This window comes from Hippopotamus amphibius, chromosome 14 (assembly GCF_030028045.1).
Source record: "Hippopotamus amphibius kiboko isolate mHipAmp2 chromosome 14, mHipAmp2.hap2, whole genome shotgun sequence".
Classification (NCBI taxonomy): domain Eukaryota; kingdom Metazoa; phylum Chordata; class Mammalia; order Artiodactyla; family Hippopotamidae; genus Hippopotamus; species Hippopotamus amphibius.
The window spans coordinates 73,159,370-73,437,773 of record NC_080199.1 but is presented as its reverse complement, the minus strand read 5'-3'; the positions used below and the strand labels follow the sequence as shown (position 1 = coordinate 73,437,773).

The window sequence follows — 278,404 nt, the reverse complement described above, 5'->3', positions numbered from 1 at the left end:
CTGTCTTTCCAGGACCCGCTGACTGCCGGCGGCGGCTCTCGGGTTCTCTCCGCCCAGGAGCTCTGGGAACAGTCGATGCCGGGGGCGGGCCTGGGTGGAGGGAGATGCCGAGAGGGGCCGAAGCTGGGGGACCTCTGGGCTGCCCTCCACGTGAACAGATGTCTTTTAAAATCTTTCGGAGGACGTCCAAAGAAGAGATCACGTTGAGCCCTTGGAAGTGGAATCAAGACCTGGCTCGCAAAGGACACGAGCGTCCCGTGCCGCGCGTCCCCTCCGCGTCTCGCTGGCTCGAAGGCTCCCGGGGCCCAGGCTGCGCGGCGGAGGGTGGGAGCCGCAGTGCCGCGTCCCGCCGGCAGGGGTCTCCCTCCTGGCTCCGGAGCCTATTGTGAACTCACCAAATGGAGGCCCGGGGAAGGGGGGGAGGGAGGGGGAAGGACGGGGGAGGGGGAGGAGGGGGAGGGGAGGAAGGGGAGGGGAGCCCAGAGCCGCGCCGCCCCTCGCCGCCGCCACGGTTCGTCGGTCCTCACCTTTGAGACACTTGGTGGCTGCGCGGATCCGGCGAGAGCGGGAGGCGTGACCTTGTCACGTGGGGGAGGAAATGCCTTCCTCGCCTCCCGACCTGCTGGCTCTGGTCCTGGGGCCTTTCTGGCCTGATGGGCGAGGCCAGGAGCGCCCGCTCGCCTCTGCGACCCAAGGCCTGAGGCCCGTGCGGGACCGTGACCCTGGGAAGTCTGGTCCCAGCTTTCTCCTCACCTTCCCAGACAACGGAAGGAAAAGGGCTGCTACCCTAACATCCTTGCCCTTCAGGGAAGTTCCGTTTCCTAACCTGCCTCTTTTGAAAGAGGCCCATTTATTGGGTACTTACAGCTGTTGAGGAGGCGCAGTTCGGGCCGGTGGAGATCAGTTTATTCTTTTATTTAACGAGCGCCCCTTGGTCATCTCTGGGTGCCAGGCACTGTACCCCGAGATTCAGTGGTGAGCAAGGACTCAGACCCTGTCCTCACTACCTGGACCGCCAAAGAACTGAGTTTTCAGGTGACCAGATGGGCTTCTGGTACCCATCACTTGCACATCCAAGACCACATGGAGGAAGCAAACCCGCCCTCAAACCAAAACTCGCAGCCTGTGCCACCGTTCGAAGCGGGTTAGTGCAGGCTTGCGCTAACCTTTCGGACCTTTTCACTTCACTTAACAGTAACGTGCAAAAAAAACCTTCACTGACAGCTGACTTCGGGTCTGGGCCGTGCTGGGTGCTGGGGATACAATGGGGAACAAGAGGTGTCCGTGTCCTGGGGAGCGCGCAGCCCAGTGCAGGCAGTAGGCAGGTAAAGTATGAACAAAAAATTGCAGTGTGGCTGGGACCCTGGTCCGCTAGTTGTCTGGATTCCACTGATTTATTCTATAGGGCACAAGAGGAACCAGGAGAGATTGGCCCTGCCCACAGCACTGGGTCAGGCCCAAAGGCCAGCCCCAGTGATACAGAGTCTCATAGGAAAGCCACCATCTGGTGCTGATGCCCAGGGAAGCATAAGTTGTCCTGTATCCCAGGACCAAGTAACAGGAGCATCCTAATTTCTGATCCTGGGTTTGTTCAGGCTTCACTGATCTCATTTCCCTTCAAATTCATTTCCTGGGAAGTTCCTAAGGAACTAGTATTCAACAACCACATACTTTGCTTCCCTTCTCATGAAACTGTGCTCTAGATCTGGCTGGTGTTGGGAGAGAAAGAAGGTTCACTCTTTATTTATATATTTATTTATATATTTTTTAATTTATTTGCTTTGTTTTGTTTTGTTTTGTTTTGTCTGTGTCCCACGGCTTGTGAGATCTTAGTTCCCTGACCAGACTGAACCTGGGCCCTGGCACTGAAAGCTCAGAGTCCTAACTGCTGGACCACCAGGGAATTCCCAAGGTTCGCTCTTTATATAGCTTTTCTATAGCTCAGATTTTGATTTTGCTGTTGTTGTTTTCATGTGCTAAAATTATGTTTGGGCTTTCTTGTTCGCTTTTTGAAATAAGTTTTAAAAATTCAGACTTCCAGGAAAGACTTTCTTTTCTACATATTAGGTTAACAGAACACTAGCTGTGGGCTTCCAACCTCCGACGTTTCTAGGCAGTAAAAATCCATTGCATAGCCAGAGAAACAGTCACAAATTCCCATGACACACTTTCAGGCTGTATCTCTGCTCTTGGCCTGCTTCAGGTCTGTGGGAGTAAGGCAGTGCTGCAGAGATTAGCTGGGAGGCGCTTGGAATCCCTCCACACTGGTATTTTGTGTTTTTTCCCCCGAGTGAGAAACACAGAGTCCTCTACAAGCACTGTTATGTTTTTTGATTTGTTTTAATTTATGAAAATACACAGACTTCTATGTTCCGTGTTCTCTGAGCTCTGTGTTAATACTCAGCATTCAGTGCTGTAAAAAAGAAAACTGCCTCATTGAAAAAGCAAAGCAGAGTCTCATTTATCCTTTTGTCTGTCTGTCCATACCAGGATAATTCCTGACTGACCACCTAAAGTGCCCAAGCAGTTACAAAGGGATAATTTATTTTTTCTCAGCTGTTGAGTACTAAAATCATTCTCCTTGGGACAGATGCCATGTCTTATCTAGAAAGATACTGAGAAAGCAACATTTATGATTATTTATAAGGGTGGTAAGCACATCAGACATGTGAATAAGAAAAATTAGGTACATTCTGATCCTTTGTAGGATGCCCTCAGAGAATGACACACATTTCCCATGAAATCAAAGTCTTTCTCCTCTAAACCGCACATGTTCTGTTCTGTTTCCAAAAATGGGCATCGTTTCTACAAATTGAATCCCATTATCACACACAGAACATTAAAAATGTGTTCACATAGAAAAACTATTTCAGTAGACTAAATTCAAAATTGTTTTAATGAGGAAGAGGTGGGCTGACCTGTGACAATCTCACAAAATTTTGGAATGGAAAAACATCTCCAGTGTTAGCAAATTCAATTTCCAAACAGTATCCCTGGCAAGCGGCTTCCTCACACCTGTGGACACACACCTGGTGGCAGGGACGCCCACCCACCACTCGAGCCCAGCAACGTGGGAAAAGCCTTGTCCACGACGTAGCTCCTTTAGTGTCTGAGTGGCTCTCAGAGGCTTTACTCTTGTAGGTTTGCAGTAGGGCCTCGTTTTACTCACCGAGTTTGTTAAACTTTGCTCACTGAGGTGTCTCCAGAGTGGGGGATGGAAGAGGGAAACAGGCAAGGCCGCAGCCCTGCTGGGACTCGTCTTCTATCGAGGAAAACAAAAAATAAATAGTTAAGCAAGTAAATGTATAATATTATGTCAGGTAATGATAAAAAACACTGAAAGAAAAGCAAGCTCAGAGACCGGTAAAAGGCAGTGCTTCTCCCCTAGGTTGGGAGGCAAGGGAGCCCTAAGGAGGAGGTGACATTTGAGCAAAGACGGGACTGAATTAAGGGAGCGAAAGCCTTGCAATGATAAATGTGTGATGTTTGAGGAATATCAAGGAAGTCAGCAAGGCTGAAGTGCAGTCAGTGAGGGGAGGGGGGTAGGAAGGGAGGTTTGAGAGGTAGCCGGGAGTCCTGTGGCCTCGACAGGGCCTCACTCTGCAGGGTTAAGAGCAGGGATGTGGGTTTCCCTGCTGGCGCAGTGGTTAAGAATCCGCCTGCCAGTGCAGGGGACACAGGTTCCATCTCTGGTGCAGGAAGATCCCATATACCTCGGAGCAACGAAGCCCGTGCGCCACAACTCCTGAGCCTGCACTCTAGAGCCCTCGAGCCACAGCTGCTGAAGCTCTCGTGCCTACGGAGCTTCAGATGATTTGCAACAAAAGAAGCCATCGCAATGAGAAGCCCGAGCTGCAGTGAAAAGTAGCCCCCACTCACTGCAACTAGAGAAAGCCCGCACACAGCAACAAAGACCCAATGCAGTCAAATAAATAAATAAATAAATATTCAGTAATAAACTTTATTTAAAAAGAAAAAAAAAGACCCTTCCCATCTTAGTTGCTGCCTTCTCCATTTTTCTGGCTGGTCAAAGTCTTTGTAAAAAGTAGTAACCCTGGGACTTCCCTGGTGGTGCAGTGGTTAAGAATCCACCTGCCAATGCAAGGGACAGGGGTTCAATCCCACATGCCACAGAGCAACTAAGCCTGCGCTCCACAACTACTGAGCCTGCGTTCTAGAGCCTGCGGGAAGCAACAAGACCCAACACAACCAAAAAAAAAAACAAAAAAGGTAGTAACCCAGACTTGCCTCCAATATTCCAGGGGAGATGTAACTTGTAGAGTACAGCAGGACCATCCTGTTTTATTCTGGACATCATATTCCTGTTAATACAATCTGAGACCTCTGCTATTGCGTTTTAGGAAGCCATTTATTGTTTGCTCTTTTCTTTTGCACATTGTATTTTTTTTCCTTTTCCTTTCTCTTTTCCTTTTTTTTTTTTTTTTTTTTAACATTGCACTCTTAAGCCACATGCTCCGCCTGAGTTTCTTCCCTACTCTCACCCTTGTGCCCCCTGGCCTAATACCTACTGACATCATGGAGCTTCTGGAAACATCCTAGAGCCAAGTGGGAGCCTACTCAGAACAAGGTCTTTACAGACACATTTTTGTGTTTGCCTCCTCCTGGTTCCATTTAACATGCCAGGTTCCAAACATCCTAGACTTGTCTGGGTGGCTTTTGGGGGCCCTATGGTGGGATGCTTTCCTATTAAACCCTATCTTAGTAGATTTTGCACATTATTTCAGTTTTTTAAAATATTTTTCAACCCTGGTTCTCACATCTTAATGTATAAGCTATTCCTCCCATCTTTGCCATCAACAGATTTCTTCAGGAGATCACTTATAACAATATTGTATGGAGGGCAGCTGAAGATAGAGCCTTGTGGCGAGTCAATAGAGATCTACATCAACGTTGGAATGGGTCCATTACCAAGACTTTGGGGAAGTGATTGTTGAACCAGCTGCAAGTCACTCTAATTTTCCCTATATCTACCCTACATCTTTTCATTAATCAACAAGGACACAATAAAAGATTTTTGTCTAAGATACTGAGACGTACACACACCGTCTTGACTTTCCAGCCCAACCATGCTATAAAACAAAGAGATAAACTTACAGCTCACAGTTCATATTTTCTTTGGCACCTCTGTTTTACCAGCTCTGGACTTCTCCTCCTGGCCTGAAGCTCACCTAACTGGCCATACACAGAAGCTTGTTTCTTTCTTTTTTACTGTAACTGTACAATGTAGTTTTGTCTTCCTAAATGCGTTATACATATACTGAAAAGCTGCGATCATTTGAATCATATTTTAAGTATACAATGAACTGTTCATTCCATCAATAAAGGTATTGATCATTCCCTGGATAAGTCCAATATTTCCAAAAAGAAAATCTTTTTGAAATACAAGTGTAATACTTTCTAATGTATACTTTTTGTTTACCTATACAGAACATTCTCAAAACGTATCATACCTTCCAACACAATAATACCAGACCAGGGCTGCTGTCACTTGAATCACCCATAAATCCAATACCTGGCACATGATGTTCTCCTGCCAGGAAGTTCTTTAACCTCAAACCTTCAGACTCAGTAAAATAAATAGTATTTTTTTTAAATTGGTAGTTCGTGCGAAGATAAACAAAAGCAGTTTCCATCTGGTTTTACATTGATCCTGAATTATTTTCAAGTCATCACTGTGCCCCCTTTGCAAGCTCGATCACAAATCTCCACGAGGGCAGGGGTCATGCTTGCTCTGCCCTTTACTGCCTTCGCAGAGCCAGCCACCTCACCCGGAACATATATAACAGGGGCTCAGTTACTGTTTCTTGAACAGATAAAATGAGCAATAAATGAACGTTTATGTACAAAAACAATACTTGATTCATAAAATGATTTTAGTGTTGCCCAGGATCAAATACAGACATGCCCCGTGCCTTCTAAAATGGAAATTTGGGGGCAAAAGTCACCATCTCATATACATAAATAGTAGTAAGACTCTTGATAGCAATTCTCACACATTTTGGTCTCTGGACCCCTTTAACACTGTTAAAAAATCATTGAGAACCCCGGAGTTTTTGCTTAGATAGGTATACCCATCAATACTTACCATATTAAAAATTAAAGCAAAAAATTAAATATTTATTAATTCATTTAAAATAACACAGATGTAGAGAACAAACATATGGACACCAACTGGGGAAAGCGGGGAGGGTTGGGGGGGAATGAATTGGGAGATTGGGATACCAAATCGTACACTGTAAATATACGCAGTTTATTGTAAAAAATTAAAAATTAAAAAAATAATAATAGCAATACACTCATAGTCTATCAACATGTTTTATAAAAATACATTTTCCATAACAAAAATAAATTAGTGAGAAGAGTGACATTGTTTTAAATTTCTGTAAACCTCTTGAATGTCTAGCTTAGTAGAAGACAGCTCGATTTGCATACCTGCTTCTACGTTAAATCTGTGGCCATATTACAGTACATGACATGTGGCCTCTAGAAAACCTCACTGTCCGCTCATAAGAATGAGGCTGAAAGAGGCAAGCAATGTCTTGGTATTATTACAAAAATAGTTTTGATCTATGGACCCCGTGAAAGGGTTTTGATGACCCCCAGGAGTCCCTGGACTATATTTTGAGAACCGCTATTCTAGATGTTTCCACTATTCTAAATGTTTACCTCTAGATGTTATTCTAGATGCTTAAATAATAACAGCTACTCAATTCATAACATTTTCCTCCTTCTTTTGAATATTAGAAAGTTCAGAGATAAGTTGAGTAATCTGTTCAGACCAGGAATTAGAGCCTGTTCATCTCTGCCACTCTGCTCAACTGCAACCTGTTTGCTACTTGACTTTTACTTCTTTTGTAATGTTAATGGGTTTTAGTCATATTTTTTCTGTTTTTATTAGAAGTTGCTTCCAGTCCTTTCTGGAAGTAGGTTGGATGTTTAGAAATGTAAGTATGTGTACGTGTATGTATTTATTGATATATACATACATGAATGTCTATATATCAATCATACAAATTTGAAATTAAACCTTTATTTCATTTTCAGTATCTATCTAGCTAACACACTTCAACAGGATGAAAAAATATATATGATAATCACATAAAAGTTTCAAACATTCCTCAGATCGACTGAATAGGCTTTCTTAGAGCCCAGAGGACAGGGGTTAAACTGCAAGGAAACTGCTCTCTAAAAGGACACAGCTCCATGATAGAGAATTTGTCACCCAAGAATTTAGGCAAATTGGGACTTCCCTGGTGTCCAGTGGTTAGGACTCTGTGCTTTCACTGCCAAGGGCGCAGGTTCAATCCTTGGTCAGGGAACTAAGATCCCACAAGCCACGTGGCCAAAAAAGAAACAAGCAAACAAAAAAACAAATCAAAAAAAAAAAAAGAATTTAGGCAAATAAGGTCTCTAGACTGTCTGAATTGTCCCAGACTCCCACCAGCACCTACCACTTTTCTTTATCAAGAGCTAACTGGATCGAAGCCTAGGAGAGTCACCCTTGGGAAATGTCTGCCCACCGCACTTCATTCTCCTGACGGGAGAACCGCCCCTCAGTCTGTCTCGGGGCGCCCCACCTGTTGGCCACCTTGCGTGGATCAAGCTGCGCACCTGTCCCAGGCTGGGCCAATCACATTCTCCCTCCTGGGAATTTGGTATTGGGCTGAGGACGGCCAGTTGCCTTGCTAATCTCTGCAGAAGAGGAGATGTAAGCATGGTAATCATAGCAGCTCATCTCCCACCCAGTCCAGCTGCCCACCAAGAAAAAGAAAATCGATTGCAGAGAGACAGGAAGCAGAGACAAAGCTGGAGAAGGGGTTCTCCCTGGGCGCCTGGCAGCCATCTGTCCTTGGGCTTGATGAGAACACGGCTTTATCTACACACTTCCCTGAACGCTTCAGCCAGCTCAAGTTGATGACATGCAACCCAATGGTCTTAACTGAGGCGAAGACAAAACCGAACCATCTGTGGGTTTTTCTCGACAGCCAGGTCCCTTAAAGGATTCTGGAGAACACTGCAGGCCCTAAGTACACATTTACTCTCTGAAGACTTCCACCAGGCAAAAACATCTCTCCATCCAAGGCCAATGACATTAGGAAATGGCATTTCCTCCAGCTTTCCATCCCCGGAGGGCAAATGTACAGATGACTGGAGTTGGCAATTGACTCTGTGGGTGAGTATTTGCTGAGGGCATACACCCAGGGACTTGAGCAACAGAAATCCCCAGGTGCCAGGCAGGAGGCTGGCCATTATGCTTCCAACCACCTGCCTGTTCTCCCTCCTCTCAATCAGCACTCACCAGAGCCCTGACCCTCAATGACTGGCAGGACAACCCACTTTTAAAAGTGCCAATTTTTAGCAGCTGGAAACAATAAACATAGAGGGAGGTGAAGATGCCGGAGAACGGATTTTTCTTTGCCTGTTTTCAAAAGTCGAAAGATGCTCTAGGACTAGGGGACAGGAAGGATGTAATGCAACTAGCTTTGGAAAGCTGGTGCAGCTCCCACCTCGGAGCCGCTGTGTGACGGTTGGTTAGTCCACACACCTCCCCGGGCCTCGGTTTTTACAGCCGTGAAATGAGGAGGTAGAAGTAGATGGTCTTTAACATCCCTTTCGTCTTCCACTTTCTACAATCTTTGTGAGCTGGGAAGATTGACACAGAACTTCATCTTGATTTTATTACGTGCACTTCATCTTCTTGTGACAGAGCCAGCGGCAGCCTGTGCGTGCAGAAGTAAGTGGCTTTCTCTCTGGGGTGATTGAAGAGGCGCAGAAAACCCCAAGTACCTCCCTTACTGTTCAGCCACAGCAAAGGCCTGAAGCTTCCCCGTCCCAGAGCCGGCCCTGGCATCCCAGCGTTGTCCGTCCATGTTCCCGGTCAAATGGCGAGCACCTACATTGCCCACTGCTTCTCACGGAGCAGATCAGCCTGGACTTGCCTCTGGATTCCCTAGGACCCGTACTAGGAATGGGATTCAGCAGAGGCACCATGGCCGGGAAGGGTCCAGGGCCCAGAGCATGGCAGGGGCAGACACGCCGGAGCAGTCGCGTGTGCAGGGGAGCCCTTGAGCAGCAAAGGCTCCGAGCGCAGATGAGGAAGTAGCTCTGAGCCACCTGCACTTGCGAAGTGAGGTGAGTCATCAGATTCATTTGACTCCCCTGATTCTCTTCTCCTCTTCAGGGTGCCCGGTAGGAAGCAGGAGAGTCTCTGACCACCCTCCAGCAGTCCCTCCTCAGTACAAGGAAAGCCTGCCGTTTTAGGCCCCCATCAGCCGTCACAACAAAGAAGACTAGGGAAGCTGGCCATCCTGGAGACGGTGGCCCAATTCTGCTGTGGAGCCGCTGCCCAGAACCACCCAGGGCCCTTGCATCGCAGGGGTTCACGGCTACTCGCACAGCTGCCCCCAGGGCATGGGCTCCTTTCCTCTTCTGGCTGTCGTCTAAGGAGCTGCAGGCCCACTTCAGCTCCCACCCACCCCAAGAGCAAGGCTTAGGTGTCAGGTTGTACTCATCCCCATTTCTGGTGGCTTCAGCTCTTAACCTGTTAAAAAGGAGAAAGGACAACCCGGAGAACTTCCTAGTGCTCCTATGGGGGGTTTATTTATCAATATGGGAGCTGTATGAGGTGTAGGAACAAATGAACCATCCGATAGCCGCCCGAGGTATTATACTACCACACAGCTTCTTAAACACCGACTCCCCTGCCCTGTATTGGAACACATATCACACATGCTCCCACAGACTTTCTTAGAAGGCTAGGCTTGTCTAATCTTTATCTCCTTTGGGAGCGAGGATCAGGGTGTGTTCTGGTGACTGACGAGTGTGTAGATATTAAGTAGAAGTAAAAATAGCAACTGAAGTAAAAACCATCCTTAATGGTATCTTGAAATCTGAAAAGAAACTATCGAAGAGCCTAAGAGAATCAGGTGTGTTTTGTATTTGCTGGGGATAAACAGGAAAGGAACACACATACATGGGGGACCACAAATGTCCCATCACCATCAGCATCTGGGCACCCATCTCCTTGGTCTCCAGAATAAACATCTTAAAAAAAAAATTATTTATTTATTTGGCTGAGCTGGGTCTTAGTTGAGGCACGCAGGATCTTTAGTTGCAGGATCTAGTTCCCTGACCAGGGATCTAACCCGTGCCCCCTGCATTGGGATTGTGGAGTCTTAACCATTGAACTACCAGGGAAGTCCCAAGAGTAAACATCTTGTAAATACCAAAGAGGCCAAAATCCCCATTTCTCCCAGGGGTTCTTCATGGCCCAGCAGGGATTTCTGGGTATGTTGCAAGAGTCTCATTAAACCTTCAAGTTTAACTTGCCTCGCTGGTCTCCCTGCCCTCACTAGTGTAGATTTCCTTTGTAGAAGAATGGGAATTGGGGGAATTTAAAAACTCATAGGAGAGCCCAACAATTTTGCACTGGGATACCAGCCTAGGGCCCAGGGAATTTCCCTAAGGAGCCACAAGGAGACCACAGCTCCTTAATCACTCACTCTGGAGAAGGTCTAGGAATTCAGAGATTCCTGCTAATGAAAGGTCTCCTCAACATCCTGAGGGGTAAAGATGCACTGATTATGTCCATTGTGAAATGCGTGTCTGCAAGAATTCTGAGCACATACCTACCTGCAAATCTACCTGCTTGTCCTCCAAACAAGGTGTCGATTCAATCTGTGCTAAAGCTGAACCATTTGTCTGAACCAGCAAAGACCAGGTCACAGTAGAATATGGGCTTGGAGACACAGAGATGTAGGTTTGAGTCTTGGGTGGGCGACTAAGCGCTGTGTGGCCGTGGCCAAGTCATTTAGCCTGTCCCTGCCTCAGTGTCCTCATGTGCAAATGGGAATAAAACAGAGTCATATGGTCTGGATCCACTGAGTCTGAAGAAGTGGGCAACAAGACTGTGTGACCTCATTTCTGGTAGCAGAAATACCACACACCTCTCCCTGGGGCTCGGTTGTGCGGGTCACTTTGTCCTTACACCTACCTACCCCTGCGCGAAATCTGAAGATGCAATTCCGCCCTGAAGGACCCTCCATCCCCAGCCCACCGGCGCCAACTTGCTCCCCGGCTCTCCCCCACCCCCACCCCCCACCCCACCCCCGCCGGTCCCATTTGGCGCCCTCATTTTCTTCCCTAAAACAGAAAGTATTGCCGCCCTTTTACCAGTGCTCAACTGCAAGGGCAGAATCGTCGCGAAAGCGAGCGGACAAGCGGAGGGCGCTGCCACCCGCCCTTCTATGAGCGCCGGGCTTCCCCGGCGCGCACGGGCCGGGCTCGAGGGCGGCCCGGGCGCCGGAGCTGCCGGCGAACTTTTCCCGTCCGAATTCCAGATCGAGAGCCTGGGAACCACACTCTGCCCAAACGTGTACGCTACGCCGACACCAGGGAGCCGCCCGCAGCCCTGGGGGCTGGGAGAGGGGGGAGAAGGGGAAAGGGATGGGGTGGCAGGAGGTGGAGGAAGGAGGAGATGGGGGGTGAGCGGAGGCGGGGAAGGGGAAGAGTGGGGGGAAGTTGGAGAAAGGAAGGTAGGAGGAGGTGGGGGAGGGGCGGGGGGAGGGGCGGGGTGGGGGAGGGAGAGGTGGGGGAGGGGCGGGGTGGGGGAGGGGCGGAGGTGGGGGGAGGGAGAGGTGGGGGAGGGGCGGAGGTGGGGGAGGGAGGAGATGGGAGGAGGTGGGGGGAAGGAGGTGGGGGGAGGGGGGAAGGAGGCGGAGAGGGTAGCGGGGGAGGGAGGGGGAGGGAGGGGGAGGGAGGGGGAGGGAGGGGAGGGAGGGGGAGGGAGGGGAGGGGGGAGGGGAAGGGAAGGGGGAGGGAGGAGGGAGGGGCGAGGGGGAGGAAGTGGGGGGTAAGAGGAGGGGGGGGCGCGGAGCCCTCCCGGCGGCCAGAGGACCCACGGGTGCGGACTGCGAGCAGTGCTTTGGGACGTTAGGCTCGCACCGCGGAGCTTTCCTAAAGCAGCCAAAAAAAAAAGGAGAAAACAAGCGCCGCCCGCCCCTCCCCGCCCCGCCGGGGCCTGGGCGGCGGCAGCAGCGGCCGCGGCGGGGGCCGCAGCACGCGAGCCGGCGGGCGCGGGGCGCGCGGGGCCGCCGCCGCCGCGCAGTCCGGGAACTGGGCTTCATCAGACTTCCGGGAGAGAGGAGGCGTCTCTTCTCCAAAATCCACCGGACTCCTCTGATGCGCTTTTGTTTTACAGTGGAAAACTACAATAAAAAAAAAAACATAGCCGTGAAAATAAGTGAGATTAAAACCTGTCGGCTTCACTTCCTGGAAGCTTTTTGTTGGGTCTTGAAACTAGGAATCTTTGCGGGTCATCCTTGTAAGTGCCTTTTTAATCCGTTCACACTGATACTTGCGCGTCTGTCCTGCGTGTAACATCCATCATTGGACGCGGGACGTTGTGACATTGTGTTCAGTTGATTTGATGCTGATTTCTGTTTTGGTCGGTTAACGTTGCCTCACTTGGTAACACGACATAAATGCACACACGTTGCAAAAAGAAAGGCACAGAGGGAGAGGTATCTTTTTAATCCTGACGTAAAGTAGATATGAAAATATTCCGTGAGGCGCTGCCAGTACTGAAAAGTGAAGTATTATTTAGACCGTGGAAGTGTTAAAAACAGCAGTAATTCATTGGCTGGTTCATTAACATTTTAAATCATTAATTAATAAGGATGAAAACCCTATTAGTTGTTCTAAACTTATTGTTTTCGAACGTGTATCATTACATCATATGTAGTGGATCACGTTATCAGGTCTGTATGTGAGAGAGAATTTCTGCTCTGAAACAGAGCAGCTTTCATGCTTAAGCACCAAGAAGTTCTTCTTAGGAAATCTCCGGTTTCCTAAGAAATCTGCAATCAGTTAATACAGAGCAGATGTAGGGACTTCCTTGGTGGTCCAGTGGTTAAGACTACCGGCTCTCAATGCAGGGTGCCTGGGTTCCATTGCTGGTCAGGGAACTAGATCCTGCAAGCTGCAACTAAAGATGCCACATGCCACAACTAAGACACAGGGCAGCCAAATAAATAAATAAATATTAAAAAATAAAAATGAAATGAAGCAGATGCAGTAGGGGGTGCTAACCAAAACTGAAAGCTCTTCCCCCAGAGAATTTACTACATTTTCTTTTAAATTGAGACAAGGAATCATTAATTTTATGTTGGCCAATGCCAATCCCATGGGATTGCCATATATACATTACTAATAAAGAAAAAATATCAAACTGTACACTGTAAATATATGCAGTTTACTGCATGTCAATTATATCTCAATAAAAGTTCTTAAAAAATAAAATTAAAAAATAAGAAATAAAATAAATTTGCCAATGCCAATTGAAGATCACTCCGAAACCAGAATGAGGCAGCCCTACAATGGTTAAGTTAATAGAAAGGCCCAATTCAGTTTACAAAAATTTGGCCTTCAGACGGTGTCTCATACACTTGCATAAAGTCAAAGATGATGTGATGCACGTTTTATCACATTAAACCAGCAGCAGTGATAGGACGTACCTTCACGTAAACAGGATGCCCAGACACCCGTTTCATTGAACAATATCCCAGTTACTCCATGTAGCTTAAGCCCCTGGGAGGGAACTGCAGACTAGAGGTTGTGGGGCCGTCCTTGTTTTCCAGACCTGTTTATTTGCCCTTTGAAGTGTGTTTTAAACTTTTGAATTCATTATCTGTATTTAAAAACCAGGATATTTCACAGGGAAAGCTGGACTTGTGGCTTCTCTTTGAAACCTGAGAAGATCTGGAGCAGAGCAGCAGTGTCAGATGTGACAGTCTACACCTCCCCTGTTGTCCTCTTGAGGTACTTGTCTGCCCTGTGCCCGAGTATTCTGCCTCAGACAAACCACTTCATCTAGTGTTCGGCCTTTTTATAAGGATTATTAAAGTCATAGGTGGTTTAGACGCTCTCTGTCTAGACCTCAAATCTGGATTTCCAGAAATTAAAATCTCAAATCTTGATTTCCAGAAATTCATCTTGACAGATTCAACCAATTAGAAACAGAGTCTGTGTACCTTTCCTAAAGGCAGGAAATGTCCCGATTCCCTCCGCTCTGCATTTCCCCAAGATGCAGCGAGACTTAGGGGCACAGTGGTCTCAGGAATTAAACCTAGTTTGGATTCCCACTAGGTAATTGCAGTGCAATGTTAGGCAAGTTATTTACTATCCGTGAGCTTGTTTCCGTAAAAATAGATATAATAAAACTACCCCTTTGAATGACTGAACATTAAGTTGTCTGTAAGCGCATCATAGGAACCACCCAAAATATTAATCTCTCGTGCCCTTGGGATTTCAGATACTAACGCGGATACTTGAGAGAGAATTCTGACTACGTCTTTTTTACTTGTCTGTAAAATCCTACTTTAGGGGAATTCAAACTTTGGTATGTGCAGGAGACTTCCCCTGAGTACTTGCTTCCAATGCTAGTTTCTGGGTCCTGCTTCTAAGATTTTGATGCAGGAAATCCCAAATAGGGCCCTGGGTTTTGACATTTTAACATCTAATTCTGTGGCGCGAGTCCTCAGCCCTCACTCTGACGCTCCTCGTTCTGGGCTTGGCCCTGCTCATTCCAGGGAGTGAGGTGGAGACGGAGGAAGGAGGCCTAGGCCAAGTCCCGACCAGCTTGCTGATCCTGAAGCTCGATCGGATGGCTCCCCGGATCCCCCTTGCCAGCTCCTGGATTCACAGGCATTTACTGAGCGCCTGCTGGAAGCGCCCGGAGCTGGCACCAGGCACGCAAGGCGGATGAAGCAGTTCCTGTCCGTGGGGAGGTCAGGGACATGAATTCCAAGGTCAGGCCTGGCATCTGGGTCCCAGTTTCTGCCTTTCCTACCATCCAGCATGTAATACCGTCCCAAATGACTGCATTCCCAAAGGTCTTTCTTGACATCACTGCTGCCCCCTCCCCTCCCCGCCCCCCCAACCCCGCCCAGGACTGTGCACCCCCATGCCACCTTGCAGCGACTTCTGCGTTACACCAGGACACTTCGCCTAGCCCCGCTTAGGTGCTCATTAGATCTTTGTGGAACTTAATTTCTTTGGACAAATCTGTCTTCTGAAACTTAGTTTATGTTCACTCACTCATCAAATATTTCTAAGCCAGGCACTGTTCCAGAAGCTGGGGATAAGGGCCATGAACAAAATGTAAAATCCCTGCCCACGTGGAACTTCTAGTCCAGTCAGGGAAGAAAGGCCATATAAACAGGCTACTCTGAATTCTTGTGTATTGGGTTGTTATCTGTACCCTGACATTTGCTGCAATCTTGTTTGCTCTGACTGCTACCTCAGTTCCCTGCCAAGTGGCCTTCTTTCCCAACCCTGGTCTACACAGCCCTTACTCAGCGGCGCGTCTATCTGAGGGCAAAGAGCAAACCGGTTATCTTATTGCATCTTGAATCAAAGTGTCTGCATATCTCCTCTAGGCTTTAACCAAGATCAGCCAGTTATTTCCAAATGCCAGAAGCTTCCACAATAAATGCAATTGTATATTTCTTACAGAATATTAGGGAGAAGCCTTGTTAGAAGCCAAGTAACTGTGCTGTCCCATTGTTTGGTTCTGTTATATTGCTTTTCTTTTTAAGCTTCTTAGCTATTATGCCAAATATAAAAGTAACTCTGACTACTTTGCATTCATATTCTGTAGCTTAATTTGAGTAGACGTTTAATAATTTATCAGTAAAAGAGAATCTTACCTTTAGATATGTAATTTTGTGGAGTACATTTTGCTGTATTCTTACTGAGCTCTTTGTATTTTTTCTGGGTCTAGTACTTGTCACAGAGAAATACAAGTCCAATTTTGTTGTAAAAATGAGAGAGGATTTCAGTGTTCCAAGTAGTCTACATAGTGAGTTACATCTGAAAATTCAGGTAAAAGAAGTATAATTTTAATTTCTTCTCTACAGAGGCGATTTTTGTGAAAATGCCCCCAAATGTATTATTTCTATCTCTTTGCATGTGTATATTTTTATTTATTTATTTTTAATTCGTTTATTTGGTTGCTCTGGGTTTTAGCTGCAGCTTGCCGGCTCCTTAGTTGCGGCATGCGAACTCTTGGCTGCAGCATGCATGTAGGATCTAGTTCCCCGACCAGGGATCGAACCCGGGCCCCCTGCATGGGGAGCTTGGAGTCTTAACCACTGCACCACCAGGGAAGTCCCTGCATGTGCATATTTTTATATCTGACCTCTATCTATGATCATCTTTGGATCCCAATTGCATACATTTTATCATTTCCTGAGTCTATATGACTTCCTGTTGAGAAATATGAACTGGGTCAATGGAAATTCTTTGGGAGCCAAACTCAGACACCCAGGATTTCCCTTTGTGCTGTGAAATGCAAGATAAGCAATTTGACTTGGACATAATATCCGTCTCCAATCAAGCACCTGGTGAATAGGCAGGTAGAAGTAAATTGTGTTGGACCATGGATGGTCACTCTAGCGAGTGGACCAGCTGCTGTGGGTCACACAATTTCAGACTGCTCCATCAGAACTTAATTTGAGAGTCTGCATATATGCACCTTTGAAAGTGGCCATCAACAGATGCAACTACCCAGCAGAGAGAATTCAGACTGTGTGTTAATATTATGAACCACACAGTCTGGGCAGCACCCAAAGTTTACTTAGAGAACCTGAAAGGAAAGGAATGACATGCTCCATTCTTTTCTAGTCCTTTTTTCCCCAACGCGGAGTGAGGGTGGAGAGGGGAGGTGGAATAAGGGTGAAAACTTTGAATCCGGGCCTGTGCAAGCTACGATAATAGCTATGAGAAATCCATTTTTGTTTTAACTGGCATTTCCCCCTCACTGAAGTGACATTTAGTGATTGAAATACCTGGAACACACACCATGATTTGGGTGTCTTCTTTACTTTAGGCTAAAGCTGCAGACAGCAGAAGAGAAGGTACAAGGGGCTCAGATCAGATGACGCTGGTAAAGGGAACAAAACAAATGCGAATTTCACAGGCAAAAAAGGTAGCTTCTCCAACTCTAGGCAGTGCTGGGCTGCTCTGAAGTGCTGCATCTTTTATCCAGCCCAGGCTTTCATTCCCCTTAATGACATTGTCAAGTGCTCCCCACCACCTTTTCAGTAAGATCGTTAACAAGCGTGCTGGGACTCCTGCACTTCCCTTTAGTCATTGGTGATAGGATTTCTCCTGGAGTACAGGTACACATAGATTTGTTCACTCTCCTGCTTTTATGATATTATTTTAGAAACTGAGCTGTTAAAGGTTGGGTTTGAACACTTTTTCAACCAGAACTTTAATTAAGGGATCAAAAAGCTTAAGCTCTTGCTTTTTAATAACTGAAACCAGTGTCTATAATTTTTCATATCTAAAATCTGCTTACACTATTATCAGCCCGGCTTCTTTTACTTTCAACTTGTAAAGAAAGTTTTCCTTCTTAAGTTCCCTTTTTTACATCCAGTAGGACCAGCTCTTGCGATTATCATCAGTTAGAGGAAACCAATATACCACAGTGGGCAACGTGACATCGCCAAGTTGCTAAGAATTCTAGGGATTTTCTTTCTTCTCTAGTCATTGTCACAGCCAATGTCTTCTTTTTTTTTTTTAAGCTCTTTATTGGAATATAATTGCTTTACACTCTTGTACCAGCTTATGAGGTACACCAAAGTGAATCAGCTGTATTTATACACATATCCCCATATCCCCTCCCTCCTGCGACTCCCCCCCACCCTCCCCATCCCAGCCCTCCAAGGCATCACCCATCCTCAAGTTGATCTCCCTTTGTCATACAGCAACTTCCCACTAGCTGTCTATTTTACAGTTGGTCAATGTCTCCTGGAAAGACTTGTCTTCATTTCATTGCCATATTAGCTGGCTAAGAGTTTTCCGGTCAATTTGGTAAACTTTGGACTATCTTAGAATTTAATTAGCATAATAAAGCGGCCAAAGGAACCTACATGTACAAATGACCACATGTACAAATACACGTGAAATCAATGATCCAGGCTGACTGGGGTAGGTGGGCCAGTCCTCCTGTTAGTCTGGGGATGTGTGTGTGAGCTGTTTTTTTTTTTCATTTTGAAGGGTGAGCGCTGCTGGTGTGGGTAAATTTCCAAACTACCCTAGAGAACATAATCAGAAAATGCGTAGCAGGCACAGAGAGGAGTTACACAGCTGGCTGAAAAGGGAGCTAGAGGGAGACTGAATTGTTAAAGGAACTAGAATTGTTTCACATGCAAAACATGAAGCAGGGGCAAGAGAACTGGAAGAACCAAGGTGCTTCCAACCAACTTCTATGATTATCTCATTGAATCAGAGAAAATATGAGTTTCAACCACAGCTGAACCTAAAAAGGGGACACTTTTCGTTCAGCACCAGTCATTGCCATGCATTGATTTATAACAGTAGCTGGCATAAGGGTGGTGGCCAGACTGCTGGTGCGTGGGAGAAGCTTGCTCAGTCACCCGCTGTACTCCCTTCATTCTCTACCGTTCTTTCTCCTGTGCAAGCATCTAGGTAAAGACAGAAAACAAAGTGGCTGTTTGGAAAGTCAGCTTCCACCCAAAGATCAGAAAAATTTTAAAATGTCAAGTGAGCTTAGATGTTGGTCTTGCCGCTTGGGGGCATTTTTTTCTACCCATGGGGCAGTCATGAGGGCCCTGACCTGCTCCATGAAATCCACTTCAAAAGCTGGAGCTAGAGGACTTCCCTGGTGGCGCAGTGGTTAAGAATCCACCTGCCAATGCAGGGGACTCAGGTTGGAGAAGACACACTGGTCCAGGAAGATCCCACATGCCTTGGAACAACTGAGCCCATGGGCCACAACTACTAAGCCTGTACTCTAGAGCCCATGCACGGCAACTACTGAAGCCTGTGCTCTCTAGGGCCCGTGTGCCACAACTACTGAGCCTGCGTGCTACAACTACTGAGCCTGCAGGCCTCGAGCCCGTGCAACAAGAGAAGCCACCACAATGAGAAGTCCCCGCACCACAATGAAGAGTAGCCCCCGCTCACCGCAACTAGAGAAAGCCTGCACGCAGCAGCAAAGACCCAATGCAGCCCCCCCAAAAAAAAATTAAAAAAAAAAAAAGCTGGAGCTATCTTTCAAATAGACTTTTCTAGCTTCCTAATAGCCCAACTGTAGATTTATCATGAGAGAAGTTTTCTACAAACTTTTCTGAATATATTTTTATTTTCACTTTGTTGGCTTGGGAGCAGTGTGTAAACACTAAATGATCTCCCCCCTTCATCTATATGTTGACCACTTAGAAACACAGACTAGGAGACATCCAAAATGAATAAATATCCCCTGCTGTTTAAGTAGCCAGCCTTCACACTGATTCAGAAACCACCTAGGCGAGTACTCTGAGTCCCCGTGTGATTCTGGGCATGTCGCTGACCTCACTTCAGGCTGAAGTGAAGTTAATGTTTTTCTCTGCCATCAACTCACAGCAGTGCCTTGGGGATAGAAAAATGGATGTGGTAAAGTCCAGTGCAGATTTTTAAAATGCCGCAGGAAAAACCAGGTAAAAAAGCACTTGTCTTTTGTGAAATGCAGCTGCCGTGTTAGAGACCCACAGCACACTGTCTTCTTGGCTTGAGAACACACTCGTCGTCCGTCTTTCTAGAATTCAAAACCAAAGGTGATACAACATGGTGGAAGGTTTTAAGAAAGGAAGCAGAGTGTCCTTTTTAGACCCATGAGGCAAATCCTGTTCTTTTCTGATGTCTCTGGCAAGAAAACGTGGTCCATGTAAAGATGTTTTATTGCGGATGCTACCAGAAAGAGAGCTCGGTGTTCACATCACAAAAATGTGTCTTCAAGATGCAATTTGACCACGAAAAGTGAGCTGGACCAGGCTTTCCTAAAGGATGCTTTGGCCACTGGTGTCATTATATTATAGGCTTTGGGAGGGGGCCCTGGCTGCATCTTTTGTCCCTTCTCAACTGTCACTCCGTCCCTAAAACATGCATATTCATGCCCTGCGAGGTCTCTTTAGCAGGACGCACATGCACTCTGTGCTGAAGCGCCTGTCCCTGTTCGGAGGCCACCAGTTCCGTGTCCTTTGACAACACACGGTTGTCTGATGCGCCGGTTTTCAAGCAGTATCCACTCTGAAGCACCTTCCACCACTTCATGGACACATTTAATCAGAAGTCAGGCTGGCTGGGATTCTAGCCACACAGAAGCCAGATCTTCATCAATGAGGAATTGTCTAAAACGTCAGCAAGCAAAACTTAAGTGTTCGTTTTTTCTTGACGGGAAGACCATGCTACACACAAAACCCCACAGATGCAGGAAACCGGGAAATGGCCTTTGCCACGGATACGCCCCGAAGAGGTGAGTGAGGTGCCAGCAGGCCTTCCTGGTGAACGGAAGGAAGCAGTAGGATGCAGGGGTGCATTCCCAAGTCACCCTCTAAAGTTTCAGGCTGCCCCTCAGATGTGGGAATGTGCTTTGCAGTGACTAGCAGAGGTGGATGGAAAAGTTTAAAGGGTGTTTGGGTTTCTGGCTGGCTGGTTGGTTGGTTCTTTGTTCTCGCCAAAATAGCCATCTGGTTTGGGAGACATAACTTAGAAAAAAACAATGCCTTTCTCCAGATTAAGGCTCTCTTGGATTCTCATGGAAACTTTGGGGAACCAGACATTTCATTTGCTTATTATTCTTTCATTAAGTTATCCAACAAACTTCATGGAGCACCTATGATGTACCAAAGTGCTGTGTTGAGTGCTGGGGGTACAGCGTGGAGGAGGCCCAAACCCTGCCTTCAGGAGCCTCCAGCCTGTACTCCGTGCAGGTTCTGCAGGTGTGGTTTCAGGTGAATTTGCCCAACTGGACCACCCATTCTGAACATCACATTCGGAGACAAGTGATTTCTTGAACTCATCAATAACCAGTTCTCACCAATGATGCTGTCTAGATATAAGCGATTCCTGTGACCTATTTTCAAAGACTTCATTTAAAAATACACTTGGAAAACAAAACGGCGGGCTTTTTAATTCTAAAATGAGGTGCTGTTACTCGGCTCTCATATGTGTTTGTGTGTCTACAGCAGCAGAGCAGGAAAGGGGAGGTTGAGGGGAGACCCGCTGGGGACCCTTCAGTTCATTATCTCAGGATCCTAATCCCTCTTCTCTGCATTTGAGAGGCTTAAGAGGCCGTCACCCACAAGAGGCCAGGAGGCAAATCCAGCTGTAATGGCTTCATGTGGTGTAATCAGATAGACTTGTTTTTCTAGAGGAGAAAAAGCCTTGCAGGTAATGAGACTGGGCAGAGCCTGGATGTGGAGGTAAAAGCCCAGTCTTGAAATGACCCCACTGACATTTGCCATGGGCTCTGGCCAGTCACCTTATGTCTCTGGGCTGCAGTGTCCTCACTTGTGAAATGAGGGCATCGTGCTGGGTGAAACCTGACGGCCCTTCTCATTCTCACCTCCTGTGATCTGTGGCAAAGGTGGCACCGGGCAGTGTGTTTTGTGATTTTAATTCATTGATTAGGCATTTCATCAGTGGCCAAAGTCGCTTCAATGCTGAGATCAGGATAATTATGGTGAAGCTTCAAGGTTAATAATGAACTAAAATAACTGAGCCATTTCACACCTCTGCCAGTGCTCTCCTTTCCAACTCTCAACAGGAGAACAAATAAACAGCAAACAGCAGTGAATTAATTCACAAGCAAAGGTTATTTTTGGCAACTAGAAAAGTTGGACACTTCTCTGTTTATACATACCTATTATATACATAAATACATGTATACATTTATAAGTGTGTATATATATGCTACTGTTTGTCATGAAATGTGCATATTCCCAAATAACAAAATTATGTAGCTAATATTTACTGAGCACATAGTATGTGCTGAACACTGTTGAAGATTTTAGTACATTTTTTATTTATTTTGGCTGCACCACGCGGCTTGCAGGATCTTAGTTCCCTGACCAGGGACTGAACCTGGGTCCCAGCAGTGAAAGCGCCGAGTCCTAACCACTAGACTGACAGGAAACTCCCGGTTTACATTATCAAAAACTTCTTCTTTTCATTAGTTTCTTCCGTTTCCAGTCTTAATAGCCACAATTGATTTCTCAAGATATGGAAGTTTATTGCAAACAATCTCATCTGGCAAGCATAACTGTTAGAGGGTAGAGAAACGATATTTCATAAAAAGGACTCCAATTTGTCTGAACTTTTGGGCAAAGCCTGGCTGGAAAGGCAGGCATTTGATCATGTTTATGTCTGGGGGTGCAGGTTCTGCCTCTATATAACTCTCTTTTGGAGAGAGAGGGTAAAGCTTGGAGTTTATGGAGAGTGGAAAACATTTTCCTCTCAAGCAAGATCAGAAAAAAAAAAACATCTCAGAAAGGCTCAAGGAAAATTTTCCTGGCAATGAAGGTTATATTTGATAAGTTACTATGATATTTCAATCACAGCTTCTGGAAACAGGTTATAAAGTAAATTTTCACCGAACTGAGACAATTCAAGTGTGGGTCTTTCTCTCCGGACCATACACACTCCATGGTGGTACTGAAACTTCGCGGGATCGCTAATTTCCATACTCTCTGCCCATGCAGCGCTTCCAAAGCAGTGATGAAACATGCAGTAGCATAAGGGATGTGTTTCATATTATGATGATTATAAGTCTACATGTTTTCCCAAAATGTACAAATATGAAATGTGCTATGTTCTACTCATACGCTTGCATGTGGAAAACAGAAATAAAAAGTGTTTACTTTGGCTCCAACAAATGTCATTCTCTTGCTTCGTGGCTTTTGATATCCTTCAGCCAAACCAAACATGCAGCTTCTCAAGATACCAGAATCTGCATTTAATACGAGTTTCTCACTCCCAGCCTCCCTTTCTCTCTCTCTCCCTCTCTCTCTTTTTTTAATGACTCCACTGTTAAGTAAGAAATGGGTAATGACAACTTTTCCAAAAGCTCCAGTAGTATTTGTTGCTGTTTCATAAGTAATTTAGGAAAGCAGCTGAAACACAGAGAAGCCAAATTATTTATTCCAGTATTCTTCTCTCCTGAAGAGCACGATGGTCTTCAATATTAATGTCTTCCTTACAAGTATAAGGTTAGGGAATTGAAGTCAGTGGGTTAAACTGATAAACAACTATGAAATGTTTTGAGGTGAATAGTTCATTCTGATTTTATCATCAAACCAAAATAGTGCTTCGTTTAATGCATGCGTTGTCTAAATATTTATCCAGTATGTGTTGATGTATTCTTAACGGTTGTAATACCTTCTTTAAACGATGCTCTTTGAGAGTCATATGCAGTGCGATTCAGTTCTTCTAAGTCAAATGCAAGCTTACCCATCACGAATTCAGTGACTACTGTGGTGTGGGCAGGACGGCCAGGACGGAGCAGTGCCCCCAGGAATGAAAAGCAGTGGTCAGAACCCCACCTCGCCTGAGCTGGTAATTTGGGCAGTTTACAGGTTAACTCAAAAACCATGGTTAGTAGAGACATGTCTGATGTGGATGTTGTCTGGGAGTTTGTGCACTGGGCAGTCAGAGTAAGTCAGAAGAGACACTGGTTCTAATGTTTCTCTTCAGCCAAACATGAAAGAGTTTAGGCAGAGGTCATTAAGCAAATGAATAACAAACAAAAGCATAGGAGACTTGCCTGGTTCAGTTATCACCTCCATAGGGCGCTCCACATAAAATCTGCACAGGTAACCCTGATTTCTCACCTGCTTGCCCAGGGAACATCTTGATTCAAGGAGTGTGAAAATACCTGAAGGTTCTCAGCTAAAACCTGAAGTCCTCTTCATAAATGAGCATCACCTCTTCCCATGTTTTCTGGCATTGGGGACACTAATGTCATCCTCCTGACTCCTGTGGAATTTTTCTGGACCCTGTCCCTTACTGTCCATTTCAACTGCCACACTCTGATCCAGCCTCCCAGCTCCAGCCGCCCTGGACAGCAGCAGGACACCCTGCCTACGTCGTCATTTCTAACACTGCCCACCTCCTGCTTCAGAACGGACAGTGGCTTCTGCTTGCGTTAGCGACTGTGCCCTCCCTGTGACCCCTTGCTGTCTCCAAAGGCTGAGTGCCTCTTCTATTCCTGAGCTAATCTATTTATTATCTCCCTCTGTGCTCGCCTTATAAATCCTGAGCCCAAGCCTTACCATTTGCTAGTTTCCTCCCAAATTTGCATTTCTTTCCCCCCCACCTCCCCCATCTCCTTAAGCCACGCCCACTGTGCCTTTTGCATTTAAAACTATATTGGTTTGTATCTTCTCTTGGGGGCACATCTGTGATGGGGGCATAAGGTTTTTATTTTTGAGGTTTTTTTGTGTGTGTGTGTTTTTAATTTTTATTGGTGTATAATTGATTTACAATGTTGTGCTAGTTTCAGGTGTACAGCAAAGTGAATCAGTTATACATGCACATATACCCATTCTTTTTTAGATTCTTTCCTCATATAGGCCATTACAGAGTATTAAGTAGAGTTCCCTGTGCTATATATTAGGTCCTTAGTAGTAATTTATTTTATATATAGCAGTGTGTATGTGTCAATCCCAATGGGTTAGGGTTAGGGTTAGGGTTAGGGTTAGGGTTAGGGTTAGGGTTAGGGTTAGGGTTAGGGTTAGGGTTTAGGTTAGGTTATGGGCATAAGGTCTTGAGCAGCCTCTCCCACTCCCCCTGGAAGAGTAAGTAGCCAGTGCGTGGATGAAGGCACACATGAACGAATGCTGGGATGGTACAGGCTGCTGCGGTACTAAAGTGCCATTGCTTTTTGGTATAAAAACAGCTAGGAATATTTTTCCAGCACACAATAAAGAAAATGCAATAGTGAAGCAAAAGAATATATCTTAAGATTACGGAGAGTGCAGTAGGAACTACTTTTTTTTTTCTCCCTCGTTTGGGATTACTTTTTAAATGATGTTTGGAAATAGAAGAAGTTGAAAAGACAATGGAGAAATGAATGTGACTAATATCTCCCAGCAGACAAGGAAGGGAATATAAATTTGTGATGGGAGATATCAAACCGCCGCCTTCACACACCCACGCACTGTGTGATTTTTGAGTAGGATTAGAAAAGTCAAATTCCATGGCCCCAGAATAGTAGGCACAACCAACTGATGAATAGGATAGTCCAAAAGACAGCTCCCAACTGCCCATCGGCCCTACCCCAAATAAAGTAACTTCGAGAAATAATTCTTCTTCAAATTGAATTATCTATGCAAAGGATTCTTTACTAATAATCTACATCAGGGTTTGGCAAACTGTCCATGGGCCAAATCCAGCCCACCTCTGGTTTTGAAAACTAAAGTTTTCTTGGAACACAGCCCACCCCTTCATTTTTGTATTGTCCATGGCTGCATCCCACTATAAAGGCCCAGTTGAGTAGCTGTGACCGAGACCCTGTGACCCACAAAATAAAAAATGGCCCCTCAGGGGAAACGTTTGCCGGTGCTTGACCTACATGAGCTAAGGATATAGTAACTTGGTCAGAAGTGCCATTAACTTGCTTTCTCCAATGGGAATGTAATATGGTTGGATATATTATTTTCTGAAATAAGTGAAGGATTCAGGCCTCCCATTCTTCCCACCAGGGGCAGACCTGGGGCCTGGAATCCAGTTGGCTGGCTAAGGGAGCAGTAACCTCTGGTTACCAAGTAGAGTAACCAACTTGTCCCGGTTTTCTGGGGACTGTCATGGTTTTAAAACTGAGTCCCATGTTCTGGGCAAACCAGGACAGTTGACCACTCTGGCATGTAGCAGATAGCTTATAGGGTCTGGGGCAGACTGACTTGGGTTCAAATCCCACTTTTGTGACTTCATGCTGTGCAGCCTTGAGTAAGTTTCTTAATCTCTCTGAACTTCAATTACCCTATCTACGAATTGGGACTGATTCTATTTTGAGGAGATTTTGTAAGGATTGAAGGAAATTATGCATGGAAAGAGCCTAGCACAGAATAGGCACTTAATATTCATTCCTTTCCTACCCTTTAGACCATTATGAGCTAATTTTTTTACCCAATCTTTAGCCAAAATTCCTTTTTTCATAAAATTATCAGAAGGAAAATTTTAAAATACTGTTCTTATGCCCTCTATTTTCTAATGATGTCATTTCTTTGCGCCTTACAAATAAATACCTAAATTAACACATAACTTGTACTGCAGTGGGGGAAGTAGCCCATTCATGTAAAATTGCCTGATTTTCAACTTGCTAACTATTTTATCTTTTAAACATGGACACTTGGAGGCAAGTGGTGATTGAATTTTGTTTTGTCTAGCTATGGATATATCCCAGGAAGGTCTGCTGTGCCCAGCTATTAAAGTAGCTGGTGATAGGAGCTCCCTGGTGGTCCAGTGGTTAGCACTTGGGGCTTTCACTGCAGGGCCCAGGTTCAATCCCTGGTCTAAGATCCCATAAGCCGAGCATGGGGCGCAGCTGGGCAAAAAAAAAAGTAGCTTGTGATGCCTCAGGTCCATGACCAGATTCAGAACTTCTGGGCAACGGGGTTCAGGGGCTTTTTCTGACCCAGCATTTTGTGCCTCTAACAGAAAATGTGGACAGGAAGTTGATAGAGGCTGTGAGTGCCGCCTCACTCGTGGTGCATCTGATGAATCACTGTGACCCAAGCGCTAAGTGGACCAACAGGCTCATTAATTTTTTAAAAAGGTTAATAATACACAGGCAGCAGTGTCCAAATCTGATAGCAACCTACATGCTGTCAAAAGTCCCCAGGACAAGATCAAAGGGATGAGACAACATTAATCTCATCCCAACTATCAGCATTTTGATTTAACATCCTGTTGGTTAGCAAATGTGCTGGATGGAATTAAATAATGTGGACTCCTGTAGTAGTTTATATTCCCAATTACACTTAAAATTCTAGTTGGTCCCCAACAAATTCAATTTCCTTTAGCCTGTAGCTATAGGACTTTGAGAAATCAAATTTTTTACTAAATAACTTAGTTAAATCAATCCAAAACTATCAGCATTTAAGTTTATTATTTATTTGTTTTTTTATTTATTGGCTGCATTGGGTTATCCTTGCGCGGGGGCTTTCTCTAGTTGCGGCAAGTGGGGGCTACTCTTTGTTGCAGTGCACAGGCTTCTCGTTGTTGAGGAGCATGGGCTCTAGGCTCGCAGGCTTCAGTAGTTGTGGCACATGAGCTCAATAGTTGTGGCTCATGGGCTCTACAGCTCAGGCTCAGTAGTACTGGTATATGGGCTCAGTTGCGCCGCAGCATGTGGGATCTTCCCAAAACCAGGGATAGAACCTTGTCCCCTGTATTGGCAGGCGGATTCTTAACCACTGTGCCACCAAGGAAATCCCTCAGCATTTTAAGTTAATATCCAGTTTCTTAGCAAATGTACAAAATGGAATTAATGTGAACTTCTGTTGCAATGTATAATCTAAAAAGTTCCAAATACCTACACAATCATAGCTGATTTCCAACAAATTCAGTTTACTTGAGCTGTGGCCATGTGTGATTTTAATGAATCAAACTTTTTAACCAAACTAATTGGTCAAATCAGTCAAAACATAAATTCAGTGAGAATATGTCAGTTGAGTGGCTGATTTGAACGGCTAATACAGCAAAATGAGTCAAGTTATTAGCTCAGAATACAGACTGCTTTAATTTTATTTGAACTTTAAACATCTGCTTGCCTTTTTGATTGGGGCAACACCAAAAAGCACTGGTTTCCAAACTTGGCTATACATCAGAATCACCTGGGAGCTTTCAAACCTTCCAAAGCCCAGGCCACACCCCGGATCAGTTAAATCAGAATCCCTGTGTGTGAGACCCGGGCATCAGTCCCTTTGTACCTTCCCCAGGTGATTGGGAACCACTGGCATGAAGTTCAAATAATTAGGAATGAAGCCACTATAGTATGTTTTGTGTTAACTATGTATTTGGGCTGCTCTGGGTCTTAGTTGCAGCAGGCGGTTCTTGTTGTGGCATGCACGCAGGATCTAGCTCCCCCACCAGGGATCGAACCCAGGGCCCCTGCACTGGGAGCTTGAAGTCTTACCCACTGGAACTCCAGGGAAATCCCAGTATGTTTTGTATTAAGGTGGAAGCCCAAATTGGAGGAGAAAGGAATGAGAGCCTGTAATAACATAATAGTAATTATAATAAGCTAGTCATTTATTATATGATCTGTTATTGTTATGTAAAAAGTAATAGCTCACTGTTTATTAAGTTCTAACCAAGTGCCAAGCATTGTACTAGATTTTACATGGATTATTTTATTAAATTCTCACACATGGCCGTGAAGCCTTATGAAGTCACTTATTGTGTGCATTTTACAAATGGGGAAATCTAGGCACCGGAGGTTAAGTATTTGTCTAAGGACACGCATCCAGCAAGTGGTCAGGTAGGGGCCGCCACAAAGCAGTGTGAGTCCAAAGCCTGTGCCTGAACTATTTTTGAAAATCAGTGACTTGAAACTCAGGGTTTTATAGGTCTTTGGACTTCACACTCTTCTTTCTTTGGGGCATTGTTTTGTTTTTTTGTTGTTGTTGTTCCACTTTTCTTGGTTTCTGGATGGAAAGGCCTCACCAATGCGCACACAAAAGCAATTTCTGAGGCCCCTGGGAGAGAGGCCGGCCTGGCTCTATGCATATAATAGGCAGAGGAGTTAAGACTCCGCATCAAGAGCTCCTTCTCTCTCCAAGGAGCTTCTGGCAGACTGAAAGCACTCTCCCACAGCAGAAAGGAACCCTGAAACAAAACCCCCACCTGAGGGAAAGAGACATATTTGCTAAAGCAAGTTTAAAATTTAATTGAAACAGAGTAAGAATATAATGGGGCTTCCCATTCACTGCAAATCTTGTTATTTCACAAGATTTTCCGTGTTGACCTGTCAACACTGTATGGGTTTGTTTTAAAAGTGTGTTTGGATTTGTTTGTTTGTTTGTTTTGAGGGAGGCCTCCTCAGTAACACTATTCAGCACCAGCTGAATCTTAACATTCAGCCTGATAAACATTGTTGGTTGCACAGTGAAAAAATAAAAAGAAGAAAGATGAAAATACAATATAATGTCACGGTCATCTGCAGCCGTTTCCTGTGACAATTATGGCACTCATTTCTGACTTGTGTCTTGTCTCCTTCACACATAAAAGCTGAGAGAGGCGCTAACACTGCCCCGAGAAGCTCCCCTAGGACCAAGGCCGACCGTCAGAGCAGAATCTGGGCCAGTCTCCGCAGTTGTGCTTTTTAAAATTTTTTTCAGCCCACTTACCTCAGTAGAGCAGTTTTTCTCCTTCCGAGGACTGGCCCACCCCAGCACCAGCTGGGTGGGGCCCGGGCTCGGGCTCTGGCTCTGCCTGCCGCCCCCAGGTCGCTTCCCAGGGTGGTACCCTGCCTGCAGCGTGCGCTGGGCTCCAGCCACCCTGCCAGGCCACCTTGACCTTGGAGAGAACCGGAACTCCCCTCCCACACCAGGCAGGGGCTGGGGGGAAGTGACCCCTGTCCGGGTGGAAGGCTGAGTCGCAGCAGCCCCGTGCTGCTGGCTACGCCCCCATCAGACGTGCGCCCACCTTCCAGAAGGGTGAGGGCCCTGGGCGCCAACTGCGTTCTACTTCCTCAGCATCACCGCTCACTTCCCTTTGGGGAGAACTGCCCGGGGCTGGGGGCGACCAGGACCCCATCCCTGTGCTGACTGCGTGTGGACAGAGCAAGGGGTCCGTTTTAATTTCCTTTTGGGTTTCTTTCTTTAAAGACGAACTTGCAGGAATTCCCTGGCGGTCCAGTGGTTAGCACTCCGCGCTTTCACGCTTTCACTGCCGAGGGCCCTGGTTCGACGATCCCTGCTGGGGGCAACGAAGATCCCCACACGCCACAGTGGGGCCAAAAAAAAAAAAAAAAAAACACGACCTTGCCAGGGTGCTTTCTAAATAAGACCTATGTTTGCAAGTTTAGGAGTGTGGCCAGAGGAGAATGTGAGTCTTGTAACCAGCAGGAAGCTCAGGAGAAAAATATTTTAAGGAGATGATGTCAAAAGACTGAACAAATCCCAAGGGAAAGACCAGGCACCGAGACCCCGGCGGGGCTGGGCTGGCTTCCCGGTCCCCGAGGGAAGTAGCAAACGTTTCAGGGCCCGCGATCCGATCGTGGCTCCTCCACCACCGCGTGCGCACCAGTGAGGGAGCAAAGGGCACTCCCCGCACGGGCGACTTGGCCTCAGTGCGCGCGGGAGGCCGGGCCCGCGTGGCGGCGGCTGGCGCGCATCCCGGTGGCTCCCGGCCGCAGCTGGCCGTGCTATTTGCAGCCTCCACATCCTGAGAGCCGAGACCAGGCCTCTCCCTGGAGCGACTGGGAAAACGCGAGACCCGGCAGGGCCTTCCCTGATGGGGGAGAGGCCAGGAAGTTGGGAAATAGCGACCCGCACGGTCCCAAGGAGCTGCTTCTGGGGCTGCCAGGAGGGTGTCCCTGAGCCTCAGCAGCCCCCACGCCTCGTCGGGGCCCCTGAAAGAGGGTGAGCAGACGGGCCGCTAACCGAGCTGGAAAATGAGCGAACTTCCTGCTGCATCTCCTGGAAAGAGGCCTTTCCAGACGGTCCCCCGCGTCGTCCATCTCCATCACATCACGTCACCCTGAGCAGCATCCGAGATACTCTTTCTTATGCGTTTGTTTACTTGTTCATTGTTTGCCTCCTCCAGGAACACACAGACTTCTAGAAACTCGTGAGCGGGGCGCTGGGTCTGTCCTGTGGATCGCTGGTCTCCAGCGCCAAGCAGGGTGCCTGGTTCCTTTGCAAGTGAATGAACGGTCCTGAGAGAGAATCGGTCAGCTTATCAGTCAAGGAGCTGGATTTCTCAGCTTTCCATCCTGAAAAGGTGTTGTCATCAACCCGTGGAGAGAAACTGGATTTATCTAGGGGGTAAGGAAATTCATTCTCCCTGGCTTTATATATTTTCCAACCCACAGTGTTGGATCTGCTAAATATTAGTGGTCTTTAGTTTCTTTATGTGGTGCATGCCACTTGTCACTATGTAATCTATGTCATTTAAAGATGGTTAAATTATAGGGTAACTAGAAAGTGACAATAATAAAATCTTAAGCACAATCATTTAGAGAAAGATCTCCCCCTAAAACTTGGTTAAAATAAATTTGAGAACGGCACCGTTCAACTCATTCAACACATTTGACTTTGTGACAGATCCTATGTAGTCTGCTGTATTTAATAAGAATTCAGCCCATAAAGGCAGATTTAATGACATTAATGAAATTACCTTTATGTATTAATGGAATGGAAGGAGTCTTAACTCTAAAAGCAAATGTTCTCTAAACCCTAAATATTTTATACCCAAGAAAATCTGCTGAAAAGCAAAAGCTTGTCAAAAGTGACAGTTCTATCTGATAATGATATCCATATCTGGAGATACTGTGAAAATGATGATATTCAGTGGACAAATTAGTGTCCATTCTTCCCAAGATCTCAGAGTTCATAACTTACTTCCCTATAATTATAATGAAATGTCCCCATTTTGTGCTAGCGTTATCCCAAATCCCTCCGGGCAACTGGGAGGTAGGGTATGTCAACCTAAATTTCTAGAAATGACTTGCGTCCTATTCAGTACTAGAACCCACGTATTAGAATGTGTAGTTTACCACAAATTAGAAAAGGAATTCACTCACGAAGCACTTATCTATGAGCCCCTACACAGGGGAGCCAGCAGTCAACTAGACCTCCTGGAGCTGACAGCCCTGCTAGAAAACCGTTACCCCATCATCTGAGCAGAGTGGCAAACAATTATACAACTTGACCCGCATTTTGACTCCCTCCCTGCTTTTTTAATAGAAAGTGGAAAATAGAAATCTTGTGCAAAAGGACTTGGCTTGAAGGTAACGTGTCTAGAGATAGGGAACTGGGAATCCAGTCCTACTGCCTACAGAATTTTGGAAATTAGAAAAGAAAGAATTCTGGGCAGGAGGTTGTTGGGGAGGGGTGTGTAGGCTGTATACTACAACCCCATTGGAGAGCTCTGTGGAATGTGCACCAACTCTAGAGGTGTCGGAGGGTTTTTTTGTTTTGTTTCGTTTTTTAAATATTTATTTATTTGGCTTTGTGGGGCCTTAGTCATGTGGGATCTTCTGGTTGCAGCATGCAGACTCTTGAGTTGTGGCATGAGGGATCTAGTTCCCCGACCGGGGATGCAACCTGGGCTCCTTGCCTTAGGAGCATGGAGTCTCACCCACTGGACGGCCACCGGGGAAGTCCCAGGAGGTGTCAGAGGTTCTGACTAGCTCTCTTCAGTGGCCATGGGTGCCCTGTTTCACTGGAGATTTGGATCAGGAGAGGAAGGATCTAGCAGGATGGGCAGAACCTACCTGAGAGGAAAGGAGAGACTGCGGTCAGCCTCATTGTAGAATTTACACATCAGGGGACATCTTGTTACCCAGGGGGTTGTTCCATACCTTGGACTCTCTGTCAAGGAGAAGACATGGGAGTGTCCTATTTTTATCATCTTATCATATGTTAGAAGTCATGCTAACCAGTTAGGTAGTGGGACACTACACACAGTAAAATCGTATGCTGAATGGTATCATATCATATACTTGTAGCAGCCACATTTTGATGAATACAATTTCTTTTAAAATCCTTTTATAAAAAATTGAAAGACTTCTTTGTACTGGGTGAAGACTTAGATTTCAAGCCTAATCTTGATCAGCTTTATCATGAATACATTTTGCTAGTTGATTCCTTAAAAAAATCTTTCTCAGACTCTCTCCTTTTAACTCTCTGAAGTGAAACCAGATGGGTTTTATTTTATGTTTTTAGTTAAAATTGGATCCTGGGAAAGAATCTGGAGTAGATGGTAAGAAGATGACTGTCATCTGACAATTTCCCTTACTTACCTAACTGCCTTCCTCCCTGGAATTAAAGAGACCAGAAACTTTATGGAGACCCACATTCACAAACCCTTGGGAGGAAGAGTAACAGTTTTAAGAATTCCTTTGTGTTTCCAGAAATTATTAATAGCTACTCCTCGTAGGTCTATAGCAGTGAAATCACAGCAAGCTGCCTATCTCTAGAAAAACAGCTTCCAGATTTCCTTTCCCTGGAATGTGCCTCCAGAGAGGCTGTTCCATTTCAAAGGAGGTGCTTTGATTGCGCACTCCGTAGGTCTCTCAATAAGGCAATGTCAACAGTGGTAAACGAAGTTCCCTAGAACTTGAACTTTGGGCCTGTTACCCTGCCATCCATGCTGGCTGCCATGTTTGGCCCAAGTATTGTCCCCTAACTTGCCAAAGTGTGACTAGAACATGATCAGACTCCCAAACAATATCCCAGGCTCCTGGGCAAGTCCACTTACTTATCACATGCTTTACTCTCGGTCTACAGATTTAAATTAAAAAAGTAAAGCACTTATTAAACTCTGACATCAGCATTTATTCATTTTTTGGGTCATCCTTTTGTCCTATTTGGTGGTAGAGGCATGAAAGCTAATAAAGATATATTCTGAGGTTAACGTCTGTTTGCACTAAAACTTTCTTAATAATTTTCCCATATGAAAAAAGAGATATTTATAATAAAACAAAATTCAAGTGTTTTTATGATTTTGTAAGTGAAGTTTTAAACATTATTGTTATTAATAACAGCCTAGTGGGACTTCCCTGGTGGCGCAGTGGTTAAGAATCTGCCTGCCAATGCAGGGGGCACGGGTTTGATCCCCGATCTGGGAAGATCCCACATGCCACGGAGCAACTAAGCTCGTGCACCACAACTATTGAGGCTGTGTGCTACAACTACTGAAGCCCGCGAGCTAAGAGCCCGTGCTCTGCAACAAGGGAAGCCACGGCAATGAGAAGCCTGTGCACTGCAATGAAGAGTAGCCCGTGCTCACCACATCTAAAGAAAGCCCAACAAAGCCAATAAATTAATTAATTAATTAAAAAAATTCTCTTTAAAAAAAAATAATAGCCTACTAAGACTCCTTGGTTTTAAAGGTGAGAAAAAGTTAGATTTGGCCTAAAAATGAATACATAGCAAAAAACAGCAATAATAAAACTGCATCTCTGTTGTTTTTTCCAAGTCAGTTTGATTCTTAAGTATAATTCTTTAAAAGCCCTCAAGACCCTAACATTAAAAAAAAAAAACTTTAAGTATTATATTTACAATAACATCTCTTATCTAATTTTAAAAAATAAAATCAGTTTTATTTCTAATGGTTCATTATAATCATCTGTAGAAGCTCAGAATATACAAATTCATGACATAACATTTTACAATGTTGACTTCTAAATTTAGGTCCTTAAAAAAAATGAGAAATTTACACTGCTTTTCAGGTTTGATCTATATAGTGTAAAATCCAATACCCATCAATGTATGAAATAGGTTCCTATGGAACTGACTAGAAGATAAGTTTTTTTTATAATTAATTCAATTTCACGTAGACCTGTTGGCTACCATTCAGTAACACATGTACTCCCCAGAAGACCTATTGACCTGTGTCTTGGTCTTAAATCATATGTGAAAACACAGTTAACTGTATTTAAAGAAAAAAATTCTGATAGAAATGACTAAGTTTTGGAAATGATGTAATTATTATGAAGAGCAATGATACAATGAAATGAAAAGCAAGAAAATTCTAATGCTTTTGCAATATTTCCAAAGTTTTTTCACCCATTCCAATTGGTCTACATGTTCTCTTTTTGCAGTGCTGCAATTACGTGAATATAAAAGCTCTTTCTGTTAATCTTCAACCTGAAAAGTAGTAAAATAACAGAAGCATAAAGGGGAATGGACATTTCAACCCAATGGCTCTCCAGGTTTCTCAGGCTTTTCATCTGCTCGCTTTTGAAGGTTTACCCCTTTCACAATTCCCCCACTGCTACAGGCTTGAACCTCTCTGGAATCTTAGAAATCATGACCCTGCATATCCCTCATATGTAAAATTGTCTCAGTAGCCTTTTAAAAAGTTATTACATTTTGGTGAAAACTTGCTGAAGGCAGCTTGGTAAAACTCACCAAATTCATCGTTTCACTTCACTCAAAAACTCAAAAATTGACTGCAAATTCAGCCATTTCATTTTGGGGAATATATTTATAACCTAACAAAATAATCATGGACAGAAAAGTATGGGTATAAGGAAAGGCTAGTCATCTTAGCCTTATTCATAATAGTAAAAAAAATCAATAAATAACAAGTTCCTACTATAGAGCGCAAGGAACTATATTCAATATCCTGTGATAAACCACAGTGGAAAAGAATATGAAAAAGAAGGTATATATACATATAACTGAGTCACTTTGCTGTACAGCAGAAATTAACATAATATTGTAAATCAACTATACATCAATAAAAATAATTAAAAAATCAGAAACTACACGAATGTCTAGTAAGATGGGATTGACTAGATAATTTATGGTATTTTACATTTATTCAGTGGAATACCATGCAGGCAGTAAAAATGATGCAGTGCAGAGCAAAATAGGAATATATGATGACATAAAGTTTTGTTTAAGGTAGACTATTAGCAGTAAAAGTAGTTTTCAAATAGAGTGTTTGTAAATATATTGCCATTTCTTGTAAAACAAATATATATATACAACAACCAAAAGACAACCCAATTTAAAAATTGGCAAAGGACTTGAATTAGTTATCCAAAGAAGGTATACAAATGACCAATAAGCACATGAAAAGATGCTCAATAGCATTAGTCATTACGGAAATATAAGTCAAAACTACAGTGAGATACCACTTCACACCCACTAGGATGGCAATTATTATTTTTTTAATAAATTTATTTATTTATTTATTGGCTGCGTTGGGTCTTTGTTGCTGCACACGGGCTTTCTCTAGAGGTGAGTGGGGGCAGCTCTTTGTTGCGATGCGAGGGCTTCTCATTGAGGTGGCTTCTCTCGTTGCGGAACACAGGCTCTTATTGCACAGTCTTCAGTAGTTGTGGCTCCAGGGCTCTAGAGCACAGGCTCAGTAGTTGTGGTGCCTGGGCTTAGTTGCTCCACAGCATGTGGGATCCTCCCAGACCAGGCATTGAACCCGTGTGCCCTGCATTGGCAGGCAGATTCTTAACCACTGAGCCACCAGAGAAGTCCTGAGGATGGCTATTATTTAAAAACAAAAAAAGGAAAGTAGGAAGTATTGGTGAGATTGTGAAGAGATTAGAATGATTATACATTGCTAGAGGGAATGTAAAATGATTCAGCTGCTGTGGAAGAGTTCTCTTAGCCATCACGGCCCCTCAAAAAGTTAGAGAATTACCATATGATCCAGTAATTCCACTCCTAAATATGTACCCCCAAGGATTGAAAATAGGGATTCAAACAAATACGTGTATATGCATGTTCATAGCATCAGTAGTCATGTCCATCGATGAATGAATAAATGGTGATACATACATACAATGGAATACTATACAGCCACAAAAAAGGAATGAAATCCTGATACAAACCATAATGTGGATGAACCTTGAAAACGTCATGCTAAAAGAGTAAAGTCAGACAAAAAAGTCACATATTGTATGATTCCATTTATACGAAATGTCCACAACAGGTAAATCCATGGAGATGATGCAGATTGGTTGTTGCCAAGGGCTCAGGGGGAGGGGGAATTAATGGGTATAGGATTTCCTTTTGATGTGAAAACGTTTGGAACTAGAGGTGGTGGTTGCACAACACTGTGAATGTACTAAAAACCTGTGAATTGTTAATTTTAAAATGTTTAATTTTGGTATGTGAATCTCACTTCAGTTTAAAAAGTTATATATATACAAATATATAATTTATATATTAATCAAATATATGGATATATATAACATGTTACATATATAAAACTAGGATACACAATATGTTAATAGTTTTTCTGACTAATAGAATTGTAGATTTGTTGTTTTCCTGCCTATTTGTTTTCTTTCAATGAATGCAAACTTCATTCACAATAAGGGTAAACAAGTTTTTCAAAAGTGATTGCAGTGTATTGCAGTCCTTCCTTCTACTTCTGGAAGTTCATGCTGCAATTCTAAGCAGCACACATAAGCAGTACACATTCTTCTGGTGCTTCCCAGCCCTTTAGAATCAGTAACTTATCACTTTCTAAATGATTGGCAGTATTTTAGTTTTGTTTTGTCTACAAGTGCCCTGAGTCCAAGTAAACCAAAGGAGGAAGGCCAGAGAGGAACCACAGAGATAGCAGAGTGTGCTGACCTGCTTGAATATCCACAGTTGTAGTCAAGGCAGGAGAACCCAGGCGGGAAAGTGAGGGTTAGGGAGGAAGCTTTCCAGCCCCTGTTACTGTCCTTAGAGGGAAGGGGAAGGAACTCGCGAGTTTTCGCACCTGGTGTGAGCCTGGCACTGCTAGGTTGTTTTGATGCTGCTTTTGGTCCTTGAGTGAGACTCCAAATCTTTGATGGGCCTCTGCCCACTACTCTGTGAAAATGCATAGGCTGGGGACTTCCTAGGTGGCGCAGTGGTTAAGAATCCACTTGCCAATGCAGGGGACACGGGTTCAATCCCTGCTCCAGGAAGATCCGACATGCCACGGAGCAACTAAGCCCATGCGCCACAGCTGTTGAGCCTGTGCTCTAGAGCCCATAAGCCACAACTATTGAGCCCACGTGCTGCAACTACTGAAGCCCGAGCGCCTAGAGCCCATGCTCCACAACAAAAGAAGCCACTGAAATGAGGAGCCTGCGCACCACAATGAAGAGTAGCCCCTGATTGCTGCAACTAGAGAAAGCCCCATGTGCAGCAATAAATAAGACCCAACGCAGCCAATAAATAAATAAATAAATTTATAAAAACAACACTATTATTTAAAAAAAAAAGAAAGAAAAGAAAACGCATAGGCTGGACTACGAGAGCATAGAGCCTTTTACTTCTAATGCGCTAGGACCCTACACTGGTGCTATACTTTATTGACGGTCCCCAAAGCACTGGCACCTCTTGTTCCTCTTGTTTAAAAAAAAAAAAGTCTATCTGGTCCTTCTTCTTACCCTGAGTGTGCCTAGACCAAGTCCCAGCCAGGCGGACTCCAGATGGCAGACCAAGACCTCCACTTCCCTGAAATTTAGGCTGGGGAGTGGGGAAGGGGCTGCCACATCCTTGCTCTGAGTAGCCTGCAAGTTCTTACTCGTCACACCTTTGTGGGCATTACGCTGAGTAATGTAATTATTTATTTACCTGGTTAAGTTCAGAACACTTTATAGAATGATCCCTAGTTGAAACCCAGTGAAGGAGAATATGGTAAAGCCCCTAACTAGAGATTCTATGTACCCTTAAGGAACTAAGTTTAATTCCACTTTAAAGTCTATTAATACAATTGCATTTATAAATGTGTTTGGGGTGTGCCCTTCACCTAAAGTACCACCTCCAGCAAGGAGGTGAAGTGGTGGTCACTTTTAGTCCATGTAAGGCAGATCCTCAGTATGCATTCCTTTTTTCCAAATAACCTATCTCCTAATGCCCAGAATCCAGCCCACACAATCCTTGACTAGTTTCCATAACTGTTGGCTGCAGCTTCTGTAGATTGACACACAATCTCTGCCAGAAAAAGCCCTCCCCAGAGGAAACTACTGGATCGAAGATGCCAAAATAGGAAGAAAGTTCCTCATTTTCACACAGCAGATTACTTAAATATTTAGTTATTGCAGTAACTTAGAAGTAATTTGTTACAGTAGTTTAAATCATCAATAGCCAACCCAAGGGTCTTTCAGCTCTGATTCTGCCTTCTTGTGTTTGGGTGACTCTGAACAAATGACACTATTTCAATTTCTCATCTTTTAAAAATGGATAGTCATTTCATGAAGCCTAAGAGTAACTGTGTAAAACCTGACTTATATCTTAAAAATCATTGTTAAAAAGTTTCAGTAAGTATAGCCTTGGGGGAGGGGTCAATTTGTCAATCTGCCAAAATTTTTAGAAAAGGATTAAGAAAATTTATTTATTCATTTATTTAGGCTGCACCGGGTCTCAGCTGCGGCATGCAGGATCTTCCCTGGGGTATTCAAACTCTTAGTTGTGGCATGCACGTGGAATCTAATTTCCCTCGACCAGGGCTGAACCTGGGCCCCCTGCATTGGGAGCACGGAGTCTTACCCATTGGACCACCGAGGAAGTCCCCAGATTTTAAATGCACCTATCTGTTGACTCAGCGATTCTACTTCAACGTATCTAGACCTACACAAGCCTAACAAAAATGTGCTCAGATGTTCAGAGCAGTATTGTTGGGACTAGCAAAAACTAGGAAACAACATGAATGGCCATCAGTAAAAGAATGATCAAATATATTAACGGGACATTATACCATGATATGTCATGTTTGAATTGTGTGACTTAAAGAGAAAAAAAAAAAAAGTACATCAAAAAATTTACAAGAATCTTTTTAATCCCTTTTCACTGATTTTCTCACTACTGGCTTTCAGACTCCACATACTTCATGCCACCACTTAAAGGTCTATCATAATTCCTCATATCATTCCAGATCTATATTACTACTTCCTCTTTTTTAGCAAGTGACTAATAAATTTAGTCTTACAGAAGGTTCAAATCAATGGACATGCCTAAAGGCCTAAGTGGTTAAATTTCCTCCTGGTAGATATGATTTCAGACTGAAACCCACTGGAAGATGGGGCCATATATACTGGAGTGTGGCATGTTGTTATGCCTGTCATTCTTCATCCTGTGCCATGGAGTATCATTAAGTAGCAGCATTCCTAGAACAGGGCCACATTCTGCCTTATTACTCCAGGGAGCAACTTGGCTTAGACCCGGGGAACTTCCCAAGTTCCGGCAAGCGTTAGCACTGCTGTTCACGTCTTTGCTGTAAGGGGACAAGAAATGAACCAGCTTGCATCTTTTGTTGCATAGGTATCCAAACTGTTTCCTGGCTTTTATCTTGATCTAAAAGAATTTCAAGTCATTTTAAAATGACAAAGCACAAATATGAAAAAACTTAAAAATAACTTACCACAACTTATTAAACAAGCTAATCACTAGCCAACAGTTCACACCTGAGCAGCAGTTAATCCCAAGATTTAAACTGTATTGGATTTGTGCAAATTTATAGTGATACCATCATATGCAGAAAGTACCTGGCTGGTAGTTGTACCAAGCAGACCTAGATTTGAACTTTTGTCAGTTTGTGATGCCAAGCAAGGGAGTTAGCCACTTTCCATTCAAAAATTTCTCTTTCCAGTGCAGTTTTCAATATAGCCAGATACTACCCTAATGTCTAAGCAACACTTAACAAATCCCCCAGGCAGTGAGGGAAATATTTGTTGAACAGCCTGTCACACAGGCACTTTCCATCTTTATCATTTAAGTCTTACCCATGTGGTGCACAGGATACGAAAGACTTCCAGATTTCACTCTAAGAAAATTAATACAGCAAGTATCAACACCTGATGGAAGATTATGAGAACTGCAGCAACTAACCAGCAACAGCTCCCAAGCTTTAGAAAACTATTACTTGTTTTAATCAGTATGCCAATTTTATATCATTTTTAAATGCAGAAAATTTAATACTAAAGTTTATGCTGATTGTGTCATCTTTTGATGTTAAAAAAATCTTTATACCCCATAGTGCTGTAACTATTTCTAATCATTAAAATAGTTCCCATGCATTAGCTTAAAAAACCTCCAGTTATACCAAGGTTTTATATTAAATTATCTAAATTGCCTCCTACCTCCATTTACTTGTGTTTTAGACATCCAAGTTTCAGGGTATATTGTTGAAATACTAGACAGAGCTACTATGTGTTCAGATTGAAGATGGTTTTTGTCCATGTCTTCCTGTCAGTATTTGAATCCAGTTAACCCAAAAAAACCTCGTTCCCATTCTCAGCATCTTAAAAAAACAGTAGCTGTCACAAGACACCCACTGAAGTTCCTTGAGGCGGAACTCAGATGGATCACCTACTAGCAATACACATGGGGATGCCACAGCTACGGCAAACTTGCACACAAGTCAAAGCTAACTACTTGTTCCTCCTGACTAAAAATGTGATAAATTCTGACACAATTTCAGCCTTTCTACTGAGGTCCTCTCCTTTAGCTTAGAAAACTCAAGTTTAGAAAATCATCACTATTCCTGCTTTTTACTTACATGTGCCTTGCTACAGAAAATTATCTTGTTTAATCCAGTAATCAAAGCAAAATTAGTTTTTCCTAATTTACATATACAGCAGCCTCTGAGAACACATGGAATGTTTCATGAAAATCTTTTTTTATCAGCCCATTAACCTATTTATAAGGGTAAAGTGAGTATTTTTAAAGGGATAAACTTTGCCAGCCCTTACACTTACATGATGTTGCTAAGAGGTATTAACTGAGAGTAAGATTAAAATATGTATATAATAAAATCTTAAAATCTTAAGTGAAAGCCATTTAACTAATATTTAAAACCTCTGCAATTATTAGTTTATTAGTATCATCCAGGACTCAGATGTTCATTATTCCTCCTGAAATTACATAAACAAATGCAAATGGAAAGAATCCAAGTCAAAATTATATAACAAAACAGCACTCCATCACAAAAGCGTGTAAAATTACAAGAACGCTATTTTAAAACACTGGCACTTTAAGAGAACGATAATCTCAAAAACCACAAAATTGCCAAATTGTTCCCTAAACTGTTAAGCAGATAAACATATGACCCTAATGAATGAGCTTGAGTTTTGTAAAGAAAAATCAAATGCAAATAAATAATTCATACTGAAATACAAAGTTTAAGTGTCTTCTTCCCTCATGTCTATTTGATTTATAAAGGGGCAAACCATAACATAGGAAAATATACCTGGATTTAAAATGTGGTGTACAGTTTGAAAAGTTGGCCCAATTAATGAAAAATACCTTTAACGGAGGGTCTCAAGTTTCCTAAACAATCCATATTTCAGTAAATAGGAGAAGACATTTATAGCCAGCACTTTTCTTTCCAGAGCCTTTGCTGGGACTAATATCAACAAAAAAACTTAACACGGCAGTCTTGTATTTTAAGCTCACGCTTTTGGAGATACATTCTCAGGTCTTTAACGTGGGAACTGCAAATATAACTGCCATTACATGGTAATGGGAGTTAAAGAATGTAGAGTCCTCATGTAAAGATTAGAACATACTTTTTTAATCAGTCCTTCAAGGACAGACTTTCAAAATGTTTGATTCTAATAATCCCGTGCTGTGAGTAGACTGGTTACTCTTCACTTTGGAAATGTAACTGGGCTATGTGAAATCTGGTATCAACTGATCAAGATTTGAGTTTCGGTTATGGATGAAAACTGTCTCGATTAAACTTTTATTACCCTCATCAAGAGTATGCAGGGTGTATAGACAAAAGCTTTTTATCAGCTAACTATATGAAAGATAAACACTGTAATAATTTGTGTGATCCAAAATGGGCAAAAGCAAAAGACTAGCTTCCCCTTAAGAAAATTTTCAGACCTATGAAAAGGACAACAATACTAATAAAAAAAATTGTATTTACTTAGAAGCATTCAGAATGTCAACAAAACAGCTGCAACTTTTTTTCTTTTTTCTTTTGCAATTACAGAGTGGTATTCAGTTAACAGAACAACAATTATTTCGTATAAGCTGCATCAGAGACAACTGAAGATGAAAAAACTACCATCCCCATATATAACTAATTTGTGCTGTGCACCAACAAGAACCTGCTTTAAATTTCCATGCCAATTTACAACCCCCATACTGTACCAGGCAAGGTTAGTGGCTATTGAAAATACCACCAAGACAGGGCTATCTAAAGACACATTCGGTAGTGTGTTAACTATACAAAAAAAGACACTGTACAGTTTAAAAACAAATCTTACACAGCCTTACATTTCAATTTTTTTTCTTTAAAAGGAGTGAGTTGTGTACAGGGGGGTTAAATGCTTTATAGACAAGAAAAAAAAACAAAACTGCGCTAGAACCAACTTATTCATCATCATCCTCCTCCTCCTCCTCCTCCTCCTCTTCATCCTCCTCCTCCTCCTCATCCTCTTCATCCTCCTCATCTTCCTCCTCTTCCTTCTTTTTCTTGCTTTTTTCAGCCTTGACGACTCCCTTTTTCGCTGCATCGGGCTTCCCTTTAGCTCGGTATGCAGCAATATCCTTCCAAAATAAAGGCGGGGAAAAAAGTGGTAGGAAGGACAAAATAGTTAAGTAAGGGGAGAAATAAAAGTGACACGGCGAAACTTTATGAAAAAACAAGGACTCAAACACACTAAAATACTACGTATCTGCAGACTCACTCCAACTTGGACTTTCAGAAACGCACATACAATTATGAGATAATTGTAAATAATCCATAATTCATGGAATGGCACGGTCTAATATTTGCACTGTTATGCCTCACTGAAGTACAACTATGTACCACATCCTAACTTTAGTTTATTAAAACTAGAATGTAGAGACTGATTAAAGGGTAGACACTGCCACCTTCTGAATGCAAAAAAGCATTCTACAGGTTTATACTGGCAGACCCTAATCCATATATCTTCTCTTAAAAAAAAAAAAAAAAAAAGTTATTTGCCACCCAACATGTGATTACGTTAAGAAACATCCAGAAATGAATACATTTCTTCAGAATGACCAAATAAGCTAAAATCTAACTTAACTTAATATTTCAACTCAAAGTATAGAGCCTATAGCTTTTTCTTATTTTACTATATCAATTTACTATACAGATCAACAAACATAACTTTTTAACTTAGTAAAGTTTTTTTTTAAGCTAAGGAAGGGAACATAAATGTTTCAGGGTGTTTATGAACAATATAGATCTATATTACTTGGTCCAGCCTGTTTTAATGTTGTGTGCCTGATCATTTAAAATAACTAAATCACCTGACTCAAAAGTGACTACCAAAATCTTCATAAATTTGCATTACTGGAGAATAACAAAACGATCTTAAATGTATATGGCCTTTGGCCAAGTCAAATTATGTTAACTCAAACAACATTAACAACTTATTTGATCTTCTACATTCTCTGAAAGATGGAAAAGGACTTCAGACTACAGCAACGGCACACTGAACAGCTGTTATACTTAAAACTGCATCACACCTCCAACTCTTAGAAATCATAAAACAGGGAACTAAGATGCAGTACCAAGTAGAATCATTCATCTAACATCTGGCATACCCTTTCATCACCACACCAAGCAAATCCATACTTCTTACCTTTTCATACTTTTCCTTCAGCTTAGCAGCCTTCTTCTCATAAGGCTGCTTGTCATCTGCAGCAGTGTTATTCCACATCTCTCCCAGTTTCTTTGCAACATCACCAATGGATAGGCCAGGATGTTCTCCTTTGATTTTTGGACGATACTCAGAACAAAACAAGAAAAAGGCCGAACTAAAAGGAGAAATTTAATTTTAAAATTGCAGGTTTACTGACAACTGTACTGTATTGCTATATAAAAGCTGCTTTTAATTACTACCACATATCTGAAAGGGTATAAATATTATAAAATGCTAAATACCCCTCATTAAACTTAATTTACACAATTATTTAACTTATGATCCTACTAGTTGAACATATACTATTTATTAGAGCTCCAAAAGAACACTCTGCAAATTACTCTCAAACCGCTATTTCTCAAGATATAAAAGAATCAGAATTACATTTAGGAGATACACTGGGTGAAGGAGGCCAGTATCTAATTCCACTGCTCTAACTAAACTGCCATCCAACAGGAATTTTATTTACAAAATTTAAATATACCAATGTAACTTAGCTAAGAAACTCTGATTACAGACTCCAAATCCACAAGGTGGCTTGCTAAATTTGTCTGATTCTACTGCAAAACACTTCTTGAGAATAAAAACAGGCAAGATACTTACGGAGGCCTCTTGGGTGCATTGGGATCCTTGAACTTCTTTTTTGTTTCCCCTTTAGGAGGGATATAAGTTTTCATTTCTCTTTCATAACGGGCCTTGTCCGCCTTTGCCATGTCTTCGAATTTTCCTTTCTCTTTAGCAGACATGGTCTATAAAAGAATAATTTGTAAACTTAAGTCAGTAACAAAATTTTAACAAGTTGTCCTCTTAAGTATTAAAATGAATAAAACCAGTGTCTTTTGCCAAATATTTAGTAGCCTGTTCTAACATCACCACTCATATTATGCAAATTGTACCGAGGCTTTTTTAAAATCCCAATTTGGACTTCACCCTTTATTACCTCCTTAGTATGCTTTAAGCCCTCTTACCTTCCACCTCTCTGAGCACTTCTTAGAAAACTCTGAGAAGTTGACTGAAGCATCTGGGTGCTTCTTCTTGTGCTCCTCCCGGCAAGTTTGCACAAAGAATGCATACGATGACATTTTGCCTCTCGGCTTCTTAGGATCTCCTTTGCCCATGTTTATTTTTCTAAAAAATAAAACAAAAGTTCAATGTTAGCAATGAAGTGTATGGCATTTAACAGCACTCTAACTTCTAGGGGAGTGAATGAAAAGCAAGGCACTGGTTACTTAACACAGGTATGAGGCCTTAACCCCTCATAACACCAAAGAAAATGGCAATGATAACCAATTCCTAGAAAAGGCTACACCAAGCAAAAAACAGTCCTTCAGTGTAATCTCAAAAAAGTGCAGACACAATGGTATACTCACACAGTATTTGTCACTTATGCGCCTGTATCTGTTCCGGATGAATACCCAACCGGTCATTAAAAAAAAAATTCAATGTGAAAAATCATTTTTAATCAGCAAAACCAAAGGTCAGAAAAGTAACGCTGCGGATTCATGGCTCTGCAGTACGTAAGGAATAAAATAGGTGAGAGCCAAAGTGAGTAGACCTTTCCAGATGACGGGCCAAATCCACCGCTCATCTAAAGTTTTCCCAATGATTACTTTAAAATATTCTCTCGGCATAAAAGTTTGCCGGGAGGAGGGAGCAACAGCAGCTCCGGCGCTCGGACCCAGGCTGGGGGGTGGCGGTGCGATCCGCGCGGCTGCCAGCGCCAGGCAGCCTCGTTTCCTATCGGTTTGGCCCGGAGATGTATTTCAGTTCTGACTAAACACGTCCGGTCTGAAGTTTCTTCGAGTAAACAAGGATGAGGGACAAAAGCCACTCCTGCTCGTTGCTCGGGGTGCCCCCCGCCCTCACCAGGGGAATATCCTTTTATTTTTTTTTTTAAGGCCGTGAAAGTTGGGGCGCCGCGCGGTGCGGGCTCCGCACACCTTCCCGCCACGGGGCCCCCCGCCCGCCAACTTCGGGGCCGCGAGGGGAGGCCGCCCGGGGCGGCGGGGCCGCGGCCCGGCCTCGAGGCCCGGCTCCCCGCGCGGGGCCGCCACGTGCGCCCGGCCGCCCGCCGCCCCGCGCAGGCCCGCTGGCCTCCCCCATTTTGTCGGCTCGGCGGAGGGAGCAGCCCCGCTCGAAATGGGGGCTGGCTCCGCCCGCGGCCGCCGGGGCCGGCGCGCACGGAATGGCCGCTGCGCGTCTTCCCCGCCTGCGCCGCCGCCGCCGCGAGGGCGAGCGCGAGCGAGAATATGGCTCCTTCCCTTTGTGTGTGTGTGTATGTGTGTGTGTGTGTGTGTGTGCGCGTGTGTGCGGGAGAGTGAGTGTGCGAGTGTGAGCGCGAGCGCAGGCGGGCGGGGTGCGCGCCGCGCTCTGGCGCACACACTCGGCCATGACGGCCGGGGGGAGGGGCGGGGGGCGCGCGGCCGGACCCTCCCCCTCCCCCTCCCGCCGCCCGCGGGGGGGGGGGGCGCCCCGGGGAGGCGCCCCCGGCCCGCCGCTCCCCGTCTCCCTCCGCGCGGCCCGCGCGGCCCGCCGCCCCCGCACGGAGGACGCGGGGCTGCGAGGAGAGGAAAAAAAAAGTTGCCTCGGAACTGCTGCGCCCAGCTCCCCCGCCCGCGCCCGCCCGCCCGCCTTGTTTTCTCTCCAGCCAGCAGCGCCGGGCCGAGTCAGCCATGTTCCAGCGAGCGCCGCGGCGCCGCTCCCCCCGCCGCCGGGCCGCCGCCGCCGCCGCGCCCGGGCACGGGCTCGGGCTCAGGCTCAGGCCGGCGGGCCCGGCCCCGCGCCGCCGCCCCCGGCCCCGGCCCCGCGCCGCCGCCCGCCCGCAGCGCCCGCCCGCCCGCCCGCGCTCGCCCGCCGCCGGCGCCCGGCTCTGCGGCGGCCAATGCAGCCGTGAAGCGCCGCCCGCCCGCCCGCCGGCCCGCCGCCCCCCGCGCACGCCGGCCGCCCGAACGCTCGGCCTGGGGGCCGAAAACACGTTAAAAAATTTTTTTTAAGGAAAAAAAATTTTTTTTGCGCCAGTCAGCGCGGACGCCGCCGGGGGTGGAAAGTCGCGGGGCGCGGGGCTCGCGGCGCCTCAGGCGGCCCGGGGGCCGGGGCTCCGGCGCGGGGCAGGGCTCCCGGCGCCCGAGGGGAGGCTCGCTCCGTGCGCAGTTCCCCCCACGGTCCCCCCTCATTTGCCTTTGTGTGGATCCTGACCCGCCGGCTCCCGGCCGCGGGGATCCGGCCGCCGCGCGGGCTGGGGAGCTGCCGGAGGCGCTCTCCCCGCCGCGGCGCTGCCCCAGACTCACCCTCCGCGAGGCACAGAGTCGCCCAGTGCCCGTCCGGCTCTCACTTGCCCCGGCGCTGTCTCTATGGAGCTCAATGTACTGCAATGGCTGTGAGAGCGGGAGCCAGACGCAGCCTCCTCACTCTCTCCGCTCTGTAACATTACTCTCCAGCCAGCGCGGCTCCTATTGGCTACCGCCAACTCACGGGGCTCGCTCATTGGCCCGATACCTCCCATTGTCCTGACCAGAGCCCGTCCGCTATTGGCTGTCTCCGGGGACACGTCATCAAGGATTGAAACAGCGCGCAAATCTGAATGTGTGTGTATGCCGGGCAAAGAGGCTGAGGCGGGAGAGGCAGAGGCAGAGGCAGCAGCTGCTACGGGAAAGCAGAGCTCTATGGTGTATGTGTGCATGTGTCTAACCCAAGCCAGCCCCACACCCGAGCGGCCGCCGGAGCGAAAAGGGCCTGACTTTTCCACAAGTGTCTCCAACTCCTCAGGCAAGAGAGACACCCACAGGCCTCCCCCCCCCCTTCTCACCCCAAACTCACTTCCAGAGCCGTTAAGAGAAGAGGCCCCAGACTTTTCACACACCTTCGAGAGGGAGAGCGACACGACGGGATCACGGGTCCCGAAAACCGGGGTTTCTGCCCGCGCAGGGGGGCTAAGGCAGCCACGATTCGAGCTCCTCAGCAACAGATGGTGGCATTACACTTCAGATCTCTGGAAAGGCAGGGCTTTTCCTATAAGAAAGTGACACGCTCCAGTCAGCCGGTTTTAAGACACCCCTTTTCTGGGCTCCTAAGCCCCGACCGTCAGGCGTGCGGAGCAGCTGAAACCTTGACTCACCGCACAGGCATCTAGTTTCACCCTTTTTTCTTGGTTTGATCGAGTTTCAGGGCTTGTCTAGAACTTTTTATTTAAATACAAAGCACTGTCTTAACTTCCTGGAAATCAAATGATTATTCCATGTCATTAAAGCACAGCCGCTTGGTTCTGATACGGGGTACTCTAGCAGGAAATGTTTGTGAGGGCCTGCTAGAATTAGCAAATTCATTAGAGACCACATTTTTACCTGTTGGGCTGTTTTATGTGACTTGGTGTGGATTACTGTTATAATCAAACGAATCCTTGTGATGCTATCTTTCCCTCCCATCACACCACTTAGTGCATCCATGTAACTGCTCTAGGGTTGCAGGAGTTGTAGGTATATTGTTACCCGGAGGATTAGATGCCGGCAGAGAGAGCCTGTGCCCAAATCCACAGGCGGTGGTTTCTCTAACGCACCAAGCTGGCCGGTATTAATAGACGTACTTATTATGTCTTGTAAAGAAAAGTGTGCCAGCTGTAAGAGCCAGTTCTGAAGACTCCACGGTTGTATCGGCCCTTTATGAAACCATTATCTATTCCTCTGTAGCCTGAGCAGACCACACCCCTATTCAGTTATAACAGACTTCCCTTTTTTTCACTCTCTAATGGTATGTTTATACACTTCTAAACCCACCAGCCAACTCCTCCAAACGTAACAGACCGAAGTAAAAATAACTCATCTTATTAATTGTATTTCATCTATCCAATCTAAGCGTCCGTAACATAATGTATTTGCTCGAATTTATTAAGCTATTTGGGAATAGACTTAGAGATAACCTCTCCTGACCTATGATTTTAATGTTTATTCCTTTTTTACAAAAAATACATAATTGGTCTCAGGGATTCTAAGTGAATGGACACTCCCTGCCATATGAACATGAAAAAGTATAACATTAAGAATATATAAACTAGTATAATGTACACCTGGTGTTTAAAAAGCAAACATCTAACGTTAACTGTTATATGGTTATTTTCACACACATTTACTCTTCTTTACTTCCCTCTATTAACCAAATTTTATGCTTTATTTAAATCTAGATATTTATTTCAATTCTGTTTTATCTTCTCGATGACTATATTACAAAATATTCATGAGAATGATCTACACTTCAAATGGCACCCATGATATCAAAATTTGACTATTACTTGAAGATAGCATTATCAGTATTTTCCAGGAGCAGTGTTGGGTTTGCCCTGGCCCAACCACTTTTGTAGATACTTTTACCAGTTGTCTCTAATAGCTTACCCCTGCCAGGGTAAGTTTATGGTCACAGAACAACACAAGAGCAATGGGCCCACACAGGTTTCTATTTCAGCAGGATGGTATGGTGAATAACAGGCACTGGATTTAAGTAGACCTGAGTTCAAATTCCAGCTCTGCTACTTACTAGCTGTATGATCTCAGGCAAGTTTGTTTTTTGTTTTTGTTTTTTTTAACTTCTTTGTGCTTCAAATCTCTCAGCTATAAAATGGAAGTGATCATGGGGTTGTTGTAAAGATTAAACCTTTTCTTCAAAGGTTTAAAATTATGTTATGCAGACCCCTTCAAACCCATGAGTTAGAAAACCTCAAGTGTAGTTAGCCTTGAGTTTCTCTTCATATTTTAATTTTATATGAGGGCAGTGGTTGCAAATTAAGCTTTTTTTTAAAATTCTAGCCTCAAACAGCACGAATCCTCATCCAAACTAGTGATGGTGCCTTCATTTATTCCCAAGTATAGCAGAGGCCATGCCACAGAGTATTAAAACCTTTGCTTATATGCACATTTCTTATATTTGCTTTTTGTGATACAAAGGGAGGAACATAAAAAGGAGAGAAACTTTTTAAGTCAACCCTACAACTTCTAGCTCTGACCCTGAAACCTTAATATTCACTTATTTATGATATGAGACCCTCCCCTTCTTCAACATGAGTCATTAGCCACAAATTGGCATATATTTTTACTTTAGGGCCATTGGGTGTTTTATCCCAACTTACAAAGTTATCTAATTCAAAAAGCCTGAACACTCTCTCCCATGCCAAATTTAGCCAACTGAATTACAGATCTTCATTAATATGGCTCACACCCTTCTTGGAGCCTGCCTCTAGGATAGGTGAAGTGCCTCTCTTCTGGGATCTCATAATATTCTGTACATTAATTACTGTGCTCACAATTCTAATTATCCAGTTATAGGTCTGTTTGTCCCACTGCAATGCACCCCTTAAAGGCAGGAATCCTATCTTATCTTTGCATACCAAGCGCCTAGCAGGGTGCCTATATAGCAGGCCCTAAATAAAGTCTGTTGAATAAATGAATTAATAACTGAAAGAGTACTTACTGCAAATTATTGTTTTAATCTTCCTCTTCTATCTTTGGAGATAAACATTGGGGTATTTCTAAATCAGAAGGCAGGAAAATAGAATAATAAGTAATAAGTAAATGTGAGGATTAATATTGAGGATAGATGTCAATTGTACCTCATTCTTATAACTTAAAAAGAGGAAGATGGAGTTGGGGGCTGGAGGGAATTGCAAATAAAGACAAACGCATATATTTGTAGTATTTACCAGCTCCCAACTAGGCCAAGGTTATTCCTAGTTGGATACAGTGAATGATGGCAAGCCAAAGAATTTATCACAGAAAACTGCAAGAATGTCTGCCCAAAGGTTGCTTCCAACAGGCATTTGAAACTTAACTCTAATGAAAAAAAATACAAAAAGCAGACAGGGGGCTGTAAGTCTTTTGCTGGAGGATATTGATTCCTCCCCATGCAATGAAGCCTAAAGTCAAGTTATATGAATTCTCTGTTGTCTCTCCTAGAAAAGGGCCAGTTTCTGAAAAGGAATAGAAACAGTAAACCGAAATGTCTGACGAGGTCAACCATACTAAGGATCTTGTACATTCAAAACCTTCTTTTTTTTTTTTTCTTTTTTCTTTTTTTTTGAATGCTGACAATAAAGGAGAGGAATTCAGGAAGAGAAAAAAAGAGTACAGGTTGTGACCTAGGACACTGAGTCCCACCCCTCACTCTACCACGTGTGGCCTCTGGTAGCCACTAAGGTCTGTGCTCATTTCCCCAACTCTTACTTAGAGGTAGTGATGCCTTATCTCATTTGCAAGGACATTACAGGATTAAAGAGATGGGCATACAGAACTGCCGGAGGAAGGGAGGCTGGTGTTATTATATCTGTTAGTGCGTGGAGAAGGGGAACCTTGTTCTGGGCTGTTTAAGTACTTCTTCTTCGGCCAAGTCTTCTGTCCGAACGTGGCTTGCAAGTGGGGAAATCAGTGGCTTCAGCTGTGGGCAGCATTGATGGCTGAGGCAAAGAAAACGGTATGGAAGTGATTTTTTTTTTTTTTTTTGAGGCTGCACCTTGTGGCTTCCATGATCCTAGTTCCCTGACCAGGGGTTGAACCCGGGCCCTCTGCAGTGAAAGAGTCCTAACCACTAGACCACCAAGGAATTCCTGGAAGCGAATTTATACCAATAATATCTCTAGAACTGGAATATTTCACTGGTGAATAAGGAAGAAAAAGTACACCTTTTCTTAGTAAGGTGCCTGTTCTCTGGTTAGCCAAAGAATGGTACACATGAAGAGGGGGAAACTCATTAGTAAACGTTTTTATAAAATGGTGATGTAAATTCAGAAAAGATCACTATTTTAGGTCTTGATCGCAAGAACTACGTCAAAAGGCCAAATTCAACTGCCCTATTAGAAGTGCCGTAAATGCCATAAACCTTTAAGAACAAATGTCTTAGCACATCCACTAGGATGACTCTAATCAAAAAGACAGACACGACAAGAGTGAGTGAAAACGTGGAGAAACTGACAGCATCATGCACTGCTGGTGGGAGTGTAAAACGGTGCAGCCGCTTTGGGAAACAGTCTGACAGTTCCTCCCAAGGTTAAACACAGAGTTACCACATGACCCAGCAATTCCACTCCTAGGAATGTACCCAAGAGAAACAAAAACATGTCCACACAAAAACCTGTGCATGAACGTTCAGAGCAGCACTACTTGTAATAGTCAAAGAGCAACCCAAATGCTCATCAACTGATGAGGGGTTAAGTAAAGCGTAGTATATCTTTGTGATTGAATATTATTCGTCAATAGAGAGGAATGAAGTACTGACATGTTACAACATCGATGAACCTTGAAAACGTCATGCTAAGTGAAAGAAGCCAGACACACACACACACACACACACAGCCCACATATTGTACGGTTCCATTTATACGAAATGTCCAGAATAGGAAATTTATAAAGACAGAAAGTAGATTGGGGTAGCCAGGGGTGGGGGACTAGGAGAAAGGGGAGTAACTGCTAATAGGTATGAGGCTTCTTTTCAGATGAAAATGTTCTCAAATTAGATTATAGCAATGGCTGCGCAACTCTGTGAAGATAGCAAAAGTCACCAAATTGTACATATGTGAATTCTCTCTCCATAAAGCTGTTTTTTAAAAAAAGAAATTAATGTTTTATGAAACAAACACAGAAAGGGATCATGGGTTCCTACCCACTTGCCAATTTTGCCCAGTACCTTCCTGCGGCCTGTGGCATTTAACACCTCGTGAAAATGACGCTCTTCCTCTTCATTCAGTGGAAATTTCTTCTATTAGTGGAATTATATATTTTATGCTTAAAGTGTATCTTTGCTACAAAATGATGTTAAAACAGTACTCTCCAGGGGTATGCTGGGAGGTTTTCCTTGAGTGCCTGAGGTGCTTGTCAGCTGAGCCATGATGCATTAGGTCAGACAGTGCAAACTGGCAGGCGTCTGGCTTATGTGACACACAGATGTTCCGTTTGGTCAACACGGTGTTTTTTTAAAAATTGACTTTTTTTTTTTCTCACATTAAAAAATCCAGCTATTTGGCTTCTTTTGAAAAACCAGAGATCTGAGAAGCTTGACTCCACAGTTGGGCAGGGCGACGATCCCGTGAAGAGTGGCTGCCCTCCCTCAAAGGAGGTGAGTGCTCCGTCTTCTGCCGGAGGCCCCACTGTTCCCTAAGCACCTGACCTGCCGTCCTGCCTGCCTGGCCCCTGCGGACATTTGAGTTTGCAAGTCCTGAGTTGGGTCCTTAGGACTTTAGGACTACCGCTGCGATTCTCAAATGTTCTTGCTCAGAGATTCTTTTTGTAGGAAACGGTATCATCACACAGAACTCAGAGTGGGAAACTGAGCTAGAGGGTCCCTCAGGTGAGGCACAGAACCATTGTTGGTGCTGTCACAGGTAGTATGTACTCCTGATGAGAAACAGTCTGGCTGTGCTGCAGAGAATGTCCTATAGCTCAAAGTAAGCTCTGTTTCTGTCTCTCCTATGTGCTGAGCACTATAACAAATGATTTTGTTTAATCCTCACAGTGATCCTGCATGTCAGGATGCTTATCTCTCTTTTACAAATAATTCTAAGGAGGCTCAGAGAGATCTGCTAAGTTGTCCAAGGTCACACAGCTAGTGAGAGAGTAATAATGCTTGACCCAGTTCTGACTCCAAAGCTAAAGTTTTCTCCACTAAGCCACATGATCTTCCAGTTACTAGCCTCGCTAATAAAATAAAAAATGATCACATTTTCCTACCTAAATATACCTCAGATCCTCATGGGAATGTGATCTGAGTTTATAGCCTTGACTCTCAAGGTTTTTGAACAGGACACATACATTTTGCATATATAAAACTTGAAAAAATGTATGGCAATTTCTTGGTTGTCCAGTGGTTAGGACTCTGTGCTTCACTGCCAAGGGGCTGGGTTTGACCGATCCCTGGTCAGGGAACTAAGATCCCACAAGTCGCGTGGTGTGGCCAAAAAATTAAAACAAACAAACAAACAAACTTGAAAAAAGTTTCATGAAACAATACCTACCATTGTGATGGAGTCTGATTTTTTTTTTAAAATCCTAAATTTCAGTGTACAGCTATTATACTGCAATAAAGATGGAAAGAAAAAAAAATCCTAAATTTACTTTCCAACCCACCAATGGGCCCTGCAGTGTGCGAAACACTGCATTAATGCTGGAGTAAAGAAGCCCATTTCCCATCATGGGCAACACGTCAGTCCCAAGTGACAAGTGCGGGTGCTGCCGGCTGATGGGATGGGACTGAAGGGAGGAAAGGCCAGGACAGGTGCCCGGCATCCGGCATCTGGGACTTGCGGCCAGAGCTCCCTGGAGCACCGGAGGAGGCTGGTGCCCCAACTGTGGGACCATTCCAAGTCCAGAGAAAGACTCTGGAGACAGGAGAGTGCCTTGCTCTGCCTGGGAGAGCAAGACAAGAGCGGGCGTTCCAGGCCTCCAGGGAGTGCAAAGAAGACGCCTGAAAATCCCTGAGGCCTGGGAGAGAGATCCTCGCAGACCTGATACATACCTTCCTCACCTGGGTGGGGTTTACCACCTTGGATGTGTCTTTGTCAGAGGCCAGAGTGCGTGCAGGAGTCTCTCTGCTAGCAGAAGCTGCACCGTTTAGGAAGATGGCCTCACCTCCCTGAAAGACAGCCTTTTTGTTTAAAAAACAGTGTCCAAAATGGCTTGTGGGGCTAAATAGCAGGTGACTGCCAACCCACACCTGTTGTTCATAAAGGTGTTGAAAAAACTCAACAACGAAAAACCTGTAAGCTTTTTTTTGAAAGGTTGCTGTTGATCCTTTTTCTAAGGTTTCTTTTGATTTCCAAGAATGGAAATAAGGCAGTAGGAAGGAGATAGCATGGTTTAGTATATTCTAACATGAGTACTACCAGCAAATTAGCAGTCATATTCAGAAACAGAATTCTGCTTTGGACACATTCATGGCATTTGACCAGTGATTTTGCTTCAGAAAATACTCAGAAAATAATCAGAAATAAGTAAAAGGCATGCTCGTCATGGCAGAATTATCTATAACAACCTAGATGTTCAATGACAGTGGCTTGGTTTAATAAATTTTGATTCATCTTCATGACCGATAATTAATATGCCACTATCAAATTGTTATGAATACTAAATTTAATGCCATGTAAAAATATTTGTAATACCTTATCATGACAAAAACTACTTTCAGAAGGATCCTTGGTTTGAAAAAAAAAAGTGTATGTGAATCCAAAAAAGACTGGAAGAATATACTAAAAAACATTAATAGTGTTTATTTCTGGTGAAAGGTAATCTTTTTCTCCTTACACTCTTCAATATTTCCCTAGTTTTCTACAATTTATATTACTTCTAAAATTAGAAACAAAAAACTCCAATTTTTTTTTTTTTTTTTTTGGCACACGGGCTTAGTTGCTCCGTGGCATGTGGGATCTTCCTGGAGCAGGGATCGAACCTGTGTCTCCTGCGTTGGCAGGCAGATTCTTAACCACTGCGCCACCTAGGAAGCTCTCCAATTTTTTAAGAGAAGAAATTTGCTAATAGAAGACAAAGATTTAGATCATTTAAGGAAATTCAGATCTCTTAACTCTGGAAATTCTTCCCTGTAAAGAAATATACAATATATGTAAAAATCAGGCACATTTATCATAGCCCTAAAGTTCAGGTGTCTCCATTGTCATCCAAATACGACCACCCTGCTAACACAAATCAGAATCAGATATCTGCTAGGAGGAAAAGTATCAGTGTTTACATGAAAAACTTTTTACCTCTAATCACTACTGCTGTGTCTTCTTTAATGACTCTTCCTTCTTTTCCCATAATTCAATCTTGAGTCATCTTCTCTGTTCTCTTAGAGACCCCGTGACCAACTCTACAGGGAGTTTTAACCTCCATTTCTATGTAAATGACCCTAAGTTTCCCTTTCAGCCTTAGGCTCTATCCTGGACCCCACCATGTACTAGTTTCTCAAGCTCACAGGTTTGCTTTCTAATTCACACCCCTTTCCGATTTCCCTACTTCCCACACCAGCTCCAGTTCTAGGGGTCTAATTCCCCCTCTTCCTCTTCCTTCCCATCAAATTCTGTAACATCTATGTCACAGAACTTTTGAATCATTCTCTCCCAACATCTTTCTTTCTTTCTTTCTTTCTTTTTTTTTTTTCTTTTCTATTACCTCCAACTCTAGCTCTGGCCTTTATTATTTTGTGGTTAAGAATGGAGGCTTTGGAACCAGACACTCCTAGGTTAAAAACCTGGCCTTTGCACTAACTAGCTGTGTTACTGTGTTACCTTGGGCAGAGTGGATTAAGCTCTCTGAGCCTCAGCTGCTTTTGTCAAATGATAACACCTCTTTCAAAGCAAAGTTGTGAGTTTAAATTAGCTCCTATACATCAGAAGCTGAGCCTACCATGCAAATTGCTTAGAATTCTGTAAATGAGCACCAGATGTTGGCTATTTATTTTAGGTTATTTTAAAAACTAGTATTAGTAATATTTTCCTAATGCATAAAACGCCACCACTGCTTAAAAACCTTCCATTTAATTACAATATTTTCTTTCCAATTAACTACAAAATCCTCACCCGGCCTTCAAGGCCTTCCCTAACCAAGCAAAATGTCTCCCTTGTTTTCCCTCCCACTGTTCTCCTAATTTCCAATCAAACTGGACCTTGTACTTTCCTACCTTCGAGCTTCTGGCCACACTCTTGCTTTGTAACGTCCTTCCCCCACCGCTGCTCCTAAATGCAACCTGTCCTTTAAAACTTTCCCAACCGTTTACAATTCTCAATTTGATGAGCTTTCTTTCATTTTTGAACTCTGTCACTTTTGGTTGTACCTTTCTAATGGCTTTTATAGTGTCATAAATAGAATGGCAATAGACTATTATATATTTTAAACCTATGTAAATATATTGCATATTATGTTGTCTTACTCATCTTTGTTCCTCCAGCACTGTTTGCCCATCACAGGTACTCAGTAAATGACAGCTGAATGTCAAGGTGAGGTTTGATTTTCTGTCCACACCTAACACATTGTTGATACTCGATTTTAATAACCTATGTCTACAATTTCCTTCCCTTCATAGACTAAACTACATTCTAGTACAACATGGAGCAAAACTTATTGCTGTGTTGTCATCTTTGTTGGTCAAAATTAGTGGATACTGGCATCTTTATGTGGTTAAATTCTACTCAGGTTGGCTCTTACCTGGTGATTTGGGGCAATGTTTTGATGAACTGCTGTTTGAACAGATTTTCTTTATTGCTTTTTACTGTATGAAGTGTTGCTCTAGTTCAGAAGCTTGTAACTATATATATATATTTTTAATTCCCGGATCTTATTAAAAGTCCTTAAAGTCAAAAAAATAACACCAGGTTTCTAATCGGTTACACTCGTGTGGCAAATTTTGAAGTTAACACATTTTTTTCCCTGCATATTACCAGATAGCACAAAAATTCATAAACTCCCCCAAAATGTTAGTGCTTCTTGTGTAGCAAATTACTTCTGGCACCAAAATGTGTACAATCAAAGAATTCAACAAACTCAATGTAGGTTTTGATTTTGGTAAAACCAGTTTAGATTTGCCTGAAACTACTCCAGATATATTGGGAGCAGTGTGGGTGACAAGGATTCTCTGGGTGGAGCTGGCAGTGGTAGAACAGGGGGCGTAGAGCAAGGTGGCCCTGCAAGGCCCCAGCAAGGCCCGGCTCTCCTGTCTTTTGATCACTCCCACCCACGGCTAGGGTTCCTAGACGGGCGCTTGGCCCTCCCTCCTTCTGCCTCCTCCCTCCCTCCCCAGACTCACTCCTCCCCACCCCTCCACCCCTCTCAACAATGGTTCCTGCTTCACAAACACAGTGCTTAAAGCACCTAGTTCCTGGGATTTATACTTGCCAAGTGGCTGTGGGGAACAAGTTTTTCTCAAGCCCAGGCATCAAAAGGCACTTATTTCAACACTTCAGGGAAAAATAGTAACTAAGAAAATCAATAATCTCATCCCAAGCAGAAGAATGGATTTTTGTGAGGCTATCACTATGGTTTCCTGCCCGTCTTTTAAAAGAAGTGTAATATTAGTCTCTAGAATCTTTTTTCTGTCTTGTGTTTTCTTACCTTACTTAAACAAATGTAAACTTTTTGCAGGTAGAAACTATATCCTGACCTAAACATTATATGGTAACAAGGTGTCTTGAAAAGCTGTATGTTTCTTAAAGATAATTAGAAGACTCAAAGAATATCTTTATGTGGCTATAAATTCTTCAATGGCTAAAACTGAGCCTCCTATCTTTTTCAAAGGTTTTTTTTTTTTTTTTTTTTTTTTTTCTGATGGATCAAAAGAACACAAATGGGATTAGAGGAAGAACTGCTAGAGCAACAGAAGAAAAGAATGCCAAGGAGGGGGAGGGGGGACGGCTACCAAGGTAGAAGGCAGTGCCAATGAGAGTTCCACTCAAAAACGTTCCCTGAATCTATCCAACGTCTGTGAAGGGTGGCCTGAGGCGGGTTGTGAGCCCTAAATGAAGGGTTAGATGCTATCTAAACCCAGAAAGAGTAGTAAGAAAGAATGTACACGCATATCTCCCAAAGCAGAAAGATCTGAAGAGACTCAAGGCAGAAGACCCGCATTTTTCTAAAGGGAGATGCCGATCCCATCACAGCTTAGAAAGCGAAGATTCGAGGACAGACAGGTGGAGCCAAGTCAGCCTGCGAAGGAAAGGAAGCCACTGTCTTACTCATGAGCCTGCTATTCCAGCTCAGTTCAAGTATTCTTAGTCTTTAATGTGCTACCAAAGACACACATGATAGTCACAAGCCATAGGTGAACATTTGTAGTTGAGAAAGAACAGATGTGAGGCACTTGAGAGAGCTCTTTTAGGCAAAAGTTTCACGTAGACAAGTTCCCAACTTTAATTCGGATTCCTTCCCCTTCCTCTCTTCTCTCCTTTTCCCTTCCTTTCTCTCTGTTGTCTAAGGAATGTATTTTTAAAAAAACCACCCATTTATTTTTAAAACTTTATTTACTTATTTTGCTGCGTGGCATGTGGGATCTTCGTTCCCCAACCAGGGATCGAACCCACACCCCCTACATTGGAAGCATGGAGTCTTAACCACTGGACTGCCAGGGAAGTCCCCAAACTCACCCATTTACTAGACAGGTAGTAAAAGGGAGGGCAGATCGCAGCTTCTTCCATCAGAGGGAGAAGGCAGTGTTGTTCAGGTGTAAATGTCCGTGGTTGAGGGGTGGGGGAGAGAGGCCAGAAACTATTTGTCGGGCGTTCACCTGTTAGGCACCATAAATGCTTTGCCTCCTTATAATTCTTGCAGTAAGTCCTTGGTGTGGGTGCTACCTTCCTTATTTTACAGAGGAAGAAATTAAGGTCACCTAGGCTGACCCACTTCGTCTCTCTGGCTCCAAAGCCCAGCCCCTTTACATGACATCCTGCATGGATGTTTCCTTATATTCTCTGCCTTGGCACTAAAAACCAACAATCTCAAAAAGATACATTCCAAAGGTAGCAAAATGACAGCTGTAGCCAGAACTGTGTAGCACCGCCTCCTTCTAGGGTCTGTGTGGGAAGTGAGAAAACTGGTGTTCTTTACCAATTATTCAGGAGAAATTCCAACGGAATGGATGAAAGCTCAGAGAATCTTGTCAAGGGGTAGCACCTCAGCACTCTGGACCCAAAGGTGAGTGGGCCACGGAGGCACAGAAAACCCACTTCATTCTCAAAATAGGCCCTCATCATTCCGAGTCCTCCAGGATTCGGAAACTCGGCACTGCGTAAAGCTGGCCGTGAGAATCAGGACTTCATCCACATTTGCACTCATCATTAGAACATTCTCCGGTCCCCTCTAGCTCAGCAGCCTAGCCCTGAAACCTGAAGAGCATCACCGACTCTTCCCTTTCCCTAACTCCCGACAATCAACAAATCACCGAGTCCCTGGTCTCCCTACCCCTTTCATTTACGTCTCTGATGTATCCGGTTCCTTCCTTTTGAAGATCACCATCTTATTTGAAGCTACGGTCTCCTGTGTAGTTTACTCCAACAGTTTCTAACTACCTAACACCTCTGGGCCTTAGCCTTAGAAAACTCCAAGTGATTTTTCTAAAGTAAATAAGATAATATGATCATGATATTCGCTTACTTTAAAAATCCCTCTGGGACATCCCACTGCCTTCCGGAGAATGTTCACACATTGTAGCAGAGCATCGTGGTCAGCGTCTGCTGATGCATCCAGCCCCACGCTCCGAGCTCCCACTGTCTTGCGCCATGAGAGGGCCCAGACCGTGTGCTTCTCCAGACACTTATTCCTTCAATCAGGATAACCCTCCACCGACCCACCTCCTGCCTGTCTTGCAGCTTAGACATCTCCGCTCTGAGAAGCCGCGCCTGACTGCCCCACTCTGAGCCCACTCCTCCCCTGGCATTCTCACCCAGGCCCGCAACTGCCCACGGGTGTAGCCGTCAGTCTGCAAATCCCTCAAGGGCAGAGTGAGCTTTAGTCACCATTTTTCTTGGCATCTAGCCTCGTGCTTGGCCTATAGGAGCCACTCAGGCCATGAGTAAATGCTGGCATGTGACAGAGTAGGGACAGCAATGAAGAGATGTGAGTCTAATCATGACTTTGCCACCAACTTCTGTATAACCTGCCACTAAAATGCACGTTAAAACAAAATGCTGGGGACGCCCCTGGTGGCGCAGTGGGTCAGACTCTGTGCTGCCAGTGCAGGGGGCCTGGGTTTGATCCCTGGTCAGGGAACTAGATCCTACACACACGCCACAACTAGGAGCCTGCCTGCTGCAACGAAGACCTGGTGCAACCAAATAAATAAATATTCAAAAACAAAAACAAAATGTTAATGGTACAAACTACTCTGTATAAAATAAATAAGCTATAAGGATGTACAGAGAATACAGCCAATATTTTATAACTATAAATGGAGTTCAATCTATAAAAATTTTGAGTCTTACACACACACACACACACACACACACACAATGCTAAGTTTTCCCATCCTTCAGGTGGGATCTGCATCTCATGCCTCACTCACCATCCCCCACCAACTGCCACCGTCTCCCAGGGAGCAGGATGAGTATGAGAATTTATTTTATTTTTTTCCAACATTTAAAAAAATAACATGGATGTGGAAATATACGATACAACTGTCAATTCTGTAGATGACTCTACTTCCAGCTGGTGAAGATCCAAGGGGATAAACAGCCAGAAGATCTCGCGAAGCTCTGTGGATGTGCAAACACTGGGAGATACGTGTTCATGCAGCAAAGAGTAAAATATTGGGGGGAAGCTTCAAATGTTTATTATAAGATGATGGACTCTGAACTCCTGTTTACAACACAGGAGAGGCATCTTGGGAGAGACTGTGGGCAGCCCCCCAAAGACATGGACTCAGTGCACGGCTGCTGTCACAAAGCCACCAGAAAACACCATTATCTGCCGTGAGTACGTATTCCCTCCTTCAGGGCTGAGGTCTCTCTTAGAGATGGGTAACAAAAATAAAAGAGCATTTTGAGACTTTCTTGGGAAGTTTATAAAAGTAGATTTATAAAGAGGGAAAAAGGGACTTCCCTGATGGTCCAGTGATTAAGAATCTGCCTTCCAATGCAGGGGACCCAGGTTCAACCCCTGGCTGGGGAACTGAGATCCCACCTGCCTCAGTACAACTAAGCCCTCACGCCACAACTAGAGAGCCTGAGTACCGCAGCTAAGACCCAACGCAGCCAAATGAATAACTATTTAAAAAAAGAAAAGACAAGACAGTAGATCTGTAATCGGTAAAGCGGAAGAGTAAAGGAGGAGTATGATGAAGTTCATTCAGTCATGAAAAGCACAGTAGGGTAAGCCTCAGAGACTAGAAATAACAGTATTTCCTTAAAGTTGAACCAAAGTAATGCAGGGACAATTGTGGGGGAACTAGTATCATATGATATTATTTTAAATATTGTTTTCTATTTACTATACTATGCAGTAGGGGTTTAAAGAAGACTCATGCAGTTATAGAACATGGATGTCATCAAATCCAGCCCCCAATGTCTCAAATGAAGGCCCAGAGAAGGTCAATGCCCAAGGTCATACATTAGCTCGTGACAGAGCTACAGAAAGAACCCACGACTCTTGACTCCAAGCCTGACTAATGCTTTTTCCTTTAGATTATTTAATACAGAAACACTGTGACAGATGACTGAAGCCCCAAATAGAGAAAATGGAGACAACGCCACGTAAATAACATACTGTTAAGGAAAACCAGGATGGCGTGTGCAGTCACCCTCAACGTTTGAGGCCGACGTGGTTAGAGAGCAATGACTTTTTCTCACAAAATAGTCCTTTGTGCTGCTGTCAGAGGCAGGAGACTGGCCTGGCTGATCTGCTGAGCTAAACCCATCCGACTTTCCCACTCGGAGCATCTATCCTCTGAACGCAGAGGGTGCACGCTGTCCACAGGGGCAGTGCCCAGGCTGGTTCACTCGGCTGCCTTCCCTTCAAGGTTGGATGTTGAAGCCAATTCCAGCCCCTCTAGGAATGTTGAGGTCAGTGGAATTCTACCAACACTTGCAGGGTGGGGAGGGGAGACAGCTGCCAGTGGAAGTGGTATGCAGGATGGAAAGGCTGAACATCCCAGAAGATCTGACTGCTGCCTCTGCCCAGAGCCTGGTGGTCAGAAAGCTTACGACCAGAAGATGGGGAGCGGGAAATATCTGAAGGATTCCAGTCCTCCCCTCTTGGCGCTGCAGAAGCAAGAGAAAATAAAGCAGGGGAATCTGTTAGACAAGACCGTCAAGGCCACCCTCTTGCTGTTGGTGGCCGCCCCCTGCTAGAAGGGGCCTGATGGTTCTTCCTTCTGAGCAGAGAAGAGGGTGAGGACCAGAGAGACCTGAGCGCGGGATGCTGATTGGCCAAGATGTGTAGGGAAGAGCTTGGGAAATGCTCAGTGTGAGAGAGCAAGCTTGAGCCTGGTCCTTCCAGGCTGGGGAGACGTGTACGAGTGCCCAAACAACATCACCTGGGAAGAAAAGGGAGCTGCTCGGACAGACAGATGCATACTTCGGCAGAGGTGTGCAGCTGTGGGTCAGGTTCCAAAAGTCTGTCTCAGGAGGGAAAAAAACCCCAAACATTTCACCTTTTTATTTGTGCTGGTCTACTTTCCTCTGGGTCACTTTATGTTAATAAAAAGATGGTTTTAATGGGAATAATGGGACATGAGGAATTATGATAGAGAAAGATCTGAGCCTGGAGCTGAAGGACAGAAATGCAGGTGAGTGAGAGACGTGTGGGTGCCCGTTTTGGGGAGAGATCTTGGTATCCTTCCCTCTAACACCTTGCAGAATGAGGAAGTGGCTGTTTTCAACTATGTAGAACATCTGTCTAGTAATAACCTCTACCCCGCAGAGGCCAGTGCCCCCAGCTCGCCAGGCCTGAGTTCTGCATGCAGTGAGTTTTGAGTTTAGCATTTTACCTCTGTGTCTTCGCTTGCAAGGACTGGGATTAAACATCTAGCAAAGATCAGACCGCAGGAGATGGTTTTGTTGGACACACTTCTGGAGGTGATGGCCAAAAGGGATGCTCTTTTCCCCACATTTTTCTCAGGGAGGGGCCGGGATTCATGGGCATTTATGCAGAAATTTGCAGAAAAAATAAGTACTCAAATTGAATTCTGACTTGGTGATTTCTAACAACCTATATAGAAACTTCGTGTAACTCAATATCTAAGACATAAGGTACTTATCTTTGCATTGTAAGAAAGAAGCTATATGACTTTTTTTTACTTCTTACCATTTCCCCCACCCCGCTTTTCTTCCCAAAAGCTGCCATATCTATTTTATTTTATGGTCTAAAAAAGGTTGTATCACATTTGGTATTCCATAAAGAGGAAATGGAAAAAATTATTAAAAAGTGAAGAAAAACAGCATTGCTTGCTTAGAAAATAAAATGCACGAACCCTTAAGAATGGGAAAACACCAGCTACTATGGCAGAGAGAAGACATTTTTGCCAAATTTAGAACCCACTTGAAAATCACGGGTTCTAAGTTTAGAACTGAACTAAAAAACTTGAGCTCACATTGCATTTGGCATTCGTTAGAAAAAAAATCTAAAATACTAATTAAAGGAAAAAAATTTATTCTCTTAGAAGCTGGGAGTTATTTTCAAACAAATTCTTTATTGGCTCAATAGACTGGCCTGCACTTAGAAAAGAAACATCTTTTTTCTAATTAAATTTTCCTTACAAAATAATGATTTAAAATCAGGAGGGAAAGCACTTTGCCAAAGTTTTTAAAGAGTTACCGAATTGTTGTGTAACCTTTGGACACAAGCAAATATATGAGGTGGTCGTACAAACTTTATGTTTATATATTAGATGGTATTCAAAATAGAAGTAATTATATCTATTGCTGGTAAACTTTAAATAATAAAAACACAATAAAATTGGAAACTATCATTCTAAACAAAACAAAGACAACTCTTAACAGCATTATTTTTATTTTCTAATTTAGATGCCAAGCTAGTAATTGCAACATCATCAAAGAATGGATCAGAATTGCTGCTATGGAGAGAACTATAAAAAGTTTCAGACTCAAAAGGCCCAAAGAAATAAATCAAGAACTAGTAATGAACAGACAGTGTTCAAAATGCATTCATTAGCTTAACATGATTTCAGACAGCTAACAACTTTTGTAATTATAGAAATTACAGAAAACGTCTTATGCCATCTTACACACACACACACACACACACACACACACACACACACACACAATCTATACATATAGATATATAGAAAATAGCCTGAGAACCTGAATTCAAATAATTAGACAAAAGGTTAAACATGAACATTTGGTGCAAATATATGCCACGGAAAGCACTCAAAACCATAAATGTTGGGGAAAAAAATTTTTTTTCCTTTCTGTTCACTGCCATGGAGTCTAAATACATTTTTGAGTGACTTTAGGGGGCAGGCTTAGCAACGGGTGGATTTGACACTCTTCCTTCAGAAAGATCATTAACTCAGCAGTTCAAAAACCCTATAACTTGAATGTCCAGGCACTTTCAAAAACTCTTGTTGAAGGACATAAGATTAATTCTTGAGTTGACTGACTTTATTTTTCTTACCAAGAAGATGCAGTCTGTACGAGCAGAAAGAGGGTCAAAATTTTAAGTTGTAAAAGCAAATAACACTGCATATGTAAGTGGAAAAGGATTTGTCTAGAATATATTTTTAAATGTACTTGTTATTACGTAAGCATAGTTAAGCAGACAACATGTAGTTCTCCTAATAGCTCTCGTTAAGATAAGGGACAGAGGTGACCATTTCTGAGATGTGTGCCAAAATCAGAATATGAACTTAGATCCCCTGGGTCCACTGGGTCACACACTTCCGAATCTATGTTCTCCAATAAATTAATTCTTGAGTTGACTGACTTTATTTTTCTTACAAGGAAGATGCAGTTTGTACCAGTGGAAAGAAGGTCAAAATGTTAAGTTGTAAAAGCAAATGAGCTTTTTCCAAATGAGCCACTAAAACTGAATTTCATAGTCTCTTCTATTATGTCTTCAAAATTGCCCTCATATTTATTTAAAATTCTTGTTTATAATAAATTTCATATTTTGGACCAGTTTCCTTCTTTCCTGGGGTCTTGATACCTAGATCAAGGGAGGGAAATAAGAGAGAACCTTTGTGGTAACAAAAAAGTATTTCTTGAACCTCTATGAGGTGGGACGGGCACTATTCTCAGATGGCGGTTGAATCCATTTCTGTGAAGCATTTGCTTTTCTTGGACTCTAGAGCCAAAAAAGCCCACACACCTGCACCAGTGCCAGGGAAACACAGCCAGTGATCCTGGTGCCCTGGAAGATGACTTTATGTGGCATGAATAGGAACAAGAAAAAGCCGAGTAGTCCACTGACATCCAGACTCCTGATTGTCTTTGCAGAGACAGCTCCCAGATCCTTAAGCTATCTTCCAGGCATTTGCAGTTCTTTCTCCTGTAAATTTTTCCACAGAAATAATACACGAATAAGTTTAGCAAACAATAAGGGAGCCCAAATACCTGGTGCCATCGTGCATTTGACCAAGTCTAAACTCAAGGTTTCGTATTTTCCTTTGCCTTGTAATTGTAGGTCTTGGCTCTAATTCTAGCCCATAAGAAATATGCATTTCAATCCAGAATTTAAGAATTGACATGCAAATTTGACGGTGGTAGGTAGGCTTTCCTGAAGAGAGAAGCTTTTCTCCGTGAGCTGGGCAAAGACATATTGCTGATATTCAGGGGGGAAAAAAAAAAAAAGCTCCAATTTCCTATTTCAAATATCTTATTAGATACCTCCACCTGGAACAGAACAGAGACTCCAGAAATAGACCCACATGTATATGGTCAACTGATTTTCAACAAGGGTAGTAAGACAATTCAGTGTGGGAAGGAAAAATCTTTTCAACAAATTCTGCTGAAACAACTACAAATCCACCGGGGGAAAAGTGAACACTGACTCTTACTTCACATAAAACCCAAGAATTAACTCAAAATGAATGATAAACCTAATGCAAAACGTAAAACTAGGAAAGGTCTAGAGTTCATCAGAGGAAAATAAATCTATTCAATATAGAAGGAGGCAAAAGTGTCTTAGATGGGGCACAAAAACAAAATTTCATGCAAAAGAAAACTGCTAAGCTGAATTTTATCAAAACTTTACAATTTGCTCTTAGAAAGATACTGTTAAAAAAATGACAAGATAGTGCATAGAATGGGGAAATATTTACAATACATAAATCTGATAAAGGCCTGGTATCCAGAATATATAAAGAACTATTACAGCTCAGTAAGAAGACAACGAAGGTAATTTTTTAAATGGGCAGAGATTTGAAGAGACACGTCACAAAAGAAATTACATGAATGTCTGATAAGCACAAGAAAATGTGGTCAACTTCATTAGCCATCAGGAAAGTGCAAATTAAAACCACAATGAGATATCACTACATACCAATTAGAAAGGCTAAGGCTGAAAAGTTGACAATACCAAGTGCTGCCGAAGATGCAGAACTGCTGATAAGCATGTAAAATGGTACAATCACTTTGGAAAACTAAGTTTTCCAACCTACCATGCAACCCTGTTATTCCACTCCTAGGTATTTACCCAAGAGAAATGAAAACAGGTGTCTACGCAAAGACTTCACTGGAATGTTCATAGTAGCTTTATTTGTAATAGGCAAAAACTAGAAACAAACCAAATGCCCAATAACTAATAAGTGGATAAACAAGTTGTGAAATATTCATGCACTGGAGCATCAGTTAGTAGTAAGAAGGAATAACTACAGATGCAGACAACATGGATGGTTCTCAAAATCATTATGCTGAGTGAGATCAGTCAGATACAGAAAAACCACATACCATATAATTCCATTTATATAAAAGTCTAGAAAATGCAAACTAATCTGTAAGTGGCAGAAAGCATATCTGTCCTCGTCTGGGGGAGGGATGGGATGATGTAAATGTCCAGTATCTTGGTTGTGATGGATTCTAGGGTACATGCAGCTCTCAAAACTTTTTCAATTGTATCCTTTAAGCAGCTGCAATTTATTGTGTAAAACTCAATATTATTTTAAAAATCTCCACCCAAATGTTCTTCAGGCCACTTAAACTTCACATTTCTAAAACTGAGCTCATAAACTTCTCCTCTCAAGTCTGTTTCTCTCTCTGGTTACTGTTCTCTTCCTTGGTTGATGGCCTCATAAGCTACCTGGTCAGCTAAGCTAACTAGCTTGGCAACTACCTTCACTCCTCCTTCTTCACACCTGTACACTTTCTCCAATTTCTCTCTCTCCCTTTTAAAAAATTCAGAAGCGTATTTTAAAAATTACGGTAAAACATACACAGCATGAAATTTACCATTTTCACCATTTTAAGTGTTCAGTTCAATAGCGTTAGGTACATTCACTTTGTTGTGCAACCATCACCACAATCCATCTCCCAAACTTTTTCAACTTCCAAAACTGAACCTCTGTCCCCATTAAACACGACTTCCTCATTCCCTTCCTCCCCAACCCCTGGTAACCAGCATTCTACTTCTGTCTCTATGAATCTGACTACTCTAGGTACTTCAGATAAGTGGAGTCATACAGTATTTGTCCTTTGGTGACTGCTTTATTTCAGTAAGCACAAAGTCTTTAAGGTCCATCCATGGTGTAGCATGTGTCAAAACTGCCTTCCTTCTGAAGGCTGCATAAAATTCCACCGTATGCAAAACCATGTTTCGTCGATCCAGTCATCTGTCAGTGGACGGTTGGGTCATCTTTGACTCTGAATGCCCACTACTACTGAAACAATGCTCTGGATTATTTCAATGGTCTATTAACCGGCCATCCTTGCCTACTTCTTTCACGCACCTTCTTGCCTGCTGCCAGCGTGGTTTTCTAAAGCAATGATCCTGTCCCTCCACTGCTCAAAGACTTTGTGTACAATTTCAGACTAAAATGGGATTATATGTCTAATGCTGTTCTGCAGTTTATTTTTTTCCCATTCCACTTTTGACTACCTTCGATTCGCTGAAATTTCCTTATTTTAATCCAGTACATATTTCCTGGTCACGTCCTCCCATTGCTCCTAGTTCTGCCCTTCAGAACAACACTGAAAAATAACTACATGGCAGACAAACCCTTCAAATATGTGAAAATAGGCACTGGGTCTTCCTTTTCCAGGCCTTTAGTCATTCCTCAGATAACATGGTGGCCCTGGCGATTCTTCCCTGCTTGTGATCCAAGTTGGTCAGTGTCCCTCTTAAAATGGGACGTCTAGGACAGTATCTGGTCCTCTAGATGGAAGGTGGGACACACATCGTCTCCTTTCTTCTGCTGCTTTACTACTGTAATGCAGCCTGATATGCCACTAACTTTCATAAGCACCAAAGGTGATGTATAATAACTTGCAGTAAATTCAGACATTCAGAGCTTTTTTTTTTTTTTTCCAAGTAAATTTTAATGACACCATCAGGCAGCTGAAGAAGGGGTGGCCAAAGGAAGAGGGTGAGAGTTGAAGACAGGAGAGAATCTTTTCCTTGTCAATTCTGCCTACTTATTAAATGTTTACCGCTCCCGACAGCAAATGCAGGCCATGTCCAAATCCACCCCTCCCTCCAGGCCTCTTATCAGTCAGTTACCCACCAAACTCCAGTCCCTAATAAGTAATTGCCTCTGACAATCTGCCTAGACTCACAATCTGACACACAGGCCTCCTCCTTGTACCATCAGTTCTCTCCCTGATAGCTACTGGGCACTTGTGGCCAGTGATTAGAAGCAGGAAATGTTGGTAATTGCTGTAGAACACACATATTCAGAATACGCATTTATGTTACAGGTCCTGGCAGTTCAGATGCTGAGCATCAAATAAAAGCCTTACCAAAAAATATGCAGGGAAATGGACCAAGAAACCAGTCTCTTATCTTGCCCTTTTCCATGGAGATTCTTCATAAAAGAAATATTGCATCTCTGTTGTTGGATTTTCAAAAGTAACGCACAATATATTCAACGGGAGAGATGAAGGACTGCTTTTCTAGGCAACATCCTTGAAACTTCAAGTCACTTAAGAGGAAAGACAGTTGAACACGTTTTGGTACTTTTTCTTTTATAGTCAACTTCAGGCTGATGGTTCATACTCCTCCATAGACATTCCTTCCGTCAGATCAAAGATCCCCACCCTTCTAAGACACACACTACCAACACCGTCATCATTCCCACAGCCTCCTCTTAGAAACTGGAGAGCAAATACTCCTCCACACAGGAAAACTATCCCCTTCGTGGTGTTCAGCCTTCTCTCCCTTCAGTCCTGGACAGGGACATTAAGGACCTTGGTCATCTCTTCTTTTTCCAAAATTATCCCCTAGCTCTTTCCATTGGCTTTCCTCTCCTCCTTTAAATATACAACCAGGACCCTGCAATGTGGAAAATGTATTTGTTCAATAGCACTGCCCCGACCCATCTTTCCTTTTTTTTTACTCACAGCTGAACACCTCAAATGATTATTCAACATTTATTCCCTCCTTGGATTCACCACTTACTCCGTTTTCATTAACCTGCAAAATTGTATCTTCCGAAGGTCAATGAGGACTTTGGGTTGGACGAATTCATTGGTCTTTATTTGGAATGGATCTTCTCATATACTTTTCCTTATCTCGTTGGGATCCAGCAGGAGTGGGAGAGACTTGAGAACAGTAACAGCTGCTGGGCGGGTGGGGGGCAGGGCTGGGGCTGTTGGGGGTTGCTGGGTTTGGTTTCTTCTGCAAGACTATGATCACTCACTCTATCCTTAAAAATAGCACAATCTAGAAAAGTTTCAGTGTAGGAAATCAGCAAATTCTTTGCCCTGAAGATGGCGTCAGAAATCACCCCAGCCCCTTCCTTTCCTCACTAATTATAAATGAATGGTAGGGGTGCTTAGGTCTGAGTCTCTGATCTCCGCACTGGGTGGCTCTTCACCAGAAAGTCTCTCAGTCGTTCATTTTCAAGAACTGCAGCTCTCACCCACGCTTAGTCCTTAACTCAGTATCTTCTCCATTTCTTTTTTCTTGTTTCAAGCTGTGTGTCTCTGCATCGCTGTCCTTCACGCAGCCTCGTGGTCTGACCCAACCCTGATCTTTCCATTACTACGACCATCCCCCAAACCACACTCAGACCCACAATTCCCTCCTCCTGTTCTCACAGAAGCACTACGTTGAGAAATAAGCCTTAATTAATTGTAGACTCCCTCTTTTTTAAGAACCATAATTGCAAAAAAATAAAATAAAATAAAAATAAATAAATAAAAACCATAATTGCTAGTCTTGAACTAGTATCATAAGACCAAAATGGAATCTTGAGAAGTCAATCCTTTAGTTACATCACCTTTAAATAATTATGTAATGACTTTACCTGAAGAACTCAGAACTCTGCCCCAAGTCACTGGGGTTTGGTTAATGTGAACCTGCAGTCCATCTGCCAATCATCCTAGAGTCACCTGAGTACCTTATACCTGGAGGAACAAGAATGATACTCCTTTAAAAAAAAATAAGTAATTTATTTATTGGGTGTGTTGGGTGTTTGTTGCTGCATACAGGCTTTCTCTAGCTGCGGAGAGCGGTGGTTACTCTTCGCTGTGGGGCACAGGCTTCTCATTGGGGTGGCTTCTCTTGTTGTGGAGCATGGGCTCTAGGTGCACGGGCTTCAGTAGTTGCAGCACATGGGCTCAGTAGTTGTGACTTGCTCCGTGGCATGTGGGATCTTCCCGGACCAGGGCTTGGACCTATGTCCCCTGCCTTGGCAGGCAGATTCTTAACCACTGTGTCACCAGGGAAGTCCCAAGAATGATATTCTAATAAAGGAATTTGATAGCTTAAAGAGCCACAGGTCAAATGTAAAAGTCTCCATCAACACAAAAGCTAGGAGCCTTGGTCAAATTACATGCTTTTAAGTTAAATACATGGATGTGAAGATATCTATGAATATCTCCACCCATTTTAATGATTTAGAAAGAGTTATAAACCTGAGGTTTGAATCAATTTCAAATATGTATATTTTTCTAGTGCAAAGGTTCATTACTTTCATCAGATCCTTAAGGGGTTTGTGGCCTCCAAAACGTTTAAGAACCTCTGTGTTAGGGGAAAGATAAGATTAAAATCAAGATATTATTATTTTATGTATTACTAAGTGCAGTAAATAAAAATAGCAAATAACTCCCATTTTGGAAAATAGCAAGAAAAATGTTGAATGTTGTAAATAATCATAACATGATTAGTAACTATGTTTGAATACTAATATAGACAATATGATTCTAGCATTTTAAATACCTATCGACAAGTATTTACCTTAATATACATAAAACAAGTTTACCAGGGAGGGAGGAGTTCAAATACAGATTATAATAACCTAGACTGAAAATTACCAGTAGACTTGTTTCCACTATTATCTAAGAGAGACTTCAATCAGGCAATTTAAAGGCAATATGAATACAAATAAAAACACAGTTTAGCATAGTTCCTCAGTTATAGCACCTATTTTCTTATACTGGATAAAAAAATAAATTATTGTACACGCTTTATAACAAATTGATTAGAAGATATACTGCAGAAACTCCTCTCATAGCCAATTTCAGCAGCCAAAAATCAAATTCAGAGCCCAAGTTTTTCAACTCAGGTCCCATTCAGAGTATTCCAAGAATAGTTCTCAAACTGCTGAAAAGCATCACTTTCACAAATCTATTTTGAAAGTAGAATTTTTTTAATTAGCAAGTTCGCGAGAGCCGTACACAAACCCATCAAGAAGTTATTGTGCACACTGTTCGTTTTTTTTACATTTAAAATGTAATATATTTATTTATCCATTCATTCGACAAATATTTATTGAACTTCTGCTATATGCAGGCACTGATCTAGGTGACAGAGCTACAGCAGTGAACAACACAGACCAAAAATATATAATAATACATAAATATATCTTCATTTTAAAATATTCAGATACAGAAGCATACAGAATAAAAAAATAAAAGTTGTCCTTCTGGGGGCCTGCTCCATCTCAGTTCTTCTTTTGTAATAACTACTGTTAACAGACTTTTTGTTTACTTACATTGACTACCTTAGGTAGGATTTTTAAAACAGCTTTACTGAGATATAATGTACAGACTGTATATATGGGTATACATATTATAAAATTCACCTGTGGAAATTCCCTGGCTGCCCAGTGGTTAGGACTCAGTGCTTTCACTGCCATGGGTCTGGATTCAGTTCCTGGTAGGGGAACTAAGATCCCACAAGCCGAGTGGCACAGCCAAAAAAAAAAAAAAAAAAAAACAAGAAACAAAACTCACTTGTGTGAAGTGTACAATTCAATGATTTCTAGTAATATTTGCAGGTTTGTGCAACTATCATCATAATTTAGGTAAACAGATTTTAAAGTTATAAAAATATGTATTATATCTATAATTTATTTTAAAATTCACTTTTCTAGACTATGGTGATATACAGATACATGTATATATTTTTCAGTTAGGACTAAATCTTGAAGATGTTCTATCAATGTCAGCATAGATAGATTTGTGATTACCCTCTACAAAGAGAGAAATGTGTCCTAGCTCCATCTTCCTTGTCAGGTTCCTTAGAAAAAAGATGCTGAAAGACAGCAATTAGATAGGACTGAATACGGTAACCCTGTGATTTCAGTTGATTAACAAAATATCTTATGAGTCTAAAAATGAACTGGAAAAAGAAAAAAAAGGTATAGAAAATATTTAAAAACACACAAAAAGCTGGCAATTTTGAGTATCTGGAAATAATAACATTAATAGCTAACAGTTATTTAACTTTTACTATGTGCAAGGCACTGCTCTAAGTCTTTACGTCCTCACAATTCCATGAAGTATTTACTGTTATCATACCCATTTTACAGACACGGAAACTAAGGCACAAGAGATCAGGTAGTCTGTCCACTAAACTAATAAGCTGAAAAGAGGCAGAGTTCGGCTTCACATCCAGGTTGACTGGCTTTGGAGTCCACACTCTTAACTGATTTGATGGAATTTGGGGAAGGGGGTGGTGGTGAAGGACAGGGAGTGCTTTAGGATAAAAGTCAGATAAAGCAGGTAAAGGGTTTAGCACAGTGGCTGGCTCCTAGTGAGCACACAATAAAAACAATTAAATTAAATTAAATTAAAATAAAATAATTATATCCTGTGCTATATCTTTTAGGGAGAATGTGCCTCCACTATTATGATAATTAACATTTCTGTCGCCAGTCTATGGCTTTGTTTAATTAGCTGTCCTTGTCTCGAGCTGCTACCACTGTGCAGGGTGACTGATGCCACTAGGCTTTCTGGGGGAGCCTCCCAGGTGTGAAGCCCAGGTACAGCCCAGGTAAAGGAGACCACAGCTGAGCCTGAGGAGCTTGTAGGAGGGAAAACAACACTCCAGGCACTGAGGAGACTGATGCAGTAGGAGCCACCAGTTGGAGAAATCAGAAGTATTGAGCCAATAAGGAAGGTTCCCAGGAGATGAGAGTTGAGAGGTGGGTCGAGTCAGATGTCAAGTAATATGAAATGCCCCTGAAGAAATCTGGGTTTTATCCTGAAGAAAATGCGAGTCGCTAAGAAGGTGGAAGGAGCGGGGAGGCCTGGAGGGGGATGCTAAGGAGGCTGAAAGGGAGTGACGCTGCCCCAGCCTGGGACACACAGCTCCACCCAAAACATCTGCTGCTGTTGCCAGTTGGTTCCTTATCTTTTGACTCATAAAGTTACTTGTCTTTGAGTTTCTCAATCACAATGTGTACTGAAAATAATCTCTTACCTCTCAGATTTGTTTTGCATGCTTATTACTGAAGCATCTTTTCAGTGCTGGAGAAGCTCTAGTCCCTTTTTAAAACAGCAGAGACCTATGAAAAAGCTGGACACAAAAGGATTTTAGAGACGCCCAAGGGGGTAATTTAAAAACAAGTATGACAGCCAGCAACTCCCTGTCACATCAAAGTCGTAGCCAGGGTGGAAAGGAGAGCTTAGTCCAGGGGAAGATTTGGGTTAGGTTTACACGCAAATTCCTTACAATCAGGGTCAGCCTTTCAAACTCACAACAGAGACAGGGGAAGGTGCCCTTTCGCAAGGGTGCTCGGACAGAAGGAATGAATTCTGGTTAAAACCAAGGAGGGAAAATGCCAGCCCAACACTGCCAAAGGCCAGAGCTGGAGGCGGGAGAGGGAAAGAGAGATCCAAACCGGTAGGGCTCTCTTAAAACAGTTCCTGCAGTTTTTCACATTGATAAATAATACATGTGTATTCACTGAACTGGCAAAAAAGAAGTATTATTGTAAATTCACAGTATTTTCAAATAGCAACAATTTTATTTTTCAATTTTTTGTTACGGAAAATTGCAAACATGCGAAAGTTGAGAGAAGAGTGTAATAAAATCTCGTGTACCCTAAAACCAGCTTTAACAGTTACTAACACGCAGCCATCCTGTTTTCATCTGTGCGCTGCCTTTACTGGATTATCTTGACGCCATCATTTCATCTGAATTCCCTCAGTGAGGACAATCATTTTATTTATTATAAATTTATTTATTTATTTTTTATTTATTGGCTGTGTTGGGTCTTCGCTGCTGCGCGCAGGCTTTCTGTAGTTGCAGCAAGTGAGGGCTACTCTTCGTTGTGCTGCGCAGGCTTCTCATTGCGGTGGCTTCTCTTGTTGCAGAGCACGGGCTCTAGGCACGTGGGCTTCAGCAGTTGCAGTGCGTGGGCTCAATAGTTGTGGCTCACCGGCTCTAGAGCGCAGGCTAAGCAGTTGTGGCACATGGGCTTAGTTGCTCCGTGGCATGTGGGATCTTCCCGGATCAGGAATCCAAATCCGTGTCCCCTGCATTGGCAGGAGGATTCTTAACCACTGTGCTACCAGGGAAGCCCCAATCATTTTATGTTTTACTTTTATTTTATTCTTTTTTGGCTGTGCTGCACGGCATGTGGGATCTTAGTTCCCCAACCAGGGATTGAACCCGAGCCCCCTGCAGTGGAAGCTCAGAGTCTTAAACCACTGGACTGCCAGGGAAGTCCAAGGATGTCATTTTATAGTCAGGCCTGCTTTTTTGATCCCTCCTTTCTCTTCACTCTCTTCCATCCACTCTGGGCAGTACTCTGAGGACAACGAGGGTGCCAGTTTGAGGAGAGAAGAAAACTCTCCATAGAAATACCAAACTGGCCTGAAGGGAGAGAGTGAAAGCCCTGAATCAGGAAACCATCAGAAGGAGGCGGAGCCCCCCCTTCCCAGTGGGGGCACTGGGGCCTCTGGAAGCTGCAGCAGGGCCTCTGAATGGCAGAAGCCGTGACCATCTGCTGACTTCCATTCTGGCCTCTGGACTGAAGGGCACACTGGGCTCAATGCAGCTTCAGAGGAAGAGGAAGCAGGTACTGCCCGAGGACAGGTAGGATGCTTTCCCAGAACCACCCACGTGTGCTGCTAAGGACACATGGTACTGTGACCTGACCGACCAAACCAACCTTGAGTGAAAGCCTGTCTGTCCCCAACTCCCTCTTTACACCAGCCTGTGGTCTCATCCACCCTGACTCCTCTCCCTCCAGCCTCACAGGAGGACGTGTCCGTTTTGCTCCTGGTCAGCATGTCTCCTTTCACCCTTTGCCCTCCTGCTCCTTCCTCCAGGCTTTGGCCGGCAGCCGTTCTGCCTCTCAACAGGCACGTCCTCTGCAACACACCCAAGGGCTGTCCATCCATCTACATGCACTCCAGCCCTCCTCTCGTGGCTGCTCCCCCAGCTCTCCCTTCTTCAAAGCCTCACCATCTTCAGGAAACCTTCCTGGACTTGTCACTTTCCCTGGAGTCAGGGCTTCCGCCATACCTGTGTGGACTAACCGTGCAGGGTGAGTTTGCACCCTCTCTGTGTGCCCAACGTACCGCCTGCTGTGCCTGCTGCGGGGTGCATCCCTCTCTCCAGCTGGGCTGAGGCCCTGAGACCAGAGGCTGAGTCTCTCCTGCATCCCTGGCTCTCAGGCTGGTCACTCAGAAGGTGCTCAAAAGTGTTTCTGGGAAAACAACAGGGACCCAAAGATGAATCAAAGCATCTCTGCTCTCAGAGTAGCTCAGAAGCCATCCTCCAAAAGCGAGGGGTCAGAGTGCCTGTCTACTTCCTGTTCTTCAGGAGGCTTCCCCTCACATTCACTGAAAAACTCCAGATTCTTTAGCGCAATATGCATGGCCCTTCTCACTACCTCTCAACCCAAGCTTCTGCGGCTCACTCAGAAAAGCGCCACCTCCCACTGCAATGAAAGCCTCCCAGAGCCTACTGAGTTTTCTTTTGTGGTTCTCTCCCTCGCCTGGGATCTTAACCCAACCGGCCACTTCCTGCTGACCCTTTAAGACTCAGTTTCAGTGTCAGCACCTGTGGGAAGTGTGCCCTGGCCGTAACCCTGGTGTCTTCTCCACTGGACCCAAAGACTCCTAGGAGCGAGGACTTTTTCTTCATCCGTGCATCCCTAGTCATGAGCATAATGTGTGGCACATATAAACGTTTCAATAGACGTTTGATGAATGACTGAATGAGGGAAAAAAGCTGATTCCTTTAGTTTCTGTCACTGTAGAAACACAGATTGACTCTTCACACCAAAGGAAGACTAGCATCGCAGTTTGAATTTTCAGGCCTTAAGAATTGAAGTTTCGGGACTTCCTAGGTGGCGCAGTGGTTAAGAATCCGCCTGCCAATGCAGGGGACATGGGTTCAAGCCCTGCTCCAGGAAGATCCCACATACCGCAAAGCAACTAAGCCCATGCGCCACAACTACTGAGCCTGTGCTCTAGAGCCCATGAGCCACAACTATTGAGCCCATGTGCTGCAACTACTGAAGCCCAAGCGCCTAGAGTCTGTGCTCCGCAACAAGAGAAGCTGCCACAATGAAGAGCTTGCACGCCACAATGAAGAGTAGCCCCCGCTCGCCACAACTAGAGAAACGCCATGTGCAGCAACAAAGACCTAATGCAGCCAATAAATAAATAAAATTTAAAAAAAGAATTAAAGTTTCAGGAAACAACCCCACCTTGCTTTGCTGAGAGTAGATTAAGCAAATTTCTAGCACAAGGTGACCTGTCTTTCTCTCTTGTTTAACTTCTGAGACACAGCGGCTACCTGCACAGTGGACACACCTATGCAACAATGAACACAAGCCAGAAAACTCAATGACTCATTGAATGCGGCACTGAGCCACCGCTCCCATACCATACTGTATAAAAAATTTTAAATTGAGCGTAAATGTGTCCCTTACTATTCCCAGTCACGTCCTAACCCATGGAGTTAGTTATACTAACATCATCCATAAAAATAAAGACTAATCTATGAAAGTTGTTTTTAAACCATAGTCTCATGGAGCTGAAAATGACCAAAGCATTGAACCTTTTTTAAAAAAATCTGTCACCTATTACACCCTTGTATTCAATCAAAACAGTGCTCCTATACTTAGTCTCCTCCAATTTATGCTCTGAATATTTTTCTAAAGGTAACCTGGCTTTATCCCGTCTTTCATTTTGACAGTCAGGGGCCTTTCCCGATCAGCACTTGAATTCTTCCTCTTAAATTTCTCTAAATTCCCCCCCTCCTCCTCACTTGTCAATGGTCAGAATATCTGAAAATCTTTTTTGCCCATTAATCATTCATTAGTTGTGCTTTTAGAAATCACGCTCAGCAGCAGCACGGCCGCTTTGCATTATCTTCCTGCCTCTTGGTTCCTGATTAGATGGGCCTATTGTATCTAAAATACACTTCTGAATTAATCTCATATTCTTAATTTCTATTCAAAGCCAGGATATCAGGACCTATTCCTATTTAGCTCTTGACCTCTGTCTGGGGGTGTGATGATAACGAGATAACAGAGGAATATTAGTGCAAGATTTTGGTGTTCTCTGAGGAATTTGCTAAGCTGTTTGGCTAGAGAAGATGCTGATACTACAGTGATGAAATATCAGTAATAATATTTTCCTTTCTTTTCTTTTTTTTTGCTGCTTCGCGCATGTGGGATCTTTGTTCCCCGACGAGGGATTGAACCCGCGCCCCATGCATTGGGAGTGCGGAGTCTCAACCACTGCGCCGCCGGGGAATTCCCAACAATATTTTCAATTAATATAAAGCTTTGCTGTTCTCCAGGCGCACACATGTTCATTTGATGTAAGATAATGCCGCGATGTAGATGTTATCTTCTTCACTTCCCACAGACAGAAACTGAAGCTCAGCATTGTTGAAGGCCTTAACCAAGATCTCTCCAGGTCATCTAACCCACTCTTGGTTTTAACTCTCAACTATAGGCTAATAATTTCCAAATCTGTTTCATATCCCCAATCGCTTCCCTGAAAAAGCCAAAATTTTCTATAAAATTAGCGACTTATCAGTCACTCCCTGGTATCCACAGGCAGCCTGAACTGACGGAGTAGAAATCTGGACAAACAGCTTCAGGGACTCCACCGCTTCCTGTGTAAGCAGTATCACCATAATCTACATGGTAGCACCAGCCAGGAATCCGGAAATCTAGCACCAGTGCCTAGACGCGGCACATCATCGACCCTCAAGAAGCATTTGTTGTGGGACTTCCCTGATGGCGCAGTGGCTAACAATCCTGCCAATGCAGGGGACACGGGTTCAATCCCTGGGCATGGAAGATCCGACATGCCACAGAGCAACTAAGCCCCTGGGCCACAACTACCGAGCCTGTGCTCTTGAGCCCGTGCCCTGCAACAAGAGAAGCCACTGCAAAGAGAAGCCTGTGCACTGCAACGAAGACGCAACATAGCCAATAAATAAGTAAATAAATTCATTTATTTAAAAAAAAAAAGAAGCAGCATTTGTTGTATAAGTGCTTTGGTGAGGGTCATCCTAGATCTTCCCTCACCCTCAATCAGAAGAGTAATTGGTCATCAAGTCTGGCTGTTTCTCCATCATAAATCTCTCTCCAATCCGTTCCCCCTTGAGAATCCCCACCTTGCCTCCCTTGCTGGATTTTGTCAGGGCTAAAACGAGATTAATACACATAAAAGTCTCTTGCAAAGAATAAACCTCTGGGGGGAAAAAAAAAGAAAGGATAAATCCCTCTGGAAGCTTACTGGGCCCCGATTTGCTATTCCTTTCAAGCTATGATTTTTCTGCCCCCCTGATCTTGCTGTTTTCTCTGCTGTGGCTTCCAGAGGCCCATTGCTCAGTTTGTACGTAAATACCGCTGATCTCTACATATAGCAGCTCAGCTATACACCCTTTTATGTTACTTGCTTCTTGACGACTGATGGGCTATGGCAGATAGAAAAGAGGAAAATGTGATCTACTCATTTTCTTTAGTTATATGATTGTTATTGGCATTGTTTTAGGTATTTTAATTAATGTTGTACTTTGTTTCTGCTGTATGTTTACAAGCACTATACATGTAAAACATTCTGGTTTTCCCTGGACAAGGGAGAATGTGAGCCTTCAGGCTCTGACACTAGAGAACACTGGAATCACCCGACCATCCGACCAGTTAGGTTTCCCACAGAAGGGGTCCTGGTTAGCCAGGCAGGAGTAGAGTTCCTCCGGCAGATGGACGCACTGCCTTCGGGTGTGTGCATACGAGTGAGTAATTAGTCTCAGTGAGCTCGGTTAAGGTGAGGCCACTGCTGAGAAATGGAGCCACTTCTGCCCCAGCAATAACAATGGTAATTAACAGAGTAAATCAGATGTCTGAGCCTCAGGAAGAGGGTCAGGACCACAGTGAAGTGACCAAGTAAAGATGCTCCGGGAAGGCCTTGCGGTGGGCAGTCTGCTCAGCTCATGGGCCCGGCCCCTGCATCACTCCGTGCTGAGAGCACCACTGGGAAACCACACTGCTAAACACAGCACTATCTTCATCCGGATTCCATTTCTCTCCAGCTACCCCCATTTTTGGCTCTCTAGGCATTTTTCACTTGCTCTACAGAAGATCTCTTTCAGGATTCCCTCCTGGTTTTACTCCTACCTCCCTGGAATCATCGGCCTTAGGGAGTCACCCCTAAGGTGTATGTCATATATGTCGTGCCCATCACACGACACCCCTAAGTCACCCCTAAGGTGTATGCACGTGCCCATCGCCACACCGAAACATCTGCATGTGTGTTCATACGTCTCTACATACTTGGACGTGATACAGATAATTCAACCTTAATTTGGCCAATTCTGAATTTTCCCTCCTTGTGGCAGTCAGTGGTACCATCATCCAAACAAGCTAAATCAGACCCAGGGGTCATTCTAAGTCTCTTCTTGTTCATGGCCTACATCTAATCTGTCAGCAGGTTTCATCTATCCATTGTCCCTTCACATTGTCTGCTCTGCCCCTCACCTCAGGCCCCTGACATCACTCATCTAGGCTGTGAGGGGGTCTCCTAACTGGTATCCCTGCTCTCCTCTTGTTCTTCTCAAATACATCCTCCACTTGAATGCTAAAACTATCTTTTTCGGGTACAACTCTGTCCATGTTATTCTCCTGCTTAAAACAACTCAATGGATTCCCTACTGATGGGATAAATCCAAACGGGCCATTATGTCCTGAAAGTCCCTTTATGAGGGGACCCCTGGCTGCTTTTCCAGCCCCACCTCTTATCTTTCCTAGTCCCTCAGGATCCAGGTGTGCATAACCACCAGGATACACTAGCAACTTTGGAAGCGGCTCACGTGGTTTCACTCTTCGCTGCCTTTGCTCAAGTGTGGAGTTTCTCCTTGTCCATCCCAACCCTCCACGTTTCCCTGCAGAACTATGCATTCTTCAGATCTAGCTCACGTGTCACCTCCTCTGAGAAGCCCTTGGTGACCCACGGATCAACAAGCGGAGTGGATTCCTCCTTGTTTTGTGAGGCCATTGTACTGTTATTGCATGTCACAAACTCCAGGGCAATGATTTATTTTCTCAACTCTCCCTTTTTAGCAGCACCTAGCAAGCAAAGTGCCTGGCACAGCTAACTGAACAGTGAGGGGGAGTCCACCGGCTTGACACTTGCTGCTGGTTCAGCCACTGGCCAGTGCTTTCACCTCTCTAAACTTCTGGCTCCTCAACTATAAAATGGGAATAATTACAGGATTTTTGTAAAGATTGAATGAGATATTACAGGTAAACAGCACAGTACCTGGGCTTATAAGCCATTGCTTTTTTTTTTTTTTTGACACATTTTTTTCTTTGGCCGCACCTTGCAGCTTGCGGGATCTTAGTTCCCCGACCAGAGACTGAACCCGTGCCCCCTGCAGTGGAAGCGTGGAGTCTTAACCACTCGGCAACCAGGGAAGTCCTGCCATTGCTATTATTATCCCTCAGGGCCCAGTACAATTTAAAAAAATAACTCTATGTGACTTTTCTAACCAGTTGAGTCCACTGATGTCACCCTTCCATAAACTACTTCACCATTAATTGTAGCAGTCATTTTAATATTTATCTTCTGTTCATATTTGTATATCCGTCTCCTAACGTTTCTCATTTCTTTTTCTTTTCTTAATGTTTATTTTCTCCTGACTAGTTTTTAACTTTGGAGAATTGGGATGTGTCTTATACTTTGTGCAGGCAGAATTCAAGATGACCCTGCATGACCCTCATCCTTGTGGGCTCCCCTCTGCTCTGAAGGTGCGTGCAATGTGGTGGAATCCCTGACTTCCGCCAGGGAAGTCTCAGCTCTTTGATTTTTTTTTAATACAGCATTCCCCAGATTATTTACCATAGAACCTTTGCACTGAGAAATAACTTGACATCTTACAGGAACCCATTTTTGTGAAATGCTGACCTAAACAAATTTTTCACTTCCCCAGACCAAGTATCAAATCAAAATATTAGTAGGGAAAGAAATGTTTCAGAAATTGAATTGATAAAAGATATTTAGAAGCCAGAAAAGTATCTTCCCTCTTTCCCCATTGGCTATAGCAACTTTTCACTATTTTTTTTCTAGAGTCAATAAATTGGAAAAGTGATTTTTAACAACTATATTAACAAAATACTTATTCAGCAAATTAAATGTGCCAATGAATTTTCCAGAACACTTTTAATGATACCCTATATCTGTGTATTACTGAAGTGCATATATTTCAGAATTAATTGGGACAAGGTGGTTTCTGTCATCAAATACCTTACAATTTAACGCAGACAACCCTTCAGACTGACAAACACCTTAACAAAAGGTATGTTTAGTCAGTGTTCATCGCTAAGGGGGAGAGTAGAATAGATTCAGATTTTTAGACTAGGATTCCTGTGCTTCTAAACACCATAAATGCTAAAAGAGATTTCATGTACAAAATATGAAAATAAATATTTTTTTAATTGAATTTCAAATAGAGTTGTGATGGACTTCCAAAAAGGAGGAATAACCTTAGGACTCTATCCAAATTTTTGCTCTAGTTGAGGGGTTCTTAAACTTTAGCAGAAACTGCTGGAAGGCTTCGTCAAGCACAGTTTGCTGGGCCTCATCCCCAGAGTCCCTGGTCCAGAGGTCTGGGGTGGAGCCCCAGAATTTGCAAGTCTAACAAGTTCCCAGGTGATGCTGATGGCTGCCGGTCCAGGAAGCCTATTCTGAGAACCACTGCGAGTCCAGCTTTTGTACCGACTCTCTTGAGATTCTCACTCAACAGGTATGGAAAAAGCTCCATAGGTGGTTTCAGTGCGTGCCCATCTCAGAGATCCTTTTTAGCTCTTAAGTCCTGTGTTTGGGGACTTTGATAGAGAATATCCTTCTTCTGGCCCTGCATCTCAAATCCTTTGTAGTTCTCCCTGTGTATTTCAGCACACAAAAGCAGAATCAGAATGCTTGGAGAATAAAGGTGGAAGACAGAAAGAAACGTAATTAGTTTTACAGCTGATCAGCAGAATTTCCTGGAGGAGAAAGTCGGAACATGTAACTACAGATTCTCAGTTGCCTTAGCTCCAACTTCCTTCCAGTAACCTGGAAAACGCAGGGTTGACTGGGCTGACCATTAGTGTAATTAGAGAATGCCCAGAAGTCTGCAACTAGCATATGACTTCTACATTCATCTTCCTTTTCCTATTTCCCTTTGCATTTGTTTAATTGTCTGTGATTTTAAGATTCAATTTACAATCAGCCATAAAGGTATTCCGGTAGAGCAGTCAAGAGTCAGATGGATTCAAGTCCTGGCTCTGTCACTGAATTGCTGAAGGACTCTGGAAGAGTTATTTAATATTTCCTAACCTTGGTTTCTTTTACTCTAAGATAGGAAATACTTCATATCACTGTTGTTAGAAGCCAATGAGACCATGCATGAAAAGCACTTAGCCTGCCTGGCACAAAGTAAGGGGGCAACCGATAGCACAGAACTCACATTAGTAACAAAAGTTCTATGAAAGTCCTAGAACACACATCAACTTCAATCCTGAGAAATAAGAATTATATTAAATATTTTCCTTCCTTCCTTCCTTCTTTTCTTTTTTTTTTTTTTTTGATGGCTGACTAGGTAGGCAGGGCTGGGCCCTGCCCCCACCCTCCCCCTGCACCAGACCTGGACTCACTATAATATTTCTCACTGAAACAGCCAGAGATGTCACTTTCAATTTAGAAGTTCCTGCCACGCTCATGAACTTTTTTTTTTTTGACACGCTGCATGGCTTGTGAGATCTTAGTCCCCTGACCAGGGATTGAACCCAGGCGCTTGGCAGTGAGAGTGTGGAGTCCTAACCACTGACCACTGGACTGCCAGGGAATTCCCATGAACTACCTTTAGTAAGTACCAAATATTATCAAGGATCAGACCTCTGCTTCTGAGATGCAGCATTATATTATGCAGCACTTAGGAAGAAAAAAGTCTACCAACTATGAGATGATGCTTTCTTATCATTTACAATTTTTATTTTATACTTTATGAAGCTATCTTTTAGACTTAGATTTTTAAAAAAATATCTATCACTCTACTGCATACACAAAAATAAAAACACAGGCAAAACAAATTGATTTAAAATATTCCTAAATTGTCTCCACATTCAGAGTCCCAGCCTTCTGAATACTTGCTTGACTCAGAGTCCTGTCACTGCCTATTCACTCCATGTCATCCTTTGTACCATCAAGGGCACTGGCAATGCAGCATTTCTTAAGAGAATCCAAAAGTACTGAAAGCTCTTGGGGCTAGACGCTTTGCTTGCCTATTTTTGATTCCTGCTTTCAGACTACTGCCAAGCATGTGATGATTTATCATTTCCCCCACTCCCTTTCCCATAAACATTTAGTTCCCAGGGATTAAAAGAGGGCTTCGCTCTTCCTCCTGGGATTTTATTGCAAGCAACTGACACCTATTTTCCAAGTCTGGACACTGCTGTTTTTGATGTTCGTGGAAATGTAGGCAATGACAACTGTAGCCTGGCCAACGGATTGTGAGAATTCTCATTTAGAAGAAGCATCTTGATTTCATAGATGTTGGTAATAAGTCAAGCAAGCCCTGAAGTGATCCTTGCTGGAGTTCAGCTCTGTTTGGTTATTTGCAGAAAACACAGGAGTGTGGCCATGAATAGCCTTTGCATTGCACCTATTTTTCCCCCCATAACAGCTTGAGATGAAATTCACATACCATACAATTTACTCATTTAAAGTACAGAATTCTGTGGTTTCTAGTATAGTCACAGAGTATAACCATAAGTCAATTTTAGAACAACTTTATCCCCCCAAGAAGCAGCCCTGGACTCACCAGCAGCCAGTGTCCATCCTCCCCCCAGCTCCCAGCCCTCCCAACAATTCCTCTACTTTTCAACTCTACAGATTTGCCTAATCTGGATACTTCATATAAATGGAATCACAATATGTGATCTTTCGTGACCGGCTTCTTTCACTCAGCATATGTTTTCAAGGCTCATCCATGTTGTAGCACAAATCAATACTTCATTCCCTTTTACTGTTGAATGATATTCAATTGTATGGATAGACTATTTTGTTTATCCACTCATCACTAGGGATGTTTCCACTTTTTTGGCTCTCATGAAGAAAGCTGCATGAACATTCACGTACACATTTTTGTGGAGATGTCATCAGTCTTCATTTCTCCCAGGTACATACCTAGGAGTGAAACTGCTGGGTCATACGGTAATGCCAGGTTAAACCATTTGAAGAACTACCAGACTGTCTTCCAAAGCGGCTGCACCCCTTTATAATCCTACCAGCAGTATACGGGGCTCCCGGTTCCTCCATATTCTTGTCAACATTTGCTATCATCTGTCTTTGGTTACAGCCATCAATATAAACACAGTGGGTGTAGAATGATATCTTCATCGTGTGGTATTGCACTTCTTTTTAAAGTACTTTCACTTGCACTTTCTCATTTGAACCTCACAACATCTGTCAGCATTCTTTATCCACAATTAAGGAAGCAATCACGGACGGAATCACTGACTTGCTCAAGATAGCTCCGTTTGTGACAGCATATGAACTGACATGCTTCTAGATTCTGGGACCATGGCTCTTCCACCACACCAGGCTAGTTTAACCTCAGCACAGCCACCTGCTACAGAGGAAGGTCAAGAATGATGACGGATTATAGGTAAGATGTGGAGGGGCGGAGGAGGTTGGTCCAGGACGTAGTACTGCCATATCATTTTTGGTAATGTGAAGTTTGTTACTGGTTTTCACAAGACAGTAATAGCGAACCGTACTGACCTGCAAAGGTGCAATAAGATGAATCTGATTTTGGGAGAAGGCCCAGTTGCAGCTTGGGAAGTATAGAGGCAAAAAAAAGTCTGCAACTTACAACAAAGTCTATAGCTTTGCCTTCACAGCCTGTAGTAAAAGGCTGTGCAATCCACGTTTGTGTCTTTTTGGAATTATAACACTAAGGAAGAATAATATCCTAGGTCTGCCTGTTTCCCAGTCGGTATAGTAGACGGCAGCCTTGGTTGGTAAGCTGGATTCATTATTTTTGGTGTTCTTAAACCAAGAGACTGGAGGAATGTTTGCTTATGCTTACAGTTTCTGTTCATGAACTATCTCCTTTATGTGTAAAAAAAAATCAATATTTTATGAAATAATCTCCTTGGAGGTTAGGTGCTAAGAGCACCACTCTTCTCTAGTTAAAGAAAATCTGCATGTTACTAAAGGGAAAAGGCCTTTAATGGAAGCTTTCCTACCTCACTAGTGAAGTCTGCTTCCAATCATTGGACCATGACACATTATTGGAGGTACAGGGTGCAGTACGTTGATTAGCAGGTGGTAGGTCCACAGAAGTCAAAAAAATTTTTTTTTTCAGAATTTTTCCCAAAGATGTGTTACAGTCTTAGTATAACAACAACAAAATGATGTTATTGATAGGCCCACTCTCCGAATACACTGGTGTGTTGAAACAACTGGTGTCCCCTGCACATCTCAGACATGCTAGTGTTACCTGATCACGCTGACAGCAGCTTCTACTTCTAGCACCTGGCACTGCTTTGTTTTTGTTTGTTTTCAGTTGGAAGGCAGTATACAACATTTCATTACCTATGTCTAACAACTTTTAATTATTATATTTTGCTTCAAAACCCTTGTCTACATTTTAATTTATATGGTTGTAATCAACATGCATATACTATTTTGTATATTCCTTATTAATCTAAGTTATAAAATTTTCTACTTCATATTCTTTTCTTAAGTATTTTAGTGGCTGTATACTATTCTGTCATGAAGTGCTAAACCTTTTCCTATTGTTGGACATGAGGCTGGCTTCCAGGCTATATCCTTGTACCTAATGCCTTTGGTTCTTTTTTTTTTAAAGTTATTTCATTAGGAGTCATTCTCATGGAGGAAAATTTATAGTTACTGAACACCTACTATACACCACAGACTTGATGTGAATTATTCATTATTTCTCCAACTCTATGAAATCGTGTTTTTTTAAATTCCCATTTGGCAGGCAAGCAATGAAGGTGGGAGAGAGGTTGGATAAGAGAATAGTGATACTGGCTCCACCTGTGGGCATTTAACTTACGTGCCTCCTACAAAATGAGACAACAGTAGTGACCACCTTGTAGGGCTATTGGGAGAGAGCAGCTATAAAACACTGAAAATGCTTGGTACGTAGTAAGACCTCAATACTCACGAACAGGGACTTCCCTGGTGGTGTGGTGGTTGAGGATCTGCCTGCCAATGCAGTGGACATGGGTTCGATCCCATGTGCCACAACTGCTGAGCCTGTGTGCTGCAACTACTGAAGCCCGCACGCCTAGAGCCCGTGCTGTGCAACAAGAGAAGCCACTGAGATGAGAAGCCCGTGCACCTCAATGAAGAATAGCACCCACTAGCCACGACTAGAGAAAGCATGCATGGAGCGCTTAAGACCCAACGCAGCCAAAAAAACAAAACAAAAAAACCCTCAAGAACAGCAAGAGCTACTATCACAGTCTTCCTTCCACTGTCACTACTAAGTCACATGTCCCAAGACAAATAACCAGAAAGGGGCCTGGCCTATGTGACAGCAAAGCTCATGCTTTCCCCCACTACACCACACTGCCTTCCTGTGGGAGGCCTAGGTCAGAGAAGACCTTTATTCTCTTGCCGTTTCCACAAGTATTTTAACCATTCCGAAACACCTGGCACTGTTCTGTCTTGGCTTCTCAGATCACAATCAACCTGACGTCTTCGCTCCCATGAGCCACTCATTTCTTATCTCCATGTTTTCAACACCTCCTGTGGATGGTCCTTTCCTTTGCATCCCAGCCATGCAGGCTCCTTGGCCGGGTAGATCACCGAGGGGCCCGAGGGCTTGTGTTTCCAGCAAGCAGCCTGGGAGGTCAGGGTTGCTGGGTGGCTCAAGAATCCGCACCAGAGCTGGGTCCACAGTGGCTGTGCATCCGGTGTGGCGCCCCTTCTCTCCCCAGGGAGGCAGGGGAGCAGTTATCTCAGAAAGGGAACAGGACCCTGACCGGGAAGGCTGGTGCTGGGGCCCGGGACTTAGGCCCACTGGCTCATTTGCTGGAACTGAAGCTTCAGTTCTGAGAGAAACTTCGGGAACAGGGAGCACTGGCCCAAGGCAGGAGGGTGGACAAAGCCCTTGGCCTCCTCTCACCTTGCCCTTCAGCTAATCCAGGAAGGAACGGCTTCTCCTTCCCTCTAGGGGATGACGAGACCCCCAGAGGCAGTGTAGCTGGGTGAGTAAAGCCTGAGCACTGGGTGAGAGGTCCTGCTGCCCAGCCTCTGCTCACCTTGCCCCGGGGTCTGCTAGTCTGTGATGGCTCAGGTGGGGACTCGCTTCTATGGGTGAAATACGACTGTCGTCTAGCTCCTTCTCCCCCCCGGACGGCCCCTTCCTCAGGGTCAGCACCGCCACAGAGCATCCAGAGCTCCTTTCTACTCTGATGGAATAGCAGGCTCTGATTCATTATGAAAGAAAAAAAGATGCGAAAGGAGACAGGCGAGTACCCCTTACTGAGCCGGGAGCCGGTGCCGGGGTCTATGCTGTTATGATTTAACAAGCCTGCAAGGAAGTAGCATCCCACTCACCCACATGTGGATTAAGACTTAAAAGGAACTTTCCCAAGGTCACAATAGCCAAATATTTGGTGAAGAAAGGGTTCAAAGTCAAACACGTCTAATGATGAAAACCTTGTGTTCTTCCCCTTATATTGGAATGCCTTCCGCAGCCCCCAGATCTATACTCTCCTCCAGCCCTACCTCACACATCAAGATTTTTTAAAAAAGCAAACCAGGTGTTAATTTTTAAAAAATTTTATTTAAAGTTGGGAAGAACAGTTTACAGAAACTGTCAGGGGATTTATGGATTCTGGTAAAACTAAATTGAAAAGGCAGACACTTTTACAGCACCTCATCCTCCCGTGGGCTTAACAACCTGATCCCAGGCAGGGAACTCAATGTGCTGAAGCACCAGTGACCGGGCAACTCGTTTCCTAGGCTGTTTTCTGCATAAAACTCTGGACTCAGGGCTCCTGTCACCTGCAAAATGTGAACGTGAAATGTCCTTTTTCAGGTGGAGGGCGACGGGGTGATCATGAACCACTTACCCTCTTTCACAACCAGCCACAAACTAATTAGAGAAGCCAGAGGGCTGGGGTAAAGGATATTTGCACCATTTAGAAAGGATAACTTCAGGGTTCCCAGCCCAGAGCCCTTCCCTTTTTAGGAATATAAAGAAATGAACTCCTGTGGTGGGGGAGGGTAAGAGTATGTTTACCCACAAACGTACTAACATATTACCTTCCCTTGCTGGTGACTGAGTTTCTATAAACTCACGAGGTAACACTGGTTGCCACAGGTTGACTAGAAGCCCTACGTGCAGTCATATACATATTTGAGTATGATTTGAAAAAGAAGAGAAACAGTGAACTAGCTGTGAATGCAGAGTGTTTGGAAGACATGAAATCTCAAGATGTGAAGTCCCTGGGGGAAAAGCTGATAGGTACAAAAAAAGATGAGGACCACTGGGTCTACCTGAGAAGCAGCAAAAGAATCAGGGAAACTTCCTCGACTGAAAATTGCGTGAGATTGAATCGTTTCTGGAGGAGCTGAGTGGTCCGAAAGAATCATGTTCTTTCACAAGCAAGGGCATTGTCAACCAGTAAGGACATTCTCAGTGGTGAACAAGACAGCAGTGTCTGTTCGTCCCTCTCCCCTGGGGCCCTGTCTCTCTATCTGCCCCACCTAGCGACAGCCCCTGCTCAGCGAGGCTTTCCCTCTACCAAGGCTACTCGTTCTGAAAGTGGGATGTAACATGTATTGGAACAAACCTTCTAGTTCACGTACGCTGGGTCACAGATGCCCTATACACTAATGACAACTAAGGAGGTGAAAGTGACTGAGCCATTACCAAAAAACTGGTTGCAAAGGTATCTGAACACTCTTTTTGCATTGGAGGTCCTGCCTACATTTTTCTCCATTTACATAGTTTCTCAACAGAGCTTTGAAACGTGACCGTTTCAAGCAGTGATTCTGCAGTGGAGCTTCATCAAATCCCTTAGGCACATGGGGCACCGTTACGTGATGGATGCAGACTTGATAAACTGGTGTCGGCTCCTCCAGGTGATGAACCAGTGTCATGCCACATTTCTGTGGGGACAAGTACATTGTGAATAATGGACCAGATTTCCACCGTTTGAAGAAAAACTGGACTGGAAAGGATGACTCATTTCAGACAGGCGAGGGGCTTGGGAGTGCTCAGTGGGCTGAGTTCTACGCATGGAAACGTGCTGCCATCCAAGCTGTCCCTCGCCCCTGCCGCGGGTGTCCGAAATGAAGACATAAGTATACTCGACTGCACCATCTTCTGTCTACTCTTCCTCACTGCTCTATCTTGGACCACATATCTAAGCATGTTAATATGCCCCTACCAGCACTTAACAAGGACTGCAAATTCTAAGTCAGCCTTCCTGTTCGGTCTGCAGAACATGTACAAAATTTCCAAATAGGTGGTGGCAACAAAGAGATGTTCATCTTCACCCAATGAAGGAAATTCGAATTGAACAATGAGATCTATTTTTTTTCATATATCAGATTAACAAAGATTTTAAGATAATAACACTAATAATAATAGTCTCAATATACATGAAGGTGCGTGTCGGGAAAGGAATTCATACCCTCACTGCTGGCAGGAGTGTAAATTCATGCACCATGATAATTATCACCCACGGAGATATATGTTGACCAACAGTAATTCCACTTGTAGCAATTTATCCTACAGATCCCCTTACTGCAGTGGGAAAAGTTATACAGAAACATATTTGTGCAGCCCTGCTAGCCATAGCAAAAATTATATCAGTGGAGTGATAGTGAAATAAATGATACACCTGTGAAGTAGAATATTATGCAGTTCTTAAAAAGGATCTAAGCCTGTGATACAGAAAGATATTTATTGGTATTTATGACATGATCTTATTTGTATAACAAAAATACACGTTTGCATATGCATCAAAGTTCTGAAGGCTATACACAGAACTAGTTCCATTTTTGGAGAGTGGGACTTAAGGGCAAAGGTGAGAATGCAGACGTTTAGCTTTTATTTTACAAACTTCAGTACTGTTTGAATATTTAAGATGAGCTTAAATTGCTATTATAATTTTAGAAATTAAAATGAATAACAGCATGGGACTTTCCTGGTGGTGCAGCGGTTAGGACTCTGAGCTCCCAATGCAATGGGCCTGGGTTCGATCCCTGGTCAGGGAACTAGATCTCACGTGCCTGCTGCAACTAAGAGTCTGCGTGCCACAACTAAGGAGCCCAACTGCCACAACTAAGACTAACGCAACCAAATAAATTAAATAAGTAAATAAAATGAATGATGGCATAGCCTGTGAGGGGTGCCCTGAGCCTGCTGATTAAAGCTAATAATAAAGAAGAAAGGAGGGCTTCCTAGGTGGTACAGTGGTTAAGAATCCGCCTGCCAATGCAGGGGACACGGGTTCGAGCCCTGCTCTGGGAAGATCCCACATGTTGCAGAGCAACTAAGCCCTGCGCCACAACTATTGAGCCTGTGCTCTAGAGCCTGTGAGCCACAACTATTGAGCCCACGTGCCGCAACTACTGAAGCCCATGCACCTAGAGCCTGTGCTCCGCAAAAAGAGAAGCAATGAGGAGCCCGTGCACCACAACAAAGAGTAGCCCCTGCTCACTGCAACTAGAGAAAGCCTGTGTGCAGCAACAAAGACCCAATACAGCCAATAAATAAATAAACAAAAAACAAATAAATTTATAAAAAAAGAAGAGAGAGAGACACAGCCTTTAAGAAAAAAAAAGAAGAAAAGAGAACAGGCCTCAACTATAATGAGTCTATCAGGAAAGAAAAAAAGGTATATTTTCCCACAGAAATCCTAAGCACGATGGTTGTTCCACTGCTACTGAAATGTTTGATTTGAAGATGCAGAACACCCATGCTAACAGTGAACTTTTTTTAAAGATTTATGTTATTTATTTATTTATTTATTTTTGGCTGTGTCGAGTCTTCGTTGCTGTGCACAGGCTTTCTCTAGCTGCGGACAGTGGGGGCTGCTCTTTGTTGCAGTGAGAGGGCTTCTCATTGTGGTGGCTTCTCTTGTTGTGGAGCACAGGCTCTCAGCTCGCGGGCTTCAGTAGTTGTGGCACGAGGGCTTCGGCAGTTGAGGCTTGCAGGCTCTAGAGCACAGGTTCAGTAGTTGTGGCGCATGGGCTTAGTTGCTCTGAGGCATGTGGGATCTTCCCGGACCAGGGCTCGAACCTGAGTCCCCTACATTGGCAGGTGGATTCTTAACCACTGTGTCACCAGGGAAGCCCTAAGAGTGAATTCTTATAACAACTGCCATGAGCTATGTGCCCAGAACTACTATCTGGGTAATACACGCATGTGCATGTATGTATATTCAGCTAAGTGTTTTCTCTGAATATAAAATTCACACATGCCCACTGTAAAAAGAAAAATTTACAAAACAGAAATTTGAACTCTCTTATGATTCTGACTTCCAGAGATAACTACTATAGCCATCTATATGTGACTACAGAATTTCTTTATGCAGGTCTATTTTTTAAAATGGGATCAAGGTTTTACAACCTTTCTTTATAAATAATAGTTCTGCAAATAGCTTTCCACATCAGCTGATCTAGATCTATCACATTCTTTTTAATAGCTGCATTGTATTCCATTCAACTGATACATCATAATTTTTAAAAAAATCAATCACCTATTAGATATTTAAGTGTTTCTAAATCTTTGGTTCCAAAAGTTAGATTGCAATCAACTATTCACGCATGAGAATCTTTGCACTTGTGAGTATTTACACAGATTTACTCCTGGAAGGAGAATATAGCTTGATAGAAGGGGACAGATTCTTTTAAATCCTCAATACAACCTGTGAGATAGGTATGATTTCCCCCCAGAAAAGACAACAGAGGCCCAGAATGGCTTAACACCTTTGTTAGTAAGTGGCTGAACTAGCTTCAAACCCAGGTCCAGATGAGTCCAAAACATGTACTCCTTCTACTACACTGCATGGACTCACACTCGGGAGGAAAGACTGAAGGACTGCAAAGAGGTGGGGAGTAAGACCGAGCAAAGGGTCCTTGAGCCAATATACCTTGGGACGTCCAGTGCCAGGGGCAGCTGGGATTGGGGCACAGGGGACACTTGTGCTCCCGAAGTCTGGAGACTTCACAGTACTGTGGTGTGCTCTATGTTAGGGCTTCCTAGTATTCTATTCTATTCTATTCTATTCTATTCTATTCTATTCTATTCTATTCTATTTGGCTGCACCTGGTCTTAGTTGCGGCATGGGATCTTTAGTTGCGGCATGCAGGATCTTTAGTTGCGGCATGTGGGATCTAGTTCCCTGACCAGGGATCGAACCCGGATTCCCTGCATTAGGAGCGTGGAGTCTTAAGCACTGGATCATCAGGGAAGTCCCTTTCTAGTCTTTTAAATCCGTAACAGAACCACAGGCTTTCTTCTGTAACAGTGTCTTTGATTTCTTACATAATTCTCAGTAAGAAAAACATCTCACCTTGTGACCTGGCATGCACGCACGCATGTGCAACTGAAACAGCAGTGTCATGACACAATGCTTAACGTTTGCTATATGCAAAACATTGTGAAATTTTTGCTTTCATAAAAAAAAATAATAATGCTGGTCAAAACTCCCAGTATGAAAACTCTGCACTATATCCTGGATGAGATTGTCTTTATTTCCCCAGGTGGGTGGGCAGAAAAAAAAGATGAAAGCCATCCAAATTCCTCTCTCTGTATTCAGGTTCCTTCATGAGCTGGTCCCCTTTCACCTACTCAGTCTCAGCCACTTCACAAGTCTTCAGTCAAATCACACCCTAGGCCAGGTTCAGCCCTGCCTCTCACTTTATCCTCACAGGGCTCACCTCTGTAGGGAAAAGCTCTGTTTTCTACAACCCCTAGGTTATCAATCCAAAGAGTAACACTCCTTACAAGTCCAGCTGAAGTGCAACCTGCCCTAGACATTCTGCCCCACATGGATCTCTTTCTTTACTATCTCTTAGAGCTTAATACCTGAGCCTATATGTTGTGACACAGCTCCTGTCCTGCACTGTCCCACGTGAGAGGCCAGGCCCCGTCAGTGAGATCGTGAACATTCTGGTGGCCGTGTCTGATTGACAGATTGATTAATGTGATTGATGTGATGCCTCACTCCATCTAGAAAGGATATGGGGTACTTCATGAAAATAACTTACCACAGCATAATAATAAAACAGAAATATGAAATAAGAATCTGGACAGGAAAGACAAATAAGAGAAGAACTTCAAGGCCAAGGCAAGAACTAAAAGAATATAAACTTTTGAATCATGAAGGTCCACATAAATGTTACAGTTGAACCCTGAGTTTGGCCTGAAAGCTTCCTGATCATCAAAGGCAAAAGAGGATTAAAGACAGACATATAGACCAAAGGCACAAAATACAGAGCCCAGAAATAAAGCCTTGCATAAATGGTCAAATTACTTTGAACAAGGGAGGCAAGACTACTTTATGGGGAAAGAACAGTCTCTTCAACAAGTGGTGTTAGGAAAACAAGATTCACATGCAAAAGAGTGAAACTGGAACCCTTACCTTATGCCATATACAAAAATTAACTTCAAATGTATTAAAGACCTAAATGTTAGACCTAAAACTAAAACTCCTAGAGAAAAACACAGGGAAAAAGCTTCATAACATCAGACTTCTTGGATATGCCACCAAAAAAAAAAAAAAAAAAAGAAAAAAAAGAAAAGAAAACCCACAGGCAACAAAAGCAAAAATGTATTATCAAACTCATAACTTCTGTACATCAAAGGACACAACTGACAAGGGGAAAAGGCGATCATCTGCAAATCATATATGAATCTGCAAGTCATATATCTGGTAAGGGGTCAATATTCAGAATATATAAGGAACTCCTACAACTCTGCAACAGCAAAAATTGAATAACCTGATTTAAAAATGGGCAAAAGACTTAGACATTTCTCCAAAGACAACATACAAGTGGCCAACAAGCATATGAAAAGATACTCAGATGCTCAACGTTACTAACCATCAGAGAAATGAAAATCTCAACACAATGAGATATCACCTCCCACCTATTAGGATGACTACAATTCAAAAAAAAAAAGAAAGAAAAAAAGAGAGAAGAAAACAAAAAAGAACCTCCCCCCTCCCCCCGCCAACTTCCCCCCCCCCCCCCAGAAAATAGCAAGTGTTGACGAGGATATGGAGAAACTGGAACCCTTGTGCAATGTTGGTGAAAATGTAAAATAGTACAGTCACAGTGAAAAATATGTGACTCATCAATTCCACTTCTGGGTATACATCCAAAAGAACTGAAAGCAATATCTCAAGAAATACTTTCACACCCATGTTCACAACAGAATTATTCACAATAGCCAAAAGGTGGAAGCAACCCAAATGTGCATAAACAAAATGTGATATATACATACAATGGAACATTATGCAGCCTTAAAAAGGGAGGTATTCTGACACATGCTACAAACTTGGATGAACCTCGAGGACCCTATGCTATGTGAAATAAGTTAGTCACAAAAAGACAAATACTGTATTACTCCACTTATCTAAAATATAATAAGGTATCTAAAATAGTCAAAGTCATAGAAACAGAAAGTAAAACGGGTGGCTGCTAGCAGCTGGGGCAGGGGGAAATGGGCAGTTGTTGTTTACACAGAGATCACAAAGTTTCAGTTCTGCAAGATGAAAAAGTTCTGAAGATTCACTGCAGAGCAACGTGAATATACTTAACACCACTTAAACTGTACACTTAAAAGTGGTTAAGATGGCAAATTCTGTTATGTATATTTGACCACAATTGAAAAAAGAAAGGTAAAAGGTGAGACATGGTCAGTTACATAATTTTCGTATCAGACAGAATCATACACTTTCTCAGGAACATAAGGTTTTTCCTAACACCAAATTCTAAAAGAATCGTTAAGCAGTGAGCTATATAGTCCCTCCCCATCTGGTCTACGGCTATGATCACCTACATTAAAAACAGCTGCAGTTACCTCCTTAGCTGAGGAGTTTGCTCTAGTTTGTCTCCAACCCTCTGTGAAACCTTTTTACTCTTCTTTGGGTTTCCTCATCTACCCCCCTTGGCTGAGAGTGTGTTCATCCTTTCCTTGGCCCCAGGACCAGTGACATTCACCCCAGCATTCAACCTGGCTTCCCTGTCCACATACATCTGGGCGAGGTGCCCAAGTCTTGGGCCCTACTTGCATGAGGGGGTAGATTCCACAAAAATGACAGAGAAAACAATGTTCTAGACCATTTTTCTACATCAACTAGGTATATAAGTTATTTCTTATAATGCCCTTTAATGAAAGCCAAGGGCAGGATATCAAAATGCAAATCAGCAGTGAGGATAATACTTCAGTAGGCCAAAATAATATTTAAAGATTTGTGTTTTAAAGGCCCTCATCTGTAAAGAAAACACTTCCTTTAAGCCCTGAGATAATCTCTCCTGTGCCATCTCTGTACATTTTACTGAGTTCTTACATTGCAGCTATCTGTTTGTATCATTTTGTTTTCCCTGTTAGATTGTGAGCTCCATAAAGATAGGAAATACATCTTATTCATGTCTGTATCTCTAATGTTAAGTAAATAAAAGGGTATGTTTAGTGTTGGCTGTGCTCTTTATATAAAGATGTGTTAATTTTATTATGGGCTACACTACTGAGTCACATTGTACACTCATTAGGCATAGACATTAATCAATGTGAAAAATAACAAAAACACCGAATTTTGTAATAAACCTTTTGGGGATAAAAGGTTTCATTGATGAAACTAAATAAGACGAAAACATTTATTTCATTTTACGTTGATCAAAATTTATTTATTTATTTGTTGGCTGTGCTCTGCTGCATGTGAGATCTCAGTTCCTCAACCAGGGATCGAACCTGGGCCCCCTGCATTGGGAGCGCAGAGTCTTAACCACCGGATCACCAGGGTAGTCCCTATCAAAATTTACATTTAATTTCAGAAACATGCCAGTTCTCAGGATAAACAAACTGAATAAATTACTGAGTTTGGGGGGTGTACTTTTCCTGACGAAATGTTTGCTAGCACAATATGGCACTCTTTACTTCATGTTTTTTTGAACTGTACATCTTGATCATTGATCGTTTTTTCACAAATGAGGGGTAGCTGATCAATTTTCCCAGGGCCTTCCAAATTTTAAAATATTTATGTCATTCATTTTTAAGTCATCTATCATATTATCATCCACATCAATTCTTTTCCTTTAACTGTTAGTCTAACTCCTGTCAGAGATTCAAGCTGTTTTCTAACATCACTCTCAGAGACTCCATGAAAATCTTCCATCTTTTCAAAGATTTGCATTTTCACTCTGTCGATTTGATGAGCAACATCTAATGCTTACAACACTGGAGAGACTGTTCAATGGCTCATATGTTAAGAGGAGAGAGATGTTTGAATGAGGGCTGATTTCACAAGTCAGGATTCCACTGTTTGTCAACTTCTCCTGTGGGGACTCCAACAATGACAGCTCGAATAAAGAGGCTCTCTGTGCAACCTTCCCCATTTGGGCTTTCTCTTTCTGTCCTTCACACAATCATCATTAACTTTAGACCCTCTGCCTTGACAAGGTTCTAACAGAATTTGACAGAGTTCCTCTGAAACTGTGCTTTGTCAGAACTCAGGGAAGATAAGGGGGATCTTCCACATTTACGTAGTTCGTTCTGAAGTTTCAGAACTGTTGAGATTTGGAAAATAAACTGCATATCATGAAAAGGACAGAAAATTTCTTCTGAAATTCAATACTCTGAGGAATCAAAGACTTCATTAAAAGAAGGCATGTGTGTGTGTGTGTGTGCGTGTTGCTACTTTCTCTAAGCCAAAAAGAAGAGAAATGCTAGTAACAAAAGAGGAAGATAAACACCTTTTTCCTTCATGATTATTTTAACCATTTGGGACTTTGGAAAAGTTTCCAGGATTAACTGCTTCAGCAGGAAAACTGCAAAGGTGTTCTCATCTTGGTACCACTCTTACTATATCTTATCCTCCCACTTGTTAGAATTAATACACATTTTTTCTATTCCCGGCCCCACAATTATGACAGGAATATACTATAGGCAAAATATATGCAACACACTCAATCTAAATCCATTCTTGTAATTACTACAAACAACAATTCAGAAAACAGAAGCATGTTTTAAATTTGGTTTTCTAACATCGTGCTCTGCAAAACTGGGGAAAAAAGTGCACTCAAACGTTCCCTTTCAGAAGGAATAGAAAACTATTTTCTCCAACTAAACAGAATGTAGTGCAAAAGGGACATCCCTGGTGGGCCAGTGGTTGAGAATCCACTTTTCAATGCAGGGGACTCAGGTTCCATCCCTGGGCAGGAAACTAAGATCCCACATGTCGCAGGGCAACTAAGCCCACAGGCCGCAACTACTGAACCAGCACACCACAATGAAAGATCCCGCATGCCTCAACTAAGACCCGACACAGCCATAAACAAACAAACAAACAAAGAAAAACGGTAGTGCAATAAACAATTCTCATTGTGTTTGCAGATGGACCAGTTATTTTTCTTCTCATAATCAGTATTTTAAAAACAATTATCAAATATACATGTGTAGTGTATATATACTATTGACTTCCTATCATAGGATATTAGGACTCAAACTTCTTCCCCCAACTTCTTCCTCACAACACAACACACTTTTCTCCTTCTAATTTCCTAATATAAAGATTTTTTAAAAATTAAGTCAATATTCGTTATTAATATTCTTTTTTAAAATAAATTTATTTATTTATTGGCTGTGTTGGGTCTTCTTTGCTGCACATGGGCTTTCTCCAGTTGCAGCGAGTGGGGGCTACTCTTCATTGTGGTGCACAGGCTCTGTGGCTTCTCTTGTTGCAGAGCACGGGCTCTAGGCACGTGGGTTTCAGTAGGTGCGGCACATGGGCTTAGTTGCTCCGTGGCACGTGGGATCTTCCTGGACCAGGGATGGAATCCATGTCACCTGCATTGGCAGGCAAATTCTTAACCACTGCACCACCTAGGAAGTTCTATTTATATTCTTAAGTGGCTATGTAAATAGTGTCACTGTAGTGTACCATCATGACATCTCTTTTGTACATCTTTGTTTTCCTATAGTTAGTAGCTATCTTTTCTGCTTTCATTTGCTTGGATTTCTATGTGCCTATCACCATTTTCACTCTATTCTCCAAGAGAACTGTAAACCTGCTACCACATCTCAGGCTACTCTTGTTCCTTCTGGACCCCTGTCCATGGTCCACATGCATCACTAGGCCTGCTGCTGGCTGTAGTTTGAGGCTTCTTTTTACCATCATTTCCCTCTTTTCTGCCTCCTGGATCCTCTGTGTTCCCTGTTCTCTTATGTTTGTGAAGTATATTTTCTAGAAACCTCCTGTGGAAGGGTGCATGGGTGGTAAATTTTTTGAGACTGTGTTTTATCAATACTTGAATTTGATTGACTTGTTGGAAATAATCTTCCCTCAGAATGTTACAGGTATTTCTCCAATGTCTTGTGGTTTCCAACATTACATTAAAGAAGTGGAGTTATTTTCTGTCTTGGTCCTTTTATCTCCTCACCTCTTCCTGGTCTCACACTCAAAGCTTTTAGAATCTCCTCTATATCTGATCTAAACTTCATTATGATGTGTTTGGTTATGAAACTTTTAGAAATGTAAGCTTTTTATTGGAGAATAATACACTTACATAGAGCACAAATCATAAATATCAACTTGAATTTTTACAAAATGAATAGACATACTGTGTAACTAGCACTTAGATTAAGAAACGGATCTCTACCAAGAATCTGCTTCCAGCCACACCTACCCTAGTGGTACCCACTATCTTAATTTCTAACACCACATCAGTTTGCCTGTCTGAACTCTGGTATGAATGAAATCATATAACATGTACTCTTTTGCTACTGGTCTCTTTTTTTTTTTTTGGCGCACGGGCTTAGTTGCTCCGTGGCATGTGGAATCTTCCCAGGGCAGGGCTCGAACCCGTGTCCCCTGCATTGGCAGGCGGATTCTTTACCACTGCGCCACCTAGGAAGTCCATGCTACTGGTCTCTTATTCACCATTAAGTTTGTGAGATTCATCTGTGCTAGTAGCATGTAGTGGTAATTAACTCATTCTTGTTCCATTATAGGAACATACTATACTTGGTTTATCCAACTTTAATGTTGATGGACTCGATCGTTTTCACTTTTTGGCTATTACAGTTGGTGTTGTTATAAAGATAAACATGGCCTTTGATGAACAGATGTATGTACTTCTGTTGGCTGGTGTGACATCCCTGTTCACTTCTTAGCTGGGGACTCAGTGAACCCTTTCGATGTGAATATTTACTTTTTCAGTTTAGAGAAATTTTCTGGAATTATTTCTTTGATAAGTTATTCCTCTTTTCTTTTCTGTTTATTCTGTCTTTCTGGGACTCTATTAACCTCTTGTATTGATCCGCTAATGCTCATAACCGTTCTTCCACATTTTCCTTTTTGTTTATTTTCCAGGAGGACATGTCAACTTTATTTTCCAATACTTCTATTGCTTTTTAATCTTCTCAAAACTTTAATCTTTAAGAAACTGAAAAAAACTTTTTTTCCTGATTTTAAAAACAGCATGCTGACCTTGTTTCATTGTTGCAATAGCTTCTCTTTTTTTAAAAAATTAAAACAAAAAACTTCTTTTCTTATGTCCTCTGTACTATCTTGGTTTCAGTTCATTTATTTCCTGTTTGTATGTGTCTCCTTTTTGGCCGGGCAGCTTTCCTCAAATGTATGGTGATCCTTAGCTGCTTCAACATATTTAAGAGTGAGGCATCTAAAAACCAGAGAGATCCATGTGTGAGGGAGGGCTTTTTGTAGGGTGACGAGAGTGCCAGATATGCTACAGGGGATAATTAAATGTTAATTTACAGATCTTTCCTCTTTGGCAGGTGAGCTGCCTCAGAAAGAAACCCTCCAACTTGGGCTCTAAGCAGTAGAAAGGATTGAGAGATTTCAGTATGAAATTTTTCTTAATTTCCATGTTTCCCAGTAATATGTCATCCCTGTTCTCAGCAGTGCTTGGTATTCCTGAATTTAGAACCACACTGTCCAATATGGTGGCCACTAGCCACATGTGGCTATTTACATTTAAATTAATTGAAATTAAGTGAGAAATTCAGTTCCTTGGTCACATTGGCTGCCCTGACCATTGAGGGACTTGATGGTGGATGATGCTGATACAAAACACTCCCATCATCACAAAAAGTCTATTAGGCAGTGCTGGAGAGTAAACCTCACGTTTTACACTTGGGGAGAAGTAGTTTCCTAACTATACTGTTGGATAAGGGGATCTGAAAGCTTGATTACTTTTTATATAATCCTTTAATTTATAGTAATTCTTTAATTTTTCAACCTCGCTGAAAACCCAGCTTCAGAGGTACTCGAAGGCCCCCATTTCTTGAAATTGGATTTAACCACTCTCCACTCCAGCAAACACACTTGTAGGCAGTAGGCTTCAGCTTTCTACTGTTAATTACCACTTATTCATCTGTCTTCCATCTTCCAAAACACATTCACACCTCGTCTACTCCTTTACTATCATCGTAATGGGTTTTAGTCAAGAAGCAGAAATAAACATGGTCAACCTGCCATGTTAAACCTGAAGTCCTCCTGAGAATGTTCTTAACATAACTAACAACACAAGGGAGTAGGTAAAAAGCAGTCTGTTCTTCGGCTTTGTCAAGCAGAATTTCCCTAAGGTTTGCTCCTAAATGTTGTAGTTTTCATAAAATTTTATCATCTCTGATTTTTAAAAATATTCCATTGCTTTATGCTTTTTCCAAATATTATTTGAGAACTTACTGCAGATTAGACACTGCTCTACTTGTTTTCTTTATTCTTTCATTTCATGAAAAATATTGTTGCTAAACTTTTTTTTTTTTACTTTTAAAGCTAAATATTCAGCATTTTATTTTTTTCTCTTTAAGCTCTTTATTGGAATACAATTGCTTTACACTCTTGTACCAGCTTATGAGGTACACCAAAGTGAATCAGCTGTATTTATACACATATCCCCATATCCCCTCGCTCCCGCGACTCCCCCCCACCCTTCCCGTCCCGGCCCTCAAAGGCATCACCTATTATCAAGTTGATCTCCCTTTGTTATACAGCAACTTCCCACCAACTATCTATTTTACACTTGGTAGTATATATATGTCTATGCTACTCTCTCACTTCGTCCCAGCTTCCTCTTCGCCCCCCGCCCCATCAACCCCGTGTCCTCCAATACATTCTCTGCATCTGCATCCTTATTCTTGTCTTGTCACTGGGTTCATCAGTACCATTTTATTTTTTTTTTAAGATTCCGTATATATGAGTTAGCATACAATATTTTTTTTTCTCTTTCTGGCTTACTTCACTCTGTATGACAGACTCTAGGTCTAACCACCTCATTGCATATAGCTCCATTTCTTTCCTTTTTATAGCTGAGTAATATTCCATTGTATACATATGCCACATCTTTATCCATTCATTTGTTGATGGACATTTAGGTTGCTTCCATGTCCTGGCTATTGTAAATAGTGCTGCAATGAACATTACAGTACATGTTTCTTTTTGGATTATGGTTTTCTCTGGAATTATGCCCAGTAGTGGGATTACTGGATCATATGGTAGTTCTATTTGTAGTTTTTTAAGGAACCTCCGAACTGTTTTCCATAGTGGCTGTACCAACTTACATTCCCACCAACAGTGCAGGAGAGTTCCCTTTTCTCCACACCCTCTCTAACATTTATTGTTTCTAGATTTTTTGATGATGGCCATGCTGACCGGTGTGAGGTGATACCTCATTGTGGCTTTGACCTGCATTTCTCTGATGATTAGTGACGTTGAGCAACTTTTCATGTGTTTGTTGGCCATTTGTATGTCTTCTTTGGAGAAATGTCTATTTAGGTCTCCTGCCCATTTGTGGATTGGGTTATTTGCTTTTTTGGTATTAAGCTGCATGAGCTGCTTGTATATTTTGGAGATTAATCCTTTGTCCGTTGGCAAGTATTTTCTCCCATTCTGAGGGTTGCCTTCTTGTCTTGTTTATGGTTTCTTTCGCTATGCAAAAAATTTTAAGTTTCATTAGGTCCCATTTGTTTATTCTTTTATTTATTTACTTTATTTATTTTATTGGCTGTGTTGGGTCTTCGTTGCTGCACATGGGCTTTCTCTATGCGGTGAGTGGGGGCTACTCTTCATTGTGGTGCACGGGCTTCTCATTGCAGTGGCCTCTCGTTGCAGAGCACGGGCTCTAGGCACGTGGGCCTCAGCAGTTGCGGCACAGGGGCTCAATAGTTGTGGTTCGTGGGCTCTAGAGCACAGGCTCAACAGTTGTGGCGCACGGGCTCAGCTGCTCCGTGGCATTTGGTATCTTCCTGGGGGAGGGATCGAACACGTGTCCCCTGCATTGGCAGGCGGATTCTTAACCACTGCGCCACCTAGGAAATCCCCATTTGTTTATTCTTGATTTTATTTCAATTATTCTAGGAGGTGGGTCAGAAAGGATCTTGCTTTGACGTATGTCATAGAGTGTTCTGCTTATGTTTTCCTCTAGAAGTTTTATAGTGTCTGGCCTTACATGTAGGTCTTTAATCCATTTTGAGTTTATTTTTGTGTATGGTGTTAGGAAGTGTTCTAATTTCATTCTTTGACATGTTGTTGTCCAATTTTCCCAGCACAACTTATTGAAGAGGCTGTCTTTTTTCCATTGTATATTCGTGCCTTCTTTGTCAAAGATAAGGTGCCCATATGTGCTTGGGTTTACCTCTGAGTTCTCTATTCTGTTCCATTGATCTTCCTTTCTATTTTTGTGCCAGTACCATACTGTCTTGACCACTGTGACCTTGTTGTATAGTTTGAAGTCAGGAAGCCTAATTCCACTTCATCTTCCCTTCTCAAGATTGCTTTGGCTATTCGGGGTCTTTTGTGTTTCCATACAAATTATAAGATTTCTGTTCTAGTTCTGTGAAAAATGCCATTGGTAATTTGACAGGGATTGTGTTGAATCTGTAAATTGCTTTGGGTAGTAGTCATTTTCACAATGTTGATTCTTCCAATCCAAGAACATGGTATGTCCCTCCATCTGTTTGTATTGTCTTTGATTTCTTTCATCAGTGTCTTACAGTTTTCTGCATACAGGTCTTTTGCCTCCTTAGGCAGGTTTATTCCTAGGTATTTTATTCTTTTTGTTGCAATGGTAAATGGGAGAGTTTCCTTAATTTTTCTTTCTGCTTTTTCGTTGTTAGTGTATAGGAATGCAAGAGATTTCTGTGCATTAATTTTGTATCCTGCTACTTTACTAAATTCATTGATTAGTGCTAGCAGTTTTCTGGTAGAGTCTTCAGCGTTTTCTATGTATAATATCATGTCATCTGCAAAGAGTGACAATTTTACTTCTTTTCCAACTTGGATTCCTTTTATTTCATTTTTTTTCTCTGATTGCTGTGGCTAAAACTTCCAAAACTATGTCAAATAATAATGATGAGAGTGGACACCCTTGTCTTGTTCTTATTCTTAGAGGGAATTCTTTCAGTTTTTCACCATTTAGAACGATGTTGGCTTTTGGTTTCTCATATATGGCTTTTATTATGTTGAGGTAATTTCCTTCTGTGCCCAGTTTCTCAGAGTTTTTATCATAAATGGATGTTGAATTTTGTCAAAAGCTTTTTCTGCATCTATTGAGATGATCATATGGTTTTTATCTTTCAATCTGTTGATATGATGTATCACCTTGATTGATTTGCATATATTGAAGAATCCTTGCATCCCAGGGATAAACCCCACTTGATCATGGTGTATGATTTTTTTTAATCTGCTGTTGGATTCTGTTAGCTAGTATTTTGTTGAGGATTTTTGCATCTATATTCATCAGTGATATTGGCCGGTAATTTTCTTTTTTTGTGACATCTTTGCCTGGTTTTGGTATCAGGGTGATGGTGGCCTCGTAGAATGAGTTTGGGAGTGTTCCTCCTTCTGCTATATTTTGGAAGAGTTTGAGAAGGATAGGTGTTAGCTCTTCTCAAAATGTTTGATAGAATTCGCCTATGAATCCATCTGGTCCTGGGCTTTTGTTTGTTGGGAGATTTTTAATCACAGTCTCAATTTCAGTGCTTGTGATTGGTCTGTTCATATTTTCTATTTATCCCTGGTTCAGTCTTGCAAGATTGTACTTTTCTAAGAATTTATCCATTTCTTCCAGGTTATCCAATTTATTGGCATATAGTTGCTTGTAGTAGTCGCTCATGATCTTTTGTATTTCTGTGGTGTCAGTTGTTACTTCTCCTTTTTCTGTTGCTAAACAGTCTTAGTGAAAGTTTAGTAATTATGTATGGTGACAAAACCTAATGAACCTAAAATAGGGAAAGGTTATTTTCATCTGACTAAATATCAGTGTCCTTTACCCACAGCTTAAAGCAGAGCAATCCAGCTGAGCTCATCCTACATAAGCTAGACCTTGGTCAACCTTAAGACTTGTGAGTATGAGAATAAACACCTGTTGATGTAAACCACTGTGTTTAGGGTGATTTGTTACAAAGCATTATTATTGCAATAGCTGTTTAATACCATGGGATAAGGGTCTTTAAAAACAAGACTCTAGCATTTAGAAAAAAAAAAAAGGCACCTATGTTTAGGAGAAAGTAAAAATTCTCACTCTACAATGGAAGGCCCTTTCTCATTCGCTATGTTTTATCTCAAGGTGTTTTCCTAACAGAACTTGCCAAAGCAACATCATTATGTTTCAGGTTTCTAAATCATGACATAAGCACCTGTCATGGGAAACTGACATCATGAATATTTTTTCCTTTCCACTCAGAAGGATATTTTATTAATAAGCAGTGACTAGTATGCAAATTACATGAAGATCTGTCTGCCTCTTTCACCAAAGATAAATTATATGCATTGGAACAAAATTAGAGAATATGTATTGTTTGCAAAATTCTGATGAGAGAAGTTGTTCTTTGCCCAGATTTATGCTTGCCTGCTACTCAGTGTTTCCACTGGATTATGATACGATGTCACTCAGGACCTGGAGTTGTTGCCCCAAGGATAAAAGAGTCAGAGCATCTCTCCCAGGGAAGCAGCGGCCCACAGAGCTGCACTGTGAATTGTGGGCTAACTCCTCAGGGTCCCTAAGACTAAATGAACCACTGTTTTGGAAGTGCTGACCTTGGACAGCAAAGGCCATTGTGCAGAGAGCTGGGAATGGTCACTATTAAGTGTCCCTAATAGTAAATAAAGGGGACAGTGTGTGCCCTTTAGCTGCTTTCTCTTTTGGTATTGTGAAATTTTAGTTTTATTGAAATCAAAAGAATTGGAGAAAGGTCTGGCCAGACTGGGGCAGTATCCTTGTATGTGGCAGATCCTAAAACAACGCTTCAGGAATAAATACTAATTTGTAAAGCACATGAGCTTAGATGCTTTTACAGGTTAATATTCATATTTACTAGAAAGACTCTAAATGGAATATGTGTATACTATTGAAAAATCTCATGTTTTCTTTAAAATACTAAACTGAAACTGATTACAAAGAAAAGAATTAACACTAGTCTTGTGATGACTATAGGGACCTGTGATCCTTTTAGGAAGTCATGCATGTTCACTTGTCCATGTGTTCATTCATACATATGAAAATTATGGAGCTCTGATCTTGCGCTAGGCACCATGTTAAATGCGAGGGACACTGGGGGGTGGCTTTCACAGGATTTACGTAAAGTCAAAGGAGGACAGCAGACAATTATAAGCTATTATAACAAGTGTAATACATCTGTGGCTGAGTGGGATGAGAGCACATAGTCTCCCTAACAGGATGGAGGAGGGATGTCGAGGCTAGAAAAATCTAAATGGAGTCCTGGTGTCTTTCGTGTTTCCCTGGCTTAGGGAGTCTCTTTCTGTAACTACCTATCATTTACTTGCCTTCTTTGTTCAGCTCACCGCCTACCAAAAGAACTGTTTCCATCTCTAGGGACCCTCTGATAACACACCCAGGCCACCTCTTTTGCCAGAGTATTTGCAATGTCTAGTTGAGCTTGGCTTCAGTACCATATTTACTCTGTCACTGCTTCTCAAGCACAGGCATCAATCCTGAGACGAAATTTTACATTGCAAGTTCATGTTATATGAAATATAAATGTTTACTGCTTTGCAAGTTCTGTAAATGCACATTTCATGTACTAAGTTCACTAAGAAGTAGAGATACCTGTATTTTTTAAACTAAGACAGTAAACTAGCTGGTGGAAGACAAGTAATTCTAGCCACATCTGATAGATTTTAAAAAGTACAGGTACTTTAAGTGCCACTCCCCTGGCATGTGCTTATTTTAGATTGCATGTAAACCAGTTCAACAGGTGTTAGGAGACAGATGTTCACCAAATGCTTAGCCCTCAGGGAGAAAACATTAACAAAATATCCAGCATATTTCCCCTGAGTATTGGCAACTGAAGAAAGCATTTTACTATCCACTATCATGATTTCAAAAAACAATTTCAAAAATTTATTGAATACTTACTATATGCCAAGCTGTACCAGATACGGTGATAAAAGATAAGTAAACCCTTGATGTATAAACCAATCTCCTTCATTTATCAGTCATGGCTAAAGAAGTTCTAGAACTAATTTTATCCAACCTCAAATCTTGCTTTTTCCTTTGGGGTTAAAAGACTCATCAAACCGAAAGGAACCAAGTCAGCTTTCTTACGAACTTACTGAAATTGATTGCCAAGTCCTGGGGATTCTTCTGCCCTATATAGTCTCAAAGTTGTCCTCTCCCCTTTATCTTTGGCACCATTTGCCTTCAGGCCTACAGAATCTGTCATCTGAACTAGTTCATAATTTCTTATGAATTCCTCTTTCCACCATAATTTTGCCCCTTTCTAATCCATTCTTGTTAAACCACTGCTAATACGATGACCTAAAACCAGAAGGTTTGTGGAATCCCTCAATGTCACCCTGATGCCTTCGGGATTCGGCCCAGACACTCCCGCATGGCTCACGGCTTCTCTCCCCTCACCTCCATCATTCTCCTCCCATAAGCATTCTGTGTTCCGGTCACACCTAACAGCTCGCAAATTTTGAAAAGCCCCAAGTTTCCTCCTGCCTTGGTGTCTCTGCACAATCTCATCCTAGGTTGCCCCTCACCCTCTCCCAACACCTGCCCATGGCCCCCAATTAATTAACTTTTCCTTGCCAATGTTTTTACTTTGGAAAATTTCAAAACATGTAGTACAATAAATACCTATAGATCCTTCACCTACATCCATCAGTTGTTAACACTTTGTCATGTTTGTGCTCCTTTGCGCCCCCAGCCAATGCATGTTTACTTTTGCCAAATCATTTGAGAGTAAGCTGCAGACATTAGTTCACTTCACTCTTAAATTGTTCAGCCTGTATCTCCTAAAAATAGGGCATTCTCGTATATGACCACAACACAAGATCACACTCAGGAAACTTAACATTAAAATACTAAAATTCAGTGGGAATACACAATCAGCATTCAAATTTCTCCCAGTTCCCCAACTGGCTAACTATTATTTATCGTTCAAAAGTAAGCTCAGATCAACTTTACGCCAATAGAATTTTTCTTTAAAAAAAGACTAAGCTCCAGAAAAAGAACATGCCTTTCTAACACACACACAATGCGTCAGGTGTCTCTCTTCCTTACTTTTCCTACCCTTTGCATACTTCTATGGAAGCACTTCCCACACTAACATATTGTGTATTTCCTTTTTTGTAATATCTGAAACTCAACTAGACTCATTTCAACTTCTCCTGCACTTTGTAAGTAGCTGGCATTCATTGCTGACTGAATGGATGGATGAATGAATGAATGAATGAATGGTGACATTCAAGATGCTCCTTCCACTCTCTCATCATAACTGGTCAATGTATCTCACAGCTTCTGGGCACCACTCATGTCTTCTCAATTTCACCTCTTATTTCAAAAGCTGCCACTGGTGCCCAGTCCTGCATAGGCTTCTACCAGCCTTGTAAGCAGATGCAACCTGACAGCACCTCACTTTGAGCCTGTGCTGTGAGCTCCCTTTTCTGGCCCCAGGGTTACAGTGGTGTGGGGGCAAAGGATTCCAATGGGGACCACTTAGCCTTCAATCTGGCATGCACAATATGGCAACCAGGCAGTGAAGGTCTCTAGGGCGACCCTTGACCAATGGGAGACAGGAGCTCATGGAAAAATGCTTCTCCCATTTCTGAACCCAGGATGGCTGCTTCTGAGACGCATCCTGTAAGGTTCCTCAAACGCTCCCACAGAACAAGTAGCAGATAATCACGTGGTTGCCGAATTGAAGAGGATGCATGGATGGGCTTTCCCTCCTTGCTGGCGTCACTCCTCCGTCTCTCACAGTCTGTTCCCTGGGGTCACATTCTCAAACAAGCCACCTGCATCCAAGTCTTCGAGACAGTCTCTGCTTTTAGGAGAGCCCGGACTAACACGGTGTGGTAAAGGGACAAGAACACAGACTTGGGAGTCAGACAGACTTGAATTTGAATCCCAGTTTGGTCATTCACTAGCTATGACCTTGAGCTGGTACTTTAACTTCTCTCAGTCTCACTTTCCTCAGTTTATAATGAGGATAATAATACTTTACAGGACTGTGATAATTAGAAATTTCAAATTCTTTCCCAGGACTTCCCTGGTGGCCCAGTGGTTAGGACTCCTCGCTTCCACTGCAGGGGGCACGGGTTCCACCCCTGGTCAGGGAACTAAGATTTTATATGCCACGTGGCGTGGCCAAAAAAAAAAAAAATTCCTCCCTTCCTCACGTATAATGTGTGTGTATATATACATAAATTACTGGAGTAATACTTGAACATAATAAACCACACTGGATGTCTGTCCAGCCTAGGAACCATCTTTCTCCTTTCCATTTCCCTTAAAACTTACCACCTCTTTCCCTCAGTTTCTTGGGAGGGGGCTCCTGTGCTCACATGTTTACTAGGAAACTTTGTGAAGCTCCCCTTCTAGCCAGAGGTGACTGGGCTGTGAGTAGATTCTTTATCTTAAGAAACTGAACATGAGATTAAAAAAAAAATAGGTAGCTAACCTCTCACATGGCTTTAGCTATAAAAGATAAATCCAGGGTCTGTGGATTAGTCATACTCTGCCACATGGATGAAGAAGCACAAAAATCTAGTCTATAGAAAGTAGCAAATATGGGGACTTCCCTGGTGGCGCAGTGGTTAGGACTCTGCTCTGAATGCAGGGGGCCTGGGTTCGATCCCTGGTCAGAGAACTAGATCCCACATGCGTGCTGCAACTAAGAGTTTGCATGCCACAACTAAGGAGCCTGCCTGCTGCAACTAAGACCTGGCACAACCAAATAAATAAAGGAAAAAAAAAAGAAAGAAGCAAATATGAAGCATAGTGCTTCACTATGGTATTTCATGAAGCAGCGGAGACAGGGACAGAGAGGACTGAGAAAGAGCTTCCTGGAGTCTCCATGGCTCCTAATTCCAGTGTCCATCCCCTTCTTAAGGCCCAGCTGCATTCTTCTACCTACATCACTTTTTCTGCATTGGCTAATTTTAGTTAGTCGTTTTTATTAGCAACCAAAGTTCTAACTAATGCACCGAATACACTAATACCCTGAATAAACAATGTGTACAATTATTTTTTAAAATAACCATCCTAAATTTAGGAAAAGACAAACCACATTTCACAATATAATGCAATATAGCAAATCTAAGTTTCAGGAAGAAATTCTCAATCTGTAGATGAGAAACTTAAGAAAACTGGTATAGCATCGATATCTCATAGGAATATGTTGTCTTATTTCTACCTAAGATTTTCAAAGCCTTGAGACCTCAGAAGCAGTCTTGATCAAAACCTCTACTCATTACCATAATCTCTACAGTTAAACCAGAACGTACAAGGATTATTATGCTTAAAGTATTAATCTGTATCTCATAAAATACTCCAGGTTGCTTATACACTTAGTGGGAAATGAGAATTACTCAGAAGAAAAATTTTACTTTCTCAACAGGAGACATGTCAGAAAGTTGCAAAGACCTCAGAAAAAGCAGCTTTTGGAAACAGCAGCCTCACTTGTCAAAAACCAGGAAACACCAGCAAGTCTTCAAAGACAGATTTCATTAAAACAATTGATCGAATCCTTAAGACAGTGAAATTAATTTACTTATACAACAAATTAAAAACAAATTATGTCCTATGTTAATGTTTTTTAACATCATAGCTTTGCATGATTTTATGTAAATATTTTAAATGTGCATAGTAGGGAAGAGTAATAATTGTATAATGTGATTTTACAGGCTAATAAAATTTGCACTGAATTCCACATTTTTTGGGGTTACCTTTTCCCATGGTTTCACCTTTATTTTTACACGAGCAGTGTTCTAACAGAAACTAACTTTACCCCAATCTAACAGAAACTTTACCCCAATCCTGGTAAAAAAAAATCCTTTGGTTGCTGCACATCAGCCTAAATAATCTCTAAGAATTTAATTCTAAACATAGTGCTAGTGGCCCTCAACACAACTTCTAGGGCTAAAACTATAAAGCCTTGTCTGTATTATTTTGTGCTGTTACTTATTATTTATGTGTGTATGTGTCTGGAGGGCAAAGATCATGCTTTATATCTCTTGAATGTGCCCAATACCTAGCTTTGTCTTTAGCGGTGCTCAGATAAATGTGGATCAAAGAATCCCAGGTTTATAGATTCACCTTGGAATTACAAGGCCTTTGGAGGTCACCTAGCCCAGTTCTCTGCCACCCTACTTTACAAACAGCCAGCCTTTGTAAAATCACGACCAGAGGAAAGAATGCCTCTGTGCCAAGATAAACAATTTCATTAACCATGACAAAGCTAACTGTTACATAATTATTTCTTAAACCGAGTCAAACATCCCTGCTTTTTAGTTTTTCACCCATTGGTTCTAGTTCTAACCTATGGAACTATGTACAATACAGTTACAGAATAAACATGGGGCATTGGGGTGAGAGATAAGAAAAAGTTATTCCTCTGTACTGAGATGGACTTGAAACTCAGGTCTATCAATTTGGTAGGTGCTGAAGAGGTCACTGAGTCTGGAATACTATTACACCAGTGTCCCGGAGGTCCCTGTGCTTGGCTCCCTCCTCTTTTCACGCGTCTGCAATATTCTGTGTATGTCTGAGAAGGATGCATGCTAAAATCGTAATGACATACATACCTAAATTAGCATCATACAACCTTCCCAAACCGAGCCTATGCAAAAGCTATTTAAAAAAAAAAAGGGGGGGGATAACTGGAGGGAACAAGGATTTGAGCTACTGCTTCTTGCCTTTCCCTTGGAGCCTTTCCAGGCAAGTATGGAGCAGAAAGCATTTCTTGTCAATTCTGACTTGTGGCAATCTGGAAACTTAACCCTTGCTACCTTGATTGCCTGACTATAGTTTTCAATGGGAAAAGCAAAAAATGATAGACTATTCTAGATACTCTGTTATCTATAATACGATGCAATTCAGTTTAGGTTCACTTGGCAAAAGTGAACAGTGCTGAATTTTAAGAACTAGCGTCTATATCTTGCATCTCACTGTTAGGCAGAATTGTGGAGTTTAAAACCACTTGCTCACTAAGACGTCAGCAGGAAAATACAAAAAAAGAAAAAAAAATGAAATGAACACATAATTTACATTAAAAAATTAACTTTTTTTTAAGATGAAAAAGTGTTCAACCTTGCTAGCTTTAGAGAAACATAAATTAAAACAGCTGAGCTTTCAGCAATAATACTAGTTCTCAGTGAAACACCAAGTCTATCTCTAGTGGCTATGGGCTATGAAATCTTCCTTCCTCCAAAGACCTTCTGACAGATACAATCAAATCTCAGTGTCCCACGTATACTCCCAACGTTAAACTTGTTTTAGCTTGGCTGCTAGACCAAACTACCACAGACTGGGTGACTTAGACAACAAACATTTATTTTTCACAATTCTGGAGGCTGGAAGTGCAAGATCAGGATGTCAGCATGACAAATTTCTGGTGAAACCCCTCACCCTGGTTACAGATGGCCCTCTCCTATCCCCACAAGGTGAAGAGCAGAGAGGAAGCAAGCTCTCTCTTCTCATAAGGGCACTAATCCCATTAGTGAGGGCACCACCTCCTGACCTGACTCCCAAAGGCAAACTACCACCTCATACTATCACGTTAAGTAATATTTAATGTTAAGATTTCAACATACGAATTTTAGGCAAAACACAAACATTTAGTTCATCCAGAATCACAGGCGTTTTCTTTCCCGTGTCCCGGAGAGCAGTGGTTCTCAAAGACCAGCTTCATCGGCACGGCTTGGGAATCTGTTAGAAATGTAAATTCTTAGGTCCCACCCCAGACCTACTTACTGAACCAGAAACTGGCAACGGTGTCCAGCAGTGGATTTTAATAAGCCTCCACGTGATTCTGCTGCACTGTTAAAAAGTTTAAAGACCACCACTGCAGACTGGAGTATGATCTTGAAGGCAGGGACCAAAACTTGTTGAAAGCTGAATAAATAAGTAGCCTACATATTTCCCCAGAAAACTCTGAATCTGTAATTATTTTTTTAAATTCAAGATACCTTTTGAGTATTTCACTAGAAATAGGTGAATCTGTTTCTGGCCTCTCTCTTAGGTACAGTCACTAAATTGTCACATTGCCATTATCCCTTAGATCAGGATTTCTCAACTTTGGTACTATTGGCATCTTGGACCAGATCATTCTTTGTTCTGGTCCAAGATGTTCTGGGGGGGGGGGGTCTGTCTCTTGCACCGTGTGATGTTTAGCAACATCCTTGGCCTCTGCTCACCAGATGCCATGAGCACCCACCCGACTGTGAGAATCAAAAACGTCCGCATACACTGTCAGATGTAGCCAGGGGTTGGGGACAAAATCATTCCCTGTTGAGGACCACTGTCCTAGATAGTTCCTTACCAACTTGCCTCACACCAGGGCTGGTCACTTTCTGTGCCTTCAGAATGGCTAGGGAGGCACACCACCGGTGGTGGTGGGGTGGGGGAAGATTGTTTTTTCACTGGGACAACTGTCATTTACAAAACAAGGGATGATTTTACAGGTTAAAGCCCCAATCCCAATCAGATTGCTGGAGCTTCAGTGCTGACTTTCAATGCTTCCTTGAGGAGCAAATCCAAGCAACTCGTCAAAATTATGATGATGGAGGTCAGACTCAAGCCAACTGTGTATTCTGCCACACCTCTTCAACAATACGGCATATCAGAGGAGTGTTCAGAAGTGTGCTTGTAGTAGGCTGCCTACTCTAACACGAGATCTAAATTTAGATAGCTATATGTGGAGAACCCCATGTTTAAGAAAGTGAATGGAATTCTGTTTCAGAAAGATGGGTACCTACGATGCTGTGAAGTTCTGCGGCTGCTGCTCTAGGAAGGCAAAACTGCAGTGAGGAAAATTGACAAAAATGTATTTAAGCCCAAGACTCTACATAACTACTAATAGGAGACTGAGAAGGAGAATGTATAATAAAAAGGCTAAAAATACCTCCATTTGGAAACAACAGATTGTGAAAGGGTATGTGAGTGACAGTTATTAAATAATTCAGGGCATGACTAAGATGTAGATGCATTCATTCACCAAAGTCTTACATTGAAAAAGGAAGGCAGTACAGTCTGATGGATGACTCCTGTTTATGCTTCAGATCTCAGGTGCCCTAAGACTAGATGAGGCCCCTAACACATGCTCTCACAGCATGTACCAGAATTCAGAATGATTTATAGTTATTCGTGCAATGATTTGATCATCTCTCTTTCCTTGTACCCTGGCAACTCCATGAGGGCAGGGGTTATATTCTACTCATCACTGCAGCTCCAGGGTGTAGCTCAAGAGGTATTTGTTGAGTGAATAAATAAAGAGGGGCCCCCAAAGAAGCTGCAAAGAAAAAAGCTAGAAAAATGGGAGAAGTACTAGGGCAAAGTAGGGTCCTACAAATCAAAGAAAAGTTCCAAGGAGAGCGATCAGCAGTGTCTAGCATCACAAAGGCACAACGAAAGATAAACACAACAGCCATCTATTGCTTTTGGCAAACATGAAGGTTGTTGGCAAGTTAGCAAGAATTATTTTATCAGTTTTGGGAAGAGAAGTTGATTTTAGTGGGCCGAGGAATCAAACAGGCATCAGGAAGTGGGGATAGCCAATTACTGGCCACTCTTTCAAGAAACCTGAATCTGAAGGGAAGCAGAGCTAGGTCCATGGCTAAACAAAATGTGGAGTCAAGGGACCAGATTTTCCAAAGGGTATAAGAGTGCAACACTAGGTGAAACTACTTGAGATAAAAGCCAGTATCAACAAAGAAGTTACTTAGAACACATTCCTGAAAAGCTGGGAAGGGACTGGATTGGGCTTAAAGAGGTAGAAGCACATTTCTTCCCCTAAGGCAGAAAATAAGGAAGATTGGGTGGGTTCTCACAGAGGTAAATTTCTAAGTTTACAGAGGAGGCTGAGAAAATTCTAGCATGATGCCCTCATTCCCTGCTCCCCACCCCCATTTTAAATTTTATTTATTTATTTATTTATTTAGGCTGCACCACATGGCTTGGGGGATCTTAGTTCCCCAACCAGGTATTGAACCCAGGCCCTTGGCAGTGAGAGCTCATAGTCCTAACCACTGGACCACCAGGGAACTCCCACACTCCCCCCCCTTTAAAAAATTAATTAATTGGCTGCGTTGGGTCTTCATTGCTGCACGGGCCTCCTCTAGTTGCAGCAAGCGGGGACTACTCTTCACTGCAGTGCACAGGCCTCTTCTCATTGCAGTGGCTTTTCTTGTTGTGGAGCAAGGGCTCTAGGCACTCGGGCTTCAGTAGTGGTGGTGCACGGGCTTCGCTGCTCCATGGCATGTGGGAGCTTGCCAGATCAGGGATCAAACCTGTGTCCCCTGCATTGGCAGGCAGATTCTTAACCACTGAGCCAGCAGGGAAGTCCCCACACTCCCCTTTTTTAATGTAAAGCAGGTGACAAAGCCAACTGCTAGGAGAGAGGCTAGTGGTAACAATATGAAAGGATTTGAAAAGTGATAAAAATTTGGAATAACTACTTAGACCAGCAGAGGTTGGAGTTCATAAATCAGAACTGGCTTCAGGTCACAGTGATATATGTGGAGCAAGAGACAGGAGGGCAAGGTGTTGGAAGAAATGGAAGACCAGTAAGTCGAGGGCAGCTAGGGCTGGTGTGAGGTGGGAAGCACCTAGGGAAGTGGGTAGGAGCCAGAAAATGAGTGGATTTATCATTCACACTAAATTCAAATAACTGAAGTGCTTTAAGTAGGAAAGTGACAGATTTAAGAAGACTAAGAAATATTTGCAAAAAAAAGAAAGAAAAAAGAAGAAAAGAAGAAAACCAAGGCATTCTGGAACCAGGGAAGCCAAGAGAAGGCAGTATTTCACAAAGGTGGGAATGGCCAACAACTTCCCTGTCTGGAGCTCAAAACAACTGGGCGTGTGGTGGTGGTAAATCACAGAGGCAGCTGAGATTACCCAGCCTCCTGAATGTGGCAAAGGAGAAGAGATAAAGGATGAGGAGAAGCTCCTTATGTTCTGGACATGGGGCAGTGGTGGGAATACAAGAGAGGCTTCAAAGGAAACTGGGCAACTGTCGCCAGAGAGGTGGGAAGGTGGACTCAGGGATACTGAAGGAAGATGTTTCCAAGAGGAAGAATGAATCAGTGGCAGTGAGGTGGCTGCCAAATACCGGCGACAAGGAAATCTGAGGACCCTGTTGAGGGTGAAGTCAGTGAAGCTGTAGGAAAGAGGACAGATTACAACGGTCAAAGATTGAGAAGAGAGCAAGAAGTGAGTGTGTGTGTGTGCGCGCGCCAAGAGACCACAGACCACTCTTTCAAGACTTTTAAGACCTTCAGTTAAGAAAGAAAGGGGAGTAGCTGGAAAGCAACACGTGGCTGAGGAAGACTTTCTTTTCATTAGGCACGAATCATTAAGCACGTTTAAATGCTAGGGGGATGCATTCACAGATCTGAAGAGAGACCTCCTTCTTGGAGACAGTGGGGGCAGGATATGGCCAACACACTTAAAGAGGACAGAACTGCCCCCAGGTTGTCTGGAGGAGGTGCTGCTATTGCGATGGCAGGGGCTTGACCCTGATGACAGGGAGCAAATCAAGGAGAAAATCTCTGCTTTCCTCTGTTAGTAGGTAAACTAGAGGATTCCAACAGGGTTGTGGTTAAGAAGGTTGACAGAAGGCATAAAATGATGAGATTAGCCCCAGAAGAGGAAAGGAAGTAGATTAGCGTTAATGACTGTGCTATGTCAGAGCTGGACCTGGGGTGGATGTTCTGCATGGTTTGGAGTCAGCCTGCAATACTTAAGGCTCCATGTGGCAGTGAGAGCAGGAAGTCTCCTAGCCCTGCATTCTGAGGTCAACTACTCAAGCAACTTTTACTAGAACAAGCAAGATTTGCTTCAAGGTAAAAAAAATTGATTCCTGCATTTAAAGAAGCATCTAGAAGTTCTCTTGTTTAAAGAACAGGGGAAAATTTCCACAAATTTAATTTCTGATAGGGTGTCCCCTACGCTGCCTGGCCAATATTGATAATATTGCCTGGCTATGAATAATAAAGCATCTTCTTTCATTTGGTACATATTAGCCATGTGCTTCAAAGCCTAGTAGCTATTTTTCTGCAAGTCTAGAATTTAGATTCTAGTCAAAAGTGACCCGAGACCTTCATGTTACAGATATCTTTAAAACAAGTGTACATGGGAGAAATGTATTAATCAACTGAGGATAAAGACACTTCACTGCTGAGATATGGTTTAAAGATTTTATGTATCCAGTTCATTTATTAACTTGTTTAAGCTTTAGTAGCTGGTTTTCGACTCTATAACTGCATTCGTCCTTAATTTACAAGGCAATAAAAATTAAAATAGTAACTGGAAGACCTATCTTGCTTTTCAAGAGAGTTTAATGACTTCAGGGGCATCGTGCCCAAAACGTTTTAGCTGTGCAAATAAATTCACTTTTTTTTAGAATAAATTTTATTGAAGTTATAGATTCTCAAAGAAAATGTAGACAAATGATCAGGGATAGCATATGCTTAAGATACCAACCACTGCCCCATATTTGCAAAGATCTGTTTTTCTTCAATTCCAAAGATTGTTGGTAGTAAATTTTAGTAGGTTTATGATAACTAAGGGTAATCATTTCTGCCCTACAGAAAGCTTTTCCTGAGATTTTTCAAGTGTGGTCAGAAGTGGCAATATTCCAGAAGTCATATTTAAAGAATATCCTTACCACACTCATCAGTTTTTCAAATACATACTTTTATCCCTCTATTATTTGTGATAACAAATTATCAAATTGTCCTGATGGTATAAACAACTGTACTCTATGATGCCTTATGATGACAGAAACTGGAGGCAGAAATAGAAGTTGAATGCCTAAATCTGTAATCCTGAAACTCAGCATCAGTAGTTGTAGCAATTCTATTGCAAAATGACTTAGTAAGCTCTGACACTTTGGTTAACTAAAGTACCACAGTCTTTGAATGCAGCAAATTAAAATGAATAATGATAGCTGAAATAAATGGAATACATAGTCCTTGCTGGGCACTGTGGTAACTCCTTTACATAGATTCTCTCTCATACTCATATTATTAACCCCACTTTAGAGATGAGAAAATTGTGGCTCAGGAAGGTTATGTAAATTACATAAAAATCACAAAATAAGTGACAGTCTGGGACTTGAATCCAAGTATGGGTTCATATTAAGCTTCCATTTCAGATTTTATGTTAGGTCAATAAACTCACCTTTGGCTCTTTAAAATATTATTTGGCCTTGTGACCTACAAGGTCAGCCATCATTTACAAACAACTCACATATCTAAACGCCTGTTCCCCAGCTGTCCACATTCCCTGTTGGGGCTCCTTGTACACTGCTGTGGGAAAGGCTATATGCTTAGAGGTTTTAAATCTGAGGGTTTAAGAAAGGAAGAAACTGAAAAGCAGGCATAGCAGAGGGGAGTGTTCCTAGGGACAGCTGTCATGTTTATAGGTAAGGTCCCAGGCCAAAAATATATACCCTCAAGCTACCTGAATATTTCCTTTCACTTCATAATATGCCTGATATTCTGCCAAATTAGGACTTTATTTGGGCATCATCTCAATTTTTAATGCATATGCAAATCACCTGGGGATCCTGTTAAAATTCAGAATCTGATTGGTGTGTGTGTGTGGGGGGGCAGTTCAGGAGATGCACCTGAGTGGCTGCATTTCAAACACACTTCCAGGTGATTGATGCTGCTGCTGCTGGGCCTCAGACCACACTTAGAGTAGCAAAGATGCAGATGTTTGATTTACATTCTCTGGCCGCCTATCATAGCTTCTCATTTGGGGTAAATCTACTCTTCTTACATCATGGAGGGAGGGATGAGTTGAAAATCAGCAAATTAGAATGAGTACCTCACTCTCCTGTGCCCTGACAATTAGGTGTGGGCATGTGGCCTGGGTCTAGCCAACCAGAAACTTCTTTCCAGGGCTATGATCCTTGAGGCCACATTGCAAAGATGTGAGGACAGTTTAGAAATAATTCCCAGCAAGAGTGGCACTGACAGTTCAATGTCAGTGGTGCCAGGGGCAGTGTCCCGTTCAGACTGTTCCTTGGCTTGCCCGCCTAACTCTGGTCATTTCCTGAACACTGTGGAGTGTCTGCCAGTTACAAGTGCCTGGACACTGCCTTCAGCCCATAGGAGGGAAGCTGGGCAGCTACTTGATACCTACTCTCCTCAGGTTAAACTACAGATCAAGGGGAGAAGCTCAAGTTCTCTGTATTCTGAAATTTGAAAATCAGCATTTTGATAAACAGTGCAGTACAGCAGGGGTCAAAAGACTTTTTCTGTAAAGGGTCAGAGAGTAAATGTTTTAGGCTTTCTTGGCCACAAACGGTCTCTATTGTAACTACTCAACTCAGCCACTGGAGGGCATAATTAGCCATGGACAATATATAAACAAATGAGCTGTGTGCCAATAAAACTTTATTTGTAGGAATTTCATGTACTTTTTCATGTGTCGTGAAATATTATTTTTCTTTTGATTTTTGTCCAATCATTTTAAAAGGTACCACAATTTTTAGCTTGCAGGCTGTACAAAACAGGCAGGGAGCTGGGTTTGGCGTACAGGCCACAGTTTGCTGCCCACCATTTAGAAGCAGTATCTTGAACTGATTTATATCAACTGAATTTTCTCCTTGAAAGCATGCATTTATTTCTTTTAACCAAGAAAACAGGAAGTTGTCCTGAAAAATTGTTTGTATTTTCTCAATCCAGTATTTATTATTTTTTTTAAAGATTTATTTATTTTTTATTTTTTGGCTGCATTGGGTCTTCATTGCTATACGTGGGCTTTCTCTAGTTGTGGTGAGTGAGAGCTACTCTTCATTGTGGTGCACAGGCTTCTCAGTGCAGTGGCTTCTCTTGTTGCAGAGCACTGGCTCTAGGCGTGTGGGCTTCAGCACTTGCAGCATGTGGGCTCAGTAGTTGTGGGTCATGGGCTCTAGAGCGCAGGCTCAGTAGCTGTGGCACACGGGCTTAGTTGCTCCATGGCATGTGGGATCTTCCTGCACCAGGGATGGAACCCATGTCCCCTGCATTGGCAGGTGGATTCTCAACCACTGCACCACCAGGGAAGCCCTCAATCCAGCATTTAGGTGAAATCGTTTACTTTTTCAATATTTTGATCTCTATGGAAATCAATAACAGCAACTTAAAAGGTGAGCAGTGGTATACAAAGTAGTTGGTTAATTAAACATCTCCTAAATAGGCACTGTAATAGAAACCACAGACACAAAAAGGAATAATGTAGTAATTAACTTTGAAGATGTCTTGGTCTAGGTAGAGATCTGATGAACTAATGAGTTGATTTTAAAAATTTGTGCAATGCTATTTTTTTGGGCAGCTTGCTCTGCATGTTGGTAGGAAATTTTATCACATAGAGTTACAACCCTCATTCAGCCTGGGTTTTCTTGAACTAACCATTATTTTAGGTAGAACTACTAGGATTAAATTTTATGTCTCAGGTAAAGGGCCCTGGTATTAACAATGTCCCTTTTCCAGTCACAAGTCACACTATCGTGGTGAATAAAATTAGTTGATTTCCTCACCTTTCCTCACTCAGCCCTTGCAGCCAATTTCCAGTGCTCGGATTCAGGCCAAAACCAAAAATGTCAAAAATACTAATCCCCTTCACATATTTACTTGTTAACCAAATTTCCAATGACACACCCCTAAAGCATGGTAAATTCCTGCTGAAAAGGGGTGATGGTGCTGAAGTGACTGAGGGGCTAAAAAGTACTATGACTTTTGGCTATCTTCTTCAGCTGGTGCTTCTTCGAACAAGCTACCACCGCTCTCAAGCTCAGACCACAAGCATGCACTTCTAGCACCACTGCTTGTTTTTCACTCACAGAGAGTTAAGGCTTAAGAAATTAGATAGCACTGATATACTTGGAAAAGAAATGAAAACTGGACAAATCTCAACAGCAGTTCACTGCAGCTGAAGATGAAGACTTGCCAGTTGGACAGATATTTAATTGTACCTAGAAAACTAATCTTCCGTGGTCCCAGGCCACACCGGCAGTGACACTCTAGTATTCCCCCACTGTGGGATCTTCGGGAAGTATCGCTTTCCTTTCCCAGTTCATCCTCCCATTCCCCTAAGTCTGGTTCTCTTACACAGTATATAGTGGCGGAATGGTGATGCTCCAAAAGGTATATCTACTTCCTATCCCTGGAACTTGTGACTGTGACCTTATTTGGCAAAATGGTCTCTGAAGATATAATTAAATTAAAAATCTTGAATGAGATCACCCTGGATTTAGAATGGGCCCTGAATCCAACGACGGGTATCCTTATAAGAGAGAGGCAGGGGAGATTTGAGATAGACACAGAGGGAAGGCCATTTGAAAGACAGGCAGAGACTGGAGGGATGCAGCTACAAGCCAAGGAAATCTGGTGACCCTGGAAGCTAGGAGATGCGTGGGACAGTTCTTCCCTCAGAGCCACCAGAAGGAACCAACCCTGCTGATACCCTGGCTTTGGACTTCTGACCTCCAGGACTGTGAAGAATAAACTTCTGTGGTTTTAAGACACCAAGTTTGTGGGTAATTTGTTATGGCAGCATTAGGAAACCAATTCACAGTATGAAAAGGTAAAAATGGTTCATCCTAGGACATGGCCAAGCTTTAAGTAGCAAAGAGGTTGATAAAGGTCTGTAGTTCTGTATTCAGCAAAGCAGGCATGTGCCTATGGTTACAGGAGTGCTGGGATTAGCTCTTTTAAAATAAAGCCTTTTCCACCAACTGTGTTGCAGTCCTAATTTCACAGTTGGAGATTATTTAAATATTTCATATTTAGAGATTATTTTCTTATCCCGTTAAAAAAGTGAACTTTGCTGAGACAAGTCACACATTGTAAGTTAAATCCATTAGTCTAGTTCCTTTTCCATTTTTAGGTATTTATTCGCTAGTATGCACTTCTATATGCTAGGTAGTGTACTAAGCACCTAAATGCACTACCTTGCCTAACCGCTACAGAAATTCTGTGAGGAAGGCACTGTTCCTATTTTACAGATGAAGAAACCAAGAACACAATGTCATTAAGGGTGTCACTTGTCTGAGATGATCTGTTTACTAAGCGGCAGAGCCAGGCTATGAGCTACTCTGAGTCTGGTTCCCAGAGCCCGTTATTAACCACTATCATCCCTTTCCTGTACTGCCTCCAGAGTGTGGTTTGATGGATAAAGAGAAGAAAGCACAGATCACAAGGTAGGGAAGGACTGTGGAGGGAGGAGGAAAAGAATTGATAAAAAATACAAAAAAAGGTTTTAAGACATTAAAACCAAATCTATATACATAGAACTTAAATCAGTTCTTGTGTTAATGAGGCCAAAGGTCATGCATTTCACTTCTGCATGTTTCACCGTTGCTCAAGTCTAGAGAAAGTTTAGACCAGGGTCCTCACCCCCACCCCCCACACCCCCCCACAGGCCATGCAGCAGGAGGTGAGCGAGCAGAACGTCATCTGCTGCTCCCCATAGCTCCCATTACCACCTAAACCATCCCCCTCACTGCTCACATTACCACCTGAACCATCTCCACCCCCCTCCCCCATCTGCAGAAAAATTGTCTTCCATGAAACCAGTCCCTGGTGCCAAAAAGGTTGGGGACTGCTGGCTTAGACCGTCCAAGCAGAGTCTGAAGCCATCCATAGTTCTCTAACAACCTGCCACAGTTTATAAATGCCTGGACTTAGTTAAAAGGAATAGGAGGAAAGCAGAACTGATGATTACAAATCCAGTGCACTCCCTGATGATGGGTGTTTGTCTCTCCCCCAACTCCGCCAAATTCATCTGTTGAAGCCCTAATCCCCAGTGTGCGATCTGGAGGCGGGGCTTTTGGGAGGTAATTGGGTTATGAGGGTGAAGCCTTCATGAATGGGATTAGTGCCCTTTTAAGAAAGACACAAGAGGGGTGATCTCTCTCTCCCTGTCATGTGAGGATACAGCAAGACAGCAACCTATAAATCAGGAAGAAGGCCTTCCCCAGAGCCTGACTATGCTGGCACCCTGGTCTCAGACTTCCAGCCGCCAGAACTGTGAGAAACAAATGTTTGTTGTTTAAGCCAGTGGTAATTTATTACAGCAGCCTGAGCAGACCATGACAATGGGTCAACGGCATCTTCTTTGTGTGTGAAGGAAAGCACTCTGGTCTCGATGACTCACAAGCAGAGAGAGTAGGAGTGAGAAAGAAGTCTGAGTCGCTGCACAGAAACAACCCTTCTGCTTAAACAAGTATACTAATAAAGCAAGCAACAAAGGATTCAGTTCTCGTTCTTTAAAAAAATCACTTGTGACTCTCTAGACATTAGTGAAAACTTTTAAGTGTTGCAAAACTGCTTTAGTGCATAATTGGGTTCTCATTTTATTCTTAGTCTAAGGTAACTTTCTCACTTTGAACTTCCACATTTTATTTTATGATCACTTAGTTTTCAGAAAGCAATTTCAGTAAGTGCTTAACTTAATCAATTTACATTCACATAACGACACATGCGGCTCTAGTAACATACCCTTCATGTAATTGGGCCTCCGTAAATCTTGATCTTTCTACGTGGTACACTTCTGATTGTGTGTGCAGCTTTCTTGTTGAAGCACTACATTAAAATGCTCCGCTTCCTACACTTGTCGGGACAATGAGAATAAAAGCATTTTGGTTACTTCATATCTAAGGAAGTTCATTCCGATTATTAAAAGCTTTTTGTTAAATGCCCATCTTTTTGTACAACTGTGCTAGGTACTCTACCAAGATACGTCAAATTAGGTAAAGCCCATGCTCCATAGAGACAGTTCATGTTTTCTGGAAGAGTTCTGATTTCATGCAACTCTCTCTTCTTAAATAAAGGTAATTTTCATTTTCATATCCTCATAAGATTTTTCAAATAAATTAATTCTCAAAAAATAGTATCATAGGTCCTTTAAGAAGTCGTGTTCAAAAGTCAGCTTCACAATGTGTGTTCATTATAAATTATGTTTTCATAAAGTCAAACGTAAAAAAGCAAGAATAGCTGGAAGGCGGTAGAAAAAAATCTTATTCTGACTAGAAATGCACAGTCATAGGAAATTTTTGACATAAACAGACATTTTATTCTGTATTGTTTTACTTTTGTTATGGTAGGGAAGCACGCTTACAGGATTAGCAAAAAATGACTAAGTTATTTTAAAGATAACTAAGCTCAAGAATAAAATTCCACTTTTAATAGATAACATAGTCTTGTGGTTTTAAAGCCACAAACAGATTAATGAAGAACATTTAAATCTATTAGTCCGGAGAAAACTAGGACTGTCTAAGAAGAGACTGAAAACAGTTTAAGACTAGTAAGAAAAACAGTAAATTTGAGTACTGTATTTTACAAGTATTACTTTTTTATAATATAGTAATAGTGGTTAATATTTACATTCCACCCATTTTAGTGAGTTATTTATATATTTAAAAATTAATGTAAAACAGCTTATATTGGCTCTCAGTAAATTTAGTGTATCATAACTCTAGCTCTATGGACGTGAGACCACAGCTGAGACTGTTTCTGTATTGATATGAATCTGGATAGCAGGTATTTCTTTGGAGGAAAGAAAATTAGCTTCAGGCCTAGTTCTGCAGGCTTATGATATGAGAGTAAGCATGACTTCAAAGAACTGACTCTGAGTTAAAACTTAAAGGATGAATGTCATGTCAGCAGGTATGAAACGATCCCAGGACTGTTGATGAATATTAGCGGTAAGTGGTGTTGATAAACACTCCAATTAGAAAGTACCTTTCTTTCCTCACACACGTCAGCAATGGACTGCAAGGACATTATCAGAGATAGTGTTCATCTTGGCATTTAGAGACCATTCAGTTATACTTTGTAATGGCATGAAAGTTTAATTTTGAAGGCAATTCTAAGTGCAAATTCTCTACCTTATTGATAGAAATTGGATTATATATTATAAAACTTTAAAAATTAAGTAAAACATAATTAGCATTATACTAGCACAGGCAAATTTAGAATTCAAGACTTCACAATCATGGTTAAGATCATTTTAAAGCAAGTCTGCTAACTAAAATTTCCTTTAACTCACATATCTGACTTTTATTTCTCAAAACGTTTTTCTAGTATTTCACCAGAGCAAGGTATCAGAAGAGTAAATCCTGTATCAAAGAACTTTGCTAATCCTTAGTAACTCTGGCATAAGGTTTAAAGAGAAACAGAATGAAATTTTCATAAACTTCTGCTTTCCTTAACTCCTAAGACCACTCTAGAGAATAAGTATTTATAGATATTATTTGAAAATTTGGATTGAAAGAGACCAGGATTATGCGTCATGGATTTTATCAAAATTTAAAACAGTTTCATTAGAAAAGCACAGAGGCCTCCCACACTCGTGGTTTAGTCTTACAATTACCTAAGTATCTATCAACAAAACTCTGTAAGTAGTTGTTAACTACAGACGCCAAGGTCTGACAGTTTCACTTTCAGTTTTCAGAATATCTATTTTTCAGTGGTGTAAGAACATCATTAGAATCTCTACAAAATAATTAGTTATAATTGTACCTTCCATTAAATTCAGTACTAGAGAAATCTAGAAGACACAATTCACTAATTATGGAATTTGACTAAGAATTCTTCTGGGGGAGTGGGGTCTGAATTTCAAATGAAGGCATCTTTGCAAGTCAGACTCAACTCCTCACTACTCTGTGATGCAGGCTCCTCCAAATGGCAGCAGAAATGTATTACTGTCTGGAAATTCTAGAGTGGTGCTAAAATGTTATGGTTCTGTACAGATAAGGACAAATTAAAAGAAATATATTCTAAGAACAGTATTATTTAAAATAAAAATGCTGTCATGAGTGCTTACCAGATAGCATCTCTAGAATAGTAAGTTATTTACGATTTTCAGTACATTATTTAGACATTAGAATTGTATTTTTTCAATGGTGGAAAAAAATAAGTGAATTGTTTCAAAATATGACATTTTTGTGTATAATTCAACAAAGTTAAAATATGTCATTAGTAGGCGGATATGCTCAAATACAAATATGCTTGATAAGCTTTTGATTATGAAGAAAGTATGTCGATTATAAAAAAACTCAACTATTCAAAACTTCATGCAACTATAGTGACCAAATTAATACTGGAGGGGAAAGAAAGGGAGTCAAGTGATTCTAGCATTTTCCATAAGGAAGGATCCAAGGGTGAATGATAAAATCAGTAATCATGTTCAAGACTCTCAGACATGTGGGTCTGGGACAGAGGGGTGGGAGAGGAGACTAATGAATATACCACTGGACACAGTGGATTTGAGATGCCCAAGATGCCAGTGGGATATTCTTCAAAGTTCAGCTCACAAGTCACTTCCCCTATGAAACCTTGCCAAATACTCCCCCTTCCAAATGGAATTAATTTCTCTTCTGGGATCACACAGTACTTTGCATTTTCATAATATCATAACTATATTTTGTTTGTAGATATTTCTATGATTGCACTATTTTATAGTTATTTGTCTTCATATTTCTCCGGTGGCATCAATCATCTTCGCCATAGCTGTTTACAAGTGTTTCCCCAATCTCACCACTTGAGTCCATCTTACTCATCTTTGTATTCCTAATGCCAACACAGTTGAGTGTCTACACATATCAGATGATGCTCAATAAACAACTGCGAAAGGAATCTTCTTAGCATAATAGCACAATGGCAACACAATCCTCAGTCAAAATTTCTTCTTCATGTTTTACTTAATGAACAGAATGCATTCATTTAATAAACATTTACTGAATATTAATTTCCATGAACAATGCTAGGATGGGAATATTAAGACGAATATGATAAACTCCCCATTTTACTGAAATTCTTGACTAGTGTAGCACTATGGATCAAACTTTTCATGAAATGCCTTCGGTGGTAACATTTCATATTTGGAAAAACACACACCACAGGTTGTGCCAAGATTCTGAGGCCTCTGGAGCTATGCTTTGCCTATTTCACAATTTTGCTGCGGGCTCTCCTGATGCAGAAACTTACCAACTACTATATCAAACACAGACATACTTTTTATGATGCAAACTGCAGGTTATCTAGTCCTTTTACACAATGCTTACATACACCCAGCTTGGTTTATTATCCACATAATGTACTCTTTGTAATATGCATATACCATATAAAACTTCTGTTAATGTCCTAGTACCAAAGTTGTGTGTGTTGGTGAATCAGTTATTTTCTGTACAATTCTACTTTAACAGATATGTTAAAATCTACTGAAAATATAAACACAGAGTAAGTGTCTTTATGGTATGTATATACTTATTATTTTAAATGTAACTTACACAATTTCAAACTATAGAGTTATAAAGTGGGAAAAAATAGTTTTTTTTTTATTGTGTTACTAAGTCAAATTCATGCTTGCTTAGCTGGTAAAAAATCAGCCACAATGGTGGCTAAACCTGCTTTAGTTTTGTTGGTTTTTAAAATTTTGAAGGTGATAAATAGAAACCAAGGCCAGCTCATATTTTCAGTGGTAAGTCCTGATGAGGACATACCGGCACTATTGACCCCACTGACACCATTCAAGTATCTGTGAGTGTAAAGCTTTACATGACATTATTGGTACCTGCAACAGATTCTACATGTCTTACAGAGGGACTGTATCCAATTCATTAATACTGATACAACCTACAAAGCCGAAGTGCTTCGATTAGCATAGTGCTTTATTTATAGTTAATACTCAATATACACTTCATTAACTGAATTATAAGACAAATGTTACCGAAAGTAATTTACCTGTTACCAACAGTAATTTTCACTTATGGGAGTCCATGAGCTGAAGGCAACTTCAAATTCCTGTAGAAGGGCGAGCTGATCCTCTCTAAAAGTAATGAACTCAGACAGTTTGAAGCCTGTAATAGGCTACTGACAACACTAATTTTCTCATAATACAGTATTGCTAAATTCCTAATATGGGGTTAGTCAATGATAGGAAAAACATAAAAAGGAGTCACATTTATAAATGTGTGCCCAGGGCCTAACAGGTGACCCTGGCAACGTGCCATTTCCGCTCTAAATAGAGAAAAAACAGAATTCCTGCCTCTAAGCTCTAGTCAATTTTCTTATCATTATTCAAGGCCAACATGATTAGTCTCGCCTTTAAATTTTAGACATTTTATATACTACTTCTCTTCCTTTGCCCAAATGCATAGAATAATAAAATTCTGATGCTTCTTTCTCCATTTTATTTAGTGTAATTTTTTTTGACAACTTAAACCCAATTTTCAAACCCTACAAATAGATTCAATTTCATATATTGTAAAAAGCACTGGATTGAAGTCAAGAGGCTTGGAAGACCTAAATTCTAGCTCCACCTGTACCTTGAAAGAGATCCCTAGGTTTTTTGCAAGGCTTCAGCCTCCTTGTTTATGGAATGAGGGGACTGGAAAATCATCTCTCCGGTCCTATAAGGCAATAAAATGCAATGATTCTACAACTGTTCCCTTTTCTCACCTTAGAATACAAACCTGTCAGAATACAAACCACACAGGCTAAAGAATTTGAGTGTTAAGGATTTCCTATTGCTTGAAATTCTCTCTCCCCCTGGCTTCAAAGATAGAGGTCTCCTATTTCTTGCATCTCCCTTTGCTGTTTGTCTGCTTACCTTCTAAGTATTTTTCCATTTTTGGCAGTACCACCTCTTTTCACTCTACGTATTTCTCTAGGTGATGTGACCCAACCTGTGGCTCCAATTACCAGCAGATGCTGCTGCCTCTCCTGGCATCAGCGTTGCCAACCACCTCCTGGATGCTTTCCAGGTGCTTCTGGTTTACTATAATCCCAACTCAACTATCATTCCCCCGGCCAATTTGCTTTTTCTGTGTCGAGAAACCTGAGAGTCAAACTCTCCCTTTTCCCTTGCTTCCCACATCAAACCAATCACCAACAAGCTAATTTTATCTCCTAAATATTTTCTGGAATTGTTGTTGTTAAGGCTTGTGTGTTTTTCCCCACCCCTGCCATTCATACATTGAAATCCTAACTCTCAGTGTGACTGTATTTGGAGAAGGGATGCCTCTAAGTAAGAACTAAGGTTAAATGAGGTCAAAAGGGTGGGGCCCTGATTCGACAGGGTTAGTGCCCTTATAAGAGACATCAGAGAGCTTGCTTTCTCCACATGCACACACAGAAAAAAGATTCAGTGAAGGCATAGCAAAAAGGCAGCCATCTATCAATACAGGCTAGAAAGAGAGCCCTCTGGGAACCCATACCTGACAGCATCAAGTGTTTGTACTCCTAGCCTCCAGAGCTGTGAGAATACAAATCTCTGTTGTTAGGCCCCTCAGTCTACAGTATTGTGTTATGGCGGTAACTCGAGTGGACTTCTCTCCATCTGCTACCATTACCCCAGGACAGCTCATCATATAGTCTGGCCACTCTCTCATCTACCCAGCAGCACATCACTGTGGGTTAGTCAGATCACTGGGACTGAGTCCTTGCTCTGCCACTGACTGCGTAAACTTGAGCAAGTTACTTAATCTGTGTCAGTAACTTCCCTGTAAAGTGAGACTAGTAACAACAGGGCTGCTTCAATAAGGTGATACATGTTGAATGCTTACAACATTACTCAGCATATTACCTGCACTCAGTGAAAGTTAGCTGTCATTATCCTCCACATTATCAGAATATGCCACCTCCACCAAAGCTGCCCATGTCAGTCCCCAGGCTCCCCACCAGTGACACGATAAAGGCTCCTTAGCATGACTTACGGGCTCCATATAAACCTGCAAGTCCCACTACAGGAACTCATGTGAACCTTTCACTCCTACTCTGGGCTCACAGTATCATTCCTCCTCCACACTGGGCTCCGGCAGCACTGAACTCCAGGTAGTTCCCCACAGTTCCTTAATTCCCAGGACGGCTTTCCTCTGCCCTCTGCCTGTAATGCCCCTTGTCCTTCGCTTCACTTGGGCAGTTCCTATTCATTCTTTTGGATTCCACTTGGATGTTTCCTTCCCAGGAAGCCTGCACAAACCCCTCAGTCTGGCTTCTGAACCTCTCATCTTTGCTCTTTTCATACTTTATGCAAGTCTTTGTCATAACACTTGACCATTATGATACAGAACTCATCTATTTGTTGTCTTTGTTTCCCACTAGACAGAAAACTAAATTGATCTCCAGGGTCAGAGACCACTTCTTATTCTTTTTTATATCACAGTATTTAACAATCTAACATACAGTTAACATTCAATAAATGTTTAACAAACTGAATGGAACTGAACTCTGGAATTCGGACCATCTTTTCCATACTTCGCACTGCTATCTTAGTTCAAGTTTTTATTTCTCATTTGAGGCAATGCAAAGAATTTCCTGTCTCTAAAATCTCTTTTCTCCTTACCATCCTTTAAACAGCTGACATAACTGTCTTCCTAAAACACAAATACCTTATTTTACATATCCTGGATTCAAAACCTCTGGGCTTCTCACTATGTAAGAACAAAGTCTAATCTTCTTAACAAGGAACACAGGTCCTTCAGTCTAGCTCTCCTCCTCATTTATCTTTATGCTCCTGAACTCTTGCTACACTGAACTTCTTACTGTTACTGGAACAAGTTCCACCCTTTCATACTTCCCGCCTGTGCATACCCAGGTCCGTTTGCCAGGAATGCCCTTCTCTCTCACATCTGGAAAATTTGCATTCATTCTATATAACCTAATTTTCCTAAGTCACCTCCTGTACCAACCCTTTCTTGGATTTCTGCTGGGAGAATTAGTTGCTTGCTCCTCTCTGTCCCCACAGTACATTTTTTATTCTGATATTATAATGCTTACTAAAAGTTATTATAACTCTGTCTTACCCATTTGAGTTCAAGGGTAAGGACTGAATCACACTCATCTTTGTATACCCTGGGACCTAGAACTACATCTGACGTACAGTCAGCACTCAGTATGTACAAACATTTATTTTTTTAATTAAAAAAATGGTTTTATTTACTTTTTAAAAGATTTTTTGTTTTTGACGTGGACCATTTTCAAAGTCTTCATTGAATTTGTTATAACATTGCTTCTGTGCTATGTTTTAGCTCCTTGGCCACAAGCCACATGAGATCCTAGCTCCCTGACCAGGGATTGAACCCACATTCCCCGCACCGGAAGGCGAAGTCTCAACCACTGGACCACCAGGCAAGTCCCTACAAACACTTAAAAATAAATTAATGAACAGAATGGCTAGAAAAAATGAGATGAACTTCTGGCTTACTGAATATCATACTGTCCTACTAACAATACATACCAAGTAAAATCACATTAGATCACTATTTTTCAAACTGTAGGTCATTATCCATCATGAAAAGAATTCAAATAATTGAAAACCTCAGAGGGTATCACATAGAGTAGGGGTGGGTATTAGTTCACATAATTTTTTTATCAGTTACATCTATGTATGTGTGTGTGTGTGTGTACTGGGTTGAAATGTAAAATGTTTTTGCCATTGTGGAGTGTGGTTTTAAAAATCAGCTTGGAAAGCACTGCATATGATCATTTCTTAGTTTAGTATAATTTATTATTTTTTTAATGACCTCAACTATAATATAATGCCCATGACAATGTTTGGAAAACACTCAATGAGATGTGAAAATGTTAGGCAGACTGGGTTCACAGCATAGCTCACAGTCATACCTTATAAAACTTTTCCTAAACAAATCTATTGTATTTATTTAATTCAGATACTTCCTTTTACACATTTCAATGCTGTATGTGGCAGTATAAGAAAAGAAGAGGTATTTTGGTAACCTTGTTAAAACCCTTAGATGTCACAGGATATTTGGAATCACCTTGGGTTCATGCTTGGACATTAGCTTTGGCTTCTTTTATCAATTCATCCATTGATTCAAGTTAATTGAATCCATAAGAGAGTAATTTACAAACAATATTAATTTATTGATTTATAATAGGAGATACTAATTCAGCCATAAAGATTTATTAAATATCTCCTCCATGCCAGGGAGTGGGCTATACATGCAGGAAAGCGGACGCCAATTGTTTACATTAGGCATCTTTTCCTAGTAGAAGGATATTTTCAGGAGACATTGCCTAGCACTATGCCTTACACCTAACAAACATTAACAACTATCAGTTGAGTAAACTTAGAGACTAGAATGACACCCAGAGGCAAGAAAGAGGGTAAAGTTGGAGAGACAACAATAGGTTTTTACCTATATCCCATTTTTTCCATGTAGCTAATCACCACTGGTCACCATAATTGAAACACCCTTTTCCTAGAAGCCACTGGCTACATAAAGTTCTTCCTCTTCAGCATTTCTATTGTAGATGATGTAGACTTACAGCAATATGTCTACCTGCCTAACACACACAAAAATTTTTTTAAACAAACCCAAGAGAGAATCAAATCCAAGAACTAAATCTTATAATTTAGATTACTTAGAGGAATGGATACCTGGTGGTTCCTTCTAACCATGTTCTATGAAGAGCACAGCCCGGCTTTGATGTGAGCTGAACAGTGTAACAAGTTTGTCTTACAAAGGCCTAGAGAAAGGGTTAGCAAACACTGGCTCATGGGCCAAATCCTGCCTGCTTGTTTTGGTAAAGTTTTATTAGAATACAGCCATTCCCACTCATTTTTGTATTGTCAGTGGCAATTTTCACACTATGATCGCAGAGTTGGGCAGCTGTGGCAGATGCTGTATGGCCCACAAAGACTAAAATATTTATCACCTAACTCTGTATTAGCTCAGGCGGCTATAACAAAATACTGCCCTAAACTGGATGGCTTATAAACAACAGAAATTTATTTCTCACAGTTCTGGAAGCTGGAAGTCTAAGCTCAGGGTGCCAGCCCTGCTGGGCTCTGGTGAGAGCCCTCTTCCCGGCTGCAGACTGCTGACTTCTCACTGTATCCTCACATGGTAGAGAGCTGAGAGAGGGGGCAAGCTCTCTTTGACCCTTACGAGGGCACTAATCCCATTCATGAGAGCTCAACCCTCATAACCTCCTCTCATCCTAGTTACTTTCCAAAGGCCCTACCTCCTAACTCCATTACATGCGGGGTAGGGTTTCAACATACGGATTGGGGGACACAAACATTCAGTCCATAACAGATCCTTTACAGATAGTTTGCTAATCCTTAGAGAGTACAAGTATTCTATGTTGCTGATTAAGAGCATAACTACATGTAGTTATGTAGTAGAAACCAGACAAGCAGGTGATAAGGTTAATAATCTCTAATGGAAATTCAGGTCCCTAATCAGGACTCCTGCTTTGATAGAAGGCCATCTTAACTCAACGAGGAGGGAGACACCTGCAGGCAAAGTCAGAATTTTCTGCAGGAAGAAGTTCTGAGTTCATTTCAACATGTGAACAAGTGCTCAGTTATGTATTTAATTTGTTAACCATGCTTCTACAGATGGTTCTCCCTGGCAAAGACTGCTTTTTTCAATAAGTACCAAGACCTTCTGGGAAGTTGGGGGAGATGGGAGAAAAAGTGTCTCAGGACTTTCTGAAGGGAGCATTCTATGATTTTCAACAGAATGACCTTATCATGCCAGAACAAATGGGCATCAAAGCTAGAGCCAACAGCAAGAAGGCAGAGTAAGACAAGACATGAACAAGAGAAGCAGGGTGGTTCAGAATTATGGCACTTTGATGCGGTATGTGTCAATGTGCGAGGAAGTGAACACTTAAGAAGACATACATGAAGATCGATAAAACGGCCTCTTTTGGAGTTAGCACAACCCATCCTTGTTTCTTTACTTCTGTAATCAAGACTCTTGAAAAATTGTTTGACAAATTGTTTGAAAACACATTTTTTTAAGCGGAAAGAAAATTTTATATCATTTAGGTGGTGAAAAAACACACAAACCAAAATGGGCAGAAGAGATAAAGAATTACTATCCAAGAAGGAAACGACGTAACTGCTTCAATCAACCTGTATATTTGTTATCTAACATGGCACCATATCAGGACAGGTACTAATAAATGTTTCTGCTGACTATGATGAGTCTCCTTCCCTTACACCCACATCCAATCCACCAGTATACCCTGAATCTAACCACTCCCCACCATCCCCACTGTTAAAACATAGCCTGAACTGTCACAATGCCTCACTTGGACTACAGATGCCTCATAGTGAGTCTTTCTGCCTCTGTTCCATGCAGCCTTCAGACTGATCTTCCTAAGCACAAATCTAATAATGTCCCTTCCCTGACTGAAAACTTTCAATGGATTCCTATTAAGGAAAAAACCCAAATCCAAGTTCCTTACCCTCCAATCAGCACAACTCAATCCCAACTAACTCTCCGCACATCTCCTACCATTCCACTCCTAGATGACTCCAGAGTCCAGTCCCAGGAGCCTCCCCTTCCTGTTGCTAGCCAAATATAATTTTGCCTCAAGACGTTTACACTTGCTTTTCTCCTGCACCCATTTTTCAGTCTTAATTCAAGGTTACCTCAAAGAGGTTTTCCTTGACCACCCAGCAAAAGCAGTTATCCCAGTCACACTCTACTACATTTTCCTCACAGTACTTGCTAACACTATGCAAAGTACTAACTAGTACTATACCAGGTATTTAGCGCTTACTACTATACTAAGTAGCATGTGCTTGTTGTCTTACCCCTACCTCCTAAAATGTAAGAATTCCTTGAGGGCAGACACCATGTCACTCTTGTATCATCAGTACCTAGCACAGTGCCTGGAACATAGCAGTGCTTAATAAAATTTTGCTTATTGACTAGCTGCTAAACATTCTACTTAGATCACTTCATTTTCTCAGCCAAACACATATGCTTTGAAATGTAATGAATCAAACACTACTATTTTGCAGGTATTTTCCAATTATTTAAATATTTACTATTTTGGTCAACCAGAGGCATTACACTGGAAAGTATTTTAGCAACTGGGTAGCTTCTGAAAATGCTTACATTAATACCAAGTTTGCAATGATGGAAACATCTGATATATGTACTGTCCAGTAAGGTAGCTACTTGTCACATGTGGCTACTGAGTACTTGATACGTGGCCAGTGCAGCAAGAACTGGATTTTTAATTTCATTTTAGTGAATTTAAAGTTAAACTTAAATGGCAACATGCTAGTACTGTCTATTATACCAGACAGTGCAATTCTGTGAAAGTTAGATGTGGGCAGGGGAAATGACAGACTGCTGAATGTTGTTAGAAGATAAAAATCAAGGTGGACTGAGGCACAACAGGAGATGAGAGAGGGAGGCTGAAGCCATATTACAAAGAAACCCATTTTATGGTTGAATCACATAACATTTCCAATACTCAGCCAGTTTTGATTTTAAAAAGAAACAATTTTTATATACTATATATATATACTGGCAATTTTATATACTATATTGTGCTATGGAATTTAAAACATTTTTCATTCTGCTCTCTAAGCTCTGTGCAAAGCAACAGGGATTTTAAAATTTAAGACAACCTAGTCAATTTCTAACTGATATTAACAATAGAAATAACCTCTAAGTAATCTACATTCCATTTATAATCAGATTCAGAGCCTACCTTGTGCTTCACAATACTGTCCTACTGTGGGCAGCCCAACAACTAAGATAGTTGGAAAGATCAATTATATTTATATACTAAAGTTAACTGCATTTAAACTGCATGGGTGAAAAGCATCTGTGTTCTTTTCCTCTCAAATTTAAGAGAAGAAAAATTGTCAAAATTAGTTAGCTTATTTATGTCATAGCAGAGAATTATTTTGATTACAATACATATTTACCAATAAAATATTTCTCTTTGGTCAGTATTTACCAACACAGAAGTAAGGACATATATAAAGCAACTTGAAAAAAATCTTTCCCAATCTTATATTAAATTTTCAGATCTTCTAGAATTCCTTTCTGTTCTCTAAGTGCCTTTTAAAATCTCATTTCTGACAATATAAAATCATGGCTCCTTTGCTTTAGCATGGTATTTATTGTATTAACAAAATAACATAGAATTTAGAATCAATATTACATTTTCTTTATTTTTATATTGAGAATTACATGAAAATATCCACCTTACAGGTAATATAATTTTAGTTAAAGATAAAGAACAATAGTACAACCATATCCATTCCTCTAAGTTATATTTGGGAAAAAAAGAAATTATCTTCATTGGTATTCTTATTAGAAATTATCCCAGTTTCAGCATATTAGCGTTTTATTTCCAAGTTTAAATTATAGTATTTTAAGTAGCCATGAATGACACTTCCCTACACCAGGGTCACAAAGCTGAGTGGCTGAGAATGCATTAGTCTGCAGATGAACTGCCTAGGACACTGCTGCATGGAAAGAGCCACGAACAAAGCCATAACTATGATCCCAGTATCAGAAGATTCCAAGTGGTTTTATCTTCAGACTTTAAAAACATTTTTCACCTTAAAATCACGTTTTAAGCCTTCATCTGGGATACTGTTGGGAATGATGCATACAAAAAAAGATACACAATTAAAGGTTTAGAGCTATTTTTTTTTACAAAAGTGAATTTCTAGGCATTTGATATAGTACAAAACAACTGCAACAATTCAAGATTTTAAGCACTAAAAGAAATAATCTTTTACCCCCTAGTCTCTTAAAGGGATTACCTGCACTAAATTATTCAACATGATGTAGTCATTCTTAATACACCTGAACAGGTAACAATGCCAAACAACAGCAAGGTAAGTTTTTCTAGCAGGTGGATCTGACACTTAAAGAAACAACAGGGATTTCCTTTTAGGCAGAAAAGAGCATTTAGGCTTCTGCACTCCAGTGTGGTTACAACTATTCCCAGGCAGAGGCTCCTCCTGACCCCTGGGGCATGTCAGCCTCTGTGATTGTCTTGTAATATACAGCAGGGCATACGAAGTCTGTCATATTCTTCTTTGTATTCCCAGGATTCACTCCAGTGTCTGGCAGATAATAAGAATTTAATAATGTTTGTTAAATAAATTTAGCAATAGTTGGAAGAAAATCCTTTGTTTCCACAGAAATATACCACTGGCTTTCTGGGGAGGCCCATTCATGATGAAGCTAAATGAAACCACCTAAGGTCACCCCAATGCTAAGACATTGCTTGACTTTTAAAAATCCAGTTGTTGAGTCAATCAATACTATTTACAGTAACATGAAAGACAGAAAACTCTCTTATTCTAAACATTTCCTAAGATTCTACAACATGTTTTGGTTTTCCATTTCAGCTTCTAATAATTCCTCTGAACTAAGTTTGACCTAAACATTGCTTTAAATTGATCCTTTGAATGAAATACTGTTTTCTCACTTTAGAAAATTTAAAAGGATACTGAATCTAATTAGAGGGAAACACCAGACAAACCCAAAATGAGGAACATTCTTCTAAAAAAAGGGAGGAAGGGCCTGTGTGTGTGCTCTTCCAAAATGTCAATGCCATAAAAGACAAAGCCTGTGGAAATGTTACAGGTTAAAAGAGACCCAACGCACACAACTAAGCATAACCCTATATCAGTCCTGTACTGGGAAGGGGCAAAATGGCATAAAGGACATTATTGGCTCAAATAACAAAACTGGAATATAAACAGTAAAGTATCAAAGTTAAACTTACTGAAGTTTGTTAACTGTAGTTCTCAGGAATTACACAGCTAAGAATTTAGGGATATAGGGCTATGATGTATGTAAGCTACCCTGAATGATTTAGAAAAGATATTGTGTGTGTAGATACATACATGTATGTATCTACAAACACATGCACTGAGAGAGAGCAAGCACACAGGAGCATAAATGATAAAGCAAATGAGACAAAACACCTTAATAGACAAATCAAGGTAAAAGGTATTATAGGTGTTCTTCGTGTTGTTGTTTTCAACTCACCAACTTATAAGTTTGAAATTACTTTCAAACGAATAAAAACAGGTAATCAAAAAAGGACATTCTTTTCTTTCTCAGTAAATTCTTTAAAGGTGGCCAACTCCAACAGTTCTTCCTGGTTCTGCTGTGAGTTTTTTCCCCCCATTCATTTAGATACTTGTTAAAATGTTAATTTTCATGTAAATGTGTTTTTGTTTTATTTACATTGTTCAAACTCTAACTTCTTTTTAAGGAAACCTATTTAAAATACTGCATTTACTTCCAAATAAAATAGTAGAGGTAATTTATAATCTTTCCAAACAGAAGCAACAGGTGCAACCCAGGTGTTCTACACTTTGTGTAAGTTAATCACATCCAATTAAAAATATTTTCAGAGCACTGTAATAACCTCTGTAAGGCCTGCACAAGTGATTTAAGACCCGAACCCTGCCCTTTAGCAGATAAAAATCTAGTGGGAGATACAGATATACACTATGATCTGAAAAAAGGGGCAGAATCTACAAAGGCGGTATTTCTATTGTTGAATAATATGTTCTGCCAAACTTGGTTGCCCAGAACAACAAATGTTTATTATTTCATAAAGTCTCTGTGGCCAAGAATCCAGGAGGGTTTAGCTGGTTCAGCTGCAGACAAGACATGGGCTGGGTCTCCAGTCCTAGCGCTTGACTAGGGCTGCAAGATCGCCTTCCCAGGTGGCTCACTCACATGCCAGGCAAGTTCACGCTGGTTGTTGGGAGGAGGCCTGAGTTTCGCATCACACGGACGTCTTCACAGGGCTGTTCTAGTGCACGCATGACGTGGCAGCTGGCCTCCCTGAGAGTGAGTGACACGAGAGCACAATAGCAGCCACCATGTCCTTTATGACCTAACCTCAAAAGTCACACACTGTCATTTCCACAATAGCCTACTGGGTACACAAGGTCAATCCTACTTAGTATAGGAGGGGACACCCCAAGGGCATGACTAACAAGGGGCAGGAATCGCTAGGGGCCACCTTGGAAGCTGACTACCAGAAAAGACAGAGAATACCAAGGGAGTACGAAGAAGGTGCAAATAACTCTATTCCTTGGGCTGCCAATGATTAAAAAAAAAAAAATTAGGTCATCTCTGGAGTATAACCTTTCAAATTTAGTTCTTCACTCAGAAAGTAAGCCAGTAATCATAACAGAATGTGACAGTCTGACAATATTTCTTCCTCTCTTAACCAGGCATACATTAGAATGTATCCAAAGAGAGCTTTACACTTTGTATAATCAGATACTGGAGACCCACAACTGACACTCATATACACTACTCCAGGCAGGCAGATAAACCTCAGTCTGCACAGAAGTCTGCGATATACTCCTCAGTACCAAGTTAAATGTGTAACAGAACTGCCCCTAACCAACAGATATTGCAAACACAAGTCTCTCCTCACAGTCTTAGAATCAGAAACTTACAATCCTTGAGTTACAAGGGCTTTTAGAAAACCTCATCCTTGCTTTTAAAGAAACGAGAATTAAAACTTAAAAAAAGTGGATTGTTAACAGTAAAAAGTGAGGCTTGTAGTAGAGTTGTGACTAGAACCTTGGGATGAACCACCTGCCCTTAAGTGCTGCTGAAATAGGCAAGGCAGATCCAGACCAATGCACGTGCCCACAATGTTCCCCCAAACCCTACCTAGCGTGTACTGAACACATACACTTAAATTCTCTCAGTAACAACAGACCTTCAGCAAATTCTTTCTCAACTAAATGTACAAAGACAGTTTTAAACCAAAATAGTGCATATGTGCTTGTTTTTCTAACGGAAATGATGGATTAATTCTGATCCACCTGTAATGTATTGTTCTTTTGTGATTAGTGGCCGACTGGAACAAGTACTATACTTGATGTGAACCTCATTACTCCATCATCAATTGTGTATTATGGCGTAAAGCATGTAGGTGAACAACTACTGGACAGTCAGAGGACCTTCACTTTAATACCCGTTCTGCTCCTAGATAGCCGTAGGACCTGAATGACTTCTTTACACTTTCTTGGCCTCTATGTTTTTTTTTTTTTCTTCTTTGGGGGGCAGGGGTGGGGTGGGGTGGTGCAGGGCTGGGAATATGATTTTTAATGTCGTTTGTACTTCCTCATAAACAATAATCTGCATAGGTTTTACAAGGCAAGCGGGTTCTTCATTTTATAGAGGGTCTAACAGCGAATTCAGATGATTTGTTTATGATAAACAACTAGGGCTCGCTGGTGTCAGAACATGAATTTGGGATTAATGTATATATACTACTATGAAACACATAACCAACAAGGACCTACTGTAAATCATAGGGAACTATACTCAATATTCTGTAATAACCTGTAAGGGAAAAGAATCTGAAAAAAATAGATATGATGTATAACTGAATCACTTTGGCCTCTGTGTTCTTATTTGTAAAATGAAGGCTTAGAAAATATCATGGGTTGAACTGTGTCCTCTAAAGATTCACAGTACCTGTGAACATGACCTTATTTGGAAACTGAATCTTAGCAGTTGAAAAATTGAAGTCATTTAGGGTGTGACTGCATCCATTTGAAAGGGGGAACTATGGACACAGAGACAGAAATACACACAGGGAAAATGCCATGTGCACATGAAAACAGAATTTGGGGTGATAATGTCTATAAGCCAAGCAACACCAAAGTCTGCTGGCAGATGACCAAACGCCAGGAAAAAGCATGGAATGGATTCTCCCTGACAGCCCTCACAATGAACCAACCATTTGACACCTTGACTTTGGACTTCCAGCCACTAGGACTGTGAGACAATAAATTTCTATTGTTTAAGGCATCCAGTTTTTGGTACTTTGTTACAGCAGCCCTAGCAGACCAGTACAGAGAGATCTCTTAACATTCCACAAGGTTTAAAATTGAATAATTCTATGAAATACTACAAATGTTCGGGAAGATTTCTCATATTCAACTATTTACAGTATACCACCAGTCTTTCAAAAGAAAACACAAAAAAAGATCCTCTGTAACTGTATTCAAGGGATGGCAAACCTTTTCTATAGTCAGATAGTAAATATTTTAGGCTTTGTGGGCCATATAAGATCTCTGTCACATATTCTTATTTAAAAAAAACTCTTTAAAGATGTAAAAATCACTTAGTCCAAGGGACATACAAAAACATTTGACCCATGGGGCAAGTTTGCTCACCCATGATGCGTAGGGCTAACAAGCCTCTCTTCCTCGGGCTCCATTTCCTCATAGTTCCAAGCCCAAGGAAACTATTTCACATTCTTTTCACAACCAGGTGGAAGATATTTTACACTAGACAAGGCATGTTTCCAAAGTTCTTAAAGTTAGCTGTCCCTTCTTGACTATTATAACTATTACACTGTAAGAGTCCAGAGATAGCAACTTCCCCCATTTCTCCTTCAGTTACTATTCGTTAAGAAGGAGGCATGCACATGCAAATTACTTGTGACTGTCAACTACACATTCTCAGAAGCATTAGTACCCCTTGCTATTTCCAGGGACATTTCCCAAGAATACCCCAAGGATATGCTGCTTTCACATCTCACAAGATGATTAACACTAGAGGTTTAAATAATCATAATCGCCAGGTATTGCGGATCTGATAGCAAGGCTAAGTATACAGAAAGCAGGTCAGAGGCCAGAGACTCAAAGTTCCAAAGTAATGTCACAGGCTATTACAGTTACTTTTCCTTCTCTTTTTTTCAAATTGGGCCACTGCTGTTTTCTCACTAAAGGAGCTGGTTTCTGTAAAGTGAATAACATAGCACCTAGCATAAAATTGGTGCTCCATAAATGTCAATGCCCTCTCTCCTTCTTCAACTGCCAGCTATCTGGAATGCATGCATGTTGGAATGGCACAGGGTGATGTGGGGTAAGGTGAAAAGGACTGAGAAGTAGAAGGAAAGGGGGTTATTATGGCCACAGTGGTAAAATGAAGGAAGACACTTCTAACCTGGTTTATTTCAAATACCACATCATATAACTTAATTGATTACTTATTAAGAAAAGATTCCTATAACCCATTCCTGATTTGTTCTCCTATAACAAAATTTTTGGTTTTTAAAAAATACCAAATATGAAACAGCATCTATAAGGGTAGAAAATGGGCCCTGTATTAGTTTGCTTGGGCCACCATAACAAGATACCACAGACTGAGTGGCTCACACATCAGTGATTTACATCCTCACAGTTGGAAGCTGGAAGTCCACAATCAAGGGTTTCTCCTGAGGCCTTTCTCCTTGGTTTACAGATGGATGCTTTCTCTCTGGGCCCTCAGGCGGTCGTCCCTCTGCACGTGGCAGATCTGTGTCCTAACCTCCTCCTCTTAGAACACCAGGCATAATGCATCAGGACCCACTCTAAAGATTTCATTTAAATTTAATCACGCCTTTAAAGAACTTTTCTCCACATATAGTCACATTCTGAGGTACTGGAGGTTAAAACTTCAACATATGAATTTGGGGGTGGGGGGACACACAAAATTCAGCCCATAACAGGCCCCAACTTTAATTTGTCAGCACTGTAGTTTGCATTTATGGTACAATGACTGCGTCTCTATCTACATGCCACATATACAAATGAAATAATATAGCATGATGATGTGAATTTACGAAAAAGCACCTCTTTTTTTCTAGAGACCCAAATCTATAAACTGCACACAAAGTGTGGTGATTTACTTGATAACTTGCCAGGGCTGGCCCATGGTGGTAGGTGGACCACAAGGAGCACCAAAGATCCCTTTCCTAATCATAGCTTCCTCACTGGCTTGCCACAAAACCTAAAATTCTTCTATTCTGTTCCTTCACTGGCATTTTGTTTCCTCTGAAAATGTAAATAATCTCTGGAAGAATAATATATTAAATGATCATTAGCCACTAACACCTTAGGGTAGAACAGCTAAACCTGCAGTCTTAAAATAACTAATTCCATCATAATAGAATTTTCTTCATTACTGCTCTGCTATTGGAATGTTAACAACAGTCTTCCTTAACAATAATTCTGGTCTAGGTCATTCAAGTTTTTTTTTTTTTTTTAAGATAGTGAGACAAATACCATGTATAAAAACAATTCCTCATCTAATAAAGAAACATAAGAGTAAGAGGAAGGTGATGAAATTAACATTTTGAGTACCTGCTCTGTATCATGTACTCTTGCTATGTACTTTAGAAAGCAAATTATTCAATCTTAAATAATTCTATATAGTATTAACCCCATTTACAGATGAGGAAATGGGCTGAGATAAATTAACGTCACAGAGTGTGCTGATAGGTAGGGAGAGATTAAAACCCATGTCTGGTTCTGTGGCTTGCCTGGTGGGTACTTGTGGTCAGACTACCAGTGCCAAGCTCTGCTTTCCTCATTCTAAAATTGAAGGTACTAATGGTGCCCTGCTTTTTATAGCGCCGCTGTGAGGTTCAAATGAGTTGGTGCGCACACATAATAGTGTGGTGGGAGGCAGCAGAACAGATGCGCAGCTTCTGGGACTAGGCCCAAACAACCTTGTCTCCTTTTGCTCTTGCCCTCTTGGAACACTTCTGCTGCCCTGTTAAAAAGTCCAAGGGAGACGATGAATGAGGAGTGATGGCTTGGAGGCAGAAAGGCCCAGCTGACATGCAGCACCTTGGCCTCAGACCCTTCCAGCCCCAGGCCAGCGGCCAACTCACAGCAGCCTCATGAGTGGACCCAACTGAGACCAACAGAACTTTACAGTCACCTACAGAATTAGCAGAAATTACAAATCATTTTTAAAAAGCCACAGAGAACGGTAGAGGCTAGGGATACTGCTAAGCATCCTATGAAGCACAGGACAGCCCACTGCCCCCCTCAAAAGAATTATGGTCCCAACGTCAGTAGTGCTGAGGTTGAGAAACTCTGTTACAATCTGTGACAGAAGAGTGCCAAGGATTACGACAGTAGTGGGGAGAGGCGGAGAAATGCTTAGATTCTGGATATATTTTAAAATATTTTAAAAGTAGGGCTGACCATATTTGCTGAAGGACTAAATGTATAGTAAGAGGGAAAAAGATTCCTATCTAAGATGACACCAAGGTTTCTCACCTGAGCAATTAGAAGAATGAAGTGCCTCATACTGAGATGAGGAAGGATGTGGGAGTAGAAGGTAGGGAACAAGTGCTTTGCTTTTATTTGGGAGTGAGAAGTAACTGGCAGAATTCAAGCACTTGGTTTTGGACATACTAAATTTGAAACATCTACCGACTTGATCCACTCTCTTGAGGCCTTTGTAAAGCTGTGTAAAGAAGCAATAATATCTGGAGAGGATTTTTTTTTTCTCTTTCGGTCTTATTTTACATATGCACACATACAGAAAAGTTTATAGTATGACAACTCCCCCTGTACCTACCACAGAGATTCAAATTTTAACACTATCATATTAATTTTTCCTGTATATACATACACACACATTTCTGAATATTAAAGATATATAACTTCACCTCTAAATATACTTCAGATACACCTCCTTTAAAAAGGGCCTTTCTCCTGCATAACCATAATAAATAACCATTAACACACTCAGGAAAATAAAAAATATATTCCCAAATATATTCTATAGCTAGGCATACTCAAATTCCTCCAATGTGTTTTACAGCAGTTTTGCTTTTTTTTTTTTTTTTCCCCAAACCAGGATTTAATCCAAGTCCATGCACTGTATTTGGTTATCAGGTTTCTTTGGTCTCTCTTAATGACTTTTTAAAAAGACCTGTTTTACAGAATGGATTGGACTGATTCTTTATTGACATTTAACTTGTTCTTCTATGCTAGAAGGGAAGTTTTTGAGGGTAGTCAATATTTTTATCATTCCTGGCACAATATCCTAAGATCAACATTTCCCAATTTTCTGATACCTCTCTGCAAAGCCCTTCAGTTTCAGAAAATTCTCTATTTATCCCAAGATTTTTTAAAAGTTTAACTGCCATCTATTAGTTCTGAGGACTCAAATGAGCAACTTTCAGGAGTTATATACTCTGTATTCAGAAAAAATACACTCCCATCTCTCATTTACTATAAGAATTCATGGGCGATCTCACTGTAAAGCTAATCAGCACCCAAACCAAACATCATTTTATTGATTAGTCATGACAAGTTACATTTGGAAGGTAAAATGTATGATCTGAAATTTCTTTCCTGATTAGCAAAATAGTGCCTCCTAATACTTGAGGGTGAAAGCTGCTGTCAAATATGCCTGCATGACAGGAAATTAGAACAGCCAGATGAGTTCACTGGGCTGGTGCTGGTATGTTCTATATGCCTTTCTGTCTCTGTAGTAAACAGCTTAAATACAGATGAAAAGTTTGATTATACTCATATTTGGGCTTCTATAACAGTCATTCATGTACGAATTTTTTAAACAACTTAATGAATGTTCTTTAAGCAGCTTAAAATGCACATTGACCCAATGATGTTTACAGCTAGAATTCCAAGGAACATTCAGGCATGGTCAATTTATCTTAAAACATTTTCTGCCATAATCTTCAAATTATTGTCTTTTCCAGTGTTGGAAAGCATTAAAAATAGAATTTTTTATACAAATGAATTTTATATTTTTTAATTCAATGAACATTTCAAATTCCCTCTAACTTGCATTGCTATTTTTTTATCTAACAAAACCTGAAATTATTTAGCATGTTATATGATGAAATAAGTGAGTTCATCTCATATGATGAAATAAATGAGTAAAATAAAATGGTTAACAATTTTTAACCATTTTATTCCACTTACGTGGACTTTTTAGTGCTTTGGCATTGGAATTTGAATCAAACCACTGATGCTTACTTAGAGTGATGGTAACTCCTTTGGACCTATGGACTATTTCAGTGATGTAAATGACCTTCACTAGCCATCTAGTCCACCTGATCCTGATTACCACTGCAAAAAACCCTCACTTGAATAAATCAAGCTGGGAATCAGACTTTAAGAAGCACCTTCCCTAAGATGAGAATTATTAATTTATATAAAAATCAAAACTGTAGCTATGATTACCTTATAATAAGTCAGCCTGTAGATCACTTGAACTTTCACAGACTATCCGAAAGACCATGATCATACTATGTAAACTTTAGATTTAGACACAGAGCTAGACAGGAGGGAGGGACCAACCAGCAGCAGAAAATCATCCTCTCAATTTATTCTCCAGCTAGGAAATTATATAGTAATACATACAAAAGTAGTTATTTCACAAAACTACCTTAATACTTCAATAATTTTAATGGGATATTAAACATTACTGAATTACTTGCTCTCATATGAAGCAATGTGAGGTAACAAAATCAAACTAATGTTATATCTTTGTGGTAACTGCCTACAAGATGGGGTCCAGTGGGCCCTGCCTCCTGGTATTTACAGCCTGTGTACATCTCTCCCACATTATATCAAAGTGGGTCTGTGCAACAGAGCGATGGTATGTCACTTCTAAGGCTATATTATAAAAGACACTGGTTTCTGCCTCTGTCTCAGACACCTGCTCTGGGGAAAGCCAGCTGCCCTGTTGTGAAGACTCTCAAGCAGCCTTCAGACGACTGCAACCACCTCAGACCCTGCACTGGCACCACCCAGCTAAACTATTCCCGGTTTCCTGACCATCAAAAACTGTGTGAAATAATAAATGTTTGTCTTTTAAGCTGTTTGGGGGAAATTTCTTACAAAGCAAAGGATAATATATATACTAATTCAACTGGTTGAAGTTATAACTCTATAATTTCTCATTTAGGTATTAAAAGTCACAGCATGCTGATGCAATGAAAGGCAGTAAAAAAAATCCACTAACAAATACCTACTGAGTATCACTGAGGGCAAGAAAGCTCTCTCACACTCCACATGAAACTTCCTTAGGGTAATATTCATGGCTGACCTCTAACTTCTCACTAACTCCTCCCTAGGTAGAAGGGAGTAACTGGTCTGATAAGTTTGAGAGAAGGAATTCTGAGGCTCAGCTACTTCTTCTCTCCTTTCCACTTGGGATCTGTCTGACTGAACAAAGCCATTTGTTCTGGTCTGCTCTCTGTCACAAAGTAAATGTAGTGGCACAAGCTCTATTCTTGTAGAGAGAGAAACCTGAGGTTTAAATCTGCACAACTAGGAAGCTCACTGTTGTCGCAAACCTCAGCCATATCTTCCAAACAACTTTCGGTAATTAAACTTACATTCAAATCTTCATCTATATGACTTCTGTGTCCTATTTCTAAACTGGATCCAAACTTCAGTAGGGAAAAGAAAAAAGGGGGGAAGGGCAACTTAACCTCTGAACTAAGTAACAAAGAACTATTACAGGTATTTTGCGCCCTTGTGCAGTTTACAGCCTATTTGGGGTATAAACTACAACACCTGAAGGGTTACATAATAATATAAGAATTACCTAACAAATATAAACTATAAGAAGCACATAATTACTACCAAATATGTCAGAAATTATGATCATCTGTAAGAATCAGAAAATCTGAAGGAGAAAGGTAAAAATACAGATCTCCTGACCTCCCCCATGCCAAACCCATAAAATCAGGAACGGGACCCAAGCAACTGCAATTTTAATACGTTCTCAATACAATGCTGACCCACAGAAATCTATCGATAAAAAACCCAAGACACACACGGCAACTGTGGTGACTCTGGAGAAAAGGAGCCTGCTATGAGCTAGCAAAGGAAAGACTATAGCAAACCGAACTTGAAGCAAACTTTAAAGGATATGCAGGATTTAGATGACGTGGAAGAGATTCAGGGGAAAACAATGTTTACTGAGGGCTTATTAACTGCAGACACTTTTCTACATATCACCTCATTTAAGACAATTTCATTTCATATATGGAAAAATGGAGGCTCAGACAGATTAATTTGCCTGAAGTGACAGAACTAGTTAAATGACAAAATGGGATTAGTAGATGTTTTCATTTTAAAGATGAAATTGAACCTCAGGGAGGTAAAATATTTTGTCAGAAGTAACAAAATTGGCAAGTCACAGAACTGTGATTAATAACTGGCCAAGCTGAAATCAGGTCTGTGAATCTAAAAACTATGCTTCCTTTTTTTTTTTTTTTAAATCTAAGCTGGGAAGGAGATCTATATTGCTTAGGAAAACGCACAAAAGAAGAAAAGCAAACCCAGATTTAAAAAAAGAAAGAAATATTAGACTATTACAAAACAGACTACATTTTAACTTGTGATGCAGCCAGAGAACCATACATTAAAGACCACCAACGGCTTCAAAAGCACTCAGAAAATAACTGTTTAATCATTACAGTTTTGTCTCAATTGTTTACTTTACTAAATAATTACTAACTGCCATTAGCAGTTAGTCAGGATCCAACTGTTAGATTGAACTGATGACTTAGCAACTAGTTGGAAAGCAACAACCTAGTCAAAACAGTCAAATTAATTTTATGGTTAGCCTCAATTTCAGAATTGTAATGTTAAGGCCAGAGTAATTTTATTTATAACTGAACTTTTTAAAGATTGCCTTACGACAACATTTTATAAGACTTCTTTGTGGTCAATATTACTATTTTAAGGACTTTTAAAAGTGAAACTAAACATTTATTGTCTATTCTCTGTGTATAGGGACCTCAGTTCTACTTTTCTATCTACAAGACCAAAATCAAAATTCAACTTTGTGAGGTCCTTCCTGTAACTAATCATTTTTTCTTCATTGCTGTTATACAACATTGCTTGTACAACACTATTTAGCACTTATTTCATTTTGCCTTGTGGGAAAGCTATTTGTTTGAAAATGTTTCTGCTTCTCCTTAGGGATAAGGACTGTGCGTTATTTACCTTTGTATTCACCCAGCATTTAGCACAGTGCCTTGCACATTCGATAAAAGCTTGCTGACGAGTAAGTTAACATTTTTCTCATTAAGAAGATGAGCACATAAATTACACATACATTTCCTAAATCAACCCTGAACTAACAAATATAAGAACACAGGGAAATACACTTTTGAAAACATTCCATTTTATGAGTAGATTTAGTCAGCCATGTAAATTGTGAACCACCAAGATCATTCATTCATCAACAAATATGTACTATGCACCAGGCAATGTAATAGTGAACAAAACAGATATAGTTCTTCCCCCACAAAGCTCACACCTAGTAGGAAGACAGACAATAGCAAACATATATATACACACGCTATGAAGAAAACAAAAGGCAGGTGATAATAAGGAATTAGAGTGGGGGTGAAGGGTAAAGAGCTGCTCAGATAGGTGGACAGCCTGACAAGTGAAATTTAAGCTGAAACTTGAAGGGTCAGAGTCAGTTGTGCAAAGAGGAGAACAGTCAGCAGTTAAGGGCCTAAAGGTGTGTGTGGGTTCGTGTGCTGCAGTGCCAGTTTCAGGGGAATAGTTATTATAGCACATTCCCAAATCTTCTATTTTTCAAGTCTTTTGCTATCATTTCTATCACCACTTCTTCTTTTCTCATGGTTTAGATTTTCCTGGCTAAGTTAAACGATGGCATTAATTCTGGGGAATTTAAGATTCCTTCCAAATAATCCTAATTTCCTTTCAGTCCTTACAAGTGATAAATTCACCTCAAAGTGACAACTCTTTCTCAATTAGGAAAGAGTGTTTCCCCTATATCAGCTTTGATTTTTTGATTTGGAGCCCTTCTGATTGCTAATCAACGTGTTGCATGATTACTTCAACAATTACTTATAGAATGGTATTTTGTCATCAGAAAAATGCACTGCTGTTTTCGGAACTCTACGTTGCTCTGGAGCCTAGGCAGAGTAAAGGTCTCTCAGATCTGCTGGTGCTACATGTTAAATCAGAAGAGCATGTGACATACTGTAAAAAGTCTGAGATTAGAAATTAGAGGATGCAGGTTCTAGTCCTAGGTCTGCCACTTTGTCATACAAGTTTGGGTGAATTGTTTACTTCTTTCAGGCTTAATTTTCTTACCGGTAAAGAGGGAATAAACAGATGTTGCATCTTACACAAATTCAACTATATGTGATTGGCAAAAAATTTAAAAGAAAAATATCAACTTAAATAGCACCCAAGGAGCATTTGCCCTGGAGTGAGCAAGAGCTGGAAAGCACAAATCCATTGTTATATGTCAGTCTCAGCTTTTGAGAGACTGACTGAAAATCTCTCATTGAAAAACTGAAACGCCTCTCACTGAAAATCTTACTCTACTGCATGATTTTAGTGTTTAAAATTTTATATTTTTTTGTTTGTTTAAGACAAGGTCCCTACACATAATCCTTTAACTAGGGCTCAAGAAGTTCAAATGAAGAAACAGCATTCAGGTGACGTGATGTATCTCATGCTTATTTTAGAACTAAATAGGACGTTGAGTCTGCTATACCATCATATTATACTGCCATAGGGCACACATAAGTCAAAGTTGATGGAACCCTAGAAATACACTTTTGAGATCCTGATGTATCAACTTATTTACGTTACTGGTTATTAAATAACATTTAATGAACTATGTCACTATCCCAATAGAACTGTGTCACTGTCTAGGGCACAGATATAGTCACATATGTGGAAAAATGATGCACAAAGTTATTCATTGCATAATGCTTTTAATAAAATCAGACAAAAACCTAAATGTCCATAAAGAGAGGACTCATGAAACATCATGCCATGCAATATTATTCACCCATAAAAAAGAATGAGGGACTTCCCTGGTGGCGTAGTGGTTAAGAATCTGCCTGCCAATGCAGGGGACACGGATTTGATCCTTGGCCTGGGAAGATTCCACATGCCATGGAGTGATGAAGCCCATGTGGCATAATTACTGAAGCCTGCACACATAGAGCCCGTGCTCCACAAGAGAAGCCACTGCAATGAGAAGCCCGCACACAGCAACCAAGAGTAGCCCCTGCTCACCACAACTAGAGAAAGCCCGCACACAGCAACAAAGACCCAACACAGCCAATAAATAAATAAATTTATATATAAAAAAAAGAATGAGGAAACTGCCTACAATGATATACAGAACTTCCAAGTGAAAAAATAAGGTACATAAACTATGCATAGTATGCACCATTTATGTAAAAAATATATACATACAGTACTTATTTGCTTGTACAAGCATACATTCTGGGGGAAAAATACACAAGAAACTGTTAACACCATTTGTCTCCTGGGCAAGGAACCAGGTGGCTGAGGGACAGTTGTGGAAGGAAGACTTTTCACTGCATATTCTTTTTTTTGTTTCAAATTTTGAACCATGTGAATATATTACCTAACTGAAAAGAAAACACAAAATTTAGATCAGCAAGAAAGTAGTTTGTGATGAAAAAGGATCATGTTCTTAGTGGAAAACATTTATAAAAAGTAGGCGTAGTTCTAAGGGTAAATACCTACAAGTAGAATGTTGTAACTATAAGGGACCTTCCTTAAGAGATCCATCTATCCCAAACTTCTCACTTTACAGATTTGTAAACTGAGGCCTTGAAAATTGACTTGTGTAAGACCACACAGCAGAAGAGACAGGATTAGAAACCAGAAATTTCAGCATCTGCTCTAAGACTCTTCTTTATCTGTCTTCTCATTTTGCGTGGGCAAACCAGAGCCAGGTAAGTTTAGGCTACATAATGGGCTGTCACCTTCTGTCTAAATTTTAGAGTCAAAAAGTACAAAATAAGATCAAACACTTGGACTACTAATTTCTTATGTGGTCACTATATGGCTATACTTACAAATAGGTTGTACAAATCTCTATCGTGATATATCACATATCACACACATATCACAGTATGATAAATCTATCCTAACTCAACTGAATTCACTGAGGGCAAGAACTAAAATGTCTTGGTTATTTTAAAAAATATCCGAATGCCTAGCATAAGTGTACTGCCAAAAATATTAGTACAGGTTCACATCCCTTAACCAAAACCCAGGAGCTGAATGTGTTTTAGAAGTAATAATTTCCGGGAATTAAAAAATGTCACAAGGCACACAAACCATTATGTAACACCTCACATACCAGTGGCCAAGAGCAGCACCCCATAATCAAACATATTATTTCTCCAGCAAAACATATGGGGTAGGGTGGGGGGGACTCGAGGGGGGGGAGTCAAGGAAGGGAGGGAATACGGGGATATGTGTATAAAAGCAGTTGATTGAACTTGGTGTACCCCCAAAAAAACAAAAAAAAATGGGGTAAATAAAGAATATATATAACTTTTCATTAGTTCAGGTCGTATTTTGCTACCAAATGAATTTTGTCTCCAAGCTTAAAACATTTTTGGTTTTCAAAGCCTTCTGAATGTTGGAATTAGATACGAGATTATAGACTGTACTCACAACGGTGTTGCTACAAAATATGGCTAGTCACTTCGACCCTCATCCTCTTGTCGAGCCCAGAATAAGCAATTATAGCAGGCAGCTTTTATATCCCATGTTTGTGCAGACTTGTTTTGTCATTAAGAAATACAACCTAGCAGAGGAGGGCAAAAACTGACAATGTGAAAAGAGGGGGGAAAAAAAGTCCTAACGGTGCAACACTGTATTCCTATTGGAGCTGCTCACTGATTATTAACTTAATTGAAAAAAAAAACTCCACTTGATTAACTCATTTTAGTTTTTTAATAAAAACAGGTAATAAAACTCGTGTCCCACATTGCTAACGAGGGTATCGAGGCAATGAGCTTGAATCCTATTAGAAGGTAACTGCACTCTTTTGGGGACCAATGTTCATAGACAGAGGCATTCCAAATGTACTGGTGAGAAGCAGAAATGTACCCAATTTTCTCCCTTTGGAACCATTACTCTAATATAAACGAAAGGGGAGTTTTCTAGTCAACCTCTCCTGATTGACGTCTGTATTAGTATCCTTCCTTCGATTTTATAAATTCTTACATGCCTTTTCCTACTTTTTACAAGGGGAAAAGCTCTGGAATCAAAACACACACACTAAAATCCATTCTTTCCTTTCCACTACTCAAGCCCCACCTCCATTTTGTTTGTTACTATCACAGATTTTTTCCTGGCAAAAAATCAAATTTGCACTAAAAGACTATAAATCAACTCTGCAGACAACAATGATTGATATGGCTCCGTTGGGAGATGTTGACTTTCAATCTTAAAATTTTAGCGACATTTTAACTGCATCAAGTATTTTGTTCAATGCATGACGTTAATATTCAGCAAGTGTCTATTACAAAAAAGTGTATTCCATTCTAAAAATGGAAATACCAAAGGTGAAAAAGAAAAGTCTTCTGAGTTATGGTCACTATTTCAGGACGAAGTACTAAATTCTCATGCTGGCATCATAATTCATTAAAATAAGAAACAGAAAACCTAACAAGCCAGCTCTTACAACACATACACCAGCACGTCAGTTACCTAGTATCACCACAAAAAAGGTAAACGAAAACTAACCGGCCTGTTTTTCACTCTGGAGGAAAACAAAACAACAAACTCCCTGGTGGATTCCTTGGCCATCTGCATCCAGAAGTACCGGAAACTAAAATTTCCTTCTCACTGAAGAATTTCTTGGTGCACGGGACTTACTTCCTCTACCCGCCCTATCGAAACGATCAGCATTATTCCAGGATATACTTTGAGACCACTAAAAAAAACCAAACAAACCTCACAGTCCAAAATGCCAACGGTGATTATCCTGTAAAGAAATGGTCAGAGACTACACGTGGTTATTCTAGGACACAGAACCCAGTCGAGCGAGGTGACTTCTGGAACACGCTGCCCCCGAGATCGCGAATGCAGACTTTGAGACATAGCACGCGCGGTCACGCTGTCCCTCACACCACGCGGCCTGCCTCCGGAAGCGGAGCCTGGGGCGCGTCAGCTCCACGAGAACTCCCCCTCTCCCCGAAGTGAACACAGGGCAGGGCGGCTGGGACGAGCGCGGCGGGGGCCCCGCGGCCGCTGACTCCTAAGCATGGGTCCTGGAGAGCAGAGTCCCTGTGCTTTGGCAACTCCCCTTACCGTGAGAAGATCTGGGAGGGAGGAAAGGAGGAGAAACACCCAGAATCCTGATGGGAAAGCCCCTGGCCTCGCAGGTGGGGTTTGGGGAGATGGGGAGGGGCAGCTCCGTGTGTGGTGACCCTTTGTGAACACGCTCGGCGGCCGCTCGGCTCTCGCCGAGGCTTTAGGAGAGCGGACTGTGGGAGCCTGGCGCGGCCCGCCGTTGCGGAGACCTCGGCGCCGCAGGGAGGCGCCGGCCAAGGGCCTCTATTGCAGCCTCCGCGGTGCAGGCAGCCCTTCCCTCCTCGCCCACCCGCCCACCCACCCATGTCTCCCCGGGCCGCGTCGGCTCCCGACCCAGCCTCGCGCGTCCACAGCGCAACGAGACGCACGCCTAGTTCTTTCCTCGGCCTAATCCCTCCGCTGCCGGCCGCGCACTAGTTTTAATCACGCCCCACCCCCTGGCCGCCGGCGTCACCTCCGCCACCCGAGCGCTTTCCAGCAGCTTCCAGAAACGTCGCCTCCCCAAACCCAGTCACTCACATAGGGCGGGCTCTGCAGCCACCGGCCCCGCCCCTAGTCGTCGCCGCGGCTGAGACTGCGGCTGCGGCAGCCGGGCGCACAGCCACGCCTCTCTGCGGAGGCCGACCGGAAGTGCTCCTGTCCTCGCCTTCCCCCTCCACGCTTACGTCGTTTCGGGCCCCGCGCGGAGCCGGAAGGGGAACGCTTTCGCCGCGGACTCAAACCGGAAGCTGCTTTCCCAGCGGAGGGGCCGGTGGGGGAGGAGCAGGCTGAGTGTAACGTGGGTTGAACGTTGCGCTCTCGGTGTGGCGCTCAAGCTGGAACAGGAGTGCGGGGTGACCGGGTGCGAAGACGGGGAGAACCCGCAGCAGGTAAAGGAGAAGACGGAGTAGTTTCCTTCAGCTCCTGAAATAGGGAAAGGGGACAGAGCTGGGGTGATCTATGGGGTAGTTGCTCGCTGAAAGGAGGGGCTAGGCTGGGAGGGGAAAAGAGGGGGAGAGGTTCAGGTGGGAAGGCTTGGTGATTAAGGTATTAGAATAGAGTCACAGATTCATTCGTTTGAACTCAGGTAAATGCTGAAGAGAAACCAGAGTTCACCCGTCTTTTCCAGGGAGAGTGAAGATGGGGAGAGATAACGGAACCCTGCTCCTCCTCGGGTTTCCAGGGTTGGGCATGGATACTTAATTGTCTTAGTCTGTGATGCAGGACGGCTGGTTTGGGTACGGGACAGGGCTGGGCTCCGAAAGCCGACCCCATTCGTTGGTTTCAGGTCTGTTGTGGCCTCACCTTTGACAGGTGGCGTGCTGAGCCCACTTAGTCTTGGAGGGAAAGCTCAAACGGGTAGAAGGCCTTCTTCGAACAGTTGGTTCTCTGGGTTTCCCCATTTTGCACATGGGGCTGTGAATTAAGCTTCATTGCGTCTTTCAGTATCCCCAGAGCCAACTTCACACACTTTGGTTGTGCTGTAACTGGGTCCATGCCGAGCTAGCAATGGACAGTCGGGCTTCTGGAGCATCAGTGGCTCACAGAAGTAATGAAAAGGGGGGCATCATGAAAAAAATGCGGAGGGTGAAGTGAAGTAGAGGAGGGTAAGGCTGGAAAACCAGCGGTCTCAGTGCAGTGAGCCTTAGGTCATACTGAGCTGTTTGGACTTTTCTATAATCAGACTGGAGTCAATAGATGATTTTAAGCTAAGCAGCGACAGATTCAGACTTGCTTTAAAGAAGCATCACTTTGACATTGATACTGAGTGGAAATGAGATAGAAAAAGAGGTGGGGATTTGAGATGCTTCCTAAGAACTGTCCATAGGATTTGATGACTTTCACTAAGTGAAGAAGGAAGTGAAAGAGTAGAGAACCACTCAAGTTTTCTTTTTTCTTTTTTTTTTTTGTCTGTGTCATGCAACATGCGGGATCTTAGCTCCCCAGTTCCCCAACCAGGGATCAAACCCGTCCGTGCCCCCAGCATTGGGAGGACGGAGTCTTAACTACTGGACCACCAGGGAAGTCCCAAGAACCAGTCAGATTTTCTAGTGTGTGTGTTTGTAAGGAGGTGCCAAAATCTAGGTGAGATACAAGCAAGAGGAGCAGGAACAGGTAGTGAATGCAGTCATTTAGGGACAAGTTAAGTTGTGTCACCCCAGGATTTGGTACGTAGGACCAAGTAAATTGTACTTGGAAGACCTGAGTGGCCTATCTTTGGTGTTTTTTTTTAAGTGAATTTTCTTTTGGAGGTTATGCATATTCAGGATTTCAGCCACCAATCTGTTTTTCCCATTGAAATGTTGGGTGATAGGTTCAGGAGAGCAGATTGGGAGGCTCCTCATGTTTTACTTATAGCAGAGACAGAGAGAGAAAACCAGCTGGAAAAGTTTTCTTAATCCCTCAGGTGAATGGAAATTTTCATTTAAAAAAATGTGTTCAAGATACATAGCTTACCAATTTCTCTTTTGAGAATACTGCAGAATGATTCAAGCTATGCTGCAAATATTCTGCCTAAAGTATAAAATAGCACCGAATAGTAGTTAAAATTGCTGTGTGTGAGGTGCTAAGCATTTAATTCTTAGAACAAACTAATTTTACAAATAAATTTCTGAACTTAAATCCCATACTTTTATCCTCTCTGGAACCATACAAGTTTGACTTTGTCCTATATAGTGTCCATTTGTAAGTAGATTATAAATAGAACCAGCCGAAGTTAACAAATTGGTATTGTCTATGAGGAGCTTAAAAAGTTAACACCAGACTTGTTTTTACCCTTTTGGCTGTGGTTCTTAATGGGGTGATTCCACCTCCCCACCAACACCACTGGGGGAGGTTGGAGGGACATTTGGCAACATTTAGAGACATGGTCACAACTGAGGGGGGGTGCTGTTGGCATCTAACAGGTCAGTGATGCTGCTGAGCATCCTCTTAATGCATAGGGCAGCCCTCACAACAAAAGAATTATCTGGTTCAAACTGTCTATAATCCTGTGGTTGAGAAACCCTGCTTATGGATATTTCTTTAGGAACAGCAAGTTGAAATCCACTGATACTTTTCTAAAAAGTGTTTTTATTTTTGAAATTATTACTTGGCTTGAAAGGTGTGTAAAGTTTATACAGCAGAACTAGTTTAAAGTGAACCTTTGAGCCCCAGTTTCCTAGGAGGAGGTTGTCATAGAATCATGGATTCTTAGATTTGGGAAAGACTTTTGCTTGAAACTGTCTTACAGCATCCCTGTGAAGTGGTGATTCACTCTGCTTAAAGTTCTCCTTTATCTGGTTTTCCTTGTATTTTAAATCCATATCTAAACTACTGTTAACAGTTACTTTTCCCTTACGCTGAGCTTGTTTCATAATTTTGACTTTACTGAACGTAATTCTACTCCAGGGGATTTCAAAACACTTGTTACGTGTATAGTTGGTACTATGACAGTGTTTATATTTTTGTTCTGTTCCAGATTATTTACTTTAATGTAAAATAGTATTTTGTTGGCAGCTTTTTAAAAAGTGGCACTGTTTTCAGTTGGTGATGTATTCTTGGTATAGAAAGCAATAGGAGTGTATGGGGTTCTTTTGTCCTTGTCTAGTAATGGATCCGGGTTTTTTAAAGTATTTTCTTAGTATAATGCTTACATATTTGTTTCAAATTGTGCATAGACTAAAAACTTAGGTTTTCAAACTCTGGTCAATATATTTAAATAACACCTCTATTACAAGTTTTGATAAATTTGTTTACAAATGAGTCTACTGTGAAGACTGGTCCTATTGCCAGTTTACGCCCTCTTCCCACAGATTTGCTAGGTTTATAAATAAATTTAGGTATTTTGTTTTCACTTCAAGATTACAATTTCAGAATATGTTTAACCTAGGATGTATAGTTCTCAAAATATGCTTAATGTATATACATCTTATAAAAGAGCGTAGCTCTTTTTCAAAGTAAATAGGATTTTTATTTAATTGTCTATTGACTTTTTTTTTTCCAGGGTTCATTGAAAAATCCTTAGTGATATTGACATGTTTCAAGTGACATAAATTAGCCAATGACTCGGAATGATGGATTCCCCGAAGATTGGAAATGGTTTGCCAGTGATTGGACCAGGGACTGATATAGGGATATCTTCACTCCACATGGTGGGGTATTTGGGAAAAGTTAGTGAACTTATTTTTTGCCTCAGTGCAAAGTTGGATTTTTCACCTCCTATTTTTGAGACTTAAATTTGGTTTTAATTTTACCAATTAATTTCTAAAAAAATTGTATCTTCCACGGAAATCTTACAGTAATGGCGAAAGATTGTTTTGTGTTTACTTCTCTATGTTTTATTGATATGTGAAAGTAGAAATAAAACATAGACCTTATGGTTTACTATTTGAAAATATTGAACATATTTTCAATGGTAGTTGACATTACTTTTTTTCTTGCAGATAAAACTGATGCTATTTCTTAATGCTTATTTAATATTTAAAACTAGAATATATTCTTTTTGGACCAATAGCTGTATTAAAGCCTATATGCATTTCTTTTATTTGCCATCTTTAAGATATCTTGCCAGGACGCTTCTAGGTGAAAATTATAAATTTTTTTTCTGGTTACTTTCCCATTTAACTTTTTGTAATTCGATACAGTCTAGGAATGTCTATATTTTAATTAATTTTTTTTCTCTTTTAGAATTATGATTCAGCTAAAGTCCTGTCAGATGGGTATTGCCCTGCTTGTAGGGCGAAGGGAAAGTTAAAAGCCTTAAAGACTTACCGAATTAGTTTTCAAGAATCTGTCTTTTTGTGTGAGGATCTGCAGGTAAAGTATTAATCTTAGATGGTATTGAAGTTTTAGCCTTTTGCTTTTTTCTTCAGTGTTTAAATTTGTACTCATTTTGTAGTTTTTATACTGTATGTTTTTAATATGTAGATAATCAGGGTCTCTAGATCTGTCTCGTTTGCAATTTTAAATATTTTCTGTTATTTTTCCACTTGATTTCCTGAGTTATTACATGAAGATGTTTGTTTCTGTTGTCATTAGACTTGTGAGAGGAGAGAATATATTTCAAGATTTCTATTTTAAACCTTGTGGGGTTCATTTTAGCTGTTGTTACTCTCATCTGTTGGTTTATTAACTTTGGGACTTATTGAAAAAGTTATTAATCTCTAAATAGTATGTACTTAAAGCTCTAAATATCATTTAGAATTATAGTAATTTGTATCCACTGGTACAGCTTTTTATACAGGAGCATGTTAAATTTCATAATACTCTACATTTTACTGTACTTGGCAACTTAGGAAACTCATACACGTATGTAGTTCTCAAAACTTTGCAAGGTAAGTATTCCCATTTTACGAATAAGGAAACAGATGTAGAGGATTTAGGAACATAACATCTTCATAAAGCAGTAGAGCAGTGATTGGAATACAGTCTTCTAATTTCAGATATGTATTATTCCATAAATGTCTGGAGGTATAGTTCTTTAGTTCACTAGAGGCCACCAAGGTAGCAGTCCACCATACTGTGTAGAAGAAAGCATATTTTAAGTGAGGGCACACAGTATGTAAATTTCTTGCATTTGTCTTGTAAAATATTTTGCTAGTTTTCAAACTTAGGGAAAATTCATTGATAATTTTAGTGATTTGTTTACACTTTTGATATTTGGCTGAAATTGTGTTTGTGCATAGTGAAGTCTGTAAAATTCAGCCAGTTTGATTCTTCAACCCGATAATGGGTGTAAAATTGTTATACTGATGTGCTCTCAGATTAATACTGTTTCAAAATTAAGGAAGAATAGAAATTACTCTATGCAACTTTTTTTGTTTGAAAATACTTTTCTAGTTTTTAATACTATGCAGTGTACCTGTCCCAAAGAGAATAATACTCATCATAAAATGTTGGAATTTTTAATCCACTCAACATTAGATTCTTTATTAAAGCAAAAATATGTGTTTTCCTTGTTAGCTTACCCTAGCATATAGCTCAGATTAAACCCTTGATTGTTCAAATTAACTAGGAAAAATTACTCTTTTGTGGACTAAATTTTTGATTAAATAGTTGTTTATCCCTGGTTCCTTCAAATTTAGATTGGTGATATTATTTACCCTTTCATGTCAAATTAATGCTAAAGTTTTATCCATACTTTTCATGACACGGAATCTGTAAAGTAAAGCTTGAGTGTATTTATTTTTTGTTCTTTTTTCTTTCTAGTGCATCTATCCCTTGGGCTCTAAATCATTTAATAACTTAATTTCTCCTGATTTGAAAGATTGCCACACTCCAAATAAGCCTCAAAAAAGGAAGGTCTTGGAAACCAACTGTAAAGATTCACCTCTTTTAGCAAATTCCAAAAAGACTAAAAATCATAGTGGTATTGATGGTGAACAAGTTTTAAACAGTAAACGTAGTGGAGAAGAATATGATGAAAGCTCATCAGACTTACCTGGTTTACTACACGGGGGTCAACAGAAGCCAGTTAGGACAGCTGATTCCATGGAGCAGAATGAGAATTTGAAAGCCGGTTTTGTTGACATGGCTGCTGAAGAGGAGTCTACTATGGCTGATGTTTCTGGAACTGGAGGGACTTCCCCTCAAAATGAAGGATGCACATCTGAACTGGAAATGCCATTGGAGAGCAGACGTACCTCATTTTGCCAGACTTCATGTGTCCAGTGGAAAAACGCACATGCTCTCTGTTGGTTAGACTGTATCCTGTCAGCGTTGGTGCACTTGGAAGGGCTGAAAAGCACTGTGACTGACCTGTGCACTAAAGAGGAGTCTGTGTTTGGTCGGTTGTTTACTAGGTATAATGAAGCCAGTGAGCTTCTGCATACCAGTCAGTTGGATGGAGTTAAAGGTTAGTAATAATATATTATTTCTCTTTAATTTTTTAAAGAGGTTAACGTTGAACGTTGTCTCATAGCACGTAAAAAGATGTCATCATTAGCTTTTGTTTTATGTAGAACAAAGGGCTCCCTCCCTGGGAACAAGGAGCCCAGGGACCATGTCATGAAGCTTGAATTAACACCAATTGCTGGTATCATGACTGCCCAAAATGCAGTCTTTTTCAAAAACTAAGAATAAAGAATAAGGAGGCTGTGGCTGTATCTTAGCTGTCAGGGTAATGGTGGTCAACATAGAGTCCATCAAAATAAAACTTTAAGTTTTTGAGCTGCCATAAAGCAAAATAAATAAAGAAGTAACTACAGATCACCCATAATCCCACAATTCCCCAAAAATCTCTCTTCACAATGAGGGGTATATTTTTATTTTATTTCCTATAAAATGAACTGACCTCCAACTCAAGATAAATTCAAATATTTGCAGGGACTTGCATCTACTTGTGTGTTCCTCCACATCCCATCCTCTACCTCCCCCCAAAGATAATCATTATTCTGAAATGTGTTTTATCATTTCTTCTTTTTTAAATAGTTTTTCCTACATATATATGGCTAAGCAATATGTTGTCTATAATTTAATGTTTTGAACTTTATAAAAAAAGATATTTTACAGTATTTTTTTCTGGGACTTCTTTTTATAAAGATTTATCTATGATGCTGCTTGTATTTGTAGTTCATTGATTTTTGTTGCTATATAATATTTCCAGTTTGTAAGTATATAAGTGTATTTATGCATCTGTCGTTGGGTTGTTTTTGCCACTGTAAATACTGCTGCTGTGACTATTCTTAGGCAGGTCTCCTTGGGCACAAGAGTTTCCCTTGGATGTACCATAGGATAGGCTGTGAGTTCAGGTTTACTAGATAACAGCTAATGGTTTTCCCAAGTGATTGTACCAATCAGTACTCCCATTAGCAATGTAGAAGAGATCTTCCTAATCCATCTTTCCTCCGTTGGTTGTTTTCACACTTGGAGAGTTTTGCAATTTGAAGGATATAAAATGCTCTGTGGTCTTGATTTGCTTTTCCCAGATTTCAAAGAGGTTGAACAGCTCTTCGTATGTAGATTGACCCTCTGTTCCCTCTGTGAAGCCTGTTTGTGTCTTATCCCTGTTTGTTTTGTTATCATATTCTTATGTTGCTAAAGTTAGTGAATCTCCCAGTTTGTATCTTGTATTTCTACTTTTTTAAAGATATCTTTTTTTTTTTAATTTATCTACTGGTTGCATTGGGTCTTTGTTACTGCACGCAGGCTTTCTGTTGTTGTGGCAAGTGGAGGCTACTCTTCACTGTTTCACATTGCAGTGGCTTCTCTTGTTGCGGAGCATAGGCTCTAGGAGCATGGGCATCAGTAGTTGCGGCACACAGGCTCAGTAGTTGTGGCACATGGGCTTAGTTGCTCCGCACCATGTGGGATCTTCCTGAAGCAGGGATCAAACCCGTGTCCTCTGCATTGGCAGGCAGATTCCCAACCACTGCACCACCTAGGAAGTCCCTAAAGATAACGTTTGATGTACAGAAATCGTTAATCTTTCCTTTTGTAGCTAGCAACATTTGTGGCTCTAAAAAGAAATGTTTCCTTTCTTCAAGATCAGAAAGTCATTTACCTCTGCTTTCACTGAGAAGTCACAGAGCTTTGCTTTTTACATTGAAATTCTTAATTCAACTGGAGTTAATTGTGTGTGATGTGTGGTAAAGGTTCCTTTTTTCCCATTGCATAGCCAGTTTTTCTGGTTCCACCTTTTTCCTCAGTTAATCTGCCATGCCAGCTTTGTCATGAAACATTCTATGTATGTGTGCAGCTGTTCCTTAACTCTCAATTTTGTTTTCTTGGTCACTTTATCTGTCCCTGCACCAGTACACCACTATTTTAATTATTAGGGCATTTTAGGTCTTGCTATCCTCATCCTTATTCAACTTGACTTTGATCATGCAATCTTTTATATAGATCTTATACATTGTTTCCCCATTGTTGACTATTTTTCTGTCCCTGTAGCACAGTCTTAATTATTATGGCTTTTGGGGTCTTGGTATCTGATAGGGGGAGAATCCTTACCTTTATGCAATTTGACTTCGGTTGTGCAATATTTTATTTGATTAGTGTACTCTTACGCATTGTTTCCCCATTGTTAACCATTCAGGCTACTTATCATTTTTTTTTTGCTATTACATGCAAATACCATGGCAAATATCCATGTATCCTTTGAATCTATTGCTGATTATACCCTAGAAGGGATGTTAAAGTATGCACAAAAAGAGTCTGAATGGCTTTCCAGAAGGGTTATAACAACATAATAATCCCATTTTCATATGTAGAAATAGACATCCCAGAACAGTCTATAATCACCTTTGGGTAGAAACGTTTAAAAAGTTGTAATTTTGTTAGATAAAAAATATTTTGTTTCAATTTGAGTTTCTTTGAAATTGAATTTTTTTGCAATTTTTAAAATTTAGTTTCTCACAAGCATGTTTGCTTTTGCCTTTTTTCTTTATTTCTGTTTTCTACAATTATAGAAACCCCAATACTGAGTAGGTGACAGTTGTTTGATTGTTGTGGAAGAACATAGTTCATTCAGATTTTGACTTGAATATTGAATTAATATTAACTTTTAATTTTAATATATTAATTTTTTACAAGATAATTGTGGTTTTTACGATATTGTTGCAGTTGTATTTGTTCAAGCTGCATTACTTTGGATTGTAAGTTTTTTCTTTAGTGTGCTCAATGAACAAAAATTCTGGTTATGCTTACTTCATATTACAGAAGACTCCATATGTTTTCATAGTGAAACGTATAAACAGTGTGATCAGGCTTATGAATTATTTATTCATGAGAGATTTGAGTGAAAAGATCTGTTTGTAGTTTAGGAGTAACTAGAGTCAGATGCATATTGAGGGTTTTATTCAAAGTAAGTTTCTTATTAATCTAAGTTTTCTGTCAGAATAATTCCATTTTGAGGGCTTTTACTCTAAAGAAATGATCAAAAACATGAACAGGTGTGTGCCCAAAGGTGTTTATCATGATAGTATTTATCATAGCGAAAAAACTGTGGTGCAGTTGGAGTGTAATAAGTGGCTTGCAAAGTTTTTAATGAAGCAGATTTGTGTTTAAAAAAATAAACCAGGGGGGCTTTCTAGGTGGCACAGTGGTTAAGAATCCGCCTGCCAATGCAGAGGACACAGGTTCGATCCCTGCTCCAGGAAGATCCCACATGCCATGGAGCAACTGAGCCCGTGCGCCCCAAAAAAAAAAAACCAGAGTGTGGAATTGTATGAAATGTGATGATGTCATTGAAGACCTCTTCACACCCCCCCCCCCCCAAAAAAGAAGACAATAGAAGCAGGGAAACATACCAGATGTTAGTTTAGGAAATAATCATAACTTTATTAAGACTCCTTGTAAATTTATCTGCTCCTGTGATCTAGTTAAGTTTAGTAAAAGTTATACAGAGAGCATTAAATGATTGGATGTCTAGCGTAAGTAATAATTGCATGAAAAGAGAGAGCTTCGGCTGTTTCAGACATAGGCAAAATATCTGAAAGTGTGGCTCTTTAGCTAGACCTGTGATTATTTGGATGAGGCCGACTTTCACTGAGATTTTACTCAGGCAGAGTGACGTTGAGCCAGACAGTCAGTATTAATAATATTGTGCTGTTAACAAATATGGAGGGAGTATGTGGCATATCACAGAGAGAGGAAGAAGAATTAAGGAATTTTATAGTCTCCATTTTGTTTCTGCAAAATTTGTTGACTCAGACTTTCATTTTTGGTAATGTCTTAATTGTAGAAAGATATAGGTTGATGAGAAATTGATAATACTCTGTATTTTATTATTAGATGGAGATTGTAAAAAACTTCCTTCTGAAATATCTGCAAAGATAGAGACCTGCCTGAATGAAGTCAGAGATGAAATTTTTAGTAGGCTTCAGCCTCAGCTTAGATGTACATTAGGTAAGTAATTTGTGGAATTTAACTATATTACTCATCTACCATAAAGGCATACTTACATCAAAAGGAAATATAATACTGTTTTATTACTTGGGATGATCAGATTCTTGGGATCTGATCATTTAATCACTGGCTAAATCATTTGTGGACAGAGCTGTTTTATATAAATATGCAGGCATGTGTTCTACCCCTTAAGAATGGTTGCAGTTCTCAGAAACAGGTGAGTGCTCAGGGGGTACACCATTGGTTGCTTTCCCAGTACTTCCCCCAGTAGACTACTCCAGCATTTTCAACCTTGACTGTGCATTAAAAAAGCACCTAGGAAATTTAAAATAAGTAACTACTGCTAGGGGCCCCTTATATAAGAGTATCCGGGATGGAGTTCAAGTATCAGTAATTTTTAGAAGCCTTCATGTGATTCTTATGGACAAACGGGATTGAGAATCTCTGGTCTAAACCAACCATAGTAATTCTATTTCTCCTGCCAGTGATTGGTTTGGGAATGGACATATGGTACCATTTTAGCCAGTGGAATATGAGGAGAAATATAGTGATGACCTTTTGGGAAAGTTTTCTTACCTTTAAAAAGGGCACAAGAATGAGACTTGCTTTGTCTTCTATGAATTGTCTTTTGACCTCTGGGAGCAGAGTCTGGCAAGGGCGCTAGAGTCTCCAGGTCTTTATAAATTTTTTTGTATTGCCAAAGGGAGCTGGTAGTGATTCTTTTTTTTTTTTGAGGAGATGCCTTTTGTTTTATTTTTGCTTGTCTTTTTTTTTTTCTCTCCACCACATGGCTTGCAGGATCTTAGTTCCCCAACCAAGGATTGAACGCGGGGCCCCAACAGTGAAAGCGCTGAGTCCTAACCACTGGGCTGCCAGGGAATTCCCATATTTCTCTTTATCTTTGTGTTCACTCTTCTGTTAATATTGTGTCGTAGTAGCAGAATATATGATACCCATATTAGTATAATACTTTTATTAAATTATGTAAAATATCAATGCCTTCAAGGTTTTCTGTCAACAAGTGGCATTTCGTCAGACCCAGATCGTGTATCTGGAAGCAGTGTGTTTTTTGCATGGTTGTATCCCCTATTTCTTTGTCCCCACAGTTTTATTATTTTGTTTTTCATAAACTCCTACATATATGTTTACGTGGCTTTTATCATAATAAACTGATTTTCCACGTGCCAAATCTTTGACTTTGCCTCCTCTAGAACTAAAGGGCTTTTCTAATTTATCATCAGGTAGGCTCTCAGATGGGATGAATATTCTTTTTTTCTTTTGATCAAAGTATGATTTACGTGTAGTAAAATCCTTTTCAATTGTATACAGTTGTGTTACCATTACCACAGTCAAGATATAGAACAGTTCTATCACCATGAAAATGTTCCCCAGGCTTCTTTGTAGTCAGACCCTTTCCTTACCCGCCACCACTGATCTGTTGGGTGGATACTCGTTTCAAAGGAGCTTCTTCCATAAGATTGCCAGAGTGTAGACTGAGGGGCTCCTGTGTTGCATTTTGCAGGTATCATTTCCTTCCTAGAGTGACCTGAGATGTTTTGTTCAGGTTCCCTACTCCAGTTCCCAACTGAATTAAAAAGTGGTTTCTTCCCCAGTTTGAATTATCACCCTCTCATCCCTGCTAATTATATTTAGAAGGTTGTGTCTTGCCCACTGCCACCATGGGCCTGGATTTCTGTGTAACAGAGAAGGGATTTGTAAGTTTTGTGCACTCACAGCAATGGGGCAAACATCCAGCTCTTCCAAGACAGTAGCATCCTCTCGTTTGTGTTTGTACTACTCAGGCAACAGCGAGAGGTGCTACATTAAAGCCTAAGATTCTACTAATGAAATCTAATCTTTGCTTCAGGGAGCACTTTAGATTCTTACAATGTATGTGTCCTCATTCTGAATATTAACGTGTATTTTAAAGTACTAAAGAAAGAGAATTAGAATCCGTACTGATGTGGAATGTTGGTTAAATTTTTAAGATCATTTTGATTATTGTTTTTAAAAAACACATTGTAAACTGTCCTCTCTGCTCTCCCTCCCCACAGTTTAAGAAATATAACATTAGAAATACAACTGAAGCCCTTTTTGTACTCTTCCCCAATTCTTCCTTACCTCCCCACAAATTGAACTACTATCTTCAGTTTGGTGTTTTCTTTCCCTCTAATGTGTGTCCGTCTGTCTGTCTGTCTGTCTGTCTGTCTTTCTTAAGGAAAAAGATGACATTGTTATGGTTTCTACTTCTTTATGTAAGTATAAAGAGTAACTTAGTCTTTGAGTGTTGTGTACCAGTGTAAAGATAGACCAATAGAACAGAATAGAAAGTCCAGATGAGAACCCTCCCCATTTGGTTACTTCATAACCGTGATGCAGGTACTGATGCACATGGGTGGGGAAAGAAAAGGCCATCCAGTAAACCGTGCTTGGGACAATTGGTTTCTGATAACAGGGGGAAATTAGATCCCTAAATTAGAAAGAAACTTGAGCGTATTTAAAAACCTAAACATGAAAAGTAGGGTTGTAAAACTTTGCAAGAAAATATAGGTGAATATTTTACCACTCAGTGGGGAAGAATTTCCTAAATAAAAAACGTAAAAGAAGAGATTGGTGACTGTGATTACATTAAAGTTTAAAACCTCTGGGCAAAGATAGAACAAAGAAGTAATATCCAGGATATCTTATAAAGAACTCTGGTACATCAGGTTAAAAAAAAAAAAAGACAAAAACTGATAGAAAACTAGCCAGAAGACGTTAACGAGCAATTAACAGAGAGGAAACTTGTATAGCTAGACAGCAAGGAGTCACTGAAAGGTTTGCATCCTTGTAAACAAAGGTACTTTAGGGAACTATGCAAGCTAAGTACAGGTGGTCCCCATCTTTCAATGGTCTGACTTTTGGTTTTTTGAGTTTACAATGGTGTTAAAGAGACAAATGCATTCAGTAGAAACTGCACTTTGAATTTTGAATTTTGCTCTTTTCCTGGACTCACTTGTGATGCTGGGCAGCAGCAGTGAGCTGCTGCTCCCAGCTAGCCACGCAGTCACAGGGTAAACCACCGATGCGCTTACAACCATGCTGGACCCAGACCACCTTTCTGGTTTTCACTTTTAATATAGTATTCAATAAATTATATGAGATATTCAATACTTTATTTTTTTTTTATAAATTTTTTTTTTATTGGCTGTGTTGGGTTTTTTTTTTTTTTTTTTTGCTGTGTGTGGGCTTTCTTCAGGTGCGGTGAGTGGGGGCTACTCTTCGTTGTGGTGCGCGGGCTCCTCATTGCAGTGTTTTCTCTTGTTGCAGAGCACAGGCTCTAGGCGCATGGGCTTCAGTAGTTGCAGCACATGGGCTCAATAGTTGCGGCTCATGGGCTCTAAAGCGCGGGCTCAATGGTTGTGGCGCACGGGCTTAGTTGCTCTGCGGCATGTGGGATCTTCCTGGAGCAGGGATGGAACCTGTGACCCTTACATTGGCAGGCAGATTCTTAACCACTGCGCCACCTAGGAAGCCCTTCAATGCTTTATTTTAAAAAAAGGCTTTGCATCCAATGATTTTGCCCAACTGTAGGCTAATGTTAAGTGTTCTGAGCACATTGAAGGTAGGCTGGGCTAAGCTGTGATATTTAGTAGGTTAGGTGTATTAAATGCATTTCAACTTAGTGACGTTTTCAGCTTACAATGTAAATGTTTATTGGGGCATAACCCTATCATAGATGAGGAAGATCTGTAATTGGGTAGGAGTTGGGGGTAAGGTACTAGAGGCAAACAAACCACTTAACTAATTTAGGCAGGATGTTATAAATGTTAGAATTAGGCATTAGTATTATATGTTCTCTAATAGGTTGCTTTATACCCATAAAACTTACAATCAAAGGAAAAATAATTAAGATCACTTTAGGAGCTATGTAAATTACCTAAAATGATCTGTACTCATGTAACTTATTTAACTGTGTTTTGAGCTTTTTCATGATATTTTGATTCATTGAAAACTTTATGTATTTTTAGACCTAAAGGTTCTGTGTTGTCATTATGAAATATAAATTATTTACTTTTTCACTTAATATCTAGTTATAATAGAGGAAGCATTTAAAGGCTGATAACTAGTTAGACTCATGCTATATCACACATTGTTTATGCATATGGTGTTGCATATGTTCATTTTTAGGAGGTTGATCTGTATTTATCTCTTTATAAAAAATATTTTGTTTTGGTTTTATGTGTTTTGTACAAAAATAGCACTGGGACTATACCACATAGGTGACTATTAAAATAGCCTTTGTGACCACTAATATTTATAGAGTATGCTCAGGCATTAAAACCCACTGTTTTGCCTTTTGGTCCTGCCGAGGTGACTCCTCCTGGCTGTGTCTCAGGCCAAGGGGAGAACCGAACCTCGGAAGTGAGACTGTCCCTGGGGAGGGAGGGGATGGAAGGATCCAGATTCTTTCTTGGGCCAAATCAGTAAGGCAGCATCTAAGCTCCCTGGAGGATAGGCAGGAGAGAAACCAATTGGAGGATGAATGTAAGAGGAGAATATAAGTCCTCCTACTAACTTACTTGCTGGTCTCTTAATTGGAAGACAGAATTCACAGTTCGATTTTTGTTTTAATGACAACAAAATTCACATCTTCTTTAGCCTTAAAGTTGTTTAATTTTAATTGTTAAAAGATTAAGAAGAGTAGTAGGTGAGGAGTCTGGAGATTTGAATCTGGTCCTGTAAATCTGATATGTCATGCCCTCACCATATGAAGAATAAGAGAGTCATAATATAGATGGCTTTTTCATGGTTTTGTCCAACTCCGAAATTATTCTCCTACAGTGTTTGACCAGTTATATTATTTTTAGTATCTGTACCAAACAGATCTGTACATATTTTTGCTTTGTTTTTATAATACTCTAGGGCTGTTACAGTTCTGAGGATTTTTTTCCCTGAGAAAAGCTGTAAAGATCTGAGGAGACAGTAAGAGTCTTTTGTATCTTCTGTCTTAAGAGGTTTTCATAAGTGTGCACCAAGACACATGAAAGATACTGAGTGTTAATTAAATCTTTACAATGGACATTATGCTTCAAAAACTTCCCTTGCCCAACTGTGAATAACTTACTCTGCCATACATACATAGTCACATATATTCACACTGTGAATATAGTAGAAAAGACAGCAATTTGTAATTTTGGTTTACCTTTTTTCAGTTAATTATGAGCAATAATTTTCCTTTTTCTTCTTCAAGGTGATATGGAAAGCCCTGTGTTTGCATTTCCTCTGCTCTTAAAAACAGAACCACACGTCGAAAAGCTCTTCACATATTCTTTTTCTTGGAATTTTGAATGTTCACACTGTGGACACAAGTATCAAAACAGGTTAGTTTTTCTGTTTTTTAAAATGGATTCATTCTATTGAAAATGGCTCCAAGTAATAAAACTTGGAGAAAACTTGCTTTCACTTATAGCACTGCTCTCTCTATCCTTGATAAAATTTCCCACCATATATTGAAGTTTCTCCACCATTAAGGTTAAAAGGAAAAATTTGAGCCCCGGAAACCGCAATTTGTTTGCTGCTTCATACTAAAAGAGTACCAAAAAAAAAAAAGATTTGATAGACTACTAGAAGGATTTTTCTTAAGTTCTTTAGTGGAAAGTGGGGACAAATGGGAAAGTAGCCCGTTCCCCTGTACTCCCACTCTGGGTTCCCTGCTGAGTAAGAATACCTCTTAGAATTCTTTGAAAAACTGTGTTTTGTTTACTCCTGTATTAGGGACTAGGATTTTTGTTTGCTTTCTCTTAACATCATGGAAACTTGATTTTAGGCTCCCAGAGTCTGGCGGCAATTCTCAGAGGTAACTTAATGCTTTCCCATTCCTTCCCTTAGTCCCATGAAAGACCAGCCACCACCAGAATCCTTCTACATGTGAGCTGTCTCAGCCATACTTTCTACTTCCCTGATGCCTCTAGGTGAGGATTAGAGGGGCCATGATTGTTGTACATGACCCTGAGATTGGTACTTGGGAGGAAGCATGGAGAAGAAGGAAGCTGCAAATTTATTTTGCTTCCATACACCTACCACATAAATAAGGAGAGAAATTAAGTTTTAGAAGAGGAGTCGGGGAGAAAAGGTTCATCAGACATGATACCCTCACTTTGTCCATATATGAGAAAGTTGCTGGCTGGCTGGCAGTTAAAAGATGACCATACTGGTTCTGTTGCTCATTTATTCAAATTATTATAATAGAGATCCTTTTCTCTTTTCTTAAATTCACCTATTAGTAAACTAGAAAATTTAGAGTTTCTCCAAGTTACTAAATAAAAGTATAAGAGAAAAATATTACTTTAGATATTCATTATCTTAATTGAGATTATTTTTAGGTATTTAGGGATCAGTTGAGGAGAGTTGGATCTGAGAGAATGCTCTAGGGAATGCGAGCTACAGGACCAGGAAATATTTGTTTTTTCACCAGTTAGCTCGAAAGTACTAGAACAGAGTAAGAATTAGCATTTCACTCATACCTAGGACTTAAATAATTTTGTGTAAGTAAGTGAATATGAGAACAAATATCTGCTTCTGGGTCTTCTGTCATTGATTTCTATAAATTATCTGACTTTCTTCTCATTTGACAAATGTGGAAACTGAAGCTTGAAAGGGGTTAAATTGATGCCCAAGGTGACACGCTAGTAAGTGGCAAAATTCAAGCTTAGGTTTTCTGTGCTCTGAGACTTTCCTGCTCACTGTGGTATACATATCACCACCTGGATTTTAAATAATATAAATAACATAAACAAGCCTCATGATTAAAATCAGCTTTAATTACAGCTTTTCAAAAATCCCCATCTCAGTTGTTTGACAGCTTTTCATTGAGCATATTCTGTGTGCCAGGAACTCAACAGAAATGATCTTTATTCTGGCCAAATTCAGACATGATAAGTGCATTTTGGAGCTGTATAGAAAAAACTGAGAGCTCAAGGGAAAGAAGTCACCAACCACTTGGTTTTGCCTTTTTTTGTTGTTGTTGTTCTAAAAGTAAAAAGAGTTATAGAGGAAAAGCTAAAATGAAGTGGCATTTCACAAAAACTGTTTCCACTTAACCTAGTGGAAGAACATCCAGCAAACTCATTGTTGTGCTGCTGTTTCTAGTGCCAGTTTAAGAGCTTTTACTTGATTTAGAAGGTATATTCTGGAGGCAATTAAAAACACCGTCTTTGGAGTTGGACTCCCTGAATTCATATCTCGTCTGTCATTTATCATCTGATGTATTTCGCTTTCCTCATCTGTAAAATGGAGATGAGTAGTACCTGCCACTTCGATTTGTTTGGTAGACGAGTGCTTCACACAGTGCCTTGTGCATAGTAAGTGCTCAGAAATGTTAGATGTCATGTGGAGCATTAACATGGATTTGCTGAGACAAACTCCCTTTTATTAACTAAAAAATAGGAGCCTTTACTTAACATTTTCTTTGAAAACTAAGGATTTAGCAGAAATACCATCAATGCATTTGTTGATACCTTTATGTGCCTTTGCTTTTAAAATGTTAGCTTCCCTGAGAACTGATCTGTTTTTAACAGCCTGTGCTTATCTCACTTATGATTTACCAATATTTGTTATTGTTTAGAAAAGAAGGTGGTGTCTCTTAGATAATAAATAATTGCTCTTTTAAAGATATTATTAAAGCAAATTTGGTTGAGGTGCAGTGTACATCTGTAAAGATCTTTTTAGATGCCAATTGCCATCAAGTATTCAGGCTGAAGTGCAAATTTAGAACTTGCATAAACTGTGAAAACAGTATTCTTTCACAGCTTATGTTCTCATATTTTAAGGATCAAGATAATTAAGTTGTCTCTATTCCTGATTATATATATTTGTAAGTGCCTCCGTTTTGGTTTTGGTTGTCGGTAATGGGTAGCCAGATTGTGAATTTTTTGAGTAAGGGATGAACTCTTAATAAATTTGAAAGCCTTAGAACAGTGGTTCTCAAGTAGGGGCTGCTTTTTGCCCCATGGGCCATTTGGCAGTGTCTGGAGTTAACTAGTTGCTACAGCTGGAGGTTGATGCTGGCATCCAGTGTGTAGAGGCCAGGGATGAGGCCACACATCCTACAATGCACAAGTCTGGCCCACAACAAGTAACCCAGTGCAGAATAGCAGTGGTATTGCTCTTGAGAAACCCTGCCTTTATATTTTCTTCATCTGAGCTGAAACACTGTAGGTAATTAATGTGGAGAGTCCTTACAGAGAGCTTTACTAGAGAAGAGTTAGGGAAGAACATTGTTACATTGATTTGGGGGAATAGGAAAGTATGAATAAACAAATAAAGGAAAGTACCTTTTATTTTAGACACTGATTTAAGCTAACATAAATGAATTTAACCTAAATTAATCAAAATTATGTCTTCTTTTTTTATAGATGTGTGAAGAATCTGGTCACCTTTACAAATGTCATCCCTGAGTGGCACCCAGTGAATGCTGCCCATTTTGGTCCATGTAATAACTGCAACAATAAGTCACAAATAAGGAAAATGGTGTTAGAAAAGTAAGTGTAAATTGCCTTACTCTTTTTAGAACAAAATGAAGGTGAATTTACTTTATTTTTAGTGTGTAGAATTGAACAGGATGACTACAACTGACTTTTCAAAAGTTTGAGTTAAGAAGTGTTTATGAATCGCCGACAGACTTCTCTCTGTCAGAAACTCTGGCCAGTAAGCAGGCCATCCAGGTGGCGTCCCCTGCAGAGCTGACCTAGGGCGGTTGCCTGACCCCACTCTCCTGGTGTCTTATCTTCTTTTGCCTTTTTTCTCTCTTAAACTTCCATTTTTCTCACCTTTGCCAAGTGGCTGGAGTCATTAGAATTCTGCGATTTCCTTAATCTATTTCAAGAACTAAGATGATTCAGAGATGAGCCATAGGCTCATCTGCCCAAATTCTCATCTTCTTCTAGTCCTCGGCCTGCGGATCCTTCATCCTCTGTAAGCTTTCTGCTGCCCTTGAGCAGATGTGTCTTTATTATATTTTGTTTCCTCAGTGCAAGGACTGACCAGAGTTATCTTTTCCAGCGTAGGTCGGTTCCATTTTAGACAATTTGTCTTTTGTTAATACATTTACACGCACGTGTACATCCTCTTTAACCTTTATTTTCAATTGCCCTTATCTCTACAGAGAGGAAGTGTTTTGAGGTTTAATTTGATATAATAACCAGTGACATTAACCTTTTCTTACCTTTTTCTGATGCCCTTGGATGTGCCAAGAAACCCCTTAGAACCTTTCCTAATGGTTTGTTTTCATCCAAGCACTAAATTCTCAGTTAATCTAATAGTGCCAAGGCTTAAAAGGGAAAAAGAGCAGTGCCCCTCCTACCTCATCTTCAGGCATCTGCTTTAAACCTTTAAGGTAGTATTTACTTTGACATTTCAAAACAGTGCACTCATTCCACCTTTATACAGTCTTCTCCTTTTATAATAGTTGAGGACTAGGGCTCTTTCACCAACACCTGGGCCCCATTTCTATTTAACCTCTCTCTTGCCTTCCAATGTGATTACATTTTTGGTTAAAACAGTACTTCAGTATTCATTGTTTATTATGAATATGCATATATTCCCTCTCCAGCAAAGCAGTATACGTGGTTATGTTTTATTTCTTTTACAACTCTTTATTTTTCCTGGAATTATTAATTGCCTGTGTTTTCATTTGCTTTGTTATATATGCATTGTGAATTTTTTCCTAATTCTTCAAATACCCATTAATAAATTTTCTAAACACTCAAATGCCTCACAGGTTTTAAGTTCTCCCCCTTTTTTTCTGGAAACTTCTCTTCTGGCTACGTTTTCTCCTGCTCCAGGGTTCTAATCTCTGCTGGTTCCTCCCTGAGCCTGGTGTATGAGAGTCTTCTCTATACACACTTGTGGCACTATGTCAGTATTCAGCCTGGGGCCTTACCCCTACATTCTTCAACATCTGTTGCCTCTCAGTATTGAGTCTTTAGGGGTTCTTTGGGGGCATATAAGCTCTTCTTTTTTTTTTTTTTGAACTTTTATTTTTTTACTTTTATTTTTTTAAACTCTTTATTGGAATATATTTGCTTTACACTCTTGTACCCATCTCTGAGGTACACCAAAGTGAATCAGCTGCATCTACACACATATCCCCATATCCCCTCCCTCCCGTGACTCCCCCCCACCCTCCCCGTCCTGGCCCTCCAAGGCATCTCCCATGAAGTTGATCTCCTTTTGTTATATAGCAACTTCCCACTAGCTATCTATTTTACAGCTGGTAGTGTAAATATGTCTATGCTACTCTCTCACCTAGTCCCAACTTCCCCTTTGCCCCTCACCCCAGCCCCGTGTCCTTAAGTCCATTCTCTACTTCTGTATCTCCACTCTTGCCTGTCACTGGTTTCATCAGTACCATTTCTTCAGATTCCATATATATGTGTTAGCATACAGTGTTTGTTTTTCTCTTTCTGGCTTACTTCACTCTGTATGAAGACTCTAGGTCTATCCGCCTCATGACATATAGTTCAATTTCATTCCTTTTTATGGCTGAGTAATATTCCATTGTATATATGTGCCACATCTTCTTTATCCATTCATCTGTTGATGGGCATCTAGGTTGTTTCCATGTCCTGGCTATTGTAAATAGTGCTGCAGTGAACATTATGCTGCTTGTTTCTTTTTGGATCATGGTTTTCTCAGGGTATATGCCCAGTAGTGGGATTACTGGGTCATATGGGAGTTCTATTTTTAGTTTTTTAAGGAACCTCCAAACTGTTTTCCATAGTGGCTATACCAGCTTACAATCCCACCAACAGTGCAGGGGAGTTCCCTTTTTTCCACACCCTCTCCAGCATTTATTGTCTCTAGATTTTTTGATGATGGCCATTCTGACTGGTGTGAGGTGATACCTCATTGTGGCTTTGACCTTCATTTCTCTAATAATTAGTGATGTTGAGCATCTTTTCATGTGTTTGTTGGCCTTCTGTATGTCTTCTTTGGAGAAATGTCTGTTTAGGTCTTCTGCCCATTTGTGGATTGGGTTATTTGCTTTTTTGGTATTAAGCTGTATGAGCTGCTTGTATATTTTGGAGATTAATCCTTTGTCAGTTGCTTCGTTGGCAAGTATTTTCTCCCATTCTGAGGGTTGCCTTCTTGTCTTGTTTATGGATTCTTCCACTGTGCAAAAGCTTTTAAGTTTCATTAGGTCCCATTTGTTTATTCTTGATTTTATTTCCATTATTCTAGGAGGTGGGTCAAAAAGGATGTTGCTTTGATGTATGTCATAGAGTGTTCTGCCTATGTTTTCCTCTAGAAGTTTTATAGTGTCTGGCCTTACATGTAGGTCTTTAATCCATTTTGAGTTTATTTTTGTGTATGGTGTTAGGAAGTGTTCTAATTTCATTCTTTGACATGTTGCTGTCCAATCTTCCCAGCACCACTTATTGAAGAGGCTGTCTTTTCTCCATTGTATATTCTTGCCTCCTTTGTCAAAGATAAGCTGCCCATATGTGCTTGGGTTTATCTCTGAGTTCTCTATTCTGTTCCATTGATCTTCCTTTCTGTTTTTGTGCCAGTACCATACTGTCTTGATCACTGTGGCCTTGTAGTATAGTTTGAAGTCAGGAAGCCTAATTCCACCAACTCCATCTTCCCTTCTCAAGATTGCTTTGGCTATTCGGGGTCTTTTGTGTTTCCATACGAATCGTAAGATTTCTTGTTCTAGTTCTGTGAAAAATGCCATTGGTAATTTGATAGGGATTGCATTGAATCTGTAAATTGCTTTGGGTAAGATAGTCATTTTCACAATATTAATTCTTCCAATCCAAGAACATGCTATGTCCCTCCATCTGTTTGTATTGTCTTTGATTTCTTTCATCAGTGTCTTATAGTTTTCTACATACAGGTCTTTTGCCTCCTTAGGCAGATTTATTCCTAGGTATTTTATTCTTTTTGTTGCAATGGTAAATGAAAGAGTTTCCTTAATTTCTCTTTCTGTTCTTTCATTGTTAGTGTATAGGAATGCAAGAGATTTCTGTGCATTAATTTTGTATCCTGCTACTTTACTCAATTCATCGATTAGTGCTAGCAGTTTTCTGGTAGTCTTTAGGGTTTTCTATGTATAATACCATGTCATCTGCGAAGAGTGACAATTTTACTTCTTTTCCAATTTGGATTCCTTTTAGTTCATTTTCTTCCCTGATTGCTGTGGCTGACACTTCCAAAACTATGTCGAATAATAATGGTGAGAGTGGACACCCCTGTCTTGTTCCTGACCTTAGAGGGAATGCTTTCAGTTTTTCACCATTTAGGACGATGTTGGCTCTTGGTTTGTCATATATGGCTTTTATTATGTTGAGGTAATTTCCTTCTATGCCCATTTTCTGGAGAGTTTTTGTCATAAATGGATGTTGAATTTTGTCAAAAGCTTTTTCTGCATCTATTGAGATTATCGTATGGTTTTTATCTTTATCTGTTGCCTCTCAGTATTGAGTCTTTGGGGGTTCTTTGGGGGCATATAAGCTCTTCTTATCAGTATGCCCACTCTGTAGCAGGCATTTCATCACTTCATTCATTCTGCTAAGTTACCATTTTTCTGTTTGCTTTTTGCCTTCTAAGTATTTATTATCTCTTGTTTGCTCATGTCTCCTTTCTCTTTCTTTGTCCTTTTGCGTTATCTTTTCTTGTCCTTTACTATCATTTGATAACATTTGATTGGGAGGGCAGTAGAGCTATCTTTAACCAAAAGTCCATAGCTGTCTGGGGTCCAAGCTTTGAGATTTAAGTCTTGAGGGAATCCCTTTTCTTTTCTTTTCTTTCTTTTTTTTTTTTTTGGTAGACCATGCTGCATGGCTTGTGTGATCTTAGTTCCCCAACCAGGGATTTGAACCTGCACTTTCGGCAGTGAAAGCACGGAGTCCTGACCACTGAACCACCAGGGAACTCCCAGGGAATCCTTTTTTTTTTTTTTTCAAGTGCTTTCCTTGGTGATGAGGTAGAAGGACAGCCGGATGTGAAAGTCTGTCATCCTGCACTGGATCATTGGATCACTTGAGGCTTCTTGGTATATATAATTATAACAGTTTATAGTGCTTTTTCTCAAGCCCTGGTGTTGAAGATAAGCTCACTGCTCTTTTGTTTGATCTGTTATTTTGTCACATTGCAACATATGATTTTTAATTATACAAACATAATTTTTATTATACAAATATATTGCTTTATTTATATTAAAGATTGATGCTTTGATCTGGAAATGTATCTAAACAGTGTTTCAACGGGAAGTGCGTTTAGAGGTCTAATGAATGGGCCAGTTAATAAGCAGAATTAATAATTTGGACATTTACTATATTCAAAAGTAAATTGAACTTAGTATGTAAAATTTCACTTAAGTTTTAAATGACAAGTTCTTTATAAAGTCCTTGGTAATTTTTTTACTTTGAAATTTGTGTAAGTGGTTGTTGATATCTAATGGAATTTAGAAGCAAATTTAATATAGCTTTTAGGGGTAACTTAAAAATAATTAGGTCCATCACGATATCATGCGTAACTCAATCCTGTAGCATTCTAAGAACTGATAGTGTTCCCTGGACACTTTGTCTCAGTAATCCCCATCTCTATATGTTCCCGCTCGAAAAAGGGTCCTTTGATAAATCAGATGAATTATATCTAGTGGGTCCAAATCTGCTACTTTTCTTTAAGTAAATTTGAGTAAATTGTTTAGGAATTATGTTCAGAGCATGGTGACATGGACTTTGAATGTGATTTAATTTTACTTCACAAACTCTTGAAATGAACCTCTCATCACCGCCATGATCTGTAGGAGTCTAGTCATATGCTCTCCTGGATTGTCATTTGTAAAGCTTATTCACTTAAAGTTCAGTTCTAACAGTGATCTGTTTTTAAATAATTATTTGCAAAGGTTAGGGGAGTAGGGAGAATTGAAATAAGACATTTCTGCTCTGCGCTTATAGAGCTTTGTTAAACAGTCTAATACAATGATTTTCAGACTCTTTTGAAACAGATAAACTACACTCTACATATTTTGGATGGAATACTGATATATTGAATAGTTAAAATTATGTTTCTTAATTTAAATCTTCATTGTTTGGCAGGAAATGCTTTATTATTTGTGAGATCCTTGAACCACCTCCAGAAAACATAGTTTGTAAACCTTTGTTGAACAGTTGAATTTTTTTTTCTTTTTTTCTTTTTTGGCCGCATGGCATATGAGATCCTTGTTCCCCAGCCAGGGATCAAACCCATGCCCCCTACAATGGAAGTGTGGAGTCTTAACCACTGGACTGCCAGGGAAGTCCTGAAGGGTTGAATTTTTTCTAAAGATGTATTTTCTTACTTACAGTTAACATGAACCAATTCTAATTCTTGGAATTACACCTAATTTTACTCATATTTTTCATTTTTTGTCATATTCAAAATTCTAGCAACGATATAATAGACGTAAAATGTAATGAGGTTTAAAAATTACACTTGCAAATTTTTTTCTGCCTAAAGCCTACATAATTACAGTTCAGAAGTACATATGTGCACATTGTTAAATATGCACTTTCTGAAATATGAATGATTATATTACATTAGTTGGGATGAAAATCAAAAAGTTGTACTCCAGGCCGGTAGTACGAGACTGGCTATTTTTTGTGGGGCAGACTCAGTGTTTCCTGCTGGCTTGCAGAGCACGGCACTTAGCACAGTTCCCTTGTGCTTGCTTTCTCTCTTTCCTATTTTCTCTTCTTTTCCTGAGAGTAGATCCTCATAATAGGAGGAGTTGAACCTCATGTTAAGGAGGTGAGTGCAAATGGACCTTACCTTGAAATTTCTGTGACTCTTGGTTCCACTTCTCTTAACCTGTCCCATCTAATTTTTTCTGATTGAGTCAGAACCTGACTTGCTCTCCTCAGCTCTGAGCACCATCTTTGACACTCAAGGTACTGCGGGTAGGAAGAAGTGTGAGAACAAAATCTATTATTGCCAAGCTAGAAGTAGAGTTCTACCCTCACCTGAGAGGCTGGAAATGAGACAAGCTGGGATTATGGGTAGGAAAATACTATGACTTTTAGAGTTTAGGAGACCTAGAGACGAAAATAAACTAAAAAAGGAGGAGGCATTTGCTTTATTTTGTTGACTCCAAGAAGCCAGCATTTCTAAGTTGTTCTGTTTTAAAATTATGCCATTAAGAAATAAATGCTGCCTATTTATGTGTCAGAGATGATTTAATCTATTTAAGTGTTGAACTGCTAGCAGAACTTGTACATTTACAGTAATTCAAAATTAGTAAATTTTCACCAGTGTTAGTTTTATATTGAGGTGCTCAGGTTGGAATAAAGTGGTATAAAAAGCAAAAAAAAAAAAAAAAAAGAAAGAAAGAAATGCTGCCAACATTTTCCATGTGTAAACTCACATAAAGAAAGCTGGAAACTAGTGAGATTGTGTAGTCTAGGTTATCAACAAGAGAATGTTTTAGTAACTAGCCTCAGCAAATATATTGAAAAGGTAACATTTGAGGCCCAAAGAACTAAATATTAGTGCTTAAAGAGGCCTAAAGCCTACATATCCAGCTGTGAGAGCAAATCTCGTTTTACTGTGGATCACTGATTCAAAGACACACTTTCACCTTTTAACATATTTGAAATGAGACTACATCTAAAACTGGGTGGCATGGTATAGTTTAATTGGCAGTATTCTTTCATAATGGTACATTTTATAGTCAGTGGCATCTCAGATCGATATGTGGCAAAAAACAATGAGAGTAGTGTTATAGACAGTTGTGCAGGACTTTTTATTTATAAGTACTTAAATTTTAAAGACGATTATTCTATAGCAGAAAGATTGACAAGGGATAATTTACAGATTATCTCTTGTCAGTTTGAATAATCTGCATTTTAGACAGTGATTCAAGTTTATTTCAGCTGAATAAATTGTGTTAAGCTAAGTAAGTTTTGACAGCTATTTAAATATTGGGAAAAGAGATATTCAACAGTTTTTGTAAATCCTGAGAGCTTTGTTAAATTTAGTTATTTGAGGCCTATTTTGGATTCTATTTTCTGGTTTGTCATGTGACTGTAATAATAAAATGTATTTTTGAAATTATGCATGTCCTGAAGTTTGTAGTAAATCCACCAATATGTTGTATTTTCTTCTCTATTCCTTACAGATAAATTGTTGATAAGTAGAAGTTTCAATTTGATGGGCCTCTCTACTTCCTGAGAAAACCCAGAGAAATAGGCCAAATTATTAGCATGGCAGGTTTTTTTTAAATGTTTATTTAAATATCTTAGGTTTGTTCATTTGTTTCACATGTTACCTGTCCCGTCTAACAAAAGGAATTAATTTGGGTACTGGGTGCCAAAGAGAATTCTCAAAGGTTTGGATTTTTTTCTTTTGATTCTGCAGAGTAGTTTCCGAGAGATCGTCTTTAAGCCAAAGCAGTGTTTCAGCTTACAGAGCAATTTTTGTTTAATGGTCTGTGTTGGAGCCTTATTGCATGATGGCTTCCAACTGTCAGTGATACCATTCTGAGAAGGGTTTACTGTTCCATACTTCTGAGACTGAGTTCTCCGTTTCTAATTAAGGCACACATCTGGAGGTCCTCAAGAAAAATTAGTGCACTTGGCCTTGAAAGTGTTATGTGTGACTTGCTCGCTTCAGACCATCTTTTGTATAAGCAGACACATGGTATTACATTTGTTTGACTTTTCTTGTCTTTCTCTCCCACAGAGTCTCTCTCATATTCATATTGCACTTTGTGGAAGGCTTACCGCATAATGACTTGCAGCGCTATTCATTTCACTCTGAAGGCTGTCTTTATCAAATAACTTCTGTCATTCAGTACCAAGCAAGTAATCATTTTATAACATGGATTTTAGATGCTGATGGTAAGTATTTAAATGTTTTTCTTTTATGATAATAGACATGGAGACTATAAACTCTAGCTTGTTCTTTTTTAATAAATTTACTTATTTATTTACTGGCTGCGTTGGGTCTTTGTTGCTGCGCACGGGCTTTCTCTAGTTCTGCTGAGCCGGGGCTACTCTCTGTTGAGGTACACAGGCCTCAGTGCAGTGGCTTCTCTTGTTGCGGAGCATGGGCTCTAGGCGTGCGGGCTTTCGTAATTGCAGCATGTGGGCTCAATAGTTGTGGCTTGCAGGTTTTAGAGCACAGGCTCGGTAGTTGTGGCACATGGGCTTAGTTCCTCCTCAGCATGTGGGATCTTCCTGGACCAGGGCTCTTACCCACGTCCCCTGCATTGGCAGGTGGATTCTTAACCACTGCACCACCAGGGAAGCCTGTTTGTTCTTTTAAGACAGATTTTGCCTTGACTCTATTCTTTCTTCTTGTCCTTGCCTCTTACTATTCTGCTCCTCTGCTCCATCACTGCACTTTAGAATCACTCTTAACTGTTAACTTTGCTTATTTATATCAGCATATTTATGGGTATACACATGCATATGCATATTTCTTTTTTAGATTGTGGTGATGCACTACTGTTGGTTTACAGTTTGCTAATTTTCACTTAATGTCTTTGGTTTTATTTTTGTTTTTATTACGTGAGTAATATATGTTCAGTGTAAAAAATGGTGGCAATTTTGATTTTTTTAGATCTATAACCTTCTTTTAGAAAGTGCATTGTACTGGAGGTTTTTAATTGAGAACAAAAATAGAATAAGTTATGCTTAGTTTGCAGTTGTTAGTAATATAAATAAAAATAAACATCTATTTCTAAGACTATTAGACATTACAGACTATGTAACCTTCTCTCACTGTGAAATAAAATATCTGAAATCCTTAGTTTGCTAATAGCTATAGTCAAGGTGTAAAGCCTTTATTTAAATAATTAAACTTTTCAATAGAAGGTTAACTAGTACAGCGTATGAATTTTGCTAATTTTTTCCCTTCTGTATGTTTAATGTGGTTTATTATCGAGTTTATTTCCCCTCACAATCTTCACTTTGTCTTAGACAAGATAACTCAGTCTCCTTAAAGTTTTATATCCGTTCATTGATAAGGGATCGCTTTGATTTTGTTCTATTTTTCTGTTTACTATTGTTTGGAAATTTTTCATTTTTGATATTTTCTTCCCGGGGCTAATGTGGATAAATGACACAATAATGTGTTTATAAAAGCGCTTTGCAAACTGAAACTCATGTTATAAATATAGTTATTACCCTAAAGTTTTACCCTACTTCAGAATTTGGGGAGGAAATGGTTCTCAGTAACATAAAAAAACTTTGAAAAAATTTATTTTACTTTTTTATTGCATTCAAGAGATGAAAAATCCACTTCAGGTAGAAGAGGTTAGATGGTTTCCAACTTTGACAGCATATAAACATTGTATAGTTAGCTTATAAAAAATGTCCTGGCTCTCCCGTAGACCAGTAGATCAGTCTCTGAGGATCAAGTATTAATCAAATGATTATAATTAATTAATTATTATAATTAACATGTGTGTGTGGTGGAGAACCACTGACCTAGGCAAAGGAAATATTCTCAAAGTTTTAATGGGTATAGGGTAAGAAGTCATGGGTTCAGATAGTTTATAAGGGTGTATCCACATAAACGTAACAGATGGTTTTGTTTGGGAGTTTTTGGTGTGCAGAGGGGCATTAACCTCTTTCCCTGTCATCCATCATCTCATTCCTACTTGACAAATGAGAAAACAGGAGCTCAGAAATAAAGTAAGAGCAGACACCTAAAAACCAAAGCTTTTTTTCCTAACCCTAAAAGAAAGAAAATAAGAATTGAATTAAGTGTTGGTACTTGAGGTAACAGGCTTCATTTATCTTGAAAATTCATATATATGAAAAATTTAATCTATTTTCTAATATTGTTAGATATATTAGGTGATACTGTAATGTAGCCTAAGTTCCAGACGTTAAGGACGCTTTTGTCTTGATTTTTTGTGGGCATTTTATTTTATTTTATTTTTTTTTGTGGCACACGGGCTTAGTTGCTCCGCGGCATGTGGGATCTTCCTGGAGCTGGGATCGAACCCATGACCTCTGCATTGGCAGGCGGATTCTTAACCACTGCGCCACCTAGGAAGCCCTTTTGTGGGCATTTTAGAGAAGAGTAAACAGTACCCCAATTTTCAACATTTCTGGATGTTAGTCCATAACTTTTTTTATGCAAATAAGGACTTTTAACATTTGGCAGAGAAAAATGGTGACATAAGGATAAGGCCATGTTTTCAAGTGTTCTCCTTTGGTGGATATCCAGTAATACAGCAATTAGAAAGGCCACAAGAAAGTTAACCTAGGTGGTGGTTTTTTGAATGTCTAACCTCTTTCACTTTCACTCCCCATCCCCCAGGAAGTTGGCTGGAATGTGATGACTTAAAAGGTCCCTGTTCTGAAAGGCATGAGAAATTTCAAGTTCCTGCTTCAGAGATACATATTGTTATCTGGGAAAGAAAAACATGCCAAATGACAGATAAAGCACCACCTGCCGGCTGTCGACTCGAAAAGACTAAAGATCAACACTCCCTCGGAGATGAGAAGCAAGTATCTCCAGCATTGTGTTCTGTAGATGACGCTGCCTCAGCTGAAGCGTCCTCAGGAACCCACCCCACGAGTGTGTCAGTCGCTTCTAACACAATTTCACAGAATAAAGCCGTAGCTCTTGGACATTGTTTACTTTCAGGTCCAAAAGATTTGGTTGACAGCAGTATTTTACCTTTGACACTCGAAGGGTTACAGGTTAACTCTGAAGGTTTTTTATTAGAAAACAAACCTGTGGCAGAAAACACAGGGGTTATCAAAACAAAGACTTTACAATCGCAGGAGTCACTAATGGCTTCTTTAATATCGGCTCCACACAAGGACAAGCTTACCCAAGACCAGTTTGTGGATTTAGACTTTTCATCTCGACTTGTAAATACCAGTGTGCCGTCAGTACAGCCGAGTACAGAAGGTACGGTAGTTACGCAGCCTGGGGATGATAGTCGTGCTCCTGACCTGATGCAGCGGGTAAAGGCAGTAGAAATGGAGGGTACAGTTGCCCTAGAGAAGGATGCTTCTTCGAAACAATTTCTTTCACCAAAAACTGAGAAATTAAAACCAGAACAACACGTTACATCTCAGGTGTCTGATTTGAAGGAAAAAGAAACTGCAGCATTTTCTCAAACCTTAACAGCTAAGCCATCACAGAATCCATCTGTGAAAGAAAATCAGAAGAAACCATTTGTGGGAAGTTGGGTTAAAGGCTTATTAAGCAGGGGTGTTTCTTTTATGCCACCTTGTGTCTCAGCTCATAATAGAAACTGTGTGACTGATTTGCAGCCTTCAGTTAAGGGGGCAAGTAATTTTGGTGGCTTTAAAACTAAAGGTACAAAACAGAAGGCAAACCGGGCATCCAGGAAAGCTCATAGGTGTGCGAGTAAGCCCCCTGCAGTTAGTAACCCTGCACCAAGCCATCCATCACCCGTTAGCACAGCTTCTCCTCTACGTGCTAATGGTAACGGTGATTCGGAAGTTTTGAAGAAATGTGAAAACTCATATGGAGCTCACCTCAGCCACAGTTCTCATGTAAATGAAAATGATGTTTCTTCAGCAAACCATGGAGACCCAGTTGAGGGTCAGGTTCATAAACTTCGTCTAAAACTTCTTAAAAAACTTAAGGCAAAAAAGAAGAAATTAGCTGCTCTTATGTCTTCCCCCCAAAATGGAGCACTTCCAAGTGGAACTTTAGAGGCTGTGTCCCACTGTGGATCTCCAAATGACTGTGAATCAATAGAAGACTTGTTAAAAGAACTGCAACATCAAATTGATATTGCCGATAATAAATCTGGGTGCACCGCAGTTCCTAGTGCTTCCCCATACACTAGTCAAAGTCATGAAGAAATTTTAGCAGAATTACTGTCCCCTACAACTGTAGTTTCAGCAGAGCTCTCGGAAAATGGGGAGGGTGACTTTAGGTACTTAGAAATGGGAGATAATCATATCCCAGCACCAAGACCTAATGAATTAAACAGTACTCCCCATGACACGCATCTGAGACAGGACCATAATTACTGCAGCCCCACCAAGAAGAATCATTGTGAAGTTCAGCCAGACTCACTCACAAGTAATGCCTACGTCAGAACATTGAACTCGGAAAGTCCCATGAAGACTGATATTTTTGATGAGTTTTTTTCTACTTCAGCGTTAAATTCTTTAGCAAATGACACATTAGACTTACCTCATTTTGATGAATATCTGTTTGAGAATTGTTGAGTGCTCGTTAACTCTTTTTAGTTTAAGATTTATTATTACTCTTGGAAAAATTTACTGTGTTTTTAGGTAGTGTATACACAGTGGCCTTGTCTCGAAAAAGGTGTAAGCTGCTGAAGGTTTTACCTTTGGTTATGCCCATAAAGCATGTGGTCTGTTTCACAAATTTAAATGGTAAAGAATTTGTTCTCCTTGTTGGCTTCACTTTGTAAGAGAATGAGGATTTCAAAATCTTAAAAACCAAAAGTAGTGTGTAGTTTCTGGTAGTTCGTGCAGTTTGGGTACATTAAATTTTGACATTGTAAATTTTAGTTGGTTCAGGAAAAACACTAGTTGATGCAAACTTAAGTCATTGTATATGATATATGAACACATGACTGTTTTGCCATTGGTTCTGTGGTCTTACTTAAGAGCCAAAGCCTGTTTCCTCTACCAGTAGAGTGGTGTAGAGTGTGAACTTCCCCTCATACAACTTCTCTTTCTCTCCTTACAAAAGATGGCGGGAAACTTGTTACTAGAACTTTACAAAATGTTAAGTGATCAAAAAATGATGTATAACAGGAAAAAATAACCTATTTTTGTGTTCATGTGCTAAGAGTTTATGTTGTATCATCTTTCTCCCCCAAGACATTTATTTCTATACCCAAAGTGGGACCCCCATCTAACAGTTATGTTTTGGGAGAAATAGCGACTGCATGTAAGGCTTGCATATGTTCGATTCTGTTACAAATGAAACATTAATTCATTTAAACCTCAACATTCCTGTGAGTGAGGTACTCTTATCACTTTTAACAGATAAGGAAACAGCACAGAGTGAGTAAGTTGCAGAGCTGGAATTGAGTAGTGGTTACTACAGGGCTGAACTTAATATATGTTCTACCTCTAGCTCCATTTAAAGTCCGGGTGCGCGAACAGCACCACTACTGTAGTGATTTGAATTAGTAACAGAGTTACTAAGGTTTAAGGGTGGCACTAGGGACTCAGTACTTCAAAACTGATTTGTCAGATGTACTCCCAAACCTCCCCTTTTTTTTCTGATCATAAAAGACACGCATGTTTATTGTAAGGAAAAACTGGGAAAATACAGGAAAACACCAAGATGATTTCGCAGCATTCATCTTAACACTTAGTGGTAAAAACTACTGTAAACATTTTCATATTTTCATGCATTTTAGACTAAGAAATAAATATGAGATTCTGTTGTACCTATTTGTTCATGATCTGTGTTAATGTTTAACGAGCATTTTCCCATCTTAGTTTTTGACAACTTTTGGATAGCTACATAATGTTACATTGTGTGTATTACCATTGTTTTACCAATTTATATCTTGAGGTGATTTGTACTGTTTTGTTAATTGTTAATTATCCTTATTGATAAAAATTTTCACAGATCCAGGTTTTATTTTCTGGGAGTGGAATTGCTGGGTCAAAGAATATGCACTTTTTTCTAGTCTTTTCATGATTGTTGGAGTGGCTTTGCTGAACCCTCACCAGCACTAGGTAGTAGCATTGAGGGTGGCGGGGAAACCTTGGCTGGTTTTGGTTACCTTTCCATGATTACTAGTGAGGTCGAATTTTTTTTGTAACTTTATTGGCCAGTTGAGTTTCTTTGAGGAACTGCTTATCCACCCTTTACTTGTTACTAATTATTCATTCAAGTATTTCTAGATTTCTACTGAGTGCTAAGCACTGTTGTAAACCTCAGATATAAGGCAATAAAAGTAAATAAAGGAAATTCTTGCCATTTAGTAATTTGCCTTCTAAATATAGACTGTTAGGTGGTAATAAGGGATAAACACGGTTGCCTCTTACTATTTGCGGTAGTTCTGTTCTATACAGTCGCCACGAACACTTGAATTAGCACGTACTGGACCACTGCTCCTGGGGGAATACGGTTAGGTTCTGTGAGCCTCTGCTCACAGCAACTTTGTCACCTGATCGACAAATGTTGTTTTTTGTGTGTTTCTGTTTAAAGACCCCTTCTGTAATATATATTGCTGATTTATGAACATTGAGCACAAGGCCAGCAGCACTGTAACTCAATATGCTCACACGTGCATATAATAATCTATGATCTACTTCGCAGTGTATTACTAAGGTAGTTGAGGATCTCCTTGTTTTAAACTGTATTTGGTGCTGGAGGATGTGGAGAAAAGGGAACCCTCTTCACTGTTGGTGGGAATGTAAATTGATACAGCCACTATGGAGAACAATATGGAGATTCCTTAAAAAACTAAAAATAGAACTACCATATGACCCAGCGATCCCACTACTGGGCATATACCCAGAGAAAACCATAATCCCAAAAGAAACATGTACCATAATGTTCATTGCAGCACTATTTACAATAGTCAGGACATGGAAGCAACTTAAATGTCCATCAACAGATGAATGGATAAAGAAGATGTGGCACATATATACAATGGAATATTACTCAGCCATACAAGGGAACGAAATTGAGTTATTTGTAGTGAGGTAGATGGACCTAGAGTCTGTCATACAGAATGAAGTAAGTCAGAGAAAAACAGCATATATTAATGCATATATATGGAATCTAGAAAAATGGTACTGATAAACCTAGTGGCAGGGCAGGAATAAAGACACCGACATAGAGAATGGACTTGAGGACACAGGAGGGGGGAAGCTGGGACGAAGCGAGAGCAGCATTGACATACATACACTACCAAATGCAAAACACATAGCTAGTGGGAAGCTGCTGCATAACACAGCTCGGTGCTTTGTGATGACCTAGAGAGGTGGGATGGGGAGGGTGGGAGGGACTTTCAAAGAGGGAGGGGATATGGGGATATATGTATAAATGCAGCTGATTCACTGTTGTACAGCTGAAACTAAACATTGTAAGACAATTATACTCCATTAAAGATGTGTATAAAAAAATCCACTTAACTAGTGGAATAACTAGTTTGAGTCACCTTTGACAGACAGTAATGTTTGGTTTGTTTTTACTGAGGAAAAAAAAGGTTCAATAGGGGGTGACTAAAATATGACAGTTTGCTGGGTGTCATTAAAGTAACTCCCAAGAAAAGAAATACAAATTGGTATCTGGTGATGGTGTACATCTCCATAGAAGGGACAAAGGATCATTATATTAAAGCCCTTCACAGCCAGTACATCCAGTCACTCCACAACTGTAACAGTAAAACTTTAAGTGTTAAAACCTCAAGTGTTAAAACCTCAAGTCAGCTTTTTGTGTCTCAAGTCCTGTATTAGTAATTTTATTTATGTACTTATTTGCTCAGCAAAAAGAAAAGAAACTGGCTTCTCTTTGTGACTTGTTAGTACTATTAGACTCTTCTAGTTCTATGCGTTACCTTAAAATCTTCAGTTTTCCCATACTTAAGAAGTTTGGATTTGACGTGCTTTATGACCTTTATCAGAACTAGAATACAAATCGGATAAAAAAAATACAGGGCCGGGCCTTCAGAATCGGGGGGCCAAGAACACTGCTCCAGATGCTCTGTGACTCCCTTGGACATTGTAAATAAAATTTTCTCTGTGAATGTGTACATTCTGTGGAGAGGGTCCTTAGTTTCCCAATCAGATTTTCACAGGGCTCTGTGGACCCCTAAGTAGTCTCCTGGGAGGTTTATCTTTATTTAAATGAAGTGTAACTTACAATGAAGTTAAACTTGGAAAAAAAAAAAAAAAGATTGTTTCTGAGAGTGGGTTCTAGATGCATTCCATGGTGAACAGGACACAAGGTAGGTAAGCTAAGAGTATGGACAATTTATAATTTTTCTAATTTCAGGTTTTCTTTAGGACCCCTCCAAAGTCCCAAATCAAGCAATGGTATCACCATTTTCTGGGTACCCCAGGCTCTAAACGTGGGCTTCACCCTCACACTTCCTGTTTCAGTGCTTAAATCTCAACCAGCCTTCCCTTGAATTAATCCATCCTTCTTTCCTTTACCCACCTTACCCTGAGCCTCACTGCCTCTCCTTTGAAATACAATTGTGTCTTAACTGTCCTCTGATCTCTTATTTCTTGACACTGTTGCCAGCCCAACCACTAAAATAGATTTTTCATTCTGTCCTGAAGCAGAAACTTTGATAGTGACTCCCTTACTCTACAGGGTAAAGCGCAGCCTCTTCTCTTGGTCTTCAGGGCGCTTCCACAAGCTAAGAACCTTTTCCCTGCACCCAGTTTAAGTACACTTTGGCTATATACTGGTTGTGCTCACCACCCACCACCCCCGCCACACCCTCATCTTGTCTTGAAATGTCCCCAGTCTCAAATGCCCCTCCCCTGCCTTCTGGCCTGTCCAGCTCTTTCAGCATCATTTCAAATCCTCCATGAAGACACAGTCCAGTCCATCTAAGCTGACTTCCTCCTTCAGGGCCTGGGCACATTTTTCTGTGTTACTCATGCTGACCCTTCATCATATACATCTTTATCTGACTGTCATTCTGTCAACCACATACCCCGAGAAGGCAGGGATTGCTCCGGTCCTGAGAGTGTGCCGTGGGACAGGCCTGTGCTAGATGAGCAAGCAACGTGAACGGAGACATGGTCCCTCCTCTAAAGAGGTCATATTCCCATGCAGGGGACAAGGAACTCCCTGGTTTCAGGGCACTGTGAACGTGGCGAGGACGGGCCCCTAAATCAGAGGGAGGCAGCGTCGGGGGAGGCTTCCCTCGGGGTAGCTCCTTAGCAGGTAAGCAGAGTGGAGGTGGGGGAGGGCACACTGGGGCGAAGGGACAGGCGTCTGGCTGGAAAGGGGGTGTAAGGCAGCCTGGGCCATGCAAGGAACTCCTGCTAAGTGCCTATAACCTCTAAAAGGTCTCCTGCGGAACCAGGGCAGGAGACAGGGCTGTGGATCATGAAAGCCCTTGTGTGCTAAGCTCAAGAATTTGAACGGTGTCCTGAAGGAAATCCTTTGGACCCTAAAATGATCGTTAATAACAGAAAATGGTCTCTTCCCTCAGGGAGCTTATAACGTAGTATAAATATACTCAGCTTCAATGTGGAAAGACATGCTAAGTCCCCATCATTTCAGTAACAGCAAATATTACACCTTCTTTCATCTTGAAATGTGAGACCCGATTTGAACAGTGTATAAGTGATCTTATGACATAATTCCACTCCCCCCCATTTTCTTATTTCCACTGTAAGCTATTTTTTTATTGAAGTATAGTTGATTTACAATGTTGTCAATTACTGTTGTACAGCAGTGATTCAGTTCTACATACATACACATTTTTAAAAAATATTTTCCATATGGTTTATCATAGGATATTGAATATAGTTCTCTGTGCAACTGTAAGCTATCCTTAAGGGTAGGTGGCACGTTTGGAATTTTGAGAAGCATCAGAAAGGCCCCTACCTAAGAGCATTTTGAGGGGGATGCTACCTGTTATTCTGCCTGGAATTCCACCATAAGTGCAATATTGTGTCTCCTTCCTGAGGGATCCTAATGAGACAGTAGAGGGTATTTTATTCATCATAATTTAATAAATAATTGTCGGTCAGCATTTGCCAAGGCATTCCCTAAAAGACACCCTAGTGAGACAGTCAACTATTCCTTCTTCGAGGTCTTGAAATTCTATCCATGATAAGAACATCCCAGAGAAAAAGCACCTACCACATGACTTCAATCTTGGCAGAAATGAATTACATCCTCATGTTATCATATTATCATGTGGTTCTGTATCTTTATAGAAAGTCACAGTATGTATACAGCGATATATAGGTCAATTATTTCTCAACAGAATCAGAAAAAAAAGTATGTAAATCATCTGCGTGAAAAATATTTGTGTCTTCTGTGAGACGAGTTGAAAATATGTCATTTGAGACCTCTTAACAGGACCCCATACAAACAATTTCTGCTTGAGTTTAATTTGGGAAAAAAACCTGCCAGCGGTTAAGGCCTTTGCCTGGATTCAAGTCCTTGATCCAAAAGCTGTAACACAGCTTCATTCAGCAAATACTTTCTTGGGCTGACTGTGCCTCATAGTTTGAGATGTATCCTCTTACATGTTTCACCTGCATTTGCTTCTCAAATCCTTCTGGCCACAGATATGGCAAAATTGAATAACTACATTTGCTTTTTGGAGGCATTAGAGTTTTGAGAGAAACCAGGGTATTTACTCATTCTCCTGTCAATGGACAATTGAGTGTTTTCTGTTTGTTTGTCTGTTTTCGCCATTACGATGTCTGCTGTTGATGAACACGGTGGGGCAGGTCTCCTGAACCACAGGTGCACATTTCCCCCGGATATTCGGTAGGACTAGAATCAGCAACCGGCGGGCTCGCAGGCCAGAGCGCAGCTTCGCTCTTGGATTCACGGCTTTAGGCACCGAATACTATGAAGAGGACGTTGTGTTCCTGGGTCCTAGACACGTGGCAGTGTCGTACTCCGATTAAAAATCTCAAGGTTGCCGTTTTAAAATGAATCCCCGTAGAAGAAAACGAGCGCTGTCGTCCCTGGGTGGGCTCGAACCACCAACCTTTCGGTTAACAGCCGAACGCGCTAACCGATTGCGCCACAGAGACCCAGCTACGCAAACCGCGCTGCGCCGGGTACAGATTCGCGCGGCCGCGGCGGCTCTCCTGCCGCCCTGGGTGTTGCCGCACGGGCACCTCGGAGGAGCGCGCCGAGGAGGCTGCGGGAGGAGCCGGGCGGCGGGCGGACGTTCGGGCGGGCGGGGCCGCGGGGCTCCTCAGGGCCGAGCGCGTCCCGCGGGCCCCGCCCCCAGTGAGTGCCGGCCCCGCCCCGGCGGCTCGCGGGTCCCGGGGCGCGCCCTCCCCTCCCCTCCCCTCCCCTCCCCTCCCCTCCCCTTCTCCGCGCCGTGCGCAGCGTAGCGGGGCGGCCGCGACCGCGCCCTCGGCCGACGGGGTGCCCGGCCGCGCATGCTGGCAGGCGTGAGGTCGCGCGCGCTCTGCTGCCGGCCCGCGCGCGCTCGAGCCGGGAAGACGCAGAGGACTGTTGGGGGCCTGGAGGATGCAGCCGCACCCCTGAGCCCCGCGGCTTCGGGGCCGTGGGTCCCAGCCTCTGCGTGGTCGCGTTATGGCCCCTCTCCCTCGGACGCTTCCCCCCCAATCACCACCCCCGCCGTAGCACTTTGGTGCCACAGATACACCGCGTGTTAGTGAGTTTGCCGTGTGCACTTCTGGGCTTGGTGCGTGGAAACAGTCACATTTCTCTTTCACCTCTAAGAGCCAATGTCTGCCCCCCTTTGGGGGGTAGGGCCGGCGTGGAGAGTGCAGGGTTTGGGGGACATCACAAGGGCTTTACGGAGGGAGTGGCAGTTAGGACACGCGTCTAGGGTTGAAATGGCTTCTGCAGGCTGCCCCCCGCCCTGTTCCCTGCCTTGTGCCCTGAGGCCTTTGAGATCTGGGACGCCCCGTCTCTGGGAAGGAGGGGAGTGGGAGCCGTAGCTTTCTGCCACACCCTTACAACTCCCTGCCTTTCATTTTACTTTTTTTAAAAAATATTTTGTTTGTTTGTTTTTAAGCTCTTTATTGGAATATAATTGCTTTTGCGAAGCCGGATCGCTTCAGCTCCTTTGGGATCGGCTCTCCTCCGTCTCCTCAGCCCACGGAATAGGAAATTCACCCCAGCTCCCCACGCGCTAAACCCAGTCCTGTGTGCTCCCTGTTTCCTCAATTTATCTGTGAGAGACCCTCCTCCAACGCCTCCTCCTCCTTCTTCTCCTCCTCCTTCCCTCACCCCTTCCTCCCAGTTCTTTTCTCACCATTTTAACCGTTTGTTTTTTGAGCGCACAGTTCCTGGCGTTAAGTACACTCACATTGTCGTGCAACCATCACCACCATCCATCTCCAAAATCTTTCATCATCCCAGACTGAAACTCTGCACCAGTTAAACATCAACTCCTCCTTTCCACATCCCCCCGCTTCCCCAAACCTGGCAACCACCATTCTCCTTTCTGTCTCTGTGAACTTAATCGCTCCTGTAGTAGAATTCTGTAGTACTTGTCCTATCTTGTTTCACTTAGCATGTCTTCAAAGTGTGTCCACCTTGTAGCATGGGTCAGAATTTCGTTCCTTTTTAAGGCTGAATCATATTCCATTGTGTGTCTACATCACATTTTCTTTATGCTTTCATCAGTTGATGGACACTTGGGGTGCTTCCACATTTTGGTTATTGCGAATAATGTTGCAGTGAACATGGGTGTGTAAATATCTCTTCGAGACCTTACTCTCGGTTCTTTTGGGTACATGTTCAGAAATACAATTGATGAATCATGGTGATTCTGTTTTTAATTTTTCATACCGTTTTCCACAGCAGCTGCACCATTTCACATTCCCACCAACAGTGCATAAAGGTTTCTGTTTTTCCACATCCTTGCCAATACTTGCTATTTTCTTTCCCTCTTCCTTTCTTCCTTCTTTACTTCTGTCCTTCCTCCCTCCCTCTTCATTTTCCCTCCCTCCCTCTGTCTGTAATAGCCATCCAGATGGGTGTGAGGTGTTCTCTCCTTGTGGTTTTGATTTGCTTTCCCTAGTGATTAGGGATGTTGAGCATATTTTCTGAACCTTCTTTTGGATCTGGGTTCTCTGATCCTTCTACTTGCATCCTCCTAGCAAAAGCCAGCTCTGCTTCCATGAGGAGAAAGCCGAGAGTCGTGAAGGCCGGCTTCTGATGAGGGACAGAGGGAAAGGGCTAAGGGGGGCTGCAGAGTTGAGAATGTGCTGTGCGAGGAGAGGAGATGAAGGAGAACTCTTCTGAGTAGGACTGTCTAGAGATCCTGTTGTCAGGAGGTTCTTGCTAGTCTCTGCTGGGCAACTTTGGGAGGTGTTATGTTTAATCTGGTTCTGTGGAGTTATTTATGTACATGGTGCTAATGAGTGGCCAACAGGTGAAGAAGGAATTGATGACCTCCACCTTGGAATTATTGGAATGGATAAGGTTTTCCAAACTGTACCTTTAAAAGTTAGCTTAAACTTATGCTAATTTAATGGAATTTTCCATTTGCATTTTCAGTTTCTTTTCCAGGACTGAGGGAAATTCTAATTTAAGTGTTTAATAGATGATCTCTTTTCTCTCTTTGTGATTCCTCTTAAAAACACAGTGATATCTTTGAGGTATAAGAAATAGAACTTTATTTTTCTGTAACTCTGTTCAATTTCTATTTTAATTTCCTGTTCTGCTGCCCAAAACACAATCACTGTCAATTCAAGATTTGCTCTGTCCACTTCCCTGGAGTTGTTTCCAAGTGCTGAGGCTTTGGAGGGTGGCAACGCAGCTGGTCTTTGAGTCACACAGGTTGCTGAAGAGGCAGTTTTACTCCTATTGCCGGTCCCATTCCTTTCCCCATTGAAGGAAAGGAATCTCTTATGAAATTGGCTGTTGTATCTGTCATTCTGTAAAGTCATTCCTGGCACAGTCCCCTCTGCTTATGGGACCTGTTATGGACTGAATGTTGGTATCCCCTGAAAATTCACGTTGCAATCTATTTGCCAGTGTGGTGGTGTTTGGAGGTGGAGCCTTTGGGAGGTATTTGGGTGGGGACGTCATGAATGGGATTAGTGTCCTTTTAAGAAGAGGCTGGAGATCTAGCTCCATCTTTTTCCTCTATGTTAGGACACAACGTGAGGTCAGCAGTCTGCAACATGGAAGTGGCTCTCACCGAAGCCTGACCCTGCTGGTGCCCTGATCTCGGACTTCCAGCCTCCAGAACTGTGAGAAATAAATTTCTGTTGTTTGTGAGTCACACAGTTCATGGTACTTTGGTATAGTAGCCTGAGCTAAGACCCCCAAACTTCCCTTCTCTCATCAACCCTGCCTGCATGCCCCCATTTCTCCAGCCCCAGACCGTAGGATGTACAAATGGTTGTAAAATTTTAGAGGCACCTGTGTGGAAGGGAAAAAAGGAAATAACCACTGAGTGTTTTCAAGTCCCAGCTGAAGGTCTAAGGGTGCCCTGTTAGTCATACTTGTTTGAAAATATTATCAAATTTTCTCTGTTAGGCTGAGTGCTGGGTCTCCCTTGCTGTATAGTCATGTGGGTACAACGGTTTTCTGAAAGGAAGATGGCATGAATGAGCCAAGTATGTTTAAGTAATTATAGGTCATTCTCAAACTAGGCAACAGGCATTCCAGGGATGGAATGTGAGGGTGTCCACTGAAATGACACCCTCAATGAGAAGCTCCCACTAAAATGTAGGCCCTACAAGGACAGAGATTTTAGTCGGCTTTGCTCCCAGCTGAATCCCCAGCACCTGTCACAGTGCTCAGCACATAGCAGGTGCTCAGTAACTCCATGTGGAATAGATGGTAAATTAAAACGTAAGCTATAAAGGAAACTGGAAAAAAAATAAAATGTGATGGAAAAATCAACTTCCTAATATATAATAGCATTTATCAATTAATGTGGGAAAATACCTCTTTACAAATCAACTGAAAAAAATCAGATAAACAAAAATGAGGACATGAACAGAAGATTCCCAAAAGAAGAAATACCCGTAACCAATATAATGATAAAAGTTTAACCTCTCAAGTTAGCGAAATCAAAATGAAATGAAGTAAAAATTTTCCTTTTCTCAACTAGCAAAGAAGAAAAAGAGATAATCTAAAATTCTGTCAAGGGCATAGTTAGAGCCACTGTCACACAGAACTCATGAAAGTAAACTTGGTCTATTATTTCTGCATGGCAGGTTGGTAATATGAACATTGAACTATGTTTATACCCTCTCATTCTAGAAATTCTATCTTTAGAAATCTATCCTAAGAAAGTAACCAGGGTTATGACCCAAGTTTTAAGTATACCATCACAGTATTATTTATAATAGTGATAAATAGGAAACAAATGTCCGGAAACAGGGGGAAATGATAAATTGTGGTATGTTTAGAAAATAGAGTGTTAAAATATAGACATCAAAAAAAATATTTTAAAACATATAGTCAGGGTAAAGTATTAAGTAAAAGAGGTAGGCTACAGAACCCTATAATTCTAAAAATAGTATTTTCAAAGAATATTTGACAACAAGGTTAAGATGAAGTGTTAAGTTAAAAGGCCACATGGGGAACTGTGTTGTCATGAGAACTCATAGCTGCGTCTTCTTTCTGTGTGTCTCATGCTATTAGACACGCTTTATACATAACATCTCATTTAAGCCCATAGCAGCCTTATGGGGCAGATACTATCAGTATTGCTCATATTCTAATTTTGCAGGTGAGGGGATGGGAGCAGAGAGCATTTGTTCAGGTTATAGAGCTTGTGCATGTAGGGCTGGGCTCCAGACCAGCAGCCATGCTTGTGACCTTGACCCACGCAGCCTCTCATATTGCATGCATGGTATGAGCCCAAACTGTGTGTGTGTGTGTGTGTGTGTGTGTGTGTGTGTGTATGTATGTGTATGCACGCGCATGAGTACTGCTTACGGTTATCTCTCAGCGGTGATTTTTATTTTCTTCTTTCCCCCTTTTCACTATTTTCTCAAGCATTTGCAGCAAGCTGTTCTTTTAAGAGGCCACTGATGAAAGGTGGCAGAAGCAGTTTCCCTGAATTGCAGATAGAGGGTGGTAGGTGGTTATTCTCAGCCGATCTCCTCCATCTGGGGGCAGAGGAGTGCCAGTCTGTGAGGTGGTAACGTGGGCAGTCCCGTGTCTGCACACACGGGTCTCTGTCCAGCACGGTATACCCGTCACGCTGGTGTCTCTTCTCCAGGTCTTTCACCTGCTGAGGAGGGGTGTCTGAGGGACACATAGACCACTCCTGTGGGGAATTCTACAATGTGCAACTCTTCAATAATGAACATGCTTTCATTTAAGAACTGGTACCTGAGATTTTAGATGACTTATATTCTTAAAAATTTTTTTGCACTAATTTTTTTTCTTTTTTACAATGAATTATTTTCATTTGGGAAGGATAACCCAACCTGTAGGAGAATATTAAGACTTCTTAAAAAACATTTGCAAATTTAATATGAAATAGATAATACGTTACACCAGAGTGAGGGGCAAGGGTGGGTGGGACGAATTGGGAGATTGGGACTGACATATATATGCCACTGGGTATGAAATAGATGTCTAGTGAGGACCTGCTGTATAGCACAGGGAAATCTACTTGATGCTCTGTGGTGACCTGGATGGAAGGGAAATCCAAAAGGGAGGGGATACGTGTATATACATGGTTAGTTCACGTCACTGTGCAGCAGGAGCTAGCACAACATTGTAAAGCAACTATACCCCAATAAAAAAATAAATATTATTTTAAAAAAAAGAAAGCAAAAAAAATAGTAAACACATTTTGGGCTAACTGGCAGTCAGCAGATATTTACTGAATCTCATGAGGAACGGGGTTAGATGCTTCAGGGTTCCCCCTTCCTCTCAAGACCCTCTGAGACATCAATCCTGCCCACAGATCACTTTAATCTACTTTGGGAAGCAAGAGATATATTAAAAAGTTTCAAGGCAGTAAGTGCGAACTGCGTGGCACAGGGGGTAAATGTTTTAGGGATCTGAGGCAAGAATAACCATCAAGCAGTCAGTAAAGAACCCTCGGAGGGGCTGGGTCTTGGGCTGATCCTTGGCAGGATCCTTTAGATGGCGAGGAGAAGGACTGTGAGAACATAGGGTCAGGCCAACGGAAGCAGAGGATTTGCATAGAGTGTGATGGAACCTGAAGAAAGTTAATTGGTACCAGAGTATGGGGGCCCTTAAATACCCAGTTAAAGATTTGCATTAATAATATTGTTCATAACAGTATTACTCATAATACTGGAAGTTTTTAAATGATTTAAATACTCATCAAAGGGACAGTGTCTAAATTAGTATGTATACAGTGTGCAGCAAGGACGCACTGAAAATTTTGAACAGAGGAGAGACTTGATCACATGATTTTGGGAAGGTTACTCTGGCGAGTGAAGGATGGGAGAGGAGCTCAAGTGGGAGGACTAGTTAGGGGGCTATTTTGATAAACCACAAGTGATGTGAGGAGGCCTTGTTGATAAGTTGGAATTATTGACTTGGGGCTATAGACAGCAGTAACTCTGGCATTAAGAATTTTATTGTGGGAGTTCCCTTCTGGGCTTTCACCGCCATGGCCCGGGTTCAATCCCTGATTGGAGAACTGAGATCCTACAAGCTGCACGGCATGGCCAAAGAATTTAACTGTGCTGTGACACCTAATGATTGCAGTTTTTAAGGAAGAAGTTCTACAACTCTCCTTACATAATAGATGCTCAATAAAATTTTTGACGCTGTGGGCTGTTCTCGATGCCCTGTTCTATTGCTGTAGCCCTTGCTAACAAGGCTTACTTTCTACTTTCTAATCTAAATGTTGTTATATTTAAAAATTCTGGGGACTTCCCTGGAGGTCCAGTGGGTAAGACTCCACGCTCCTAATGCAGGGGGCCTGGGTTCTATCCCTGGCCAGGGAGCTAGATCCCACATGCATGCTGCAACTGAGTCCACATGCCACAACTAAAGATCCCACATGCCTCAGCTAAAAGAGCCCACATGCCGCAGCTAAAAGAGCCCACATGCCGCAGCTAAAAGAGCCCACATGCCGCAGCTAAAAGAGCCCACATGCCGCAGGCTAAGACCCAGTGCAGCTGAAATAAATTTTTAAAAAATCCTGTTTCTCAACTGTATCCTTTGTGAAGAAGAATAATTAGTTACTCTCACTGGTGTGTTACAAAAAGCATGCTTCAGCTTGGCCTCGTTAGGACAAATGGTAGCACCCCCTTTTAAGTTTAAGTCCAATTTTGCAATGAAAATTGCTTATATGAACATGGGCCTTATACAAAATAAAAATTGGATTTGTGCAATTTTCTGGAGACCAGCAAACTAGAAATAATTCATTTATTCAGCAAATATTTACTGAATCATTACTCTGTTCCCCAAGGAAGACAGAACAATGTCCTCAGGATCAGAAAGGATTTCATAAGCACAACGTAATAAGTGTAAGCGTGAAATAAAGGGTTGATGTATTTGATTATATTTAAAATGTAGTAAAACTTTTGTTAAACAAATAAGCAAAAAATAAATAAGTTTAGACAAACCATAGACTGAGAAGAATTTGCAACTCATATAACTAGCAGAGCCTTGGTATCCAGAGTTCATAAAGAATGGCTACCAATTAGCAGAAGACAAACAACAAAAGAGAAAAACAGGCAAAGCATCAATGCAGAGGAAATCCATACTGTCAGTAAACTCATGAGAAAACACTCAACTCTTCTAATAATCTGGAAAACATAGAATCATAATGAGGTGTTATTTCACACCCAGCAGATTGGCAGAATAGAGGAAGCCTGGCAAATTCAGTTGGTGTGGGTTGGAGCACTTGGCACTTTCCTCTGTTGTGGATGGAAATTGGGGCACACGCCCTGGAGAACCATTTGTCAGTATCCTGGTGACACTGGAGAGACTCATTCCATCTAATGCACAGGCTTCACCCCAAGAGACACTTAGACAAGGCTATATACGAGATGATTTGATCCAGTGTTGTTCACAGTAGTGAAATATTTTATGTTTATTTTTATTTAATTATTTTTATTATATAAGTCCTAGGTGTACAGCATTATAGTTCCACATCTCTGTGCACTTCAGAGTGATCACTCAGGTCTAGTTACCATCCATCACCATGCACTTGGCCCTCTTCACCCATTTTGCCTACCCCACAACCCCCTTCCTCTCTGGTAATCACTGATCCATTCTCTGTATCTGTGTTTATTTTATTTCATTTGTTCATGTTTATTTAGATTCTACATAAGAGTGGGATCCACATATCAGAAATTATAAAGTATTTACCTTTCTCCATCTCACTTATTTCACTTAGTATTATACCATCAAGGTCCATCTGTATTGTCACAAATGTCAGGATTTCATTTTTGGGGGAGGCCAAGTAGTGTTCCACTGTATTGTGTGTGTGTGTGTGTGTGTGTCTCACATCTTCTTTTTCCATTCATCCATCAGTGGACACAGGGTGTTTCCATATCTTGGCTATTGTGAATAATGTAGCAATGAACACAAGGGTGCATCTTTTCAAATTAGTGTTTCCGTGTTCTTTGAATAAATACTCAGAAGTGGAATATCTGGATCATATGGTAGTTCTATTTTTAATTTTTCGAGAAATCTCCATACTGTTTTCTGTAGTGGCTGCACCAATTTACATTCCCACCAACAGTGCACAAGGGTTCCCTTTTCTCCACACCCTCTCCAATGTTTATTATTCCTTGTCTTTTTGATAAGTCATTCTAACACGTGTAAGGTGATATCTTACTGTGGTTTTGATTTGCATTTCCCTGAGAATTAGCGATGTGCGTTTTTTCATGTGCCTGTCAGCCATCTGTATGTCTGCTTTGGAAAAATGTTTATGCAGACCCTCTACCCATTTTTCAATCAGGTTGGTTGTTTTTTGTCATTGTTGAGTTGTCATAATAGTGCAGTATTTGAAATGACTCAACTACTCATCAAAAGGATAGTGGATAAATAAACATGGTATATTTAAACATTGCAATACTATATAGCAGTGTTAATAATGAATTGGGTCTTTATTTACCAATGTGTGTAAATTTTAAAGTGTGATATTGCACAAAGGATAGGTACAGTATGGTGCCCTAGATATAAAAGTAGTCAATAGACAAAGCAATGCTATATATTTTTTATGGATGCGTGTACACGCGATCATAATATGATACACACGTAGGAATGATAAAAACCAAATTCAGAGAAGCAGATACCTCTGAAGAGGGAAACAGAAGAGTAGGGTCATGGAGACAAGAGGTGCCCCCATTGTCTGCCACCTTTTGTTCCTGGAAAAAAATCTAAAGGAGGTATAGTAAAATGTTAGGATTTGATAGTGTTCCAGGTGGGTACACAGATTTTTGTTATTTTTTTATTGTGGAAAAAAATAACACATAAAAAATTTACCATCTGAGCCATTTCTCAGTGTACAGTTCAGTAGTGTTAAGTATATTTGCATTGTTGTGTGAAGAGCCCCAGAACTTTTTCATCTTGCAAAACAAACTCTATACCCATTAAACAACAACTCCTCATTCCCCTGTCCTCCCAGCCTCTCTACTTTCTGTTTCTATGAATTTGACTACTTCCAACTCTTCACACGAGTGGAATCATACAGTATTTGTCCTTCTATGATTGGCTTATTTCACTTAGCTTATTTCACTTGTCCTCAAGATTCATCCATGTTGTAGCAAGTGTCAGAATTTCCTTCTCTTCTAAGGCTGTGTTGTATGTATATAATGTGCATATGTGTATGTATGTGCGTATATATATCTGTATAGACCGCATTTTCTTTATTCATTCATCTTTCAGTGGGTATTTGGGTTGCTTCCACCTCTTCGCTATTGTGAATAATGCTGTAATGAATAATTTACAGTCGGTGTGCAAATCTCTCTTTGAGATCCTGCTTTGAATTCTGTTGGCAATCTACCCACTGGTGGGATTGCTGAGTCATACAATAGTTTTATTTTTATTCTTTTGTGGAAGCTCCCTACTGTTTTTGGTAATGGTGGCACCATTTTACATTCCCATCCACAGTGCACAAGGGTTCCAGTTTCTCTGCATCCCTGCAAACACTGGTTATCTTTTGTTCTGTCGCTAGTGACCATCCTAATGAGTGAGGTAGCGCCGCGCGGTGATTTTGATTTCCATTTCCCTGATAATTAATAATGTTGAGCATCTTTTCACATGCTTTTTGGCCATCTTCTTGAGAGACCTGTCTACGTAAGCCCTTTGCCCCCTTTTCAATTGGGTTGCTTGTTTTGTTGTTGTTGTTGAGTTGTATGCGTTCCTTGTAAATTCTGGATATGAACCCTTTATCAGATACATGACTTGCAAATACTTTCTCCCATTCTGTAGGTTTTTATTACTTTATTTTAACTGATCTTTGTGTTTGAAATATTTCATAACGATATTTAAAAAGGCAGACGAGGGACTTCCCTGTTGGTGCAGTGGTTATGAATCCACCTGCCAGTGCAGGGGACACGGGTTTGATCCCTGGTCTGGGAAGATCTCACATGCCGCGGAGCAACTAAGCCCATGTGCCACAACTACTGAGCCGATGCGCCACAGCTACTGAAGCCCACATGCCTGGAGCCCATGCTCCGCAACAAGAGAAGCCACTGCAATGAGAAGCCTGCGCACTACAATGGAGAGTAGCCCCTGCCCGCCACAACTAGGGAAAGCCCACATACAGCAACGAAGAGCCAATGCAGCCAATAAGTAAATCAATTTATAAAAAAAAAACTAAACATTTCTTTAAAAAATTTAAAAAAAAAACCAAAAAGGCAGGTGAGAACTCCTTACTGAAACCACTAAAGACATGGTTGTTGTAGAAATAACGCCTTATTCTAATTCCTGCTCTCCCTCGGGAGTTTCTTGTTTGACTTGATCATGCAAGTTGAAAGTTTGTGTAAGTTTATATGTAGACGGGAAGATTTAAAATACTATAATATGTAAATTTTATTAAAATTAATCCATACATTCAGTGCTATTCCAGTAGGATTTAGGAGAAATCTCTACGTATAGTATAATATATATACATGTGTATATGTGTACAAAAAGATCTTGAAGGAGATACACTAAAACATTTAATAGCTATCTTTGGAGAGTGGGATTGCCTGAAAGATGACAATGACCTTTCATTTTTTGTTAGAATATTTTTTCAGCACAAATAGCTTCTGCAAAAAGAAAAGGAAAGTAGATAACAATATCCTTTTTGACCAAACTCAAAGGGAAGTTGGTGGGCATAAAATCAAAATATAAATAAGGGCTCTTGGAAAAAAGCAAAATAAATGATAAAACTAATAATGTTTACCAATGACAGTTCCTATCAAAAGACACCCAGGAGAAGAGCTATTGGTTCTGTCCAGGAACTGGTGAAGGAGGCAGGGTGCCGGTGTCCACACCTCTGCATTCAGAATCTAGCCTCCAGTGCAGCTCGCAGAAAGCAGGGCCTTCCAGGCCAGCACACCAGAACCCGAAGTCCCTATTTATTCCAGCGACTCCACAATGAGTAAGAGTTATGATTTACAATATGCTTTAAAAAGACACAGGGACACTACTTTCACAGAAGTTATCTTAGACATTTTCCACTGAAATATGCAGAGTGCCACCTGAACTCTCCTTATCAAGCAGCCCTATTACACCTTGAGCTTTGCTCTTGTTCCTGGGAAGAAGTGGTCACCACAAAGTCTTACTGTTTTGCACAGATAGCTAGTCATTGGTCCACCAGGAACAGCAAATGAAGAAAACCTTGAGATTAACAATTTCCAGATTGCTTGAATGTTGCCTGGGATGTGCAGTAGTTCCTATTATACCACCTGTGGTATTTAAAAGCCTATAGGATGAAAACCCTCTGAGATTTAGATTCATTATTAGGTGAACCTCTGAGATTTACTTAGGTTCTTTCTATTTTTGGCCACACCACCGGCTTGTGGGATCTTAGTTCCCAGACCAGGGATGGGACCCGCGCCCTCGGCAGTGAAAGCGCAGAGTCCTAACCACTGGATAGCCAGGGGATTCCCATAGTTAGATTCATTATTATGCGAACCTTCTTGGTCAGCAATCTGGTTCCACTATGTCCATTTAACAAATGCAAAAATATTTATTAAGCTCTTGTAAAATTATGCTGTAGTGAGTATGCAAGAGTCCAAATCATCTCCTACAAGGAAGCAGGTTATAGTTTCCCTGCTGGACAGTTCTTCCTTATGTAGAACTGCCTGGGGCTGTGCCAGATGTCCAGCAAACCTGGCCACCTCTCCCCTCAACTATCTGGGGCGGCCAAAAAATGCTCCTCCTCATTTCTAAAAACTCTTTAGAGTAGTCATTCTCAAAACATGGCCCTTTCAGGGATCTTTGAGGTTAAAACTAATGTCACATGAATACCAAGGTGTTATTTGCCATTTTTTACTGTCGTTTTCTTGCTTGTGTACGGTGGTGTTTGGCAGGCCACAAGGTGTGTGCTAATGAAACTGATTGATGCAGAAGCAAGCAGGAGAATGCAGTTGTCTTCAGTTTTACCAGAAATATGCAAAAATGTCATTCTTCTTTTTGTTTTAGAAAATAAATTTTTTTCATAGAAATATGCTATCTACGTTAACATGCTATAGGTTTTTTATTATGATTTTAAAATATAACATAATACATAAATATTTTTAAAATTCCTTTCATTCCGAATACAGTAAGTATTGATAGATGTACCCCAGATAAATAAAAGTTCTAGGAGTCCTTTTTAAGAGTGAAGGAGTCCTAAGACCCCCAAATTTGAGAGCCACTTCCCCAGAGGGACAGGCTCAGCCCTGGTTGGGATCAGAACCTACACTTGCTGGCAGATGTATCCTGGCGAGATTTACCCTTCAAGGTTTCAATTGTTACCAAGAACCCAGGAAGGGCCACAATTCGTGCTGAGCATTGCTCTCTGGCAATGGACGTGCGTTCCTTAGGCGGCGAGCGGGTGAACCCAGCCTCATGCTGGATGCTGACGTCTCAGTGGGGCCTGTTGTTCTAGCCTGGGTTTGCGTTCTTTGGGAACCGTAATCTGCTACAAGGCTCGTCTCATCTGGGGGAAGCACAAGTTCCTAGACGTTTGCCTCTCCTGGTTGGGGCCTCTTGAATTAAGTTATACAACTGAGGCGATGGTTAAGTGATACAAACAAGGAACGTGGCAGAAAATGCTGAGAGTTGAGAGCTTACTTCGGGTGGGGAGGAGGGATGCGTGAAGAGGAGGAGTTCTGGGGACGAGGAGGAGGTTGAGTGGGATGTACAATAGACGGGCCGGTGAGTAGGGAGGACCTGTGTGCTCGGTGGGGCTGGGGCTTTATGTGGGGCTTAGAAGGGATCCAACGAAGGTTCCCAACCCTGGCAGTGAGCTGAAAAAAATAACATTTTAACATCTTTCATTTTGCAATGAATGGTTTACAGTTTCCAAGGCCTTTTAACATACATTTCTTATAATAGCCACGCTAAAACAATGAGGAAATAAAAAGTCAGGGCCCATTATGTGAATTTACCTGTAATAATAGAATGCCAATATTGTAATGGCCCAGTATTTTTTCAGATAGTATTTGGGGCGCTACCTTACAGGCAACAAAGCACAGTGGTTAAGGTTGTACCCTCGCCAACAGGCTACTCAGATTCTATCACCCTGGGCACTGGGGCATATTTCTTTACTTCTCTGCCTTAGTTTTCTCATCTGTAAAATGGGGATGATGATAAAAACACCTAGACCTTAGAATTATTATGAGAATTAAAAGAAACAGGCAAGTAAAACTCTCAGGGGAGCCCTAGCATCCAGTAAGCATCAATAAGTGTTTGCTCTTATTGTTACGATTACTTGAAGTGGTCCCATCTTATAGCATCTTCTGGACACTTTCTGACCAGGTGGCTCCTGTCTCCTAGTAGCTGACAAACATTGCTGAGTCTTAATAAGCAGATGCTTGATGCCTATGGTGTGACTGAATTTCCAGACCTCATTACTAGAGACACAGTTCTCCTATTTGATTTTTTTCCATTTATTTTTGTTCCAGTAGTGCATGTGCATGGTGACAGAGCAAACGACACAGAGCAGGTTATAGTGCAAAGTCATAGTCTCCCCACTTTCCTTCCCTCCCATGAAGTCACAAGACAATGTCCTTCCCTCCCTCCTTCCTTCCCTCAATCCCTCCCTCCCTTCTTTCTTTATTTCTTTTTTTCATTTTTATTGGAGTATAATTGCTTTACAAAGTTGTGTTAGTTTCTGTTGTACAACAAAGTGAAACAGCTATATGTATACATATATCCCCATATCCCCTCCCTCTTGAGCCTCCCTCCCACCCTCCCTACCCCAACCCTCCAGGTCATCATCAAGCATTGAGTTCATCTCCCTATGCTATGCAGCAGCTTCCCACTGGCTAGCTGTTTTACATGTGGTAGTGTATATATGTCAGTGCTACTCTCTCACTTCCTCCCAGCCTCCCCTTCCTGCTGTGTTCTGAAGTCCATTCTCTATGTCTGCATCTTTATTCTTGCCCTGCTGGTAGGTTCATCAGTACCATTTTTCTAGATTCCATATATATGTGTTAGCATACAGTATTTGTTTTTCTCTTTCTGACTTACTTCACACTGTATGACAGACTCTAGGTCCAACCATCTTACTACACATAACTCAATTTTGTTCTTTTTTATGGCTGAATAATATTCAATTGTATATATGTGCCACATCTTCTTTATCCATTCATCTGTTAATGGACATTTAGGTTGCTTCCGTGTCCTGGCTATTGTAAATAATGCTGCAATGAACATTGTGGTGCATGTATCTTTTGAATTATGGTTTTCTCAGGGTATATGCCCAGTAGTGGAATTTCTAGGTCATGTGGTAGTTCTACTTTTAGTTTGTTCTTTCTCTCTCTCTTTCTTCCTTCCTTCCTTCCTTTCAACAGTTTCTTTATTTACCTCTGCTTCTGGTTACCTTCATAACTCAAGACTATATGCTATCACCTATATTGACGTATTTAGAAGGCTTTCACATTACCTTTTAACATTTCAATATGGAGATTTACTTTGCAATATCCCAGTCCACCATCCGCTTCCCAGTATTAATATTCATATTTGTAGTAGGCAGAATTTCTAAATTTATAAGCACTTTTTTTTTGTGGTTCTCTGAATGTTCCATTTTTATAGCAACCTGTTCTTGTTGCATGGGTACAAGCAGGCTGGGAGGTCTCATGATTCAGCCTGTGGGACTTTCACTTAATGCCCGGCTCTCAGTATGAGTTCACCAACTGCAGTTGTGCCTGGCCCTGCATTAGAGCCCCTCATTTGCTTGGTGAACCCCAGAGGTCTGCTTATACATAAGTCAGGAAGAGTGGATGCCTGATGTGAGCTTCTTCAGCCATTGTCTATTTTCAGGCAAAGTGTCTCCACCAATTAGGACTTCAGACTCAGAGCTCTGGGTAAGGTGGGCAAGAGGAGGGATGTCAGGCTGCAGGGGCCTCCAAATAAGGGCCTAAAGAGGCCTGAATTATGGGGTTCCAACCTGTTAATCAGAGTGTGAGCTCTCCTTGAATATTTCATTCCGTATCTTTGGGTTTTGTTCTGTTTTACCTGTGGGTTAATGCTGGCTCTCTAGGCGGTGGTGGGGAAGATGATATCTAAAGTTTAGTTGTCCATATGAGACATCACATAATCTGTCTTTTTTTAATACATTTATTTATTTATTTTTATTGGCTGCATTGAGTCTTTGTTGCTGTGTGCGGGCTTTCTGTAGTTGTAGTGAGCAGGGACTGCTCCTCATGCGGTGCTTGGGCTTCTCATTGTGGTGGCTTCTCTTGTTGCAGAGCACGGGCTGTAGGTGCATGGGCTTCAGTAGTTGAAGAGCATGGGCTCAGTAGTTGTGGCGCATGGGCTTAGTTGCTCCACGGCATGTGGGATCTTCCTGGACCAGGGATGGAACCCGTGTTCCCTGCATTGGCAGGTGGATTCTTAACCACTGTACTCCCAGGGAAGCCCCACGTAAGCTTTTTTTAGCCCACATTCTGTTTCTGCCCTGTAACCCAGCTGCTGACTTCAAGCCCAGAAACACATCAGGGTTCTATTAGATCAGCTTCCAGCATCTCTGCAACAACTACAGAAAATTTTAGACTGTGTTTTCTCTTTGGGCTTCATCGGTCGACTTGATTCATTGATCTTGCATCTTCCAAAAATTTATAGATAGTCTCTCTTATGTTGGAGTGTCAGAAACTGCTAGTTGACCACCTAATAGTCATATTATCAGGCTTCCTTGCTAACAGAACCCCTGTGTTGTTGAGAGTGGCAGCTTAATTATACACCCTATGTCAGTAGACGTCATGGGAGAGATTGCCAAGAAAACTCTTAGGAGAGACAGACTCAGCTAGCAGTTCTTTCTGTTTGTCTTTGCCATGTCTTTTTCCTTCCTGTGTGGAATAGGGCTGTGATGTCTGGCGCTATAGCAGTTATCTTGGCACAATGTGGGAAAGGCCAAGAGACTCTCAGAAACCTCAGCCCTGGCATTTCTGAATGATTCCAAATACTTGTGTTAAATATGCTTCCCTGCATCATTGTCAGGTTTGACCATGTGACTTGTTTTGGTGTCTAAAATGTTTCTACCAGCATTTCTACTCTCTCCCCTTTGCCATTAGGAAGGCATGTCCAGGATAGAGGCTGTTCTTTCAGCCTGGATTCTGTTATGAGAAGACATCTAGAGAACACCAGTAACATAAAAAATGAGTTAGAAATAAACTTTTGCTGCTGTAAGCTACAGAGATTTTAGGTTACCACAGTATTATCTAATGAAAGTTGACTTATACAATATGTAATAGGGTAAATAAATATGTGGAACAGCATGTTAAGTGTTAGTGTTTCAAAGCTGAGGGAAAAGGGTGAAATGTGCTCACACATTCTAAAGAGAGATGCCAGCTCAACCTGCAGCTTTTACAATGATTTAGGGAAACTAGTTCTGAAATTCTCCATTACTGCTACAGTTTGGATCTTCTGGGGAACAGACATTGAGCTGGAGTTACAAGTACAAGAGGTCTGTTACGGGGCGATGGCTGTAAAAGATGGTGGAGAATGCAGGACTGGATGGGGAGACCTCACACTGTGATGGAGATCCGACAGAGCGCTGGCCAACCCAGTGGGGAGCCCTGGACCAAAGATGGCCCATTGGAGGAGCAGCACAGTGGCAGAGATGGCCAGGCTCTGTCTCCCTGATGGAGGTTCTGAAGTGACCCCACTGCTGGGGTGTCTGTGTGTCTGTCCCTTCGAGTGGATGATCCCTCTCCTGCTGACCTCCTACGACTCCACTCGGTCCCATCTCCAGCAACAGGACAGCTCCTGCCTCTTTCTGCTTGGGTTTCTCGATGCAGGCAGTCCTCTGGGTAGGGACCCTTACGGACTGACAGTGGCTGCCTTCTACCGCACCTCTTTCCTTATGCATCTCTTTCTTATTTGTTAAGTTGTGGTTAAAACACACACACACACACACACACACACACACACCCAAAACCCACATACCATAAACGTCACCATCTCAACCATTTTTAAGTGCACAGATTAGTAGAATTGTGTGACACACACACACCCCACATGTGTATACACAGAAGAAATCCCGGAAGGCTCCATGCTGAGGTCATGACAGAGATAATCAAGGGGTGATGACAGGTGTTTGTCAGTTTGTTTATTTATTGATTGTATCTACTTTCCAATTTTACTATTATAAACATGTACAATTTCATTATCAGAAAAGTAAACTGCAAATGTTAGTTTTAATTGAAAAAACTGAGCCCAAGTCTTGCCTCCCAAGACCATGCCCTTCCTACTGTTCCCGGCTGCCGTCCCTGGCACCGCCTCACCGTGTAGGAGGGCGTAGTCCACACCCCGGATGCTGGCCTTAGCCTGTGGGGCCTCCCTGGGCAGCCTCTGACTCTCTGCTCTTGGGTTTTGCTGCATATGTCACTCCCAGGAGGAAAGGATGGCCACCTTGCCACACGGGTGATGCTCGCAGAGTGTGGCTGGTTTCACCCTGGAGAGCTGGGTGAGGACCCTGGTAGGAGACTTCCCTGGTGGTCCAGTGGTTAAGACTCCACACTTCCACTGCAAGGGGTGTGGGTTCGATCCCTGGTTGGGGAACCAAGATCCCACATGCTAGCGCATGATGTGGCCAAAAATTAAAAAAAAAAAAAAAGAAAAGACCCTGGTAGGAGGAATGTAAATGAGATCAGGACTTATCTGACATTGGAGAGGATGCTGAGAGGACAGATGGTCAAAGTCTAGCTCGGGGAGAAATCTACTTTGGAGCAGAATGAGGACTGGCTCTTGGCAATGCAGTTGAACCCAGACACAGCACCAGAAGGAAACACACAGCAGTGGGAGGCGGCAGAAGGGAGGGAGGTGGCAGGAGGGAGGGAGGTTAGAGAGAGGGCAGCAGGAGAAGGGCTGGAATGACGACAGTTACTCCAGAATGTAGAGCAGAGGAGCTGCGTCAGGATGCCCCGCCAGGTTCAACTTTCACAGCCCAGATTAAAGGCCACGAGGATCTTTATACTTCCTGTTTGACGTCGCTGATGGTAACCCAAAGTCTGGAACCGGATGACAGCACCCCTCTAGTGATGTCTAAGCGCACTCTTTTCCTATAATCATTCCCGCATAGCATTTTATCACCTTTATTGATTTGTCTTAATATAATACACATATATATTCCCTTTTGAAACATTTGCGTTTCTTTAATTGCTTTTGGAGGCTCTGCATTGTGTTCTGTGGTGATTTACTTTGCCAATAAACATGTAGTCCTACCGTGAGCATGTTTTATTTGTGTAATAAACCACAATAAGAAATAAACAAAGAATCCGCTGACTATGAATTAGACATAGTGATACACACCAGGAGGAGAGAGGTGGATGAGATGTGGTCCTAGCTCTTGAGCAACCTGCCGTTTGGTTGGGAGTCGGGGCATGCATGTTAAAAGGATTAGCGTAATAAACGTGTTTATTAAATGCTGGGTGAGTGCCACAGAACACAAATGCTGAAGGGGTTTCATGCAGGGAGAGATCAAGACTAACACAGGTGATAAGAATAGATAAATTGATCGCATGCATTTAAAATGCCCCCCCTGCGTGGTGGGGTATGACTTTGGGGTGGGGGATGGGAGCTCTGACTGGCAGTGGCTTCTCAGGCTGGTTCCCAGGGAGACTGAGGAAGGTGAGGTCATGGGCAGAAGGGCAGTGGGAGTGAAGGGGGAAACGGTCACCTTAGGCTGCCCCCTCTGCTTTACAAGCCTTTCCAAGGGATGTGTGCAGTCTGCATTCTTTTAGGAGGCACTCCAGGAGAAAGAAGGCAGGAAGGAAACTTCCAGCAAAAAGATCCAAAGGGAAATGTATTTTACATGCAAAGCATTGTTTTGCTGTCTCTCCAGATGGAGTGTCTCCTAAAAAAGCCCATTCCTCTGACAACGGTTCTAAAAGGAGGAAACGTCCTTCGCAACAGACGCATACATCTCTCATCCCCTGAGTGTCAGACCCTGTTCTAGGTGCCGCCTAGCTTCTGTCTCACAGCAAGCATAGCTAACTCTTCCCTGAAGTCTCAACCATGATTTTTTTTTTTTAAATAAAGAAGGCAGTTGCTTCAGAGATTCTAAGTTCCCTTTTGCAAGTCAGGCTGGTGTTAATGGCTCTTTCTTGCCGCCACTGAGAGATCCGAGGGCTCACCCCACAAGCGCTGAGCAGACAGTTTGAAAGGCCCACTTCCTGTCTTCTGTGTGTGTGTGTGTGTGTGTGTGTGTGTGTGTGTCCGCTGGAGGCCCTGGGAGGGAGGAGGGAAACCTCAGAAGAGCCGGCCCCAAAGTAGCAGCCGCGTGGACCCTCTAGTAAAGCCAGGCAGGGGGAGAAAAGCCAACATTTTGAGACAGAATGAGCGAAGGAGGGGGGACACTGAAACGAGCATGAGTAGCTCTGTGGAGGTTGGGGTGGGGGGGAGAAGAGGGAGGAGGCGGACAAGCAGGTGGGGAGAAGTGGCTCCAGAAATTGGGACAGAGCCCGTCTTATTGGAAGAGAAGGATGTACTGAAGGAGCGCAGGAAGGAAACAGAAATCAGCCTGTCAGGTGGGAGCTGGCAAGGACCGCTTTTCTTGTTTTATAGATGAGGAAACTGAGGCCCAGAGAGGGGAAATGGTTTGCCCAAGGGCAGGTCCTGGAGAGAATCATCTACTTTCTCTCTCTCTCTGGACTTCCTCACCTCCCCTTCTGCCGTGAGGCAATAGTGGCTGACGGGCTGGTTGGAAGCTCTACACAGACGGGCCTGGGGTGGCCGCAAAGCACGGGAGTGTCCTGGGCGAGGTTTGAGTCCCTGGGTGAGGGAGATCGCCTTCTGGTAATCTCCCTCAGAGGTGTAGGTGGGTTGTCTGGGGCAGCTACTGCGCCTCTAGACAAAGATCCCGAGAAGGTGAAGCTGGCTGTGAGCTGGGGTTCTGTGCAGGGCTGGGGGCCGCCGCCACTGGGCAGGTAGGTGCTGAAACTCTCCATCAGCGGTCTTTGAAGGCCCGTGCGTCTACTCTCCAACTTTTCTATTTAGCATCCTCCCAGCGGGCCTCAGACGTAAGGAAATCAAGTGCCTGCCTTTCCGGTCAGTTTCTGCCGCCTCCAGGAACACCCTCCCTGGCTGTAGCGTGCAGCTCGGCTCCCCACGGTGCCGGCTCACCTGTATTTTTAACTCTACCTTTATGGTATCTTCATAGTACCTTTCTAGTACCTTAGCCAGCTGGCTTTCAGTTCTGTGAACCTCTGTCTGCTTCCTTCTCTGGATTGGACATTCTCCAAGGCCGAGAGGTCCCCGTCTCATTCATACCTGTACGTCACCTCCCTGTGTCAGTGCCCGAACATGGGCTGCTTTGGCATCTGAAACTGGCTGTCAGAGCCGAAACGTTTGCCATGAGCTCTCCAAGAGTTCGGAAGGGTGGAAAGAAGAGGGATTTGGTTGCCAGGAAATGGAAGGTTATTCTGAGAACGGGTGTGGCAGGAAAGACAAATATAGCTGGTGGAGTGGAGAGTGAGTGGGAGGAAAGAAAGTGGAAGTGGAAGAGAAGGGGCGGAGAGTGAGAGTGTGAGCGGAGAAAGGGGAAGGAAGTGGAGACACAAACCCACAGGGCATTGCGGGCTGCGGACTCGCCCTGCCCGCCCGAGCCTGCCTGCTGTGGACGCCTGAAACCGCAGCCTCGGACCTTCCTGCCTTTTGTCTATCATTCTAAGCCTGGATCATGGAAAAAGAGCTTTTGTTCCATTCTACCAATACTCTGATTTCAGACATTTGACAATAAGAGGTCATGGCCCTTGCATGCCCTCCTACTAAGATGAAAATAAATACAATAAATTGTTTCACTGGAAACAATTTTTATTTCTTGAAAGTTTTTTTTGTAGAATTAAAAATTCCCATGATCATTCTGGCTTTAACATCATTTTTGGCTCCAAGGGATAAGGTTTGCAATTTGACACAAAATAACCACAATGTATGTGAGACCATAGATGTCTCCTTACCCAGCTTTGCACGTAGGTAATGAAGGCTTTCATCATTTACATCTTCTGCCCCATGTTTCTGCCTTCACATCCTTTATTTATTTATTTTTTCGATTTTATTTATTTTTTTGGGGGGGGGGTCTTCATTGCCACACACGGACTTTCTGTAGTTGCGACGAGCCAGGGCTACACTTTGTTGTGGTACACTGACTTCTCCTCGTGGTTGGCTTCTCTTGTTGTGGAGCACGGGCTCTAGGTGTGCGAGCTTCAGTAGTTGTGGCTCACAGGCTCAGTAGTTGTGGTTCACAGACTCTAGAGCACAGGCTCAGTAGTTGTGGTGCACAGGCTTAGTTGCTCCTCAGCATGTGAGATCTTCCCAGACCACAGCTTGAACCTGTGTCCCCTGCATGGGCAGGCAGATTTTTAACCACTGCACCACCGGGGAAGCCCATGCCTTCACATCCTTTAAATTTTCTGGTGTTTGGCAACCACAGCCAGGATCTGGTTTCCCAGGAGTTTTTGGTAGGAATGAACTGCCGGTTGGCTCTTGGCTGTGTGACAGGGTCCTGGGCTGGCTTCTTGCATACATTAAAATACAGGCATTAAGAATAAATGAGCATTTATGAGGTTTACTTGAGCAATCATATGTCCCAGGGTTCCAGGACAGCAATGAAGGAAAATATCCCACCTGAGTACCAGACTCACCTGCCAAACAGTGGGGCTGCCCAGGTGTTTTTATTCATGGATCAGAAAAATACGGTAACGATAAGAATAGTCCTCATTCCCTGGGAATTAATATCTGAGCATGTTTTTGTTTTTTCCCATCTTCCTAGAAGATGGGTGGGTTCTATCAATAGATTGGAGTCCCTAGTGTTGAATCACTGGTGTGCCTGTCCTCTCCAGGCGGGCCTCCGCGGTCCAGAGCGGGGATGGCCAGCCCCGGGCAGTCCAAGGTGAGAACTAGCCCATCTCCTTTCTGAGGGAAGCACACTGCAGAGAAGTTTTACCTAGAGAACTTCAATGCACCCCTGTTCCTACTTCCTTTCTTGGCTCTCGATTCCCTGCATAGAAAGTGGGAGAGACTGGCAAGGATGTTTTGTTCTGGGGATGAGGGGATGGTGTCCAGATCTTGCTGGACAAAAAAGACACAGCTTTTTAATTTGTGGTGGTTACTGTGCTCTCAGAAGCTCCTAGAGCAAAAGCGAGGGCCCTGCCCCGCACAGGCTGGTGGTGGACCGTCTCCTGAATCGCTGTCAGAATTTGGTAGCATCCCTGCCGCCACCATGCTACCTGCTGTATTATAGGCGTCCGTGTGCTCATTCATCTCCTCCACTGGATTACATACTTCTTTTTTTATATATATATATTTATTTTTGGCTGTGTTGGGTCTTCATTGCTGCGCGCGGGCTTTCTCTAGTTGTCCCAAGTGGGGGCTTCTCTTGTTTTGGAGCACGGTCTCTAGGGGTGTGGGCTCAGCAGTTGTGGCTTGAGGGCTCTAGAGCACAGGCTCAGTAGTTGTGGCTCACGGGCTTAGTTGCTCCGTGGCATGTGGGATCTTCCCGGACCAGGGCTCCAACCCATGTCCCCTGCATTGGCAGGCGGATTCTTAACCACTGCACCACCAGGGAAGTCCCTTCAAAGTTCTTAAGAGGAGAAACTCTCTTGTCTATCTTTGAATCCCCACAGTGGCTTCCTCAGTGCTTGTTGAGTGCATGAATGGAAGAGTAGGTGAGTGAATGAATGCGTGAATAGGAACCATCGCAAAGAAGCTGAGAAGAAAGTGGAAGGATTAGGCCATACCATCTTTATAGAGTCTTATTCTAAAATACTTTCAGGAATATTCTAAGGCGCTGAGTTGACAGAATAGAGATTTTTAAATGTGGTGTCATTTGTCCCATTATTTGTGAGAAGTTATCAGTGTTTCGCTAGGCTGAAAACTCTGTGGAAGCGAGGACCACGTCTGTCCCGTACAGCTAGCACATAGTAGGCCCATAGTATGGTGTTAAATGAAATAATCTCTTCCCAGTCAATAACCTGGCAGAAAGAAAGACACATTCAATTCAATTTAATAAATTTTTTTGTAAAGCATCTTCTTCAAGTATTTTGCTAAGGACTGGGTGAAAATGTGAATGTCACGGATCTCTCTTTAGGAGTTTTCGGTCTTTTGGAGGTAGATACATTTGCACCCAACTATAATACAAGGCAGGGTGTGACAAGTACTGTTAACAGAAGTGAAAGTGCTAAGTGAACCAGGAGTCTATTAAAGCTTATGGGATCTGGGAAGCCTTCATGGAAGAGGGAGTGCTGGCAGGATCGGGACGATTTTGGCAGCTAGGAGTGGGAGGAGTGGTTACCATGCAGGGTGCACGGGATGTGGGGGGGGTGGTGAGGGTCAAGATAGAAAATCATGGTAACCAGTTTCCAAGGTGGTGCCCAGTGACCCTGGCCCCTGGGCATTCATGCTCTTTCGCGGTCCCCCCGACACTGTATGAAGGTTGGTCTGTGTGACCAATAAATATAGTGGAAGTGATGGTGCATGGCTTTTAAGACTAGGTCATAGAAGGTGTTGTCACTTGCCTTACTGGCTTTTAGATTGCCTGCCCTGGGGAAGCCAGCCACCCTGCCGTGAGACACACACGCAGCTGAGGAAGAGACCCACGTAGGGGAGGAACTCAGGTCTCCTGCCAACAGCCAGCACCTACTTCCTGTCTCCATGAGCGAGGCATTGGAAGTGGCTCCTGAAGTCCTAGGTCCAGCTTTCAGACGACTTCAGCCCCTGCTGACAACTTGACCAAACCCCCCCCCCCCCCACCAAGAGACACCAAGCCAGAATTGCCCAGATAGGACATGCCTGAATTTCTGACCCACAGAGAGGGAGAGATAATACATGTTTTCTTTGTTGCTTTAAGCCACTCGTTTGGGGGGGTAATTTGTTGTTCAGCAAAAGATACAGAAATGAAGGCTGGGGAACTGCTTGGAAGAAGTCTTGATGTTCGAGGCTTTGCTATGGTGGTATGTGCAATGGGGCCAATTTTTTTTTTTTTTTTAAACACAAAGGGAATTTCCCTGGTGGTCCAGTGCTTAAGACTCTGTGCTTCCAATGCAGGGGGGCCGGGTTCCATCCCTGGTTGAGGAATTAAGATCCCACATGCCGCAACTAAGCCCGTGCGCCACAACGGCTGGGCCCGCACACTCTAGAGCCAGCACACCACAACGAAGACCTAGCATGGCCAAAATAATAAATAAATAAATAAATGAAAATTTAAAAAATAATGAAAAAAAAAACCCCACAAAGAATGATAATTCTGTTGATGTGCATAGTATCAGTTGTTGAAAGGAGTGACTAGAGGCGGGAAGGTAATTTCAGAGGCCACTGCAGTAGTCCAGACAAAAGGTGATGAGCGTCTGAAGGGAGACACTGTTGGGGGGATGGAAAGGGACACATCAGGAGTGGGGCCACGAGACCCTCGACTCCTTGGGGAGGCATGCGAAGGAGCAGCCGAGGGTGACTCCTTGGTTGGCAGCCTGGGGACACAGGAGGGCCAAGATCTCATTTGCCCCAAGAGGTAGCAGAAGTGGGCACTGGTGTAGGGGCCGGGCGGGTAGGCGTGAAGAAGTGTAGACGTCCAGCTCCTGGTGGGGAGAGCTCCCTGTGTTCAGAGCCCGGCGTGGGGCTGGGCACAGGGCTCATTCACAGCCTGGGCTGGTTGAGGAAGCTCTCCCGAAGGATGGGGCTTTCCACGTGAGAGCATCTCTTCCTCGCTGCCACGTGTTCCCCGGTGACGGAGTCTGCCGTAAAGATCTCTAGTGTGTGAGCTTTCCCAGCCTGAAGAGCAGCATCCCCCTCCTGGAACTCGTTCTCCAGCCGACAGTCAGGGACCCTCAGAGGAGGGAGCTGCCGGGGCCTGACTGGTGAGAGTCTGTGGCCATGCCAGTGGGTAGGGGGAAAGCAAGTCAGGCCCCTCCGTCTCCCTCCCTTCTAGGGTACCAAGTCCAATGCAAATCAGAGGCTGAAAAATAAAAAGACCTGTCCATAAATCCCACGTGGAAGGGGGCGTCTCGTGGAATTGCCTTATATGACAGTGACATCAAGCCTGGAGGTAATACTTGGCCAGATAAAGTTAGGGAACCACCAGGACATAAACATCCTAGCACGGGCCTGAGCCAAAGCCCTGTGGAAATCGTACCATGCTTTCTTGCACTGAATGGAGTCTGATTTGGAACAAAGCAAGAAAGCACTGAGGGAAACTTGAGAAAGAATAGAGTGTCTCAGATGGGGTCTGCAGCCCGCGCCAGGGCTGGGGGTGGGAGGATGCACATGGCTGTAGTCCCAGAGCTGTGAGAGTTCTCTGCAAGGGATCGTGTGTTAAAGTTGTGTTTCCATGTTTATGATCATTGAAACAGATGGAGATAAGCCTATCCTGTGCTCTCTGATGCCTCCCTCAGATAGGAGTACTACTTTGCCATCTCAGGACCTGAATCCATAGATATGTTTATAATCATTCTGATGCCAAGTGACATTTTTTTAAAAATATCTATTCAGATTCTCTGCCCTTTTTTTTAAATTAATTTATTTATTTATTTTATTGGCTGTATTGGGTCTTTTTTGCTGTGCACGGGCTTTCTTTTTAGTTGCGGTGAGTGTGGGCTACTCTTCGTTGTGGTGTGCGGGCTCCTCACTGCCGTGGCTTCTCTTGTTGCAGAGCACAGGCTCTAGGTGCGTGGGCTTCAGTAGTTGCAGCACATGGGCTCAATAGTTGTGGCTCACGGGCTCTAAAGCGCAGGCTCAATAGTTGTGGCGCACAGACTTAGTTGCTCCGTGGCACATGGGATCCTCCTGGAGCAGGGATCGAACCCGTGTCCCCTGCATTGGCAGGCGGATTCTCAACCACTGCGCCACCTAGGAAGCCCCCAAGTGGCATTTTTAAAAGTAGTTGCAGATGTCTGGAAAAGGCAAGAGATGGATTGCATACAAAACAAAATATTTGCGTTAAGTGAAGAACAAGAGACATCTCAGTGCCACGATTACTATTTTGTAAAGTCCAGGAACAAAGCTATGTTCATCAGAAGCATGTGTTTTCTTCATGTCAAACTAGATGGAATTACTTCCTAGATAATAACAGAGGTGCTCAGAGCATTGTTCGTTGCTGGGGAGTGTGAACTGGAATAAAACACCCCCCACGTCATCGCTTCTGCTCTAGAGCCCAGCTTCAGTTGGAGAGGAAGAAGCAGGCTCACAAAGACACCAAGCAAAGGCAGAGAGCATCCTGAGGATGTGGGAGTTCCTGCTCCTGCGTGTGCCTTTGCAGCCACGCCTGGGTATGGGAGCCCACCATCTTCCTTTTTGCTTTTCATTTCCACCAACTCTGCATCTTCCTTTTTGCTTTTCATTTCCACCAACTCTGCATCCCAGTGGCTGGGCAGAGGAGAGGCTCTGTGGTGCTAGATCATCCAAGACACAAAAAGGGACACCTTCTGCGGATGGGGGTAGAGAATGTGGATGCTAATGGTGGTGGGAAGGTTAACTTCCTAAAGAGGGGAAGGAGCTAGGACACCACGCTGCAGGGGCGCGGTAGGAGACCAATTACATGCGGTGACACAGAGGTTGGGAAACAGGAAGTGTCCACACAGACCCCTGTCCTTCTACGGACCTGAGTCTCTGAGGCTTCCTCCCTGCCTGGTACAGGGAAGTAAGTGAGACCACAGTGCAACGTCTGGTCTCCCACACTGCATTGCTTCTGATCCCACAGTTAGAAACGGCACCTTCCCCGTCCTCGTCTGGGGTGTGTTTGGTCTGGGGAAGGCTGGTGAGGCAAGAGGCACCCAGAAAAGGGACAGAAATCACTTCCCGTCACAAGGGGACGTGTAGGGGACAGTGTCACAGCCCTAGCAGAGGGGGGGCTGGGGGCAGCTCTGCAGTTCCCAGGTCCCCCACCCTACCTCCTCCCCCACTCCTCGCTCTCCTCCTATCCCACTTCAGCCCCCACCCCTGACATACCTGGACTCTCCTGCAAGAACCACGGAGAGCTCGCTTCACTGTGGACCCGGCCTTGTACAACTCCAGGAATTCACCGGAGACAAAAACGCTAGCATTTAACGGCAGCTCTCATGGTGTCCACGGGAGAATCTGAAAACCTCTGAATCTGGGAAATCTTGAGGCACCTTGGGGAGTGTTGGAAACATATAAACCATGGGCTATCCCTGAGGTGCTAGCACAGGTGGGTGTGTACTGGGGGCACGTTCTACACATCCCCTACAAACCCACCTGGGCCCTCCGACCTCAGGCAGGGGTTTTAAGAGCTGACACCCCAGAAACAGTGTTGGGCAGCAGAAGTGGTCCCAGAATCTCAATCCAACTCCGCCTACTTCTGAACCAAGTTTCCTCTAAAGTTTTGTTCCATAAATCTGAATCACAGGGTCACCCCCCTCGGGAGCTGGGAGTTTGCGGGATTCGTGCCTGCCTTTCGTTAAATCACTGTGCTCTCCCTGAGAGGTACTGCCCAGCCCTGGCCCTTTATAAATGGACGCTGAATAAGCATTAGGGTAAGTGATGGATGTACTAACCTTAGAACAGAAGACCTGAGCTGAATGTTCAGGTTCACGAGGAGCTGAGAACAGTGCTCTGTTCCCTTAGAGAGAGAAGCCCAGCCATCCTTTCCTTTCTCTCCTTAGAGAGACACTCGGGTGCAGGGAAGAGCTGTATTCCCTCCTTATGGGAGGCCTCTCCAGGTCCAATGGCAAAGGGGGTGTGTCAAGTCGGGGAGACTCGAGGAGTAAGTGTGGGCGTCACCACACGTGGACACCAGTGGGATCACACAGCGTGCGTGGTCCATTTCCCGAGGCCTCATGCATTCTTTCCTGCCCTCCCCGCATTCCCTGGCTCCTCCTGAGAGAGGCAGTGGGCTGGTGAGGGGCTTGGCGGGAGGACTGCCAGTTGCCATGGGTCGGAGGAGCTCCCGGGACCCAGCACTGATGGGTAGTCTGCGGACGGCTCTCCTGGATGCTCTGCAGGGGAGGGTGGTAGACGTGGGGAGCTTTTGTGGCCTCTGAGAAGGCAGCTTGCCACCGGGTCCTGGGCAAGGGGTAGAATGTCTCCACTTAGCTTACAGGCTCTGGTTCCTGTTGGGAAATTCATCTTACTCTGTGAGCAGCGCCTCTCCCGGCACCATCATTACCCACCGCGGTACCGCGCTGGGCTCCCCCTCTGGAACCTGCCTCAGGGTTGTGAGAGACTGTCCCTTGGCTGGGAAGGGGGCACCTTGTGGTCAGATCACTTCCCGATTGGCTGTGGCTCGCAGGCTGTGGCAGGGCTGCCCTCTTCCCTGCTTCGCCACCCTGCTCTTTCCCAAGGTTGTTGTGCACCGCGGGCCGGCTGCCTGAGCCCCCTGGGCCTCCAGAGGATAACTAAGTCTCACTGGCTTTGGAGTCGACAGGTCTGGCTTTGAGTACCTTGTTTTCATTTGCTGTGTGACTCTAGCTAAGCGACCGGGGGTTCTCTGAGCTTCAGTTTCCTCATGTGTAAAAAGGGCGGTAACAATAGGGTTTTGTCCGTGTTAAATGGGGCACTGGCTGCAGAGCACTTGGTTCAGTGTCTGGTGCATTTTCTGCATTTGCTGTATGTTAGCTTTTGTTGTAAGGAACATTCACGACCACATAGTTGTGCCACAGTGCACTGGCCAGCGTGAAGGTGGTAAGGGTCTTCGCAAGCACTGGGGGCAGAGAATATCTCCATGCCTAGTCTCACTTGCTCCTGAGCCTGGAGGTCCCCCTGTCAGTACCTGCAGGGGGAAAGGCAGCAGTAACCTCCAAGGCCTGCAGGTGGCCCGGGGCAGCAGGGGCATGACTGACGGGTTGGGAAGTGGTCCGGGCGCCCTGCTGCCCTGCCCCAGGGCTCCTTCTGGCTTGACCCCTGTGGAAGTCGTCCTCATGGTGGGACGAGCTCATCCATCAGGATGTGTTTAGAGGCCAGAACATTTTGAAAAGCTCCCCGTTGAGTTTCCTTCTGTAAGACATTAGCATCCCTTTCCCCCATCAAGGCAGGTGGCCCCTTGACTTCTAGGGTGATCGCTCCCTGGCCACCAAATGCAGCATTCAAAAAGTGCTAAGAAGAAAAAAATATGGTCACAGGCAAATAGGAATGTCCGCCTTTCAGGGCCTGATCATCCCTGTGATGCTGAATTGGGGGCGACATCTGCCACGCGTGACGTCAGGGCTCCCCCATCTGAGCTAAGCTACCCCCAGGGGTCTGAGGCACTGGGCGTTGGAGTGATGGGAGCTACCAGCCTGAAGGAGCAATCCCCAGGGGCCAGGGGACCCTCCCATGTGGAAGACATGCTCCTTTTTCAGTGTCACAGGATCTGGCTAGTTTTTACATGTTTCCCAGCCATAAGCAGACCTGTGGGGCTACACCGGGGGCTTGAGGTCACATCAGGAGTGGGATCAGGGTGGCCCTGGCTTCCCAATGCAGCTTCCAGAACTCCTGTACCATCCCTGGGCTTCGAGGGCATAGCCTAGCTGCCCCCTGACCTCCCCACTCTTCCTCCCCCAAGTTCACAGAACGTGTGGCCGCAGGCCTCACGGTCTTCCCCTCCCCCAGACTCCTGCCCTCATCCTGAGTGACAGCAGCATCTTTTGGACGCCTCGGCCTGGGCAGCTTTATTTTTGTGTTCTGACTTCTTCTTAATTTTTTTTCCTTTTTCTCGCTTGCCATCACGTTGTCCCTTCTTACTGTTGCCATGGTACCTGCTTCCAGCTGTCCCTCCCCACTGTCAGGGCAGAGCAGGCTGTGGTGAAATCCTGTGGGCTTGGAGTCACACTGTCCCAGGTTTGAGGCGCGTCTCTGCTCTTAGCTGGTTGTGTGATGGTGGGAAAGTGACTGAAGCTTTCCAAGCCTCAGTTCACTCGTCTGTGACGTGGTCACAATAAAGAAGGTGGCTTTAAGTCTTTTCATAAGAATTAAGGGTTATAATGGATATGAAGTGCTCAAGATAGTGTCTGGCACACTTAGAAAACAACCAATAAGTGTTAACATTTATTGTTATTATTATTATGATTCTCTAGTGTCAAACAGACCCGGGCTAGGATTTCAGCTTCACCATATGCTCGTGTGGCCTCTCTCAGCCTCAGTGTTTCCAGCTGTAAAATGGGACAAAAATGCCTCTTCTTAGGGTTGTTATCAAGATTAAACAATGTGGGGACTTCCCTGGGGGCACAGTGGTTAAGAATCCTCCTGCCAATACAGGGGACACAGTTTCGATCCCTGGTCCAGGAAGATCCTACATGCCGCAGAGCAACTAAGCCTGTGTGCTGCAGCTACTGAGCCTGTGTGCTGCAGCTACTGAGCCTGTGTGCCACAACTACTGAAGCCCGTGCGCCTAGAGCCCGTGCTCCACAACAAGAGAAGCCACTGCACTGAGAAGCCCACACACCACAACGAAGAGTAGCCCCTGCTTGGCGCAACTAGAGAAAGCCTGCACGCAGCAACAAAGACCCAACGCAGCCAAAAATATAAATAAATAAATACATAAATACATAAATAAATAAATAAATTTATTTAAAAAAAACATAAATAATGTGCTCTGGTTGCTTGCACTTAGTTGCATTCAACAGATGTTCCCAAAGTCTCTCCATCGTTCCTCCTTATTCTCTCCCTGTAGGTGTAGCCTCCAGAGAACAAGGCTTGTTGCAATCCTGCATACAATGACCAGGCTCTTTAGGGCATTTCAAAGAGTCACGTTGTGTTTAGTGAACATCCTCTGTTAAACCTGCTTAGATTGCCCAGGGTTGTCTTTGCATGTCAAAGTTCCTGGTGCAGTTAATGCGCAAGTTGCAGGTGAGTGAGTAGTGACTGAGATGTTTTGTTGATGAACTTGTGTCAGTTCTAACTTGTGAGTGTGATTCAATTGCAGTCAGGGAACAATAGGGCCACGGTTCAAATACTTTGTCTTCTTTTCAAGGATACTTTTAAAATACGTGTTCGCATTTGGAAAATGTGATTGGTGGTTTTTTCTAAATTTATAATATTACAGATTTTTTTCCAACTTTATAATATGACAGAGAAAATCAGCTGCTGTGGATTACTGAAAACTTAGCCACCTAAGAAGATCTCTAGGTGGTTCTCAACGCCCTTCATATACAATGTAAATTGTAATTTCTCTCAGGATATGTGAGAACATCAGTTTTTTTTCTAATGCAGTAAACATATGAGGGTCTCTTGGGATAGCCTCTAAATAAACTTAATACAACATTCAGGAATGATAAGCAAAATATAGTCACAATCATAGAGGAATGTGAGCATTTCATATTAATAACATTGGAACCTTATGTTTAATGCAGTGTTAAAAGTTGACAATTAAGCATGTAGGAGTCAGGAAATTCAATTAAAATTATTACAGTAATATGAATTTAGCCACATCCTGTATTAGTTATGAAATCCATTTAACACCACAAGCAGTAATGTTTTCAGCTAGTTTATTCAAAAGGAAAACAGGAACAAAAACACTTTAATGCTATATGCACTCTGTTAATGTGGTCAGGCTAGTTTTGCCGGAGGAAGAATCTTAACTTTTGAATCTTTGAATGCCCAGTCATTTAATTTGAGTTCTATGTACTTGCTTGTTGCATAATTTCTGTCAGTCACGACAGAACAACAAACAAAGGAGTTTTTCTCTCTTCTGCCTGCTGCTCCCTAAGAGAGTGGGGTGGGCTTCCTAGGTGGCGCAGTGGTTAAGAATCCGCCTGCCAATGCAGGGGACACAGGTTCGATCCCTGCTCCAGGAAGATCCCACATGCCACGGAGCAACGAAGCCCATGTGCCAAAAAAAAAAAAGAGCGGGGTGTCTGCACCCCGAGGGCATCCTCCAGGGAGCATAGCCACTGTTCTGATTTCTCTCCCCGCTTCTCTGTGGGCACAGATGCTCTTCGGTTGTAGGGGTTGTAATCCACTGTGGACGCTGCACCTCTACACTAGAGCTGGGAACCCCCTGTGGCCATGTATTTGGGGGGAACTGAAGCTTGTAATTCAGTTCTCCAGCCATCACACAGGGTCCATGGACTCTGCTGCGTCTACCCCACGTGTCTTCCTTCTGCTAGCTGGGCACACCTCCCTCTCCTCCTGTCAGGAGGCCACAGGAGATGGGCATTCATTTTTAACACATGTCCATCTGCATCAAGTCTAATTTTGCGACATCTCAACAGCACTGCCGAGTGAATCAGTTGGGAGCTATGATGCTTACCAAAATTCACTCAAGAAAAGCCAAAGTCAGCGAAGCACGGGGGACTCAGCTGTGCGCCCAGATGACCCCTGATGAGGTACTGCAAGAAGGAAGATAGTGAGAGGGTCTCTAGAGGAACTTCTCAGAGGGTCTCGAGAGGAACTTCTCAGGGAGGGGCGCCAACCCTCCTCCAGACCCAGAATGTTGTCAGAAATCGGAGAATCGCTCTTGTCTCCTCTTCCTCATCCCAACCCCCACTGGCTCCTAGAGTTACTGCTCAATAAATCGCCCTCAAATTCACCAACTTCTGCCCGAAGCCACTGCCACCACAGGAGTCTAACTGGCCATCTTTTCTCCATAGGTCTCTGGAACGGACCCCTAGCTGCTCTCCTGTCTCCGTGCTGGCTCCTCCAATTTGCTCTCCGCACTGTAGCCAGCGTGATCTTCCGAAATGCAAATCCAGTTGCGAGACAATCCCCTTGAAATCATTGAGTGGCTTCTCTCTGCCTCTAGGATCATTTTGAAACTTATTTTATTTTATTTTGTTTTATTTTTGGCCGCCCTGTGCAGCTTGTGGGATTTTAGTTCCCCGACCAGGGATTGAACCCGGGCCCTCGGCAGCGAGAGGGTGGAGGCCTAACCACTGAGCCACCAGAGAATTCCTGTGAGTCTCCTTGAAGGCACTGGCAGGGCCCTTTGTGATGTGGTTCCCCAGGCCCCTCCCACACCACTTTTCAACCTGGTTTCCAGCTAAATGAAAAAAAACATCAGCTCTTCAACCTCAGTGTGATCTTCCTCTTTCTCAGGATCTGTGAACATGTCGATTCCTGGTTCCTCCTGTCTTTGCCAAGCTGATTTCTACTCATCCTTTAGTTTTGTCTTAGATGCCACCTCCTCTGGGAAGATTTTCCTGATATCCTCTGTAAAAAAGACTAAAAATAGTTGCCTACCCTGTATCCATTCCCGTGCATCGCACGCTCTATCCAGGGCAGTGGTGTGCCCGACGGAAGGACTGTATTCTTGGCTGCTTCTGAATCTAGGACGGGCCCTATGACAGCATTCCGGGCAATGAAGGAGAAGCCGAGTTGAAGGGTGGGATTTCCAGGAAAGCTCTTTAAGAGGGTGATTCCCCTTTTCTCTTCTTACTCTTCCTGCTTCCTGCTTCCTAAAATGCAGAACAGATGGCAGAAGCACCAGAAGCCATGTTGGCAATGAAGGGACACAGATGGAATCCACGTGTTATGACCGTGGAGCAGAAAGAGAGAAGGCACCTGGGTCCTTGGTGACCTTGGCATTGCCACCTCAGTCCTGGTCTGCTTACCCCCTAAATTCCTTTACATGAGAGAAACCTGAGCCTTAATGGATTTAAGCCCTTGCTGTTTGGTTTTTCTGCTTATATGCAGATGAACTTCATCATAACCAGTATTACCACTGACTGGGTCTATTTTGCTTAGTATGAAACCAGTGGTATGCATGCTTGGTAAGTATTTGTTGAATACATGAGTAAATGAAAGAAGATGGAGAACATATAGCATTTAGTGCTCCGGCCCACTGTCAGCTGATCCTCTTTAGGATCTGGGTGGGTGGAACTGTATTCAGTTCCATGATTCCTTTCATGGGTCAGTGGGAGATCCTGGATCACTCTTCTAACAAATTACTTGGGACCCTACTCACCACAGGTCTCTAAAAATACTTGCTGTGTTGAAGAGTCTTTAAGGTCATGCTTCATTTCAGATCCCATAGATCATTGCTGAAGAGATATAAGAAGCAGAAAATGCAGAGACTAATGTGTTGATAATCTTTGTGAAGAATGTAAGTTCTGTGTCTAAATTTATTTTTTATTTTTTTGCATGTGGATGTCCAGTTTTTCTAGCTCTATTTCTCGAAAATTGAGTGTTTCTCCATCGTATTGTCTTTGCTCCTGTCAAAGGTCAGTTAACTATAATTACGTGGATCTATTTCCGGGCTCTCCATTCTATTCCGTTGATCTACTTGTCTGTTCCTCCACCAAAGAGTAGACACTGTCTTAATTACTGTGGCTTTATAGTAAGTAATGAAGTCGAGTAGTGTCAGTCTTCTGACTTTGATCTTTTCCTTTGATATTGAATTGGGTATTCTGGTTCTATTGCTCCTCCATAGAAACTTTAGAATCAAGCTGTCAGTCCCCACACAACAACTTGACGTGATTCTGATTGGGATGGTGTTGAATCTACAGATCAAGTTGGGAAAAACTAACATCTTGACAATACTGAGTCTTCCCTTGCATGAACATGCACGATTTCTCCATTTATCTAGTTCTTAGATTTCATCCATCAGAATTTTGTAGTTTTCCTCATAGAGGGCTTATACATATTTTGTTAGATTTATACCTAAATATTTCATTTTGGGGGGTGCTAATGTAAATGGCATTGTGTTTTTAATTCCAAATTCCACTTGCTCATTGCTGGTACATAGGAAAGCAATTGACTTTTGTATATTAACCTTGTATCCTGCAATTTTGGTATAATCACTAGTTAGTTCCAGGCATTATTTTTTGTTGTTGATTTTTTCAGATTTTCCACATAGACAATCATGTCATCTATAAACAAAGGCAGTTCTGTTATTTTCCTTCCCAAACTGTATATCTTTTATTTCTTCTTCTCATCTTATTGCCTTGGCTAGGACTTCCAGTACAATGTTGAAAAGGAGTAGTGAGGGAGGAGTCCTTGCTATTTTCCTGATATTATCAGGAGAGCTTCTAGTTTCTTGCCATTAAGTGTGATGTCAGCTCTAGGTGCTTTGTGGACGTTCTTTGTCAAGTTGGGGAAGTTCCCCTCTATTCCTAGTTTGCTGAGAATGTGATGATAGTTGAAAGTGTCCATATTTCCTACCAGACAATTGAGAATTTAGAAGAGGAGCAGAAGCTGTGGCAGAGCCTGTGAAAGGCAGAAGGTAGACAAGAAAAAAAGGGCTGAGTTCTTCTGGGCAGTTCTGCCATTTACTAGTTTATAATAGTGAGTCAATTATTGTGAGCCTCAGTTTCTATCTTGCTAAAATGGACTAAATAAGGTAATGCATGTGCAATGCTTAGCAGTGTTCTGGGCAAATGGTGAGTCCTCAAGAAATGTCACCTGTTGCTGCTTGTTCTTGGTTGGGGTTCCAGACCCAGCACGTCCTTCTCCGATGCTCTAGGACGCAGGCTCCAGTAGAACAATTTCCTTCTCTTTTGGTTTTGGGTAGGTTGTCCCTGTGAATTTTGCTTGGGATTAGTTACACAGAAACCTGATTTTATGAAGCTCTTTCTAACAGATTCCTGATAGAATCAGGCAAACTCCTGTTTGATGACCAATTTGCCCCTTCTTGGAGCTCATTTATATTTAATATCTTCCTTTAATTTCCAGATGTCTTTTTTTCCCTGCTCACCTTCCTTCTTATGGGATTGAGCAGGTAATCCAATCTCAGATTGAGTGGCTTCTGGCTGAAGATAGAAGATGATCTAAGATCAGTAGCAGTTTACAGTTATTTCATTGATTATTATTCATAGAAGTAAAATCTATTTTGATTGTTTGGGGCAGTCTAGGACATCTGGTCGCCTTACCTTAGAATCTCAGATGGGTGATCCTACCACCCAATGACTTAAAATAGAGGTCAAAGTAAATAGTGGGACAAAAGATATACAATAAGTTATTAGTGTACCTGGCTTGGTCCTTCAGGCCGCATTGCGTTTGTGTAGGAGGAATGGGTGATGGAATTTTCTGCCACCTGGTGTTTCTAAGCTATTTGAAATGCAAAGCCAGGAGATCCTCTAAGCCATACGCTGCATTATTTAGTTAATATAAATTCCTTTGTTGACACTTATTCAATAGAATGATTGTATATTTCTATGTAATTCACTTTAACTTCTAAGTGAAAAACACTACTGAGCTATTCAACCTCAAAAAAGATTTTAATGGTATTTAAATATCAATTTTATTGAGGTATAACTTATATTCAATAAAACTCTCCCATTTTAAGTGTACAGTTTGGCAAGTTTTGACAAATGTGTATATCCGTATAACCATCACTGATATCAAGATACAGAGCATTGCCATTACCCAAAAAGGTATCCCTTGCATTCCTTCCCAGTCAATACCCAGCCCAGCCTCAAGTCCAGGTGACACAGATCTGCTTTCTGTCACTACAGATTCTGCTGATCTCTGCTAGAGTTTCATGTACGTGGAGTCGTGCACTCTTCGGTGTCTGTCTTCATTTGCTCAGTAATTTGTTACCGCTCTTCATTTGCTTAGTAATGTGTTCCTTTTTATTATTGAATAATTCCATTGTAAGAATGTACCACAATTTGTTTATTCCATTCACCTGCTGATGGACATTTGGGTTGTTTCCAGCCTGGGGTTATTTTGACTAAAGCCGCTACAAATTATAATACAGGTCTTTGTGTAGAACTGTGGTTGATTTGTATTCCACAGAAATTCTGGGGCCTGCCTTTGCTATGAAATTTTTCAGGAATCCAGCAGTCTGAGCCATGGTGAATTATCCTTCCCAAAGTAAAGGACAAGTTCTTACATCTGGCCCCTCCTACCACTAAGAAAGAGTCATAATGCCTAGTAGACCTATTTGGATCTTGGAGGCAATATATACCTCATTTGGACATATTAGTCCAACCCATTTACTGAGTAACCTATAAAGCTGCCCGTTTTGAGTGAGACCCAGAATAAGAGAAGGACCTGCATACAAGTTCAGGCTGCTGTGAAAGCTCCTCTGTCACTTGAGCCTTAAGACTCTGCTGATACAATGGGATTCAGTGGTGTCTGAAGTACCAGTGGTAAGCGGCTGGTAGTGGTAGGTAGGAATGTGCGGTCTGGAGCCTTTGTCAGGCCTCTACAGGTGAAACTCAGCACAGTTCCTTGGGGTGTTGGAGCAGAGCTATGTTTCCTCTGAAGATAACTACTCTCCTTTTAAGAAGCACCTGGCTTGCTCTTGGTAACAAATGCTGACTCTTCACCATGGACCATCATGGTAGCTTGTGAACTGAGCTGTCCATAGTGAACTGAGTGTCATCTGACCCAAGCCAGAAGGTGGGGCTCACAAAGCCACATTCCATCATCAGATGGAAGGGGTATACGTATAAAAGTCTGGGCTCAAGCAGTGCCTGAAGGCACAAGTAAACTGCATGAGCAGGTAGGTTTCAGAGGCAAGGTGGCCCTGCCGACAACTTGATTTTGAACTTGTACTCTTCAGAACAGTGAGACAGTAAACTTCTGTTGTTTTAAGGCACCCAGTTGTGGTACTTTGTTTCAGCAGCCCTAGAAACATATACATACATGCACACAGACTATTTAACCACACGATGGTGTTAGGTCAAATCCCTATAACACACCTATATATATATATATATAGTCTGCTAGTGGTTCTGCATCTCTGGTTGAACCCTGGCTGATATAAGACATATGTTTTCATTTCTTTTGGAAAAATACCTTAGAATTGCTAGGTAATAGTAAATGTGTATTTAGCTTTTAAAGAAACTGCCAACCTTTTCCCAACATGTTTTTATTTGTATTTTGCCTTTTTTACATTTACCGTTTTACACTCTCGCCAGTTACGGATTAGAGTTTCACTTGCTCTACATCCTTGCTAACCATTCTAAGAGCTTTATAGTGGGATCTCATTGTGGTTTTAATTTGCATCTCCCTGAGGGCTAATGATGTTGAGCATCTCTTATTGGCTATTTGTCTATTCTCTTTTTTGAAATATCTGTTCAAGTCATTTACCCATTTTTAAAATGAGTTGTTTATATCCTTGTCATTGACTGAAAATAAGTTCCTTATATTTTCTGGATGTAAGTCCTTCATCAGATTTACATATTACACATATTTTCTCCCTGTCTGTGGCTTGCCTTTTCATTTTCTTAATGGTCTTTTGAAGTGCAGAAGTTTTCAATTTTGATGAAGTCAAATTTATTGATTTTTTTCCCTTACATAGCTCACACTTTTTGTGTTTTATCTCAAAAATCTTTGCTTTGTCATAGTCACAAAGACTTTCTCCCATGTTTTCTTTTAGAAGCTTTACAATCTTAGTTTTTATGTTTAGATTAAAGACATTTCTAGTTACATTTTATGTGATTTTGGGGTGGGGTCAAGGTTCATTTTTTCCACCATGTGAATATCCAGTTGTTCAAATACCCTTTGTTAAAAAGACTTTCCTTTCCTCATTGAATTACTTTGTCAAAAATCAACTGAGCACATACAAGCATCACAACTTTTAATGCTATTAGAACTGAACGTTCTCAAGTCACATCATACCATTTATGATCTCCTTTCCTTGAAGTGACTGTAAGGCAGATTAAGCTGATACTTGGGCAAGGAACCCGTATCTAACCTCTGTTTTTGTACACAGAACACAGCATGATGTCTCCTACACATATGGGTTACTTGCTTAATTTTCCTACAAACTCATAACAGTCCACTGTGGTGTGTGTTTGTGACAGGAGAGAAAGTGGCTTCCTGGATATACTGTCTTGGTTTCTTGCAGTTTGGGTGAATGTCTACAGACTTCTGCTTCTGTTTGTTTCCCCACACTGATGTTATCAGCCTGAAACTTGAGCTTCTAGAGAACTGAGCTCATATCTTACGTGTCATTCTGATTTGTGAGGCATCTAGCTCAGTGCCCTGAGCATGCGTGGACTTTCCTCAGTAGCACTGGGGTCACAGCATACTCACTCCCCCTCGGTTTCCTCATCTATCTAAGGCATGAGGGCTCATCTCTATCTAACTCAATTCACTTCAGAAACACGGGCTGTTCATGTAAAGAAAGGCCATCTGACTCTGGCCAGGGAAGGAAAGGACAGCACTTTAACCAGGCTGGTTGGTTCTCTTGGAGATTATCACCGTATGACATCTGGAACAGACCGTGGCCTGATCTTTACTCTTATCGCTTATTGTTCAGATCAGTATTGGTCTGAATATTCTTTGTTTTGTTTTGTTCTTAAATTTGGCTGCGCTGCACAGCTTGCGGGATCTTAGTTCCCCGACCAGGGATCGAACCTGGGCCCCCTGCAGCGGAAGAGAGGAATCCTAACCACTAGACCTGCAGGGAACCCCCAGGTCTGAAAATTCTTTAGATTAACTGAAATTAAAAGGAACTGCTTTGTAACCACCTCCAACGTGTTCCTACATCTCCACACCCCGTCTAGAGTTGACCCACAGCCTGGGAGCATTCTGCGCCCTCTCCTTCACTCCCAATGTTTATGTTCGGGGAAATCCTCGTCCTAATGAATGCTGACGGCAACCTTGGCTGGAAAGTAAAGGCAAGAAAAGTCATGAAACGGCAACACACCACCCGAGGTGAGATGAAGGATGCCCAAATGTTGTTGCCTGAAGCGGGCCCACGTTGCCATGGTGACGGAGGCGCTGCAGCTAAGTGGATGAGCAGCAGCTCGGGTGGATTTTAATAGCAGCTGGTCAGTGCCACCGCCTTCCGTGAATTGCTGCCCCCCCGAGTCGCTGCTTGGCCCCGGCTGTCCTGATCTCTGTTAACAAATGGTTGTCCTTCACAGTCAAAGTACTAACAGTACTCTAAGTAATGAACGTGCTAATTATTCTTCCCTAGTCCCAGCACATTTGTCTAACTAACCTGTCACACGCGGATAAGTGCAGCGTCTGCATCGGTGCCGAGGGCGCTGGGAGCAGGGGTCCAGGAGGGAGGCGGTTGGGCTCACAGCCTGCGAGCTGCGGCTATTTCTTGTTAAACTACCTTTACCAACAGTCAGGTGTCCGGGGAATATGTTATTTCCTGCAAGATGTATACCTCTTCCTTTCTTTTCTTTAAAAAAAAAAAAACTCTTTAGGGGCTGAGTGGCTATTGGTCACTTCACTAGCCCCTGAAGTGACCAACGGCCTCTCAGAGGATTGCCAAATACAGATGCAGAAGGACCAGGAGTCCCAAGCTCTGAAAACTGTTCCACAAGCAGCATCCAGGGTAGTTAAAAACCCAGACTTTGAAGCTAGGCAGGCCTGGGTTTGAATCCTAGGTCTGCTCCTTGCTTCCTGTGGTTTAACCCTTCTGAACCTCAGTCTCATCTTTTGGGCAGTGGGAGGGATCGTTTGTCCCCAAAGGGGTGTGCTGAGGAGCAAACGCACAAGCGAGGTCCCCAGGCCACAGCTGGCTCAGTGCCTTGGGTTCTGGGCTGGGTCTGGTCTGGTTTGGGCCGGGCCAGGGCCGGCTCAGGCCTGGAGGCCGACCTGTTAGGGATCCCGAATCCAGCGCGCCCCTCCCTGGCGCCCCTCCCCCGCGCCCCTGGCATCCCTCTCTTTTTGTTCTGTCTCAGCAGCTCTCTATTGAGATGAATGGCATTTCCAGAGGCTTCACCTCTGATAAGTGTCCCTCTGCAGCCGCAGCCAGAATTTTAATGTGCGCACTGTAATTTAATGGCCATCTCGGCAGACTATTAAAACGCTCTCTTGCCGGGTGAAGTGGACTCGCTCCAGCGGCACGTGCGCCCCGCCCGGGGTGACTCCGGGAGGTCAGATGTGGGAGTCCCACCACGGGAAGGGAGTGCTTTTACTGAACCTCTTCCCAGGCGCCTTCTCAGGTGGACAGCTGGGCAGCCCCCCACCCTGTTTGCGGGGCTCCTGAGGCTCGGGAAACACGCCGGAGAGGCTGCGCCTTCCCGCTTTCCTGCCTTCCTGGGGACTGGCGAGATTTCCACCGGCGCCCTGGGCCAACCACGTAAGATTCTGTTGATGCTGTTTTCTATGTGTCTGCAGTTCCTGGCACAAACCCAAACACCATAAACATAAACACCCAAGCAGGAAGGGGATTAAGATGAGCCTTAAAGACATCAGGCTGTAAGATAGAGAAACTTCTTTAAAGCTGGGCATTTTAACCTGGGATTATGAGTCGTGAACAGTCCCAACAGCACAGCAGCCACATCCAGCACGCCTCACCCCACCCCCACCCCGCCCCAGTCTTTCTTTAGGGGACAGTGTCCCTCAACCACATGACAACTGTGGAAACCACCAGGTCCTTTCATTTTCCAGCTGTCTGATTGTCCTTGGAATAGATATCTGACCAGCCTGGGCCAATGAGATTGTCCTAATAGTTCACTGAGAAAAGTCAGTCCTTTACAGGTGACAGAGTTGTAAAATATAAAGCTCCAGAGTTGGAGGTGGAGGTGTTTCCCACTGGGTGGAGAAAACTGGTCTGCAGAGAGAACAAGGCTGGCAAGCTATGAGAAAGTGGAGAGAGAGATTGAGACGGAGAACTCCACGTGAGAGGCCCAGCTTCATCTCTGCTCTTTTCAATGGGTGGTTGTTCAGTTCCTTGGATTCTTTGAGTCAGTAAATTTCCCTCTTTTGCCCAAGCTAGCTTGAGCTAATTGTTTGCAACTAGCGTACTTTTCAAGGGCCTGGCCTTCACCTCTGATGCACTGTCACTAAGACAGGAGGAGTCTTAGAAGGGCTAACTCTTTATGGGAACTAGACCCCTTGTCTCCTGGAACCTAAGCGTTCCCTGAAACTTACAAACAAGATCTCGTTCAGGTGAATACACACGCCTTGCTAGTGCTGAGCCCCTAACCAATCTTGCAAAGACTCCACAGGTCGGGAAGTGCCCCAGGCACTCAGAGAGTTCTCAAGAGCATCCCAACCAGCCAGGGCTGCCCTTGCCGCTGGCCTCGGTGCATCCAAGCTCTGCAAGCTCCGCACACTGCCTCCACGGACCTCTTTCACTCGAGCTGGCCTCAGCTGCTCTAGATATGAGGCCTGTGTGATCGCCTCCCAGTGTAGGCCTCTCCCACACCAAGATGCAAATCCTGCTGCTAACAAGTAGAGTGGCCAGTGCTCTCTTTTTTCTTTCTTTTCATTGTTGTTGGTTTTTTTCTTTTTGGCCGCAGCATGAGGCATGTGGGCATCTTAGTTCCCCAACCAGGTATCGAACCTGGGCCCCCTGCATTGGGAGCGCAAAGTCTTAACCACTGGACCACCAGAGAAGTCCCCAGTGTTCTCTTTCAAAGAGATGAAGGCTCTGCTTCATCACTGCCAAATAGTTGTTGAGTCAGGGATGCAGACTGCAGGAATCTTGCATTTTCTGTGCAACTTCAAGGGTATTGCCATTTACCGGGAGAAAATCGTCCTGTAAAATGCCAGGCCACTGCCTGCCTCAGTCAGCGGGTTCCTTCTCACACCTTCTCTCTACTCTTCTTATTACGCTGAGAAGATTCCAGGGAAGTAGCTCAGTAATTACTTCAGAGAAGCCAGATGCAGTGTTTTCAAAATCCTTCCTGTGTGGAAGTTTTCCTTAGGTGACCCCCCCTTTCTGCTTCTCGTCTGAGTTCTTTGATTTAGTTTTAATTCTCTTGTTGCTTGTTTCCCGTGGAAACAGAGACATCCGCCATTGCCCTCATCACCACTCATTCATTTGTTCGTTCATCCAGGGCTTATTACTCAGTTGCTACTCTGGACCCTGCCATGTGTCAAATATTTGTTTTTTCCCCCAGAAATTCAAGGAAGAGAAGAAAGAAAGATGGTACTCTGGACACAGATCTATTTGGTGCTCAATAAATCAAAAACATGTTTCACTCTTTCTTCCCTTCCGGCTCCTCTCCTGAGCTCTGCTTCTTCTGGCAGGATGCCCTGAGCCAGGGCACTTTGGTGGCTAGTTTGAAAAAAAAGAAGAAGAAGAACGCCTGTAATTGTGCTGGGACCTTCGGAAATTCTAATGATGAAAGGCAGAGTCCAGCCCTCACTTCCCCTTCCTGCACAGTGCGGGCCTGGGGTGCCACGGAGCTGAGCAGTCCTTGCTGGGAGCCTGAAGCAAACATGGATCATGAAACCATGGGCAACATTGTCCTGCTGGCCATCGTCACCCTCATCAGCGTGGTCCAGAATGGTAAGGGAGGCCCCTCCCTTGGGGTAGGGGCTTCCTGCAATCTGCATCCCAGATTTTGTTTCTAGTTGTTTGAAAGTCAGGCGTACACAGTTGGGTGTGTGTGTACGCTTTTGTCTTATCCATATTTGTGTCTTTATTTGAATGTATAGGGATGTCTGCATCTCTGTGTGAATTGGGGGTTTTCCTTCTCCTGATTGTTCTTTCACTTTATTGGGGGTGGTTAATCACGTCTGTAGAGCCAGGGCAGCAAGCTGGAGGTTGTAGAGAAACTGTCACTGAAGTGTCTGCAATCAGCATTTTAACGATGAATTACTGTGGCCGGAGACCAGTTGGAGGGCAGGAAGCCTGGAAAGAGACAATCGGATAATATGGTCACCCAGACGCTGGGTTATACTAAGTGCAGCTGGGCGCTCGCTCTTCCGTGCAACAGGACTCACCTGTCACCTATAGGCTAAAAAAAAAGGAAATTTGGGAAATGTGAGGGGGATTTCACCTTAACATTAATTTACCTCTGTACTGCTTTTCTTTTTTTCTTTTGAAGAAACATGTTCTTTGCAATATTTTCTTTTTCTCTAACAATGTGTAATTTTGAAAGCATTTTTTGGTAGGCATCATGTACTTACATAAAGGGAGAGAGAAAGTGGGGAGGATTTTCTTGTTTGAGGTTTGCATTTTCACGAACCCTGCTGTCACTTAAACCAAGCAAGGGACCTAGAACTAAAAAAGGCAGGACTGGGTAGAACTTCCTCTTTAAAGTTCTGAGTTGGGACTGCCTCAGACTCTTTTTATCGGTCTGGCCAATGTCTTTGGGATTTGCAGTTTATGAAGATAGAGAAAAAAGGAGAGGTATTACCAAGGGCAGCTCGATAACTTAATGGTAATTATGGAAGGCTCACACCTTGTCACACTTTGGAAATTTGGGTATTCAATCAATTTGGGATATTCGGGTATTTTCCCTCAACTTGAATGTGGACAGAGGCTGGGGATGAGCCTTCTGGGCAAAGAGAAAGGCTTCCCGTGGGCTCCCCGCACCAGAGAGGCCAACTTCACATACTCCAGTGTGCGTCCTCCACAGAACAACAGCCGGCAGCGTTCTGACCCAAACATTTTCATACTGAACCTCACACTATAGGGTTGCAGCTCAGAGAAGGGACGAATGGCTGGTTGAGGCTGCCATCGCCTCAAGCCATTGCTCTTTCATGCCGGGGCTCCCTTGGTCGTATAAATCCCCAAGGGATTCATTCATTCAACCTGCGTACCCCCACAGATACTCCGCTCTGTCCAGGAAGGGTCCCGCATCTGTGGGGATATAGCAGTGAACAAGAAAGCTAGGTTCCTGCCTCCCAGGAAAGGAAAGGGCAGCAGGAAATGGTGGGCAGGCTGCAAGCAGGATGCCTGCAAGGATGCCCCCGGGCCCTGTGGAGGCAGCTGCAGGGTGGGCGGGTGCTCCTGGTTCCACTCGCCCCCTCGGGCCCTCCCCCCTGATACCCATCCATCTCGGTGACAGTGGACGGGAGCCAGGGTCCCCTCTGCCTCCTGGGCAGATGGGGCTGAGCAGAGGTTCCAGTCCACCCTGAGCTCCTCCCTCTCGGTCCAGAGCTGAGTCGGGGGGAGCTGTAGGGTCTCCTTCTGTGAGCACAGAGTCTCTTCACCTCTCCTGAGATGCCCCGGGACCTGGCCCTGGTCTGTCCAGGAGGTCCTGAGCTTTTCCATAGAAGCACAGCAAACCCGGAGCAGACTTGAGGTGGACGATGAGATTTCTAATTATTTTTAACAGATGAGATTAAGCCTTCTTCTTTGGTGCAAGGAGTGGGGGAGAGATTATAGATGGCCACGTGTCTGAGTTTTAACCACAATCTTTCGGCCAGCCATTTCAGATAGATTACAACAGGACACAGCGGTCTCACTAACACAGTCCCGTGAGCTGAGGAGGCTTCCTGGTGGGGGAGAAACAAGTGTGGACCAGCTGCTGCTTTGGGCTGGAGGCTTTTCATCCTGGGCACACAGCTGATTGGGGTGTGTATGTGGTGGTGTGGACAGGACGGCCCCAACGTCATGGCCTCTGTCCCTCCCCATCCCCCCCCCCCCCCACCGTGAGTAGCAAGAGCAGCGTGTGGGCACAGTGACTTTTCACAGCGATGTCCCACCTGTGCTCAGGGCGAAAAGACACGCTGCTGCCCTTTTGAAGCCAGAGAAGGAGCCCTTGCCTCCCCCTCAGAGGCTTAGGATCAGCCCTGCTCCCCTCTGAGTCTGAGAGCAGGGCTCCCCTGTGATGCTGAGATCATCCCGTGAGGACTTTTTGTTTCTGTTAAATGTGCCCGTGCAGGGAAACAAGAAAAATTCAAATGACTTGGGAGATAACACCTCTTCCTCTTTTAACCATGAGTTTTTAGGCAAACATAAAGGTCCAAATATAGGTCCAGAACTTCTCTTTGCAATTCTAATTAACGTCAATGTTGCAGGCATAGGTCTACCTTACTGAGTGCAGAAAATATGCAAAAACTCTGTCCCCGCTGCCAACTACATGCGAAACCCTTCTTGTCAGCTTTAGGAACTATTTATGTGTTGTTGCCAGGCACTGCACGATGTCTTTGTCCCAAGACAAGGAGGTTCAGTCCCCGTGTCTGTGACAGTGTGTGTGTGGTGGGGGGGCTCTGTGCTCTCAGTGCATTGTGTGAGCCAGATTCCCCGGGAGAGAGGCCAGAGCCCACCCGCCTGATGGAACTTCCTCTCCTGCCTCCCAGACACTCTTTAGTCATCAAGATCTTTGAACTCCTGGCCCTCTTCCAGCCTGATCCAGCAGAATGCACGTATGGAAACTCAGACCAAGTTTAAAGTACATCATTCCAAGAGACCTGGACCAGGATTACGAAAGCCTATTTCCCCAGGGAGTGTAGAGAGATGCATTTCCTATGCGTAGCATCCAGAGGGCCTCCAACACCTCTGCCAAGGTGCCAGAAGCTTTGACATGAAGGAAACCTCGGAAACACAAATTTGGAGAAAGTGATTTCCACAGGAAGCAAAGTGATTAGGTTGGGAGGAGAGTGAGCTGAGGGGAGGGGCCTGGAGGCCTGAATGGGGACAGCAGGAATCTTTACAGCATCCTCAACAGCCCCCACTGAACACCCCCACGTGACGGAGTGCTCACAACCCACTGGGCTTGCCCTTCCCCTTGTTAAGTGTGTTGAGAATTTGTTTTGTGTCCAGTACGGTGCTTCGTGCTGGGCGTAATATTATCTCATTTAATCCTTGCACTCTATGAAATATATACTATTATTATTCCTATTTCACAGATAAGCAAAGTGGAGCTTGGAGAGGTTAGACCATTGGTTAGAGGTTCCAGAGACAGTAGTGGTGAAACTGGGATTCAAACCTACTCCAACCTTTACAACTATGTATATTGTCTCGAATTCATTCATTCAAACACTCACTACTCAGGAAGTTCTCTCATACTGAACTGAAATCTGCTGCCCTATAGTTTTTTTTTTTTAATTTTTAATTTTTAAAAAACTTTTTTAATGTTTTGGCCTCACCCTGTCCCCGGAAGTGGAAGCGGGGAGTCTTAACCACTGGACCTCCAGGGAGGTCCCTGCTGCCCTATAATTTCTATCCACTGGTCTGTGTCTGTTCTTTGGAAAAGCTTAGACTGTGCCTGCTGCTTCTGTGTTCACAAAATCACCTGTAACATCCCTTCTTCACAGCAGCATTTCTCATACGACTTGGTTTCCAGAGTCTCTTGTCACTGGATTACCCCCTCCCACCCCGCACCCACCAACTTGCCATGTTCTTTCTAAGATGCGTGTGGGTGTTTTTTCACGCAGGGAAACTGTTCCCGAGATCCAGACACCCGTTCTGTTAAAATAATGCATATGCGAGTTACTCTTTTACATCACACTGTTGACTCATACTAACTGAACGAAAATCCCAAGAACGTTATTTACCTTCTCTGAGCCTCAGTTTCCTCAACAGAGAGGCGGAGTTACTAATACCTTCGCTGTGTGGCGGTTGAAGGTGTTGCCTGAGACAATATCGTCAGTAGAGTAGTTAACAGAGCCCAGCATGTAGTAGTTGTTGGTAATGGTGTGTAGCCTTCTCTCTCTGTCTCTCTCTGTCTCTCTCTGTCTCTCTCTGCTTTGGCCTGATGCTAGCAGCCAGCCAAGAGAAGTGTGTGAGGCGTCTTCGCGTGCATAGTTTCTGTAACAGGGTCAAGGATAATAGGAGTTGGGGTGTCCGTGCTTGGAGCCGTGGACAAAGGGGGCCCAACTCTTTCATGTTTAGCTTGGAAGGAAGGAGAGGTGGACCCTGGTGAGATATAGGACTGAGGCAGGTTTGTTTTTGTTTTGTTTTGAGGATAGGAAAGAAGTGAGTGTGTTTTGAGGGTAAAGATTAGGAGGAAAAACAGAGATCGAAGGTTCAGGAAATGGGGCAAACACGGATGAACAAAGACCCAAAGAGGGTGGCAGGAGCGGGGTCAGAGTCGCAGGGGGAGGGCTGAGCCTTGGAAAAGAGGAAGGGGTCTGTTCTTGGGCAAGGAGAGGAAGAAGAGAGGCAGACTCAGGGAAGAAGGGCGGCGCTGTGCAGCTGGTTGCAGAAAGAACCTCGGACTTTCTTAATACTGTCCCCGTTTACATGTTCAGAGGCAAGGGGCGTCACCGTGGGTCCTGGAGAGACAGTGATCAGAATTTTCCACTGTATTCTATGGGAACAAGAGTCGTCCAGAGTGGACAGTTGGATACGTAAACCTGCGTAGCTGATGGAATCCCTGCAGTGAGCGTCTGTGTGACAGGAGGAGGAGGCTGGACCCACCCTTGAATGCCCAGCTGGGTCTGAATCCCAGCTTCCCTGTTCCCCGGTGGAGTGACTCTGAGAAAGTTATTTAACCTCCCTGCCCTTGTCTACAAAGTGGGGACAGTACTGCCCACTTCACAGCGCTGGTGCCAGGCCCACTAAAGGAGCATCATATGTCCAGGGCCTACCAGAGTGCCTTCAGACAAGCCAGCCCTGCAGGTCTGCTCAAAATGGGCATGGTCCTAGCAGAGGAATGTACTTTTGATGAAAAGGAAAACACAAAGGCTTTTATTCATGTACACAATGGATAAGGCATCCTTGTCATGTCTTTTTGAAGAGCCTAATAGGAAGTCGATGGAAAGAAATCTTGTGAGTGGATCCCTGACAATCACACTTTCCCCTTTTTCACTCTTGAAGTAGGAGGAAAGGAGTAAAATAGAAGGGGGGCGGGGGGCGGGAGAGAGAGAGAGCACTTCCTCCTCCCTCCCCCATCATCCAGCCTGTAGACAAGACAGATTCTGTCCCCTCTGCGTCTGTTAATCCCACAGCCATCACCCTAACCAGCTCCCTTCTGTCTTTCCCCCCCGTCCTGGCGATGCCACTCCTCAGCTTACACCTGCCAGTAACTGCTTGTGGCTCTCAAGATGGAAATAAATTCAGAAGTTTTTAACATGGCTCTTGTCGAGGTCACAGTCACGGTCACACTGCTGAGTCCAGCGGGCACGTCTCAGCCACTGTCTTCTTCAGCTTAGCTCGCTGACTGCTTTCTCCTCGAGGCCCCCTCCGGCCACCCTGTCCAGCACCCCCAGTGGCCCCTGCCGTGCTCTGCCTTTCTTTTGTCCACAGCTCGGCACACTGTATCATTTTAATTCTTGCCTTTTGTTTACTGTGTGTGGTCTGTCTTCTCTCCTTGTATCCTCTCCAGAACATAAGCTCCTCAGGCCAAGGCTATGTTTTGTTCTCAGACACAAGCTGAGTGTCTGGCACATGGCAAGTGATAATAGAGAAATGTCGTTGAAGGAACAGTTCACCACCTACCTCTTCAGCCTCATCTGTGATTCTACTGGGTTCCACTTCCCATCCCACCCCCACCCGCAGTAAGCTGGGTGCACTGAAACCCAGGGGTTCTTGCCTCTGGACCTTTGCATGTTCCATTCCCCTAGAGGGGAGTGGTCTCCTCTGCTGCCTCTTGTCCCCTCCTTCTACTTGCCCCATCTTCCTTGTTCTTCAGATTTTATCTCACATGTCACTTCCTCTAGGAATCCTTCTATGACCCCAACACTGAAAGAGGTTGATCCCTTTGACCCTCGGTGGTTCCATGTTCTCACGCAGTCTTATCTTAGCACGAGTCACTGTGTAGTGTAATTTTTTTACTTGGTTGTCTCTTTCTTCTGACAGTCAGATCCTTGAACGTGGGGGCCGTGTCTCACCATTGAGTCACCAACACCAAACGCACGCAACGATTAGTGGAGAGTAGCTGCTGAATACATTTTTGCTCAGTGACATATGATGGAGGACATTTACGGCTGTTTAGAGGTCAAGTTAAGGAAACGTCTAACATTCTAGCAAAGTAAGGGGTTACCAGGCTCGTGAACGTGCCCATTATAAACCAAATCCAAACCTCTCCCCCTTGCAGGGTTCTTTGCCCACAAGGTGGAGCACGAAAGCAAGAGCCATAATGGGCGGACCTTCCAGAGGACGGGGACGCTGGCCTTTGAGCGGGTCTACACTGCCAAGTGAGTCCAAACCCGGACACTCCTGACTAACAGGAAGGGGCCCTGGGTGCAGGGCCCCATGTCTGTCTGGGCCAACCTTCTGAAGGCCGGGGAGGCGGGGTTCCCAGGGAAGCTTGAACTTGACCTGGGAGACTTTGTGTGCACTTTTTATCATCTAAGCCAGTGCTGGTGTTGAAAGAGAGGAAGCAGGGGTGCTGGGGTTGGGGGTGGGGGTGGATCTCCACAGCTCCCCCTGCTCGGGGGAACCTCTCAGCCAGTCATTCAGTCGCAGGGTTGATCAAGTCCCTGAAAGTTAGTCCAGAGGTGCTGCGGTGAAAACCGGCCACTGCTCATCAGCCGGCTTCAGAAGCAACAGGCAGGACCAGCTGGCAGCCGCCTGCAGCCCCTCAGGTCGCCTCGGTGGAGTCTGGGGGGAACCCTAGTGCATTTCCTCAGCCAGGTCTCCTGGAGGAATGAGGACAGAAAGAGTGGGGGAATTGTGCAATTGCTTCTCCACCTGTCGTGCTCTACTTCTAAATGAAAAGGCTGTGTGAAAACACCTGAACAACCCACTGAAGGAGGTGGGTGCTGTTTGGGATGCAAATCCGCAGGGATGTTATGCAAACACTCATTTTCCTCTCTGCTGAGTGCGTTCAAACAGAGGGTTCAGCCAGCAGCCTGTCACCTGCTTCTCTGTGCCTGTGGCTGGAGGCCTGGCAGAAAGGGAGGCTGCAGCTCCGAGCTGGCCAAGGAGTTGGCCTTCAGTCTCCACTTGGAGGTGACTTTGGTGTCCCTGGAGAGCCTTCCGAAGGGGGAGTCATGGCCACGCATGGAATGTTCTTCTAGAACTGCAGGAATTGCAGGAACAAAGGCGATCCCTCCCGGTCCCTCTCTCTCCTGCCCACCCCACCCCCTCAGACCCAGCACTCCTATGCAGTCTGATCTCAAGGAAATCCCTTCCTGAACTACTTACAGGGAAATTTTCATCCTAAGATTTGGGCCTTCAGATGGCAGACCTGGTGGTAGAGGTTCGTGGCTCCAGCGGGGCTTTCTACAAGGGATTTATCAAAGATGTTCCTGAAGACTCCCTCACAGTTGTTTTTGAGAACAATTGACAACCAGAACACCAGGTTCCATTTAATGAAGGTAGATTACCACCACCACCTGATATAAAAAAAGAAATTAGTGAAGGAGATGAAGTAGAGGGGCATCTTTGAAGGCTTCCCTGGTGGCGTAGTGGTTAAGAATCCGCCTGCCAATGCAGGGGACACAGATTTGATCCCTGATCTGGGAAGATCCCACATGCCGTGGAGCAACTAAGCCCATACACCACAACTACTGAAGCCCACACGCCTAGAGCCCGTGCTCCACAACAAGAGAAGCCACCGCGATGAGAAGCCCGTGCACTGCAACAAAGAGTAGCTCCCACTCTCGCCGCAACTAGAAAAAGCCCATGCACAGCAACGAAGACACAACGCAGCTAATAAATAAAATAAGTAAAAATAAATAAATTTATAAAAAAAAATTTTGGCCTTCAGTGTATCCATCCTCAGAATCAATTGTAGAAGTTTAAAGATGTGATTTAAGCCATATTAGATGTTCACATTTACAGGGTGGGGGGAAGTGTGTAGGGTGTAGTCAGCCCCTCTGTGCCGTTTACAGTAGAGATGGGAGAGGTGCCCTCAGACACACCCACGTGCAAGAGTGCAAGAGGGGCAAAGACAGGATCCTCGATCGAGGACGACACCAAAACCTCGCTGAAAACGGAGTGCAAAACAACATGAATACTGCTCTACCTGTTTGAAAAGAGAAGCTTCTTCCTGCCCAGATTGCTACATTCTCGTCAGCAATATCGTGTTCCTATGAACACAGCAAGTCCAGTTTGGAGAAGTGGGGCAGGGCTGCGTGCAGTGGAATTTCTCTGTACCCGGTGAGAAGCGAAGTTTCCATCTTGCCAGCGATGAAGAACCGGAGCAGGCCAGGCCGCCTGGTTTCTGCCCTTTCCCCCAGGAGTGGACTAGCTCTGCTTCTAAGAAGCCGCTGTGCTTACTTCTGGTCCGCCCCGCCAGCCTCCAGACTGTGGAAGTGCCCTTTGGGGGTGGTTGCACTGTCATTTGGAAGGTGGTTTGGAAGTTCTGCAGTGGCCTGGGGTCCCTGAGGTCAGAAGGTGCTGGAGAAGAGCTATGGGCGATCCATGCTGCCTGGGGGGTCCCCATCTCGTGGGTGCTGCCGCCCAGCTTCCCAAACCTATGTGACTTTCCCACTTACCCCCCAAGAAAGGGGAAGGAGAGGAAGGGGAGGAGAGAAAGCTGGGGGGCGGGGTAGGAATTAAGGGCGGGGAGAATTTTCTATCACCTAAAGCTTGCCCAGACACTGCTGTGGTTCTGTGACAAAGACCACTTCCTCTGTTGCCCAGCTGGCAGCACCCTGCGTGTGCCTGCAGTGGGTTGTGGGAGGCGCTGAAGATCAGCCCAGAGGCTGCTGCCTGCTGGCAACATCAGGGGCCCGCGATCTGTGTGCCCCGGCCAGGAAGCTGGTGGGAAGGGCAGTACGTGTTAGCCTGGTAGAAAGCCATCCCCAATGATAGCTTCTCTGGGGGCCTCTAAAAGCACCAAAGAGAGGTGCAAGATGAGCCAGGGAATGTTAAAAGAAAAGAACATGTATTTAATGTTGCTATCTAAAAAATAGGAAGTTAAACTTCACTCTGTTTTAGTATACAGATTGAGAGTAGGATGTGTGTATGATGTGCACATAACCATACCTGCCATAGGTTGCACCATCAAAACTCTTGGTTGATGAGGTGTGGGCTCATAAATGTTTAGAGATCGTAGCATAAAGAGTAGATGATGCTGGTGGATTCAAAAGATTGATTCATGTTTTTCAGCATAAAATATGACTGTTGACGGATGCAGGTCGTTCGATATTTGGGGGCTGTTGATAAACAGACGTCCCAGCCAGGTGAGGCCATCAGCTCAGACTCAGCCTCGGTTAATGGGCTGCTCCACCACCATCTCCCTCGAGGGCAGCGCTGAGTCAGGGTTTGAGAGTTAAAAGGATCTTGAGCTTGACTCTCTCTTCATGTGTCTAAAACCCTGTTCCCAGCGGATGCGCACAGCCAGAGCAGTCGAAGTTTGACTGTTGGAGAAAAGCCTCAGTTAACTGACCTAAGGTTCTTTTCCAAGAGTGCAGGTGAGCGCAGGTTGTGGGGAGAAGATGGGTCTCTGGAGATGTGTCATTTTCCAAAATGTGTCCCGTAGATTAAAGTTCGTGGGCTGTTAACAGGTGTTACAGAGAAGAACAGGTTCTGTACAGCAAGACTTTTGAGAACCTTTAAAGTACTAAGACATGGGCTTCCCTGGTGGCACAGTGGTTAAGAATCAGCCTGCCAATGCAGGGGACACGGTCCGAGCTGTGGTCCAGGAAGATCCCACATGCCATGGAGCAGCTAAGCCCGTGTGCCACAACTACTGAGCCCACGTGCCACAACTACTGAAACCCACACACAGCAACAAAGACCCAACACAGCCAATAAATTAAAAAAAAAAAAGTACTAAGACACTGTGATTCTTGGTTCTACAAGAAGGAGAGGTCTTGTTTACAGACACTCTTTTTTTCAGAGCATATCAAAAATTTAGTGTTTCACAAAATGCATTTTGGTAAATGACACCCTAAGGTCCCTTCTCCCCTGCACCTCTCAGAATCCACTCTAGATTCACTTCCAAGTAGTGTGAACTTGTCAAGTGATTTGAAGATGACAGCTCTACACTGGTTCTATTGATTAGTATTGATATTATTACTGTTATTACTGATATTTATTTATTTATTTATTTAAGGTTTTATTGAAATATAGCCGATTTACAATGCAGTGTTAGTTTCAGGTGTACAGCAAGGTGATTCAGAGTGTGTGTGTGTGTGTGTGTGTGTGTGTGTGTGTGTGTTCTTTTTTAGATTCTTTTCCATTATAGGTTATTATAAGACATTGGCTATAGTTCCCTGTGCTATACGATAGGTCCTTGTTGGTTATCTATTTTGTATATTGTAGTGTGTATATTTTAAAATCCTAGTTTATCCCTCCCACATTTACTTATTTTAAATGAATCCAAATTAACTAGCAAAACATTAAGTGCTTCTATATCTCATTCCCAAAGGTGGAGAAAAATGATAGGGAAAATTGCAGTGAATCCTTTTCTCCATAAAAACACGGACAGTGCGGTGCGTCCAATTGAACACAGCACAGTGAATTGTCGAGAGATCTGCTGAGTAGCTTGTATTAGACCTCAAGAAATGACAGACAGAGTGGGTTTGTCAGTTTTGTCTTGCAGAAAAAAATGGCACAAAAGAATATTTGGAATAATACGAATTTGTTAGCAGGGAAGACATTTCCGTTGAGGGTTCTAAGAAGGAAGGGGCCGGAGGAATAATAGCCACCGTTTATTGAATGTTTACTCTGAGCCTGGCGCTGCTTTCTCTCATTTTACTCTCACGGCAGTCCAGGGAGGTAATTTCTCATGTCTCCATTCACCTCTAATCGATGAGGAGATTGAGACTCGGTGAGGCTAGGAAATGCACCCACAATCATACAGTGAAAAAGTGGCAAACCCACATTGGACCCAGGCTTCGTGCCTTTGAGACCAGACGAGCATCCTCTAGGCCCCAAGACGGAGCCGCACAGCACAGCGCAGCAGCAGCCCTCTGTCAGGGAGGGCCATGTGTGCGTGCAGCTGTGGATGGAAGACGCGTCAGAGGCCCTGGATGATGGGGAGAGGGACCGGCTTGAGCCAGAGTGAGGGTTAGGACTCTGGGCCTATTCTGGAAATCCAGAAACGAGCCCATTTCCTTAGACTTGGGAGAGTTTCATTCAGTTCCAGGCAGACCCTGTTTTACCAGGGGCCGTGGTGACTTGAGACACTAGGGAGGAATGATTGAACGGGTGGTCCAATGTCCAATCACTAGACACTTCTCTCTATGAGCACATCTCTTGGACAACAGAGAATTTTTAAAAATTTTGCATCAATGTAAAAAAAAAAAAAATTTTGCATCACCCAGACAAAATCGTAACTTCAAAACAAACAAAAGCAGAAGCATGAGAATGAGAGGAAGCAGGGGAGATCTTTGGTGTTAATAGATTTTCAGACTGTTAGAGCATCAGGTATTAGATCCCATCAGAGGTGGAACAGTATTCAACTAAATATAAAGGAATTTTCTCTCTAGTTTTCTGAAACTGGGAAATGGACCATCTTTTCTCAGTCCTGAGGCTGCAGTTTTGCGTCTCTAATGAGGTGTAAGAATAGATGTGGTGCTTCTGCTTAGCGGCTGCTACACTTATCACTTTGGGGCTTGTTTATTCACTAAGTGCTTCACCCCAAATGGTAGGCTTGTAAGGGGCTCCCACCCTTTGGGGTTCTTACTGTGTCCACAGATAAGTGGACACCCTGGTCGTCCAGAGCACCTAGCAAGGTTAGCAGGGCTCTTCTACCTCTCCTGTGTCCGTATCCCAGGACAGGGTACATTGGTTTCTTTCTTTTATATATGTATATATTTTAAATTAATTAAGTAATTAATTGGCTGATTGGGTCTTCGTTGCTGCATGCAGACTTTCTCTAGATGTGGTGAGTGGGGGGCTACTCTTCGTTGCAGCACACGGGCTTCTCATGCAGTGACCTCTCTTGTTGCGGAGCATGGGCTCTAGGTGTGCAGGCTTCAGTAGCTGCGGCTCATGGGCTCTAGAGCTCAGGCTCAGTAGTTGTGGTGCACGGGCTTAGTTGCTCCATGGCATGTGGCATCTTCCCGGACCAGGGATCGAACCCGTGACCCCTGCATTGGCAGGCGGATTCTTAACCACGGTGCCACCTGGGAAGTCCCTACATTGGTTTCTTACCTTTTCCATTTGTTGACTTTTCCAGTAAAGGATTTTTTGATCATCAGAGAGACATGAAGGCCCCTGTGGCCAGGAACATAGGGCAGCCTCTCTGGATTCTCTGCAGGGGACAGACCAAGAGCTGGTCATTTCAAGGTTCTCAGGGTACCAACTGAATCGTGAGATCCTATCACTTTGAACAAGGATTCAAGGCTGATTTTTAGGAGGAAATTTATGAAAACCAAATCAAGAAGAATCCAGTTGAAGAATCCAAGGAATTTGAATAAAAGGCCAAATGTATTTTGAAAATTGCATCTTTGCTTTTACCTCTATAGTTTGAATTACCTTAGAGCAGTGGTTCTCAAACTTGAGTGTGCATCAGAATAACCTGGAGGTCTGTTAAAACTCTTTCTGGGCCTGCCCCCAGTGTTCTTATTTTTATTTTTTAAAAATTTTATTTATTTGCCTGCATTGGGTCTTTGCTGCAGTGCGTGGGCTTCTCATTGTGGTGTCTTCTCGTGTTGCTCTGGAGCACAGGCTCTAGGCACGTGGGGTTCAGTAGTTGTGGCGCATGGGGCTTAGTTGCTCTGCAGCATGTGGGATCTTCCCAGATCAGGGCTCCAACCCGTGTCCCCTGCACTGGCAGGCGGATTCTTAACCACTGCACCCCCCGGGAAGTCCCCCACCCCCAGCAGGTTAACGTCAGGTGGAGGACCAAATCCTGGTCACCTGCCCTCCCCGCTCTGTTGCGTTGCTCTCCTCTGTTGTGTCTTGTGGTGCTGTGTGTCCATGGGTGTGCCTGTGGGTTGTTGTGGTCTAGGCTGTAAACTCAAGAGAACACCCACTGTTTGCTTTAGTGCAGGCATACCTCGTTTTATTGTGGTTTTTTTGTTTTTTGTTTTTTTTACAAACTGAAGGTTTGTGGCAGCCCTGAATTGCCAGATGATGGTTAGCACTTTTTAGCAATAAAATATTTTTAAATTAAGGTATGTACCTTGTTTTTTAGACATAGTGCTGTTGCACACTTATCGGACTACAGTATAGCATAAACCTCACTTTTATATGCACTGGGAAACCAGAACAGTCCTGTGACTTGCTTTATTGTGGTATTTGCTTCATTGTGGTGGTCTGGAATCGAACTCACGCTGTCTCCAAGATGTGCCTGTAGAGTCGAAGAGGTCACAGACCTGGTTTTAGAGTCGTACAGACCAGGGTGTGCATCCTGGCTTTGCTGCTCTGTCGCTGGGTGACCCTGGGCAAGTTATTCAGCTTCTCCAAGATTCAGTTTCTCATCTGAAACGTGAGGCTAATTGTGATGGGCAGAATAATGACCTCCAAAGACGTTCACATTCTAATCTCGGGAGCATGTGAATGGGTTATGTCACGTGGCAAGAGGGCACTAAGGTTGCTGACCAGTTGACCTTGAGTTAAGAGATTATCCTGGATTATGTGGGTGGGATGCAATGTTATCACAAGGGTCCTTCCAATGGGGAAGAAGGAGGCAGAAGAATTGGTGTCACAAAGAAGACATAAGCAGCCGTTGCTGGCTTTGAAGTTGGCAGGGGCCATGAGCCAGGGAATGCAGGTGACGTCTAGAAGCAAGGAAACAGACCCAGTGATCTCCAGAAGGAATGCAGCCACGCTGACACCCTCATTTTGGCCCATTGAGGCCGATTTCGGACTTCTGACCTGCAGATGATAAACTTGTCTTAAGCCACTGAGTTTGTGGCTACTTGTCCCAGCGGCCATAGGAAACTCATGCAGTCCCCACATGTCCTCGCAGGATTGCTGTGCATTTAAAGGACATGGAGGGTGTAAGACCCCTGCACGGGGGCGAGGACCGAGCCCTGTGCATCGCCGTCTCCATCAGCAAGATAACGTCCTGAGCAGCAGCTTTGCTGAATCGACCCTGGCTCCCCCGCTGCTTGAGGCTTGCCTTTCCTTCCTGAGCCGGGCCCCTGTCTGGGCTGACTTGTGTGTCTGACCTGAAGGTTTCTTAGTCAGATCCCTCTTCCCTGCCTTCCCCACTGTGACTGCCGCCCAGCCCTGTTGTCCGCGTTGCTCACTTTTCAATTACAAGAAGCGCTGTGGCATCACCCGTTGCAGGAAATCCTGCCAAGGCGAATCCCTTGAGAAACCAAGTCTCTGATTGGCTTCACCGAGGCAGTCGATGGATTCCAAACATGGGTTCGCTTTACACCACTGTCTGTTTCTGCCATGGCCACATCCCTGCCTTATCGGGTGGAGGTCGGTGGAATTATGAATGGGGTCCGTGCCCTGCACGACAATGATTATTAATTCGGGGTTTCCGGTAATTTTCAGACTGTGCTGCAGTAAAGTGTCTTCTGATTTTCCCCCTTGTGTGTTTACTCTGCAGCCAGAACTGTGTCGATGCATACCCCACCTTCCTCGTCGTGCTGTGGAGCGCCGGGCTCCTCTGCAGCCAAGGTAACCCAAGCTTCTCCCCTTGCATTCTGTTTCTGAAACGTGATGCGTCGCCAGGAGGTTCAAGTGCAGGCTTTTTGTTGAAAAGACTTTGCCTGCCCTCCAGCTCTGAGCCGTGAAGCCCTGGAGAGGTGAGACCCTCCAGAGGCTGTGTTTCAGGGGGCGGGGTGCCCTCACGGAGCCCTGCGGGGATGCACCACTAATGCCAACTCCCTGGTGGCCGCTGGAGAGCGGCTGTGCTGCCGAGGGTGGTTTAAGGCTACATGTGACTCAGAATCCTTAAGCAGTGTTAGCGCAGATGCAAGGGCATTCTAAATGAGAGCGCCCGAGGGGTCTGTTCTGGGCCAGCTGTCACTTGGCTGTCCTGCTAATCGGCTTCTGCCTGGCGGTCCAGCTTCAGGCCTGGGTCCAGGTCTCCAGTCTACCCAGTTCTCAGCAGCCCACAGTCTTGACTTCAGCAAGTTGACACCCAGAGTTGATTTAAAATTAAATGGAAACCTGAGTGGGGTGTTTTTTTGTTTTTGTTTTTTTTTGCCTTGCCATGTGGCATGTGGAATCCTAGATCCTTGTCCAGGGATCAGACCCATGCTCCCTGCATTGGAAGCGCAGAATCTTAACCGCTGGACCGCCAGGGAAGTCCCCAAGTGGAATTTTTGGTCTCCTTTGGAGACTAGCACTGTGTGTGGTGAAGGCTTGGCGTGACTTGGCTGTCTTCCATGCTGTGGCCCAGCAGTGCATGAGAAAAGGCCACTAGTGTCCTCCAATAAACGATTTTATCGTTATTGTCTTTACTCATTCTATAAAGTAGGTAAAGTGGATATTATTTCCCGCTGTTACGTTTGAGGACCCTGTGGTTCAGGGAGATAAAGTGACTTGTTCAAGGTTGCTCAGCTGGTGAATAACAGAGCCAGGATGGGAGCCCAGGTCTTTCAGGCTAAATCCTGGATTTTTCACAAGTGTCCTCTTACTTTATCCATTTCCATAAAAATATACATTGTACATAGGACTTCCCTGGTGATCCAGTGGTTAAGACTCCACGCTCCCAATGCAGGGGGCCTGGGTTCGATCCCTGGCCAGGGAACTAGATCCCATACGCCACAACTAAGAGCCCGCATGCCGCAACTAAAAGATCCCACATGCAGCGACAAAGATCCCGTGTGCAGCAACTAAGACCCGGCACAGCCAAATAAATAAGTAAATACTAAAAAATATATATACACTGAACACCTACCATGTGCCAAGCCCTGTCCCTGGATACGCAGCGATAAACAAAGCAGAGGTGGTGGTGAAGCAATTGGCGAGATGGACCATAGAAAATAAATGTGTGGATAAATTATTGCCAAGAGTGAGACACACCATGAAGGAAAAGAATAAGGTGCAGTGAGAGAGGAGGGAGGTGAGGGAGAGTAGCAGAAACCGCTTCAGGAGCATCACGTGCCCGTAAAGCTGGCAGGAAGCTCACCCTTTATTTCCCACTTTCCGTCCTCAGTTAAATAAGAAACACGTCTGGCGTCACTTGAAAAATCAAATTGAACTACACAGAGTAGGAGTGATGATTCCTTTTATGTCTTAGACGATACCTGATGTAGACGAATCTGGGGTTGTTCTGGTTAGATAAATACAGAGAGGGTTGGAAGGGGTTTCAGGGCCTGGAAGTATTTTCTGCAAAACAAATGTGGGCATTGCCAGGAAACAGAAGTGTCGGTCACCCCTGTTCAATAATCATCATTTCTTATGAATATGGTAGATTGCAGAATTTTTTAGATGAAAGGAAGCCCAGCCTGAATCCGTCACTTTACAGAGCAGGAGCCCAAACCCCAGGGGAACTTGCTCAAACCTGAGAATTTTAGAGCCCGGATTTGAACCCACGACACCCCTCCTGGTGTTCCAAGCAGCCCAGGTCCACACCAGAGGCAGGCACCATTCCCCACACGTGCTCAGTAAGTTCAGCCACGTTGCACCCTGGTTTCTATCAGCTCATGTTCAGCTTAGCTCCCAGGGAAAGAGAGATGGGCTGGTAAGTTAGAGCAGAGCCACCCAGAAGGGGCCAACCAGGAGAAACTTTGTCCCAGGCAGATTGTGAGTTGTGACAGTTTTGTGACCTTCAGAGAAGAGAGGATCAGAGACCTGAGTACCTGGTGTGCCTGGGCCAGTACCTGACATAAAAAGTGCTCAGTTAATGCACTTAACTTGGTATTTGAATAACACTGGGGGGAGGTTTCAAAGAGCTTTTATACCCATACTTCTGTTTCCCCCTCATACTAATTCCTGATAGGCAGGAAAGCTGTAGTCAGCCCTTTGTCCAGATGTAGAATGAGTTAAGCATTAGCTCCAGGTCGTAATAGTCCTGGCAGGGCTGGGTTTTGTAACTCTCAGCTCTGAGCATTCAGGACTCCATGGGGTTATTTGGCTGCAATGCAACGGGCATTTCTTTCCCCAGGGATCTTTCCTAAACTGTAGCAATTATTCAGAAAAGGTTGAGCATCGTGATTGCTGGAGGCTCACAGGTGAAAGGTGTACTTTGAAGAGAACTGACTTCAAAGCAGGGCTCCGGGTTCAAGTCCAGCTCTCGTCCTAAATACACACACACACACACACACACACACACTCAGACACACACACACACATGCACACGCCGACAGTCTTATACAAGCCCCTTGGCCACTGGAGCCCATGTTTCCACATCTGGAAATACAAAAGATGATATCAGTCACGTGAAAAGGATTCAAATTAGATGACGGGTATGAAAAGACTTCGTAAACTACATCGCGATGCCAATACAAGGTAACATGACTATTATTAAAGATCTCAGATTTCTTCCAGCCTCAGGCTCTTTGCTGAATTTCACATCAGCCTCGACTGGCAGAAGCTGAGGGCTGTGCTCGATTTTGTGGCCAACACTGATTGCCTAATGACTGTGTTAATAGTGGGTTAACTTAGCGTGTTTTGGCGTCTACGACACTAACAATAGGTGTTTTCCTTTCTCCACTTAGTTCCTGCCTCCTTTGCTGGACTGATGTACCTGTTTGTGAGGCAAAAGTACTTTGTCGGCTACCTGGGGGAGAGAACACAGAGGTAGGCCACTGGGACTGCTTAAGAACCGTGGAGGGAGTCACAGTTTTTGAGCTGGAAGAGTGATCATTCACAGCGATACTCTGCCTGCCTACAGTTTCAGGCCCTGTGGGACCACTCGGGGTGGGAGGGCAGAGGCCAACTAGGATCCCTCATCCTCTTCTCCTTGAGCTTTGCTGGTTCTGAAATACAGCTGGGGCACTTGACTAGTTCTCCCATTAAAAAATTCCTCCGCACAGAGCTGGGCTCGCAAAAGGACGCTGTAACACATTCCTTGCAACTCCACACCGTCACTCCCACCCTGCAGAGTCTGGGGCTTGAATGACATTCTCTGTCTGCTTTCCCAAGGCCTCCAGCGAGTGAAGCATTTCATTGTTTGCCTCGAGAAATGAGAAGTAAAGCTTGCACCCTGTGATAAGTCCTCTTGAGTAACAGATCATCCGGGGATCGCCGAAAAGAATGTTGAGAAATTAAGATGCAATAGCAGGCAACAGACGGAGACAGTGGACAGAGTCACCACTGCGTTCCTTACAGATGTCGCCCGACGTGGCGACTGTGCTTTCCCTAGGCCTGGCTTGGGAAGTCTGGAGTTTAGTAAAATAAATGATGATACTTACAGAAGAAATGTTCGAGTTACAGTTTGCCACCAGTTCCTGAGCCATCGGCTCTGAGGGCCGGGAAGATGCGCTGGGCGCTCTTGTGCATACGCGGGCCCCAGCCCCCGCTCCATTTCTCTCCCTCATCTGCCTTCACGCCCCTCTCCGTCTCTCACAGCAGTGCCCTTTCTAGTGGATAATGGGCTCTCCGTTCAGAGAGCCTCCTTCAGCGGAGACAAGGGTAGAGCCATCCCAGGAGGTCGCCAGGTGAAAGCACTGCATCTGGGGAGGCCGGGGGCCTGTGAAGCTGAGTGATTTCGGGTGGTTGGATGGTGAGCTGTGCCAGAGAAGAATGGCTGTGCCCTCAGCGGTTCTCCCCCAGGCTATCTCCCCCTCATTCCTCTCCAGAGCCGTTTTTATTTATCCTCTAAAACCACAACTCCTCTACATCTCTCATCCTTATCAACACCGTCCTCAATGAAATTTGTTATTCTCCTTTACCCTGGAAAACCTCTATTCTGCCTCTCCCCAGAGTCGAAGGGGACGGAGTACCTATCAATGAAATGAGGAGCTCTGCGCGCCCGGGCTGCCTCCCCTGAAGCCCCGTCTTCCTCCCCCAGAGTCCCAGGAATTCAGCCCAGTCACTGGTCTTCTCTTTATCCATCACCACTTGCCTGAGATCTTAAAGTTACTTAATTTATTTTATTTTTTTGGCCGGGCCACACGGCTTGTGGGATCTTCGTTCCCGGACCAGGGATCGAACCTGGGGCCACGGCAGGGAAAGCGCCAAGTCCTAAGCACTGGACCGCCAGGGAAGTCCCTTAAAGTTGCATTAATTCCAAGATACTCTGTGGGGCATGACAAAATATGTCCGTTCCCCAACAAGTGCTTTTCATTTCAAAGGTCATCACTACGAGGGAATGAACAAGAGGTAGCAAGAATAAACAGTAGGGTACAGACTTAAAAACAGACTCCTTCCCTGGACCTCACTGACGTGTAAGTGGCCTAAGCTCTTCACTCCCTCCCCGGTCCCCCCCATTAGGTGGTAGCAGGAAGACCCCATTGCCCCTCAGCCCGCTGTCTGCGCAGGTTCTGGACCCTCCCCGCCACTCCTGCATTCGTCACTAATCATCGTGGTGCACTTTCCTGCCAAGACCAGGTGCGGCCTCACAATACTTTCTAAACACAGTGTTCTGGGCCGTTGTCACCAGCAGGAATGACACACGCCAGATGAAGCGTCTAATCTAGACCACAGTATAGCCTGAGGCAGGTGTGAGCCCGAGGGCCTCCGTGGTCAGGTCAAGGGGATTTTCAGTTCTGCCTTCTAGAAACTACTTGCTAGTCCTTCTTCTGCTGCGAACTCCACTCCTTTCCCCTGTGTCACCCTTGGACCCTGCAGATGCCTTTGTGCCCTCGGGATCTGGTTGAGTTCTTGGCCTCACCAACAGATGGGTGTTACTGCTCAGTGAGATTCTTCCCCAAAACGTTCTCTCTGGGGCTCTAGATCGTCTTTTGCTCCTGCCCAGAAGTTGCTTTGGTCCTGCCCACTTCAGAAGTTCCAGTGTCATTTTTGGGCCATTGGGTAGATATGTCATTCCTTGAGGTGTCTCCCTCAGCAAAACCTTCTGCCTTCAGGCTGCCCTGCAAGGACGTCACAGCTCCTGCCTTCATTCCCCCTGGAAGTTTGTGGCTCTTATTCTCAGTCCTTCGCCCACAGCCTGGCCCCTTTCTCCCTGTCCTGATTAGGTCATTGGCAGCATCCTTAACGACACTGCAGCGTAGGGTGAATCTTAGTTTCTTCCCCTTTCATTCTGAGCTACTGTCTGGGCCCAAACTCAATGGCAGTTGGCATGATGTTACCAGCCTATTTGCCTTTTATCCACCTACCTCGCATCTAGGCTGCTCTGTCTGCCTGTTTCTCTGAGCCCTGTTCCCTGTGGGCGCTCCCACCAAATTCCTCTTCGCAATTTGAGGTTCTCAGTTCACAGCCGGATGGACAAAGACTGGCAACTCGAGGCCTGTGAACTCGGGGTACCGAAGCCCACCCTCTCCTCGTGGCCCATTCCCCACCACCCCGTTCACTCAGCGTCATTCAGGATGTTTGCTGACCGCCTGCTCTGAGCAGGCACTGTGTCAGTTGTGAGGCGATAACAGGAAGCGTGGCAGAGACCCAGGGGTCTCCTAGAGTCAGGGGCACTGTGCAAGAACCCAGATATTGAGCTTACAGACGTGATTATGGCCATGATTTTCAAAAGCCCACCTCCAAGCTTGAGAGACTTAAAAATGCAGTGGATGAAGGGCTGGAGCTGGGGACCCCCGTTCACACTTAGCCCCGCACGCGATGGGTGTGTACTGAGTTCTCATCTGGGAAGAGTTAAAGCACCACAGACCCATCTCCTTTAGGGGCGAGATGCCTCAAATCCTTAGAAACATCCTACCTAAATCAAGAACATCACTATTTCATTGGGAGGCACTCCTGTTTCATCCTTCAGCGCAGATTTATCTTGAGCAGGTTCTGAAATAGCTTCACAAATCACTTTTCCGTGTTTCTGTAATGAACATATGGTGGCCTCGTTCCTGTGATAAATCTGAGTCACTACAATATTTGACTTTTAACGATTTAATTTCTCTGAAGCCTCTGTTCTCCAGCTGAAAAATAGACTCCTTTACTTTCTTTCCACTTTCTTACCAGAATTAGCAGGTAATTCTCTGCATTTGTCTTCGAGGGCCGCCATAACCAAGTGCCACAGGCTGAGGAGCTTAAACACACAGAAGTGTATTTTCTCATAGTTCTGGAGGCTGGAAGTCCAAGATCAAGATGCCAGCAGGGCTGCTTTCTTCTGAGGCATCTCTCCTTGGCTTGTAGGTGGCTGTCTTCTCCCTGTGTCCTCACATGGTCTTCCCTCTATGTGTGTCTGTGTCCTAAACTTTTTTATAAGAACACCAGTTATAGTGAGTTAGGGTCTACCCTAGTGACCTCATTTTACCTTAATTACCTCTTTTTTTTAAAGGTATATTTATTTATTTTTAAATTTATTTTTGGCTGTGTTGGGTCTTCATTGCTCTGTGCGGGCTTTCTCTAGTTGTGGAGAGCAGGGGCTACTCTTTGTTGCAGTGCGTGGGCTTCTCATTGCGGTGGCTTCTCTTGTTGCAGAGCACGGGCTCTACACTCTCGGGCTTCAGTAGTTGCAGCTCGAGGGCTCAGTAGTTGTGGCTTACAGGCTTAGTTGCTCCGTGGCATGTGGGATCTTCCCACACCAGGGACTGAACCCGTGTTGCCTGCGTTGGCAGGCAGATTCTTAACCACTGCACCACCAGGGAAGTCCCACCTTAATTGCCTCTTTAAAGACCCTCTTTCTGAATACAGTCATCCTGAGGTGCTGGGGTTTAGGAACTTTGACATATGAATGCAGCAGACACAATTCAGCTCATAACACTCTCTTTTGGGAACAAACATTTTTTTCTCCAACAAAGAGCTAGAATGTGTCACTTCCTGAGCAGGACTGTGAACAGGAAACCAGGGAGAGAGGAACACAGCTGACCAAGGAGCAGGATGCTGTCAGCTGGCAGTACTCTCAGACTTTATTGTGCCTGGGACTCACAGAGGGAGCTGGGCAGCGGCATAGATTCTGATCCAGTCCATCTGGGGAGGGACCTTGGATTCTGCATTTCCAACCAGCTCCTGTGCTGCTGGTCCACAGGACACTGTGGGAGCGAGGGTGTTGATACTCAACTGTGGAATGACTTTCACACTCTCGACACAGAAAAAGTAAGAGTTCCATTATGAACCTTTGGGTCCCTTTACCTTTTGATAAAATTGCTAATGTTGAACCTGTGGACGCCACATTCTGCTCTCTGATTACAGCAAGCAAGGGCCGAGCAGCCTTAAGGCACCTGTTTAGCTGAGCTGGCTGTGCTCGGGGAGCCCTCCTCATTGCCACAGGGGCCCTTGCCAGGGTCTTTACTACCAGCCTCAGCAACACACTTGGCTGGACTTTCTAAACATGCCAACGCTGCACGGCTGGACCAGCCACAACCATCATGGGATGAGGCTGCAGGGGAGGGAGGAAGCCAGGGCATCTGCTCTGCACAGCTGGGTGGTCCCATGTCGCTGGGGAGACGCCTCCTGACCCCGGCTGATGCTCTAAGCGGCTTAGGATTTAGAGCCTCTGAGAGCAGGAGACGACTACTAAAAAGTCTCCCTTCCTCGACTCACTTAAAATGTAGGGGCCTGCCTTCCAGCTCTGGGGACCAGCTCTCATTAGTGTGAACCTGAGTTACTCCCAGGCAGCCTCAGGAGACTAGATCGAGCCCTCAGACGCCAAAGCACCTCTTAGATTCCACCAGCCTTCTTGGCTCATTTAAAGCATCCCTTCTCACGCAGAGGCACTGGAAGTCCTGCATTCTACACAGCTGCCAGCATGGCTCCTACAGGCGCTCCTGGGGATGGTCTTAGTGAGTCCATGGGTTCCTAGTGCCCAGTCAGAACCCTGATGACCAGCAGAAGCCACCATCTTCACGGCCTCCAGGAGCTGGCATCCCGACGGCACAGAGAAGCTGGAGAGCGGAGCCCCAATGGTGACGGGCTTTGAGGCTTTTCTAGCCTGGTTCTGAACTACATCCAATGCCTCATAATAGCTAAGACACTTCCATCCTTCATATGAAGTAAATGGAGCATTCTTGAGTAAAAGGAGCTATAATTGAAACCCTGTGTATCTCAAAGTGATAACATTTTTGTTAAATTAGTATCATTTGTGCTGCTTCTGCAGTTTTCTCTTTCCTTCTTTTCCAGCACACCGGGCTACATATTTGGGAAGCGCATCATCCTGTTCCTGTTCCTCATGTCCCTTGCTGGGATATTCAACTATTTCCTCATCCTCTTTTTCGGAAGTGACTTTGAAAACTACATCAAGACGGTCAGCACCACCATCTCCCCTCTCCTCCTCATCCCTTAGCTGAATTCCGGGTGGGTGTGCTCAGCTAATAAATACCTAGAAGCCGGCATAACGCAACCCTTTAAAAGATGCTGTAAATCTGATGACCCTCTGGGCTTTGCAGCTTGAGCGACCCTAGCTCTTCCTGGAAGAGAATATCTTCGTGTCAGCTCCACCCCCCCGAACGTGGTGGTGGCCCCAGATTTGCCATTCAGATCCCTTCTGTGTGTTTCTTGACTTACCCTGCTTTGTGAAGACGTTTTGTGACCCAATTTATGTCTTCCTAAAATAAAATGAAGACACATATTTGAGGCTGGTGGTTGAGATTTTGGTGGGTGTATTGCTACAGTTGAATAACTAGTTTGTTTTCCTCTACCTTAATGATGATAGTAAAAAAATATGCTGTCTGCACACACACACACACACACACACACACACACACACACATGCGCACGCACACGTGCACGCACACGCACACACCCACGCACACACCTGGAATGTTACCAAAGGTCAAGTGTGATTTTCTCTGGGTGAAGAGATTTGGGGTAAGCTTTACTCTTTTATTTATATTTTCATGTAGTATTTGAAAAAATTTAAGGGCAAATAAATGGCACTAAACAAAGAAACAGGACACATCTGAAGACTGCCTTTTCCAGGAAGCCTTCCCTAACGCCAGGTTGGTCTGGCATCCCCCCAACGCCCCCAGCACCCTGTGCACGTCTCAGCCGCAGCAGATCCATGTCACAGTGTCAGGGTGTTTATTAGCATGGCCGCCTTTCCCCACTCAATCGTCAGCTCTTGAATGTTTCTGTTTATTTGGCTTTTCCTGTGCCAAGCTTAGAGACTGGCACGTAGCAGGTACCCAATGGCTCAAACTATTTGGGAACGCAAAAAAAGAGTCCTGTACAGCGACATACGGTAGGGGACAGTAGGTGTAAGTTGTATGAGATGAAGATTTTTTTTTTCTAACAGTTTTAATGAGATAAATAAATTATGGAGAAATGCAGAAACAAACGATCCTTCCCATGGACAGAGAAACTTCCCTTAGAATCTTTTGCTGAATGTGCGCCCACCCCCCATGAGAACTAGGTTGGTATCTTTATGTGCTAGCACCGTGACCGGCACGCTTCGTATCATTCAGTTTCAGATGTGCTGTAACTCCGTGTCAGAGCCTAAGCTGATGCCAGGCCTGTCACAGGGTCCCCCAAGTACTAGTCAAACAAATGAATAAGTAAGTGCATGAGTTCATGGGTCACTAGCTGGTAACACTTCACAAAGTATGTGTGTCGAACCACTTCCCACATCGTGTACAGGTTCGTAGGGGTCCCACCACTGTCATACCTGGTGTCCCTCGACACAAAGAGCACACTTTGGAAGACGGCCAGGTGTGCTCAAGAGTCCAGGACACCCGACGGAGAGAAGCCAGCTCCTTCCTACAGGGGCGTCACCTCATCGGGACTGAGCGCTCAGTCGAGGTGCCCCGCAGCAGATGCGTCCCTTTACCCTCAGCCGAGCTCATCATCGTCACCATCACAGGAAGGATGAGGCTAGACCGGGGCCAGCTCTTCCCCCGCTTTCTCCCAGTCGTCCGGCCGGGAGCAGAGCCGATGGAGACGTGGAGTCTGGCCTGAGTGATGTCTGCATCAGGGTGTTGCATGTGTGACGCTCGAGGCAAGCAGGCGACTCAGTGCAAGGGGAAAAGCCCCCCTCCCCGCTGGGGCCATGGTTTCCTGGGCCCGTCTGAGGGTCCAGGCTGAAGCCCCCATCCAGCAGGAGCTTCGTGGCGCCAGTTGCCTCGGTGGAGTCGCTTCTGCTCTCAGCCCTCGGGAGGGAGCAGGACTCGGTATCCTAGCTGGGCCTTTCTTTTCTTCTTGGTGACAGGAAAGGTCACGGCAAGCTTCAGGATGCAAGCGGCCCCTGGGCCGACCTCAGCCTGGGTCCGTTTGGAGGATGGTAACGTGAGCAGTCATCCCAGTTTGCCTGGGACAGAGAGGTTTCCTGGGAGGTGGGGCTCTTGTTTTTAAAACTGGGACAGTCCCGGGAAGACTGAACTGGTCACCAAGATGAGCCGGTCACCGGAAGGGTGGGCTAGGCCAGAATATGCCCAGTGGGGCCTGGGGACACCTTAGCTCCCAGAGTCCAAATGGGCCGTGGGGCCTCCCGAGGGCAGGAGAGGAAGGGATGTGATGGCCCCCTGGAGGCTCTGCGGGCCGTGGCCTGGGCGGGCCGTGCAGGACTGAGGCACCAGGGGCGTAAGACGCGGGGAAAGCGGCCCTCCTCATCGTCGTGAAGAAGAGGGTCTCAGGCGCAGAGCTCCTGCCTGAGGGACCCCAGCCCTAATAGGAGGCTGCCCTGCGCGGTGACCAGACCCTCTGCAGAGTCCCAGGCCTGGGCCGGACCCCTGCTCTGTCATGTCCTCAGTTCTGTGCCGTCTCCCTAAGCCTCAGCTTTTGCGTGTACTAAATTGGGGTAATAACAGTGCCAGACGTACGGGGTGTTGTGAGGAGTAATGAGAGCAAGCAATTGAATACATGTAGCACATAACGCACACTATTATTTCTGGATTTATTATATTTATTACTGTTACCTTATTGCATTCGTTTTTGGTTGCTGCCTAATGAAATCCCACGCACTTCGTGGCTTAAAATCACGTACGTTTACCATCTCAGCCCTCGTGCCACCGGCTCTAATGCAGGGCTCTCCTCCCAGATCGCCCCGGGGCTCCCTCCTTTTATTCAGTGCCTGTGATCACCTCCTGCCAGAGTCCCCAAGACCAACACACCTTCCTTCCTCCGCCCCACCCACCATCTCCACCGTCTCCTGCCTTCCCTGTTTTTCTTCTATGTACTCATCACCGCCTGAAATTGGACCACTTCTTTACCCCTTCCCTGGTTTATTGTCTGTCTCCTCTGCTAGAATGTAAGCTTCCGGAGGGCAGGGACTCTGCTTCTATTGTTTACCGCTCTACCCCAGGGCCGAGGACCGCGCTGGCACATAATCAGCGCTCAGAACACCCTTGTGAGCCAGTAACAGAATAGCCTGGGTTATGGGGTTGCGTCTCCCGGTTTATGGGACCGTGTGGTACGGGTTATGGTGGTGATGTTTGAAGGACTAGGAGCAAATTTGGGACAGGGAGCCTAACAGATGTTTTCAAGTTTTAGTAAGCAAAGCTCCAGCCCTGAAACTGTTAAAAAAAAGCAAATCCCTCAGGGCCACCCCCAGAGATATGATTCTCTGTAGGTCAGGAACAGGGCCCAAGAATTCACCTTCTTATTAAAATTCTCAGGCTTTTCCTGATAGGGTGGATGCAGACTGTGTTTTCAGGAGCTCTTTGCTCTAGAGCTGCACCACCCAATGTCATAGCCACTTGTGGCTACGGAGCTCTTGCCCTGGGCTTGTCTGAATGGAGATGGGCTGTAAATGGAAAACGCACATCAGATTTTGAAGATGTAATATTAAAAAATGTAAAATATCCCAGTAAGAATGTCTTTATATTGATTACACATCAAAATGATTGTCTTGTGGCTATGCTGTGTTAAAATGTATCATGAGAATTAACTTCACCCTTTTCTGTCTACTTTCCGTAATGTCACGACTAGAAAAATTTAAATTACATATGCAGCTCGTATTACATTTCTATTGGATAGCACTGATGCAGAAGTTCTGTGGAAGCCAGCAAGGTCTCCCAGCTGAAAAAAATGCTGGACCTCACCCCAAGCACGTGTCTTTGGGTAATGATTCCTTGCAGATGATATTGAAAAAATGCACCAATGAAAATTACCACAAGACGCAAATGGGTCCTGTCTAAATCTGGAAAAGAGTTCTTTGAAGCTTGTTACCATATGATCATGAGAGTGTTTCATTAAGTATTTCTGATCACAGATGTGGCACATTATTAAAATATCATTTTTCCGGTCACCCTAGAGGCAAGGGTTATCTGAATATGGAGAGAGAAACAGCTTGTGGAGCTGTTGTATAAGTGAAATTACTAGAAAGCAGTGCACTCGATTGCATATTGGCTGGGGGGCTTATTCTTATTAAAATGTTTAGATAGCAGTTTCTGTTCATTTCTGCAGAATTGCTCTGCAAATTAAAAATTTGGCTTGGCACACCAATAGACCAGAGTCCCAGGAGAAGTTTATCCTCCTTTTTTCTTGTTACCCTGGCCTAAGCACTTAGATGCTGTGCTGATAGGTAGTACAGATTGACTGTCTGCAGCTTATTAAAATTTACTGCAGCTCTGCAAATTGGCACACTCCTGCGTGTCTAAAAGGAGTCAGCACAGGCTTCAAGGAAATCAGAAGTTCTATCTACAGAAAAGCAACAACTCTGTCTCTCTTTGGATAATTTTTGAAAACAATTTTTAATAGAAATTGGCCTTAATGGTCGAGGAAGTTTGCTGCAAAAACGGACGTGCTGTTAGTAGACTGGAAACCACTGCATAAACATAATGAAACATAAGCCTTCTCAGAATTCCAACAAATAAATAACTGCTCAGCCAGTCACCAAGAGGGCAAAAGAAGGAACATTTGGTGGGTGATTACTGGTTCTGCTCATATACGTTTGGGTTCTCATCGGCAGTGCTATGACAACATGAACACAGCCACAGTGCTGTCTGGAAAGGTGGATTCTCACCTGGAGCCAGGAGGCCATGCCCACTGGGCACACAGCCTCCCCCCCTCACCCCAATTATACTTATACTTACCGATGCACCGGCCAGTGACAGATGACAAGAGTGCCGGCCGGCATGACTGATGCCATGAGGCTAGATGATAGCGTGTTATTTTCAGCCTCCGAAAAAGTCTGGGGGGAGGGGCCGGAGGGAAGGGTGTGTGTGTGTGTGTGTGTGTGTGTGTAGTTCGTGCCCACTGAGAGGAAGAAAACCACAATAGCATTCTGTGATTCAGCTGACACATGCTTTCCATCGCCCTTTCAGTCACCTGGGTTAACGGGGACCACAGATAGCAGAGCTGATGACTGCACCTCATCTCAATTTAACCCTCTGTCTCAAAGCCCTTCCTTTCATGAGGTCCCTGCCTTCATTCTTCCCCTTTGGTGGGGCTGTTACTGAGAGGTGAAATGGGAGAGGCCAGGCAGAGAAAGGAAGTGGGTCTCCAGGAAGCCGAGAGTTGCTTGTGTACTTTTCTGAAATGTTCCACTTTACTTCAGTGAGGGATTCTCAACGGGTGTGTTATCAAGAAACAAGTCAAATAAATGTCTGAGCACAGGGCCTGACTTTGATAAGATGCTAAAAACAAACAAGCAAATAAATAAGCCATTCTTTGTTACTCTCACCACTTTTTATTGTTCTGTTGGAAGCATTTTAAGCATAGCATCAGAAAAACTCCTATCGTCGAGAGATAACTGTGTTTGGTTCACTCAGACCCTGAAATAGGAAAAAAGGAGAAAGAAATGCCATTGAAGGGACAGGAAAAAAAGAGGAGAAAAGAGAAGGAAAAAAATCAATATAAAATGAAAATGTTAAAGAAACACTTTAAAGCACGTGAGGAATACAGAAGACATTGCTGAGGGCTGTTTGTGCTCAGAGCTTCGTGCAAGACGCAGCGTATAAACACTGGTGTAACAGAGGGTGTCTCCAAGAGCCTACCTTTTATTTGGGGGGACAGAATCGTTTATGGAAAGGTGGTCCATGGTTCAAGATACAGTGGGTAGGATCTCAGAGAAGGCGGGGACTGCTCCCCAAAATAGTTAGGGTAGGGAGGAGGGAAGCCAGAAGAACAGCTTGTGGGCTTGCGACAGTGGGGAAGATGGTGTTCTGTGGTGAGCCGGAGGATTCACAAACCACAGGCTTACCTGCGCACATCTTCCTGGAGCCTGGAGATTGGACTCATCCAATTTTACAGAGTGGCTATAATCTAAGATGTTTATATATGAAGACAAGCATGAATGGATATACGATGTGCTAGGAATGCAAATTCCGTATGAGTTCTTAATATAAAACACAAGACTTGAGGGCAACCTCTCCCTCTGTGTGCTTGAGTCACCCTCCTCTGTAATTTAGGGAGCCTTCGGTAGAGATTTTTGAGAGACACTGGTCCGTGAACACAGGGATCAGCAGAGATAATGAGTGAACCACTGTGACTGGAGCGAAGGGCTTCCTGAAAGGAAGGTCTATAGGTTGGGTCCTGGAGGCTTCAGTTGCCAGCCAGCCTGTGGGATTTGGATGCTCTCAGCAGAGAGCTGTTGAAAGTGGGGCGTCATTTTTTTTTTTGAGAGAATGGTGACTTGTGCAGAGTTTTAATAGAATAATCTGGCTGCTTTGTCGAAGACAGTTTGAAGAAAGAACCAGCCAGATACGGGAGGGAAAACAAGCTGGAGATAATCCGTAGGTAAAGATGCCCGTGTCTAAATGCAAGATGGCACCTGGACCAAGGTGGTGGCTGAGAGGCTGGAAGATGTAACATTATGAATAAACAATAAAGGGGAAGCATGTTTGGTGGAAGGAGAGCAGGGAAAGGAGAGGGAGAATAAAGAACTCCTGGTTTTGAGCTTGGATAAGAGAAGATGCACACTTCAATTAGGTCCCTGTCATTCCCCTGCCATATTCCAGGCCTGGGTCTGGGAGCTGGGCATCAACAGTGACTAAGAGACAAGACCCCTGCCCTCAAGGAATGTTCATCCCGATGGGGACTTTAAAGACTCCAAGAGGTATAAGAAGCAGCAGAGCAAAGCAGGTCACAGATACCCAAGAGTGGGCAGTTTTGACTTACAGTTCTGAGTAAAACTGTTATGAAAAACAAACATCAACAGACACTGGAAAGCCACTTAGGAGAAATGAGAATCCCTGAACACTTCATCGTAACCATGACGATGCCTTTGTTACTCTCTCACTGTGGGCCAGGTACTGCACAGTGCTCTGTATGCCTTATTTAATCCTTTAATGACCCACAAGTGAGGACATCTGCCCAAGGTCACTGGGCTAGGAAGCAGCACATCTGGGAGTCACATTCAAGTCTACCTTACCTTAAAGCTATTGTGGGGACTTCCCTGGCAGTCCAGTGGTTAAGACTTGGCGATTTCATGGCTGGGGGCCAGGGTTTTATCCTTGGTCAGGGAACTAAGATCCCACAGGCTGTGTGGTGGGTCCACAGAAATACATATATAAAGCTATTGTGAACTGACTTAATCCGATAGGGCTGAGCACCGCTCTTGAGTAATTTGGGTTTATGACGTCACTAAGACATTAAGGTGGGTGAGAGTTAGCTGTGCCCTCAGACCTCATTACCATGTTATTAAGAAAGCAATTCTCAGACCAAATTTGGACACCAATACAGACCTTTTATTAAACAAACATTCCTTTAGAAAGCAAGCCCAGGACAATGCAAACAATTGTGAGCTTGATGGATTCTACCTCTTGACTACAAACTTCCCCCCAGGCACTAGCAACAATATTCCCGAGGCTGGGCCCTAGAATTGGCATTAGGCAACCAGAAATTTTAACCAATGGCAGTTCACCACACTGTCTTTGGCCTCCGTGCCATCCCTATGGGCATGACCCCAGGCCACAGTGGATCCTACAGCATGGATTGGGGAGCATCTTTAGAGTATTTTACCCAGTCTTCCAAACTTGAATACCTTTCATTCTACTATCAAGAGTGTATTTCTGATATTCATCATGTAGACTAACAAGTCTCTCATTTTGCCAGTAAAAACTCATTTCTGACACTCAGTATCTTAATGTCCAAAGCCTCAGGTGATGCTTGAGATTTGAAGAGGTGGCATCTTTCTGATATATTGCCAGCTGACCACCCCCACAGGCTGAATTTTCTGTTAGAGCAACTCTATGCCCCAAGAGTTAAGGTTTCAACCAATACAATGGAAACCAGTGTTTTCATTCTCAATGTCAAGCTATTTTCGGGTAGATTATAGACATTGTAAACTCATGCTCTTAACTATTACTCCATAAAACCTGACATATAGATTTTTAAAAATTGATACAGATAAACTATAAAGTACCTATACTATTCTTTTTAGCCAGGGAATCTTAAACTCATGGGCCAGGCATGAAAATAACAGCTAACAATGACCAGCTTTCATTACGGACAAGGCATTGTGCCAGGAACTTCAGACATATCTGTTCATTTAATCTTCAAAATCAACTGATGAGCGAGGTACTGTTATCACATGCCCACTTACAAAGGAGGAGGGTGAAGCTTAGAGAGAGCAAGTAAGTGACCTGAATCACAGAGCTCAGATGTGGTTTTGGGGTCTGGACCTCCAGGGTGGGGAAGCTTGAAAACCCCCAAATTATCCCCCAAGCGTGCATGTGTGGGCCTCCAGGTTGTTCATGTTGTTTCTAGGGGTTGGGGGGTGGGAAGGGGCTTGCTAAGGGTCTCTGACTTTCGCTGGGTTCTCAAAGGCTTTCAGCACAGGGGTCTAAATCCGCTCAGCCAGAATCCAGACGCCTTGTCTGACAGCTGCCTGTTGTAAGTCATCTTCCTAATGGAGGCACAAAGCAAATGCTTCATTTCCTCTTCCGTGGACAGATGTATCGAACTGGGTCTTTTCATCTAAAAACCCAGCATCACTGTCCTCATTTATGGAAAATATGTCAGGTAAGAAAAATCACATTCATAAGAAATCAATTGATCCTTTGTATTTCCCAATTTAGGACTGGGCTCAGAGAACAGGATGGCTCCACACTGGCAAAAAAAGAAAAATCCAGGTCTTTTTCTCACTGTTTGTTTGTTAAAGAAATGTGACTTGAAGGAATTTTCCTGATAATGGCCTTGCAAGCCTTCCAGACTTTATAGGTGATTTCTAACTCTATGGTCCTTGGCTGTTTGAGAAAATAATCTACTCCCATATTCATTTACACCAAAGGAAAATGATCATGTTTGCCTTGGCTTTGGTGAGGGGTTGAGAGAACAGATAATTGAAATATCTCACTGTTGCTAAAGCAAACTAACTTGAAAAAGAAGACAAGGCGAGAAAGAGGAAGGAGACATTTTTTGGGAAATACTTTGTCCTTCTATCTTCCTTCTGAGGTATCCTGAATCTTCAGGGAACAGTATTGCAGGAATTAGTACAAAAAGAAAATAGATGGTTTCTTTGATCCCTTCTCAAGTCATACACATTATCTTAAAAATTGCCTGAGATTTTTATAGAAAAGGTGTATAAATTTTGCAAAAACTTAAAGCATGTTCTACTTACTCGTGCCCAGCAATCCACCACTTTACTGCCTGGCTTACACTCTAGAAATGAGGCTAAAACAAGTAAATGCCTGATTGTCCTTTGAAGCTCATCTGCCCCTTGTACAAAGAGTTCCTGTGAGCACTGAAGCTTTGCTCCTTATAATACGAGGATTTGGTCATATTAATGCAGAAATTCATGAATTTCCCACTATAATGCTGGGGTAGGCAGAATTGAGAACTATTTTGGGTTAGCATATCAAACCTGAGAGAGAAATTGGTGTGGAAATTGATTTTTCCAAAGCCCGCACATTTCAAATGCAAAACCTCTTTTATCTGGTTACTTCTGGGGAATTCACAGCTGGGAGCTAATGAATGGGAAGAGACACCAAGATATCTCAGCTCCGTGTTGGCCCTAACTCCCCTTCCACCACCAGTCCTAGGGGGTGCTAGCTCCTGAGCCTGAGCTCCTAGGAAAAGCCTCCTCCCACCGTCAGCCCATGGCCAGTGGGCAATGGGGTCACTTTCTCAGAGGTTGTCATGGTGATTCATTCACATCCTCTCACCTGATACCCAACTTCCTTGGGACCCCCAGCCCCCACACATATGTGAACCACAGCAAAAGGGAGACATTTCCAGCTGGAGAACAGTAAGATCTTTCAGTAATAAACAGCTTCCTTCTTCCAACACCTGGAGCATCTCCACTCCACACTATATGTCTCCTCTAAGTCTTTCTTTTGCGTTTACACCTGTCTCCGCAACTAGACTGCAAATTCCATGAGACAGAAGTCTTTGTTTGGTCTTTCTCTTCTGTATTTCCTTTCCTTTTCTTTCTTTTTTTAAAAATTTATTCATTTATTTATTTATTTTATTTTTGGCTGTGTTGGATCTTTGTTGCTGTGTGCGGGCTTTTTCTCTAGTTGTGGCGAGTGGGGGCTACTCTTCGTTGCCGTGCACGGGCTTCTCATTGCAGTGGCTTTTCCTGTTGGGGAGCATGGGCTCTCGGCACAGGGGCTTCAGTAGTTGTGGAGCATGGGTTCATTAGTTGTGGCTCGCGGGCTCTAGAGAGCAGGCTTAGTAGTTGTGGCTCACAGGCTTAGCTGCTCCACAGCATGTGGGATCTTCCCAGACCAGGGATTGAACCCGTGCATGTGGGATCTTGATGGTCCAGGGATGGAACCTGCGTCCCCTGCATTGGCAGGTGGATTCTTAACCACTGCACCACCAAGGAAGTCCTCTCTTGTGTATTTTCAACCAGAAACAGAGTGTTGTGAATGTAGCAGACACCCAGTGAGTGCTAATAAATTCCTTCTTTTGATGTGGTGGACGATTTTGTGGATGTTGTATTTTCTTTAGTAGATGGAGAGTCTCATGAGGACAGGATGGATGTATTAACCATTTTTGCATCTTGTGCAACATCTGATTTAATTAAGTAAATGGAGAAACTGAAATAGATAAGGCAGTGATGAGTGGACCAAGTTTTGTGATGCTTCACCAGAACAATTTATAACATTGGAAAATAGGGAAGGGGTGGTATTTGGTTTTTCTTCCTGACCTGGGAGCACTTCCTTTGTGTGGTTTGATCACTCTCTTCTCTTGGAACACTTTCTTCATTTGGCTCTCTTCTCACTTCAGCCTCATCTTCAGCTTCTACAGGGTTAGAAGTTAGAGTTCTCAGGGAGGAGAGCTCAGCTTGGGGAAGGATCTCCTGGATGTACTCTTACACTTACATCGAATTCCTCAGTGCTCTCCTTTACATTTGCCAATTTCTAAAATGTGTTTCCTACAAAAAAGACCTCTTTTTTTTTAACCTCCAAATTAAATCTCCAATTTCCCTCATCTGCACTTACTATGTCCACAACAAAACCCTTGATTTCCCCAACCCCCAAGTCACTTTCTTCCCCACCCCAGCCCCCACCTCCCCCATGGTCCTCATCTCAGTAAATGGCGACTCTGTACTCACTGACCATGATGAAACCATGGGGTCAACTTTGGCTCCTCTTGGGCTTCCCTGGTGGCACAGTGGTTAAGAATCTGCCTACCAATGCAGGGGACACGGGTTCCATCCCTGGTCCAGGAAGGTCTTAGATGCTGCGGAGCAACAAAGCCTGTGCGCCACAACTACTGAGCTTGCTCTCTACAGCCCATAAGCCACAACTAATGAACCCATGCTCCACAACTACTGAAGCTCGCTCACCTAGAGCCCGTGCTCCACAATAAGAGAAGCTACCACACTGAGAAGCTTGTGCACTGCAACGAAGTAGCCCCAGCTCACCGCAACTACAGAAAGCCCGCGGGTAGCAAAAAGACCCGATGCAGCCAATAAATAAAAATTAATTAATTAATTATTCTTTTAAAAATTTGGCTCCTCTTTCTCTCATTCTACACACCCAATCCTTAGAAAATCCTGTTGGTTTTACCTTCAAATATACAAAAACCTGGCCATTTCACACTCTTCCACCTCCACTCTGCTCTAAGCGTCCACTGTCACTGCACCGTAAACTCATGAAGGCACAGACTTGGTCTGTTTTGTTCGTTGCTGTATCTTCAGTTCCTGGAACATTGCCCGGCACATAGTAGGTGCTCAGTTGCTATTTAATGAGTAAATTTCTTGCCTAGACGATTGCAGTCATCCTCTAACTCCGGATTTCTCAACCTTGGCACGACTGACGTTTGGGGCTGGATAATTCTCTGCTGCGGGGGCTTTGCGTGCAGTACGGGATGGGTGGCAGCATTCGCGGCTGATACTCACTGGATGTCGGTAGCACACTGCCCCCCTCCCCAAGTTGTGATAACCAAACAGGTGTCCAGACACTGTCGGATGTCCACTAGGGGCAGAACCACGGCCATGGCTGGTCCTCCCGCTTCATACTCATGCCACGCAGTGTCTGAGCAGCTGGAGTGGCTCTCCAAACCTGTCAGTCAAACCGTGGCTTCCTGTCGACTCAGAGTAAAACCCTAATACCTTACAGCACCTGTAAGTTCTCTCCCTTCCCTGACCCCATCCCTGCCCACTGCATCCCCATCCCAGACCCACTCCTACTTGTTGTCCTCGGCACACGCCAGGCACATTCCTGCCTTGGGACCTCGCCACTTGCTGTCCCACTGCCTGGGACACGCTGCTCCCCAGGATCCCACATGGAACTTACAAAGCAGCATCCTCTTGTCTCCTCAGCACCCCACCCCCACCTCGCTCTGTGCCTCTGCAGGGCTCACTACCTCTTGATAGACAGACGTGCCCAGAATGGCGCCTGGCGGTGGTTGGGTGTTGGGTGAACAGCCAGTGGACGGGTGGGTGGACGCGGGAGACAGTGGTTCTATCATGGGCCCTCCTTCACCTTCTGTCTTGGCTGTCTCCTAAGTCTTGCCAAATCACAGGTTGGTTCTGTTTCCTCCTGACACTGAAGTATGACCAGAACTCAACAAATGGTATAAAAGAAACCAAGGTAGACAACCAGAAGCCTCACAGAGAATACCCTCCAGAAACCCGGCCTCTTTATGTCCCAGGATTTGGGCTTCCTTTGGGCTTGGCATCACAGCTTAGAGAGTGTGCTTGGCGTTGGGGTTGGGTTGCCTGGGTCCAGCCAGACATACCCTGACCCATGTGGTCATGGGCAAGGATGTTCCCTACCTGTGCCCCCGGCCCTTACCTGTGACATGAGATAATAATGCGATGGAATTCCCAGGACCGTTGTGAGGATTAAGAGAGTTAATTATACACGTGAAGTGCTTAGGCAGGTAGCCAGCCCTGGATAAATGTTTGCTCGTGTTATTAGTCTGTGTAAATGCTGTCTTCACGAGGGTTTGGCGCCTGGTGATAAGACGAGCCTTGGAAAGTTTCTGCAAGTCATTCATTCAGTTGGTCCACATGCATTGACCGCCTACTATGTGCTGTGCTGTTCTAGGTGCCAGGAGTACGGGCTGAAGAGGACAAACAGGGTCCCTGTCTTCCTGGAGTTTACATTCTGTTTTGAGGATACGGCCAATAAGCAAATAAACAAAAAATGATCAGATAGTAGTCAGTGTTATGATAAAAATAAAACAGAGTGAGGAGATGGGGCGAGGGGGGTTGCTTTAGGTTTCATGATCTGGACAAGCTGCTTGGAAAGGCAGCCTTTATGCTGTTCCCCGAGGGACAAGGCAGCAGCCAGGCAAACACCTGAGACAAGGACTTTCCAAGCACAGTAAGCTGCTCATGGGGAGCCCCAAGTGGGGGTGGAACTAGGCGTGTCTGAGGAGCAGAAAGAATGCTGGCGTGGGGTGGGGGGTGGGGAGGGGGTGGAGTGAGTGTGACAGGGAGAGTGGGTGAGAACAAGGTCAGAGGATTGAGTCACGGGGCACTGGAGACCACAGTAAAGGGTTTGGCTCTTTTGCTCAAGGGCTGGAGACTCATTGGAAGGTTTAAAGCAGGGGAATGGCATTTCCAAAGCCCCCTCTGGCTGCTGGGTGGGGAACAGACTGCAGAGAGGCACGCGTGAACATCAGGACTCTCATGGGGGACAATGACAAGGAAAGCACGTGACCAGTGGGGGTGATGGTGGCAGAGGTTCTGTCACGATGTGATGCTCAGATGTAGCTCTCCATCCTGTTGTTGACAGGAGGCGTCATAGCCCAGCGAGGATGTGGTCCAGGCACCCGACCCGTCCTCCTGACCCTGCAAAGAGGCTGGCTTAGCCCTTTAGGCCTCTTGCCCTTTTTCTCCTTTGATTTTAATGTAAAATCTCCTTTAATTTTCATGTAAAATTGTAACGTGATCCGTGTGGGGAAAAAGGGTGAGGCTAGACTCCCTTTACTTCTAGAACGTTCTCCCATGGCTCCCAGGAATTTTAAGAAAATTAACTAAAGGGAAGTTGCTGTATAACAAAGGGAGTTCAACCCGAGGATGGATGATGCCTTAGAGGACTGGGACAGGGAGGGTGGGGGGAAGTCGAGGGAGGGAGGGAATAAGGGGATATGTGTATAAAAACAGATGATTGAACTTGGTGTACCCCCCCAAAAATAATAAATAAATAAAATGAGAAAAAAAATAAAAATGAATAAATAAATTTTTAAAAAAAGAAAGAAAATAAACTAAAAAAAAAAAAAGATAATCTAAAGGGAGAAAAACAGCATCTTTACAAATGCTGACCAAGAATTCGGTGCTGACAATGGATTTATTTATCAAACAGCAAGTTTTCAACAGTGACAGTAACTACATGTGGAAAATATTTGTTTTAAGAATTTTGGAAAAAACAGAGAGTCTTCTTCCAAAGATTAAAAGCAGAAAAGTCCTTGTTCTCCCCATGCTATAAATTCTATTCTGAATGAGGCCGTATGTTTCACATTTAATAAACAGTCAGTGGATTGGAAGGATTTCTTTTCTGGATCTAGTAGACTGCAGGCCAAAGGGTTTTTTGGTTTTGTTTTGTCTTGTTTTTCTGTTTTTGTTTTTTCTGTTCTAATTTACAACATTATTTATAGACCTGCCATTTTCCATACTTAGAACACTTTTCAAAATGCAGAGAAGTGGGCCCAGGGAAGTTGTTAGAGGTCTTCTACCTCCTGGCTATTCAGAAGAAGCAACCACTGCTCATCCCTGAAACAGAGTTCCTTGATCAGCCCATGTCAGATGGATCCCCTGTTTGTCCATACAAGATCACTTATTGGTCAGCCTGGACTAGGGCTGCCAGATCAACTACAGAACACCCAGCTCAATTTGAATCTCAGATTTTAAAAAGTGAATAGTATTTTAGTATAAGTATGCCCCAAGCATCAGAAGGGCAGATAATAGTTGTTTATTTGAAATTCAAATTTAAGTGGGCACCCTGTGCGTGTGTGAGTGCATGTGTGTTTTAATATTTATTTATTTATTTGGCTGTGTCGGGTCTTAGTTGCGGCATGTGGCATGTGGGCTTTTCTAGTTGCAGCGTGCAGACTTCTCTCTAGTTGCAGTGCACGGGCTTCGTTGACCTGCGGCATGTGGGATCTTGGTTCCCTGACCAGGTATTGAACCCGCATCCCCTGCTTTGGAAGGCAGATTCTTAACCACTGGACCACCAGGGAAGTCCCCGTCTGTGTTTTTATTTGATTAAGTGGCATCCCAAGCCCTGGTTGGGGCTGGGTAGGAAGCATTTCCAGCAGCAGGAGCCACTCACACCACACATCTGCTGCCTCCTTGGGCCTGTCCATCTCTGGTCACATGTTCTTCTCTAACCAGCTGGACTTGCCAACATCCAGCAAGAGAGTGTTGTCACCGGAGTGACGAGCTCTCTCTGCTTACCTTCTTTCTCATGTCTCAGTTAGACTCCCATGTCTGTATTTAGGACATTCCCTCCTTCCCCTGCCCTACAGTAGAAGCCATTATCCATCCATCCATCCACCCATCCATCCATCCATCCACCCATCCATCCATCTATCCATCCATCCACCCATCCATCCACCCATCCACCCATCCATCCACTCATCCATCCATCCATCCATCCATCCACCCATCCACCCACCCATCCATCCACCCATCCATCCACCCATCCACCCATCCATCCACCCATCCATCCATCCATCCACCCATCCACCCATCCATCCATCCACCCATCCATCCACCCATCCATCCATCCACCCATCCATCCACCCATACATCCATCCATCCACCCATCCACCCACCCATCCCTCCATCTACCCATCCATCCACCCATCCATCCGCCCATCCATCCATCCACCCATCCATCCACCCATCCATCCACCCATCCATCCATCCATCCATCCATCCATCCATCCATCCATCCATCCACCCATCCATCCGTCCATCTATCCATCCATTCAATAAGTATTTATAGAACACCTTTTAAGTACCAGACACCATGCAGCAAAGCCATAATCTCTCTGGGAACACATTATGTGAACAATTAATGTTCTGTCTTGGAGCCAACTTCTTGGAAATCCTCAGAGCACAGGAAGCAGCTATCGTGATGAACAAAACAGCTCTGATCCCAGCATCTCTGGACTTTTCCAACTGAGTCTACATACCCCAGATGCCACCAGTTGCCCTGGAATTAGTCCTGTGGAATGGAGTTCATGAAGCTGAAAGCTCCCTGTCCCATTGTTCAGTTAGGGAAAGCTACCTTTTGTAACAAACAGACCTCAACATGTGTAGTCACACGAGAAGTTTATTTCTTGTCCAGGTAATACTCCTGGGCAGGGACAGGAAGTTGCTGGGCAGCCCAATTCAGCAAGTTATTCAGGGGCTTGGATTGGCAGAGGCTCTGCCCTCTTCACCAGGTCACTTCCAAGGTCGCCCAGAGTCGTCCTCATTGCAGCCAGCCAGGAGAGCAGGGAGGCAAGCTGGGAGACTTATAAGACCACGCCTGGAAGAGGCCTACATCCCTTCTGTTCAGACCCCTTGGCTACAAGCCACACGGCCAAGCCTGGTTGCTGGGGATGCCAGGCAGTGTGTGCCCAGGAAGACAATAATAACACGGATTTGGTTAACTTCTCTGAGTCTCAGCTTCCTCATCTGTGAAATGCTCCACTGACGCTTCTCAAAGCCAGTTGGTAAAATGGTGCCCCTTGCCCAGCGTCAGACCTCCCCACGGCCCAAAAAAGCCACTCTGTGGGGAAAGAAGAACTGGCTCATCTTCCATGTCCCCATCCTGCCTGCTTCTTGGTTCTTGCCCTTTTCACTCGCTGCCAAGCACGAAGACACTTCATCGGACAGGATGCGCTCCAGCCCAGCGGTGCATTTACCGGCTGGTCTCTGTGGAACTTTGCATGCTTCCTTCATAAAAGCAGCTGTAGGTGGGGTGGTTTGAGCCCAGCTGAAGCCCAGCGCCCATCTTCTGGCCCAAGGCCACTGGGAGGGGTGGGCTGGAGGGAGGCGCTGGCAGCTGGGCAGAGCCCAGGCAGCATCTGTGGCGGGGAGCGGGGTGGAGTTCAGGGCCCCCCATCCCCAGGCTCTGTGAGTGGCTGGTTCCCGTGGCAACGGTGGGGGGGCCTCCACAGCAGCCAGGAACCAGTGGCCCTGGCTAGAAGCTGACAGTACGTTCTGTGCTTGTAAGCAAGCCTGGAGTCGCCCGTGGCTGCAATGTGGAGCAGAGTGCCTTTCACGCTGGGCTGTTTCCATTACCAGCAGGCCCCAAATAGCTCTGTTTCCATCTCATTGAAAGAAGCATTTACTGAGCATCCGTATGCCAAACACTGTAGTGGATGCTGGGAACCCAAGAAGGAGATGGTCACTGGCCCTTGCCTGGCAGGGCTTCCCGCCTGGAAGGGGTGTGAAACAAACATCCACACGAGGCACAGGGCCCATGTGACCCAGGCAGGAAGGAGGGGGTGGGAAGGCTCTGGGGGAGGGATAGGCCAGAGGATGGGTAGGATTCCGGAAGGAAAGGGGAAGGTTTGGTCTAAACAGCGCCTGCAGAATCTCAGAGAGAAGCTGCAGAGGCTTTGACAAGGTCACGTGCAGGGTGAGTGTGTGTGTGTCGGGGAGGGGGGGGTGGGGGTGGCACAGGGGCTGCTGGCGGCCTTCCAGCGGGAGCACCTAAGGACTTTGGATCAAGTTCAGGGGGGTCGTGGGCCCTGAAGCCTGCTCAGAGATGAGCATCTGAGTCTAACGGATCCGCGAATACTTTAGAAAATTTTACCCAGTTTTAGATATCTTGGATTTGTTAAAAAAGAGAAAAACCCTGGGATGTGTCTCTAATGTTTGGCAAACCTTGCCCACTGACAGGTCTTGTCTGCACCTTCCAAATGACTGATTATATTCTGGCCTGGAGACCAGCTGGAACTTTCCTGAAAAGTTGGAGACCTTTACACTGAGGTCCCTGTCCTGCAGAGGGCATCTTTGTGTGTAGTGATCTTTCCGCTTGTTCCATGCAGCCCGGCACCTACACCCGAAGACCCTCATAACGTCCAGGTACCCGCATTCACACTTGCGGTGACCAACTGTCTCCGTTTCAGC

The 278,404-nt window shown here is 43.1% G+C and overlaps 3 protein-coding genes, 2 long non-coding RNA genes and 1 other non-coding gene across 15 annotated transcripts; 3 read left to right on the top strand and 3 right to left on the bottom strand.

The window, feature by feature from the left end:
* Window positions 1-11,290: 11,290 nt before the first annotated feature.
* On the top strand, window positions 11,291-15,954 carry LOC130835858 (uncharacterized). Of its 2 annotated transcripts, XR_009049056.1 has the most exons (4): window positions 11,291-11,395; window positions 12,221-12,343; window positions 13,726-13,839; window positions 14,610-15,954. It is a non-coding gene; the product is annotated as an uncharacterized LOC130835858 (long non-coding RNA). The 2 variants fall into 2 exon arrangements; XR_009049055.1 differs by lacking the exon at window positions 11,291-11,395 and having other exon boundaries at window positions 12,142-12,343.
* Window positions 15,955-41,334: 25,380 nt separating this feature from the next.
* On the bottom strand, window positions 41,335-47,609 carry HMGB1 (high mobility group box 1). Of its 3 annotated transcripts, none has more exons than XM_057707507.1 (5): window positions 47,458-47,609; window positions 45,139-45,298; window positions 44,774-44,919; window positions 44,111-44,285; window positions 41,335-43,043 (listed from the first exon to the last, which is right to left on the bottom strand). In XM_057707507.1, exons 1-5 carry the CDS (start codon window positions 47,595-47,597, stop codon window positions 42,867-42,869), a joined length of 798 nt encoding a protein of 265 aa, XP_057563490.1. In that variant the 5' UTR covers window positions 47,598-47,609; the 3' UTR covers window positions 41,335-42,866. The 3 variants fall into 3 exon arrangements, with proteins under 3 accessions (XP_057563490.1, XP_057563492.1, XP_057563491.1); XM_057707509.1 differs by lacking the exon at window positions 47,458-47,609 and adding an exon at window positions 47,348-47,366; XM_057707508.1 differs by lacking the exon at window positions 47,458-47,609 and adding an exon at window positions 45,541-45,976.
* Window positions 47,610-48,029: 420 nt separating this feature from the next.
* LOC130835754 (uncharacterized) lies at window positions 48,030-155,132 on the bottom strand. The gene is made up of 3 exons (XR_009049024.1): window positions 154,884-155,132; window positions 50,624-50,681; window positions 48,030-48,178 (listed from the first exon to the last, which is right to left on the bottom strand). It is a non-coding gene; the product is annotated as an uncharacterized LOC130835754 (long non-coding RNA).
* USPL1 (ubiquitin specific peptidase like 1) lies at window positions 154,795-188,605 on the top strand. 5 transcript variants are annotated; one of them, XM_057707576.1, is made up of 9 exons: window positions 155,641-155,755; window positions 158,851-159,016; window positions 159,534-159,662; window positions 161,055-161,700; window positions 165,579-165,692; window positions 170,926-171,055; window positions 174,089-174,214; window positions 182,400-182,557; window positions 184,992-188,605. In XM_057707576.1, exons 2-9 carry the CDS (start codon window positions 158,918-158,920, stop codon window positions 186,890-186,892), a joined length of 3,303 nt encoding a protein of 1,100 aa, XP_057563559.1. In that variant the 5' UTR covers window positions 155,641-155,755; window positions 158,851-158,917; the 3' UTR covers window positions 186,893-188,605. The 5 variants fall into 5 exon arrangements, with proteins under 5 accessions (XP_057563560.1, XP_057563561.1, XP_057563559.1 ...); XM_057707577.1 differs by lacking the exons at window positions 155,641-155,755; window positions 158,851-159,016 and adding an exon at window positions 154,795-154,957; XM_057707578.1 differs by lacking the exon at window positions 158,851-159,016 and having other exon boundaries at window positions 155,623-155,755.
* Window positions 188,606-193,328: 4,723 nt separating this feature from the next.
* TRNAN-GUU (transfer RNA asparagine (anticodon GUU)) lies at window positions 193,329-193,402 on the bottom strand. Its single transcript has one exon. It is a non-coding gene; the product is annotated as a tRNA-Asn (tRNA).
* A 355-nt stretch (window positions 193,403-193,757) lies between these two features.
* ALOX5AP (arachidonate 5-lipoxygenase activating protein) lies at window positions 193,758-260,628 on the top strand. Of its 3 annotated transcripts, none has more exons than XM_057707963.1 (7): window positions 193,758-193,994; window positions 196,455-196,552; window positions 236,788-236,913; window positions 243,338-243,437; window positions 251,651-251,721; window positions 254,712-254,793; window positions 260,179-260,628. In XM_057707963.1, the coding sequence occupies exons 3-7, from the start codon at window positions 236,844-236,846 to the stop codon at window positions 260,339-260,341; spliced, it is 486 nt and encodes a 161-aa protein (XP_057563946.1). In that variant the 5' UTR covers window positions 193,758-193,994; window positions 196,455-196,552; window positions 236,788-236,843; the 3' UTR covers window positions 260,342-260,628. The 3 variants fall into 3 exon arrangements, with proteins under 3 accessions (XP_057563946.1, XP_057563944.1, XP_057563945.1); XM_057707961.1 differs by having other exon boundaries at window positions 193,758-193,998; XM_057707962.1 differs by having other exon boundaries at window positions 193,758-194,028.
* Window positions 260,629-278,404: the final 17,776 nt, after the last annotated feature.

What these genes read in the sequence shown, in the direction of transcription:
- HMGB1 (XM_057707507.1), bottom strand. Translation starts at nt 47,597, where the DNA reads ATGTTACAGAGCGGAGAGAGTGAGGAGGCTGCGTCTGGCTCCCGCTCT. An exon ending in GACTCTGTGCCTCGCGGAGG is followed by an intron (nt 45,299 to 47,457) that starts GTGAGTCTGGGG and finishes TTTATTTTTTAG; the next exon opens with AAAAATAAACATGGGCAAAG. An exon ending in AGTGCTCAGAGAGGTGGAAG is followed by an intron (nt 44,920 to 45,138) that starts GTAAGAGGGCTT and finishes ATTCTTTTATAG; the next exon opens with ACCATGTCTGCTAAAGAGAA.
- USPL1 (XM_057707576.1), top strand. Translation starts at nt 158,918, where the DNA reads ATGATGGATTCCCCGAAGATTGGAAATGGTTTGCCAGTGATTGGACCA. An exon ending in TTTTGTGTGAGGATCTGCAG is followed by an intron (nt 159,663 to 161,054) that starts GTAAAGTATTAA and finishes TTTTCTTTCTAG; the next exon opens with TGCATCTATCCCTTGGGCTC. An exon ending in ATGGATTTTAGATGCTGATG is followed by an intron (nt 182,558 to 184,991) that starts GTAAGTATTTAA and finishes CCCATCCCCCAG; the next exon opens with GAAGTTGGCTGGAATGTGAT.
- ALOX5AP (XM_057707963.1), top strand. Translation starts at nt 236,844, where the DNA reads ATGGATCATGAAACCATGGGCAACATTGTCCTGCTGGCCATCGTCACC. An exon ending in CGGGCTCCTCTGCAGCCAAG is followed by an intron (nt 251,722 to 254,711) that starts GTAACCCAAGCT and finishes TTCTCCACTTAG; the next exon opens with TTCCTGCCTCCTTTGCTGGA. An exon ending in CTGGGGGAGAGAACACAGAG is followed by an intron (nt 254,794 to 260,178) that starts GTAGGCCACTGG and finishes CTTCTTTTCCAG; the next exon opens with CACACCGGGCTACATATTTG.